The sequence below is a fragment of the Bos taurus genome, chromosome 29, assembly GCF_002263795.3.
Source record: "Bos taurus isolate L1 Dominette 01449 registration number 42190680 breed Hereford chromosome 29, ARS-UCD2.0, whole genome shotgun sequence".
Classification (NCBI taxonomy): Eukaryota; Metazoa; Chordata; class Mammalia; order Artiodactyla; family Bovidae; genus Bos; species Bos taurus.
In genome coordinates this window covers 18923036-19125601 of record NC_037356.1, presented here as the reverse complement: position 1 = coordinate 19125601, position 202566 = coordinate 18923036, and the positions used below count along the sequence as shown (strand labels likewise).

The 202566-nt window shown below is 39.3% G+C and overlaps 1 protein-coding gene across 2 annotated transcripts; it reads right to left on the bottom strand.

The window, feature by feature from the left end:
* Nucleotides 1–31180: 31180 nt before the first annotated feature.
* LOC524642 (glycerophosphodiester phosphodiesterase domain-containing protein 4) lies at nucleotides 31181–159413 on the bottom strand. 2 transcript variants are annotated; one of them, XM_024987578.2, is made up of 17 exons: nucleotides 159252–159413; nucleotides 141906–142105; nucleotides 137983–138086; nucleotides 132155–132248; nucleotides 127773–127832; nucleotides 113893–113991; nucleotides 113728–113821; nucleotides 112819–112896; nucleotides 110393–110538; nucleotides 109706–109788; nucleotides 89622–89778; nucleotides 73452–73673; nucleotides 72278–72432; nucleotides 51879–52026; nucleotides 43276–43358; nucleotides 42432–42484; nucleotides 31181–31609 (listed from the first exon to the last, which is right to left on the bottom strand). In XM_024987578.2, the coding sequence occupies exons 2-17, from the start codon at nucleotides 142089–142091 to the stop codon at nucleotides 31299–31301; spliced, it is 2073 nt and encodes a 690-aa protein (XP_024843346.1). In that variant the 5' UTR covers nucleotides 142092–142105; nucleotides 159252–159413; the 3' UTR covers nucleotides 31181–31298. The 2 variants fall into 2 exon arrangements, with proteins under 2 accessions (XP_024843346.1, XP_059739224.1); XM_059883241.1 differs by lacking the exons at nucleotides 141906–142105; nucleotides 159252–159413 and having other exon boundaries at nucleotides 132155–132234; nucleotides 137983–138056.
* Between the last annotated feature and the right edge of the window lie 43153 nt (nucleotides 159414–202566).

Below are 202566 nucleotides of genomic sequence, written 5' to 3'. Positions count from 1 at the left end.
TCAGTCGTGTCCGACTCTGTGCGACCCCATAGACGGCAGCCCACCAGACTCCCCCATCCCTGGGATTCTCCAGGCAAGAATATTGGAGTGGGTTGCCATTTCCTTCTCTCAGTATGGCTATACTTCAGTATAAAATTAAAAGTTAGAAAAAAAAAAAACCTAAAAAACAAAAAGTCAGCCCTCAGAGTGGGAGAATGTGCTTGCAAATGAAGCTACTGATAAGGAGATTAATCTCCAAAATACACAAACAGCTCATGCAGCTCAAAAATAAAATGTAAAAGAATCAAAAAATGGGAAGAAGACCTACATAGACATTTCTCCAAAGAAGACACAAAGATGGCCAAGAGACACCTGAAAAGGTACTCAACATCACTAATTATTAGATAAATGCAAATCAAAATTACAATGAAGTAATTGTAATTACTTCTCTTGTGGCTCAGCTGGTAAAGAATCTGCCTGCAATGCAAGAGACATGGGTTCAATCCCTGGGTTGGGAAGATCCCCTGGGGAAGGGAAAGGCTGCCCACTCCAGTATTCTGACCTGGAGAATTCCATGGACTGTATAGTTTATGGAGTCACAAAGAGTTGGACACGACTGAGCTACTTTCACTTCACTTCTTCTTCACCACCTCACAGCAGTCAGAATAGCCATCGTCAAAATATCTACAATCAATCAATGCTGGGGAGGGTGTGGAGAAAATGAAACCCTCCCACAATGTGGAAATGTAAATTGGTTTAGCCATTATGCAGAACAGTATAGAGGTTCCTTAAAAAGCTAAAATAGAGCTATCATATGATGCAGCAACACCCTTCCTGGGCACGTATCTGGAAAAAACTGTAATTTGAGAAGAAATATGAACCCCAAAGTTCATTGCAGCAGTATTTACAATAGCCAGGACATTTAAGCAGCCTAAATGTCCGCTGACAAAGGAACTGATAAACAAGATGTGATATATATATATATATATATATATATATATATATACACACACACACACACATATACACACACACAATGTATATGGAATGGACGGAGAAGGCAATGGCACCCCACTCCAGTATTCTTGCCTGGAAAATCCATGGACAGAGGAGCCTGGTAGGCTGAAGTCCATGGAGTCGCAAAGAGTCGGACACGACTGAGCGACTTCACTTTCACTTTTCTCTTTCATGCATTGGAGAAGGAAATGGCAACCCACTCCAGTATTCTTGCCTGGAGAATCCCAGGGATGGCGGAGCCTAGTGGGCTGCCATCTATGGGGTCACACAGAGTTGGACACGACTGAAGTGACTTAGCATTAGCATATGGAATGGAATGGAAACTTTGTTATTTAGTCACTGGGTCATGTCCAACTCTGGTAGCCTTGTGGACTGTAGCTGGCCAGGCTCCTCTGTCCATGAGATTTTGCAAGCAAGAATACTGGAGGGGGCTGCAGTTTCCTTCTCCAGGAGATCTTCCTAACACTGTGATCAAACCCATGTCTCCTGCATCGGCAGGTGTATTCTAATGGAATATTCGCCTTTTAAAAAATAAGGAAAAATTGTAAAATATGTGTAATTCAAGCTACTAGAAATAATAAGGGAAATATTTCAGCATATAGGAAAGTAAGCTATGTGTTTTCAGTGCAAGAAAGTATGAAAAACAGAAATACATTTTGTTAAGGGAAAACAAAGTTATTTTGTCCTAATCTTGGTTATTTCTAAATGGGAGTGAAAATAAAGGATAAGCTAATATGGATACACTGGAGAAGGAAATGGCAGCCCACTCCAGTATTCTTGCCTGGAAAATCCCATAGACAAAGGATCCTGGCAGGCTACAATCCATGGGATCACAAAAGAGTTGGACATGACTTAGCGACTAAACAACAATATGCATACATAAAATTGCAGATAGTTTATGGAAAAGGAACCCTGAGAAAAGAGTTTTGCACGTGGTCAGGAATGGTTAGGATTAGACTGGATTGTAATTAGGTAAATGAATCTAATTAGGGACTTTGATATTAAAAATAAATGTAAGACTGAAGTTTGATGTTCTCTCTGTTAAGAGAATCCAGTTTTCTTGGAATAGTGAGTTGTTTTGGATTACAGACTTTACATTTCTTACCTATTAAGTGATCTGTTGTAACTGTCTCTATTTGCCTTTGAAAGAACACTAGAGTGGGTTGCTGTTTCCTTCTCCATAGTAAAACTTAGGTTAAGTGAATAACTTGTGCTTTACAGTCCCCTTAAAACACTATCTGACCAAGTATTTTGAAACTTTTTTAATATTTCTGACAAAATTCCAAGGATCAAATTCTAACTAAAGTTTTTTTGGATCTTGAGTTAACTTTGGGATGTTTCAGAGGGGCCCTGAAGCATCTCAGTGAGAAATATTAAACTAATTAGAATTACTTTTAAACTACATGAAAAGTATTAGAAAATGAGTGGTGATAAATCTCAAGTTATACTGTATGGGTAACTGTCATTAATATAAATGTCCTAGAAATCATATGAAATTTCTACAAATTGGCTATGTCCTAGTATAATAATACCAGTCATAATTCTAGCTACTATCATCACACATTGTATGTCACCTTGGTAATCATGTTTCTTTGTCAGTTGCATTGTGGTCAGATATTTAATCAAGACTTTTAAGTTTTATTTGTCATTCAAAGAGATTTATTGTTTCACTCTGATGCTTTTTGCAAAAGGGGCTTCATTAATTTAAAAAAAAAAGATTCATAGAAAGGAATTTTGACAAGTACAGGTTTCTGAAAACATTCAGATCAGACTACTCAACTGAGTAAGAAATTACAGAACTCTAATGGAAACACTGATGGAACCCTGATGGTTTCTTCAAACTGTTAACAAAATATTAAGATCAAGGATTACTATGTAGGACAGATGAATATAAATAGGATGATTATAACTGATGAATATAATTATGTTTTATAGTTTTTATCTGAAATATTACTGACTTTTAATCTGTGATTTCCAGATATGGGGAAAGCTTTCCTCTTAAGCTAATTATGACATATAGTAACCTGGTAGGTTATATCTTTGTAAATAAAATTGAAACATTTATCTCTTTATCCAAGCCCTTCACAATTGGAAACTCAGTATTTTTACTTTCATGGAAATATAGCTACTTGCATGAGTTTACTAAGAATTTGTTCTCCTTATAACAGAATACAGTAATGATTGCTATATTACCATGTCTTTAAGTGGAATGTCCTATTTGGAAAATACATAAGATCAAATATGACCTGACAGTATCAAAGAACTAAAGTGGACTTTATGGAACCATAAAGTCCCTTGAAAAAAACAATTGTGGTTCAGTAACAAAATCTTATGGGTAAACCTCCTGGCTACAGTACAATCAAGCCAAAAATCAATCAGAAAATAACTAGAAAAACTCACATTTGAGAATGAAACACTGTATTCATTAAAAAAAAAAAGAGTCAAAGGAAAATAATTACAATTAAATGAGAAAAAAATTTTAATTGGTTGATGTTGAAATTGCAATATGAATTGTAATACAGATATTGCAAATATTGGTCAAGGAAAGACATTGTGAACAAAAGTTATGTGACTGGAAGGAAGGTATACTGCTTGAATACTGAATAAAAGAAAGCATTCTAACCAGAATCATTACCATAATCATATCCCACATATCTACCAATTCTTTACCTTTGCATTTACCAGCCAAGGTGGCCAAATTCACATGAAAATTTAGTAATATTTAGAGAAAGACTAATAAACATGGTTTCTCTTATAGGATTACTTGGAATTACTTACATATTTGATTCTCTGGTTTCCAAACCCATACATCCAAAACTCTACTACAATCTCAATCTAGTTTCTCACAGGCATCTCAAAAGTACATGTATCCAAAACCAAAGTCAAACCCTTGACTTTCCCTCCAAAAACCTATTTCTCTTGAGGTCAGTTCTATTAGTAAAGGGTACCACTGTTCACCCAGTCATCTGAGGCAAAATCCAGGGTGCGGCCGTCAGGACTGAGAAGGTAAAACAAGAGCTACCCAAGAGACATGAAAAACTAAAAACTGGACAAAATGCATGCAACAACTCGAAAAGGCAGCCATGAGCAATGACCCTTGAGAAGAGAAACAAGAGTACCATTCACACCTGCAGGACTTCCTGATAAGCTGAGCTGCTGGGCCTGCACAGGGACTGCAGGGCTTGGTGACCCCCCACCCTAACCCCACCCCACCTGCCCAGCATGGGGGCTGTGGGCCGGCTTAGGTGCACAGGTGCCCTCCGTTCTCAGAGTCCTTCCTTGAGTAGGGAAGGATGATTCACCAGAGGTAGTGAGCTGACAGGATACGGTGCCCCAGGTTTGCCTGTCAACTTGAGAGTATTAATAATGTAGCTTCCTCCTTCTGGAAATGCTTAAAGGGTAAGCAAGGAGCTGTACGTACTGTGATTTCACAATCCCTTAACCTAAATCGGGAATTCAGGCTAGAAAAGGCCAACGTCTCTCAAGATGGCGGCCAGGCAGCAGGAAGCGCCCATGGCTGCAGGTGTGGGTGTGTATGGCCAGGGGCGTGGCCTCAGGTTGTCCAGTCAGACACTAAGGCTAATGCCCAACCTTTGTTCAGAGCAGCACACTTTAAATGTCTTCTAAGGTATAGCCGGTTTGTTTTGTCTCGCTCTTTCTAAAAATAACTTACACATAAACTTAGTTCTTGTCCATCATTTAGTTCAGCCAGTACCCCAGTTTTGTCATTAATTCCTTTTTTTTTTTTTTTTGCTGTTTTTTTCTTTTTCTCTTCACTAATCTGCTTCAAAAATGAACTGTTTTACCTTTTTTGTTTGATCTCTGATTCTTCCAGGCATTTCTCTAGCTCTGACTTCATTTCTGACCCCTAGACTCATATTCAGCTGCTTACTGGTCATCTTCATCTGAATGTCCTGCTGTAGACACCTCAGATTCAGTAAACCCTAACCTAAATGATCTTTCCCTTCGAATACACTCTGTCACCTCTGCCTCCAAATCGCTAAATGACAAGATTTGAAACCAATACCTCATTTGTAATTCTTCCCTTTTTCCTTTCCAACCCCACTCCCATGGATACTTACTAAATTCTGATTATTATTCTTCCTTCTTATTTCCCCTAGTCACTTGAATTCAGTGCCCACTAGGTCCATAATCATCACCCTGGTACCAACTACTTAGTAGTTCTATGGTAAGTGTTAAGGTAAGAATCTAACTACTTCCAGTTTATCTTTCCCAAAATTTACCTATCAAGAGTTGGCTAGTGATATTTTTAAAAACACAGGCCTCACCATGGTTAAAATTCATTCCTAAGGTTAAAGTTTTAGCTCCTTAAAGTGGATCCTGCCTTCCTTTCCAGCTTCATCTTCCTGCTACTCTCTTTCATCCCCCCTCAGCAAAAGTGGGGAAAACTCCCACAAAAGCAAACCCCTATACTGCTCCCCTAGATCATTATATATCTTTCATCATGTTGTCCCTACTGCCAGGTTGACCCACTTACCCCACCCAGCTTTCACCTGTTAACATCTCTTGTTGGTGTAAGACTTAGTTCAGGAAGCTGATCATCTTTGATCATCACCTCAGAACCATACTCAGTTAAATACTTCTTGTACTCCTCCTCTTGTCCTATATGTACCTTGAAATCATTCTATCTAGTGAGATTAGGTAGCAATCAAGGGATTAAGAAATATTTTGTGATATGAAGATTTTCTAAAACTTTATTCTGACTCCTTCTTTAGACACTTTTTTCTCTTCTCTGAAATGACACACGTTCTAGAGATTGGACCCATGATAAGGCCTGATCCTATCATTTCTGATTTTAAAGCAGAAGCAAGACAAAATTAAAGCATGCAAAGCAGAATATAAAAAGGGTATCAAAGAGTTTATCAAATAAGTCTAAGTATCACATTTTTATTTCAAAGAACGTTAAGTACTTAATCTCTGTATATGGCTTCAAACCTGACTGCAAAAAATAGTTAAAGAAGTTGACTCAAAGACATGATGTAGCATAAGAGACCACAGTTCCCACTGATATCTGGAAAATATTTTTTCCCAGCTCTATTGTCCTAATAGAACTGACACAGTTTTCACACGTTATTCATCTAATTAAGTGGTTATTTTGTAATGAATACTGTTCAAAGTCTAATGGGACATAAATGATCTTAGACAAAAAGTATGATGAACTCATATAAGACTGTACTGGAAAAACTGAGTTATTTTTTTAAAGACACTTTCAAACCTGCAAACAAAGAACGTCAGTCATTTTTTTCAAAACTCCACTCTCCTATAGAGTAGGAGCTCTTAGTCAAATAGCTTCCAAAAGGGGCAAACCGACCTAAAATAAAGTTTTTTTCTAGTGATCACTGTTACACTATCATCTAGGGAGAAATTCTACTGGAAACAACGTAAGAGAGTTTGCAGTTTGCTATAGTCCATAAGATTTGTTTCATATACTTTGCAAACATATGTATACACACACAAAACAGTCATTTGCTATTTAAACATCTAGGCTGGCGCACTGTCATTTGGGCCTTTTGTACAGAAAAATATCAGAAGCTAGCAATATTTTAAAAAACACCCAAATTCCTAAATTGCCCTGCAGTGTACAGTCTAGTCAATAGCAATCCCCAACTTTATTTGTAGCTTTCTAATTATTGTAAGAGCATTCTGTTGATTACTGCTTGGACTGAAGGATGAAAGTGTTGTCACTCAGTCATGTCTGACTCTTTGTGACCCCATGGACTGTAGCCTGTCATGCTCCTCTGTCTGTGGAATTTCCCAGGCAAGAATACTGGAGTGGGTAGCCAATCCCTACTCTAGGGTATCTTCCTGAAGATCTGAAGGATGAGTCAGGAGTTGTTTTAAGTACCAGTTACCTAAATCTGCAAAAAAATAAAATTGACACACAAAAAAGGATAAACTCAAGACCTATTGATACATGTCCTTATCAGCTGAGTGCCAGCCTTTGATTTCTCTATCTTGACATCATGCTGGGGCTTGATGCCAGACTCTAGTCAATTGCACAGCAGTGTATCAAGCCCAAAGTCTGGACATTATCCTTGTTAAATACATATGGTATTCCTACTTTAGCAACTGTCCTTTTTATTAAAAGTAATGAATCTCCTCATGAAAGCTCATTGAAATTAATATTTTTGCTCTTGCTGCTGCTGTTGCTGCTGCTAAGTTGCTTCAGTCGTGTCCGACTCTGTGTGACCCCATAGACGGCAGCCCACCAGGCTCCCCCGGCCCTGGGATTCTCCAGGCAAGAATACTGGAGTGGGTTGCCATTTCTTTCTCCAATGCATGAAAGTGAAAAGTGAAAGTGAAGTCGCTCAGTCGTGTACGACTCTTAGTGACCCCATGGACTGCAGCCTATCAGGCTCCTCCGTCCATGGGATTTTCCAGGCAAGAGTACTGGAGTGGGGTGCCATTGCCTTCTCCCTTTTTGCTCTTAATGCACTCATAATGAAGAAATACTGAACAGCAAGTTTGAAAGAGCAACTAAATGGTACTATTAGGATTGAAATCCTTAATAATTTGCCAAGAAAAAAAAGAGAATCCCATGCTTTTGAACAGATTCAGGTTGTTATCAGTGTTCATTGGCCTTTGATTCTATGGAATAGAAACCAGTTATTGGCTAAGATGCTTAAATATAACTAGTTATTGATTCTTCTACAAAACTTCCACAGTAGCGCATGTAAAAGTTTTTGTGGCATACAAGTCTGACAAATCAGGTAATTTCAAGCATTATAAAGTGAAAGTTAACACTCTCAGTAGTTTCCAACTCTTTGCAACCCCATGGACTGTAGCCCACCAGGTTCCTCTGTCCATGGAATTCTCCAGGCAAGAATACTGGAGTGAGTAGCCAATCCCATCTCCAGAGGATTTTCCTGACCCAGGGATCAAACCCAGGTCTCCTGCACTGCAGGCAGATTCTTTACTATCTGAACATTATAAAACAGGACTGCATTTATGTGTTAAATACCTTGCACATATCATTTACTTCCCCACAGTCTTAGCATTAGATATCACCATTGTACTCATTTCACAGATCTAGAAATTGATACTCAAAGGTTAAGTAGCTGCTCCATAATCACATATACATCTGACTCATAAATTATTCTGGTCTATTTGATGCAACATGTTTTTCCCTAGACCTGGGTCCTTCAGTTAAGTAGCTATGAGACACCTGTGGCTAATTAAGATTTAATTAATAAAAAGTAAATAAAAATGAAAGTCATTTTCTGAGCTACTAACCACATTTCAAGTGCTTAACAGCCATGTATGGCTAGTAGCTACTGTACTGGACAAAGAAGGTAGAGAAGGTTAGTCCTGTAAGTTTACTGGACAGTGCTGGTCTAGAATCACAGGTAATTGGAATGCCCTCCCTCTTTGCTGATAATGAGAATTATATGAAGTACCTTGTTACTTTGACTTCATGGAAGTTCAATTTCAAAATTTAAGCTCAACTATAGCAAAACATCTATTTCTGCTTTATTGACTATGCCAAAGCCTTTGACTGTGTGCATCACAATAAACTGTGGAAAATTCTGAAAGAGATAGGAATACCAGACCACCTGACCTGCTTCTTGAGAAACCTGTATGCAGGTCAGGAAGCAACAGTTCGAACTGGACATGGAACAACAGACTGGTTCCAAATAGGAAAAGGAGTACATCAAGGCTGTATATTGTCACCCTGCCTATTTAACTTATATGCAGAGTACATCATGAGAAACGCTGGGCTGGAAGAAGCACAAGCTAGAATCAAGATTGCCAGGAGAAAAATCAATAACCTCAAATATGCAGATGACACCACCCTTATGGCAGAAAGTGAAGAGGAACTAAAAAGCCTCTTGAAGAAAGTGAAAGTGGAGAGTGAAAAGGTTGGCTTAAAGCTCAACATTCAGAAAACGAAGATCATGACATCTGGTCCCATCACTTCATGGGAAATAGATGGGGAAACAGTGGAAACAGTGTCAGACTTTGTTTTTTGGGCTCCAAAATCACTGCAGATGGCAATTGCAGCCATGAAATTAAAAGACGCTTACTCCTTGGAAGGAAAGTTATGACCAACCTAGATAGCATATTGAAAAGCAGAGACATTACTTTGCCAACAAAGGTCCTTCTAGTCAAGCTATGGTTTTTCCAGTGGTCATGTATGGATGTGAGAGTTGGACTGTGAAGAAAGCTGAGTGCCGAAGAATTGATGCTTTTGAACTGTGGTGTTGGAGAAGACTCTTGAGAGTCCCTTGGACTGCAAGGAGATCCAACCAGTCCATCTTAAAGGAGATCAGTCCTGGGTGTTCATTGGAAGGACTGATGCTGAAGCTGAAACTCCAATACTTTGGCTACCTCATGTGAAGAGTTGACTCATTGGAAAAGACTCTGATGCTGAGAGGGATTGGGGGCAGGAGGAGAAGGGGACGACAGAGGATGAGATGGCTGGATGGCATTACCGACTCGATGGACGTGAGTTTGAGTGAACTTCGGGAGTTGGTGATGGACAGGGAGGCCTGGCGTGCTGCGATTCATGGGGTCGCAAGAGTCGGACATGACTGAGCGACTGACCTGAACTGAACTGAACTGATAGTAGTACTGACTTCCAAAGTTTAAGCTCAAGTATAACAATATTTTAGCCCCCATGAAAAACATATCTGCATCATCATTTCCTTGAGCCTAATTTTCTGTGTTTATTAATTACTACTTCATTGAAAAAGTTCTTGTTGTAGGTGTTCTTAAGTCATTTGCAGCAAAGGTCAGGAAATAAATATAAATAAAAATCAGGACACCTCATCTGGTTTTGCATGACCTCCCTGGTATAAGGTGCAGAATAGTCAACTATATGCTATCTACAAGAAACTCACTTCAAAAATAACAATACGATCAGGATAAAAGTAAGTGGATGGAAAGGTTATATCATGTAAACATAAATCAAAGGAATGCAGAAGAGGCTACATTCATACCAGATAGATTATATTTCAGAGAAAAGATAATTACTAGAAACACATAAGGACATTATATAATGATAAAGGGCTGATCCACAAAGAAGACATAGCTATTCTAAGTTTGTGTGCAGCAGACAACAGAATTGCAAAATATGTGAATGAAAATCTGATAGAACTGAAAGGTAAAATACATGGATCTGCAATAGTTTAAGTTTTCAATATTAAACTCCGAAAAGTTAATAGGACAGTTAGACTGAAAATCAGCAAATATATACAGGAATTCAACAACAGCATCAACAAATAGGATTTAATTGATATTTATAGAACATTCCATCCAACAGCATCAGTATCTACATTCATTTCAAATTCTTATGGAACATACACCAATATGACCATAGTGGTCTTAAAACAAACCTTGACAATTTAAAAGGAGTTAAATCATACACAGTGTGTTCTATGATACACTGGAATCAAACTGGTAATCATAGCAGAGCGATAACATGAATTTCTGCAAATATTCGGAAACTAAACCACACACTTTGAAATAATCTATGGGTAAAAAAGCAAGTCTCAAGGTAAATTATAAATATATGTTGAACTCAATGAACGTGAAAATACAACACACAATTTGTGGGTCATACCTAAGGCTGTGATGAAAGAATTCTAACAAAAAATATTCAATGGATAGCAAAATAAATAAAATTAAGAAAAAATTTGAAAACTCACTTCACAAAAGAGTAAAATCACAATAAAATACTACAGTACACACACCAGATTGGTTATGATGAAATGGTCTGAGACTATCAAACGTTAGCAAGGAACTGAGCAATGAGAGCAACGCTGAGCAAAAGATATGAACTCCCAGATTGGTGGCTGATAAAACTGGCACAACTTCTTTGGAAAACTCTTAGGAAATATCTCAAAAAGTTGAAGATATATATGCTCTACTATCTAATAAATCCACACCTAGAATATCTCCTAGGTAAACGTGCTTATGGGCACTAAATATACAACACTGCTCATAGCAGCATTGCTTGTCATAGCCCCAAAGAGAAGAAAAAAAAATCCAAATGCTCATTGATAAGAATTAATAAATAATGTCAGCACATTCAGGCAACTGAATAACATGGAGCAAACAAAACCAGATGGCCAAACAGTACATATACCAGGCCTTTATCATAGGATTTATTGGAGGAAACCAATAGCAGGTTTGGAAGTCTGCTGCTGCTTATTCCATTTGTACTCAACACACAGGAATGAGAAGGCCCCTTGGTCTTGCATATATACGACTGTGTAGTGTCGTCTAATCCCCTCCCATCCCCCTTCATTGCCAATGAGGGAGGTTGTTGCTTCACAAAGGAAGAGGTTGGAAAAGCATAGAATGGTAAGCCTCCTAAGAGTTGTGATCCAATAGCTGCATGACATGACAGAACTGTGGCTTCTAGTCTCTTCCACCGTTTCATCATATATCAGTTAGGAGTTAGGCTCTCATCAGATTAACCATTTACCACCACACAGTCAAAGTGAGGAAATCCTTGGGTCAGTGTCAAGCCTGCCTGCTGGTGGGCCAAACCATGATCTAACATTCCTTCTATCTTAGCAAGATAAGAAATCCAATTGTAACAAACTATAGAAATGACCCCTGAAAGTATTAATTCTAAAAAAAAAAAAAAGAAAAGAAAAGAAAGAAATCCAATTGTACCTGTCCTTTTAGTAAGATAATGGAGGATCTCCTGTGCCTTTATTGTTTATTTTTAATTGTTTTTCCCCTCATAAACCAACACTAAAAGTCACAAGTCCTTTATCAATCTTGATCTCTTGATCTAAAAGGCAAAACCACATAGCATTATAGGAGATATCCACTCCCTTAGCCCTCCTACAATTAGCTCCTCACCTGGAGGTGGGGATGGAGAGTGTGATGGTTAACTCTATGAGTCAACTTGACTGGGCCATGGGAAGCCCAGTATCTGGTTAAACATTATTTCTGTGTGGATCTGAGAGGGTGTTCCTAGAAGAGATTATCATTTGAATTGGTGGACTGGATAAAGCTGATGGCCCTCCTTGGTGGGGTAGGCATCATCCAATTAATTGAGGGCCCAAGAAGAACAAAAAAGTAGAGGAAGATTGCTCGCTGCTTGACTATTCACCTGGGACATGTATCTTCTCCTGGCCTCAGTGCTCTTGGTTCTTAGGCATCAGACTTTGACTAGAATCTACACTACTGGTCTTTGGCTGTCTAGCCTTCAAACTACACCACTGGCTTTATGGGTCTCCAACTTGCAAATGCAGATCATGGGACTTCTCAGCCTTCGTAACTGCCTAGTCAATATCTTATAATACACAAACATTTGGGACCCATTTCGCTTAATCAATTAATATTTAAAATAAAAGTGAAAAGAAGAATGAATACATGTTGAAGCACATAGTGATAAAAGGACATCTTATCTGCAACTTAATTTCAAATGATTCTGGAAGAAGAAATATCTATGTCATAATATATTTTTTCTTAGGTTTTCTTAAGTTTGAAACTATTTCAAAATTTAAAATTGGCATTCCCACCAACAGTGTAAGAGGGAAAAGAAAGGAAACAGAAAAGGAAAGGAAGAAAGAAAGGCATACTCCAATTAGAGTATACTCCTTTTATTGAAGGAAATTAAACTTGTCCTTCAGAGGCAATGGTACCTCAGAGTATGACAGGATAGCCAATGGGGCTGACATGACAAGCCACAATGCTGGCCAGGGGTCCTACCATAATGGGAGGACCAAAACCACAGAGACAGCAGGACAGAGCTAACATTCAGTGCAAACATTTCTATTTGTAGAGAGCTTTGCCAAGCATTGTAAAAACAAGGTCCCCTCACAACTGGCAGACTACCATCTGGGGCCAACAAACCCATCCAAAACTAATATATAGTCAGATTTGGAGATCCTTCTCTTTAAGGATTGAAGGCCATCACAGGATCTTAATTTTTAGCTCCTTATCCAAGATGGAAAAAAGAGGCCAGCTTCTTGATGAACAGCCTTTCTCTAAAAGCAGTTACATTTTTTACCCTGACTTCTCACACTGCTCTCACCCAGCATGTGCCTACGTACTTTGCAATGCTCTACACAGGAAAAGATGTGAGTGGAACCCTAGGGAATTTAGGGAGTCAAAAGCTGCTACGTAGATAAAACTATTTCATGCAAAATAGGATGGAAAACAGAATTGAGTCAAGAGCCTCCAAAACAGTTGCTAGCTGCACACACAAAGTAAAATATGGCAGTCCTCTCTCCCATATCAGGACCAGCCAAAATAATGGTCCAGAAGTTGGCCATTTAACATCCTCGGCAGGCTGCAAAACCCCATGGCATTCTTCAAGATATTTCAGGTTGTTAGATGCAAGCTATTACATTTAGAATGGATGGTATGTCCAGAGATAAACTCACTCACCTATGGTCAACTAAGGTATGACAAAGGAGGTAAGAATATGCAATGAAGAAAAGACAAGACTCTTCAATAAGTGGTGCTGGGAAAACTGGACAGTAACAAGTAAAAGAGGGGCTTCTCCAATGGCTCACTGGGGAAAGAAACTGCCTGTAATGCTGGAGACACAGGAGACATGGGTTCGATCTCTGGGTCAGGAAGATCCCCTGAAGGAGGAAGTGGCAACCCACTCCAGTATTCTTGCCTGGGAAATCCCAAGGACAGAGGAGCCTGGCAGACTACAGTCCAAAAGGTCACAAAGAGTCAGACGTGGCTGAGCACACATACACGCACATGTAAAAGAATGAAATTACAAACTCTCTAATACTATACACATAAATAAACTCAAAATAGATTAAAGATATGAATATAACTCCAGACATCATAAACCATTAAAGGAAAACACAGGTAGAACATGCTTTGACATATATAATAGCAAGATATTTTTTGACTCACCTCCTAGAGTTATGGACATAAAAAATATATATGTATAGGACCTAACTAAACACATTTGCACAGCAAAGGAAACCATAAACAAGATGAAAAGATAACCTTCAGAATGGGTGAAAATAATTCCAAACAAAGCAACTGAAAACAATGATTAATGTCCAAAACACAAAAATAACTCATTCAGCTCAATATCAAGAAAAGAAACAACCCAATAAAAAAAAATGGGTGGAAGAACTAACTAGACACTTTCCCAAAGAAGACATACATGTGGCCACCAAAGACATGAAAAGATGTTCACACCACTAATTATTAGAGAAATGTAATCAAAACTACAATAAGGTATTGCCTCACACCAGTCAGAATGGCCATCATGAAAAAATCTACAAACAATAAATGCTGGAGAGGGTGTGAAGAAAAGGGAACTCCCACTACAGGGCACAAAGCCCTAGAAAACCATCATTCAAAAGATGCATGCCCCAAAATTCATAGTAGCACTATTCTAAATATTCTAAATAGAGCTGCTTCAAGGACATGGAAGCCACCTGATTGTCCATCAACAGAGGGATGGATATAAAAAGTGTGGTAAATATACATACAATGCAATATTATTCATCCATAAAAAGTAACGAACCTGGGTCACTTGTAGAGAGATGGATGGACCTAGAGAGTGACATACAGAATGAAGTCAGAAAGAGAAAAACAAATATTGTATTTTAATGCATATACGTGGAATCTAAAAAATTATAAACCTATTTGCAAAGCAGAAATAGGCACAGACGTAAAGAACAAATATATATATACCATGGGAAAAGGGAGGTGGGAGAAATTAGGGGATTGGGATTGACACATATACACTATTGATATTATATATATAATAGATAACTAATAAGAACATAATACAAATGGTAACTTAAATCCACAAATACAATCAAAGAGCAGAAGAAATGGTAAATTGGAAAATTAATGTGAAAGATTCTATAAATACATTTTTTCCTTCTATTATTTTATTTAAAAGACAGAAGATTGTATAAAATAATCATTGTAACACTTTACTGTTGGGCTTATAACATATATAAATGTGTGTGTGTCTGTGTGGAATTCAGTTTGTGTTGGTCAGAAGAAGAGTATGATAAATTAAAATGTATATTTCAATCCTGAGTGCCACCACTAAGAAATATGTTTTTTTAAAAAGAGTAGAAATAGTGAAATAAAAGTATTTATTTAACAAAAGAAGACACTGAAGGACAAACAGGAAAATTCAAGATCCATATAGAATACAAACAGCAAATGGCAAATGTAAATCCAAATATATCCATAATTACACACTATAAAATCAAAGTCATGAGTATGTTGAAAACAAAACAATGGAAAAGATATACTATGCAAACAAGAACCATAAGAAAGTTGAAGTAGCTATCAGTTCAGTTCAGTTCATTTGTTCAGTCATGTCCCACTCTTTGCGACTCCATGGACTGCAGCACGCCAAGCTCCCCTGTCCATCACCAACTCCTGGAGCTTGCTCAAACTCATGTCCACTGAGTCAGTGATGCCATCCAACCATTTCATCTTCTGTCGTCACCTTCTCCTTCTGCCTTTCATCTTTCCCAGCATGAGGGTCTTTTCCAATGAGTCAGTTCTTTACATCAAGTGGCCAAAGTATTGGAGCTTCAGCTTCAGCCTCACTCTTTCCAATGAATATCCAGGACTGATTTCCTATAGGATTGACTGGTTTGATCTCCTTGAAGTCCAAGGGACTCTCTAGAGTCTTCTCCAACACCACAGTTCCAAAGCATCAATTCTTCGGCACTCAGCCTTCTTTATGGTCCAACAAGAATCGAATGGTATAATTTTATAAACAAAAATTTAAAAACCTGTTAGAAATTAAATGTTAGAAAAGAAATAAAAAATTTGACAGATTGAAAGATGAATTTGAGGGAATCTCCCATAAATCAAAACAAAATGAAGACAAGGATAATATCATATGTGAAACGAATCGCCAGTCCAGGTTCGATGCATGATACAGGATGCTCGGGGCTGGTGTACTGGGATGACCCAGAGGGATGGTATGGGGAGGGAGGTGGCAGCGGGGACCAGGATGGGGAACACGTATACACCCGTGGTGGATTCATGTTGATGTATGGCAAAACCAATACAATAAAAAAAAGAAAAGAAAATATATGAATGAATGATATATATGAAAAATAGAGAATCAGAACAGAAAGCTCATAATCTGAATAAAAAGAATTCCTGAAAGAAAAAAAAAAAAGAAAACAGAGGGGAAGAACTCATCAACAAAACAACTCAAACTAATTTTCTAAAGCAGAAGGTAGACTTTCCGGGTCGAAAGGGTCCACAAAGCTCCTCACAAAATAAAGAGGTGAATATAAGGAAGCAGTAATAAAATTTGAACGTGATGGTAAAAAAAATGCCACAAGCTTCTCAACTTAAGAAGAAAATAAAGAAGCAGGAATAAAATGGTTTTGGACATCAATAGCCAGTGCGGAAATGTAAATGACAAAAGTACAATGTTTTCCAAATTCCAATGGAAAATTTTCAACCTGATTAGAATTCCATACTGTCAAGTATAAATCAAATCTGAGAGTAAAAGAGAAATACTCCATTTTGAGACCTCAAAGATACTAAATATTTACTGTCCATTTACTTTCCATTTACTTTCCCAAACCTACTGTAATATAGGCTCCACCAACTGCAAAAGCAAACTAAAACTGAGGAAGGCACTGCACAGAAACTCCAACTCCAAAATTCAAAAATACACCAAGTCAATACTGCAGGGAGATCCCAGAATGACAGTTGTTAGTTACAAGGATTTTAGTCCTGTTTGATTTTAATCTAATAGTTGAGAAAAATATAAGTTTTAAAGTAAATGTTCATAATCACCAACCCTGGAGGTTATTATTATTACCATTTGGTGTTTAGCCTTTCCAAGATCACCTATGGGTGATAAAACCAGAACTTTACATATGCAAAACTGTCTTTATATTGACATCAAGCTTGAAGGCTAGTTTGATCTTGCCAATTGTGATCACACTGATGAACCTAGAGGGTATTATGCCACGTGAAATAAGTCAGAGAGAAAGGCAAATGCCATATGATTTCACTTATACATGGAATCTAAAAATCAAAATAATCATACATAACAATACAGAAGAAACAGATTCACAGATACAGTGAACATTTGGTTGCCTGAGGTGAGGCATGTAGGAGGATGAATAAAATGTGTGAAGGCAATTAACAAGTATAAACTTCCAGTTATAAAATAAGTAAGTCACAAGGACATAACGTACAGCACAGGGAATACAGTCAACATGGTAACAACTTTTATGGTAACATGGTAGCTTGAATGATCACAGTGATCATTTTGTAACACATAAAAATACTGAATTACTATGTTGTACTTCCAAAACTAATATCATATTCTAAGTCAATTACACTTCAGTGAAAACAAGAAAAAATTATCTTGTGTAAGCTTGGAATCAAAATTCTGTTAGCTCATGTGAATTGCAAAATGGAGACTGCCCCTCCTGTTTTGAATAAAGAATTTAAAATAATTTATCCATGAAGATGACCCATGACTCATTCCTGTTTATCTCTCAGCCAGTATTTTCTAGAGCCTGTCTGATTTTACTAGGATTTTCCCTTTTTATACACATTAAGCTATGGTTTCTTCTGCTCCAATCAATCTGATTTTATCTGCTTTCTCTCTTCCATGAATTTCTGGCAATGGCCCATTTATATCCTGTTTTTATGCTGGTGCATTATTTTGAATTGATTTTTATGTATCTTTTCTGAAGTTAAGAGGAGAAGGCAATGGCATCTGAAGTTAACCAATTTAGCACAGCAAGAGAGATAGGCTAATTTTATTTATTTATTTTTAACTGGGCTGGGTCTTTGTTGCTGCATAGGCTTTTCTTTAGTCACAGCAAGCAGGGGCTGCTCTCTAGTTGCAGTGCAGAGGTTCTCACTGCAATAGCTTCTCTTGTTGCAGAGCATGGGCTCTAAGGCATGTGAACTTCAGTAGCTTGGGATCTCAGTAACTGTAACTCTCAGGCCCAAGAGCAAGGCTCAATAGTTTGGGTGCACAGGCTTTGTTGATCACAGGCATGTGGAATCTTCCTGGACCAGGACTGAACCCATGTCTCCTGCATTGGTGAGTGGATTCTTTACACTGAGCCAACAGGGAAGCCCTCAAATTTATTCAGATATTGTAGTTTACACTAAATGCACATCCAACTACATCAATATCTGATCTAAAATACTTCCATAGCTTCAGCACAAAGTCCAAGCTCTCTGGCCTAACATGATATATCTTTAAGTTGGCTTTTGTTCATGTCACCTCACACAAAAACTATTGCCCTTTCCTCTGGCTAGGATCATTAGCAGTGCTTATCTGACATTATAAATTCTTATTTATATTTCTGAATCCTCACTAAATTGTGAGATCAAGAGCAAAGACCTTACTAGTCCTTGAGTCTTTGGTACCAAAAGAGCCTATTACATAGAAAGTGTTCATTTTATAAATGAGAATTCAGGCACTAAAATGCTAGAATTTGAGGGCCAGATCTCAGATCAGTGAGCCACAAATAAAACGATTCTGGAGCTTGAAGGAAACTTGAAGATCATCTTTGTTAAATGAACCCATAGTTAAGGTGCCAACAGCTCCGGGCGAACCTCATTGTACTACCAGACAGAGTAAATTACTCCATAAAATATGACCCCCACTGTATACTAATTACACATCTCTTGCAGCCCTCAACCTCTATTCTGTTGTTAATTTTTTAAGGACAAAGATAGAGCATATTCAACTTTGTATCATCAATACCTCAGCAAAAGAAGGTGCTACAAAAACATGTGTGCTATGAGTAAATAAATAAAAGCTCAGGAGAACTGAATTTTGTGTTGGTCTCTACTACTGACTCATCCAGGGTACAGAGTCTTTTAATCTCTCTGATTCATTGTTTCTTGTGTCATGGAGATAACAATCCCATCCACTTATTTTACAAAACAAGTCAAATGATCCATGTGAAACTAGTATGAAAACAATGCCAGGCTACTACAATACAAACCACATCCCCTACGTAACACTAACAAGCAGATAAAGAGGACTGAGTCACAGGGACATGTTCTGAACTGGGGCAGAAATAATCTTGACAGCCTGGTGGTTTTAATTGTAGATTCTAAACCAATACAGGTTTTTACCAAGCAGGTGTTATCCTCTCTGCCATATGGCATGCACCCCAGGGCTCCTCTTTGCCTCTAAGGAACAACAGACCAAAGGCTTTACTGCAGTCTCCTTTATAAGACCTCTCCAACATCTTCTTTCTCAGTTCCCTGCCACAGTGAAAAAAAAAATCCAGGACAGGGACTCAGAATATCCTAGTTCTAATCTGGTTGTACCACCAATAGCAATTATGAGCCTTCAGGAAAAGTCTGTTTTCTCACCTGCAAAGTGGGGAGGATAATATTTTCTTCACAAGGTAATTGTGTTATATATGCTAACATATATAAATTTATTAACACAGTGCCTGGCACATATTAGCTATTCAATAAATAACAGCTATTACTCCTTCTATGAAAGCATAAAAACATTTGAGCCACAAAGCATGGCTCAGCTTCATTCAGGCCTCTTCTTCAATAATTTACAGTTCAACAACTGGGAGAAATTCCCAAAGACCTTAACATTTGCAAATTCATCCTCGTCTTTTAATTACATCCCTTCCGTTTGATGAAAGAGTGAATAAGGGGAAAGCAATCAATATTGAGAATCACATACCTACTGCCATTAACCCTTCTTGATTTCAGCTTTATCTTTTATAAAATGAAGATAATAAACTGCTTCATAAAACACCTGTGAATATTAAAATAGATACTGAATAAGAAAGGAGCTTGTGTGCCACAAGGTGTCGGATATGTGAAAATTTGTTTTATAATTGATAAGGGTACAAATGACTCAGAGCAAACCAATCCCCACTGCTGGAAGCATGGTTCAAAGTATTTGGGGTGTTTATTTAGCATTGTGTTAGAATGTATGACTCCCCCATTTAAAATGTTTCAATAGCGTCTCATTATGGTTGCTGCTGCTGCTGCTGCTAAGTCGCTTCAGTCGTGTCCGACTCTGTGCAACCCCATCAATAGCAGCCCACCAGGCCCCACCGTCCCTGGGATTCTCCAGGCAAGAATACTGGAGTGGGTTGCCATTTCCTTCTCCAGTGCATGAAAGTGAAAAGTGAAAATGAAGTCGCTCAGTCGTGTCCAAGCCTCAGCGACCCCATGGACTGCAGCCTTCCAGGCTCCTCCGTCAATGGGATTTTCCAGGCAAGAGTACTGGAGTGGGGTGCCATTGCCTTCTCCACAGCCATCTACAAATGCAACCCAGCTAAATAGGCTTAAATATTTACCTTCCTAGGCTCAATCTGCTCAGAGAAGGCAATGGCACCCTCCTCCAGTACTCTTGCCTGGAAAATCTCATGAACGGAGGAGCCTGGTAGGCTGCAGTCCATGGGGTCGCAAAGAGTCAGACACGACTGAACGACTTCACTTTCACTTTTCACTTTCATGCACTGGAGAAGGAAATGGCAACCCACTCCAGTGTTCTTGCCTGGAGAATCCCAGGGATGGCGGAGCCTGGTGGGCTGCCATCTATGGAGTCGCACAGAGTCGGACACGACTGAAGCGACTTAGCAGCAGCAGCAGGCTCAGCCTGATGATCTTTCTTCCTAGATGGGGACCTACAGAGCCAAGATTTTAAAAATCTGTAGGAATCTTCCATTTCCTCCAGCCAGGGTTCCTCCTCCTTTAATCTCCTAGGGAGGAGGTAGAGAACAGGGCCATGTGGTCTAAATAAACTTACAGAGATCTCCCTACATATCACCTGGCAGTACTGGTTTCAGAGGGTAACTGCAAATCTACCATTTATGGTAGCCAGGCATGCGCTAAGAATTCTTTTTGCATTATTTCACCAAATACTCATGAAATGCTACAAAACAGATATTAATAATCCCCATCTTATAGGTAAGGAAACATAGCTACTTCTTTTTAATAATTTACTTGGGTTTGACCCTTCCTGACAAGTATAACCTACCTCCGGCCTGAGGAGCTGCAGTGTTGGGAACATCCATTTCCCACTAGGAACTCTGGTCTGAAGAGCCCGGTGCGGGGCCTGTACAGGTACCCTGTCAAGTATCAAACTTGACATCTAGGCAAACCAGAAACACTTGAAGGCCATAATATCCCAGAGTCAAGACCAGATTATCCGTTCTTTAAGATAAGTAAGTGAGGAAAGGTGAGGAGTCCTGAGTCTCTGGTCCTTCCCATTACCGCTCTCCCAGGAAAACCAGTTTCTTCTTGTAGGAAAAGTAATTCTCCATGCTATCACAATCATGGCACAAAGTTCTGGGCTCCATGACAAGACAGACATTTTCCCACCTAGAAATACCCAGGATCATACACCAGCAAGGCTCAGCATTAAAGAATGGAAGCCCCAAATTCACCTCTGAAAGAATTCACTGAGCGGTGCCTGGGCTGGGCTCAGACAGGGCTGAACACCAGGCTTGTCTGGGCCTCTCCTTAGAGTTCATATTAAAAGTATAGGCTGCAGCCCAATAGGTAAAATAAGGCCCCCAAATTCACACTTAAGGCCCCAGTACCCAGAAGAACTGGGCTGCAATTTATATGACCTATTTATTCTGTAGCACTTGTTCTATTGTCTTTCCAGGTTGACGAGTCTGAGCCTTACTACCAGACTGAATAGTCCCAGGGCCAAAGAAAGTGTCAGTATGTTACCAGCAAAGCCCATTCACAACTCCCAGGAAATAAACATAGTCTCTGGTAATAAAGTCTTACCCTTATTTCTTCTTTGTGTTGATTAGTCTAGCTTCACTTGCTCTCAGGGTACCTGTACTGGGGGCCCTGCACTGGGCTCTTCAGACCAGAGTTCATAGTGCGAAATGGATGCTCCCAACACTGTAGCTCCGCAGGCCGGGGGTAGAAGTTCAGGCAGACACCGTATTCAAGACACCGGCCGCGGGCCGTTTGCAGAAGGGCTGCGCCAGGCTCTCGAGCCTGAGCAGCGCTGTGTGTGCTGAGTAGTTCTCTGTGCTCCGCCTGGGAAAACTCTTCCCCTCCCCCCGCAGAGGAGACCACTAGCAGCCCCGGCCACAGCCTTTCAAGGAGAATTGGGGCTCTAGCGCACAGGCTCACACCCCTCTGTTCTTTTTCAAAGGATAAAACTTTCCTTGGCTTCAAAACCAAACCAAACTAAGTCTCGTTCTGTTGGCTCACTGTGCTGGAGGCCCCTTGTTAGGACCTAACTCGAAAGGGTCAGTAACAAATAAACCCCATAGCACTTTATAATAGATGTACATTTCATAATAATTACAATAATCACTTTCATGTGTATCCTGCCCTAGTGTTGGCAAAGCACTCTCACGTGAGTTAGTTCATTAGTGCCTCAAAACGCCTGGGTGACATCACAGCAGTGATGGTGGTGCCCATTTGACAGAAGAAAGGGTCCCAAGAAGTTAAGTAGCCTGCCCAAGGTTACAGAGCAAGAGAGCAGGAGATCTGGGGCCAGGATTGAGGTCTTCAGTCTCCCAGCCCCAAGGCCTTTGTATTCTGTCGCCCTGCCTCCTCTGGACAGCGGCCACCCATGACGGTGTTCTCTCACCTCTCTCCCAATGCAGTCCCCACGTTATTAATGATTTCACCTTCTAGAGAGTGATCAAATTTATCCACTTTTCTCCATCGCCACTGCCACCACCCTATTTTACACATTGTTCTCTGTGGCCAGAATCATTTTAACAGGAACTTGTCACCTGCATTTTCATCCCTTCCAACAGTGGCCAGAGTGATCTGTAGCCTTGCTTTTTAGGCCAGCATCAGCATCACTTGAGAGACTGCTGCAAATGTGGAATCCCAAGCTCCACCCTAGACCTACTGCATATGAATCTGAATTTTAATTAGATCCCAAGTGATCCACATAACTTTAACATGTGCATGTAAAATCTGAGGATCAAGAGAATGTGTAGAGAAACCAGAGATAAAGAGAAAATATTTGCTGACCATTATGCCTCAGTATCCATGAGTTCCTCACTGGTGGACTCAACCAACTGCAGTTCAAAAATATTTCCCCAAAATTCCAGAAAGTTCCAAATACCAAAACTTGAGTTTGCAACATGGGAAACTATTTACATAGCATTTACAATATAGTTATGACTATTAATATAGTATTTACATTGCATTAGCCATTATATGATAAGTAATCAAATGATAAGTAATCTAGAGATGATATGGGAGGATGTGTACAGGTATATGCAAACACTGTACCCTTTTATATAAGAAACTTCAATGCCCATGGATTTTGGTACCTGCAGGGGTCCTGGAAACAATCCCCCACGGATACTGAGGGAAGACTGTATCTGAGAAAAAACTATTATCCAAAATGCACAAAGAACTATTAAAGCTCAGAAAAAAGAAAACAAACAACCTGGTTAATAAAATGAGAAAAGACCTGAACAGACACCCTAACTAAAAGATACACAATTGGAAAAGATGCTCAACATCATATGTCATCAAAGAATTGCAAATTATAACAGGAGTGAAACATCACTTCACTTATTAGAACAGTCAACATCCAAAACTGACGACACCAAATGCTGACAAGGATGGAGCAACAAGATCTTTCATTCATTGATGATGGGAATGCAAAATTATAGTCCCTTTGGAAGACAGATTGCAAGTTTCTTACCAAATTAAACATTTTTACAATACAATACTGCAATCGTGCTCCTTAGTATTTACCCAAATGAGCTGAAAATATGTTCACAAAAAATTGAACACAGATAATATAGCAGTCTTATTCACAACTACCAATACTTGAAATCAACCAAGATGTCCTTCAGTAGATGAATGAATAAACTCGGGTACATCTGGGAAATGAAATATTACTCAGCACTAAAAAGAAAGGAGCTATCGAACTATTAAAAAAATGAGAAAACTACATATTATTAGATGAAAGAAACCAATTTGAAAAATCTACGTACTATGATTTCAACTATGTGACATTCTGCAAAAGCCAAAACTATGGAGACAGCATAAAGATCAGTGGGTTTCATGGGTTGGGGGGAAGGAAGGATGAATTAGTATAGAACAGAGAAAGTTTAGGGCAGTGAAAACTATTCTGTATGATACTATAATGCTGGATACTTGTCAATGTATATATGTCCAAACCCACAGAATGTACGACATCAAGTGTTAACCCTAATGTAAAATATGGACCTAAACTCAATATGATGTGTTAATGTACGCCCATAAATTATAACTAACATACCATCAAATACAGGATGTTGGTTGTAGGGAAGGTTGTGCATATGTGGGGGTGGGAGGTTTATAGAAAATCTGTGTACTTTCCACTTAATTTAACTGTGAACCTAAAACTACTCTAAAAAATAAAGTCTATTTATTTTTTTTGTTTGTTTGTTTTTTAATTTTATTTTTTAAACTTTACATAATTGTATTAGTTTTGCCAAATATCAAAATGAAAAATAAATAAATTGGGGAAGTCTGCTCTGCTCTGCTCATATCGCTTTCTTTATCTCCCATAGCTTATGCTACACTCAATATACTGAACCAGTGATAAATCACCAAACATAATGAATGGGCTCTTTCACACCTCTTCACTTTGTCTCAAGTTGTTCCCTCTGCCTGTGAATCCTGCCTTTCCCTTTCCCTTTCCTTCCCACATCACAGCACAAATCCTTTTATTTGTCTTTGTCAGGTCTCAGCTTAAAAGTCCTCCATCTGTGAAGTTGTTCCTAATCTCTAGTTTGGGCAGTTTTGCACTCTCTCCTCTGTTCCCACAGCATTATTCTAGAAATTGTCTATTTTAGGGCTTTATCTTCCCAGTATATATATATATATATATATATATATATATATATATATATATATATAGTATATTTTTGTGTTCTTGTTTTAAATTATTATAGTTGCTTTACAATGTTCTGCTAGTGTCTGTTGTAAAGTGAATCAGCTACACGAATACATATATCCCCTCCTTTTTGTTTTGTTTTTAAATATTTCACTGCATCACATCTTTTAGTTGTGGCATGTGGCTGCACTGGATCTTTTAGTCCTGGCACGTGAAATCCTTAGCTGCGGCATATCAACCCTCACTTGCAACATTTGATATCTAGCTCCCAGACCCCCGTCATTGGGAGCACAGAGTCCTAGCCACTGGACCACAAGGGAAGTCCCTATCCCCTCTTTTTTGAATTTCCTTCCCGGTTATGTCACCACATTTTCACATGTATGGATGTGAGAGTTGGACTATAAAGAAAGCTGAGCACCGAAGCCTTGATGCTTTTGAACTGTGTGTGGTGTTAGAGAAGACTCTTGAGAGCCCCTTGAACTGCAAGGAGATCCAACCAGTCCATCCTAAAGGAGATCAATCCTGAATGTTCATTGGAAGGACTGATGCTGAAGCTGAAACTACACTACTCTTTAATGGGTATTCTTTTCAATACTTTGTCCAGTTTTTTGTTGTTCTTTAATTTGAAACATATTCCTAAACTTTGTGTCTGTGAAATTAGGTGAAATAGTTACCTATCCAAGTCTTGAAGACATGTCCTTGTGTCGGAGTGTCCCATGTAGTCTGTGTGTACCCAGTAGCGTCAGTGGAAGAGCTGGATCTGAAGTAAGCATGGGCTGTGTCTTCCCCCGGGTATGCTTGGCAGCAACCACCTTGGTTGGAGATAGGGCTGGAGCTGGAGGGGCTAGATCCAGAGCCAGCTGCAACCTTGGCCTGCTCGTATGATGAGTGACCATCATCACCCTATCAGGCATGGCTACAACTGGAGCCCTGAGGGAGCCTGGTTTCTCCAGAGATTGCAGAGGTCCAGGCATTGGTCTGGTACATGTTCGGGGCCTGGGACTGCACTACTGTGCTAGTTGCACTCACCATTTGCCTGGTGTACAACTTGCTTGGTTAGAAGTTGGTTAGAAGTTGATTCAGGGCCAGAGGAGTTGGCTAGCTGAGCTGGTCCTGGCCCCTTCCAGTATACACAGAGATGCTTGCTCAGTTATGATGGCCTCCACCCTGGAGCTAGCCACGCTCATTTCTGAGAGTGTGGGCAGGGATGCATGAGGTAATAATGGCTGTTTCTGCCCTGATCAGAGGCAGGACAGGGTCCATCTGTGCCCTCTAAACGTGTATTGTTCCACTGGCAGTGACAGCCTCCAACTTAATGTGGAGCAAGAGAGCCAGAAGCAGGAGCCTGGTGCAAGCTGGGGTGAGCTCTGGAGCAGTCCTATCAAGCCAACCGGAGTCCCAGAGGTTCCATCCACTGGCACCATGCTATAATCAGGAGTAAGCAAGACTGTGCATGCAGTCTTCAAGAGCAGAGTCTCAGTTTGTTATAACCCTGTGTAAGACCCACTGCTTTTCAAAACAGCTAAGGAGACTCAGCATCTCTGTCTGAGCCCAGGGCTGAGGTGCCTATTTCATGGCTTGACCCCCTTGTTCCCCAGGGAGGACCCCTGAGCCTATGCTATTGCACTCCTCTTCTGTGTCTCCTGCTAAAGGGGTGGTTCTTGACCTGGTCACTTCTCATTCATTCCTGATTGTATCTTTCTTTATAGACTTAGCTGTAGAACAAGTGTTTGGCTTGTCCTCCGGTGAACTTGGAGAGAATTGCTGCTCCATACATATTTGTAACTTTGTTTTCATGAGCATTCTCCCACTCTGACATCTTAATCTCCTCTACCCTGAGATCCTCTTAATTGTCATTAACAAGTGTATCAATTCATCAATCCCAGAATCAAGGTGAGCAGTGACAGGGAAGAGAAAGTGGAGTGGAATTCTCTGTCTGTATTTCTAACAAAGGACCTCAGACTCAAATCCTGAAAGACCTTGCAGGCACAATCATCCTCACATCACCCACCCTCCTGGCCACACATCTAGAGAGGCTGTCCATATTTGCTTTGTCTTATTCCTTGCCTCTCATCTCTCCATCCAAACCACTCTCTGAGTTACTAACAAAGCCCTTGCTACTAAATCAAATTAACTCTTTAGTTCTTGGTCTTTCAGCATCATCAGACACTACCATCCACTTCCTCCTTCCAGATCGCTCACTGCCAACACTGGTCAGGGTAGCAGGCTGTGCTGGGGTAACAGATGCTCATATGTGAGAGCCTGAGCAATTCCTACAAAGGGGGCTAGGAGGCAGGGTCCTACCATTGACACAGGAGGGCACAACTGGGGCTGTTGGTGAAGGAAAAATGACTACCATCTTCCCCTTGGCTACATGGGCCAACCTTCCTGGCCACTGAGGTCAACAGCAGAGACATTAGCAATGAGGTCTCCTGAACTGAGCTCAACTGGTACAGCCTTTACGATCACTCCTGGAGATAGGCATCCAGAATTTGAGGGACCCACAAACTAGCACCTTAAAGTGGGGTCATGATAACTTAGAACCCTAGATGTCTGGACGGATGAATCCATACCTTCAGCCGTCTGGCTGGGGAGGCTGAGGCCAGGGGGTGGGGGGCAGGATTTGTCTTTGTCCAGGCTTCTGTCCACTGCAGTTTCCTGGGAGTTGTCTGTGTTCTGGGTCTGAGTGGACGGCCGTGTCCCTCTCAGTGCTCTGTTTATCTTCTTGCTGTTGTTTTCAGGGCTACAAGATGGATGACCTCCCAACTCCCTATAATAGCCAGATGCTCACAGCCATGAGCAAACAGTGGGGCCCCAGGAGTGGTGAGGGAACAGTGGGCAGATGGCTCTGGCCCCATGCCTGCTCTCTAGGCAGCAGCTGGCTCAGGACCATCAGCAAGGAACACTTTAACTACCCAGGCAGGGAGGCTGGGCTGGCTGGCCACCATGACAGTATCACTGTGGCCTCTGATCCTTCTTCCAGTGAGGTGGCCTTGCCAGGAGGCAGAATTCCCTCCATTCACCCTGAAGCACCTGGTTGGTTCTACTCCTGGCTTGCTGTGACCTCACCACTGTAAGAGCCTGTGCTCCTCGGATGTCATTTGTAACTTAGTCTAGTCCTACCATGTGACCTTCTTTCACTTTGTGTACACAGCCTGGAAATGTAACCAAGAGGACAACCTAGTTCTCCATGCTGGGAACACTCAAACCAAGATTATCTTGAAACCTAAGGGACTGGCTTAATTGACCAAAGTCCTGGAGCCTCGGCTAGGGTAGGGAGACAGACTGCTTTTATATATTACAGTGTGAGTGATGACCCCTGTTCAGATCTCCCCTGATGACCTCAGGCATATACTATGTGCTTTATCTTCTGGCCCCAGGTCTCTTTTGAGGGGGAAGGGAGAGGGAGCAGTGTGTGGCCCCAGGACAAGGCCCTCTGGGGGAGTGGCTCGTATAACTCTATCCATGGTCTGTGGATACAGGATCAAGCTTGTCTGGGATTTGAGACAGGGGTGCCTAAGCCCACAGTGTGCTTGTTTCAAGGACAAAGGTGCTTAAAGGGATGGGTTGGGACCAGGGCAGGATGGGCAGGGCAATGCTGGATATCAGCCTGGGAGGTGGAGACCTACGTATGTGTGGCTGGAGATCCAGAGGGGGAACCAGCTTCTGTGCCTTATCTGTAGGGCCAGTAGATCCAGAATGGCCCTTACATCCTGCCAGAAATGTCTCCTTGGTCAATCAAAAAGCCACCAAGAACCCCAGGAACCAGGCTGCCTTGGATTAAATCCTTATGTCCAGTGGGTGCCTATAAAATATTACTTTGTGACCAGGATCGAACAAGCAAATTTCAAAGATCCCCAAACTACTGCACAATTGCACTCATCTCACACGCTAGTAAAGTGATGCTCAAAATTCTCCAAGCCAGGCTTCAGCAATATGTGAACCATGAATTTCCAGATGTTCAAGCTGGTTTTAGAAAAGGCAGAGGAACCAGAGATCAAATTGCCAACATCTGCTGGATCATGGAAAAAGCAAGAGAGTTCCAGAAAAACATCTATTTCTGCTTTACTGACTATGCCAAAGCCTTTGACTGTGTGGATCACAATAAACTGTGGAAAATTCTGAAAGAGATGGGAATACCAGACCACCTGACCTGCCGCTTGAGAAACTTGTATGCAGGTCAGGAAGCAACAGTTAGAACTGGACATGGAACAACAGACTGGTTCCAAATAGGAAAAGGAGTGCGTAAAGGCTGTATATTGTCACCCTGCCTATTTAACTTCTATGCAGAGTACATCATGAGAAATGCTGGGCTGGAAGAAGCACAAGCTGGAATCAAGATTGCCAGGATATGAGGATATCAATAACCTCAGATACGCAGATGACACTACCTTTATGGCAAAAAGTGAAGAAGAACTAAAGAGCCTCTTGATGAAAGTGAAAGAGGAGAGTGAAAAAGTTGGCTTAAAGCTCAACATTCAGAAAACTAAGATCATGGCATCCAGTCCCATCACTTCATGGGAAATAGATGGGGAAACAGTGGAACAGTGGCTGACTTTTTCTCGGCTCCAAAAATCACTGCAGATGGTGATTGCAGCCATGAAAGTAAAAGACACATGCTCCTTGGAAGGAAAGTTATGACCAACTTAGACAGCATATTAAAAAGCAGAGGCATTACTGTGTCAACAAAGGCCCGTTTAGTCAGGGCTATGGTTTTTCCAGTGGTCATGTATGGGTGTGAGAGTTGGACTATAAAGAAAGTTGAGCACTTAAGAACTGATGCTTTTGAACTGTGGTATTGGAGAACACTCTTGACAGTCCCTTGGACTGCAAGGAGATCCAACCAGTCCATCCTAAAGGAGATCAGTTTATCCTAAACGGGATAGGTCCCAGGTGTTCATTGGAAGGACTGATGTTGAAGCTGTAACTCCAATACTTTGGCCACTTGATGGAAAGAGCTGACTCACTGGAAAAGACCCTGATGCTGGGAAATATTGAGGGCAGGAGGAAAAGGGGACGACAGAGGATGAGATGGTTGGATGGCATCACAGACTCAATGGACATGGGTTTGGGTGGACTCCAGGAGTTGGTGATGGACAGGGAGGCCTGGCGTGCTGCGGTTCATGGGGTCACAAAGAGTCGGACACGACTGAGCGACTGAACTGGAGAAGGAAATGGCAACCCACTCCAGTACTCTTGCCTAGAACATTGCATGGATGGAGAGTCTGGTAAGCTACAGTCCATGGGATTGCAAAGAGTCACACATGACTGAGCAACTTCAGTTCTGGGCAGTTCTGGGGTGGGGTCTTCAGACAGGGAAGGTGTGATATGGGGGTGGGGCATCCCTCTGGGCTTTGGCTAGGCTGAGTGCCTGGAGAGATGACAGGGGAGAATCCTCTTGCCTCTGGCATGTTAGGGATCTGTCCTCAAGGCCCCTGATACTTCAGCACAGCCAGCCTAGCTTACTTGTCCTCAAATGCACAAGCATCTGGGGTCACCTGCATGTAGGTGACAAACCACTCCACAGAGAGTGCTATTCCTGGTCTCCAGATGCCTGTGTGGGAGGGGGAGGGGTTGATGCTGAAATAAAGTCCTCAAACCACACAGCGCTGCTTTCTGGGATGACAATGCGGCCATCTGAGGCAGCCCTGCCCCACCAATGTTTATAGGACTCCACAGTCAGCCCAGGGAAGGTGCTGTGGTGTCTGCCCCTGCCCATCAGCATATACATGGGAACATGAGCCCTGGACAAGGAGGGTGAGTAGGTGGTCACACAATAGAACACAACTTCCTGCTTCTAACGCAGGGTTCTCAGCTCGAGTCAAAAGTCAGCTTCAAGGTCAAAAGCCACTGGGTGGGCATGGGATTATGCCCACCACCCCACTGGAGAATCAGCCAGCGACAAGCTATGCGGAAGCACCCCATGCACACTGTACGACTAGATGTGTGAGTGGGGTGAGATCTTTGCCCCCGCTCATGCCCATGCCACCTCTCCTTCTCTGACTCTGGACGGCATCACTCTGGCATTCCTCCCTTGACTTTGTCAGCCTGAGTGACCACAAAAGGTCCCAAAGATTGTATCAATTACCTTCTTAGTTCCTCAGAGGCTGCCTTTATTTATAGGCTGATGTTCACCACAGCTACTCCTTTAGCTGTGGGAATATCATGAAGGGTTATGATGAGACAGATTATCTGACACCCAGAGAACAACCAACTCCAACTCTAGGACCACACTCTTTCCCCTCTGCTCATCCCCTGGAGAGGAAAGGCAAGACCAGAGTGGTTTTCCTGAGAGCCTCCCTGGCTCTTCCGCACCCCTTTCCTATCTCTCTACCATCAGGTCACCCTGGGCACAGAGAGGGAGAAAAAGGAGAGGAGGCAAGGTGTGGCTAATTATTCTTTGAAGACAGCCCCAAAAGGGGAGAAAGACATGCTGGGTGTGATGGAAACCATCATAAAAGAGACTTATTGGAGGGAGTCAATGCTGGGGGGGCTTTTCAGGTTACGTTTCAGGAGGAGGCTTCTCCACAGAGGGAACCGTTGGTTCATTTGCCTCCAAGGTAGGCAATACAGTTTGGAGGGTGGCCTCTCTGTTGGCTTCCGAAGTGGGTGCTTGAATGGGTTCAAAGGCTGGCTCAGTGGGCACTGGTTGTCCAATGTCATCTGTGGGATGCACAGTTGATATAGTGGTTTCATTGACAATCTCTGGTACAACAGCTTTAGAACTTGGAGGTTCCCTTTCCCTCTCTGGAAAAGGTGCAGGGATACCCATAATTTCTACTACTTCATTTTGGAGGCTTGCACTTGAAGCTTCTGTGGGATAGAAAAGAAAACAACATAGATTCCTCCAAAGTCGATTCTCCAATCTTTGCTAGTAATGTGGTAAAATCCTAGTCATCTTTAAAATGTCAGCTCCTCACTCACCATTTTAGAATCTTGCCCCTTAGTTTTCTCCCTACCCAGCCTTTGGGCAGACTTCACTACATCTGTACAACAAGGTGCTGAAGTTTAAGAGTCTATTGGGTGAGGTTCTAACTCAACACAGGAGCACTCAGAAGAAGGGTGAAATCAACATTTGTTTAAGGTTCATGTATTTCCCAACCACTGACTCCGAAGCAGTGTAAACAAAAAACTGAATGCTGCTGCTGCTGCTAAGTCACTTCAGTCATGTTCGACTCTGTGCGACCCCATAGACGGCAGCCCACCAGGCTCCCCCATCCTTGGGATTCTCCAGGCAAGAGCACTGGAGTGGGTTGCCATTTCTTTCTCCAATGCATGAAAGTGAAAAGTGAAAGTGAAGTCGCTCTGTCGTGCCCGACTCTTAGCGACCCCATGGACTGCAGCCTACCAGGCTCCTCCGTCCATGGGATTTTCCAGGCAAGAGTACTGGAGTGGGGTGCCATTGCCATCCTCTATTAGAATGGGAGCTTTTTACGAATAGAAACTTTGCCTTGCTTGCCACCCCATGTATAGTGCTCAGGAGTGTCTATCACACAGTAATTGCTCAGAAAATAGTTTCAGGTTTTTTTCTAACAGAATGATAGAAAAAATAGATGATGGAGACTTTTTCTCATAATGCAGCTAGGAAATGGACTCTCATCAAAGACAAATTAAAAACTGGATCATATATAAAATGAAAATATCTTAAAATTATCTAAGAATTTACAATATAAGGAGGAACTGTGGACACGAAGTCTAGAAGACAGTGAGAATCCAAAGAAGAGAATCCAGTTATTTTTCCCCTGTGTGTAATTTCACTCTTGAAAAAACAGTTGCACACATGAGCTTAATTTTAGCTTCACAGGCTGAAGGGACTTTTAATGCACCTGAATTGAATTTGTACTTCAATTCCATGACATCTAATATCTATGATATTAGGTTTTCATATTCATGAATGTGTTATGTTGCTCCATTTATCTGGGTCTTCTTTTTCTCACTAGACTTTTGTAGTTTTCAGTGACCAATCATCTTATCTTCTTTTCAAGGGCTTACAATATTTTCCTAAAATTCCTGTTTTTGCTTTTATACTGTTGTAGATGATGCTATTTCAATTTTTAAAGTAGTCACTGATGACATATCAACATACAGTTGATTTTTCTATATTGACCTTGTATCAACATTTAAAAAACTAATGGCATCTGGTCCCATCACTTCAAGGCAAACATGTGGGGAAAAAGTGGATACAGTGACAGATTTTATTTTCTTGGGCTCAAAAATCACTGTGGACAGTGACTGCAGCCATGAAATTAAAAGATGCTTGCTACCTTGGGAAAAAACTTAGACAGCATATTAAAAAGCAGGACATCACTTTGTCGACAAAGATCCAAAAAAAAAAAAAAAAGCTTGGTTTTTCCAGTAGTCATGTATGGATATGAGAGTGGGACCATAAAGAAGCTGAGTGCCAAAGATCTGATGCTTTCAAGTTGTGGTGCTGGAGAAGGTTCTATAGAGAGTCCTTTGGGCAGCAAGATCAAACCAAATTCAATCCTGATGAAAATTAATTCTGAATATTCATGGTTTTTCCAGTAGTCATATATGGATGTGAGAGTTGGACTGTAAAGAAAGCTGAGTGCTGAAGAATTGATGCTTTTGAACTGTGATACTGGAGAAGACTACTGAGAGTCCCTTGGATTGCAAGGACATCAAACTAGTCAATACTAAAAGAAATCAGTCCTGAATACTCATTGGAAGGACTGATGGTGAAGCTGAAGCTCCAATTCTTTGGCTACTTGATGCAAAGAACTGACTCATTGGAAAAGATCCTGATGCTGGGAAAGACTCAAAGCAGGAGGAGAAGGTGATGACAGAGGATGAGATGGTTAGATGGCATCACTGACTCGATGGACATGAGTTTGAACAAGTTCCAGGAGTTGGTGATGGACAGGGAGGCCTGGCGTGCTGCAGTCTATGGGGTTGCAAAGAGTCAGATATGACTGAGTGACTGAACTGAACTGAACTGAACTGAACTGATTTATTGGAAGGACTGATGCTGAAGCTGAAGCTCCAAAATTGTGGCTACCTGATGTGAAGAGCCAACATATTGGAAAAGACCCTGATGCTGGGAAAGACTGAGGGCAAGAGGAAAAGGGGATGAAAGAGGATGAGATGGCTGAATGGCATCACTGACTCAGTGGACATGAGTTTGAGCAAACTTTGGGAGATAGTGAAGGACAGGGAAGCCTGGCATGCTGCAATCCACGGGGTTGCAAAGAGTCAGACATGACTTAGAGCCTGAACAACAACATTCCTGAGCTATTGCTTAAGTCACCAGTTGTAGTAGGTTTGTCATTTAATTCCTTCTAATTTTTTACTGTATATAATCATGTCTGCAAATTAGGAGTTTTATTTCTTCATTTATGCCTGATATTTTATGCCTGATATAAATATATATATTTATATATATATATATATATATTTAGTATATAATTTATATATACTAAATTGGCTATCTTACTAAATGGACGTGAGTTTGAGCAAGCTCCAGGAGTTGGTGATGGACAGGGAAGCCTGGCGTGCTGCAGTCAATGGGGTCACAAATAGTCAGACACGACTGAGTGACTGAACTAATTGAAACTAGCTAGGATCTTCAGTACAATGCCAAGTAAAAGCAGTGAGAGCAGACAGCCTCGCCTTCTTACTGATCTTATATAGAAAATCCTGTTTCACCATTAACAATCATACTGGCTGAGGTTTTAAGTATCTTTCATCAGATTGAGGAAGTTTCATTCGATAACTAGGCTACTTAGATCTTGATCATAAATAGATGTGGATTTTTGTCATATATACTTTATTTCTAGTCTATTTTGATTAGATGATAGATTGATTAACCTGCAAATTATATATCCAACTTGTACCACTGCAATAAATCTCACTTGCTCCAGATGTTTTATCCTTTTTTTATACTGATGGATTCAATCTGCTAATATATTGTTTTATGGCTAAGCTGGTGAATGATATTGATCTATACATTTAGATGTTGCACTGTCTTTGTCAGATATTTTTTATATGAGATTATTTCTGACCATAAAAAGTCAGCTAAGAAATGCACTTGTTTTTTTTAGTGAGTTGGTATAAAATTGGTATTATTTCTTAAATATTCACTTAACCAGTTAAGCTTATCAGGCCTGGACCTTCCTTTGTTGTGAGGCTTTTGATACATGGATTTGATTCTGAAAGATTCTGATAGGTTATAAAATTTCTATTTCTTTTTCAGTTCTGGAAAATTAAATCATTTGAAGGAATTTGTTTACCTCATTTAAATTTAATGGCTTAAAAATGTTCCATGATTTTCCTTTTTATGTGTAGGATCTGGAGAGATAATCTCTCATTAATCATTCACTATACTGGCAATCAGTCTGTCTCTTCCTCTTTCCCCTTACTAAGCGTTTATCAATTTTATTAATCTTTTCTAAGAACTAACTTTTCACTTTTTGAATATTCTCCATAGTTTGTATCATTTCTGTTTTACTGTTTCTGCTATCTTTACCATTTCATTTCTTTTACTTGGTGAAAATAACTCCATTTTCTAGATTGCTACAGTAGACTCTTAATCACTATTAAGCCAGGCTTCCTTCTAAAAGTTACTAATTTCCCTCTAAGTTATGGCTTAAGTTGTACCACACAAGTTTTGCTTTTGTATATGCATTACACTTTAAAATAGCTTCCAATTTCCCTTGTGATTAATCTCTTGATCAATGAAAAGTTTAAAATACATCAATTTCCTCTACTATCTTTATTATACATAAACATATTCCAGTGATATTTTTACTTTTGTATGCTTCCAACTTAAAGAACTCCCTTATAATTTCTTGTAGAACTGGTCTAGTAGTGATAAACTCTTCTAGCTTTTGTTTATTTGGGAAACTTTTGATATCTCCTTCAATTCTGAATGGTAACCTTGCTGGGTAGAGAGTTCTTGTTTGGAAGTTTTTTCTTTCAACACTTTTAATATATCACACCTTTCCTATCTGGCTTGTAAAATTTCTGCTAAAAAATCTGATGACCTTATGCTGTTTCCCTTGATTATAAGTTGGTTTTTGTGTTCTCCTTTTAGGATTCTCTCTTTCTCCTTAAATTTACAATTTTAACTTTAATGTGTCTTGGTATGTGTCTTTTTGAGATCATCTTATTTGGAACTCTGTGGCTTTCTAGATCTAGATGTCTTTTTCCTTCCCCACATTAGGGATGTTTTCAGCCACTGTTTCTTCAGTTAATTTTGGGGGCATTTTCTCTTTCTCTTTTCCTTCTGAAAGCACTATAATGTGAATGTTATTACACTGGATGCTGCCCCAACAGTCCCATAATGCATCTTTCCTTTTCAAAGTTCTTTTTTCATTTTGCTGCTCTGTCTGGGTGAGTTCCATTGTTTTGTCTTCCAGCTCACTGATTCGTTCTACTACCTCATCTGTTCTGCTGCTGAGCCCTTCTAATGTATTTTTTGATTCAGTTATTACTTCTGTTTGGTACTTTCTTGTATTTTATGTTGAAGTTTGCACTATGTCCATCAATTTTTCTCCAAAGTTCAATAAGCATATGTTTATGACCATTATTTTTAACTCTATCAGGTAGATTGCTCATCTCTGTTTCATTTAGTTGTTTTTCTGGGGCTTTGTCTTGTTCTTTCGATTGGAACATATTCCTTTGTCTCATTTTACTTAATTCAGTATGTTTGCATCTGTGTGTTGGGCAAATCAGCTCTATCTTCCAGATCTGCTTTATGGCTTGCCATATGGTCTATTTTGCAACTACACCATTTACATTTCAAAATATTGTACATTCTGCAGTTGTTGAATATAATATTTTCTGTCAACTAGGTCAGGTTAGCTGGAAGTGTTCAGACTTCTATATCCTTTCTGATTTTACTTTTTGATGAATTTAGTTGTTCTTTCAGGTACTAAGAGAGGAATGTCAAAATCTTTAACTATGATTTTTCTATTTCTTTCTATTTTTGTTTAATGTGTTTTGAAGCTCTGTTACTAACTATATAATTATAGGGCCTTCTTGATACACTGACCTTTTCTTTCTTAAGAAATCTTCATTTCAAGTAAGGCTCCATGTTTTAAAGTTTATCTTTCAGATATTATTTTCATGCTTGCTGTTTGTATGGCATATTATTTTCCATCCTATCTTTTTTCATTTTTCTCCCTTCTGATTTTAATTTTCTGTCCTTTCACTATTAATCTGTGTTTTTATATTTGAAGCATTTCTTTTATGAATTGCATATGGTTGGGTCTTGCTTAATTCTATCCAATATTAAAATCTCCACTACTACTTTGAGTATTTGGTACACTTATGTTAACTGAACTTAATAAAATGGTTGAATTTATGACTACCATATTTCAATTTGTTTTCTATTTATTTTGTGTATTATTTTTTCCCTTTGTTCTCTTTCTCCTGAATCCATCTGCTACAAGAGATATTCTTATACTGGGTGTAAAGAAGATGCTATGATGTGAGAAAGCCTTATGACTAAGACCTGAATGGAATATCTAGATCTCAGAGAAAAGCTCATTCAAGAGTGATTAAGAAAACACGACTGACTTCAGTTCTTGCAACTGTAAGGAACTAAATTCTACCAACAATCAATGAGCTTGGAAGAGGACTCTTAAGTCTCAGATGAGACTGCAGCCCAAGCCAAGATCTTCATGAAAGCCTGGTGAGATATGCAGTAGACCTAGAAAACCCATGCCAGGACCCCTGGCCCACAACCTGGGAAATGATAAATTTGTGTTGCTTTACACTGATAGATTTATGGTAATTTGTTACCCAGTGATCAAAAACAACCCAAACTTTGATAGAATATACCCAAGATGAAGCATAGAAATTAATAGGCTAAAAATAAAAATAAACAGTCTTGATAACTTATGAGATAATATGACACCATCTAATATCTATGTAATTGGAAAAAGAAGGTAATAGCAGAAAGATATCTGAAAAATACAGGCTGAAAATGTATACTCTTACTGATCTAAGAAGTTCAGCAAACCCTAAGCAGGTAGACACACTAATATACACTGAGGTAAATCATAATCAAATTACTGAAAAAAGTAATGAAAGAAAGAGCCTTAATATACAATGGATTAAAGACAATCTCTTTAACAAGTGGTGCTCGGAAAAATGGTCAACCACTTGTAAAAGAATGAAACTAGAACGCTTTCTAACACCATACACAAAAATAAACTCAAAATGGATTAAAGATCTAAACGTAAGACCAGAAACTATAAAACTTCTAGAGGAGAACATAGGCAAAACACTCTCCGACATATATCACAGCAGGATCCTCTATGACCCACCTCCCAGAATATTGGAAATAAAAGCAAAAATAAACAAATGGGACCTAATTAACCTTAAAAGCTTCTGCACATCAAAGGAAACTATCAGCAAGGTGAAAAGACAGCCTTCAGAATGGGAGAAAATCATAGCAAATGAAGCAACTGACAAACAACTAATATCAAAAATATATAAGCAACTCCTATAGCTCAATTCCAGAAAAATAAATGACCCAATCAAAAAATGGGCCAAAGAACTAAATAGACATTTCTCCAAAGAAGACATACAGATGGCGAACAAACACATGAAAAGATGCTCAACATCACTCATTATCAGAGAAATGCAAATCAAAACCACTATGAGGTACCATTTCACTCCAGTCAGAATGGCTGCAATCCAAAAGTCTACAAGCAATAAATGCTGGAGAGGGTGTGGAGAAAAGGGAACCCTCTTACACTGTTGGTGGGAATGCAAACTCGTACAGCCACTATGGAGAACAGTGTGGAGATTCCTTAAAAAACTGGAAGTAGAACTGCCTTATGATCCAGCAATCCCACTGCTGGGCATACACACTGAGGAAACCAGAAGGGAAAGAGACACATGTACCCTAATGTTCATCGCAGTACTGTTTATAATAGCCAGGACATGGAAGCAACCTAGATGTCCATCAGCAGATGAATGGATAAGAGAGCGGTGGTACATATACACAATGGAGTATTACTCAGCCACTAAAAAGAATACATTTGAATCAGTTCTAATGAGGTGGATGAAACTGGAGCCTATTATACAGAGTGAAGTAAGCCAGAAGGAAAAACACCAATACAGTATACTAACACATATATATGGAATTTAGAAAGATGGTAACAATAACCCTGTGTATGAGACAGCAAAAGAGACACTGATGTATAGAACAGTCTTATGGACTCTGTGGGAGAGGGAGAGGGTGGGATGATTTGGGAGAATGGCATTGAAACATGTAAAATATCATGTATGAAACGAGATGCCAGTCCAGGTTCGATGCACGATACTCGATGCTTGGGGCTAGTGCACTGGGACGACCCAGAGGGATGGTATGGGGAGGGAGGAGGGAGGGGGGTTCAGGATGGGGAACACATGTATACCTGTGGCGGATTCATTTCAATGTTTGGCAAAACCAATACAATATTGTAAAGTTTTAAAATAAAATAAAATTTTAAAAAAATAAAATAAAATTAGCACATTAAAAAAAAAGAAAGAAACAGCCTTAAAAAGGACATATTACAAGCAAAGGAACAATGATTAAAATAAAGGAAGATTTCTTTTTTGGATGACTTTTCATAAGAAACTGTATGAGACAAGATAAAATATTATAAGTAGAGGAACAATGATTAAAACAATGGAAGATTTCTTTTTTGAACGAGTTTTTGTAAGAAACTATATGAGACAAAAGATAAAGGATCAACTTCTGTGAAGGGCTGAAAAATATATCCTAAAGATGTGTGTGTTTGTGTGTGTGTGTGTATACTAAAGGTAGCAGCAGCAGGTGCAGCAGTACATGTCTATCTAAAGGTAGTCATGGTGCAAGATGTGACACTAGGCCTTAGTATGCAAGGCCTAGTCTTCTCGCCCTGCATGGCTCCAGGCTGTCTTTGGAAGAACTGATGCTAAAGCTGAAACTTCAATACATTGGCCACCTGATGTGAAGAACTGACTCATTGGAAAAGACCTTGATGCTGGGAAAGATTGAAGGCCGGAGGAGAAGGGGATGACAGAGGATGAGATGGTTGGATGGCATCACCGACTCAATGGACCTGAGTTTGAGCAAGCTTTGGGAGTTGGTGATGGACAGGGAAGCCTGGTGTGCTTCAGTCCATGGGGTCACAAAGTGTCGGACACAACTGAGTAATTGACCTGAACTGATAGCTCTAGGTTGTGGTTTTGGCTTCTTTCCAGTCATCCTTGTTCATTCCCTAATACTAAACTTCATCCCTTGCCTTCTAGTTGTCTCTTTTAGGTACTCAAATGGTCTTTCTATATATTTATTTAGATCAGGCAAAACTGGTTTCTGTAAATAAGCAACTAAAAATTAAAAACATGAAAGATTCTTAGTTTATTATCTACTCACCTTATTTTCTTATTCTCATTTAAATATGGTGGGAAGTTGTTGTCAAGTTAATTTATTTTCTAAGGCATGATACCCACCTTTCTTCATTCAAATTTAAATGGTTCTTTGAACTTTCCTTCAGAACTTCTATCCCATCCATGCTTTCCACACCAATTCCATATTCTCTTTATTTCTTGATTAGATTACTATTATGGGCTGAATTGTGTACCACACAAACTCATATGTTGAAGCCCTAACCACAGAACTTCAATATAGGACTAATTTAGGAGATAAAGCCTTTACAGGCATGATTAAGATGGGGCCATTATGGTGAGTCCTGATCCAGTCTGATCAGAGAGAAAACTTGGAGACACAGAGGACATTGGGGGTTTGTGTGTGCACAGAGGAAGGGCTGTGTGATGACACAGCAACAAAGAGTCTACCAGCAAGTCAATTAGAGAGGCCTCAGAAGAAACCAAACCTGCTGACACATTGATCCTGCACCTCCAGCCTCCAGAAATGTGAGAAAAATCAACTTCTGTTGCTTAAGCCACCCAGTCTATGGTATTTTGTTTTGGAAGCCCTACTTTACTGATATAACTTCTGAATATCATAAGGCAGCTGGAACACAGCCTTCAGTCTCCTTAACAGCCTGCAGAGTGACCTTCTTAAAATTCATAAAACTCAGAGTCACTGGAAATTACTCTATATCTTAATAAATTTGGGTGACTTGATTTAAACCTTCAGCTTTACTATACAAAATATCATTACTCTTCAAATTTCTTAATTTTTTTATAGTCCTGATGCTGGGAAAGATTGAGGGCAGGAGAAGAAGGGGACTACAGAGGATGAGATGGCTGGATGGCATCACCGACTAGATGGACATGAGTTTGGGTGGACTCCGGGAGTTGGTGATGGACAGGGAGGCCTGGCGTGCTGCGGTTCACGGGGTCACAAAGAGTCGGACAGGACTGAGCGACTGAACTGAACTGTGGATACATTCCTGAAAGTCTAAGTTATGTATGTGTTGAAGACTGATAGCTGATACAAAGTATCTCATCATCTTCACAACTGTTCACAAGAAATTAATCAATCATTTTTGATTGTATCAACTTTACTTAAAGACTCCAAGAGCAATGGGAGGAAACTGCATCATGTACTGCACAGTCTTCTGCCTCCTCACTGGTTTTCCCTTTAACATTGCACTGGCTTCCCAAGCCAGTAACTCACTGTGTGATTATCCCCACAACCTCCTGAATGATAAACTAGCTTCCCTTCCCTTACTGGACCTATCCCACTTACTCAGTCCTGAGTTATTCTGCTGATTAATAAGTTATTTTGCTATTCTATCCCTTTACACAAGTGACTAAGCATACTGCTCCCTTGTCTGAAACTCACTTGCCATTTCCTGATGTTTATATGCAGAGTCTAGACTAGTCCCGGAGAAGGCAATGGCACCCCACTCCAGTACTCTTGCCTGGAAAATCCCAGGGATGGGGGAGCCTGGTAGGCTGCAGTCCATGGGGTCGCTAAGAGTTGGACATGACTGAGCGACTTCACTTTCACTTTTCACTTTGATGCATTGGAGGAGGAAATGGCAACCCACTTCAATGTTCTTGCCTGGAGAATCCCAGGGACGGGGGAGTCTGGTGGGCTGCCGTCTCTGGGGTCGCACAGAGTCGGACACGACTGAAGCGACTTAGCAGCAGCAGCAGCAGACTCCAGTCCAGCATTCCAGGATCTTGGCAATTTTCTCCTTCCACCTTCCAACATACATCACAACTGAAGCCACATAAAGCACATTCAGCCCTGAGGAGCATGTCAGCTTCTCTGTCCTGGAACTAGACGGCTGAACCAAAGATGTTAACTGCTGCTATACCTTTTCCTGCTTCCTCACTGCTCTCTGGACCAGAGCCTCTGTTCTAGAGACACCCTCCATATATAAAGCTTTCAGGTACTTCAGTCTCACACTGCCTGGCACAAAGTCAGTATTCTATAACTGTGTGATGAATGAATATATGACAAAGCAAGCAAATATACGACCATGTTCAAAATCTTCCAAGGAGTCTCATTGCTTAGAGGATAAAGTCCACAATGTATTGTGATGTCGAGGGCCTCACAGAGTCTGTGCACAGCCTGTTTTTTGCCCAGTTTCTCAGTGGTTCCCACCCTGTAACTTTAGACTCCTTCAATTCTTGTCAGAAATATTAAGGGCAAGCCCTGCCTCATGGAGGCAATGGGGAGGAATGAAGAGATTAGAGGGGGCTAGGCCTCTGACTTTACCTGTGTAACTGGTGATACCCTGGCGAATTTTTTCACTCTGGCTCTCTCTCCACCTAGAAGGAAACAGAGTGTCCATGAGCCTCGCAGACCTCTTCCAAAGCAACAGTAACACAGGTAGTGGCCAGAAAGGAACATTACCAGTCAAATGGTACCTTGGGCAGAGGGTATGAAGTTTCCTCTTTTAAAGGATAACTCAGATGAGGAAACAATGGGCATGATGAGATCTAAAGACCACGCTTTCTTCTAGCTAAAATTCTTCGACCAGATGTTCCCTCTCCCATCCTGAACCTTACGATCTTGATGCATTTTTCCCTTCAAGAATTCTCAAATGTCATTTGATTGGGCAGACAAAAAAGACTATGGTCTGGAAAGGGGCAATGATTTTCCCAGGGTCACCCAGCAACCACAGAAAAAGCCAGGGCTAAAACCCTGGCTTCCTGGAGTGTGAGCTTGCTCTTTACACAGCACCCTGCTTTGTCCCATTCTGTGGAAGGTGGGACACTTCTTCTGAACAACCTTCAACTCTTGTCCTCTTCCAACTGATCCACAAGGGATATATAGTCAAAAAAAAAAAAAAAAAAGCTTTGATTAAGCTTTAGTGAAAGTCCTTATCCTTAGAATATGGTCTCACATTGAGGAGGTAGAAGGGGTGTGTGGAGCTGCAGGCAGTATGAGAAGAAACAGGAGGTTTGGAAGATAAAACCTTTAAAACCCTGTCTCCCTGAGGATTTGTCACATGGGATTATGGGAAGAGTGTAACTTTTTTCATAAATTTCACAAGGTACAAAACCATTTATGTCTTATTTTGGGAAAAAATTATACAAAATTACAAATGTATACTTACCAATGAAAACGAAATATGGAAACAATGAAAACTGCAGAAAGAATATCCATGAAAATCCACAAGAACAGGTAGAAATTTGGTGTCTGCAAAACAGAAAACAGTTTTAGGCATTTGCAGTTGGAGAACATTGTAGATCATGTGGATCAAGTCCCTTGTTTGAGCAGGAATGGAGAGGGGGCAGAGCAGGGAGAGGAACCTTGATTGCCGAGATTGAAGTCAAACACAGAGAATACCTGCTGCTAACCTAACATGTAATCCCCGCTTTACATGTGTCGAGGGCTCTACAAGGGCTAAAACACTTCACACACCTCATTTCCCTGGACCCTCAACAGAGGTCTGAGGGAGTCGCAGAGATGTCACAGAGCAAGTCTTCTCTGGACCCAGGACTACAGCCCAAGTTCCTTGGCTTCCAGTGCTCTATGTGTTCACGGCACAGCTTCCCAAACCTGGCCGTGCATCCAAATCTACCTGAGCTGCAGCCTTTCGTAAGACAGCTTCCTGGGCCTCATTAGCGACTCAGGAATCAGAATTTCTGCATCTTTAACAAGCTCCCAGAAACAAGCTACCAGTATGTGAACCAGCATTTAGGAATCATTCTTCTAAATCATGCTTCAAATAAAAATGTTGAAATTATCATTCTTAACTAGCATGCCCACTTCTCTAGGCTTCTTGCCTACATCACCCATTTCACAGCTCCATTATCTAGGTTCTACTGAATAAATTTTTTAATTCCCTGGCTTGATCCTTCCTTTCTACCTTCATTTTTCCACCTCCAATACTACTTGATGGTACTAGGTCTGGCATTTTTATCTTTCTTATGTCAATTCCATCCTAATTCAAGGTCTTTGCTTGGTCTGATTAATAATGGTACAAGAACAACAACAATAATACGAATGATCAAGTTAATGATGAGAACAACAATTAATATTAATGAGCATTTACAGGAGCTAAGGTAGTATTCTATGCATGTGAGGTATATTTTCACAGCTAATTCTCACAACAGATCTACTAGGCAGGCATAATAAAATCTCTTAACCAACTTCTACTAAGCCAAGGCTCCTAACCCCCAGTAGGCAACTGACTGACTGAGGCCTTGGCCTGCTGCATGCTGCCCACCAGATCAGCTGTACAGTCACTAAGAATCAGTTGTTCTTACAATCCATATGACTTAGAACACCTGTACTTGTTATAAATGTACAGTGTAATTATTGTTGTTGTTTTAGTTGCTACGTCATGTCTGATTCTTTTGTAACCCCATGTAGTACAGCCCTCCAGGCTCCTCCATCCTTGGGATTTCCCAGGAAACAATACTGGAGTTGCCTTTTCCAGTACTGGAACTGGAGTTGCCATTTCCTTTTCCAGGAAATCTTCCCAATCCAGGGATTCAACTTGTGTCTTCTGCATTGGCAGGCAGATTCTTTACCACTGAACCACCTGGGAAGGAGTTTAATTAATGTTATATGAAATCTGTATGATCAGAGTTTAAAAAGTACAACATTTTCCAAAAAATAAAAAAGTCAATGCTTTGAAAAACTCGATGATGACAGAAGAGGTTTTTAAAAAATAAACTGCAACTGAGGGGTGCAAGGATTATAAAAATCTGAAGATTCCTCATTCTCCAAATGAACTGAAGTTCTTGTACATCAAGGAAACTAAACTTAGAAGTCACAGCTGGTGCACTGGGAAGCACATACAAGTGACAAAATACAAAATTCAGTCAGCTGAATGCTCTCAAAAGAAAGATTTTGAGGCTATGTCAAAAGGTGAATGATCTAGTTTCATTTCTTTTTAACATGATGGTGTCCAGTTTTCCAACCCTCATTTATTGAAGAAATTGTCTTTTCTCCATTGTATAGTCTTACCTCTTTTGTCATCAATTAATTGGCCACAGGTGCATGGATTTATTTCTGGGCTTTATATCCTGTCCCATTTATCTATAATTCTATCCTTGTGCCACTACCATACTGTTTTGATGACTGTAGCTTTTTATTATAGGCCAAAGTCAGGGATCCTGATCCTTCCAGCTCCATTTTTCTTTCTCAATATTGCTTGGCTATTCAAGACACTTTTTGTATCCATAAAAATTTTAAGATTTTCTGTTCTAGTTCTGTGAAAAATGTCATTGATAATTTGATAGGGATTGCACTCAATCTGTAGATTGCCTTAGGTAGTATAGCTGTTCCAGCGATATCGATTCTTTCAATCCATGAACATGGCATATCTTTCTAACCATTTGTGTCTTCAATTTTGTAACCTGAAACTTTACCAGATTCATTGATTAGCTCTAGTGGTTTTCTGGAAGCATCTTTAGGATTTTCTATGTATATATCATGTCATTCACAAACAATGACAGTTTAGGTTCTTCAAGTCTGGATTCCCTTTATTTCTTTTTCTTCTCTGATTGCCACAGGTAGGACTTCCAAAAACTATGCTGAATAAAAGTGATGAGAATGGACATCCTTGTCTTGTTCCTAACCTTAAAGGAAATGTTTTCAGTTTCTCACTGTTGATTTATGATGTTATTTGTAGGTTTGTCAAATATTGCCCTTATTTTGTTGAAGTATGTTCTCTCTATGCCCATTTTCTGGAAAGTTTTTATCATAAATAGGTGCTGAATTTGGTCCAAAGTTTTTCTGTATCTATTGAGATTATCATATGGTTTTTATTTTTCAATTTGTTGATGTGGTATATTACCCTGATTGATTTGTAGGTATTGATAAATTCCTACATCCCTGGGATAAATCCCACTGGATAATGGTGTATGATCCTTTTAATGTGTTGTTGGATTCAGTTTGGTAGTATTATGTTGAGGACTTTTGTGTCTATGTTCATCAGTGATACTGGCCTGTAATTTTCTTCTTTTGTGGTATCTTTGGTTTTAGTATGAGGGTGATGGTGGCCTCATAGAATGAGTTAGGGAGTTTTCGTTCTTTTGCCAATTTTTTTTGGAATAGTTTCAGAACATGTGGTAAATCTTCTCTAAATTCTTAGTAGAATTCGCCTGTTAGGAGCATTTAATCACAGTTTCAGTTTCAGTGCTTGTGATTGGTTCAATTCAGTTCAGTCGCTCAGTCATGTCCGACTCTTTGCGACCCCATGAATTGCAGTATGCCAGGCCTCCCTGTCCATCACCAACTCCCGGAGTTCACCCAAACTCATGTCCATGGAGTCGGTGATGCTATCCACCATCTCATCCTCTGTTGGCCCCTTCTCCTCCTGCCCCCAATCCCTCCCAGCATCAGAGTCTTTTCTAATGAGTCAATTCTTCACATGAGGTGGCCAAAGTATTGGAGTTTCAGCTTTAGTATCATTCCTTCCAAAGAACACCCAGGACTGATCTCCTTCAGAATGGACTGGCTGGATCTCCTTGCAGTCCAAGGGACTCTCAAGAGTCTTCTACAACACCACAGTTCAAAAGCATCAATTCTTCAGCATTCAGCCTTCTTCACAGTCCAACTCTCACATCCATACATGACCACAGGAAAAACCATAGCTTGACTAGACGGACCTTTGTTGACAAAGTAATGTCTCTGCTTTTGAATATGCTATCTAGGTTGGTCATAACTTTCCTTCCAAGGAGTAAGTATCTTTTAACTTCATGGCTGCAGTCACCATCTGCAGTGATTTTGGAGCCCCCAAAAATAAAGTCTGACACCATTTCCACTATTTCCCCATCTATTTCCCATGAAGTGATGGGACCGGACGCCATGATCTTCATTTTCTCAACGTTGAGCTTTAAGCCAACTTTTTCACTCTCCTCTTTCACGTTCATCAAGAGGCTTTTTAGTTCCTCTTCACTTTCTGCCATTAGTATGGTGTCATCTGCATATCTGAGGTTATTGATATTTCTCCCGGCAATCTTGATTCCAGCTTGTGCTTCATACAACCTAGCATTTCTCATGATGTACTCTTCATATAAGTTAAATAAGCAGGGTGACAATATACAGCCTTTACGCACTCCTTTTCCTATTTGGAATCAGTCTGTTGTTCCATGTCCAGTTATAACTGTTGCTTCCTGATCTGCATATAGGTTTCTCAAGAGGCAGGGCAGGTGGTCTGGTATTCCCATCTCTTTCAGAATTTTCCACAGTTTTTTGTGATGCACACAGTCAAAGGCTTTGGCATAGTCAATAAAGCAGAAACAGATGTTTTTCTGGAACTCTCTTCCTTTTTCCATGATCCAGCAGATGCTGGCAATTTGATCTCTGGTTCATCTGCCTTTTCTAAATCCAGCTTGAACATCTGGAAGTTCATGGTTCATGTATTACTGAAGTCTGGCTTGGAGAATTTTGAGCATTACTTTAGAGTGTGAGATGAGTGCAATTGTGCAGTAGTTTAACCATTCTTTGGCATTGCCTTTCTTTGTGATTGGTATGTTCATATTTTCTACTTCTTCTGGTTCAGTCTTGAGAGATCATACCTTGCTAAGAATCTGTCCATTTCTTTCAGGTTGTCCAATTTATTGGCATGCAGTTGCCTGTGTTAGTCTCTTATGATCCTTTGTATTTCTTTGGTGTTAGTTGTAACTTCTACGTTTTCATTTCTAATTTTATTGATTGTGCCCCCTCCCCTTTTGCTTGATGAATCTGGGTAAAGGTTTACCAATTTTTATCTTTTAAAAAGAAAAACAGCTTGTATTTTTCATTGATTTCTCCTATCATTTTCTTCATCTCTTTATCATTTATTTCTGCTCTGATCTTATGATTTGTTTCCTTCAGCTAACTCCAGGTTTTCTTTGTTCCTCTTTCTCTACTTGCTTTAGATGTAATGTTAATTTATTTGTCAGTTTTCTTGTTTCCTGAGGTAAGTTTGTATTCCTATGAACTTGCCTCTTAGAACTGCTTTTGCTATGTCACATAGGTTTTGGATCATTGCATTTTCATTTTCATTTGTCTCTAGGTATCTTTTTATTTCTTTCCCTTCTTCAGTGATCTATTGGTTGTTTAGTAACATATTGTTTAGCCTCCACGTGTTTTTGGTTTTTTACATTTTTTCCCCTTGTAGTTGATTTCTAGTATCATAGTATTGTGATCAGAAAAGATAGTTGATATAACTTCAATATTCTTAAATTTACCAAGACTCACTTTGTGGCCCAGCATACGGTCAATCCTGGAGAATGTTCCCTGTGCACTTAAGGACAATGTGCAATGTGTTACAGTGGGATGGAATGCTCTATAAATATTAGTTAATATCTGGTCTAATGTGTAATTTAAGGCTTGTGTTTCCTTATCAATTTTTCTGTCTGGAAGATCAGCCCACTGGTGTCAGTGAAATATTAAAGTCCCCCCCCACTATTATTGTGTTCCTGTCAATTTCTCACTTTATGATTGTTATCATTTGCCCTATGTATTAAGGTGCTTATATTTGGGTGCATATATATTTAAAATTGTTATACCTTCTTCTTGGATTGTTCTTTGAATGTTATGTAGTGTCATTCTTTGTGCCTTATAACAGTCTCTATTTTATAAAGTCTATTGTGTCTGATATGAGTGTTGCTACTCCAATTTTCTTTTGAGTTCCATTTACATGGAATATCTTTTTCATCCCTTCACTTTCAGTTTATATATATCCCTGGGTCTGAAGTGGGTTTCATATAAACATCATACATATGGGTCTTATTTTAGTATCCATTCAGCCAGTGTGTGTCTTTTGATAGGAGTATTTAATCCATTTACATTTAAGGTGATTATGGATATGTATTTTCCTATTACAATTTTCTTAATCGTTTTGGGTTTGTTTTTACAGGTCTTTTTACTTCTTTCTTTCTCCTGTGATTTAATGACTAACTTTAGTATTGTGTTTGGATTCTTTTTCTCTTTTGTGTGTGTGTATGTACTGTAGATTTTTGGCTTGTGGTAACCATGGGGTTTTGACATAGCAGTCTATATATAAATAAGATTGTTTTAAGGTCTTTTAATTTCACACGCATTTCCAATATCCTCCATTTGTGCTTTCCACACAATTGATGGTTTTTATGTCCTATTTTGGTGCACAGATGATTTCCTATCTTTACTGTATGTTTGGCTTTACCAGTGAGTCTCTCCACTTGTAATTTCTTCTGTCTCTATTTTTGCTTTTTCATTTCTGCTTAGAGAAGTTCCTTTAGTACTTGTTGCAATGCTGGTCTGCTGGTGCTGAATTCTCTTAGCTTTTGCTTTTCTATAAAGCTTTTTCCTCCAATGAATCTGGATGAGAGTCCTACAGGGTAGAGTGTTGTATGCTTTCCTCTAAGAGTTTTAAAGTATCTGGTCTTACATCTTTAATCCATTCTGAGTTTGTTTTTGTGGTAGATTGTTTATAAAAATGGCCACATTATTTGATTCAAATGCAGGCCTATATGAAACATGACTGCACTGTCACTTTCCATTAAGAGGTAAAGTCTGTTTTTCCCCCTGACCCACCTTGGATCTGAACTTAACCATGTGATTTTCTTTGGCCAATGGTACATTTACAAACATCACACTGGGACATCCTTAAGAAAGCATGTGCACTGGTGCTTGACCTCTCTTGCTGCTGGAAATCCAGTGCCAGCAGGTGAACATGCACAAGCTGGCCTCCTTGAGGATGAGTGACCAAATGAAGAAACCATGGTCATCCCAGGTAAGAACCTAGACATGTAGATGAGGCCATCCTAGAACACCTAGTCCAGTCAAGCTGTCTCCGGCTGGAGAAACAACTCAGCCATCATATGGAATGTGACAGACAAATATTTGTTAATTTTAAGCCACTAAATATTAGGTATGCTTTTTAAACATAATAAAATGGTAATAGACTATATATAACTTATTTCATGATGTCCTGTTCTAACTTTTTCAACAAACAGACCATTAAGCAGACCCATGTGTGTTGGATAAAACTGCTTCTATTGTACTAGTTTTATCTTCAATTTACAAATAAACAATCTGAGGCCCAGCACGTTAGATAACATTTCCAAGAGTTAACACAATAAGTGGTAGAGCCGAGATCTGAATCTGCGTATTCTGCCCCAGAGTATGGGCTGCTTAGGAAAGCTTTTGGGGTGCTGGTCCCACATCCTTGACCAAAGTTACCTTCAGTCCTTTAAACGTCCTTCTTTCAGAAAGAAGTTATTTACTTACATCCTTTTACACTCTTTGATTTTGAAACACATGTATTTATTATAAATTTAAATATTATCAATCCAAGTATTGAAGTAAAAAGTTTTATTTAATATATCTGAAGGGGACAATTTTGAGCCATTACTGATTCAGGGGATAGGATTATGAAGGGTGCACTGCTTTCTAATTTACATTTTTGTAATAACTGAATTTTATATAATGAACAAGTTTACACTGCAGTTTTAAAAATCAAAAACATTAGAAAAGTATACAGTACCTACAAGAAGAGGGATAATATGCGGAAAGACAAGTGAAGAGGCTTCACTTGTGCAAAGGACCTGCCATCCTAGGTTTCCTTGAGGATCATCTGTAGAAACCTCCCCAAGCTGCCAATAAAGAAGGGGCAGGCAATTTTACACTGCCACCAGGGGGCCTCAATGAAATACCAGCCCTACAAGACTGCCCTTTGCCCTAACTACCTTGCACCTGCTCCTGACCCTGAACAAGTCAGAAAAATAAGGGGGCCAGTAAGGCAGGAAGTATGGAGAAGGCAACCAAAAATATTCAGTCTTCTCATTTAGGTTTCTCTACCTAAAGCTTTAATTTTCAAGGCAGTTTAGAGTTTGAGTTATTATTCTGAACTACACATTTTGATCCTGAATTGAGGCTTTTTGGTGACTAAACAGTTGAAAGATTATCTAAGAATGACTAGAAAAACTATGGGATCTGAGAGAAATCTCATTCAGGGTAAGGAAAAGCCTAGCTCATAGAGCAGTTTAAAAAGTCAGAAAAGAGAAATTAAACTGTTTTCGGTTGTTGCCTATTGTGTCTGATGCAGTCATCCTATTTACACACTGATAAGAAAAATGGGCTCTGTAGCAGTATTGGTTAGCTGAGGTTAGCAGTAATTGGTTAGCTGAGGTTCCCTTCATAGATAATAAGTGATGGGATTCAGCTAGAAGTGTAACTCAGGTGTTTGGGTCCCCATATGCCTCTGATCATAAGCAGAAGCAGGACAGAAGGGGAAATCAAGCTAGGTGATGGACACTCACACTTCTCAAAAGCATTTTGGTCAGGACCCAGAGTTCTCACTTTGGAATTCAAGTACACTTGAATTCCCACACCTCAGGCCACTGTCACTGTTGCTCTGCCTGCAGGTGGGGATGCAGTATCAACACACTGGAGTCAGACATTGTGAATCCTGCATCACGTGAAGCTTCAAACTTCAGATTCCCATGCATTACTCCTAGTGGCTAGCTCAGAGGGTTGAATTACAGAATCCAAGAAAGGCACATTGTGGGGATTCAATAAACAGCCAATTATTTATACCAACAGTAATTTCTCCCTGAGAATAACAGAAGGATCTGGGTGAGAGAAGGAACAATGCCTTATCTCCAATGTCACATATTGTTTCTGCTCTTAAGTAGCTGCCCTGGGGACTGCACAGTGGGCAATGTAGGGGTAAGGTGGGGGAGAGAGACTCCTATTGTATCAATCTAGGAAGAATAATCTGAACAACCAGCTCACCATGAAGTAGTAAGGGTGATTCATCTCATTCAGGACTTCAATGTTGTCTGTGGTCACGGAGTGAATACTGTGGCACCAGACCAATGAGAACAGCCAAGGTTCATTGACGATGTATAAGTTGATGCTGATGTTAGCTGCTTTATATTCTCTGGGAAGAAAAGGAACCCATGGGAGATTTAGATTTAGTCTTATTTTTATCATCTAAAAGGTAAACAGCCACAATATTTGTGAAAGACTGCAGCTTAAATCACCAGAATTAGTTGGGCATGGGACAACTTATGACATGACACGTAGAATGAGCTCATGTTACAGTGAGACACAGAACTGCATTTAATACCTTTCCTCCTCAATCAACGGTAGTATGCATGTCCTAAGGGGAAAAGAAAGAAAGGAAGAAAAGAGGAAGGAAGGAAGGAAGTGGGCTATAGAGTGAAGAAAAGATGGAGGAAAAAATGGGAGGAAGGAAAACCCTACTAGAATTAGCCAATTTCCATGGTATAAATATTCCTATGTATGAGTGCATGCTAAGTCACTTCAGTTGTGTCTGACTCTTTGCGACCCTACGGACTGGAGCCCACCAGGCTCCTCTGTCCATGGGATTCTCCAGGCAAGAATAATGAAGTTTCCATGCCCTCCTCCAAGAGATCTTCCCAACCCAGGGATTGAACCCGCGCCTCTTACGTCTCCTGCACTGGTAGGCTGGATTTTTACCACTAGTACCAGCTGGGAAGCCTTAGCCCAATTTCAACCACCACTGTTAAAACAGGTTTGCAAACCTCTTTGGCTCCAGTGAGCTGGGATGAGTGAGCTCCACATACTACTGTGAAGCAAATATATTTACTTCCTTCAGAGAATCTACCACTCTCTACTCTACCTGCTTTCCTATCAGTCTTCTTTACTTGACTCTAAGCATATTAAAGCAGAGATTCTGTCTTATTCATTTCCATATATTCAGTACCTGCTTCATAAATAGTTAACTGAATGAATAAATAAATGAATACCTATCTGGTAAATACTTACATTTCAATTTTTTTATTTAAATTTATTTATTTTAATTAGAGGCTAATTACTTTACAATATTGTATTGGTTTTGCCATACATCAACATGAATCCACCATGGGTGTACACATGTTCCCAATCCTGAACCCCCCTCCCACCTCCCTCCCCATACCATCCCTCTGGGAATTTTTTAAAGAATTTTCAAAAGCACTGAGAGAAATGGAACCCAAATTTCCCTGTGCACTAAATGTCAGATATGCACACAGTATCTATAGATATGGAAAGAAAATAAGTAGAAGACCATCTAGTAATTCTAATTAAGTTGTCATCTTCAGAGAAAACTTCTCACAAAATATACCATATAAATCCCTTCAAAACTTTTTGTTTTAACCCTGAGATGGCACAGTATATTGGAAACAGCTCTGTAGAAGCCTGGTGTGAGTGCAGTTTTGTCATATACTAGCTTGGCAGGTTCTTAGGCTCAGTGTATAAATTGTAAGATAAAAAATCATACTACTACATTTGCAGGAGTGCTTGCAATTAGTTACCTAGTATGTTAGAATTATCTCTAAGACAATTCTACAGATCACCTAAAAGATTTTTTAATAGAAATAAGGAAATAGTAATAAAAACCCACTTTTCAAAACTTTTTGAAACCAATACAAAAAACCATTCCATTTCTATATAGAAATTGAAACAATACAATAAACAATTACTCCAAAGAAAAGTAAATACTTAGGTACTAACTTAGCAAAACCTGTAAGCCATAAACTACAAAGAACTGATGAAAATCATCAAAGATGATTTAAAAAGTGAAGAGACATATGTGTTTATAAATCAGAAGACTCAACATTGTAAAGATGTCAATTCTCACAGTGATCTGCAAGCTTAATGCAATTCCTATGAAAATACCAGAAAGGATTTTTGGACAATTAGCCCAGCTGATTCTGAAATGCATATAGTAAGGCACAGCCCAAAAGTAACTAAAATGATACTAAAAAAGAATAAAGTGAGAAAGAATCACTCTACCCAATATTAAGTAATCAAAATACTGTGGCCTTAGAAAAGAAATAGAGATTAATGGAACATAATTTAAAATCACAAAGAGTTGGACACAACTGAGCAACTGAACAACAATTTAAAAGTCATAAACAGACCCACACAAACATGTCAAAATGATCATTGTTAAAGGTGCAAAATTAAATCAATGAAATAAAAGGTTTTTTTTTCAACAAATGGTACTAGAGCAATTGTATAGGCAAAGGCAAAACAAACAAACAAACAAAAAACTTTGACCCACACCACATAATTCATATAAAAATTGACTAAAGATGGATCACAGAGTTAAGTACACAATGTAAAACCATAAAACTTTTGGGAAAAAAAAAACAGAAATCTTTGAGATCTAAGAGTTAGACAAAGAGCTCTTAGACTTGACATTAAAAGCATGACTCAAACCATCCATAAAAGAGAAAATTGAAAAGGTAAGCCTAATCAAAATGTTAAAACTTTTGCTTTGTGGAAGACTGTTAAGGAGATGGTACACTCCTGAAACAGATTGGGACAAAATATTTGCAAACCAAATATCCAACAAAGAACTATACTCACACAAAGACCTCTCAAAATTTAACAATAAAAAATCAAGCAGTTCAGTTAAAAATGGTATGATAAGACATTTCTCTGAAGAGGATAGACCATGGCAACTTAGCACATGAGAAGATGTTCAATATCATTACTCACCAGGGAATGAAAATTAAAACCACAATGAGATACCACTACACACATAACAGAATGACTACATTTAAAAATAAATCACAATGCCCTAAACTAGCAAGGATGGAGAACCTCTGGATCATCATACATTGCTGGTGGGAACATAAAATGGTATAGGCCCTCTGAACATGTTTGGCAGTTTCTCATAAACTATATAAAACTTATAAAGTTCCTTATAAAACTTGTCAAACTATCATACCCAAGGAATTGCATTCTTGGGCATTTATCCCACAGAGGTAACAACTTATATTCACAGCAGGCAATTCTGGGAAGATGGCAGAAAAAGAAACACCAGGAACTTGCCCCCATCTAAACAATAATTGCACTGGCAAAATCTACCAAATGTAACTGGTTTGGCTCTATGGAGTTTATTGAAGTCTTGCAACTTCCAGGGAAGTTTTATAAGTTATGGTTAACTTTGGTCAATTTCAGTAATTAGCACAGTCTCAATTATCCACTCTGCATTCTCAGCCCTATCACAGGCAGCTGTGCCCATGTTCCTGGAGCAGCCTGCACACAGCTTACGGAAGCCAAGATGGGCCAAAAGGTAACTATCTTCCAATTATTGGAGATCTGTGCTCTGATGAAACATTTCAATCTAGGTGTATCTAGGGTACTCTAAGATGAACTCAAAGAGATCTGCCCTATGGCATATTATAATCAAACTTTCAAAAGCCAAAGGCAAAGAAAAGACTCTTGAAATCACCTTGTTACATACAAGGATCCTCAATAACATCCTGAGCAGATTTCTCATCAGAAATTTTGGAAGACAGAAGGTAGTGGATCCACATAGTCTAAGTGTTAAAAGAAAAACCTGTCAACCAAGATGCTTATATCCAGCAAAGCCTGTCTTTTAAAAATAAGGAGTGTTATAGGAAAAAACAAATCTGACTCCATATTAGATCTGTTTATTCTAATATGCAAGTTAAATTGCATGCTCTATTGCTCTGGTGACAAGGTAAGAATGTTGCCTATGACCTGATATATATATAGCACAGTTCATTTTCAAGGCTATGACTTATTCAAGTGTAACACTTTTCCATTTACATGGAGATTGTGGAACACAGAATAGCACTTATCTTGTTGGAGGTCTTCAGGAACATTGTGATGTGACCTACATGGACAGGTGCAACAACAAAGGATACCAAGAAGTTCCAACAACCAACCACATCTTCTCTCCTTTTAGAACATAAAAAGACCAAATTCTAACTTGGATAAGATGGTGCTTTGGGATGCTCATTCACCATATTCTCAGTCTGCTGGCTTTCCAAATAAAATTGCTACTCCTTGACCCAGCAACTATCATGTAGCAAGCAGTATGAGCTTGGATTTAGGTAACAAATTTTGGTGAATTTATAGAGGGTCCCTGCTGCTCATGGCCAGCTATCCCCAACTTAGAAATTATTGGATAAGGCCCTAGCAATTGGTGGGACCACATATGATGAAGATCTTCCTATAAAATTCCCCCAAAGTGGCCCCAGCTATCACAGCACTTGGCAGTTGGAATAAGCACTTGGTATCTGGAAGTCAACACGTAAGTCATTGCTGTGTATAAACCAAAAACTTTATTCCTCTCTGTTTGGGGCTTTTCTTCTCAGGAATAAGTCCATTTTTTAAATTTGAGTAGGGTACCCTGTTGGAGAGAGGAAACAGTTGCTGATTTTTATCCAATTTTTGAACTGGTTTATCTGTTTCTTTGAATGAAAGCATCTATATGTGCCATTTGTTTGTTTGTCTTATATTTCTGTCTTTAAAACCACTATTGCTAAAGAAAGTCCTCTGGGGAGTGGTCTGATTACAGCTACAAACCCATGACTAAGAAAAAAAGAATATTCTATTGTAACAATGTGTGCTCACAGTACCTGTCTGGAACTCCAATGGGATTTATCTGGTTATCTTGAGACCCTGTGTACCACGTACTGCCACATTTGCTTGTTAATTGCATCATCTGTGGTCTCCTGTGTCATTGAAATCAAAGTCATTCAGTTTTATCCAACTCTTTGCAACACCATGAACTGTAGCCCACCACGCTCCTGTGTCCATGGAATTCTCCAGGCAAGAATGCTGGAGTGGGTTGCCTTTCACTTCTCCAGCCTGTGTCACTGGTATATGTAAAACCCCAGGACTAAACTTAAGGGTTTATTTAGAATTCTCTGTTTGTCTTTGAGTTTTTGTTTCACTTTGTTTTGGAACCATTTCTTCACTTACAGTCAAATCAGTCTGTGATATTTAAAACTTTTACTGATGTCAAATGGAAGAAAGGAACACACACACACACACACACACACACACAAATTGTCTGTTTGTGTCTGAGAGTGGGACATTCCCATGGAGAAGAGAAAATTCCCACTTTGTTCTTAAAACTGAAAGTCTCAGCCCAGAATTCAGCTGATAGGTTTATGCCAAAGCAAAATGGTTAAAAGAAGATCAATTGCTATTTTTTATTTTATAGTAAAACACTCAAAAAGACTATACAACTCTGCAATTAGAGCTATTCTCTAAAGACTATGGAGAAGAATGATGAAATGCCCTATGTGCAAATATTTGTGCTATTACATCAGGGAAAATTAAAGAAGAAAGGGAACTAGAGTGAGGATATGTTGTTTAAAACCTTCACCGCTGCCTGAGCCACCTGTGCCAGCCACTCTGGCTGCTATGTGAATATATCTGTCTTATTATTTCATTACTTTCCTATACAACCAGAGCCAGTTCCCAACGCTGGGCAGGAAATGTTCGAATTGGCTCCCACATCTTATAGGGATCAATTAGAAAATCCTGTATTAGGTCCCGGAGCACAGAGACCTAGTCTGGTATTACCATCTTAGACCTGTTAGGACAGCAAGTTTGGACCAGGAGCCACTCCCTGCTCAAGCCAATTTCCCCTTTGCATTATCCTGTGAGGGCCTAAATGCAAACAGCCAGCAGGCTGGTTTTAATAAATTATTTTTAATTCAGTAAAAAACAAACAAAGACTCCTTTGAATTTTTTCAATGAATTTATCAAGCCCACGGCAGGTCCTGGGGTCTCTAAAAGTGCTAGAAATGTAAAATATGAGAAAACTGCAGACATGAGATGATGCATTTGGAATGAACCCTTCTCAGTTGGTAGATGCTGCTTTTAAAGTATTCAACAACAGGAAACAATAACAGAAATAAGAAGATGCAAACAGAATGCCACTTTTCTGGCAGCAGCATTTGATTCCCAGAAGACAAGTAACCTGAATAGAGGTAAGCCACCACTGAGGGAAGAACAATACACTTACTGTAAGGAGGAAGGACAGTGCAAAAAATGATTGCCCTGGGCTAAAGCGCTAAAAACAAAACAAAGAAATATAAGAACCTTTCATGTGGCAGATTCATTTTGATATTTGGCAAAACTAATACAATTTTGTAAAGTTTAAAAATAAAAAAAATAATAAAATAAAAAAACAAAACAACAAAAAAAAAGAACCTTTCATGTGGCAGAAAGAGATGATGATGAATGAAGAGGCTCAGATTCTCTCTTGGACTTGAGGCACCCAATTACAATTTCCCCACAGGAGCCCAAGGTAAAACCGACAGTGGGGAATGATCTGATTGACTTTCTGATGGACAAGGGTGCAACATACTTTATGGTAAACACCAGGGTGGCACAGAAAGCATCTCGATCCATCTCAGTCACAAAAGTCTCTAAAAAAGTACAAAATCATTCCTTCTTTACAAACTCCAGAATGCCAACTAAGGGACCTCATCCTGAAACACAGCTTCTTATATATGTCAGAGTAACCAATCCTTTTGAGTTGAGATTTCCTTTGTATATGAAATGCTCAAATAACTTTTTTGCCAGAACAGCTTGAGGTCAGAATCCTACCAGAACATGCTTTAAGATTATAGATGGCATTCATGAAATGCCCCCTCCAAAAAAGAGACAGAGCTCTTTACCCCACCCACAAGGAAATCATGATCTGAACTGCATGGACACCTGAAAGAACAGAGGATTCATACACCAAGAAGTTTGCACCAACCAACCACAACCCCTCCACTTGTAGTGTAAATGAAGTCTAATTTCTAAGTTGGTGAGATGTTTCTGTGAGATACTAGACATCTTCTCAGTCTGCCAGTTTTCTGAACAAAGTTATTAATACTTGCCCCAACAAACCATCTCAATTTACTGGCTTGTTGTGGACCGAGAAGTATGAGCTTGGACTCAGTAAGAGGTGGAAATTTAGACATTCCCAAATGAAAGCTGAGGGAATTCATGGCCACTAGACTGACCCTGTAAGAAAAATTCAAGGGATTCTGCCAAGGTAAAATAAAGTCATTAGATAGTAAATCAATGCTGTATGGTAACATAAGGATTTCAGTAAAAGTAAATACATGGGCAAACTTAAAATCTAGCATTACTGTAAAAATGGCCTGTAAATATGACTTAAATATGTCTTTATTTTTCACATAATTTAAGACTGAAACACTTAAAGGGAAAAAAACAATCATTAGTCTAAAAGCTAGTGTTTTTGTAACTCTGGTTATCACTCCATATGTTGTTTTCAATATCATTTGAGAAACTACTACATTTAGAAGTATTATTATTTATATTTAGGGGCACACAATGAAAAAAGATGAAGTTTTCTGACATCAACAAGCAAAATGGGTAGGACTGGACCTGTGAAGGAGAAGAGCTATTGCATATCATTGAATTTTAGATGGTATAAATTCAATCACAGTATCATAATGTTACATAGTAACTGCAATTCCCATGGAAAACATAGGAAGATTAGGTATGGAAATTGCCAACATCTGCTGGATAATGGAAAAAGCAAGAGAGTTCCAAAAAAACATCTATTTCTGCTTTATTGACTATGCCAAAGCCTTTGACTATGTGGATCACAATAAACTGTGGAAAATTCTGAAAGAGATGGGAATACCAGACCACCTGACCTGCCTCTGAGAAATCTGTATACAGGTCAGGAAGCAACAGTTAGAACTGGACATGGAACAACAGACTGGCTCCAAATAGGAAAAGGAGTACGTCAAGGCTGTATATTGTCACCCTGCTTATTTAACTTATATAAAGAGTACATCATGAGAAACGCTGGACTGGAAGAAACACAAGCTGGAATCAAGATTGCCTGGAGAAATATCAATAACCTCAGATATGCAGATGACACCACCCTTATGGCAGAAAGTGAAGAGGAACTAAAGAGCCTCTTGATGAAAGTGAAAGAGGAGAGTGAAAAAGTTGGCTTAAAGCTCAACATTCAGAAAACAAAGATCATGGCATCTGGTCCCATCACTTCATGGGAAATAGATGGGAAAACAGTGGAAACAGTGTCAGACTTTATTTTTGGGGGGCTCCAAAATGACTGCAGATGGTGACTGCAGCCATGAAATTAAAAGACGCTTACTCCTTGGAAGGAAAGTTATGACCAACCTAGACAGCATATTCAAAAGCAGAGACATTACTTTGCCAACAAAGGTCTGTCTAGTCAAGGCTATGGTTTTTCCTGTGGTCATGTATGGATGTGACAGTTGGATTGTAAAGAAGGCTGAGCGCCGAAGAATTGATGCTTTGGAACTGTGGTGTTGGAAAAGACTCTGGACAGTCCCTTGGACTGCAAGGAGATCCAGCCAGTCCATTCTGAAGGAGATCAGCCCTGGGATTTCTTTGGAAGGAATGATGCTAAAGCTGAAGCTCCAGTACTTTGGCCACCTTATGCGAAGAGTTGACTCACTGGAAAAGACTCTGATTCTGGGAGGGATTGGGGACAGGAGGAGAAGGGGACGACAGAGGATGAGATGGCTGGATGGCATCACCGACTCAATGGACATGAGTTTGAGTGAACTCCGGGAGTTGGTGATGGACAGGGAGGCCTGGCATGTTGCGATTCATGGGGTCGCAAAGAGTCGGACATGACTGAGCGACTGAACTGAACTGAACTGAATATATAAAAAAAGACTGAGGGCTTTCCTGGTGGCTCAGAGGGTAAAGCGTCTGCCTGCAATGCTGGAGACCCAGGTTTGATCCCTGAGTCAGGAAGATCCCCTGGGGAAGAAAATGGAAACTCACTCCAGTACTCTTGCCTGGAAAATCCCATACCAGGAGGAACCTGGTAGTCTACAGTCCATGGAGTTGCAAAGAGTCAGACATGACTGAGCAACTTCATTTTCTTATATAAAAAATGAAATGAGAAAAGGATTTAAATATTTCACTACAAAAATAACTAAACACAAAAGAAAACAGTGAGGCAGGAAATAGGGGGTAAAAGATTATAAAGTATATAAAAATAACAAACAGATGACAGAAAGAAAATAAATATTTACAGACATGACAGAAGTAACATGACAACAGCCCCTCTTATCAGTAATTACTTTAAATGGAAATGGATTAAACTCTCCAATCAAACAGAGATTGGCAGAATGCATAAAACCACATTTCATGGTGTTTACAAGAGATTCAATTTTAGATCTGCTGTACAACAAAGTGAATCAACTACTGGCATACATATATTTCCTCTCTCTTAGACCTTCCTCTTACCCCACACACCCACCCATCTAGGTCATCACTGAGCATACACATGAGCTCCCTGTTCTATGCAGCAGGTTCCCACTACCTATTTTTTCCATGGTAGTATATATATATATATATGTCAATCCTAACCTTCCAGTTCATCCCACCCTCGCATTCCCATCTTTTCCCCCGCTTAGTGTCCACATGTCTGTTTTCTATGTCTGCATCTCTATTCCTGCCTTGTAAATAGGTTCATCTCTGCCTTTTTTCTGGATTCCATATATATGCATTGATATGTGATATTTGTTTTTCTCTTTCTGACTTATTTCACTCTGTATGACAGACTCTAGGACCATCCACATATCTACAAACAACCCAATTTTGTACCTTTTTATGGCTGAGTAATGTTACATTGTACAGATTTACCATTTTTTCTTTTTTTGTATTTTTTGAACATTAATAAAAGTTTCAATACAGCAAGAAAACATAATAATTATAAACATTTATGTACATAATACAGACAAGCAAAATTTATAAAGCAAACACTGACAGAATTGAAACTGTATTATAATAGTTGGAGATTTTAATACCCCACTCTTATTAACAGACAGAACAACCAGACAGAATATAAATAGGGAAACAGAGGACTCAATCAATACAAGAAACTAACTGTACCTAACAGACATATGCAAAATGCTCCGCCCAACAATAGGATGCACAAACTTCTCAAGTACACATGGGACATTTTCAGGACAGACCAGATATTTGGCCACAAAATCTCAATAGGCTTTAAAAGATAGGTAACAGGACAAAGTTAGAAGTCAATAACAAAACAAAAATGAAAATTTACATATTTGTGGAACTTAATACACTTTCAAGCAACCAGTGGATCAAAAAAGTAATCACTAGGCAAACTATAAAATATTTGGATATGTGATTAAAATAAAAACAAAATCCTTGGGATGTAGCAAAAGTAGTGCATGGGGGGAAATGTATATCTAAATGTGAACATTTAAAAAAAAAAAGAAAGATCTCAAATCAACAACCTAACTTTAAAACTTAAGAAAATGGAAAAAGCAAAAGGAATAAAATAATAAAGATCAAAACAGAAATAAACAAAATGAAGAACAGAAAATCAACAGAGAAAAATCAGTGAAACCCAAGGTAATTCTCTGAATATATCAACAAAACTGATAAGCTTTTAACATGATATACAAACATGAAAAAGAGAAAAGACTCAAATTACTGAAGTCAGAAATTAAAGTGGGAAAATTACCACCAATTTAACAGAAATATGAGGGTTATAAGACAGTACTATAAGGAATCATATCCCAACAAACTAGATAAACTCAATGAAATGGACAAATTCCTAGAAACATAAAACCTACCAAGACTGAATCAGAAAAGAAATCAGTAAAGAATAAGAAAACGCAAATAGACCTACAATGGGTAAGAAATTGAATCATTAACCAAAACTCTCCAAACAAAGAAAATTCCTGAACCCAATAACTACACTGGTGAATTTCATCAAACATTCCAAGAATAACAAATACCAAACCATTAGGATGGCTACATCAAAAAAACAGAAATTAATAAGGATGTGTTAACATGGAAAACTTGGAACATTTGTGTCTTGTTTTTATAGCCACTGTGGAAAACAGTATGGTGTTTACTCAAAAAATTAAAAAAATAATGCATACAATCCAGCAATTCTACCTTCTGGTAAATACCTGAAAGAATTGAAAGCAGGGTCTTGAAGGGCTATTCATATACCCATGTCCAAGCTGCGTCATTCACAAGAGCTAAGATGTTCAAGCAACCCAAATGTCCATCAGCTAATGAATGGATGAGAAAACTGTGGTACATACATATAATAGACTATTCAGTTCAGTTCAGTTCAGTCGCTCAGTCATGTCCGACTCTTTGCGACCCCATGAATCGCAGCACGCCAGGCCTCCCTGTCCATCACCAACTCCCGGAGTTCACTCAGACTCACGTCCATCGAGTCAGAGATGCCATCCAGCCATCTCATCCTCTGTTGTCCCCTTCTCCTCCTGCCCCGAATCCCTCCCAGCATCAGAGTCTTTTCCAATGAGTCAACTCTTCGCATGAGGTGGCCAAAGTACTGGAGTTTCAGCTTTAGCATCATTCCCTCCAAAGAAATCCCAGGGCTGATCTCCTTCAGAATGGACTGGTTGGATCTCCTTGCAGTCTAAGGGACTCTCAACAGTCTTCTCCAATACCACAGTTCAAAAGCATCAATTCTTCGGCGCTCAGCCTTCTTCACAGTCCAACTGTCACATCCATACATGACCACAGGAAAAACCATAGCCTTGACTAGACAGACCTTTGTTGGCAAAGTAATGTCTCTGCTTTTGAATATGCTATCTAGGTTGGTCATAACTTTTCTTCCAAGGAGTAAGCATCTTTTAATTTCATGGCTGCAGTCACCATCTGCAGTGATTTTGGAGCCCAAAAAAATAAAGTCTGATACTGTTTCCACTGTTTCCCCATAATAGACTATTATTCAGCCTTAAAAAGGAATGAAATTCTGTAATGAATGAATTCAACATGGATGAACCTTGAGAACTTCATCCTAAGTGAAATAAGTTAGTCTTAGATAAATGTGTGATTCCACTTACATGAATCAAAATCACAAACAGAAACACTGATGAGGGATTGATGAAAGTTCATTGTTTAATGAGAATTTGAGTTTACAAGATGAAAAGTGTTAGGTAGGTAGATGGTGGTGATTGTTGTATAACACAGTGAATGTACATTAAAACCACAGCATTTTATATTAAAAATCATTGCAAAAGTAAGTTTTGTATGTATTTTAACACAATGAAGACACTTTTTAAAGAATGGGGAATCTGAGTGAGTTATAGACTCTTAGTTAAAAAAATCATGTTCTTGTGAAAACCTATACTCAAATGTTCATAACCTTTATCTATAATAAATAGAAACAATCAGGTATCTTTCAGTTGATGAATAATTATAGAAATAGTACATTCATACAATGGAACACTATCCATCAATGAAACTGAAAAAACTGTAGATGCATGCAACAATCTGGATGAATGTCAAAGGGAATTATACTGAGTGGAAAAAAGGCCAATCACAACAGGCTGCATACTGTGTGATTCTTCTATATAACTTTCTTAAAATGACAGGATTATAGAAGTGCAGAAGAGATTAGTCATTGAGAGACGTTAGGATTTGAGGTGAGTAGATGCAGATGGAAGGAAGGGGAGTGTGGTTATCAAAGGGCAACAAAAGTAGTAATACTTCTGGTGATTCCAGTTGAGGTTCGATGTATGAGACAGAGTGCTCAGGGCTGGTGCACTGGGATGACCCTGAGGGACGGGATGGGGAAGGAGGTGGGAGAGGGGTTCAGGATGGGGAACACATGTTCACCCGTGGCTGATTCATGTCAAGGTATGGCAAAAACCACTACAATATTGTAAAGTAATTAGCCTCCAATTAAAATAAATAAAACACATACACACATTTGTAAAAAAAAAAAAGAAAAACTGGAGCTGGAAATTAAGAGCTTTGAATCCAAGGCTAAGGAGATTGAACTCTTTCCTATAGGCATCGGGGGAATCCTCAGGGTGTTTGAGTGAAACACAGACATTTACATGTTTAGAAGCAACTTCCTGTAGCACTGTGGCTAATAAGGAGGCCAGGCTAGTGGTATCTTAAGAATCTTTCTTCACCTCTCCAAAATACTAGAAATGATCATTCATGGGGTATGTTTACTGAGCTTATGCAAAACTGAAGGTATTCCTAGCAACTTTTCCCTACCTTACCTCCACATCTTTAAAATTCAGTAAGTCAGTATTATCTTAGGTCTTGAGATGTTAATGACTTTGAATAATTGTCAACAGTTGCAATTATAATGACTGATACTTTATCATTTCTCATAATGAGCAATGCTAATTAAATTGATTGTGCTAGGGAAAAAGTAATACTTCTGATGATTAAACCAGTCTATCTTGGTTATGCTGTTAAGATCAGCAAACATATATATGATAAAACTGCACTGAACTATATATACAAAACACACATAAAATGAATGTAAGTAAAACCTGGAAAATTTGAGTAAGATTGGTGGGTTTTATCAATATCAATAGCTTGGTTTCGATATCATACCATTACAAGTTTTACCAATGGAGTAACACATCATCACATCATCATTTTGTATTATTTCCTACATGTTAACATGCAATCAAGGAGATCCAACCAGTCCATTCTGAAGGAGATCAGCCCTGGGGTTTCTTTGGAAGGAATGATGCTAAAGCTGAAACTCCAGTACTTTGGCCACCTCATGTGAAGAGTTGACTCATTGGAAAAGACTCTGATGCTGGGCGGGATTGAGGGCAGGAGAAGAAGGGGACAACAGAGGATGAGATGGCTGGATGGCATCACTGACTCGATGGACGAGAGTCCAGCGACTGAACTGAACATGCAATCATTTCAAAATAAAAAGTTTAAAAAACACTATAGACTATTTTTTTAAATACAATACAAATGTACTCTGGGTTTGGTTTTTCTAGCAGTCACGTATGGATGTGAAAGTTGGACCATACAGAAGGCTAGAGCACCAAAGAATTGACACTTTCGAACTGGTAGTGTTGGAGAAGACTCTTGAGGGTCCCTTGGACTGCAAGGAGATCAAACCAGTCAGTCTTAAAGGAAATCAACCCTGAATATTCATTGTAAGGATTGATGCTGAAGCTGTTACTCCAGCGCTTTGGCCACCTGATATGAAGAGCTGATTCATTATAAAAGACCCTGATGCTGGGAAAGACTGAAGGCAGGAGGAGACGGGAACAACAGAGGACAAGATGGTTGGATGGCATCACCAACTCAATGAACATGAGTTTGAGCAAGCACCAAGAAATGGCGAAGGACAGGGAAGCCTGGCATGTTGCAGTCCATGGAGTCAAAAAGAGTTGGACGTGACTGCGTGACTAAACAATAACAACTCTGGGTTTTATATCAAAAGTATTATAACCAGAAGAGCACAAAGGGCAGAAGGTAGTAAATAGAACTGTGTTGTCCTAAGGCTTTAATAAAAGATGCTTGCTCCTTGGAAGGAAAGTTATGACCAACCTAGATAGCATATTCAAAAGCAGAGACATTACTTTGCCAACAAAGGTCTGTTTAGTCAAGGCTATGGTTTTTCCTGTGGTCGTGTATGGATGTGAGAGTTGGACTATGAAGAAGGCTGAGCACCGAAGAATTGATGCTTTTGAACTGTGGTGTTGGAAAAGACTCTGGACAGTCCCTTGGACTGCAAGGAGATCCAACCAGTCCATCCTAAAGGAGATCAGCCCTGGGATTTCTTTGGAAGGAAAGATGCTAAAGCTGAAACTCCAGTACTTTGGCCACCTCATGCGAAGAGTTGACTCACTAAAAAAGACTCTGATGCTGGGAGGGATTGGGGGCAGGAGTAGAAGGGGACGACAGAGGATGAGATGGCTGGATGGCATCACTGACTCGATGGACGTCAGTCTCAGTGAACTCCGGGAGTTGGTGATGGACAGGGAGGCCTGGCGTGCTGCGATTCATGGGGTCGCAAAGAGTCGGACACGACTGAGCGACTGATCTGATCTGATCTGATTTTATATTATAGAATAATATTAATTTAAAGTAGATTATAATGATAATTATAATCCCTAGAGCAACCACTAAAAAATAATTCAAAAATGTAAAAGCCTATAGCAGAGACAGAAAAGAACACTAAAGAATTAGAAATTAACTAAAAAATTAAAACATAGGAAAGAACAACCAACTCACCAAGAATAGAGAGGATATATAGGAAAAAATGGTCCTAATTATAATATAAACCCAAGTATGCCAGGTAAACTAAATATTAATGGACCAAAGATTCTCATTAAAAAATAGACATTATCCTCATAAATATAAAAGCAAGAACCAATATTCTGTTTATAAAAGATGCACTTTAAACATAAATATGCAAAGCAGTTGAAAGACAAAGGACAAAAAAAACAACACACAAACACTAACTCTAAGAAAATGTAGCAATATTAATAAAAGCAATATTTAGACAAGAATTATAACCAGAGACCATGGATATTTCATAATGAAAGGGTGAATTCACCAAGAAGATCTAATAATTCTACATTTAAATGTATTTTTTAAATGTTTAAAATATAAGAAGCCAACAACCACTATAATAACCATAACAATAAACAGAGCTAAAGTGAGAAATAACACAAATCAGCAACCAGAGTGAGAGATATCAATACCCCTCTCTCCATAATTGACAGACAAGGCATTTGGAGCCCTTAATTCTCTGGTGAGGCAGACTGCTCACAGAAGTAAGAAGGCAGGTGACAATGGTCTAATCTTGTCGATATGATAGCTACTTCTTTTCTAAATAGAATAATATTTACTGTGAGAGAGGCCTTATGCATAGAATATTTTTTAAAAAGGATTTCCTAGTTGAATGTTTATTATATATTTTGTAAGTAATTATAGAATGTGGATTTATGAGGCATGGTTCCCTGGAGAAGGTCACATAAACTACATATCTCTTTGGGAATATTAAATGCAGATGTTCTGTAATGCAAATGCTTCCCTATAAGTGAAACAGCTCTGCAAAAACTCACTTGGAGCTCTTATCTATTACTGTAGGCCATAGAGTATGAATCCAATAAAGGAAAAAGCCTGCAAAGCTGAAATCAATGACTGACCTTTCCTTGCTTTCTCTAAACCTCTTGATTATTGCACCTTTGAAATTAATAATAAAGCTTCATAGTAGGTAAGTTCTATGCTGTGTGGGAGTTTGATCTGCAACAAACAAAGCATTAGAAAAAGAAGGGGAAAATACAGTATAAAATGTTTAAAAAGACTGTCAACCGAATTAAACTGACCAATATTTACAGAATACCACACCCAAGAAATGAACAGAGCTCATCATTTTTAGGTGGACATGGGAAATTCATCAAGACAAATGATTTAGTATGCAAGGAGACCAGTTAAAGTATTGAAGTCATAGAGACTTGTTCTTTGGTCACAATGAATTTGGAGAAGGAAATGGCAACCCACTCCAGTATTCCTGCCTGGAAAATCCCATGGACAGAGGAGCCTGGCGGGCTACAGTCCATGGGTCACAAAGAGTCAGACATGACTGCATGACTAACACACACATACACACACACACACACACACAATGAATTTAAGTCAAAAGCAAATAACACTAAGGATAGATGCATTAATACATTTCTAAAAGGCCAGCAATTCATTTCTAAGTAATCTATGAGTCAAGTGGGAAATAAAACACTTTTTAAATATTTTAAATTGGATGTTGTGGAATGTAAGTAATGCTTGTACGGTAATTTATAGCTTTAAACGTTTATTCTAGAAGAGAAAATTTAGAATCAAACGCCTAATTTTCTACCTAAAGAAACTAATACAAGAAGAGCAAAGTAAACCTAAAGGAAATATAAAAAAAGAAAATAAAGATAACAGCAGTCAATGAAATAGGAAAGAAAATTTGCAACAGAATATAGCTAATGAAGCTAAAATTTGGTTTCTTCAAATGGTTAGTACAATTCATAAACCTCTAGCAAGACTGACCAAAAATGGGAAAATAAAAATGTCTAATACTAAAATGTACTGGACCTACAGGTGACAGCTGAACAACATTCTGAATGTACTAAATTCTACTGAATTGTTACTTTAAATTGGTTAATTTTATGGGAATTTCATCTCAACAAATTAGTTTTCAAAATTAAAAATGTTAAAAACATTTAAAATTCCCACATCAGAAATAAGTCAGAGGACATCTTTGTAGGCATATAGTTTTGGTTAAAACAATGTATTTAAAGCATTCTCAGTCAAAATGGCAAGGTCACAATGTCTTGCACTAGTGGTCTGATCAAAATGAACACAGAGACTGCACTGGAAATGTGATTGGAATAAATATTCTGATTTAAACAGTATATGACTAACAAGGTACAACTGCTGAATTTCTTAAAATTCAGTTTCTTGAGGAGAAGTGCTCGGAACAGTCTGGTTCATGAATAATCATGATCCACCCTGTAGTATGCTGCTGCTGCTAAGTCGCTTCAGTCATGTCCGACTCTGTGCGACCCCATAGAGGGCAGCCCACCAGGCTTCCCCGTCCCTGGGATTCTCCTGGCAAGAATACTGGAGTGGGTTGCCATTTCCTTCTCCAATGCATGAAAGTGAAAAGTGAAAGTGAAGTCGCTCAGTCGTGTCCGACTCCTAGCGACCCCATGGACTGCAGCCTACCAGGCTCCTCTGTCCATGGATTTTCCAGGCAAGAGTACTGGAGTGGGGTGCCATTGCCTTCTCCAACCCTGTAGTATAGTTATATTTAAAAAACCCTTATACTCCTCTACTAGAATATAAGGGTTTCCTTACAAAAAGAATCATATCTTGCTTGTGTTGACTTTTCACTAAAACTAGTTAACTGGTCTATATACATATTACTATTTGGGAAATATCTGCTGAGCTAAATTGCTTTTCTTTTTTGATGTTCAAAAACAAGATTCATTATAGACAATTTTTCAAAACAAGTAACTTCCAAAGAGTCATATTAAACCATGTAAAGTTTAGATAGTGAAATAAGTCACTGAGTCATCAGAAATAGCACTATTCAGTTTCAGTATTTCTACTGCTTATGGGTGCTGACTTCAAGTACCTAGCCTTGAGGTTGGCAAGCTTGCCCTACAGCAGCAACAAACAAGTCACAGGTCTCAAAATCTTTCAATAGTGAGATACAGGTTAGTTTAAATAAGATATGGCTTTTATTTTCAATCTAAGTGTGTTCTCAAATTGGACTAATACTCTATCATTTTGCTGGCTATGCAAGAAGTCACATATAGAAACTTGAGTTTTTTGATGCCATTTTTGTGATATGTCTTTGTGCTGAGGGTACACCATTTCTGACTGCCCGACTGGCATGCCACATGGACAGCTCCTGCTTACCAGTTCCTAAGAGTGAAGATATGCCTGAGTGTTGGGACAGCATTTGCATCTCCTTAAATAATCACAAAATCCTGGGCTGAAGTTGAACATGCACCTGGACACATTCATCTAGCCTATGGTTCTCAATGGGAGCAATAATCATTTTCTCAGATGACATGTGGAAATATCTAGGGCATTTGAGATTGTCACAATGATGCAGTAACATCACTGGATGCTAAATATCCTACAATGTGGAGGAAGAGTCCTGAGCAACACAGAACTGAACACTCTCCAAAGTTAGTAGTGTTTCCTATTGGTCCAACCCACCTTCAACCACAACTAAACAAAAAGAGAAACTTCTCCAAGGACACGCTGCTTCTCAGAACCATTCACAGGAATGAACTAATTAGTCAAGACAGGAATAAGGGGTGAGATCCTTCAGAGAGAAACTCTAGAAAATACCCTGTTTGATTATAAAATTTTTGTTATGGGGATAACACTTTGCAGAAACTTGTCTAAGTCATAAGTGTGGTCATCACTTGTCTGATGGGTAGGCCAGGATTTGAAAACGAGTCTGTGGTCTACCAACCATTTGACACATAATAAAAGCTCAATAAATGGAAGCTATTATAATTAATTTCAACTACTAGTAATCTAAATAATAATTATGAGAAAAAATTTAACTAGAAACATTTCCTATATGAAAATAAGTAAAAGGAGACAGAAATACATATACATATATAATTTTCTAATGTTGAAAAAAAAAATGACATATTTTTTATCAATTCCCCTATGGTCAAAGAGCTAGGAAAAGTAACACAAGTGCATCTAGCAGCCAAGTTCATGGCTTCAAATACAAAAAGGCACCTATGGGAACTCCTACTAACCCCAAGAGATTTTGGATATACATCTATAACCACAGCATTGGTGATATCTACATCTCTTAACTGATGCCTATGTACACATACATCTGTATCTCCAAGGAAGCTGTGTCTTGGAAGCATTTAGAATTATCTGAAAAATTATTTTAAAATCTAATAGAAAGGGTATAGGGATTAACATGAGCAGTGACTAATAACAGTTGAGTTTGAAAAAGTTACCATTTCATTCCCAGGTGCTTTTAATTCAGAAAATCTGTCCCTAATTATATATTTATAAATATGGTATATAAATGATTTTACTTTATTTTCGTACTAGGATGTTTTAAGTTGTTTTTTCCCTTTTATTTATTTTTTTAAATTTATTTATTTTAATTGGAGGCTAATTACTTTACAATATTGTAACGGTTTTTGCCATACATTGAGATGAATCCACCAAGGGTGAACATGCCTTCCTTATTCTGAACCCCACCCACCTCCCTCCCCATCCCATCCCTCAGGGTCATCCCAGTGCACCAGCCCTGTCTCATGCATCGAACCTGGACTGGCAATCTATTTCACATATGATAATATACATGTTTCAATGCTATTCTCTCAAATCATCCCACCCTTGCCTTCTCCCACAGAGTCCAAAAGTCTGTTCTTTACATCGTGTCTCTCTTGCTGTCTCACATATAGGGTCATCATTACCATCTTTCTAATTACATATGTAGGTGTTAATATACTGTATTGGTGTTTTTCTTTCTGACTTACTTCACTCTGTATAATAGGCTCTGGTCTCATCCACCTCATTAGAACTGATTCAAATGCACTTTTTAATAGTTGAGTGATATTCCATTGTGTATATGTACCACAGCTTTCTTATCCATTCATCTGCAAATTTTATGTTTTTTGAAATAATGATTTAATTATGCCCTGGGTTATTCCTATAAGAGATCTAGATATCTGCATCACAAAGCCATTTATAAGGTACTGTAATCTATCTAGTAATGGCAGAGGAAATCATCAATTTTTTGAGCTCTGACTTTCATTGATAACATTATACAAAAAGAAAAAGAGCAACAATGATAAGAGATTGGAGCACAAGGATAAGGGGCTGAAGATTGTCCCAGGAAGAGAGCCTATCATTGATAAATGTTTGTTGGCAGAGGATGGGAGGGGCAGGAGGAGGAAAATAGGGGATTCCAAACAGATAACCACACACAGATACCCTGAGGAGGAACCTAAGTACCTTGGCTGGGATGCAGATTTTGTGCAAGTAAGGCAATACATGCAAAAAAAGGTATGATCAGTTACCTCAATCCATTGTAGTACAACCTCTTATAGTCAACATTTATTCTAGTGATATTTTCATCCGCAAGTTCCTGAAGGGTATAAAATGTGCCCACATGCTGAAAACCAGGAGCTTTGCTCTTGATATACCTTCTCTCAGAACCTGGTAACCAAGCAATCTATAAGGAGAAATAGGATGTCTTTCAGTGGATAAACAGCAGTCTAGACACAAATAGTCCCAGGTAGAATGGGAGGAGACCCATTCCAGCATGGGTACATTTTACAGGGAGCAGAGAGATTCCAGCCTTTGGTCAAAGAGTCAACCTGACTTAATATTGTCTAATGAACTTTTTTACAATTTACTTTAAATTGGAAGATAATTGCTTTAGATTGTTGTGTTGGTTTCTGCCATACAACATTTAATGAACTCCTATAATGAGGCTTTCACCAAGGATGTTCTGGAGCTGAGTTTTCCCAGTTAACATCATGGGACCAAGGGTCCACGGTGATATCATACTAGCCAAAGTGGATGAGGAGCTGGTAGGTGTGGATGAAAAGTCAGACTTATAAACATCTCCTCTGGCTGATGATGCTAAAAATCATCTTTGAGCGGAGTCATATCCTGCTAACAGAGGATGCTATTATGACTCATCTGTAGAAATAGTTCTGTTTGCAAAGATACATACTTGTTTCACTCATAGCATTGTTCCATATTTTGAAATTTTAAGACATTTGGAATGATCAGCTGCCAAAATGCAGCAGTTCTGAGAAACATGATGAACAAATCTCTGCTCAAATAAGAACCAAATGTCCTTTCTATATTACTAATGAAAACCAAATCCTCAAAGCCTTAGTTAGTATTCCATGCCCAGGCCCTTTCTAATTGATGTATGTTGGTGATGGTGAAGGTCACATTGTGTAGTAATCATACACTTTCCCTTTTAACATACTGGTGACATTTCATTTGGTTTGGAACAGTAAACAGCCTCAATGTTTTCCCCAATGATGTAAATTTAACTGGGTCATTCTTAGATTGCCACATGTAGTTGTATAAGCAACCAACTCCCATTTCTATAGACAGCAGAATTATTTAAGGATCCCAGGAAAGATCTACAAGGTAGGCCAGGTTCAAATGCTATGCTCTTGAGACAAGCAATCCACCTCCCAAACTCTATCATAAATACTGAGATATACATACCAGATGTTGCTCAATCTTAGAGTCAAGGATCACTCTTACTACAAGGTGGATATACGATAATCTGGAAGGATGTCTTGAAGGAGGAGCATTAAGATCAAATATCACCAATTTTTTTTCCTTCTGTGCAATTGCCAATAAATCAGTTAGTTTAGCAATCCTCTGATTTCTTGCTCTTTCCTTATCATCCTCTGATAAGGGTTTCATACGAAAAAATGGTTTGACCTAAAAATAAGTATATCAGAGAAAACATTGGCTCCTATCAAAAGCATTTTCCAATTCTCCTGCATTTAGCCCCACACCCAGCCCTACCTCCATGTTGATCCATTACCATTCAACCCACCAGGACTTCTGAAATACTGGTCCTGAGATAATAGTTGCCAAGAAGATAAATTAAATGTAATTTCCATTGGAAGTAATGGTATTTGCAATGATTTATTCCATACCATAGAACCTGTTGTATTTGCACTAAAGGTTCTTCCTATTCTTTTCTAGAGCTCCCTTTTCAAACTTTTTTAAAACTCAAGGTAATACAATTCATTTTTAGTTTCAATGGTCTCCCACATTCTCTCTCACTGTTCTAGTTATGGGCAATGAAAAAAAAAAAAAGAAATACACTTTAGCTTCAGACTGAATTGGATTCACACCCACCTCTATCATACATCTGCCTCCCTTGCCACATTCACCTGTTACAAACCTGTCCTCTACTTGCACAGCTTAGTTCAAATGCTACCTCCTCATGAAGACATCTTGAAATATTTCTGAACTAAAGAGACTTTGATGGCATTAAACTCCAATGACTAATTTTATGCCTCTTTAATTCTGTTCTCTATACTTACTTCTTTGCGTATGTCTTAAACCAAATTCAAATCTTGGCTTCATATGCTTCTTGCTTTCTAACCTTGGTAAAACCATTTATATTCTCAAAGTCTTTATTGTTCAAACTATAAAATGGGAAAGGGGAGGAATAATCTATGTATTTCTTATGATTATTTTGATGATTAAATATAGTAAAATATTTTCTGGGTCTAGGAGAATGTCTGGTACACAGAATACTGTACAATTCACAACAGTCCCCTCACTTTTCTACTTCTACTCAGTGTAACTTTCTCACAGCAGGAACTGTCAGCTTTTTTAAGACACAGCATTTTATCTTACACCTCAGTCCATATGTGTGTGTATATATATATATATATATATATATATATATAGTCTATATTAAACTTAGTAGATGGCTACTTTTACCATTATTTGCCAATTTTAGATCACTTGTTGGTAAAGTTGGTGATAGATGGCTATTTTTCAGAAGGAAGCATTAGCTACCTCACATTTTCTCAAGACTAAAGTATTCTTCCTTTGTCTCAACACAACTTAATCTTCATTCTTATTCTGCTGCTGCTGCTGCTAAGTTGCTTCAGTCATGTCTGACTCTGTGCGACCCCATAGATGGCAGCCCACCAGGCTCCCCCGTCCCTGGGATTCTCCAGGCAAGAACACTGGAGTGGGTTGTCATTTCCTTCTCCAACACATAAAAGTGAAAAGTGAAAGTGAAGTCGCTCAGTCGTGTCCGACTCTAGCGACCCCATGGACTGCAGCCTACCAGGCTCCTCTGTCCATGGGATTTTCTAGGCAAAAGTACTGGAGTGGGGTGCCATTGCCTTCTCCATCATTCTTACTCTACCCTCTGTATTTCTTCTCGTTCCCATAACACCCTAAGAAAGCTGCCCTTTCTCACTTTTTTCTCAAGAAAGAATCATATTTCATAATACCAACAAGGCAGATCATCAGTATTGAATTAAACCATGGTCAATATCTGAGCTGAGTCAATAATTCTTTTCTTAATCCTCATAAATATAGGAATTTGCTTCATAACTCAAGATTTCCTTAGACTCTACCAGTTCTAGACTAAATGATTCACTTAACTGCTAGGCCTTCATGTGGGGAAAACAGTGGAAAAAACTGGACAGGAAAAGTCAAAAACAGATTTAAGTAACTCATTTGTGCTTAATTTCTAAAATGCCCCCAAATGGCAAAGGGAATAGGAAATCCATTATACAAGGATATTCATGAAGCCTTTCCCTTAAGGACAACTTGAACAAAAAAAAAAATTTAAATAGCAAAAACTATCAAGATTAACAGGAGGGTTTAAAACTAGATTCCAGTAGTTTAAAGTAGTAATATGGGTAATCTAATAGCTTAGGTAAATCAGGCCTCACCTTAAAATACTCAGAAAAATACACTGGAATGGGACAAAGCCAATTTAGACTATCTCTAGCCTATGACTGAACATTTTAAAGGCTCTAGTAAGTAACAAGCTAGAAATAAAGACAAATTCTCCACAAAACACCTTGTTTCTGAAGTAAAAAACAGTATTAAATGGTTCTCAGTTCTCTATATCTGTGTGTAGAGAAATTAAAAGTAGAAGGGCTGCTGGATGATCCAACTTATCAATTTGTTAAGGAACAGGACGATTAGAGTTGTGGCCAGTATGGCAGAGTAGAAAAACCCTCCACTCTCCTTCTCCCACGGACACACCAGGACCTCAACCACTGGCAGAACAAGCATCTATGAGATCAACCTAAAGACTTGTGGTGGTACGGTGGATAGAAATCCACCTGCCAATGCAGGAGACATGGGTTCGATCCCTAGTCCAGAGAGCCTCCATATGCCATGGAGCAACTAAGACCGTGTGTCACAGCTACTGGAGCCCACGCTCTAGGGCCCACAAGCCACAGCTAAGGAACCCCTGTGCCACAACTACTGAAGCCTGAGTGCTGCAACTACAGAAGCTTGTGCAGCTAGAGCCTGTGCTCAGCAACAAAGGAAGCCACGACAAGGGGAAGCATGTATATATACCACAATGTAAAGTAGCTCCCACTCACTGCAACTAGAGAAAGCCAGAGCACAACAAGGAGGATCCAGCACAGCCAAAAATAAATACATTAAAAAAAAAAAAAAACTAGCCGAGAACATTTCCACAATTACAGATATAAAAAAGGAATCTAGAGACGTTATACAGTTAAGACCCATATGTCAGGGAGGCAATCCACAAAAGGAAGGATAATCACAACTGCAGAATATTCTCCACAGAATCATGGGGTCTGGGCCCCACATAAGACTTTCCAGTCCAAGGGTCCTCTACTGTCGCTCAACAGAAGAATGGATAAAGATAGGATACATATATACACTGGAATATTACTCGGCTGTAAAAAGGAACAAAATTGGATCATTTGTAGAGATGTGGATGTATCTAGATGGTCACAGAGAGTAAAGTCAGTCAGAAAGAGAAAAACAAATATCATATATGAACATTAGTATATATGTGGAATATAAAAATGGTATAATTATTTTATTTGCAAAACAGAAATAGAGATACAGATACAGAGAACAAATGTTTGAACACCAAGGGGGAAAAGGGGATGTATGGGATGAATTGGAAAGTTGGGATTGACATATACACACTATTGGTACTATGTGTAAAATATATAACTAAGGAGAACCTACTGTATAGCTAAGGGAACCCCATTCAGTGCTCTATGGTGACAAATGGGAAGGAAATCCAAATAAGAGGGAATATATGTATATGTATAGCTGATTAACTTTGCTATACAGTAGAAACAATAGGGTAAAGCAACTATACTCTGATAAAAATTAATTATAAAAACACAAACACATGGAAGCTAAACAATATGCTATTGAACAGTCAATGAGTGATCAACAGGTCAGAAAAACAAAATTTTTAAAGTAGCTGGAGACAAATGGAAACCCCGAGATCCAAAAATCTATTGGATGCAGAAAAGGTAATTCTAAGAGGGATGTCTACAGTGATACAAGTCTACCTCAGGTGAAAAAAGAAAATCTGAAAATATGCACCTAAAGGAAAGTACAAAGTGAAAAAACAAAATCCAGTGTTAGTCAACAAAAGATACAATGAAGATCAAAGCAGAAATATGCAAAATGAAGACTAAAAAAAAAAAAAACAAAACAACTAAAGAATAGATCAATGAGCTAAGAGCTGGTTCTTTGCAAAGATAAACAAAATTCATAAAACTTTAGCCAGAATAATCAAGAAAAGTGATGAAGGGCCCAAATAAATAAAATAAGAAATGAAAGAGGAGCTACAACTGACACCACAGAAATACAAAGGATTGTAAGAAATAACTGCAAATAAACATATGCCAAAAAATGGACAACCTATAAGAAATAGATAAATTCTTAGGAAGGTACAATCTCTCAAGACTGAATATGGAAGAAATAGAAAGCATGAACAAAACAGTTACTAGTAACGAAACTGATAACCTAAAATTCCCAACAACAATACTCCAGCTCCAGCCAGCCAGTTTAACAGGTGGATTATACCTAATTTTTAGACAAAAGTTAACACCTGTCCTTCTCAAGCTATTCTACAGGCTTGAAGTTTCATTTTTATATGGAATCGAAAAACCAAAACATGCAAACATAACAAAATCAAACAGCATCACAGACGTAGAGAATAAACTTGCCAGAGGGAAGGGAGGATGAATAAAATAGGTGAGATTCAAAGGTACAAACTTCCAGTTATAAAATAAAAATAATAAGGAGGTTATAAAGCATAGGGAATATAGTCAATAATATTGTAATAATTTTTATGGTGAGAGGGTAAACAGACTTATTGTGATCATTTTGTAAAGCATAAAAATATCAAATTACTATGTCCTCCATCTGAAGCTAATATAATATTCCAAGTCAACTATACTTCATTTTTTTTTAAAAAGGACAATTATGCAAAATCTTCTCAATGACTCCATTTAGAAGGAAATACTACCACTCAACAGGTAATCCTGAGAAAGTGAAGTGAAGTCACTCAGTTGTGTCCAACTCTTTGCGACCCCATAGACTATAGCCTACCAGGCTCCTCTGTCCATGGGATTTTCCAGGCAATAGTATTGGAGTGGGCTGCCATTTCCTTCTCCAGGGGATATTCCCAACCCAGGGCTCAAATCTGGGTCTCCCGCATTGTAGACAGATGCTTTACAGAGCCATCAGGGAATCCTGAGGAGAACTAGCCAAAAATATAAACAGCAATATCATTTTTTATTGAAACAAGGGCCACTACCTTTACTATTCACCCCACTATGGTAAAAAAATCAGATTGCTTAGTGCTTAAAACCGCTCAAATGGTGGGAATTTTTAACAATATTAAGTCCTTTTCCATGAACCAACCTATAACTTTTACTTTGAGACCACTGTCATAACACCTCTTTGTTCTCTGCAGCCCTTTCCTAAAATTTTTATGCTAGGAATCTTCTTTGCAAAAGAATAGCCAGAATAAAAGCACCACAGAAAAATTAGTATCAGGAGTTACAGAAAATTCTACTGAATATTATTTGGACACTAGTATATTGATTCAAAAAGTAAATAAATGGTCATGGCAGCAGAATTCCTGAGGGGAAAAGAGCAGAAATAATTAGAGTCAAACCTGTAAGAGTTCACATTATCTGTGTTGATAACTTTTGCCTAAAATCTTCCTAGTGATGAATTTAAGGAAGATCTAACCCAACTATAATGCCAGACTTAATACAACAAGGATTAATTATACCTCATATCAGTCCAACCAATATATCTATTTCATTTATTTTTCAAAAAAATTCCCAAACTCAGACAGTTGGAGGATATAAATTTATTCAATTTCTGTGAGCTATTAACCAGTTTTTCCCAAATGTACTCTCTCTGGTTCTATATTTACTTTCTTTGTGTCCTTATCCTAGCTTATGAAGATCATCAACACTGACTGCCCTGATCAGACCAAAATCAACAAAAAAGTTATGTTTCAGGTTTTACTGAAGGGTCATCCTACTGTTTCTTAAGTCTTAAACCAAGATCTTAAGTCTATGCAGTAATCCACAATAAGACTGAATTTATAATTCTATTCACAAATCTTCTAAGGAGAAATTTAGCTCTATAAAACACAAACAGTTCCTTATCAAGGGTTCAGCAAACTTATGTGTCAAGAGACAAGTGTCAAATATTATTTTCCTTTGTGTGAGACACAGCTCTGTCTCAACTACTGAACTATTACAGTGCAGAAACAGCCATAGACAATTCATAAGTGAATAAGCATGGCTGTGTTTCAATAAAAATTTATTTACTGACACTAAAAACTTGAGTTTTATGTGAGCTGTACACATCATGAAACATTATTCTTCTGATTTTTTCCAGTGATTTAAAAATTCAAAGACCATACACAGCCCTCAGGCCATGCAGAACAGACACTGGGCTGAATTTAGACAGTAGGCTGCAGTTTGTCAGCTCCTGATCTAGGCCATGGTATAAGGTTGGGTAAAAACTTAGTAGAAGGCAATGGCACCCCACTCCAGTACTCTTGCCTGGAGAATCCCATAGACTGAGGAGCCTGGTAGGCTGCAGTCCATGGGGTTGCTGAGGGTCAGACACAACTGAGCGACTTCACTTTCACTTTTCACTTTCATGCATTGGAGAAGGAAATGGCAACCCACTCTAGTGTTCTTGCCTGGAGAATCCCAGGGATGGGGGGAGTCTGGTGGGCTGCCGTCTATGGGGTCACACAGAGTCAGACATGACTGAAGTGATTCAGCAGCAGCAGCAGCTTATGGAAAAACCCAAACCAACTTTTGGGCCGATGTTGGCTAAGGAAGAGACATAATGTAATGAGAGATTATTAATCATGAAAAGTTATCAAAAACCAACCAACTAAAGAAAATTAAGATGATTTCTGGGAGCCTCCACCACAGCCTCAGCCACAGGCACTATGGCTTCTGGAGTAACAGTGAATGATGAAGTCACCAAAGTTTTTAATGATGTGAAAGCCTCCCGAAAGTGCACCTTTAAAAAGCAAGATGATTTATGCCAGCTCTAAAGATATCATTAAAAAGAAATTTACATGTATTATTAAACATGAAGTGAAGAAGTTAAGTGAAAGTCGCTCGGTCATGTTTAACTCTTTGTGACCCCATGGACTACACAGTCCATGGGATTCTCCAGGCCAGAATAGTGGAGGGTAGCCTTTCCCTTCTCCAGGGGATCTTCCCAACCCAGGGATCAAACCCAGGTCTCTCACGTTGCAGGCAGATTCTTTACCAGCTGAGCCACAAGGGCAAGTAAATGCACAGTCTTAACCACTGGACTGCCAGAGAAGTCCCAGCAAGATCTTTTCTGATCCACCTCCTAGAATAACGAAAGTAAACACAAAAATAAACAAAAGGGACCTAATTAAACTTAAATGTTTTGCACAGAAAACAAAAGCACAAACAAAATGAAAAGAAAACCCTCTGAAAAAGAAAATATTTACAAATGAAGCAACCAACATGGTATTTATCTCCAAAATATACAAACAGCTCATGCAGTTCCATATCAAAAGAACAAACAACCCAATCAGAAAATGGGTAGCAGATCTAAACAGACACCTCTCCAAAGACATATGGATTGTTGAAAAGCACATGAAAAGATGCTCGACATCACTAATTAATGGAGAAATGCAAACCAAAACTTGAATGAGGTATCACTTCACACTGGTCAGAATGGCCATCATCAAAAAATGCACAAAACAAAAAATGCTGGAGAGCATGTAGAGAAAAGGGCACCCTCCTAGACTGTTGGTGGGAATGTAAACTGGTACAGCCACTATGGACAATGGAATGGAGGTTCCTTAAAAAATGAAAACAGAGCTACCATATGATCCAGCAATCCCACTCCTGGGCATATATATAGGGAAAAATATGGCCTGAAAGGACACACTCACCCCAGTGTTCATTGCAGCTCTGTGTACAATATTCAGCACACAGAAGCAACCTAAATGTCCCCAAACAGGAACGGACAAAGAAGATGTGGTACATATATACAATGGACTCCTACTCAGCTACAAAATAGAACAAAATAATGCCAGGTGCAGCAGCATAGACAGACCCAGAGACTGTCTTACTGGGGGAAGTAAGTCAGACAGAGAAAGATAAATATATGATATTGCTTCACTTCAGTTCAGTTGTCACTCAGTTGTGTCCAACTCTTTGTGACCCCATGAACCACAGCACGCCAGGCCTCCCTGTCCATTACCAACTCCCAGAGTCCACCCAAATCCATGTCCATTGAGTCAATGATGCCATCCAAACATCTCATCCTCTGTCGTCCCCTTCTCCTCCTGCTCTCAATCTTTCTCAGCATCAGGGTCTTTTCAAATGAGACCAGTCTTTGCATCAGGTGGCCAAAGTATTGGAGTTTCAGCTTCAAAATTAGTCCTACCAATAAACACTCAGGACTGATCTCCTTTAGGATGGACTTGTTGGATTTCCTTATATGTGTTAAAAAAAAAAAAAAAAGCCTGAAAATGAATTTATCTACAAAACTGAAGTGGAGTTACATATGTGGAAAATAAACTTATGGTTATGGGCTGGGGTGAATAAATTGGAAGATGGGTTGACACATTTTATTTGCTATTTTACAACTCATTTAATGGCAGAATACATAGTCCTTTCATGTGCATTTATAACAATATAACAGGTCATATTCTGAACCATAAAATAAATGAACTTCAATAAATATGAAAATATACAAAGTATGTAATCAGACCAGAACAGCATTAAACTAGATATCAATAGTGAGATAACTAGAAAATCTGAAAGCATCTGGAAATTTGAAAAGAAATTTTCTAAATAAACCATGGGTCAGGCTTCCCTGGTGGTTCAGCAGTAAAGGATTCACCTGCCAATGCAGGAGATGTAAATTCAATCCCTGGGTTGGGAAGACTCCTGGAGAAGGAAATGGCAATTCACTTCAGTATTCTTGCCTGGGAAATTCCATGGACAGAGGAGCCTGGCAGGCTACTGTCCATGGGTCCCAAAGAGCAGACAGGACTTAGCAACTGAACAATAACAAGAAAGAAAACTTAAGGGAAATTTTAAAATATTTCAAAATAAAAATTAAAATACAACACATCAAAATCCATGATACAGTTAAGGTGGTATTAGAGGTAAATGTGTAGTATTAAATGCTTATAATGGAAAGAAAAAATAACTAAAGTAACCTAAAATTGACCCTTTTGCAAACTACATAAAACATAAAAGCAAACCCAAAGCAAACAAAAGAAAGAAAACAAAAAGTTCTGAGCAGAAATCAACAAAACCTCATACTGTATCTCTAATAAGATCAATACAATCCATAGATCTCTAGGGCAGGGGAGGAGAGACAATTACAAATTATGAAAACCAGGAATGAAAAAATGGAAATATAACCATTGATCCCAAAGTCATTACAAGGATAATAAAAAATCTTATGAATAACTCTATATCCATTCATTCAACCACCTTACTGATATAGAGCCATTATTCAAAATACACAAACTATCAACAAATACTGAAGAATTTCGGATGGCATAGGCTTTCAGTTCTAGAAATTCTATTCAGTTATTTTTATATCTTACATCTCTCTCATTATGTTATTTTTCTTTAAATCCTTGATAGACTTGCTTGGAATAGCTTTTGAAAACTCCCTTTCTCTTAATTCTATCAGCTTTTTTTTTTTTTTTCTGGATCTTTATGTGTAGTTTTTCCCTGGCTTTAAGCCACATTTTCAGCCTTCTTTGTATGCACAGTAATTTTATTACTGGATCTTGTACACTGTAACTGTTACACTGTTAGATGTCTGAGTATTGTTGTCTCTTACAGTTTTTTTTTTTTTTTTTTTTTTGGTGGTGGTGATTTAGTCACTAAGTTGTATCTGACTCTTGGGACCCCATGAACTGTATCCTGCCAGGTTCCTTTGTCCATGGGATTCTCCAGGCAAGAATACTGGAGTGGGTTGGTATTTCCTTCTACTAGGGATCTTCCCAACCCAGAGGTTGAACATGGGTCTCCTGCAGTGCAGGCAGATTCTTTACCAACTGAGCTACAAGGGAAGTGCTTTTTATTTTTCTTTGGCTGGGGGGGTTATATTATGAACAAATCAATTGGACTTTTTTTTAAGTGGGTCTAAAATAGCCTTTAATTTAGAGCTGGTTTAGGCTTGTTATTATGGTGTGACCTTTCTGGGGTTTTTACTGAAGTTCCCATATGTCCAAAAAAGTCTATCTTCTAATATGGCTAGTTAGAACTTGAGTATCTTCCAGACACATGTGAGCTCTTGTTCAGTCACTCAGTCATGTCCAACTCTTTGTCACCCCGTAGACTGAAGCACGCCTGGCTTTATTTTCTTGGGCTTCAAAACCACTGTGGACGGTGACTACAGCCATGAAATTAAAAGATGCTTGCACTCTTTCCATTGTTCCCCCATCTGTTTGCCATGAAGTGATGGAACCAGATACCACCATCTTCGTTTTTTGAATGTTGAGTTTTAAGCCAGCTTTTTCACTTTCCTCTTTCACTTTCATCAAGAGGCTCTTCAGTTCCTCTTCGCTTTCTGTCATAAGGGTGGTATCATCTGCTATCTGAGGTTATTGATACTTCCCCCTGCACCCTTGACTCCAGCTTGTGATTCATCCAGCCCGGCATTTCACATGATTTTGCATGTAAGTTAAATAAGCAAGGTGACAATATACAGCCTTGATGTACTCTCTTCCCAATTTGGAACCAGCCCATTGTTCCATGGCCGGTTCTAACGGTTGCTTTTTGACCTGAATACAGGTTTCTCAGGAGGCAGGTAAAGTGGTCTGATATTCCTATCTCTTTAAGAATTTTCCACAGTCTGTTTTATTTCACACAAAGGCTTTAGCATAGTTAATGAGGCAGAATTAGATGCTTTTCTGGAATTCTCTAGCTTCTTCTATGATCCAATCAATGTTGGCAATGGATGTGAGCTCTTGATGATGTTGTTGTTGTTGTCGTTCAATCGCCTAGTTGTGTCTGATTCTTTGCAACCTCATGGACTGTGGCACATTAGGACTCCCTATCCCTCACTGTCTCCCAGAGTTTGCCCAAGTTCATGTTCATTGCATCGGCGATGCCATCAGCCATCTCGTCCTCTGACGCCCTCTTCTCCTTCTGCCCTCGATCTTTCCCAATATCAGGGACTTTTCCAATGAGTCATCTATTCACATCAGATGACCAATATACTGGAGCTTCAGCTTCAGCATCAGTCATTCCAGTGAATATTCAGGGTAGATCTCCCTTAAGATCGACTGGTTTGATCTCCTTGCTGGAGTCTTCTCCAGCACCATAGTTCAAAGGCATCAATTCTTTGGTGTTCTGCCTTCTTTACAGTCCAGCTCTCAAAACCATATGTTCTTAGAATGGTTCAAATAAAAGCTCCCTATTAGTACTTTGCCCAGCCTTGTAGAACTTCACCCTATTTCTGTGTCTCATAGATAACAACATACTCAAGCCAGTCTCATGCAGATTTCTAGAGGCCTTTCTCTGGAAAGCTTTCTCACTTTTGAACTTCATCCCTCAAAATTCCAGACACTCTGATCTCCCAAAAATCGAATCTCTTTCTCCTCAAATCCACAAGACAGCTATGCTTTGCTTAGCGTCCTCCTGCTGTAAGACCTGGAAAGTATCCAGGCGAAACACGAGGGCAATTATAAGGCTATCCTAGTATTCCCTTCTCTCATGGATCACAGTTCTGCACTGATTGCTGTCCAGTATCTGAGAATGACTATTTAAGCTCTTTGGTTTAGTTTTCTAGTTGTTTAAGGCAAGAGAATACAACCAGCACCTGCAAATAGTCATGGCTAGTAGAAATGTCCATGCTTCATATATAGCTCAATGTTGTGCATTAAGCCCTCAATATGGGAGGAGTTGTTAAAAAGGGAAATTTTAAATTCCTAGTTAATACTGTGCAGGTAAAATGATAATAGAAATACATTTCAGAGATGGATAATTTTTTTAATGTAATAAAGAATGGATTGGAAGTACCAGGAGAACTGTTCAATGCCCATAATATGGTCTCCCTTTTTGGGTGGGTGGGGGTGCTGAGAGGAATGCAGGATCTTAGTTCCTTGACCAGTGACTGAACCTGTGTCCCCAGTATTGGAAGCATGAAGTCTTAACCACTGAACCAAGACATAAGTCACAGCATGTTCTTACACGTAAGGGAAAGAGAAACAGACCAAATCTTTTGAAAACAGTTATGCATTATAGCCTATTAGTAGACTATTGTATTCTCCTTTCTGACACTGCTATTTACTATCATATAATAATCAAATTAATTTTAATTATCATGTGATTTCTGCTTTATCCCCATGTTCATCTGAAGGTTTTTCCTACATGATACAGAACAGAAATAGGAAAAGTTAACCTCAAAATCATGTTTGAGAGGACCCTCTCTTGTCCACTGATATGCAAGGAAGAAACTCGTGGAAACAGCTTTCCTAGTGTAAGCTGACACTGCCATCTCAATTAGACACCAATCCAACTGATCAGTGGACTGAGTCAGAATTTCCAAGACTAAATTTTAGAGAGGAGCAGATAACTCTGCAGAAGTACATTGATAACCCTAGACATAGTAGGACATTACCTACACCAGATTGAACAAACTGATGAGGGCAATCTAATCGTGCATATTCATCTTTTCTTTTTGGAAATTGTTGGTACTTATTTCTTCTTATTTGGCCACATCGTGTGACTTGTGGGATCTTTGTTCCCTGACTAGGGATTGAACCCAGGCCCTCAGCAGTGAAAGTGCTGAGTCCTAACTACCGTACCACCAGGTGGGGATTCCCTGTTAGTACTCTTTTAAACATTCTACTTCCTCATGAGTGTATGAGAAAACCCATTCTCTTTTGCCTTTTCCTATTACACTTGTGCCAAACATTCTTTTATTTAGTAACTTGTTCTCACCACCCCTCTGAATTCAGGTAAAATTTGTTTTTACTGAGCCACTATGTTTCATGGCAATGCAGTCTTTTGCAAAGCTGAAAATATGTACTCCTTTACACTGGGAGTTGGAAATTCCCAGTTGGACACATTGGAAAAATTGATTGTGTCATCAAGGTCATAACTGAAGGATCATATTTGAGAATACATGTCATTCAATCCAAAAGAACAAGCCACCAGTCCCTACTAAGGACACATGCATAATTGGTATTTGGAATCAAAGCCTGCAGCTTTCCTAGGCAAACAGTTTGGTATCCCTTGTTGCACTCTATCCCAGCATTACAGTAGGAAGAAAGATCACTGATTACCAGGAACAGGAGAGAGACATTTGCCCACATTTGTAGGTATATGTGTGAAACCTGATTCAAGTGAACTTCTCAAGTCGTAGTAAAAATAAGAATCTGGAACAGTAGGGACTATTTAAAATGAAATTGTAGATTCCCTATACATGCTCTAGACAGAACCTAATTTATTAAGCTTAATAGTTATTTAACACAATCTAAATCAAGATTTGCTGATTATACAACAATAAACCTTATGTGTATTAACTGATCCTTTAAACTGCACTGGATGCAAGTTAATAAGGTTAAATAACAAAAAATCACAATAAGACCCTCCTCTAAATAATCTACAGAGGTTATTTATGAGCACAAGAGGGAACCTAAATTATTCAAAACTCAGAACAAGCATAAGTTCATCGTTGAATCCTCCAGTATCATTGTAGCACACTGTTTAACAAGCACACCTAAAGATCATCTGACTCTTATGGGAATGTACCTTTCTTTGAATTGCTGTGTCCAATACTTTGGCCACCTGATGCAAAGAACTGACTCACTGGAAAAGACCCTGATGCTGGGAAAGATTGAAGGCAGGAGGAGAAGAGGACGACAGAGGATGAGATGGTTGAATGGCATCACCAACTCAATGGACATGACTCTGAGTAAACTCTGGGAGTTGGTGATGGACAGGCAGGCCTGGCATGCTGCAGTTCATGGGGTTGCGAAGAGTCAGACATGACTGAGCAACTGAACTGAACTGAACTGATGTACAATGTAAAGTTAGATGTTGACTTCTAGAAAACTGATAGAAGAGGACAGGATTTTTGTCTGGTAGAGATGCAAATGAGTTTTCATAGAGAAGACAACTCTAAAATTAAGTTTTATTGTCAGAGTGTATTAACTGAAATAATACACTAGGCTTGTATCCAACTTAGCAATGCAATTCTTAGCATTTCTTTGTTGCACTGAGAATTTTGCATGTTGGTTTCTCGCTTTTCTATTGACTGAGTTTTGTCATCCTGTTTGTTCCCATATTAATGTGCTAAATAAAACTTGTACCTGGTTCATTATCTTTATGCATGAGATAAATTTCTCAAGTAATTCCTCTGTAATCTTGAGATTTATACTTTCACAAAAGGATATGAAAATGTTCCACACAAAGGTTGGTTTTACTAAAAAATAGGAACTCAGCTGAGCTTCCAGGGACATCTTCCAGAACTTCAGTATCTATTTTTATTTCATTATAGATCAGATTAGGTATTTAATTTTCACAAGTAATCTCAAGAATAGTAATTATACTGACAAATAATAATCAACTCACCACTACCATCAATCCATAACTATACCCAACCAAAAAGAGCACCCAGAAAAACCTTCACAAACAAAACCAATTTCTTTACTACGAAAAATTATCCAAACATCCAAATCTTTTAAATCATGTGCCAACACCACTTTGATTTCCTGCCTGCACAACATGGAATCAAAGAAAGATCTACCATGAAACCTAAAATTAAAGCCTCCTAGATAATTAGATTTGAAGTCAAGCTTTCAGATACCTTTCAGTAACCAGAATAATCGAAAAACTAAACACTGTAAACTTGCCATCTAAACAAGCTAAAATAAAACTATTAATCCTATAAAATAAACAAAACTTTATAACAACATATCCAATTTCATCAGTTACAATAAGACTTTCACAAAACATACATTACACATCAGATTAATAATGGCCTTTTCATTTGGAATACATGTTTGTTAAAATATTACCTATGGCAAACTAGTGAAAGTGAAAGTCGCTCAGTCATGTCCGAATCTTTGCGAACCATGGTCTATACAGTCCATGGAATTCTCCAGGGGTAGGCTTTCCCTTCTCCAGGAAATATTCCTAACCCAGGGATTGAACCCAGGTCTCCCACATTGTGGGTGGATTCTTTACCAGCTGAGTTACAAGACAAGAGTTTGCTATATGGCAAACTAAGCCTATATACATTATACATACTAAAGAAGCCTCTTGAGTCTGTATGTTCTATTTATTCATGTATGATGAGATTTATATACAGAGCCTACACACACACAGAAACCTGGAATATCAGATGGATACCACTATTCTACACATGCAAACAGCATTTGTAGGCTATATACTCATATGAGAATAAGTATTCTGAGGTGATACAGTCATTATAAACCAACATTTAGCTGTCCCTTATAGTAATACTTGTTAACAGAATGAATTTGAGGTGGATAATTCTCTCTTTACCTAAGTCTTAACTTGTCACTTTTTTAACATGAAAAAGGATCAAATCAATCTTCAGGATTAACATGTAACATAAATAAAATTCCATTCCACCTAAAACATAAACAAAATTATATGAAGATTTATTTTCCTAATTATACAATTATGTAATAAGAGAGCTATTACCACAGCTGACCCCCAAGTAATGTAGCTCTGTTTTCATAGGTGCTAGCAATATGAATGTCTGCTGTCTGTCCTGCTCAGATATTTGTTGTCAAAATCAAAGACTCAAAATGAGTATATCTGATTGGTAAAACCTAGGTTGCATGGATTCCCTGTAAACATATGATAACCTGGAAAATGTCAGTTGTTTTTTCTTAAACTATCTTGAAAAGACAGGCTTGATTTTTTTACCCACTTTAAAATATTCAGGATAATTCTAAACTGTCTTATTTACACACTGCTATATTCTCCTCATCACGTTTTTCTGATTCTTTTCCCAGTGTATATCCCATCTACTCTGTACCTCTCCTTTTGTCTCTCTCTCCTTGCCTTCACCCTTCCTTTCCTCTTTCTTTCATGAACACACACACACTACATATCTTCTTGCTCCAGTCTACTGTAATATATGAAACAAACCACCATTATTGCCCATGGTTCCCCTCAGCAATAATCTTCTTTCAGATCAAATGATACCTTTGCATGAACTTCTCCAATTCTATCAGGTAGTACCACCTCACAAGGGCATCAAAATTATACTGTACATAGTGTATTTATTTCTAGGACAGTGTGTGACCATGTATAGCAAAGGATTCAGTTTTTTGACCTGGGAAATGCATCTTACCCATGCATCTGAAAACCATTTGCCTGCATTCAGGGTCGTCAGGAAACTCCATCGAAACAAGGAAGGGTGTCTACGGGCAGCATCTGGCAGGACTTCCTTTATATTGGTTGTTCTTCTCAAGTCATAGTCATGCATGAGAAAAGGCACCCCATCAAAACTGTAGGCATGGGGAGAAAAGGAAAATGGGAGAATTGACAGAATACAGTCAACTTGGCAGACAGGGTTCTCAGAAAGCCCATCAAGGTAAGAAGTCTAACTAAGGTTCCTTACTCCCTCCCATATCACAACAAAGGATGAAGTGCCAATAATTTACATGATATCAGTATTTTTCTGCCCTAGGGATCTCTTTGGGGGGTTTGTAAATACCATATTATTTACGGTGAAAGTGTAGCTTCCCTATCCAGGGATTTTTAGAATGAAGAAAAAAGTAATGACCTGACAGTAAGGTGACTAGGATAGTGATGAGTTAAGGCCCTGTGCTCCGTGGGGCCACACGACCAGTTCAGTTCAGTTGCTCAGTCCTGTCCGACTCTAGCAACCCCATGGACTGCAGCATTCCAGGTCTCCCTGTCCATCACAAACTCCTGGAATTAACTCAAACTCATGTCCATCCAGTCGGTGATGCCATCCAACCATCTCATCCTCTGTCGTCCCCTTCTCCTCCCGCCTTCAATCTTTCCCAGCATCGGGGTCTTTTTCAGTGAGTCAGTTCTTCACATCAGGTGACCAAAGTATTAGAGTTTCAGCTTCAGCATCAGTCCTTCCAATGAATATTCAGGACTGATTTTCTTTAGGATGGACTGGTTGGATCTCCTTGCAGTCCAAGGGACTCTAAGAGTCTTCTCCAACACCACAGTTCAAAAGCGTCAATTCTTTGGCACTCAGTTTTCTTTATAGTCCAACTCTCACATCCATAGATGACTAATGGAAAAACCATAGCTTTGACTAGATGGACCTTTGTTGGCAAAATAATATCTCTGCTTTTTAATATGCTCTCTAGGATAGTCATAGCTTTTCTTCCAAGGAGCAAGCATCTTTTAATTTCATGGCTGCAGTCACCATCTCCAGTGATTTTGGAGCCCAAAAAAATAAAGTCTGTCACAGTTTCCATTATTTCCCCATCTATTTTCCATGAAGTGATGGGACCGGATGCTGTGACCCTACTCTTCTGAATGTTGAATTTTTCAGTACTTTCTTTTTTAATATAAATTTATTTATTACAATTGGTAGCTATTACTTTACAATATTATATTGATTTTGCCATACATTGACATGAATTCGCCACAGGTGTACATGTGTTCCCCATCCTGAACATCCCTCCCACTTCCCTCCCCATCCCATCCCTCTGGATCATCCCAGTGCACCAGCCCTGAGTATCCTGTATCATGCATTGAACCTGGACTGGCGATTCGTTTCACATATGATAATACACATGTTTCAATGCCATTCTCCCAAATCATCCCACCCTCACTCTCTCCCATAGAGTCCAAAAGACTGTTCTATACATCTGTGTCTATTTTGCTGTCTCGCATGCAGGGTTATCATTACCATCTTTTTAAATTTTATATATAAGTGTTATTATACTGTATTGGTGTTTTTCTTTCTGGCTTACTTCACTCTGTATAATAGGCTCCAGTTTCATCCTCATTAGAACTGATTCAAAATGTACTCTTTCTGGGAGGAGCTAAGATGGCAGAGGAGTAGGATGGGGAGAACACTTTCTCCCCGACAAATTCATCAAAAGAACATTTAAACGCTGAGTAAATTCCACAAAACAACTTCTGAATGCCGGCAGAGGACATCAGGCACCCAGAAAAGCAACCCAAGTCTTCGAAAGGAGGTAGGAAAAAATATAAAAGACAAAAAAAGAGACAAAAGAGGGAGGGACGGAGTTCCGTCCCAGGAAGGGAGTCTTAAAAAGAGAGAAGTTTCCAAACACCAGGAAACCTTCTCACTGCCGAATCTGTGCCGAGCCTTGGAAGAACAGAGGGCAACCTAACAGGGAGGAAAAATAAATAAACAATTAAAACCTGCAGATTGCGAGCCCTACAGTAACTCCCCCAGTGGAGAAGCAGCGCAGACGCCTGGGCACGCCACTAGCAAGCGGGGGCTGGGCAGGGAGGTGCGGTGTGGGCTGCATCACTTAGAGTAAGGATCTGGCCTGAATACCCCAAGCGCTACCTGAGCGAAATAATTTGGGCTAGCAAACCAGACTGTGGGATATCTACCACACCAAAAGCCAGCCCTAACCTAAGACACCGCCAGGCCTGCGCACGGAACAAAGGACTGAACAGAGATAGCCGGCTGCAGACCATCCCCCTCCAGTGACAGGCAGCCAGAGCCAGAAGCGGGAAATTGCAGCCCCAGAGAGACATTATCCATAAAACTGTAAGCAGGCTTTTTTGCTAACTAAAACTTCTTGAGGGTCTGGACGGTCAACATCAGTCTAAGAAGGTGCGCTGGTTGTACACCTAGATAACCGAGTGGCAGGGAGGCGGTAAGTGGCAGCAATTGTGCTCGCCAAACACCTCATCACCTGAGCTGCTCGGACATAGGAAGGGCACAAAACTCAGGCCCAACCAAGTCTGCGCCTCTGAGGACTACCCGAGTGCCTGAACCTGAGCGGCTTGGACCTGGGAGGTGCAAGCAGCCCAGGGCCGAACACAGATGGTTCCCGGCAGAGCAGCCTAGAGCCTGAGCAGTGTGGGCAGGGAGGCTACATGCACCGTGAACAGGGGCAGACCCAGTGTGGCTGAGGCACTGCGAGCACACGCCAGTGTTATTTGTTTGCAGCGTCCCTCCCTCCCCACAGTGCGACTGAACAAGTGAGCCTAAAGAAAAAAAAAAGTGTCCACCACCATCCCCTTTGTGTCAGGGCGGAAACCAGACACTGAAGAGACAAAAACAGAAGAAGCAATAACAGAGGGAACCGCCTTGGAGGCTACAGGCAATAGATTAAACACTGTGGTTAGTACCAACTATATAGGAAGGGGCCTATAGATCTTGTCGGACCAAAGAACTAGCCAAAAATGAACTGACCCCACAATACTCACAACAAAACCAGAGAAAGTCCTAGATATATTTTTACTATTTTTACAATCATTCTTTTCTTTTTTTTTAATTTTTAAAAAAATTTTAAGTCCTCTATTATTCCTTTAATTTTCACTTTTATAACCTACTATTACTTTGCACACAAAAAAAGGACCCTTATTTTTTTAAAGCAAACCTCATATATATATTTTTTATAACTTTTGTGACCTTGTTTTTTGTTTTGGTTTTGGTTTTTTTTCTTCTTCTTCTTCTTTTCTTTAACATTGTATTTTTGAAATTCCAATCTCTACTCTAGATTTTTAATTTTAGCTTTTCAGTATCTGTTATCAATTTTGTACCTATATATTTTTTTATAATTTTTGTGACTTTTTTTCCCTCTCTTTCTTTCTCTTCTTTTATATAACATTGTATATCTGAAATTCCAAACTCTATTCTAGATTTTTAATTTATGCTTTTTGGTATTTGTTATCAATTTTGTACCTGTATTTTCTTTATAATTTTTGCCACTTTGTTTGTTTTTGTTTGTTTGCTTGTTTTTCTCTCTTTCTTTTCCTTCTTCTTTTCTTTAACATTGTATTTTTGAAATTCCAAACTCTACTCTAGATTTTTAATTTTTGCTTTTTTGTATTTGTTACCAATTTTGTACCTTTAAGAACCCAATCTTCAGTACCCATTTTTCACTAGGGAGCGAGATTACCGGCTTGGCTGCTCTCTCTCCCTTTGGACTCTCCTTTTTCTCCACCGGGTTGCCTGTTTCTCCTCCTTAACCCCTCTCTACTCTACCCAACTCTGTGAATTTCTATGTGTTCCAGACGGTGGAGAACACTTAGGGAACTGATAACTGGCTGGATCTGTCTCCCTCCTTTTCATTTCCCCCTTTTATCCTCCTGGCCACTTCTGTCTCCTTCCTCCTTCTTCTCTTCTCTGTATAACTCCGTGAACATCTCTGAGCGGTCCAGTTATGGAGTGCACATAAGGAAGTGATTACTGGCTAGCCCACTCTCTCCTCTATTGATTCCACCTCATCTCATTTGGGTCACCTCTAACTCCCTACTCCCTCTTCTCTGTCCATGTAATGCTATGAACCTCTCTGGGTGACCCTCATGGTGGAGAAACTTTTCATCTTTAACGTAGATGTTTTATCAATGGTGCTGTATAGAAGGAGAAGTTTTGAAACTACTGTAAAAATAAGACCGATAACTGGAAGCAAGAGGCTTAAGTACAAACCCTGACTCCAGGGAACTCCTGAATTCAGGGATCATAACTGACAGGAGCTCATCAAACGCCTCCATACATACACTGAAACCAAGCACCACACAAGAGGGAAAAAGTTCCAGGGCAAGACATACCAAGCAAATTCTCCAGCAACACAGGAACACAGCCCTGAGCTCAAAGATACAGGCTGCCCAAAGTCACTCCAAAACCATAAACATCTCATGCATCATTACTGGACACTTCATTGCACTCCAGAGAGAAGAAATCCAGCTCCACCCACCAGAACACAAACACAAGCTTCCCTAACCAAGAATCCCTGACAAGCCACCTGTACAAACCCATACACAGTGAGGAAATGCCACAATAAAGAGAACTCCACAAACTGCCAGAATACAGAAAGGACACTCCAAACTCAGCAATTTAAACAAGATGAAGAGACAGAGGAATACCCAGCAGATAAAGGAACAGGATAAATGCCCACAAAACCAAACAAAAGAGGAAGAGATAGGGAATCTACCTGATAAAGAATTCCAAATAATGATAATGAAATTGATCCAAAATCTTGAAATCAAAATGGAATCACAGGTAAATAGCCTGGAGACAAGGATTGAGAAGATGCAAGAAAGGTTTAACAAGGACCTAGAAGAAATAAAAAAGAGTCAATATACAATGAATAATGCAATAAATGAAATCAAAAACACTCTGGAGGCAACAAATAGTACAATAACAGAGGCAGAAGATAGGATTAGTGAATTAGAAGATAGAATTGTAGAAATAAATGAATCATACAGGAAAAAAGAAAAACGAATTAAAAGAAATGAGGACAATCTCAGAGACCTCAAGGACAATATTAAATGCTACAACATTCGAATCATAGGGGTCCCAGAAGAAGAAGACAAAAAGAAAGACCATGAGAAAATACTTGAGGAGATAATAGTTGAAAACTTCCCTAAAATGGGGAAGGAAATAATCACCCAAGTCCAAGAAACCCAGAGAGTCCCAAACAGGATAAACCCAAGGCGAAACACCCCAAGACACATATTAATCAAATTAACAAAGATCAAACACAAAGAACAAATATTAAAAGCAGCAAGGGAAAAACAACAAATAACACACAAGGAAATTCCCATAAGGATAACAGCTGATCTTTCAATAGAAACTCTCCAAGCCAGGAGGGAATGGCAAGACATACTTAAAGTGATGAAAGAAAATAACCTACAGCCCAGATTATTGTACCCAGCAAGGATCTCATTCAAATATGAAGGAGAAATCAAAAGCTTTACAGATAAGCAAAAGCTGAGAGAATTCAGCACCACCAAACCAGCTCTCCAACAAATACTAAAGGATATTCTCTAGATAGGAAACACAAAAAATGGTGCATAAATTCAAACCCCAAACAATAAAGTAAATGGCAATGGGATCATACTTATCAGTAATTACCATAAATGTAAATGGGTTGAATGCCCCAACCAAAAGACAAAGACTGGCTGAATGGATAAAAAACCAAGATGCCTACATATGCTGTCTACAAGAGACCCACCTCAAAACAGGGGACACATACAGACTGAAAGTGAAGGGCTGGAAAAAGATTTTCCATGCAAATAGGGACCAAAAGAAAGCAGGAGTAGCAATACTTATATCAGATAAAATAGACTTTAAAACAAAGGCTGTGAAAAGAGACAAAGAAGGTCACTACATAATGATCAAAGGATCAATCCAAAAAGAAGATATAACAACTATAAATATATATGCACCCAACACGGGAGCACCACAATATGTAAGACAAATGCTAACAAGTATGAAAGGAGAAATTAACAATAACACAATAATAGTGGGAGACTTTAATATCCCACTCACACCTATGGATAGATCAACTAAACAGAAAATTAACAAGGAAACACAAACTTTAAATGATACAATAGACCAGTTAGACCTAATTGATATCTATAGGACATTTCATCCCAAAACAATGAATTTCACCTTTTTCTCAAGTGCACATGGAACCTTCTCCAGGATAGATCACATCCTGGGCCATAAATCTAGCCTTGGTAAGTTCAAAAAGATTGAAATCATTCCAAGCATCTTTTCTGACCACAATGCAGTAAGATTAGATCTCAATTACAGGAGAAAAACTATTAAAAATTCCAACATATGGAGGCTGAACAACACGCTGCTGAATGACCAATAACTTGCAGAAGAAATCAAAAAAGAAATCAAAATTTGCATAGAAACGAATGAAAATGAAAACACAACAAGCCAAAACCTGTTGGACACTGTAAAAGCAGTCCTAAGGGGAAAGTTCATAGCAATACAGGCATATCTCAGGAAACAAGAAAATAGTCAAATAAATAACCTAACTCTACACCTAAAGCAACTAGAAAAGGAAGAAATGAAGAACCCCAGGGTTAGTAGAAGGAAAGAAATCTTAAAAATTAGAGCAGAAATAAATGCAAAAGAAACAAAAGAGACCATCAACCAGCAAAAATCAACAAAGCCAAAAGCTGGTTCTTTGAAAGGATAAATAAAATTGACAAACCATTAGCCAGACTCATCAAGAAACAAAGGGAGAAAAATCAAATCAATAAAATTAGAAATGAAAATGGAGAGATCACAACAGACAACACAGAAATACAAAGGATCATAAGAGACTACTATCAACAATTATATGCCAATAAAATGGACAATGTGGAAGAAATGGACAAATTCTTAGAAAAGTACAACTTTCTAAAACTGGACCAGGAAGAAATAGAAAATCTTAACAGACCCATCACAAGCATGGAAATTGAAACTGTAATCAGAAATCTTCCAGCAAATAAAAGCCAAGGTCCAGACGGCTTCACAGCTGAATTCTACCAAAAATTTAGAGAAGAGCTAACACCTATCCTACTCAAACTCTTCCAGAAAATTGCAGAGGAACGTAAACTTCCAAACTCATTCTATGAGGCCACCATCACCCTAATACCAAAACCTGACAAAGATCCCACAAAAAAAGAAAATACAGGCCGATATCACTGATGAACATAGATGCAAAAATCCTTAACAAAATTCTAGCAATCAGAATCCAACAACACATTAAAAAGATCATACACCATGACCAAGTGGGCTTTATCCCAGGGACGCAAGGATTCTTCAATATCCGCAAATCAATCAATGTAATACACCACATTAACAAATTGAAAAATAAAAACCATATGATTATCTCAATAGATGTAGAGAAAGCCTTTGACAAAATCCAACATCCATTTGTGATAAGAACTCTCCAGAAAGCAGGAATAGAAGGAACATACCTCAACATAATAAAAGCTATATATCACAAACCCTCAATGGTGAAAAATTGAAAGCATTTCCTCTAAAGTCAGGAACAAGACAAGGGTGCCCACTTTCACCATTACTATTCAACATAGTTTTGGAAGTTTTGGCCACAGCAATCAGAGCAGAAAAAGAAATAAAAGGAATCCACATTGGAAAAGAAGAAGTAAAACTCACTGTTTGCAGATGACATGATCCTCTACATAGAAAACCCTAAAGACTCCACCAGAAAATTACTAGAACTAATCAATGATTATAGTAAAGTTGCAGGATATCAATCAACACACAGAAATCCCTTGCATTCTATACACTAATAATGAGAAAACAGAAAGAGAAATTAAGGAAACAATTCCATTCACCATAGCAATGGAAAGAATAAAATACTTAGGAATATATCTACCCAAAGAAACAAAGACCTCTATATAGGCAACTATAAAACACTGGTGAAAGAAATCAAAGAGGACACTAATAGATGGAGAAATATACCATGTTCATGGATTGGAAGAATCAATATAGTGAAAATGAGTATACTACCCAAAGCAATTTATAGATTCAATGCAATCCCTATCAAGCTACCAACGGTATTCTTCACAGAGCTAGAATAAATAATTTCACAATTTGTATGGAAATACAAAAAACCTCGAATAGACAAAGCTATCTTGAGAAAAAAGAATGGAACTGGAGGAATCAACCTACCTGACTTCAGGCTCTACTACAAAGCCACAGTCATCAAGACAGTATGGTACTGGCACAAAGACAGAAATATAGATCAATGGAACAAAATAGAAAGCCCAGGGATAAATCCACACACATATGGCCTTATCTTTGACAAAGGAGGCAAGAATATACAATGGATTAAAGACACTCTCTTGAACAAGTGGTGCTGGGAAAACTAGTCAACCATTTGTAAAAGAATGAAACTAGAACACTTTCTAACACCATACACAAAAATAAACTCAAAATGGATTAAAGATCTAAATGTAAGACCAGAAACTATAAAACTCCTAGAGGAGAACATAGGCAAAACACTCTCCGACATACATCACAGCAGGATCCTCTATGACCCACCTCCAAGAATATTGGAAATAAAAGCAAAAATAAACAAATGGGACCTAATTAAACTTAAAAGCTTCTGGACAACAAAGGAAACTATAAGCAAGGTGAAAAGACAGCCTTCAAAATAGGAGAAAATCATAGCAAATGAAGCAACTGACAAACAACTAATCTCAAAAATATATGAGCAACGCCCACAGCTCAATTCCAGAAAAATAAATGACCCAATCAAAAAATGGGCCAAAGAACTAAATAGACATTTCTCCAAAGAAGACATACAGATGGCGAACAAACAAATGAAAAGATGCTCAATATCACTCATTATCAGAGAAATGCAAATCAAAACCACTATGAGGAACCATTTCACACCAGTCAGAATGGCTGCAATCCAAAAGTCTACAAGCAATAAATGCTGGAGAGGGTGTGGAGAAAAGGGAACCCTCTTACACTGTTGGTGGGAATGCAAACTAGTACAGCCACTATGGAGAACAGTGTGGAGATTCCTTAAAAAACTGGAAATAGAACTGCCTTATGATCCAGCAATCCCACTGCTGGGCATACACACCAAGGAAACCAGAATTGAAAGAGACACGTGTACCCCAATGTTCATCGCAGCACTATTTATAATAGCCAGGACATGGAAGCAACCTAGATGCCCATCAACAGATGAATGGATAAGAAAGCGGTGGTACATATACACAATGGAGTATTACTCAGCCATTAAAAAGAATACATTTGAATCAGTTCTAATGAGGTGGATGAAACTGGAGCCGATTATACAGAGTGAAGTAAGCCAGAAAGAAAAACACCAATACAGTATACTAACACATATATATGGAATTTAAAAAGATGGTAACAAGAACCCTGTGTATGAGACATCAAATGAGACACTGATATCTAGAACAGTCTTTTGGACTCTGTGGGAGAGGGAGAAGGTGGGATGATTTGGGAGAATGGCATTGAAATATGTATAATATCATATATAGAATGAGTCGCCAGTCCAGGTTCGATGCACGATACTGGATGCTTGGGGCTGGTGCACTGGGACGACCCAGAGGGATGGTATGGGGAGGGAGGAGGGAGGAGGGTTCAGGATGGGGAACACATGTAAACCTGTGGCAGATTCATTTCGATATTTGGCAAAACCAATACAATATTGTAAATTTTAAAAATAAAATAAAAATTTAAAAAATAAAAATAAAATAAACACAAATGTACTCTTTTTAATGTCTGAGTAATACTCCATTGTGTATATGTACCACCGCTTTCTTATCCATTTGTCTGCTGATGGACATCTAGGTTGCTTCCATGTCCTGGCTATTATAAACAGTATTGCGATGAACACTGGGGTACACGTGTCTTTTTCAAATCTGCTTTCCTTGGTGTGTATGCCCAGCAGTGGGACTGCTGGGTGGTATGGCAGTTCTATTTCCAGTTTTTTAAGGAATCTCCACACTGTTCTCCATAGTGGCTGTACTAGTTTGCATTTCCTCCAACAGTGTAGGATGGTTCCCTTTTCTCCACACCCTCTCCAGCATTTATTACTTACAGACTTTTGTATCACAGCCATTCTGACTGGCATGAAGTGGTACCTCATTGTGGTTGTGATTTGCATTTCTCTGATAATGAGTGATGTTGAGCATCTTTTCATGTGTTTGTTTGCCATCTGTATGTCTTCTTTGGAGAAATGTCTATTTAGTTCTTTGGCCATTTTTTGACTGGGTCATTTATTTTTCTAAAATTGAGCTGTAGGAGTTGCTTGTATATTTTTGAGATTAGTTGTTTGTCAGTTGCTTCATTTGCTATTATTTTCTCCCATTCTGAAGGCTGTCTTTAAACCTTGCTTAGAGTTTCCTTTGTTGTGCATAAGCTTTTAAGTTTAATTAGGTCTCATTTGGTTTATTTTTGCTTTTATTTCCAATATTCTGGGAGGTGGGTCATAGAGGATCCTGCTGTGATGTGAATTTATTTGTTCTAGCTTTGTGAAAAATACTGTTGGTAGCTTGATAGGGATTGTATTGAATCTATAGATTGCTTTGGGTAGTATACTCATTTTCACTACTTTGATTCTTCTGATCCATGAACATGGTATATTTCTTCATCTATTTGTGTCCTCTTTGACTTCTTTCACCAGTGTTTTACAGTTTTCTATATATAGGTCTTTTGTTTCTTTAGGTAAATATATTCCTAAGTACTTTATTCTTTTCGTTGCAATGGTGAATGGAATTGTTTCCTTAATTTCTCTTTCTGTTTTATCATTGTTAGTGTATAGGAATGCAAGGGGTTTCTGTGTGTTGATTTTATATCCTGCAACTTTACTATAATCATTGATTAGCTCTAGTAATTTTCTGTTGGAGTCTTCAGGGTTTTCTATGTAGAAGATCATGCCATCTGCAAACAGTGAGTGTTTTACTTCTTCTTTTCCAATGTGGGTTCCTTTTATTTCTTTTTCTGCTCTGATTGCTGTGGCCAAAACTTTAAAAACTATGTTCAATAGTAGTGGTGAGAGTGGGCACCCTTGTCTTGTTCCTGACGTTAGGGGAAATGCTTTCAATTTTTCACCATTGAGGATAATGTTTGCTGTGGGTTTGTCATATATAGCTTTTATTATGTTGAGGTATGTTCCTTCTATTCCTGCTTTCTGGAGGGTTTTTATCATAAAAAGATGTTGAATTTTGTCAAATGCTTTCTCTGCATCTATTGAGATAATCATATGGCTTTTATTTTTCAATTTGTTAATGTGGTGTATTACATTGATTGATTTGTGGATATCAAAGAATCCTTGCATCCCTGGGATAAAGCCCACTTAGTCAAGATGTATGATCTTTTTAATGTGTTGTTGGATTCTGATTGCTAGAATTTTGTTATGGATTTTTGCATCTGTGTTCATCAGTGATATTGGCCTCTAGTTTTCTTTTTTTGTGACATCTTTGTCAGGTTTTGGTATTAGGCTGATGGTGGCCTCATAAAATGTGTTTGGAAGTTTACCTTCCTCTGCAATTTTCTGGAAGAGTTTGAGTAGGATAGGTGTTAGCTCTTCTCTAAATTTTTGGTAGAATTCAGCTGTGAAGCTGCTGGGCCTAGGCTTTTGTTTGCTGGAAGATTTCTGATTACAGTTTCAATTTCCGTGCTTGTGATGGGTCTGTTAAGATTGTCTATTTCTTCCTGGTCCAGTTTTGGAAAGTTGTACTTTTCTAAGAATTTGTCCATTTCTTCCACGTTGTCCATTTTATTGGCATATAATTGCTGATAGTAGTCTCTTATGATCCTTTGTATTTCTGTGTTGTCTGTTGTGATCTCTCCATTTTCATTTCTAATTTTATTGATTTGATTTTTCTCCCTTTGTTTCTTGATGAGTCTGGCTAATGGTTTGTTAATTTTATTTATCCTCTCAAAGAACCAGCTTTTGGCTTTGTTGATTTTTGCTATGGTCTCTTTTGTTTCCTTTGCATTTATTTCTGCCCTAATTTTTAAGATTTCTTTCCTCCTACTAACCCTGAGGTACTTCATTTCTTCCTTTTCTAGTTGCTCTAGGTATAGAGTTAGGTTATTTATTTGAACTTTTTCATGTTTCTTGAGATATGCCTGTATTGCTATGAACCTTCCCCTTAGCACTGCTTTTATGGTGTCCCACAGGTTTTGGGTTGTTGTGTTTTCATTTTCATTCGTTTCTGATATCTATAGGACATTTCACCCCAAAACAATAAATTTCACCTTTTTCTCAAGTGCACTCGGAACTTTCTCCAGGATAGATCACATCCTGGGCCATAAATCTAGCTTTGTTAAATTCAAAAAAAATTGAAATCATTCCAAGCAGCTTCTCATATCACAGTGCAGTAAGATTAGATCTCAACTACAGGAGAAAAACTATTAAAAATTCAAACATATGGAGGCTGAACAACACACTGCTGAATAACCAACAAATCACAGAAGAAATCAAAAAAGAAATCAAAATACGAGTGTTGAGTTTAAAGCCAACTTTTTCACTGTCCTCTTTCACTTTCATCAAGAGGCTCTTTAGTTCTTCTTTGCTTTCTGCTATAAGGGTGGTGTCATCTGTGTAGCTGAGGTTATTGTTATCTTTACTGGCAATCTTGATTCCAGTTTGTGCCTCATCCAGCTCAGCATTTTGCATGATGTACTCTGCATATAATTTAAATGAGCGCGGTGAGAATATACAGCCTTGATTTACTCCTTTCCCGATTTGGAACCAGTCTGCTGTTCCATGTCCAGTTCTAACTGCTGCTTCTTTACTTGCATACAGATTTCTCAGGAGGCAGGTAAGGTGGCCTGGTATTCCCATCTCTTTAACAATTTTCCACAGTTTGTTATGATCCACACAGGCAAAGGCTTTGGCATAGTCAATAAAGCAGAAGTAGATGTTTTTCTGGAACTCCCTTGCTTTTTCAATGAACCAACAGATGTTAGCAATTTGATCTCTGGTTCCTCTGACTTTTCTAAATCCAGCTTGTTCATCTGGAAGTTCTCGGTTCAGGTACTGTTGAAGCCTCGCTTGGATAATTTTGAGCATTACTTTGCTAGTGCATGAGATGAGTGCAACTGTGCATTAGTTTGAACATTCTTTGTCATTGCCTTTCTTTGGGATTGTAATGAAAACTGACTCTTACCAGTCATATGGCCACTGCTGAGTTTTCCAAATTGGCTGGCATATTGGGTGCAACACTTTCACAGCATCATCTTTCAGGATTTGAAAGAGCTCAACTGGAATTCCATCACCTCCACTAGCTTTGTTCATAGTGACATTTCCTAAGGCCCACTTGACTTTGCATTCCAGGATGTCTGGCTCTAGGTGAGTGACCATACCATCATGGTTATCTGGGTCATAAAGATGTTTTCTGTATAGTTCTTCTGTGTATTCTTGCCATCTTTTCTTAATATCTTCTGCTTCTGGTAGGTCCATACCATTTCTGTTCTTTATTGTGCCCATCTTTGCATGAAATGTTCCCTTTTTATCTCTAATTTTCCTGAAGAGGTCTCTCGTCTTTCCCATTCTGTTGTTTTCCTCTATTTCTTTGCATTGATCACTAAGGAAGGCTTTCTTATCTTTCCTTGCTATTCTTTGGAACTCTGCATTCAAATGGATATATCTTTCCTTTTCTTCTTTGCCTTTAGCTTCTCTTCTTTTCTCAGCTATTTGTAAGGCTTCCTCAGACAACCATTTTCCCTTCTTCCATTTCTTTTTCTTGGGGATGATCTTGATCAGTCCTTCCTATGCAATGTCACGAACCTCTGTCCATAGTTCTTCAGGCACTCTATCAGATCTAATACCTTGAATCTATTTGTCAATTCCACTGTATAATCATAAGGGATTTGATTTAGGTCATCCCTGAATGGTCTACTGGGTTTCCCTACTTTCTTCAATTTAAGTCTGAATTTCACAATAAAGAGTTCATGATCTGAGCCACAGTCAGCTCCAAGTCTTGTTTTTGCTGACTGTATAGAGCTTCTCCATCTTTGGCTGCAAAGAATATAATCAATCTGACTTCAATATTGACCATCTGGTGATATCCATGTGGGGAGTCGTCTCCTGTGTGTTGGAAGAGGGTGTTTGCTATGACCAGTGCATTCTCTTGGCAAAGCTCTATTAGCCTTTGCCCTGCTTCATTCTGTACCACCTTACCTGCCTGCTGAGAAATCTGTAAGCAGGTCAAGAAGAAAGTTAAAGCCAGACATGGAACAACAAACTGGTTACAAGTTGATGAAGGACTATGTGAAGGCTGTATATTATCACCCTGATTATTTAACTTATATTCAGAGTACATCATGTGAAATGCCAAGCTGGATGAAACACAAGCTGGAATCATGATTGCCAGGAGAAATATCAATAATCTCAGATATGCATATGACAGCACCCTTATGGCAGAAAGCAAAGAACTAAAGAGCCTCTTGATGAAAGTGGAAGAGGAGAGTGAAAAAGTTGGCTTAAAACTCAAAAAACAAAGATCATGGCATCTGGTCCCATCACTCCATGGCAAATAGATGGGGAAACAATGGAAACAGTGAGAGACTTTATTTTCTTGGGCTCAAAATCACTGTGGAATGTGACTGGAGCCAGGAAATTAAAAGCTGTGGAGATTTTCTAAGGAGCTTTTCTTGCTCCTTGGAAGAAAAGCTGTGCCAAACCTAGACAGCATATTAAAGAAGATCTTGGGCTCAAAATCATTGTGGAATGTGACTGAAGCCAGGAAATTAAAAGCTGTGGAGCTTTTCCAAGGAGCTTTACTTGCTCCTTGGAAGAAAAGCTGTGACAAACCTAGACAGCATATTAAAAAGCAGAGACATCACTTTGCTGACAAAGGTCCATCAAAGCTATGGTTTTTCCAGTAGTCATCTATGGATGTGAGAGTTGGACCATAAAGAAAGTTGACCACCAAGGAACCTATGTTTTTGAACTGCGGTGTTATAGAAGACTCTTGAGTCCCTTGGACTGCAAGGAGATCAAACCTGTAAATCCTAAAGGAAGTCAGTCCTGAATATTCATTGGAAGGACTGATGCTGAAGCTGAAACTCCAATACTTTGGTCACCTGATGGGAAGAACTGACTCACTGGGAAAGACCCTGATGCTGAGAAAGACTGAAGGTAGGAGAAGGGGACAACAGAGGATAAGATGGATTTGATGGACATGAATTTGAGCAAGCTCCTGGAGTTGGTGATGGACAGGGAAGCCTGGCGTGCCACAGTCCATGGATTCCAAAGAGTCGGACATGACTGAGTGAATGTAATGAGTTGAAGAGCACTTCAATCTCCTGTTGTTAAAGGGTCAACTGTGTATCTCTGTATAATTTTGTGGTTGCCCCAAAGATTCCAAATACGTCCCATAGATCACATTCTACTAGTCTACCACTTCAAGTATTGTGTAGAGAACTGAATACTTTTTAGGTCCCTTTACCCAACCTCTTCCCATTACAATATACATGTCTTATATATTTCAAAATATATTGAGACCCATACATGAAACAATATTATCACTTTTGTCTTTAACCACTGAACACAAATTTTAAACTCTGGAATAGAAGAATCACCTATTAATATTTATCTTTTTTAAAATACATTTATTATTTTTGGCCGGGCTGGGTCTCAGTTGCTGCACACGGGCTTTCTCTAGTTTCAGGAGTGGGCTTACTTTTCTTTGTGGTGGGCATGCTTCTCATTGTGGCAGATTCTGTTGTTCCAGAGCACAAGCTCTAGGCATGTATAGTTCATTAGTTGTAGCATGTGGACTCAACAGTTCTGGTGCGCAGGCTTAGTTTTCCACAGTTTCTGTGGTCTTCTCAGACCAGGGATCAAACTGTGTCCCCTGCAGCGGCAAGTGGCTCCTTAACCACTAGACCACCAGAGCAGTCCCCACCTATGTATTTTTTACCCTTTCCTTTGCTTTATTTTATTCCTTATGTTCCAAATTGTTTTCCTTACCCTTGTTTTATTGAGCTATAACTGACATATAGCATTGTATTATTTTTAGGTGTACAGCATGATTTGATATATGCATAGGAGTAAATTTTAACATCATTATCTTTTGTCTAAAGAATTTTTCATTTCCATTTGATTCTTCTTTACTTTTCTTTCTCTGCTAACACCTTCTACTTTTTAAATTAACAAGTGTTCATAATTGTTTGCTGGAGACATTTTATGATAGCTGCTTTAAAATTCTTAGGAATAATTCCAACATCTGTTTCTCCTGCTATTGACATCTATTGATTGATTACCTTTCCTCACTGAAGCTGAGTTTTTTCTGGATCCTGGTATGGAAAACTCTGGATTGTATCCTGAGCATTTTGAATATTTGGAGATTTGAAATCTCATTAAAATCTATTTTAACAGAGATTCAAGATGTCTAGGTTCAGAAAACATGTCCTGGACCACATTTGTAAGATACAGTTTTAACGCCAAGTTAGTTTTCAAAGGCTCTGCAGAAGTCAATCTACAACACAGATAGTGTTCCAATCGATTCTCAAGCCTTCTGCTGTGTTGTGTCTGTGTGGTTTCATGCATAGGTTATACAAAGGTCTCCCCAGAATGTTATGAACAGGTTTTTATCCCTTTCTCTAGCATGGCAATTCCTCAGAAAACTAAACATAGATTTACCACGTGATACAGTAATTCCACTTTGGGGCACACACTTAAAAGCACTGAAAACAAGTTCTTGAAAATATACTTGTACTCTAACGTTCATAGCAGCATTTTTCAAAACAGTCAAGAGGCAGAAGCAAGCCAAATGTCTATTAGAGGATAAATGAAGAAGCAAAATGTGATATCTATACATAGTGGGATATCATTCAATCTAAAAAGGGAAGGAAATCCTGTCACATGCCACAACATAGATGAAATCTGAGGACATTATGCTAAATCAAACAAGATAGTCATGAAAAGACAAATACTGTATAATTCCACGTATGGGTGTTATTTAAGTAGTCAGATTCATAGGAGCGAAAAGTAGAATGGTGGTAAGCAGGGGCTGAGGGCAGAAGGAAAGGTGGAATTGTTATTTAACAGGGATCAAGTTTCAGATTTGCAAGATGAACAAGTTCTATAGATTTGTTTCAAAACAATGTGAATATATTTGATACTACTAAATTGTACACTTAAAAGATAGCTATGATAGCAAATTTTGTTATGTGCTTTTTAAGAGAACTTTTAAAAGGAAGGAAATTCTGACATGCTACAATATAGATGAGTCTTGACATGCTTAAGTGAAATGAGCTATACTGACATCATGCTAATGTGAAATGAGCTTAACACAAAATAACAAATACTGCACGATTTCACCGAACAGTCAAACACATAGAGAGAGAAAAAAGAATGATAGTTGCAAAGGCTTGGGTGGAGTTATTATTAACATCTAACAAATAATTTTAGTCTGAGAAGATGAAAAGTGCTAGAGATCTATGTGGTGATGGTTAAAAGAAGGTGGAGGTACTTAATGCCATTAAACTGTACCCTAAAAATGGTTTAAGTGGTAAATTTTATGTTAAGAATATTTTACAATTAAAAAAATCTTTTTTTCTGGAAAACTTTTCTCAGTAATTCTCTGCTCACTCTCTAGCTGAAGAAGAAAGGAAATGGGTACCACCGCTTACATCAGGACAGAAATAGTTACAGGGATCTGCTCATAGTCTCCAGAGCCACAGCCACAAGCTGCGACAGGGTGAGGAGTGGTTTCTGTGTGGTGTTCCCCTGAGTAGGACTGGTATGAGCAAATCATTTATATCATATTGGATGATCCTTCTACCAGTTATTGGGCTAGATATAATAGATTTTTGTGGAGCTTTTTTCTGTCTGCAGCTATAGGTGTTTCCAGGTCAGCTTTCTTCAGAGCTCATGTCAAGATACATGAGGAGAAACAAAAATTAGCAAGTGGAGACTTGCTCCCTATTATGAAGTTCCTTTGGTCTTATGAACCAACCCAGTCCACATTCTATTCTTCACCATTCAGTCTTCTGTTAGTTACTTTGTGGATTTTGTCCAGTATCTAATTTTTTTAAAATTTTTTTGGTAATTAATGGAGAGAATATGGTGGAATACACAGTAGTAGTTGCAATTTGTGCACTCCCCAGAGTCCTATGTCCCACTTTTCAGTAGCCATTTTTACTACTTAGTAATTATAATATGATTTTTCCTGTTCTAGATACTTTTGTGGTATTCATGTCCTGACTAGACTATGGCTGATAAGCAATATTTATTAATGATGAGTATAGACTGTAGCCATCAATGTGGATGGTGGAGATATGTGGATGGTGGTCATGGGAAATGAAGATGTCAACAGAGAAACTGAGCAGCTGGGAAGATCATCTACAATGAAGTTAAAGTCACAGAAGATAAAAGGACAGTGTGCCAGGAGCTCACTGCCTCAGCACCATTACCACATTAAGCCATGACCATGAGGAACTTGCACAATGAAAGGGAAGCTCTGAAAGAGCATTCAGTTTCAATCCTGATTCAAATATTCTGCATGGAATAGTTGTCACCATTGATAAGAACCCTAGTCTGGGGCCAAGAAATCTAGTTCGAATTCTGGCTTTATCATGTACATTCTAGCCTTATGTCCTCAGGATTACATTTATCTTCTTTGAATTCAGGCTCAAACCACAGTTCTTCACTGTGAAATAGGATGTTCATTTCTTTCCTGTTTGCCTCACAGAAGGCTGGGAAGGGAGTAGTACATGCCACATTCTCTAATATAACCAACCGATGGTTCGTCTCTACTTTTGGCTGCCCAAGGACATACATTCTACAGAAAAGCATGGGATTTGTCCTCGTCCCTGCTAGGATCCAAGTCTTCCTTTGTTGTCCCTTGGACATTGCTAGAGCCTACTGCCCAAAGCCATGATGATTCTCCCTCACAGATTCTCAGATAAGTCCTTCTAAACAATAAGCTAATCTGTTCTCTAAAACCTACCATGGCTGTCCAGTACACATTTAGGGATCTCTGTGATCCAGTCTCAGCCAGCCTTACAGCCATACCTTCCCCCTCACATAGGCCCCTCACGTCCCCAAAGTGGACTACTCTTGGCATCCATACAGACCAGCTCACGGATCTACAAACTTGCTATTCCTCCTTTGGATGTCTTTGACTAAGCTGTTGTCTCTGCCCAAAATATTCTCATTCTCCATCTCTGCTTGGGAAAATACTATTTTGCCTTCAAGGCTCAACCCAAACACTGTTCTGAGCACACAGATCATTTTTCACAAAAGAGGTGGCCTCTTCCTCCTCCACTGAGGTTCCATTGCATTTGCCTTACTCTTCTCTGGAAGGCTTCCAGAGACTCCCCTGGTGGCTCAGATGGTAAAAGTGTCTGCTTACAATGAGGGAGACCTGGGTTCAATCCCTGAGTCGGGAAGATACTCTGGAGAAGGAAATGGCAACCCACTCCAGTACTCTTGCCTGGAAAATCCCATGGACAGAGGAGCCTGGTCACAGTCAGACATGACTGAGCGACTTCATTCCCACCCCACCCCACCCCCACCCCCAAGAAGGCACTCACCATAAATGGTCCTATACTGTGTTTATTTGTAAACATGCCATGTCTCCTTCACCAGTTGCAAACAGCTCTTAGGCACGACTCTGTCTCACTCATCTGCCTCTCACTAGCACTCAGAAGAAGGATATAGTAGGAATGCAGGCGATGCCTAGGAAATGTTAGTTAGATTGCTAAGGTAGGGCACAGAGGCAAGCTGCAAGCATGTTTGCAGGGAGGACAAATTTGAGCTATGTGTGGAGACTATATACAGTGTGTGATTTATAAACCTGTGATTGAGAATGTAGAGATGCAGAGACGTGGTTTGTAAAGGAGAAGTGATTCATGTATTGTGTTATGTGCAGATGTGCCAGGAGAATAAGGGAGAAACTCCCAGGGCTTGCCCTCTCTATAGCTTGGGCCAGGCTGGAGTCATCCACTGGTCTTTTCTCCTCCCACTCTGGTCCCTTCTTTCCTACCTTATTTGTACATCACTCTCCAGTCCATGGGCCCCATATTCAACAGCTTTCTCAAAGGACATTATGGTATTCTCAGGCCCCAGCTGTGGAAGAAAAGGACATCAGGCCTTTAATCTCACAGTCTTTTCTGCCGACATCCATTTTAGCATAGGAAAAAGTGAAGTGAAGTGAAGTCGCTCAGTCGTGTCCAACTCTTTGCAATCCCATAGACTGTAGCCTACCAGGCTCCTCTGTCCATGGAATTCTCCGGGCAAGAATACTGGAATGGGTTGCCATTTCCTTCTCCAGGGGATCTTCCTGACCCAGGGATCAAACCCAGTTCTCCTGCATTGCAGGCAGATGCTTTACCATCTGAGCTACCAGGGAAATCCCAAGGAAAGGGGCACAGTAATGAAAGGACTTTAGGAAGCAGAGTTTGGTTTTCTTGGCTCTATGTTCTAAGAACCTGCCTACATTCTCCTCTCCTGAATCTGGTTTGGGAATTCTGCTCATCTGAGACAATGTCACTGGACATAATAAAGAGAAACGGACTGAGAATTAGGAGAATTAAATCCAACCTCTACAATTTATTACTTATCTTGTCATCTCGAGCCAACTTCTTTATTTCTCCAGGGGTTTCTGAGGATCTGATGTGCCTTTGTCTCATCCACACCCATGCATACCCACATCCATCTAGCTCAGACTTACCATGGGTGCACCTCTATGTCCAAAGAAGTTTGGCTTAGGTGCCAATTTCTCCTTCTCCTGAAGGCAGGGAGAGTAAGTCCCAAATGGCACCACATAGAGACATAAAAGGATAAAAAAAAAGGGCACTCCAACAGCCACTTGTAGAGCTGAAAAAGTTGGAATGAAAAAGTGACGAAAAAGAAAAGAGGAATGGAGAACCATCCCAAGCAAATAAGTATCCCCCCAAAATAGTTATAGTAAATAATGAATCCATGGGTTCATTGACTCTGTGAACTCACAGATTTATTATTTCTCTCAGGTCCGCCACATTTCAATTATTTGAAAGCAAAACCCAAATACAAGCATGATTATTAAGTTAAAATTATTGCAAATGCATCTTGGAGTGTGAAGTCAAGTGGGCTTCAGGAAGCATTACTACCAATAAAGCTAATGAAAGTGAAGGAATTCCAGCTGAGCTAATTAAAATACTAAAAGATGATGGTGTTAAAGTGTTGCACTCAATATATCAGCAAATTTAGAAAACCCAGCAATGGCCACAGGACTAGAAAAGGTAAGTGTTCATCCAAATTCCAAAGAAGGATCATGCTAAAGGATGTTCAAACTACTGGATGCTCACTTTCCATGCTAGTAAGGTTATGCTCAAAATCCTTCAAGCAAGGTTTCAGTAGTACTTGAATCAAGAACTTCCAGATGAACAAGCAGGGTTTTGAAAAAGCAGTGGAACCAGAGAACAAATTGCCAACATCCGTTGGATCATAGAGAAACCAAGGGAATTCCAGAAAAACATCCACTGCTGCCTCATTGACTACAAGAAAGTCTTTGACTGTATGGATTGGAACAAACTCTTGAAAATTCTTAAAGAGATAGAAATACCAGACCATCTTACCTATCTCCTAAGAAACCTGTATGCGAGTCAGGAAGCATTAACAGTTAGAACCTTACATTGAACAAGGACTGGTTCCAAATTGGGAAAGGAGTACAACAAAGCTATATACTGTCACCTTGTTTATTTAACTTATATGCAGAGTATATCATGCAAAATGCCAGGCTGGATGAGTTATAAACTGAAATCAAGACTGTTGGGAATAATATTAACAATCTCAAATATTTAGATGATACCACTCTAATAGGAAAAAGTGAAGACAAACTAAACAGCTGCTTGGTGAGGGTGAAAGAGAAGAGTGAAAAAGCTGGCTTAAAACTCAACATTAAAAGAACTAAGATCATGGCATCTGGTCATATCACTTCATGGGGAAAAGTGAAAGTTGTGACAGATTTTCTCTTCTTGGGCTCCAAAATCACTGGGGATGCTGACTGCAACCATGAAATTAAAAGACACTTGCTTCTTGGAAGGAAGGCTATAACAAACCTAGACAGCATATTAAAAAGCAAAGACATTAGTTTGCTGACAAAGGTCCGTATAGTCAAAAATATGGTCTTTCCAATAGTCAAGATGTGAGAATTGGACAATAAAGAAGGCTGAACACTGAAGAATTTGTTTTCGAATTGTGGTGCTGAAGAAGACTCCTGAGAGTACCTTGGACAGTAAGGAGATCAAAACAATCAATACTAAAGGAAATAAACCCTGAATATTGATTGGAAGGACTTATGCTGAAGCTCCAATACTTTGGCCACCTGATGCAAAGAGCTGACTCACTGGAAAAGACCTTGTTAACTGGGAAAGAATGAGAACAGGAGGAGATGGGGGTGACCAAGGATGAGATGGTTGGATGGCATCACCAATTCAATGGACATGAACTTGGGTGAACTCGAGGAGATGGTGATGGACAGGGAAGCCTGGCATGCTACAGTCCATGAGGTCACAAAAAGTTGGACATGACTTAGCAACTGAACAACAACAAAAACTTACAAATACAAATTAACAAGGGAATAAATTGTACAGGAGGCAGGAAGGAGAGGGAATGTTAAGGAGTAGCTTCTCAGAAAGAGGAGGAGTTTGACTGGTTCTGAGAAAGCTCTCAAGCCCTTAAAGATCAGCCTAAAATGCCCAGGTATTGATGGCAGAGAGGAATAGTGGAAGGGATACTAGTTGAAAGAAATCCAAATACAAAGCAGACTTTACTACTTTCTAATTTTGTGACTCAGACTTATTGTTTAACCTCTCTGGGTATTCATTTTCTTCATTATGAAAAATGGAGCTATTCTACTACTAGTATTATCTCATGCAATTGATATGACACTATTGACTCATCATAGACCCTCAATACATAGTTGTATTTCTCTCTCTCCCCCACTCCTCTCTTAAACACACACACACATACACAAACACACAGACTAATCACAATACCTGTTATCACTGGCAATATCTCAACATTTACTATTTTATACCTTTGAGGATCTAACCTATTTGTACATTTTAAAATTACCATCCATGTCACTTTCAAATCTAGCTCTCCAGCTCTAACCTCTCAATTTTGTCAGCATACTACAGCATGTATTTCTTCTTCTTTCATTACTTGTAATCTGGTAACGTCTCATTCTAGCTAAAATTCAGGAAATAAAAAAGAAAAGAGTTCATTATTGTCCCCTTTAAGTTCCTGCCCCCAGAAACATTTCCTAAAATTCACCAGCCACATACACATACACACATACATAATGGCAACACTATCAATCCTGTTTTTCTCTTTCCTGCATCCTTGGACACATCAGGAAGCAAGCACTCCTTGTTTAACCAGTAATAATAAAAAGAGACATAGACAGAAGCAGGTTCTCCTGGTTTCTCAGTAAGGGTGCTGAGAGTTAACTCCATTCTCAAAACAGCTTTATTACAGCTCTGATTCTTATTTGCTTCCATCATATTAGGACAAAGAATGAAGAGGAAAACAGTGGCAGAGGCAGATTTCTGCTTCTGTGGAAGTCCTCAGACATGACAGAGACTCACCATGGACTGCTTTGAAGGACTAAGATGTGTCCAGGGGATATCTGCACCTGGTTCTTGAGTTGAAAATAGTAATATCTGAATACAAACTAAAAGAACTATGACGTGTACCACCACTGGCCAAATAAAAAACACCCTCTACCCTCCCTAAAACTACTCCAATCTATTCCCTCAAAGTTAATGAGAGAAAATACTAATTTTTCTAAAAGGAGAATGTCTCTTTAGAAGATGGACTGCTTAGCCTGGGAAATGCTATGACAGGATGTTATGACAGAACATGTAGGGTTGTGAGTTTGATCACAAGGAGCATGCTTGAGTAACAAGATAAATGAGGTCCAAAAAGATTTGGTGGTGCTTTGCTTGTTCTGCTGAATAAAGTACAGAAGTTAAAGCCAGAGCTGGAAGAATCAAGGAAGGTTCCACCCACAGGACATACCTTCTCCTTCCAAATGGATCAAGTAGAAGGCCACAGGCCACGAAAGCAAAACCATCACAGATATGCTGCTCAGGTGTACGTAAGGAGCTAAGATCTGTGAGGAAATTGAAAAGTCAGTCTGAATGCATCTGGACAGACAGGGCTACAACTAAGCACGGTGCTTACCTGAAGTGACAGCCCAATGGTGAGCCACCTGTCTTTCCAGTAAGTTAATAAAATCCATAACAAAAGTGAGAAAAACGGAATCATTATCAGAACCAGGATCTGGGGAAACAAAAAGAATGTTCTGACTTCCATGCAGTAGGCTTTGATCATAACTGTCCTTGAGAAACATATTTGTTCTCACAGTTTCAGTGACCTTATTCCTCATCTCCTTAATCTAACCACCCCTCAGACCCCCAGTACTACTTGTATTTAATATTATTGCTGCCAAGTCTAAGTTATGTAGCATGGCTGGAAAAAATTATACAGCTATATGGTCTGATGTCTTTACTAATTAATTTTTTCCACCTCAGCTGGGTCTTCAATACTGCTTGGCATATCTCACCAAGTTTCAACAATGGCCATTTTACATATTCAATACCACTTTAAGTGACTCAGTATAATCACAAGTCAACAGTATTTGTAATTGCCTTTTCAACATATGTTTTTCTTTAACAGACTATAAGCTTATGAGGTCAAGGACAATATTTGGGTAAGATCATATTCTCACTGCCTTTAAGAGGCAGTCTTACTGCCTGACATAGTAATCATTCAGCCAATATCTGTTGGACAGGATTTTTTAAATATAAATTTATTTATTTTAATTGGAGGTTAATTACTTTACAATATTGTATTGGTTTTGTCATACATCAACATGAGTCCGCCACAGGTATACATGTGTTCCCCATCCTGAACCCCGCTCCCTCCTCCCTCTCCATCCCATCCCTCTGGGTCATCCCAGTGCACCAGCCCCAAGCATCCAGTATCATGAATCGAACCTGGACTGGCGACTCGTTTCATATATGATATTATACATGTTTCAATGCCATTCTCCCAAATCATCCCACCTCGCCCTCTCCCACAGAGTCCAAAAGACTGTTGAATACATCTGTGTCTCTTTTGCTGTCTCGCATACAGGGGTATTGTTACCATCTTTCTTTTTTTCTTTTTTTTTTTTGATATTTTAAACCAAGTTTAATACTACACTGAATAATCATATGACTTAATATTAAATATTCTGACCTTTAATGCTGTTTCTTACTTTTCTACATGGTGACATTTTTTTAAATTTAAATTTATTTATTTTAATTAGAGGCTAATTACTTTACAATATTGTATTGGTTTTGCCATGCATCAACATGAATCCACCATGGGTGTACACGTGTTCCCAATCCTAAACACCCCCCCTCTTCCCTCCCCGTACACATCCCTCTGGGTAATCCCAGTACACTAGCCCCAAGCTTCCTGTATCCTGCATCGAACCTGGACTGGCGATTCATTTCTTATATGATATTATACATGTTTCAATGCCATTCTCCCAAATCACCCCCTCCTCCCTCTCCCACAGAGTCCAAAAGACTGTTCTATACATCTGTGTCTCTTTTGCTGTCTCGCATACAGGGTTATGGTTACCAACTTTCTAAATTCCATATATAAGCATTAGTATACTGTATTGGTGTTTTTCTTTCTAGCTTACTTCACTCTGTATAATAGGCTCCAGTTTCATCCACCTCATTAGAACTGATTCAAATGTATTCTTTTTAATGTCTGCACAACAAAGGAAACTATAAGCAAGGTGAAAAGACAGCCTTCAGAATAGGAGAAAATCATAGCAAATGAAGCAACTGACAAACAACTAATCTCAAAAATATACAAGCAACTCCTACAGCTCAATTCCAGAAAAATAAACAACCCAATCAAAAAATGGGCCAAAGAACTAAATAGACAGTTCTCCAAAGAAGACATACAGATGACTAACAAACACATGAAGAGATGCTCAACATCACTCATTATCAGAGAAATGCAAATCAAAACCACAATGAGGTACCATTTCACGCCAGTCAGAATGGCTGCAATCCAAAAGTCTATAAGCAATAAATGCTGGAGAGGGTGTGGAGAAAAGGGAACACTCTTACACTGCTGGTGGGAATGTAAACTAGTACAGACACTATGGAGAACAGTGTGGAGATTTCTTAAAATACTGGAAATAGAACTGCCTTAGGAGCTACCCCACGCCCCCACGCGCGAGGCCAGGGAGGGCAGCAGGGAGAAGCAACCACACGCCCGAGGCCAGGGGCATCGGCCGGGAGGACCAACCCCATGTCCAAGGAGCCGTGGCTGCTCCATCGCAGGAGGGCCTAGAGGAGCTATCCCACGTTGAAAGTCAGGAAGGGCGGCAGTGAGGAGATACCCCTCGTCCAAGGCAAGGAGCAGCGGCTGTGCTTTGCTGGAACAGCCGTGAAAAGATACCCCATGGCCCAAGGTAAGAGAAACCCAAGTACGACGGTAGTTGTTGCAAGAGGGCATCAGAGGGCAGACACACTGAAATCATACTCACAGAAAACTAGTCAATCTAATCACACTAGGACCACAGCCTTGTCTAACTCAATGAAACTAAGCCATGCTCATGGGGCAACCCAAGATGGGCGGGTCATGGTGTAGAGATCTGACAGAATGTTGGCCACTGGAGAAGGGAATGGCAAGCCACTTCAGTATTCTTGCCTTGAGAACCCCATGAACAGTATGAAAAGGCAAAATGATACGATACTGAAAGAGGAACTCCCCAGGTCAGTAGGTGCCCAATATGCTACTGGAGAAGAGTGGAAAAATAACTCCAGAAAGAATGAAGGGATGGAGCCAAAGCAAAAACAATACCCAGCTGTGGATGTGACTGGTGATAGAAGCAAGGTCCCACGCTGTAAACAGCAATATTGCATAGGAACCTGGAATGTCAGGTCCATGAATCAAGGCAAATTGGAAGTGGTCAAACAAGAGATGGCAAGACTGAATGTCGACTTTCTAGGAATCGGCGAACTAAAATGGACTGGAATGGGTGAATTTAACTCAGATGACATTATATCTACTACTGCGGGCAGGAATCCCTCAGAAGAAATGGAGTAGCCATCATGGTCAACAAAAGAGTCCGAAATGCAGTACTTAGATGCAATCTCTAAAAACAACACAATGATCTCTGTCCGTTTACAAGGCAAACCATACTGGGGAACAGTAATCCAAGTCTATGCCCTAACAGTAATGCTGAAGAAGCTGAAGTTGAAAAGTTCTATGAAGACCTACAAGACCTTTTAGAACTAATACCCAAAAAAGATGTCCTTTTCATTATAGGGGACTGGAATGCAAAAGTAGGAAGTCAAGAAACACCTGGAGTAACAGGCAAATTTGGCCTTGGAATACGGAATGAAGCAGGGCAAAGACTAATAGAGCTTTGCCAAGAAAATGCACTGGTCATAACAAACACCCTCTTCCAACAACACAAGAGAAGACTCTATACATGGACATCACCAGATGGTCAACATCGAAATCAGATTGATTATATTCTTTGCAGCCAAAGATGGAGAAGCTCTATACAGTCAGCAAAAACAAGACTAGGAGCTGACTGTGGCTCAGATCATGAACACCTTATTGCCAAATTCAGACTTAAAGAAAGTAGGGAAAACCACTAGACTATTCAGGTATGACCTAAATCAAATCCCTTATGATTATACAGTGGAAGTGAGAAATAGATTTAAGGGACTAGATCTGATAGAGTGCCTGAGGAACTATGGGATGAGGTTCGTGACAATGTACAGGAGACAGGGATGAAGACCATCTCTGTGGAAAAGAAATGCAAAAAAGCAAAATGGCTGTCTGAAGAAGCCTTACAAATAGCTGTGAAAAGAAAAGAAGCGAAAAGCAAAGGAGAAAAGGAAAGATATAAGCATCTGAATGCAGAGTTCCAAAGAATAGCAAGAAGAGATAAGAAAGCCTTCTTCAGCGATCAATGCAAAGAAATAGAGGAAAACAACAGAATGGGAAAGACTAGAGATCTCTTCAAGAAAATCAGAGATACCAAGGGAATATTTCATGCAAAGATGGGCTCAATAAAGGACAGAAATGGTATGGAGCTAACAGAAGCAGAAGTTATTAAGAAGAGGTGGCAAGAATACACAGAAGAACTGTACAAAAAAGATCTTCACAACCCAGATAATCACGATGGTGTGATCACGGACTTTAGAGCCAGACATCCTGGAATGTGAAGTCAAGTGGGCCTTAGAAAGCATCACTACGAACAAAGCTAGTGGAGGTGATGGCATTCCAGTTGAGCTCTTTCAAATCCTGAAAGATGATGCTATGAAAGTGTTGCACCCAATATGCCAGCCAATTTGGAACACTCAGCAGTGGCCACAGGACTGGAAAAGGTCAGTTTTCATTCCAGTCCCAAAGAAAGGCAATGCCAAAGAATGCTCAAACTACCACAAAATTGCACTCATCTCACACGCTAGTAAAGTAATGCTCAAAATTCTCCAAGCCAGGCTTCAGCAATACATGAACCGTGAACTTCCAGATGTTCAAGCTGGATTTAGAAAAGGCAGAGGAACCAGAGATCAAATTGCCAACATCCACTGGATCATCGAAAAAGCAAGAGAGTTCCAGAAAAACATCTATTTCTGCTTTATTGACTATGCCAAACCCTTAGACTATGTGGATCACAATAAACTGTGGAAAATTCTGAAAGAGGTGGGAATACCAGGCCACCTGCCCTGTCTCTTGAGAAATTTGTATGCAGGTCAGGAAGCAACAGTTAAAACTGGACATGGAACAACAGACTGGCTCCAAATAGGAAAAGGAGTAAGTCAAGGCTGTATATTGTCACCCTGTTTATTTAACTTATATGCAGAGTACATCATGAGAAACGCTGGACTGGAAGAAACACAAGCTGGAATCAAGATTGCCGGGAGAAATATTAATAACCTCAAATATGCAGATGACACCACCCTTATGGCAGAAAGTGAAGAGGAACTCAAAAGCCTCTTGATGAAGGTGAAAGTGTAGAGTGAAAAAGTTGGCTTAAAGCTCAACATTCAGAAAACGAAGATCATGGCATCTGGTCCCATCACTTCATGGCAGATAGATGGGGAAACAGTGGAAACAGTGTCAGACTTTATTTTTCTGGGCTCCAAAATCACTGCAGATGGTGACTGCAGCCATGAAATTAAAAGACGCTTACTCCTTGGAAGGAAAGTTGACCAACCTAGACAGCATATTCAAAAGCAGAGACATTACTTTGCCAACAAAGGTCCGTCTAGTCAAGGCTATGGTTTTTCCTGTGGTCATGTATGGATGTGAGAGTTGGACTGTGAAGAAAGCTGAGGGCCGAAGATTTGATACTTTTGAACTGTGGTGTTGGAGGAGACTCTTGAGAGTCCCTTGGGCTGCAAGGAGATCCAACCAGTCCATTCTGAAGGAGATCAGCCCTGGGATTTCTTTGGAAGGAATGATGCTAAAGCTGAAACTCCAGTACTTTGGCCACCTCATGCGAAGAGTTGACTCATTGGAAAAGACTCTGATGCTGGGAGGGATTGGGGGCAGGAGGAGAAGGGGATGACAGAGGATGAGATGGCTGGATGGCATCACTGACTCAATGGATGTGAGTCTGGGTGAACTCTGGGAGTTGGTGATGGACAGGGAGGCCTGGCGTGCCGCGATTCATGGGGTTGCAAAGAGTCGGACACGATTAAGTGACTGAACTGAACTGAACTGCTGACCCAGCAATCCCACTGCTGGGCATACACACCGAGGAAACCAGAATTGAAAGAGCCATGTGTACACCAGTGTTCGTCGCAGCACTGTTTATAATATCCAGGACATGGAAGCAACCTAGATGTCCGTCAGCTGATGAATGGATAAGAAAGCTGTGGTATATATACACAATGGAGTATTACTCAGCCATTAAAAAGAATACAGGGACAGATTTTAAAAATTTATTATTCATTTTATATCGAAAGAACACTGAATCCAAGAAGACACAATTTTAACTTGTTCCCCTTCAAATGTAGTTTTCCTACATCTGTGGTGCCCTCTAGAGACTTCTGTACCTATGAAAGCAACTGAATCCATGATCAAACCTCACAAAATAATTCCAGGCCTTGCTGACTTAAATGGTTAATTTTCAAAATTCCAGCTGAGCTATTTCAAATCCTGAAAGATGATGTTGTTAAAGTGCTACACTCAATATGCCAGAAAATTTGGAAAACACAGCAGTGGCACAGGACTGGAAAGTCAGTTTTCATTCCAATCTCAAAAAAGGGCAATGCAAATGAATATTCAAACTACCGCACAACTGCACTTATTTCACATGCTAGCAAGGTAAAGCTCAAATCCTTTTAGCTAGGCTTCAACAGTATGTGACCTGAGAACTTCCAGATGTACAAGCTGGATTTAGAAAAGGCAGAGGAAGCAGAGATCAAATTGCCAACATCTCTTGGATCATAGAAAAAGCAAGGGAATTCCAGAAAAACATCTACACTTGCTTCATTGACTATGCTAAAGCCTTTGACTGTGTGGATTACAACTAACTGTGGAAAATTTTTAAAGAGATGGGAATACCAGACCACCTTACCTGTCTCCTGAGAAACCTGTATGCAGGTCAAGAAGCAGCAGTTAGAACTGGACATGGAACAACAGACTGGTTCCAAACTGGGAAAGGAGTATGTCAACACTGTATATTGTCACCCTGCTTATTTAACTTATGTGCAGAGTACATCATGCAAAATGCCAGGCTTGATGAAGCTCAAGCTGGAGTCAAGGCTGCAGGGAGAAATATCAATAACCTCAGATACACAGATGACACAACTGTAATAGAAGAAAGCCAAGACAAACTATAGAGCCTCTTGAAGAGAGTGAAAGAGGAGATTGAAAAAGTAGGCTTAAAACTCAGCATTCAAAAAACTAACCTTTTGGCATCTGGTCCCATCACTTCATGCCAAATAGACGGGGGGCGGGGGGGGGAAGGAAACAGTGACAGACTTTACTTTCTTGGGCTCTAAAATTACTGTAGATGGTGACTGCAGCCACAAAATTAAAAGACACTTGCTCCTTGGAAGGAAAGCTATGACAAACCTATAAAAAGCATCACTTTGTTGACAAAGGTCTGTCTAGCTAAAGCTATGGTTTTTCCAGTAGTCATATATGGATATGAGAGTTGGACCATAAACGAGGCTGAGGACCAAGTATTAATGCTTTTCAACTGTGGTGCTGGAAAGGACTCCTGAGAGTCCCTTGAACAGCAAGGAAATCAAACCAGTCAATTCTCAAGGAAATCAACCCTGAATATTCTTTGGAAGGACTGATGCCAAAGCTGAAGGTCCGATACTTTGGTCACCTGATACAGAGTCCACTCATTGGAAAATACTCTGATGCTGGGAAAGATTGATGACAGAAGGAGAATTTGGCCACAGAGGATGAGATTGTTGGATGGCATAACTGACTCAATCAAGATGAGTTTGAGCAAACTCTGGGAGATAGTAAAAGACAGGGAAACCTCGTGTGTGGCAGTCCATGGGGTTGCAACTGAACAACAACAAAGAAAGAAATATTTCAATTTTAACCAACTCTTCCTGAAAGTAAGAGGGAATTCTCTCTAACTTGTTTTTTGAAGCTAACAAAAACATTGATACTCAAACTGAACAAGACAATTACAGGGAAAATAACCTATAGTCCAATCTCTTCTATACAAAGACACAAACAGATGTGAAAATCTGAAAAAAAAAAAATTGTTGGCAGACCAAATGCCTCATAACGCAAACATTTAATAGACAAATCAGACTCACATGAGTCTCATGTGATTCTGTGATCTTACTCAACACCAAGTTTTACTATGATTTAAGGCAACTGACAATTATAAGGTACAAATAGTTTCTTTTGGATAAATCTGACTGTCAAAAGCAGCTATGCATGAAAAGGTCTTTCCTTTCCTGTATTAGGATACATGCTCTGGTCTGGGACTTAAAGTATGAGGAGTGTTTTGAGCAAAGTATGAGAAAACATTTTTCTACAGAAGAAGTCTTTTGCATTATGGTTCATTCTTTTCTTGGGCTTCCCTGGTGGCTCAGAGGTTAAAGCATCTGCCTGAAATGTGCATCCTTTTCTTATATATTCCATGAACTATACAACTCCAGCCAGCCATGTCTCTCACCCTATAAATCTATAACTTCCAGGTTTATTTATTATAAGCAACCTAGATATACAGATAGAAGCTGCTAGAAATTTTCATAGATAAGGACTCACCATTATCTTTTGGCTAATTAAAATATTTAGTACATTTATAAGAAGGTTGGGTTATTAGCTATTTAAAAAGTTTTGATTGAGGTCATTTATTGCTCTCTGAGCATGCCTAGGTGGAAGACAATGCACTATACCTGGTGCTCTTTCCATCTAGGTTTGTTCTTTGCACATTGAAACTCCAAGCCCTAAAGAAATTCCCTTGCCAGGGAGATTTGAAAGCCAAGGGTTTAAAGGCCCAACCAAGTTAGTCATCTTCGAAGGGTATTCCAACTCTTCTAATACCCAGCTCCACCACTTCTCATTGGCTATGGATTCATAACTGGAATTAGATCACAGAATACCTTGAGAGATGAAGGCTTCATTAAATATATTGATCAAAAAACCCTGTGTGTGGTAATGAATTCTTGAGGTCCTCACTATACAAGGAGAAAGGAACATAATATTAAATCAGGCTGAATTTGTTGAAAAAGGCTTCCCTTGTGGCTCAGCTGGTAAAGAATCCATCTGCAATGCAGGAGACCTGGGTTCGATCCCTGGGTTGGGAAGATCCCCTGGAGAAGGGAAAGGCTGCCCACTCCAATATCCTGGCCTAGAAAAATCCATGGACTATACATATACAGTCCACAGGGTTGCAAAGAGTCAGACACGACTGAGTGACTTCCACTCACTGTGCAGTAACCAGCAATTCTAAGTTCAATATATAAAGTGTATATATATATATATATATATATATATATATATATATATACACACACACATATAGTTATATATGAGATCAATATATAAGTATCCAGGTATTATTCATCTCTAATTGTTTATTTGAAAACTTCACTCAATAGTAACCCATGCTTAATAAACTGGGATGCCAGCAATTTCTCTGTATTGTATGAAAGAAAGAAAACTTCATGCAGCACAGTGGATGAGAATCTGCCTACCAATGCAGGGGGACATGGGTTCAACCCTTCATCCAGAAAGATTCCACATGCCACAGAGCAACTAACTTCATGTGCCACAACTAATGAGTCAGTGTTCTAGAGCCAGTGAGCCACAACTACTAACCAATGCTCTATAGCCCATAAGCCACAAGTTCAGAGTCCATGTGGTGCAACTACTTAAGCCTATGTGCCTAGAGTCTGTGCTCCACAAAAACAAAAGCCACCCTCAATGAGAAATCTGTGTACAACAACGAAGAGTAGCCCCTGCTTGCCACAACTAGATAAAGCCAGTGTACAGCAAAGAAGACTCAGTGGAGCCAAAAAGAATAAATAAAGAAAATTAAATTTATTTGTCTTTGTGCCAGTACCATACTGTCTTGATGACTGTCGCTTTGTAGTAGAGCCTGAAGTCAGGCAGGTTGATTCCTCCAGTTCCATTCTTCTTTCTCAAGATTGTTTTGGCTATTCGAGGCTTTTTTGTATTTCCATACAAATTGTGAAATTATTTGTTCTAGTTCTCTGGAAAATTCCGTTGGTAGCTTGATAGGGATTGCATTGAATCTATAGATTGCTTTGGGTATTATACTCATTTTCACTATATTGATTCTTCCAGTGCATGAACATGGTATATTTCTCCATCTATTTGTGTCCTCTTTGATTTTTCTCACCAGTGTTCTATAGTTTTCTATATATAGGTCTTTTGTTTCTTTAGGTAGATATATTCCTAAGTATTTTATTATTTTTGTTGCAATGGTGAATGGAATTGTTTCCTTAATTTCTCTTTCTGTTTTCTCATTGTTAGTGTATAGGAATGCAAGGGGTTTCTGTGTGTTAATTTTATATCCTTCAACTTTACTATATTCATTGGTTAGCTCTAGTAATTTTCTGGTGGAGTCTTCAGGGCTTTCTATGTAGAGGATCATGTCATCTGCTAACAGTGAGAGTTTTACTTTTTCTTTTCCAATCTGGATTATTTGTATTTCTTTTTCTGCTCTGATCGCTATGGCCAAAACTTCCAAAACTATGTTCAATAGTAGTGGTGAGAGTGGGCACCCTTGTCTTGTTCCTGACTTTAGGGGAAATGCTTTCAATTTTTCACCATTGAGGATAATGTTTGATGTGGGTTTATCATATATAGCTTTTATTATGTTGAGGTATGTTCCTTCTATTCCTGCTTTCTGGAGGGTTTTTATCATAAATGGATGTTGAATTTTGTCAAAGGCTTTCTCTGCATCTACTGAGATAATCATATGGTAAGATAATCATATGGTTTTTATCTTTCAATTTGTTAATGTGTAAATTTAAAAAAAATTTTTAACATTGTTCCCTTTTAAAAAACAGTATGGAAAAAAAAACAATAATTTATTGACAAAAGGTTATAGTTGTTGATGTTATTCAGTCACTAAGTCATGTCCAAAACTTTGCAACCCCATGGAATGCAGCACACCAGACTTGTCTCTATCCTTCTCTATCTCGAGGAGTTTGTTCAAACTCACGTCCATTGAGTCGGTGATGCCATCCAACCATCTCATCCTCTGCTGCCACCCTCTCTGTCTGCCTTTAATAGTTCCCAGTATAAGGGTCATTTCCAAAGAGTCAGCTCTTCATACCAGGTGGTCAAAATATGGAGCTTCAGGTTAACTATCAGTCCTTCCAAAGAATATTCAGGGTTGATTTCTTGGGATTGACTGGTTTGCTCTCTGTGCTGTCCAAGAGACTCCCAAGAGTCTTCTCCAACACCACAATTCAAAGGCATCGATTCTTCAGAACTCAGCCTTGTTTATGGTCCAACTCTCACATCCATATATGACTACTGGAAAAACCATCAGATCAGATCAGTCACTCAGTCGTGTCCGACTCTTTGCAACCCCATGAATCGCAGCACCCCAGGCCTTCCTGTCCATCACCAACTCCCGGAGTTCACTCAGACTCATGTCCATCGAGTCAGAGATGCCATCCAGCCATCTCATCCTCTGTCGTCCCCTTCTACTCCTGCCCCCAATCCCTCCCAGCATCAGAGTCTTTTCCAATGAGTCAACTCTTCACATGAGGTGGCCAAAGTACTGGAGTTTCAGCTTCAGCATCATTCCCTCCAAAGAAATCCCGGGGCTGATCTCCTTTAGAATAGACTGGTTGGATCTCCTTGCAGTCCAAGGGACTCTCAAGAGTCTTCTCCAACACCACAGTTCAAAAGCATCAATTCTTTCGCGCTCAGCCTTCTTCACAGTGCAACTCTCACATCCATACATGACCACAGGAAAAACCATAGCCTTGACTAGACGGACCTTTGTTGGCAAAGTAATGTCTCTGCTTTTGAATATGCTATCTAGGTTGGTCATAACTTTTCTTCCAAGGAGTAAGCATCTTTTAATTTCATGGCTGCAGTCACCATCTGCAGTGATTTTGGAGCCCAGAAAAATAAAGTCTGACTCTGTTTCCACTGTTTCCCCATCTATTTCCCATGAAGTGATGGGACCGGATGCCATGATCTTTGTTTTCTGAATGTGGAGCTTTAAGCCAACTTTTTCACTCTCCTCTTTCACTTTCATCAAGAGGCTTTTGAGTTCCTCTTCACTTTCTGCAATAAGGGTGGTGTCATCTGCATATCTGAGGTTATTGATATTTCTCCCAGCAATCTTGATTACAGCTTGTGCTTCCTCCAGTCCAGCATTTCTCATGATGTACTCTGCATATAAGTTAAATAAACGGGGTGACAATATACACCTTTTGACGTACTTGACTCACTCCTTTTCCTATTTGGAACCAGTCTGTTGTTCCATAGCTTTGACTACATGGACCTTAGTCAGCAAAGTGATACCTCTGCTTTTTAGCATGCTGTCTAGGTTTGTCATAGCTTTCCTTCCAAGGAGCAAGCGTCTTTTAATTTCATGGCTGCAGTCACCATCCACAGTGATTTTGGAACCCAAGAATATAAAATCTGCCTGTTTCCACTGTTTCCCCATCTATTTGCCATGAAGTGATGGGACCAGAAGCCATGTTCTTCATTTTTTGAATGTTGAGTTTTAAGCCAGGTTTTTCACTCTCTTTCGCCTTCATCAAGAAGCTCTTTAGTTCCTCTTCACTTTTTACCATTGAAGTGATATCATCTGCATATCTGAGTTTGTTGATATTTCTCCCAGCAATCTTGATTTCAGCTTGATTCACCCAGCCCAGCTTTTTGCATTATGTACTTTGCATATAAGTTAAATAAGCAAGGCGACAATATACAGTCTTGATGTACTCCTTTCCCAATTTTGAACCAGTCTGTTGTTCCACTTCCAGTTATAACTGTTGCTTCTTGACCTGCATTCAGGTTTCTCAGGGGTCAGATAAGGTGGTCTAGTATTCCCATATCTTCCACTTCATTGACTATGCCACAGCCTTTGAATGTGTGGATTACAACAAACTGAGAATAATTCTTACAGAGAAAATGTTGTTGGAATGCTATCACCTATGGTCAGCTAACCCACTCCATATTGTGCCCTACAGGCAGTCTCAGAGGACACTGAGAAACACATTGGTGAGGAGAGTGTCAGCATCCTTGAAAAGCACCATAGCGGCCATGCTTTATGCCTGGATAAAGGTGAGAGGTACTGCCACAGAAACTGGCTTCCTGAGTTCAAAGGCAATGATGAGATTCTGCTGTGGCAGAGGCCAAGTAGCAGCGCTCACTGCCAGAGGCAAGGTAAGCATGGTTTCTAGAATAGTAATCAGAATGGTTTAGCCCACAGGGACCCTTTGTAGCGACAAATTGCTCATGGTATCCAAACTCCAAAACCTATGGGAATCTCAGTAACACCTATACGTTTATCCTTCAATTTCCTCTTTCCCTGCATGATCTTATTACTTCAATTTCCATTCTTTCTAACTCTTAAACGTATACTTTCAATTCATACTTCCCTTTTGAGTAAGAGGAAATTTAAGGGGACCACTCAGGGAGTTTGACATGTTTCTGGATTTGAGGAAATACAAGGAAAACCATGCCTGAAAAAGTCTATAAATACCAAGAGGCTGTGCTGGAGATGATCAAGCCCATAGCAAAACAAGACAAGGGAGGCAATGATGGAAAAGAGCTTCATGTCTTCAGATGCTGGGTCAGTAATGTCTGTCTCCTCAGAACAAAAACAGATCCTTTGTACTTTCTTGTGTATTTTTAAAGGGCTCCAAACTCAGGGAGAATAAAAAGGACATCAGCAGAGAAATTTTAGAGGGTACAGGAAGACAGGCATTGAATCCACCAAGAGTTGCAGTCAAGATCTCAGCAGAAGGGTCTCTGAAAACACACATGGAAAAATCCATGCAGTAAAGAGCCAAAAATTGCAATTTCTTGGTCCTAATGGAACCAAACCCTCCCTGTGGGACTGTGTTCTTTACCCTATCTCTCCTTTCACTGAGACTTACTCTGGAAGAAAAGTAAAAGGACAGTCATGTTCTCTTCACCACTGTTGGTTTCCAAGCCTGGGTCATGTGAAATAGAGTAAGGGAAATGTCTCATAAAGTTGGAATTCATTACAATGAACTGAAATATTTAATAATTGAAATGGAATGCCCTTGTAACTATGAAGGACTGGGAAATTAATGGAGCTTGCTTAAGATTTTATGGGGATGGGAATAACAAACACACATAGCAAGTTTAACACAGAGCAGTGAGAAAAAATAAAGTTCATCATGGTCAGTAAGCCAGTTCCACCTGTTAGAAACTGAATCATTTCAGTTGAAATAGTGTGAGCAGATTTCTTTTTTCTAAAGGAGACAAAGAAAGGGAAGCTCTGTATTAAATACTTAGTGCCAAAGAGGCACATTCAGTCCTGGTCTCAGGCCTCCTATTTGAAGATTCAGATGTCCTACCTTATGATACCAGTGCAGGTACAGTCGCTGTTTTTCCCAACACAACAAAAATCCAAGTACCTGAAACAACAATAACAAAAAAAAGAGGAGAATAATTTGAAATGAAATCACCATAGTGGTACCCAAAACACTGTTGTCATCTCAACATTCCTTTCAATCCAGCATTACATTCACTTCTCGCTACACCTGCCCCTTTCAGCATCAAGGGTTTGTTACACTATTCCTCTGCCTAAAAATCTCTCCCTTTCCATGCCACCAACCCTTCAAGCAGTGCTCCATGTGACCTCCTACTTGTAACTTTCACCAGCAACCCAGAGAGAGTTTATCTTCTCTGCAAATTTGTAACAATCACCACACTGATATTCTTCCAGAGTTCCTACCAACTTATTTTCCCTGTGATGGAGCTTATTCCTAGTATTATGCAGAACTAGTAATAAGAGTGAGGGGCCAGCTCTTTGATAGTCTCATTGAATTTCCTTAAATTTTTCTTCCTCTTCTCATCTAATCAAGTTTCTCCTATAAATGTGCCAACAATAAAATAATAATAATACTGAAATGTTAAAAAAAAAAAAAAAAGCTCTTCTTTGAGGAACCAGTGCCACTGTTACAATTGTTAACCACAGTTGTTAACATTGGTATTAGTCAATAAATCTTAATTAGATTCAAATCCAAGTCTATGCAATCATCAAGTCGGTGTGCAGATGGAGACTGAAAACTGGAGTCTTTAGATGCTAAGGATATTAAAGAGAGTTTGAGTGCATAAGACACTCACCTTTTTAAATAATTTTATGGATATGATTTTATTTGTACTTTACCAATGTACAATACAGGCGAGCTGGTTGGTCTATGAAGTATGGTTCTTGCTTCCAGCACAAGAGGTCCTGAGTTTAGGTCCCAGACAAGACCTTGGGCTTCCCTAGTGGCTCAGACAGTAAAGAACCTGCCTGCAATGTGGGAGACCTGGGTTCAATCCCTGGGTTGGGAAGAGGCCCTGGAGGAGGGCGAGGCAATACACTCCAGTATTCTTGCCTGGAGAATCCCAATGGACAGAGGTGCCTGGAGGGCTACAGTCCATGGGGTTGCCAAGAGTTGAACATGACTAAAGAACTAACACTTTCACTTGTAGACCCTATAAAATACCATTTTATTAAATATTATCACTCTCAATTGAAAGAAAAAAAACTGAGAATTAGAAGAGTTATGTGACTTGATTAAGGTTACAAATAACTGAAAGATAAATAGAAACCTGGTCTCCTCTGTTGCTACCACTATATCCAAAAAGAGGTAGGATAGAGTAGAAGCTTGTTAAAATATATAGCTTACTAGACACTGCAATTCCATCTTAGAAGTTACCTATACCATTTTATGTTTATTGTGTATGAGTGAAGTACAGTTTGGTGGACCCAAGCACATCATTCATCATATCTTCCTCATTAAAAAGTTTCTTACTAATCTCTGTCTACATACATTCTCCATACAATGACTTTGAGAATGATTATCCTAACTAGAAATCTAATTAATGCTAAATGTCTTGGCCTATTTTTCAGGCCTTCCAAAATCTTTGAAAATCCTATCGCTTTAGCCATATTCCACATTATTCTTCATTACACCTTATATGTTAACAGTACTGATTCTTCTGGAGAAGGAAATGGCAACCTACTCCAGTATTCTTGCCTGGAGAACCCGATGGACAAAGGAGCCTGGCAGGCTACAGTCCATGGGGTTGCAAGAGTCAAACACAACTTAGCGACTAAATCACCACCATCACTGATTCCTCCATCTTATCTAGTCAAACTGTATGTATGTCTGTCTTCCTGACTTTGTCATGATACCCCCATGTTCTGGAACTTTTTTCCTCCATCCCCATAAACACGTCTAAATCTAACATCCCTTCAAGATCCCCCTCCTGTGCCACCTCTTCCAAGAAGCCTCACCTAATCTTGCTGGCTGGAAGTTAACTTTTCCTTCTCAGTACCCAGGCAGAACTTTATTTAGGACCCTCTAATGACAAAGCCTTTGACTGTATGGATCACAATAAACTGTGGAAAATTCTGAAAGAGATGGGAATACCAGATCACCTGACTTGCCTCTTGAGAAACCTGTATGCAGGTCAGGAAGCAACAGTTAGAACTGGACATGGAACAACAGACTGGTTCCAAATAGGAAAAGGAGTACATCAAGGCTGTATATTGTCATCCTACTTATTTAACTTCTATGCAGAGTACATCATGAGAAACGCTGGGCTGGAAGAAGCACAAGCTGGAATCAAGATTGCCGGGAGAAATATTAATAACCTCAGATATGCAGATGACACCACCCTTATGGCAGAAAGTGAAGAGGAACTCAAAAGCCTCTTGATGAAAGTGAAAGCGGAGAGTGAAAAAGTTGGCTTAAAGCTCAACATTCAGAAAACGAAGATCATGGCATCTGGTCCCATCACTTCATGGCAGATAGATGGGGAAACAGTGGAAAAAGTGTCAGACTTTATTTTTCTGGGCTCCAAAATCACTGCAGGTAGTGATTGCAGCCATGAAATTAAAAGATGCTTACTCCTTGGAAGGAAAGTTATGACTTAGATAGTATATTCAAAAGCGGAGACATTACTTTGCCAACAAAGGTCCATCTAGTCAAGGCTATGGTTTTTCCTGTGGTCATGTATGGATGTGAGAGTTGGACTGTGAAGAAAGCTGAGCGCCAAAGAATTGATGCTTTTGAACTGTGGTGTAGGAGAAGACTCTTGAGAGTCCCTTGGACTGCAAGGAGATCCAACCAGTCCATCTTAAAGATCAGTCCTGGGTGTTCATTGGAAGGACTGATGCTGAAGCTGAAACTCCAATACTTTGGCCACCTCATGCGAAGAGTTGACTCATTGGAAAAGACCCTGATGCTGGGAGGGATTGGGGGCAGGAGGAGAAGGGGACAACAGAGGATGAGATGGCTGGATGGCATCACCGACTCGATGGACATGAGTTTGAGTGAACTCTGGGAGTTGGTGATGGACAGGGAGGCCTGGCGTGCTGCGATTCATGGGGTCACAAAGAGTCAGACACAACTGAGTGACTGGACGGAACTGAACTGAACGACAATTATAATGCTCTTTGTTCCTTACTTTTATCTATGTCCTGCTGCTGCTGTTGCTGCTGCTGCTAAGTCACTTCAGTCATGTCCAACTCTGTGCGACCCCATAGACGGTAGCCCACCAGGCTCCACCATCCCTGGGATTCTCCAGGCAAGAACACTGGAGTGGGTTGCCATTTCCTTCTCCAATGCATGAAAGTGAAAAGTGAAAGTGAAGTCACTTATCATGTCCAACCCTCAGCGACCCCATGGACTGCAGCCTACCAGGCTCCTCTGCCCATGGGATTTTCCAAGCAAGAGTACTGGAGTGATGTCTATGTCCTAGTTCCCTGCTAGATTCTATACTCATTGAATTAAGGACAACTGTAACTTTATTTCTCATACTTTTCTCTGAAGTGCCCTGTATGAAAACAGAAACCAAACGTTTTTGATCTCTGTAACCTAAGTACTTATCACTCATATAATATATTTTGCTGAAAGAAAAATTAATGATCTCTGTAACCTAAGTACTTGTCACTCATATAATATATTTTGCTGAAAGAAAATTAATGCAAATGTCAACTCTTGTGCAGGTTGGGTTCTTTAGTATCAGAAAGGAAATCAGAGGAGACAAGAAATTATGAAACCAGAGAAAGATATACATGTCCTATGTGTAAGTGGGCACTGAAAAACTCTAGTTACCTAAAAGTTAGTCTCCCATAAGCTTTCCAGTTCTGAAGACTCCTCTGCTGCCTGGCCTACATTTCTCACACTACATGACACTACTCTATCACTCTATCACATATCTCACACTACACAACACTACTATGTCAGGAAACAGGCAGGGTCTCTATTACCTAAATACATTTGCTAAAATGTAATTTGCACTAGATTAGGGGATTAGCATTTGAAAAGCAGAACAGGTTTAACTCACTAGATAATTCGTAAGATCCAGAAAGACTGATCCTCAAGAAATGGGCTATGAAATGAGTAGTCCAATGAATAAGTGTATTGCCATGTGAAGATGCAGGTGTCTAAAATGACAACACTGAATGAATCAGAAAATAAGCCATGAAACACAGGAAGAGAAAAAGGATGTTCTGCCGCCCTTTCAAAGGATCAAAATGAAAAGACACACCATCCAACAGCACAACCCTTTTTACCCCTCTATCCCTCCTGCCTAATATTTAAGTGGCTGATGAAAACCCAGACTCTGCGAAGAGTGATCTGAGGGCTCCCAGCACCAACTGGGAACCATACCACAGACAGAGCACCTCATGAGACTACTCAGGAAGGGAATGGGAAAAATGGGAAACATTACTCACCAGTAGCAATGTTGTGTAGGCAGCCAGGATCCCAAGGAAACTCAGCAAGACAATGGACCAAAAGAACCAGACTCCTGTACCTAGGAAAACAACCCTGCAGAAATGTGTTTCAATTTCTAAAATAAAGAAGTTAGTAGTATCTCTGCCAAGGATAGGGGATAAGACTGGACTAGATGAGGCATAAGAAAACAGGGGAATAAGAAGAGGAGCAATTTGGGAATAATTACCCTTTGCAGGTATTTAGTTGAGAAGTTTTAATTTTGCTCTACAATCAAGTACATTAATAGGATTCTGTACAACTTGTATGCTTTTTAAAGTTATTTAGAATAAAGACTCAAAAAATATATACTCTTTAAAAAAAATAAAATGCAGAAATTATGGAATATCAAAAGAGAAAAAGTCATCCATAAGTTCACTGCCTTCATATAGCTAATACATGACAATTTGGCAGATTCCTTGTCCTTATAAATATGTTCTCTTACATAATAGCAAGACACTATATTAACATCTATATCTTGTGTAAGAGATTTGTAGTCCTCCTTATTACTAAAGTAGTTTATAAGTTAAAATTGCTAATAAACTGATTTAAGTTAAACAATGTTATAATTACTCTAAATATTATATGTCATAGAATTTAGATTCTTCATTTCAAGATAACAGAAATTATTTCCTCTCCTTATGAGACCTAGGAAATTATGTTTTAATGATATAAAATATAGATTATTGAACATATTACTACATTAAATATAAGAAAAAAATCTCTTTGGTCAGGGGTGAGAAGACATGCCAAGAGAAAAAGTTAGACAAGCAGTCAACCTAGCAAGGCTGATCCCAGATCAAGACACTGGGAAGAGTATCCTCTAAAACATGATCTCACAGCCAGGAATCAGAAAATGTGTAAGTGATGTTACCAAATTAACCTAATAATGCCAACTAATACAATAACTTGCACAAAAATATAATTAAGATAACAATCAGAAAAGAACAATAAAAAATATATTCAAGATCTTCAGAGAGATAAAGGACTCATATCCATATAACAAGAATAGAATGTTTATATACAAGCAGAGTAATAATCAAAAAATGAAATACAGGGGAAATAAACATGTAGGATAGACATAAAGCACTCTAAAGACAGCCAAAGAATTAATTACATGACTTATCCAGCAGCACTATTGACTTTATATTCCAAATGAGAAAGAAAAGTTTGGTTTTGCCTTCAATGGTACCTCTATCTTTTCTAATAATTTCTCTAGCCACATTATTTTCTCCCCTCATCAACATAATGGCCTTCTTATCTATTTTCATTCACATGTAAATATTTAATATTAGGTCATTTCCAAATTCTCCCACCAAACAGGTGAAGGTCCCATCTGCCCGCTGAGTACTGCTGGCAAAGGAAAATTTGTGGGAGACCTGCAATGTGGGAGACCTGGGTTCGATCCCTGGGTTGAGAAGATCCCCTGGAGGAGGGCATGGCAACCCACTTCAATATTCTTGCCTGGAGGATCCCATGGATAAAGGAGCCTTGCAGGCTAGAGTTCATGGGGTCACAAAGAGTTGGACTGAGTGACAAAGCACAGAGACCTATTAAAAAGAGAACCAATTAAGAATTCTACAAAGGAAAATACAGCAAGAAAAATTAAGAATGCAGTGAACAAATTTAATAGCAGATAAAACACAGCCAAAATAATTTGTTTAGCAAAAAACCAAGTCAGGAGACAAATATCAAGAAGGAAACAGAGACACACAAAAAACATGAAACGTACAGAAGAAAGAATATGACACTTATGGGAAGAAGAGAAAAGGCCTAACACACATGAAACTAATGTTTCAAAAGAAGAAGCAGTCGAAAATGGGATGAAGGCTTTGCTGGTGGCTCAGTGGTAAAGATCCACCTGCCAATGCAGAAGACACGGGTTCAACACTTTATCCGGGAAGATCCCACAGGCGATGGGGCAGCTAAGCCCATAAGCCACACTACTGAGCCCACATGCTGCAACCATTAAAACCCACACATCCTAGAGTCTATGTTCCATAATATGAGAAGCACCAGAATGAGAAGTCTGTGCACTGAAACTACTGTGAGTAGCCCCTGCTCATCACAACTAGAAAAAAAGCCCACATGCAGCAACAAAGACTCAACAAAACCAAAAATAAATAAGCAGATACTTTAAAAATAATTTTAAAAGAAAAATGAAAGATAAAGCCTGCCGCTGCTGCTGCTAAGTGGCCTCAGTTGGGTCCAACTCTGTGCGACCCCATAGACGGCAGCCTACCAGGCTCCCTCGTCCCTGGGCTTCTCCAGGCAAGAACAGTGAAGTAGGTTGCCATTTCTTTCTCCAATGCATGAAAGTGAAAACTGAAAGTGAAGGCGCTCAGTTGTGTCCAACTCTGTGCAACCCCATAGACGGCAGCCCACCAGGCTCCCCTGTCCATGGGATTTTCCAGGCAAGAGTACTGGAGTGGGGTGCCATTTCCTTCTCCAATGCATGAAAGTGAAAACTGAAAGTGAAGGCATTCAGTCGTGTCCAACTCTGTGCAACCCCATAGACGGCAGCCCACCAGGCTCCCCTGTCCATGGGATTTTCCAGACAAGAGTACTGGAGTGGGGTGCCATTTCCTTCTCCAAGATAAAGCCTAAGAATTTTCAAAATGATTAAAAATATTGGATTGTTCTGGGATGATTCAGAGAAGTATTCACTGTTGGGATTAGACCTTATGCTATCACAGAAAATGCTAGATAAGGTTGTTACATATGCTCTGACAGTTGATCACTGGATGACGTTTATGCCTCTAATTTAAGTACTAGTATATAAGATTAACTACTAGTCACACATCTTATTTTCAATGACAGAGAAATGGGATAAGAAAAAATTCATATATATATATATCTCCTTACATATCATATATATTATAAACATACATTTTATTCATATATATCATTTAAATACATATATATGTGTGTATATATACACACATATATCTGTATGTTGTTGTTCAGTCTCTAAGTCATGTCCAGCTCTTGCAACCCCACAGACTGCAACACGCCAGGCCTCTCTATCCTTCACTATCTCCTGGAGTTTGCCTAAGTTCATGTCCATTGAGTTGGTAATGCCATCCAACCACCTCATCCTCTTGTCCCCCTCTTCTTCTGCCTTCAATCTTTCCCTGCATCAGGATCTGGGAAATATATATATATATATAATACATAATACATATCTTTGTCCTCTGGTGTCACTAGTGATGATGTTATGTTAGACTATAAGAAGAACATTTTCAATTAAGGTTACTATTCAGCTGCCTTTAAAGTAGGAAGATTATTCTGGATTATCAGATTGAATCCAGTGTAGTCACATGAGCTCTTAAAATAAGTAAAGAAGGCGGAAAAGGATGTCAGAGACATGAGAAAGGAGAAATCAGAGAAATCTGAAGCATGAGAAGGAGCTAAAACACCACTGTTAGATTTGAAGATAGAGAAGGTCACAAGCTAGAAGCTGAGAACCCCCATCTGACAATCACTAATGAACGAGCACTTCATTTCAACAACCAGAAGAAACTGGATTCTGCCAACAACTTAAATAAACCTGGGAGTGAGTCTCACTCAGAGCCCCAGTTAAAAGCACAGGCCAGCTAAGCACCTTGAGTACTCAGGTCATACCTCACTTCTGACCAACAAAACTGTGAGATAAGAAATGGTATTCTTTGGTGTCACTCAATTTGTGGTAATTTGCCATGGCAGCCATGGAACTACCTATGAAACCTACTGTGGCTTTAGGATCAGGGGGAGCTCACTCTTATATTCACATCTATTTGATGATGGAGCATTGCTGTGGGGATTGTGAATGATTTTGAGTATGTTTATTGGAGTATGCATTGCAGAACTAGAGAAATAACCACAGGGTGGTCTAGGGACCCACTATGCCCAATGAAGATATGGGTCTGAACCAGAATTCTATTGACCACCTAATACTCAAAAGTTCCTACTCTTACTAAGGAATCATAGCAGGATTTTATATCTCCAGTTATACATTTCAGAAAGTTCACAGTCAGTGTCCAGGAATCCCATAAAAGTATTTCTTCTTCCCCAATGACAAGAAATCTGGTAAATTATTAAAAGTTCTTCTAGGAGAAAACTAGGAGTAAGATTGATAGCATACAGTTCTGGCTGCGCAGCAATGTCTTTCATCTTTTGTCAATGCCTTTGCTCCATTCAAGGGCCAATTCACTTGGTAAATAAGTGAAATAAAGAACAGGAAAACAATGACAAAATCAACAAAACTAAAATTTAGTTTTTCAAAAAGATAAGCAAAATGACAAACCTTTAACAAGACTAACCGAAAGAAATGCCAAAAACAACAACAGCAGCAAAAAACAGTCCTAAACAGACCCAAGAATCAAGATTGCTGGGGAAAAATATCAACAACCTCAGATATGCAGATGACATCATTTTAATGGCAAAAAGCGAAGAGGAACTAAAGAGTCTCTTGATGAGGGCAACAGAGGAGAGTGAAAAAGCTGGCTTAAAACTCAACGTTCAAAAAATGAAGATCATGGCATCTGGTCTTATCACTTCTTGGCAAATAGATTAAGAAAATATGGAAATTAATGTCAGATTTCATTTTCTTGGGTTCCAAAATCAATGTGGATAGTGACTACAACCATGAAATTAAAAGATGCTAGCTTCTTGGAAGAATTGTCATGACAAACCTAGACAGTATATTAAAAAGCAGAGACATCACTTTGCCGACAAAGGTCCATATAGTGAAAGCTAGGGTTTTTCCAGCAGTCATGTATGGATATGAGAGTTGGACAATAAATAAGGCTGAGCACCAAAGAATTGATGCTTTTGAACTGTGGTGTTGGAGAAGAATCTTGAGAGTCCCCTGGAAAACAAGGAGTTCAAACCAGATATCCTAAAGGAAATCAACCCTGAATATTCATTGGAAGGATTTATGTTGAAGCTCTAATACTTTGGCAACCTGATGCGAAGAGTCAACTCATTGAAAAAAACTCTGATGCTGGGAAAGGTTGAGGGTAGGAGGAGAAATGGGTGACAGGGGATGAGATGGTTGGATGGTATCACTGACTCAGTGGACATGAGTTTGAGCAAACTCTGAGATATAGTGAGTGAAGGACAGGGAATCCTGGCATGCTGCAGTCCATGGGGTCACAAAGAATCAGACATGACTTAGCAACTGAACAAAAACAATAAATAACATTTTTTAAAAGCCTCATACTTAAACAGACCCCTTTCCCCATCACACACCAAATAATGGGTAAGATATATAACAATCAAGGCTAGAGAAGCTGGAAGAACTGAGAGTTGTCTTGGAGTAAGAGTTTGGCCAGAAGGGTGCTCAGATCACACATCATACCTGTTTTTAGAGTTTCAGGAAGCCCTGTAAGGACAGAGAAAGAGTAAGAGGCTGGAGGTGAGACAGATATCAGGGTTCATGGACAGAGAACATGAAGACCAACTAGTGTAGGCATCAGTAACCCAGATCAAGAAGTTGAGGAACAAGGTATCAGAGGGTCATCTGAATAGGACTGGGGACACTGGAAGCACAGAGAAAGCTTCCCCCTGAGCCAGATTTGGTCTAAGAGTGAGAGTGAGCACAGGTGGAAGGGAAGTAGTATAGTAGCTGAGGGTGCTGAGTATGCTTACGCTTCCCCAGAGTCAGGCCTCCCATCCACGAGATGCAGAAAATCCAACTTTGTCCACCCTCCCTTTTATGTAACCAGATCTTTTCAGACTGAAGTAAGATACATGTTGTAATTATACCAAAGAGCCTTACACAAATGAAAATACAAAAAGTGAAACTCACCAGTCAAAGCCATTGAATTCATTTGAAGTTTCTATCCATGTGAAAAATAAAAGCACAGACAAGCAAAATGACATAATCAGCCATGGGTAAAATAATCGCTCTCTCTGGGAAGAGACAGAAGGAAATCTTATTTAACTCCATTTATTTATGGTACTTCTGCAACATCTGTTTATACTCCTCAAAGGTCTACATAGTTATAGTGTAGCATTACCCTCCCCTGACTGGAGAGACCACTGTATTCTTTTAACCCTATGGAATTTTACAAAATTTTATTTATAACATTATCCTGAACTAAAGTTTTGTATGTATATGTTTATATCTGATGTCACAGTTTCTTCTTTGAGGAAAAGGAAATTTCATTACACTTCTATGTATTCCCAATCATGGTCTCTCAACAATCATCTGTTGATTCATCTACCTCTCCATGTACCAAATGTATGTTCATTCACTGAGTAATTCATTCATTCATTATTCATCAGTTCACTAATGAATAGTCACTTATCTACCCACATTTGGGGGAGAAGAGCATTAGATTAGGGAATAAATCATTTTTTTTCCAGTAGCTATAATGCTAGGGACTTCACAAATTATTTACATTTACTTTAATTCTTATATACGAGTTATACAAGTTAGGTATTGTTGATCTCATTTTGTAGAATAAAGAGTTAAAACTCAGAGAGGTTAGGTTAAATGACTCAAGGTCATACAACCAAGCAGGGAAACAGCCTGGATCTGTGAGCTCAAAACCAAGATGGAAATGATCTTTCTGCAAACATATACAAACTGAACCTTGAAGACAACCCCTGCACTGAAAATTGTATCACAAACTAGCCGAACAATACACTGTCAAACTCTTCCCGGGACTATGACTGTATCAGAAGAATGAGAAATCTTGCCTCATTGGGACACTGCATCCAAACTATTAAAAACGTATAGAATAATCCCTGCCCTGTACAAATTACACAGTTATTATGAGCACTAAGAATAAGGAAACAAAATGGAAAACAGAGTTCTTCAAAATGGTGAGAGATATTATAGGTAACAAGGCACTAAACCACCACTTCTGGAGTAAAAATATGAAGAGAACAGGTTTTGACTCGGAGTATACTCACCCTCTACACAAATCATGAGTGGACTTTTAAAAATATGTATCACATAGTCACTCCCCTACTTACAACCCTCCCAGAGCAGCCCACTATACAAGAATATCATCCCAACTGCCTGCCATGGCCCAAAGGTCTTACATGATTAAGTCTTGCCCATCCCTGACCTCATCCCATTATACATACTAACTCCATTATTGAACTCCAGACATACTGGTCTTCTTTATGTTTCTAGAACATGATCAGATCTGTTCCTTTGTTGTTCAGTTGCTCAATCATGTCCTACTCTTTGTGACTTCTTGGACTTCAGTACACCAGGCTTCCCTGTGCTTCACTATCTCCTGGAGTTTGTGCAAACTCAAGTCCATCAAGTTGATGATGCCATCCAACCATCTCATCCTCTGTTGTTCCCTTCTCCTCCTGCCCTCAATCTTTCCCACCACCAGGGTCTTTTGCATTGACTCGGGTGCATTGACTTTTGCATTGACACTTTGCATCAGGTGACCAAGTATTGGAGCATCAGCATAAGTCCTTCTAATGAATATTCAGGGTTGATTTCCTTTAGGATTGACTGGTTTGATTTCCCTGCTGTCCAAGGGACTCTCAAGAGTCTTCTCCAGTACCACAGTTTAGAAGTATCAATTCTTCAGTGCCCAGCCATCTTTATGGTCCAAATCTCACATCCATACAAGACTACTGGAAAAACAGTTTTGACTATACAGACCTTTGTCGGCAAAGAGATGTCTCCGCTTTTTTAATACACTGTGTAGGTTTGTCATAGCTTTTTTTTCCAAGGAGCAGGTGTTTTTTAATTTCAAAGTTGCAGTCACCATCTGCAGTAATTTTGGAGCACAAGAAAATAAAGTGTGTCACTGTTTCCATTTTTCCCCCATCTATTTGCCATGAAGTGATGGGACCACATGCCATAATCTTCTTTTTTTGAATGTTGAGTTTTAAGCCAGCTTTTTCATTCTCCTCTTTCACCCTCATCAGGAGGCTCCTTAATTCCTAAGAGTTTTGCACTCCCTGGTTCCCCTGCCTGGAATATTTCTGCCCCCACGTGTATACAAGGCTGATTTGATTTTTACATTTAAGAGATTGCTCACATGACATTGCTTCAAAGCAGTCTTCTCAACCATGCTCCCATTTTCCTATGTATTATATTCAAAGCAGTTATCACTATATGAAACCATCTTTCTTCATTACTGTTTATTACCTAACTCATCCCACTACAATACAAGCCACAGGAAGGCCAGAAGCCTTAGTGGTCTTACTCACTGTGGAGCACATTCAATGAACTTGTTCTTGTTGCATAAACAAATTTCCTTATTTTGATTCTCACTGTTGCCACACTTGCTCAAAAATGTTCAAAGGCTCCCCACTGTTTACAGAACAAAGTTCAAACATTTTAACTTGACATAAAGATGCCTCAAAATTTTATTAAAACATTCCTTTCTGACCTGATCACTTACCATTTATCACCTTATCTGCTCATAAATTCAACACTGGAAATTCATGTTTCCCTAAACACCACTATATTTCTCTATCTCTGGACTTCTGACCACCTGAATTCCTCCACCTAGAATCCCCTACACCATCATTCCTATAAGTGGAAGATGACTTCACAAGTCAGTGACTCCAAGAACAGCAAAATGATGGCTAACATTTATTGAATGCTAATTGTGTGCTGAGCCCAGTTTTAAGTTTCCACATAACACTTCTCTCCTCACAACAAACCCAATTGGTGGTTACTGTTGCTACCATCTCTATTATTCAAGTGAGGAACCAATCCCTGGAATGTTAGGCAACTGGCCCAAGGTCCCACAGTAGTTAAGCTCTAGTTTGGAGATAGTCAGTGATGAAGCCATAAATTTAATCCAGGCAGTCTTTCCCTAGAACAAAAGGAATTTTCTCTTTTGCTATATGCTAGACTCCTTCTCCTGAGAAGAAATAGGGCTTTGAGAATTATCTAAGGACTTTGAGAATTATGTAGTTTAATTCCCTATCTGTAGAAGGTCTCAGAGATAGCACAAAACCAGCCCAAGGGCAGAGATGGAACAAGGACTAAAACATTGTCTCAGGCTCTGGTTCAGGGATTTTTTCCATTATACCACTCTTCCTCTTCCAATGGCATCCTTCCCAGGAATCCTCCCTTCTTTCACTCTATGTCCTTCTGTATAGCTCTCTTATCACTTAGTACATCATCCTTAAGTAATAAGTATCTGTTCAATCGATTTGCTCTTCTCCGTTTTTGCCATTACTATGCTAATCCAGGACACCATCAGCTTTTCCTTGAATATTGCTGTTGCTTTCTCTTTGAAGGCAAAAACATCTCCTGCATTACTCTTGTACCTTTTTTTGCATCTTCCATATGAAACCATTCCAAAACACAGCGTGGGCAACATTAGAAGCTTAAAATCTTTAGGGATTCTTTTTTACCCCGATCTTAATTTAGGGACTATTTCCTACATGGCAGACGTCAAATTCTTAAAACCACACAACATCTGTCCCATTCTCTCTTTACATTCACTTCCCGTCACTTCTCCATTCATATCCTCCACTCCACCTAAAATATACTAAGCCCTTTGACTCCTCCAATATCATTTCTTCTGCCATCCTCCATTCTTTCCCTGTCTAATTCTGATCACTTTACACCTTCTAAATAAAGTTATTTTTGACCCATTAAACATGATGCATGACTGTGTATGTAGACATACACACACAGAGACATGCACACTATATAGCACTTCTCTCAAGGAGAGAATACACACTTTCCCATATCTAAGAAACTGTGGTCCGTCTCCCTCCCAACTCATATACCAAAGAGCAGCAGCAGAGTGGACGTTTAGCTTTTTTCTTCTGTTGGGCTTCCCATTTGCAACTGTAGCAGCCATTAAGGAAAGTCATATAGCATTCATAGTTGAAGTAGTACTTAATCCAAGAATTAAAGTTTTTCCATCTTCCTGTCTCTTCATTTCCAGTCTCAGTCCTGTTAATATCATCCATGGTTCACCCTTTTGCTGAAATAGTAAATAAAATAGTCAGACTCCAGTAGCTTCTTCATGTTTCATACCCCCACTATTCTACAGAAAATTCCATCAATAATGGAGAGATCTTTCAAAAGATCATAATCTAGGAAGATGAACTGGATTTGATGTAGAAGAGCAGAGTTTCATCCTATCTTTCCTACTAACTAGGTGAGTGTTTATTGCAGATACTGCACCATTCAAAGTTTAGCTTTTTCACTGTTATAATGGTACCATGTTCTCTACCCTAGCTAACTAATAGATGCTGAAAAAATTCAAACTAGATAATATATATGAATGTGTTATTAAAACAATAGTATGTTCTTGAGGGGAGTACATTAAGGCTGCATATTGTCACCCTGTTTATTTAGTTTATATGCAGAGTACATCATGAGAAATGCCAGGCTGGATGAAATACAAGCTGGAATCAAGATTGCCAGAAGAAATTTCAACAAACTCAGATATGCAGATGTTACCATTCTAATGGCAGAAAGTTAAGAGGAACTAAAGAGCCTCTTGATGAGGGTGAAAGAGGAGAGTGAAAACGCTGGCTTAAAACTCAACAGTCAGAAAATTAAAATCATGGCACCTAGTCCCATCACTTCATGGCAAACAGAAGGGGAAAAAGTGGAAACGGTGACAGATTTTATTTTCCTGGGCTCCAAAATCACCAGGGACAGTGACTGCAGCCAAGAAATTAACACACTTCCACCTTGGAAAGAAAGCTATGGCCAACCTAGACAGTCTATTAAAAAGCAGAGACATCACTTTGCTGACAACGGTCCATACAGTCAAAGCTACGGTTTTTCCAGTAGTCATGTACGGATGTGATAGCTGGACCATAACGAAGGCTGAGCAAGGAAGAATTGATGCTTTCAAACTGTGGTGCTGGAGAAGACTCTTGAGAGTCCCTTGATTGAAAGGAGATCAAACCAGCCAATCCTAAACTATTCACTGGAAGGACTGATCCTGAAGCTGGAGTTCCAATACTTTGGCCACCTGATGTGAAAAGCTGAGTCATTCGAACAGACCCTGATGCTGGGAAAGTTAGAGGGCAGGCGGAGAACTGGGCAACAGAGGACAAGATGGTTGGATGGCATCACCGACTCAAAGGACATGACTTGAGCCAACTCCAGGAGATAGTGAAGGACAGAGAAGCCTGGTGTGCTGCAGTCCATGGGGTCACAAAGAGTCAGACACAACCTAGCAACTGAAAAACAACAACAATGATCTTGATATAACCTGAGATCTTAGAGACATGGTTGAAGTATATGAAAAAATATTACCCTTGACTAATGAGTTCCTCAGACACACAAGTATCTGCCCCTTCTTTTTCCTTCCACATGTGGCTTTTCTAGAGTGAGCTTCAATTAAGAATTATGGAATATTCAGAATAGCAATGGCTGAAATAAGTTTATTTTTGCTTTTGCCAACAAAAAAATTTCAAAGGTTTAAAGAAGAAATTATTTGGTACTTTAGAACCCAGACATCTTTCAGTTTGCTATTCCACTACAACACATGGCTCCTCAGGGTACAAAATGGCTGCTAAAGGTGTGTCTATCATTCCAATCCAACCACCAAGAAGAAAAGAACAAAGAAGGGTGCTTCCCCTTATTTTAATGATGTTTCAAGAAGTTGGAGATGGCATTTCACTAACAAGGGCTTTCTTACCAGCAAAACAACAATAACCAGATATTAAGGACATCTAGACGTTAGTACTGCATTTTCTCATTCTTCTGTGCTCAGATAAGGCTCTCAGACATATGAACTTTCAGAGAATGTATGGATTTGGGGAAAATTTTTAATGAAACGTGGCTTCCCTGGTGGCTCATATGGTAAAGTGTCTGCCTGCAATGTGGGAGATCCAGGTTTGATCCCTGGGTTGGGAAGGCCGCCTGGAGAAGAAAATGGCAGCCCACTTCAATACTCTTGCCTGGATAATTCCATGGACAGAGGAGCCTGGTTAGGCTACAGTCCATGTGGTTGCAAAGAGCTGGACACGACTGAGCAACTTCACTTTCACTTTCTTTTAATGAAACAAAAATAGTCTTAGAGATCTTATCCCAGGCAATTATCTCTGCCCCTGGAATCTTTCTTTGTGCTCCATTTTGTTTTTTCGGAAAGGCACTCCAATGTTGTAGCAAAAAGCAAATAGTCTGAATGTCCACTTCAGGTTAAAATGATATAAGAGGGCCTAGGGTAATACTCTCACATTAAGTGATTTAAAAACTAGGCAAAATATGTAACAAAATGTTTCATATAGTATATAGTAGACAGTGAAGGACAGCAATCCTTGAGAGGGGAAACAGGAAGTACGTGTTTTAATGCTTCATTTACAATCTCTATTGAGCTTCCAGGATGAAGCACAGGGTGTGAGAATATAGTGAAGTCTGGCAATATTCTAGAAATGAGCAGAAAGAAATGGGAATTGGTGGAAATAAGGGTACCTCCTGGGTGTCTCCAGAGTCTCTGGCTGTATACTAATCAATACACACTTGCAAAGAAATTACCTGAGGACAGGGAGAGAACTGCATAAAAGGAGGTGATGAGAAAATCTCCAAAGGGTCACAGTACCAACTCTGAGAAGAGTTGTTATTTCCACCAGAGGAGCAAAACCTTATAATACCTACAGTACCACGTAGCATACTCAGATGGGTATTGCCTGGGTGGTGGGGAAAAAAAATTAAGCCTACATCAAAGGCTGCTATGGTCTAACCAGACAAACTTAAAGGTAAGTTTCAAAATAATGAAAATATTTCCAGGTTACATAAGTTATGGAACAAGATCAAGAATACTTTTTTAATATAAAATGCAGACAACAAAGCAAAATTAACAATGCCTAGCACCCAATGAAAATTATCAGGATTTTTCCTGATAGAGGCCTCCATGCTGGCTCAGTGTAAAGAATCCACCTGCTATTGCAGGTGATATGGGTTTGATCCCTGAACCAGGAAGATCCCACATGCCATCGAGCAACAAAGCCTGTATGCCACAACTATTGAACCAGTGCTCTAGAGTCCAGAAGCCACAGGCAGTGAAGCCCACGCAACCTACAGCCCATTTTTTGCAACAAGAGAGGCCACCTCCCCCCCCCCCAAAAAAAAAAGGAGAGAGAGAGAGTGAGAAACCTGCATACTGCAACCAGAGAGTAGCCCCTGCCTGTCACAACTATAGAAAAGCCCAGGCAACAACAAAGACCCAGTAGAGCCAAAAATAAATAAATAATTAAAAAAATAAAAAAGCAAAAATTCACAATCCATAAATAAGAAAAAATCAATCAACAACAACTCAGAAACGTCTCAAATGACAGATTTAGTAGGCAAGGACATTAAAGTATCATTACAATTGTATCCCATGTTCAAACCAGCAGAAGAAGGTGTATAGTTGAAGGAAATACATAATATTTTTTGGAAATTTCAACAAGTGCTATTTATTTCACTTATATTTATAATACTTATTCTTTGCAAAATAATTCTTTAAAAAGATGTAGACTGAACTTCTAGAAATGAAAGACATAACCTGTGAGATGAAAAATGCACTGCTAAGATTAAAAGGGAACTGTAGAAAAAAGATTAGAAGCTTGAGAATTTGAAAAAAAGAAGAGAAACTGTGACTTGCAGAACAACTTTAAGCATTCTAATATAAACGTGACTGGAGTTGCTGAAAGAGAGGAGGGACAAAGTAAGGGACAAAAAATATTTGAAGAGCAAATTACTATCTTCCAAAATTGAAGAAAATTATAAACCCACAGACCAGGAAGCACCACAAAACCCGTAGAAAAGGTACATACAAAAAATAAAATACATCTGAATCAAGATGCTTAAAAACACTGATAAAAAGAAAATCTCAAAGAATGACTCTTGTACATTCTATCAAGAAAAAAAAAAAAAAAAAGAGTTCTCTTAAAAAAAAAAAAAAATGTGAATCCAGAAAACAGTAGAGTAACATCTTTAAAGAACTGAAGAAATTCTTTTATAAAATGTTTAAACTCTGCAAAAAGAGTTCTAAAAAAGATAGTGAAATAAAGATCTATTCAAAAGTAGAAAGACAGGTAACTTCTATTAAAAGAAATAAGGAATCTCCACAGTGTTCTCCATAGTGGCTGTACTAGTTTGCATTCCCACCAACAGTGTAAGAGGGTTCTCTTTTCTCCACACCCTCTCCAGCATTTATTGCTTGTAGACATTTGGATTGCAGCCATTCTGACTGGCGTGAAATGGTACCTCATAGTGGTTTTGATTTGCATTTCTCTGATAATGAGTGATGTTGAGCATCTTTTCATGTGTTTGTTAGCCATCTGTATGTCTGCCTTATGATCCAGCAATCCCACTGCTGGGCATACACACTGAGGAAACCAGAAGGGAAAGAGACACGTGTACCCTAATGTTCATCGCAGCACTGTTTATAATAGCCAGGACATGGAAGCAACCTAGCTGTCCATCAGCAGATGAATGGATAAGAAAGCTGTGGTACATATACACAATGGAGTATTACTCAGCCATTAAAAAGAATACATTTGAATCAGTTCTAATGAGGTGGATGAAACTGGAGCCTATTATACAGAGTGAAGTAAGCCAGAAGGAAAAACATAAATATAGTATACTAACGCATATACATGGAATTTAGAAAGATGGTAACAATAACCCTGTGTATGAGACAGCAAAAGAGACACTGATGTATAGAACAGTCTTATGGACTCTGTGGGAGAGGAAGAGGGTGGGAAGATTTGGGAGAATGACATTGAAACATGTAAAATATCATGTAAGAAACGAGTTGCCAGTCCAGGTTCGATGCACGATACTGGATGCTTGGGGCTAGTGCACTGGGACGACCCGGAGGGATGTGTGGGGAGGGAGGAGGGAGGAGGGTTCAGGATGGGGAACACATGTATACCTGTGGCGGATTCATTTTGATATTTGGCAAAACTAATACAATTATGTAAAGTTTAAAAATAAAATAAAATTAAAAAAAAAAAGAAACCCCCCCCAAAAAAAAACACACAAAGAACATAATGATGAAAAATGATTTTTAAAAAAATCATTTTTCATATATATGCATCCAATCACCTAGCCTCTAGGGGAAATATACACAAGTTCACAATAATACTGGGAGATTTAGCACACTTCTCTCAATAAAGGATATAATAAGCAAACAAAAATTCTGTAAGAATTCTTAAGATTTAACAACTACTAATAAGCTAGTTTTACCATTTATAAAATACTGTACTCAATATTTGCAGTATGTATATTCTTTTCCAATGAAAATGGAGCATTTATCAACAGCGATCACATATTGAGCCACACAACTGATTGTGTTAAACATCTAAGAATTAAAATTGAAAACATGTCCCATAGGGTTAAAAAAAAAAAAGCCACCCTGAAACTATGCACCATAAGATTACCAGAAACTGGTGAGTAACAGAAATTCTTAAGCTTGTCTTACAGATCAGCAGATAAGGGAACATCTTGTTTTTAAAAACTCTCTGCTTATAGCCTGCCTTCAATGAGCAAGTTTCCTTAATTACTTCTTGCAGAATGGATACTCTTCAAGCTTCACATAGCTTAGGAACTTAAGAGTCAGCTCTTGTCCAATTTGAGCCAGCTTGACTATTTAGGACCACCAACCCTAAAACTGCGCATGTACAAGTGTCCAGTGGGTAACCTTTTGACTTCAAAAGACCACAAAATTAACCATATGATCATGCTAAACTGCCTCCATTTATGAACATGTATCCCATGAAGAAGAATGTAACTCAGATACATCTATACAGAATACCAGTTACCTCACCTTTTCCACACCTCTGATCACCTTTTCCCATGCAAGACCACCCTACTTCTTTATCCCATAAACATCTGAAGCCCCACACTTTCAGGAAGCTGGATTTGAGATTTATTTTCCCAGCTCTGAGATTTAGTCTCTGTTACAAACCTCAGCATCTTAGTGTTTGGTTTCCTATGTATCAGGCAAATAAACCTAATTCTGTAACAAATTTGGTAGTCAGTTAGGAGGTAAGTGCAGATGGACTTTTTGCTCATGGTTTATTAGTGGCTTTCTGGTATTGAGCAAGCAAGCTCAATGAGCCCAACAGCTGGATAAGCCCAAGCAGCTGCCTGGTCCATTGGGTCCAGGGACCACTCCCTGGAATTTCCTGGGCATGGGACCATTGACCTTTGGCACATAATTTTGCTTTGCAATGAAGAAATAGTTTCTGGGTCTGAAAGACACTTTTGGGTGAGTAAGTTCGCTAAAAATTACCAAAGAAGCCCCATTAAAATTTACCTGTGCCTAAATTGTCTACATCATGGGTTAGAGGTCCTGCTGGTGGGAATTTGGCAGAATCACGGGATAGAGGCCCACACTAATAGATACAATACAAAATGTTTTGGGTACTGAGATAATCTAAACCAGGGTTAATATCCTGGGGTTCTGGCTTCTAGTTTTATTTTTGGCCCTATTTGTCTTGTCTATGTCTGATCACCTTATTTGCTAACAATTGGCTATATAGGGGCTAAGAAATTGGAAAGATTTGCATTGTATGCTAAAATAAAGCCAAAATAAAATGGGAAATTTGGTTTCTAAAGCCTATCATCTCTCAGACAGGCAGTGACCTACTGGAATTCCAGTTGATTCATGAACATGGAGCCAATTGGTATGGAGCCAATATTTGCAAGTACTTATTTAACTGAGAACTGAAAGAATCTTACCCTAAAATGGCCAAGATGGGAAGGTATTTTTTGACGTTTAAATATTAGGATTTTTTGCATATGCCATTAAAGAAGCTGCCTTGATAAAATATCTTTTTAAAATTCTGATCCTGAACGAACAAAAACATTCCTAGGAAAAGACTTAAAGTTATCACCCTATCATATTCTTGAAATGCAAACACAGTCCACAAAGCCAGAGATTCAGTTCAGTTCAGTTGCTCAGTCTTGTCTGACTCTTTGCAAAGCCATAGACTGCAGCATGCCAGGCCTCCATGTCCATCACTTCCCAGAGTTTACTCAAATTCATGCCCATTGAGTCAGTGATGCCATCCAAACATCTCATCCTCTGTTTTCCCCTTCTCTGCCTGCCTTCAATCTTTCCCAGAATCAGAGTCTTTTCTAATGAGACAGTTCTTCCCATCAGGTGGCCAAAGCTTCCGCAACAGTCCTTCCAATGAATATTCAGGACTGATTTCCTTTAGGATGGACTGGTTGGATCTCTTTGCTTTCCAAGGGACTCTCAAGAGTCTTCTCCAACACCACAGTTCAAAAGCATCAATTCTTCAGTGCTCAGCTTTGTTTATAGTCCAACTCACATCTGTACATGAACACTGGAAAAACCATAGCCTTAACTAGATGGACCTCTGTTGGCAAAGTAATGTCTCTGCTTTTTAATATGCTATCTAGGTTGGTCATAACTTATCTTTCAAACAGCAAGTGTCTTTTCATTTCAAGGCTGCAGTCACCATCTGCAGTGATTTTGGGGCCCTCCAAAATACACTCTGTTGCTATTTCCACTGTTTCCCCATCTATTCGCTATGAAGTGATGGGACCAGATGCCATGATTTTAGCTTTCTGAATGTTGAGTTTTAAGACAACTTTTTCACTCTCTTCTTTAACTTTCAACAAGAGGCTCTTTAGTTCTTCACTTTCTTCCATTAAGTGTGGTGTCATCTGCATATCTGAAGTTACTGATATTCTTCCCAGTGATCTTGATTCCAGTTGTGCTTCATCCAGTCCAGCATTTCTCATGATGTACTCTGCATACAAGTTAAATAAGCAGAGTGACAACATACAGCCTTGATATACTTCTTTCCTGATATGGAACCAGTCTGTTGTTCCATGTCCAGTTCTAACTGTTGCTTCTTGACCTGCACACAGATCTATCAGGAGGCCGGTCAGGTGGTTTGGTATTTCCATCGCTTGAAGAATTCTCCACAGTTTATTGTGATCCACACAGTCAAAGGCTTTGGTGTAGTCAACAAGGCAGAAATAGATGTTTTTCTGGAACTCTCTTGCTTTTTCCATGATCCAGCAGATGTTGGCAATTTGATCTCTGGTTCCTCTGCCTTTTCTAAATCCAGCTTGAACATCAGGAAGTTCACGGTTCATGTATTGCTGAAGCCTGGCTTGGAGAATTTTGAGCATTACGTTACTAGCATGTGAGATGAGTGCAACTGTGCGGTAGTTTGAACTTTCTTTGGCATTGCCTTTCTTTGAGATTGGAATGAAAACTGACCTTTTCCAGTCCTGTGGCCACTGCTGAGTTTTCCCAATGTGCTGGCATATTGGGTGCAGCACTTTCACAGCATCATCTTTCAAGATTTGAAATAGCTCAACTGGAATTCTATCACCTCCACTAGCTTTGTTCATAGTGATGCTTTCTAAGGCCCACTTGACTTCACATTCCAGGATGTCTGGCTCTAAATGAGTGATCACACCATCGTGATTATCTGGGTCGTGAAGATCTTTTTTGTACAGTTCTTCTGTGTATTCTTGCCACCTCTTCTTAATAACTTCTGTTTCTGTTAGGTCCATACCATTTCTGTCCTTTATTGAGCCCATCTTTGCATGAAATGTTCCCTTGGTATCTCTAATTTTCTTGAAAAGATCTCTAATCTTTCCCATTCTGTTGTTTTTCTATTTCTTTGCATCGATTGCTGAGGAAGGCTTTCTTATTTCTTCTTGCTATTCTTTGGAACTCTGCATTCAGATGCTTATATCTTTCCTTTTCTCCTTTGCTTTTCGCTTCTCTTCTTTTCACAGCTATTTGTAAGGCCTCCTCAGAGAGCCATTTTGCTTTTTTGCATTTCTTTTCCACGGGGATGGTCTTAATCCCTGTCTCCTGTATAATGTCATGAACCTCCGTCCATAGTTTATCAGGCACTCTATCAGATCTAGTCCCTTAAATCTATTTCTCACTTCCACTGTATAATCATAAGGGATTTGATTTAGGTCATACCTGAATGGTCTAGTGGTTTTCCCTACTTTCTTCAATTTAAGTCTGAATTTGGTAATAAGGAGTTCATGATCTGAGCCACAGTCAGCTCCTGGTCTTGTTTTTGCTGACTGTATAGAGCTTCTCCATCTTTGGCTGCAAAGAATATAATCAATCTGATTTCGGTGTTGACCATCTGGTGGTGTCCATGTGTAGAGTCTTCTCTTGTGTTGTTGGAAGATGGTGTTTGCTATGACCAATGCGTTCTCTTGGCAAAACTCTATTAGTCTTTGCCCTGCTTCATTCCATATTCCAAGGCCAAATTTGCCTGTTACTCCAGGTGTTTCTTGACTTTCTACTTTTGCATTCCAGTCCCCTATAATGAAAAAGACATCTTTTTGGGGTGTTAGTTCTAAAAGGTCTTGTAGGTCTTCATAGAACTGTTCAACTTGACCAACCTAGACAGCATATTAAAAAGAAGAAACATTACTTTGTCACCAAAGGTACGTCTAGTCAAGAGTATGATTTTTCCAGTAGTCATGTATGGATGTGAGAGCTGGACTATAAAGAAAGCTGAGTGCTGAAGAATTGATGCTTTTGAACTGTGGTGCTGGAGTAGACTCTTGAGAGAAACCCTTGGACTGCAAGGAGATCCAACCAGTCCATCCTAAAGGAAATCAGTCCTGAATATTCACTGGAAGGACTGATGTTGAAGCTGAAACTCCAATACTTGGGCCACTGATGTTGAAGCTGAAACTCCAATACTTGGGCCACTGATGTTGAAGCTGAAACTCCAATACTTTGGCCACTTTTCATTCATCTGAAAAGACACTTATACTGGAAAAGACTGAAGGCAGGAGGAGAAGGGGACGACAGAGGATGAGATGGTTGGATGGCATCACTGACTCAATGGACATGAGTTTGAGTAAACTCTGGGAGTTGGTGATGGACAGGAAGCCTGGCGTGCTGCAGTCCATGGGGTTGCAAAGAGTCGGACACGACTAAGCAACTGGACTGAACTGAACTGAGATGTTTTTCTGGAACTTTCTTGCTTTTTCGATGATCCAACAGGTGTTAGCAATTTGATCTCTGGTTCCTCTGCCTTTTCTAAATCCAGCTTGAACATCTGCAAGTTTACGGTTCACATACTGTTGAAGCCTGGCTTGAAGAATTTTGAGCATTGCTTTGCTAGTGTGTGAGATGAGTGCAATTGTGCGGTAGTTTGAGCATTCTTTGGCATTGCCTTTCTTTGGGATTGGAATGCAATCTGACCTTTTCCAGTCCTCTGGCCACTGCTGAGTTTTCCAAATTTGCTGACATATGGAGTGCAGCACTTTCATAGCATCATCTTTCAGGATTTGAAAGAGCTCAACTGGAATTCCATCACCTCCCTAGCTTTGTTTGTAGTGATGCTCCCTAAGGCCAACTTGACTTCTCATTCCAGGATGTCTGGCTCTAGATGAGTGATCACATCATCATGCTTATCTGCATTCTGAAGATCTTTTTTGTATTCTTGTCGCCTCTTTTTAACATCTCCTGCTTCTGTTAGGTCCATACCATTTCTCTTTATTGAGCCCATCTTTGCATGAAATGTTCCCTTGGAATCTCTAATTTTCTTGCATTGGAATAGGTGTATTTAACTCAGATGACCATTATATCTGCTACTGTGGACAAGAATCTCTTAGAAGAAATGGAGTAGCCATCATAGTCAACAGAAGAGTCTGAAAAGCAGTACTTGGATGCTTTGGTACTTGGTGGAGGAAATAGGTAAAGGGGAATAAGAGGTCCATTTATAAAGTGTACAAGCCAGGGGGATAAGGAATATGGTCAATAATACTGTAAGAGGAAAGATAGTTACTAGACTTATCATGGTGATAATTTCATAATGTATGAAAATGTCAAATAACTATGCAGCATATCTAAAACTAACTTAATATTCAATGTCAACTGTATTTCAGCTTAAAAAAAAAAAAAAGGAAAGCAGTTTAAACTCATCTATCTTTATCCATCAGAGAGTATAGAGAATGAAAACCACAGTCACAGAAAACTAACCAATCTGATCACATAGACCACAGCCTTGCCTAGCTCAATGAAATTATGAGCCAGGCCTTGTAAGGGCCACCCAAGACAGACGGGTCATGGCAGACAGTTCTGACAAAACGTGGTCCACTGGAGAAAGAATGACAAACCACCTCATTATTCTTGCCTTGAGAACCCCATGAACGGTATGAAAAGGCAAAAAGGTATGACACTGAAAAATGAACTCCCAGGTCAGTAGGGGCCTCATATGCTACTGGAAAAGAGTGGAGAAATAAATCCAGAAAGAATGAAAAGACAGAGCCAAAGCAAAAACAACACCCAGTTGTGGATGTGACGGGTGATGGAAGTAAAGTCTGATGCTGTAAAGAGTAATACTGCATAAGAACCTGGAATGTTAGGTCCATGAATCAAGGCAAATTGGAAGTGGTCAAAAAGGAGATGGCAAGACTGAACATCGACATTTTAGGAATCGGTGAACTAAAATGGACTGGAATGGGTGAATTTAACTCAGATGACCATTATATATACACTGTGGGCAAGAATTCCTTAGAAGAAATGGAGTAGCCATCATAGTCAACAAAAGAGTCCAAAATGCAGTATTTGGATGCAATCCCAAAAATGACAGAATGAGCTCTGTTCATTTCCAAGACAAACCATTCAATATCACAGTAATCCAAGCCTATGCCCTGACCAGTAATGCTGAAGAAGCTGAAGTTGAATGTTTCTACAAATACCCACAAGACCCTCTAGAACTAACACCCAAAAAAGATGTCATTTTCATTATAAGGGACTGGAATGCAAAAGTAAGAAGTAAAGAAATACTGGAGTAACAGATAAATTTGGCCTTGGAGTACAGAATGAAGCAGGGCAAAGGCTAATAAAGTTTTGTCAAGAGAACGCATTGGTCATAGCAAACAACCTCTTCCAACAACACAAAAGATGACTCTCCACATGGACATCACCAGATTGTCAATACCAAAATCATACTGATTATATTCTTTGCATCCAGAGATGCAGAAGCTCTATACATTCAGCAAAAATAAGACTGGGAGCTGACTGTGGCTAGGATAATGAACTCCTTATTGCCAAATTCAGACTTAAATTGCAGAAAGTAGGGAAAACCATTAGACCATTCAGGTATCTGTCAGTTCAGTTCGTGTCCTAAATCAAATCACTTATGATTATACAGTGAAAGTGACAAATAGATTCAAGGGATTAGGCCTGATAAACAGAGTGCCTGAAAAACTATGGACAGAAGTGCATGACATTATATAGGAGGGAGTGATCAAGACCATTCCCAAGAAAAAGAACTGCAAAAAGGCAAAATGGTGGTCTGAGGAGGCCTTAAAAATAGCTGTGAAAAGAACAGAAGTGAAAGGCAAAGGAGAAAAGGAAAGATATACCCATTTCAATGCTGAGTTCCGAAGAATAGCAAGGAGAGATAAGAAAGCCAGAGATTACAACTTTAGATTAATTAGTAGAACCTAAATCTGGACAAAGAAAGAGGAGTGGAGGAATGAAGAGGTCTTTTAAACTCAACGGAGGAAACAGAACTTATTCCAACTTTTTTGTTTCTGTCATTGTTTTACAAACTGCTTTATACTGTAATACTTAATTCATGACTAAGTTTTTAAATGAAGGTGTGAGATCTCTAGGTATGTATGTGTGTACTTTATAAGTGTGACGTATCTTTATCTCTGAATGCTTTTACCAAAATGAATTTATTAAGTGAGCTCTACTTAACTGGCTTAAAGGAAATCAAATTTCCTTTGATTTCCTATATAAATTTTCTTTATATAAGCAAAATAAATTTGCTTATATAAATTCTCAGAAATATGGGGGAAAAAAACTAACCTGAATGAACTTCAGGTTCACAACAGCTGGTAAATATTCAGTATTCAATTCATATCTGTATTAATATTAGTTTAAGATTGATTTAATTAATATAGGCATATCTTTAATGTCATCAATATTAAGTCTAATACTTTTATTGTATCTAACTGAAGGTTAAAGTTAAATTCTTTCTGTTGCAAAATGTTTCTGCAAGAAAAAGTTGATATGATGAAACTTTTAAGAAAATTAAATGTAAATGACTCACAGACCTCAAAATCAAACTGATGGTTACCAAAGGGGAACATGGGGGGCAGTGATAAATTAGGAAATTAGAGTTAACATATACACACTACTGTATATAAAATAGATAACTAATAAGGACCTACTGTATAGCACAAAGAATTCTATTCAATATTCTTCAATAACTTATATGGGAAAAGAATCTGAAAAAGAATGTTATATGTGTGTGTGTATATGTATATGTGTGTGTGTATATATATATGAATGATTGACATTGCTGTACATCTGAAATTAACACATCATAGTAAATCAACTATTCTCTGACAAGTTGTTTTAATTAAATGTAAATGACATAAGAAACTTCTTGGTGAAATCTTTGGGAATAATGACAGTTTGCTGCTCTGCTGCTCAAGTGCTCAGTCATATCTGACTCCTGGTGACCCCATGGACTGTAGCCAGTCAGGTGCCTCTGTCCATGGAATTTTCCAGGCAAGAAAACAGGAGTGGTTGTCCATTTTCCACTTCACGGATCTTTCCAGCCCAAGGATCAAACCTGCATCTCTTATGTCTCCTGCATTGGCAAGATGGTTCTTTACTACTGCACCATTTGGGCAGCCCAATTATATTTTAGGCCTATCTATTTTAAAATACTCTCTCAAGATATTTGGTAATTTGAAAGTTTAGAGTTTTGCAAAATTATGTTCAATATCAGATCAGATCAGATCAGTCGCTCAGTCGTGTCCGACTCTTTGCAACCCCATGAATCAGCACGCCAGGTCTCCCTGTCCATCACCAACTCCCGGGGTTCACTCAGACTCACATCCATCCAGTCAGTGATGCCATCCAGCCATCTCATCTTCTGTCGTCCCCTTCTCCTCTTGCCCCCAATCCCTCCCAGCATCAGAATCTTTTCCAATGAGTCAATTATTCGCATGAGGTGGCCAAAGTACTGGAGTTTCAGCTTTAGCATCATTCCTTCCAAAGAAATCCCAGGGCTGATCTCCTTCAGAATGGACTGGTTGGATCTCCTTGCAGTCCAAGGGACTCTCAAGAGTCTTCTCCAACACCACAGTTCAAAAGCATCAATTCTTTGGCGCTCAGCCTTCTTCACAGTCCAACTCTCACATCCATACATGACCACTAGAAAAACCATAGCCTTGACCAGACGAAACTTTGTTGGCAAAGTAATGTCTCTGCTTTTGAATATGCTATCTAGGTTGGTCATAACTTTTCTTCCAAGGAGTAAGCATCTTTTAATTTCATGGCTGCAGTCACCATCTGCAGTGTTCAATAATAGGAAGCATTAAATATCCAGATCACTCCTAAGTAAGATAAAATACGGCAACTTTAATTGCTAAACAAGTCTAAGTTGCCTACTTTTATCATCTTATGAGAGAAAAATTAAAGATACTTGGGTTCACCGGATGTATGTCTTGTACCACATTGAGGAAAGAAACTATGCTATGAGAAAATATATGTTGCTAGAGGTGTAGAATATGTTCATAAGTTAGCCAATCAGGAAATGCTGCTATGTTCACAACTGCTTGATTCTTCGTTTTCACTAAAGACTAATATTTTTAAGAGATAAAAATTGTAAAATATATTTAATTAAACGTGCATGATAAAAGAGAGAAATGGTAAGGACCTAACAGAAAACAAAGGTATTAGGAAGGGGTGGCAAGAACATAGAACAACTCTACAAAAAAAGAGGTCTTAATGACCTGGATAACCACAATGTTGTGGTCACTCACCTAGAGCCAGACATTCTGGAGTATGAAGGCAAGTGGACTTTAGGAAGCATTACAGGAAAAAAGCTAGTGAAGGTTGATGAAATTCCAGCTGAGCTATTTAAAATCCTAAAATATGATGCTATTAAAGTGCTGAACTCAATATGCCAGCAAATTTGGAAAATTCAGCAGTGGCCACAGAACTGGGAAAGGTCACTTTTCATTCCAATCCCAAAGAAGGGCAGTGCCAAAGAAAGTTCAAACTACCATACAATTGTGGTCATTCCGCATACTAGCAAAGCAATGCTCAAAATCCTTTAAGCTAGGCTTCAGCAGTACGTGAACTAAGAACTTTCAGATGTACAAGCTGGGTTTAGAAAAGGCAGAGAAATCAAACTGCCAACATTTCGATGGAACATAGAGGAAGCAAGAAAATTCCAGAAAAACATCTATTTCTCATTCATTGACTATACTAAAGGCTTTGTGTGGATCACAGCAAACTGTGGAAAATTCTTTTTAAAAAATTGGAATACCGGACCACCTTACCTGTCTCCTGAGAAACCTGTATGCAGGTCAAGAAGCTACAGTTAGAACTAGACATGGAACAACTGATGGGTTCAAAATTGGGAAAGGAATACAACAAGGCTGTATATTGTCACCCTGCTTATTTAAGTTATTTGCAGAGTACATCTTATGCTTTTTCAAAAATGCTTCATCTTCAAGAAGACTCAAAGAAAGGTATAATACAGGTTTTAGATAACTTTCATATCACACCACTGAACAGAAGAAGAAATTTTAAAATTCTAATGGAAACCTTGATGGTTTCATAAAATTGTTAACAAAATATTAAGATCAATGATTAGATATATAGGGTGGAGTAATCTGATGAATATGGTTATAACTTTTACCTGAAATATTACTAGCTTTTAATCTATGTTTTCCAGATGTAGGGGAAGCTTTCCCCTTAAGCTAATTATCAATTGAGGTAATCTGGTAAATTATACCTTTTTAAGTAAAGTTGAAGACTTTCTCTTTTCTATCCTATCCCTCCACAATTGGGAAACTCTTCTACTATTTTTATTTTCATGGAAATACAGTTATTTGAATGAGTTAAATAAGAATTTGTTCTCCTTACAACAGGACACATTTGAAAATATTGCTGATACTACCATGGTTTTGACTGAAACGTCCTATTTGAATAATACATAATCAAATATGATCCAACACCTTTAAGGAACTAAAGTGGACTCTATGGAACCATAAAGCCCCTTGAAAAAACAAACCTAGTTGAGTAACAGAAATTTATCAGTATAGTTTCTGACTGTAGTGCAGTCAAGTTAGAAATCAATCATAATATGAAAATCAGAAAACTCCACATTTCAGGAAAAAAACACTGTATTTATTTTTTAAAATTATGGGTCAAGGGAAAATAAACATAATTAAAATCAGAAAAAAGTTTTAACTGACTGGTGATGAAATTTAGCTAACTGGTGTTGCAAATGTTGGCCTGTCAAAAAAAAAGCGTTGTGAACAAAAGTTTTGTGACTGAGAGGAACGTAAACTGCATGAATACTAAATAAGTCAGCATTTTAACCAGAATCATTACCATAACCATCTCCCAAGTATCTACAGATCCTTTACATTTACTTCGAACAGACAGAGCAGCCAAATTCACATGAAAATTAAGTAGTATTTAGAAAAAGACTAAGACTCTGTTTCCCTGGAGAAGGAAATGGTAACCCAGTCCAGTATTCTTGCCTGGAAAATCCCACAGACAGAAGAGCCTGGCAGGCTACAGTTATGGGGTCGCAAGGAGTCCGACATGACTGACCAACTGAGGACAGGGAAAGGCTAATCAACATGATTTCCCTCCAACAACCTTTCTCTGGTTTCCAAACCCATACAATCAAAACTCTACTGAAATGTCCACCTGGACTTCTTACAGGCATCTCAACCTTATTATGTCCTAAACTGAACTCCTGACCTTTCCCCCAAAATCGACTGCTCTTGTGTTCAGTCCCAACTTAGTACAGGGCACGACTGTTCACAGAGTTGCTTGAGGTAAAATCCAGGGCATGCCGCTCAGGATTGAGAAACGGAAATAATTCCTGCCATAAAAATAAACTAGAAAACAAGACAGAATATATAGAGCACCCTTCACATTTGCAGGGACTTCCAGAGAAGCCGAGGCACGAAACCCGCCCAGGGTCTGTGGGGCTTCGTCGGGCTTCTGGGACCCACTTAGGGGGAAGCCCTCGGTTCTCAAGCGACCTCCCGGCAGCAGGGATGTAACGGCAGCTCCGACTTCACCTGTGGTGAGCTGACAGGATACAGTGCCTCACTCAAGTGTGCCTGCCAATTTAAGAGTGTTAACGTACCTTCCTCCTTCTGGAGATACTTAGGTAAAGCACGGAACTGAACTCAACACTTAACGTGACTTCAAGGTCCCAAACCTAAATCTAGAATTCAGGGTAGAAAAGACCAACGTCTTTCAAGATGGAGGCCAGGCAGAACGAAGCCTAAGGTGCCCGGAGTGGGTGGGCGTGGCCAGGGGCGTGGCCTCAATGCCCAGTTAAGCACTAAGACTGAATCTAAAGTCAACCCCCAACCTTACAGTGCCGGAGAAGGCAATGGCACCCTACTCCAGTACTCTTGCCTGGAAAATCCCATGGACAGAGGAGCCTGGTAGGCTACAGTCCATGGGATCGCAAAGAGTCGGACACGACTGAGCGACTTCACTTTCACTTTTCATTTTCATGCATTGGAGAAGGAAATGGCAACCCACTCCAGTGTTCTTGCCTGGAGAATCCCAGGGACAGGGGAGCCTGGTAGGCTACCTTCTATGGGGTCACACAGAGTCGGACACGACTGAAGTGACTTAGCAGTAGCATAGCGTAACCTTACAGTGCACCACACTTTAATAAATGTCTTTAAAGGTATACCGTGTTTGCTTCTCTTCTTTTAAAAATAAACAATTTTCACCAGTCATTTGGTTCAGGCATTAACTATTTTTATAGCCCAGGTAGTCACTGATTGTCTTTTCTTTTAAAATAATTTTTCTTGCTTTTTTTTTTCTTCTTCACCGCATGCTCTGTCACCTTGGATTTTTTGTGACCTCATGGACTATACCCCGCCAGGCTCCTCTGTGTCCATGGAATTTTCCAGGCAAGAATACTGGAGCAGGTTGCCATTTCCTCCTCCAAGGGATCGTGCTGACTGAGGAACAAACCTGTGTTATTTGCATCTCCTGCACTGGCAGGCGGATTCTTTGCCATTGTGCCACCTGGGAAGCTTTTCTTCACTAACCTGCTTCAAAAATGGACTTGTTTTAGCACTCTTTAATATCTGATTCTTCTGGCTATTTCTCCAGCTCTGACCTCATTTTGAGCTCTAAACTCTTACATCCATCAATCTACTGGTCATCTTTGTCTGAATGTCCTTCGGTAGACACCTCAAACTCAGTAAACCTTAACCTGAATGATCTTTACCTTCAAATCTACTCCATCTTCTGTGCCTCCAAATCTATGAATGACAAGATCTGAAATGAATGGCTCATTCTTAATAGCTTACTTTCCTTTGCAACACCCCTCCCACTTATACCAACCAAATTCTGATTATCATACTTCCTATTCACTTCTATTTATTTCTTCTACTCATTCCCTTGTTAATTTCAATGTCCACTAGGCCCCTAATCAATTCCTTGGTACTGCTTAGTACTACTATGGTAAGTTGTTAAGGTGGTTACTTAGTAGATTCCCAAAGACTCTCACTACTTCCAGTTTACATTCCCAAATTCAAGTAGTGATCTTTTTAAAATGCAAACTTGACTATGTTTACAATTCATTCCAAAAGCTAAAGTTCAAGCTCCTTCAATTAGATCTTTTTTTTTTAAGATTTTATTTTTTAATTTTTATTTATTTTTATTTTATTTTTTAACTTTACAATATTGTATTGGTTTTGCCATATATCAACATGAATCTGCCACAGGTATACACATGTTCCCCATCCTGAACTCTCTCTCCTCCCTCCTCCCTCCTCCCTCCCCATACCATCCCTCTGGGTCGTCCCAGTGCACCAGCCCCAAGCATCCAGTATCCTGCAATTAGATCTTTTCTTTCTCTCCAGCCACATCTTCCCCCAACTCCCTTTCATCCCCATTCATATTGAAACTCTTGCAAAACCAAATCTCCTGTACTACTCTCCTATACCATTCCGTAACTTTCTTCACGTTTTCCCTACTGCAAGGCTGACCCATTTCCCATCTCCAATTTTCACCCAGTTAACACTTCTTGTTGGTGTAAGACTTAGCTCTGGAAGTCTTCACTGATCATCACCTCCTATTCCTCACCAACAGATTCAGCTGAATACTTCCTCCTCTTGTCTTATATGTCCCTTGAAATGGGTGCACCCACTGAGCTTAGGTAGCAATTAAGGGATTAAGAAATCTTTTGATATGATGATTTTCTGAAACTTCATTCTGATTTCTTCTTCAGACATCTTTTCCTCTTCTCTTATCAACAGAAAATGAAACAAACTCTGGAGGTTGGTCCCACATTAGGGCAAATATAGTCCTGAAATTAAAAGATGCTTGCTCTTTGGAAGAAAAGCTATGACAAACCTAGACAGCATATAAAAAGCAGAGACATTACTTTGTCAGCAAAGGTCTGTATAGTCAAAGCTATGCTTTTTCCAGTATGTATGGATGTGAGAGTTAGACCATAAAGAAGGCTAAGCACTGAAGAATTGATGCTTTTCAACTGTGGTGTTGGAGAAGACTCTTGAGAGTCCCCTGGACTGCAAGGAGATCCAGCCAGTCCATCCTAAAGGAAATCAGTCCTGAATGTTCATTGGAAGGACTAATGCTGAAGCTGAAGCTTCAATACTTTGGCCACCTAATGCGAAGAGCCAACTCATTAGAAAAGACGCTGATCCTGGGAAAGATTGAAGGCATGAGGAGAAGGGGATGACAAAGGACGAGATGGTTGGATGGCATCACCAACTCAATGGACATGAGTTTGAGCAAGCTCCAGGAGATAGTGAAGGACAAGGAAGTCTGGTGTGCTGCAGTCCATGGGGGCGCAAACAGTCAGATAAGACTAAGCAACTGAACAACAACAAGGTCTGATCCTTTTGTTAGGGGAAGCACACTGATTGAAACCGCCCACCCTGGCCACGCATCACAGTAACCATTTGCATGAGTTGTTTTATGACAGGAGATCCTGATAAGGAATACGGAACTAATAAGCCACCACCAACCCTAAGAGTTTGGGAAAGGTCGAAAGGAGACACTGCGTGTCCATCCACTTCCCAGAATCCCTCTCGCTAGCATCCATCTTGGCTGAGCAATTGCGTGCGCCACCAGGAAAGACTCTGAATTACAGTGACTGGCCAAAGACCACCCAGAAACTAACCCCATCACCACGAGACTGCCAGCCACACAGCAGAGCAGTTCTCCTGTGTTCTCTTATCCTACTGCTCTCCACCCGGGTGCCCTTTACAACAAAATCTCTTGCTTTGTCAGCAGATGTGTCTCCTCAGACAATTCATTTCCGAGTGTTAGACAAGAGCCCAGTTTCAGGCCCTGGAAGGGGTCCCCCTTCCTGCAACACTATCACTCCTGGTTTTAAAGCAGAAGCAAGACAAAATTAAAGTATGCTAAGCAGAATATAAAAAGGATACGAAAGAGTTTATCAAATAAGTCTAACCATCACATCTTTGTTTCAAAGAACATAAGTACTCAATCTCTGTGGGAGTCTTCAAACTTGACTGACTATTAAAAAGTCAATAAAGAAAGGTGACTTGGTGACATGATGTAACGAAAGAGACCACAGGTTCCCATTGATATCTGGGAAATATTTTCTCCCAGCTTTATTGTCCCAAAAGAACTGAATCAATTTTATAGAATCATTAAATTCACCCAATTAAACTGTTATTTTGTAATGAATATTGTTTAAAGTCTAGTGGACCAGGTACGAGTCTACACAAAATATATGATGAACTAATAAAAGATTATGCTGGAAGAACTCAATTATCTTTTCAAGACACTCTCAAACCTGCAAAGATTGTCAGTCATTCTTTTAAAACTCCACCCTCCTGTAGAATAGGGGCTCTGAGTCAAACAGTTTGCGTAACAAGCAAGCCAACCTGATAAAGTTTTTTCTAGTGATCATTGTCACACTATCTTCTTGGAGGAAATTCTACTAAAAACAACATAAGAGAGTTTCCATTTGCTATTGTCCATAAAGCCTGTTTCATATACTTTAAAAATATACGTACACACACATACACACACACTGTCATGTGCTATCTAGAATAGCACACTGTCACATAGGCCTTTCTGTACAGGAGTGGCTTATCAGAAAAATATAAGAACCTAGTAATATTATGAAAACACAGTCAATTCCTAACTTGCCCTGCAGCCTACAGGCTAGGCAATATCAAGCCCGACCATTTTTTTGTAACTTTCTAATTACTGTAAGAGCAATTATATCATTCACTGCTTGGACTAATAGATGCCTTAAGAGTTGTTTTAAATATCAGTTACTTAGAAAGATGGTAACAATAACCCTGTGTACGAGACAGCAAAAGAAACACTGATGTATAGAACAGTCTTATGGACTCTGTGGGAGAGGGAGAGGGTGGGAAGATTTGGGAGAATGGCATTGAAACATGTATAATATCATGTATGAAACGAGTCGCCAGTCCAGGTTCTATGCACGATAATGGATGCTTGGGGCAATGCACTGGGACGACCCAGAGGGATGGTATGTGGAGGGAGGAGGGAGGAGGGTTCAGGATGGGGAACACATGTACACCTGTGGCAGATTCATTTTGATATATGGCAAAACCAATACAATATTTTAAAGTTAAATAAAATAAAATTTAAAAAATAAATAAATATCAGTTACTTAAATCTGCAAAATAATAAAATTGACACAAAAAAGGGATAAACTTGAGACCTATAGATACCTCACCTCACCAGCTGAATGCCAGCCTCTGATTTCTCTTTCTAGGCAGTATGCTGGGGCTTGATGCCAGACCCTAGTCAACTGTACAGCAACGTATCAAGCCCAAAGTCTGGACATCATCTTCACGAAATACATATGGTATTCATAGTTTAAAAACTATTCATTTTACTAAAAGTAATGAATCTTCTCACATTTCAATAAAAGCTCACTGAAATTAGTACTTTTTGCTTTTAATATACCTACAAGAAGAACTGAACAGCAAGCCTGAAAGAGCTACTGAATGCTAATATTAGGATTTAATCCCTTAACAACTTGACAAGAAAAGCAAGAGAATCCCATGCTTTTGTACAGAGTATCCTCAAGTAGCCTGAAGTGGATATAGGCTGTTAACAATGTTGATTGATCATTGATTCTGTAAACAGAAAACCAGTTATTGGCCAAGATGCTTATGCATAACTGAGACTCCTAGTTGTTATTCCTGTATAAAACCTCCATTTGAGTGCCTGTTAAAATCAAGACATAAAGTCTGACAAACCAGGTAATTCCAAGCATTATAAAATAGGACTATATTTGCTATGTGTTAAGGATTGTGTTGGAGAAGGCAATGGCACCCCCCTCCAGTACTCTTGCCTGGAAAATCCCATGGATGGAGGAGCCTGGTGGGCTGCAGTCCATGGGGTCACTAAGAGTTGGACACGACTGAGCGACTTCACTTTCAGTTTTCACTTTCATGCATTGGAGAAGGAAATGGCAACCCACTCCAGTGTTCTTGCCTGGAGAACCCCAGGGACAAGGGAGCCTAGTGAGCTGCCGTCTATGGGGTCACACAGAGTCGGACACGACTGAAGTGACTTAGCAGTAGCAGCAGGAATTGTGGTAAATGCTTTGCACATCCAGAGTCTTAGATACTATCATTTTTCTCACTTCACAGATCTAGAAACTTAGGCTCAGAAAGGTTAAGTAGCTTCTCCACAGTCACACATACCTCTGACAGAGCCAAAATTAACCCAGCCCATCTGATTCCAATTACACTATGCTACATTGTTTCCTGAAATTAAAAGACGCTTATTCCTTGGAAAGAAAGTTATGTCCAACCTAGATAGTGTATTCAAAAGCAGAGACATTACTTCGCCAACAAAGGTCCATCAAGTCAAGGCTATGGTTTTTCCAGTAGTCATGTATGGATGTGAGAGTTCGACTGTGAGGAAAGCTGAGCGCCAAAGAATTGATGCTTTTGAACTGTGGTGTTGGAGAAGACTCTTGAGAGTCCCTTGGACTGCAAGGAGGTCCAACCAGTCCATCCTAAAGGAGACCAGTCCTGGGTCTTCATTGGAAGGAGTGATGGTAAAGCTGAAACTCCAATACTGTGGCCACCTCATGCAAAGAGTTGACTCATTGGAAAAGACCCTGATTCTGGGAGGGACTGGGGGCAGGAGGAGAAGGGGACGACAGAGGATGAGATGGCTGGATGGCATCACTGACTCGATGGACATGAGTTTGAGTAAACTCCGGGAGTTGGTGATGAACAGGGAGGCCTGGCGTGCTGTGATTCATGGGGTTGCAAAGAGTCAGACATGACTGAGCAACTGAATTAAACTAAACTGAACATTGTTTCCTTAGACCTGGGCTCTCCAGTTAGTGGCTATTTAAGTTTTAATTAATAAAATTAAATAAAATGTAAAAGACAGATCCTCACTCATTAACTACATTTCAAGTATTTAATGTACTGAACAACATAGGTAGGGAATCCATTACTGCAGAAAGTTTATCAGATATGATCTAGAGTCACAAGTAACTGGGATGTGCTTCCTCTTTTCTTATCATGAAGATTACATAGCATACCTTGTTACTTTAACTTCTAGGAAGTTCAATTCTAAAGTTTAAGCTCAGGTATAGCAATATTTTAGCCCTTGTAATCAACCTATCTCTGCTTATCTTTTCCTTATTTCAAAGTTTCCAAAGGAACTTTTTTGTTCCTTTCCAAAAATCCTGGCTGCAGGTTTTCTTAAACCATTTGAGTGAAAAGGGCAGGATATAAATATAAATAAATAAAAATAAGGACATAAATAAATAATAATGATATGAGCTCTACATGACCTTCCTGGTGTAATATGCACAACAGGACTCATGATGAGCCACCTATATGATATCTACAACAAACTCACTTCAAGTGTAACAGTATGAGTTGGATTAAAGTAAATGAATGGAAAAGTTATATCATGGTAACATGAATCAAATTAAAGCAGAAGAGGCTGCATTCATGCCAAATAAATTATATTTCAGAGCAAAGATAATTACTAAAAACACAGAAGGACATTATATAATAATGAAAGGAACAATTCACAAAGCAGACACAGCAATCCTAAATTTGTGTGCAGCAGACAACAGAATTGCAAAGCATATGAATGGAAAACTGATACTGAAATGCAAAATAGACCCACAACAGTTCAAGTCTTCATTATCAAAGTCTCAAAAATGTATAGGACAATTACACTGAAAATCAACAAACACTTAAGAGGAATTCAATAAGAACATCAACCAATAGGATCCAACTGATATTTATAGAATAATCCACCCAACATCATCAGTATGTACATGCATTTCAAGCGCTTATGGAACATACACCAAAACACACCATATTCTAGGCTTTCAAATAGACCCTGTTTTAAAGGAATTTAAATCATACACAATGAGTTCTGTGATACACTGGAATCAAACTAGAAATCATAATAGAAAGATAACATGAAAATCTACAAATATTTGGAAATTTAACCATACACTGTTACATAACCTGTGGGTCAAAGACCAAGTCTCAAGGTAAATTTTAAAGATACACTGAACTGGAAGATTGGTGGAATAGGAGGATGTGGGGGTCATTGCTCCTCACAAGTATATCAAGAATATAAGTATAAATGGAACAATTCTCTCAGAGCACCTACTGAACATTAGTGAGAGACTCTGAACACATAAAAGGACAAAAAAAAAAAAAAAAATCCTCTAGTAACTGGGTAGGGGGGAAAAAAGGAGGAATCAAAAAAGGGACCGGCAACTCTGGCAGGAAGTTGAAGGTGAGGGGAGATTCCTGCACTTAGAAAAATATCACGATGGGAAAATCAGCTGGGATAGAAAGAGAGATCAAAGGTCCTGAGTCAGCCTGAGAAAGACAGGATAAAGTAAAAATTGCTCGCATGGTCTGTGTGGCCATATGAGCTCTGTGCACCCCAACCTGAGTCATGAGGCTCCTGTTATGGAGAGGGGCTGGGTGGTGGAAAGTGGGTTCTGGAGCATGGACCAGGGAGGGAACTGCTGTGAAAAGACAGCCTAAGGAGGGACAGAAGTAAGGAGAAACACAATCAATAAAATTTTCAGAAAAAGTCCAGGATCCCACAGAAGCAAGGATCATTATTGAGTGGTATGCAAGAGGCAGGGCCAGCAGTACAAACCCTTTCCCCACCCACCAGTTTCTTTGGTCCATGTGGGCACAGAGAGGGACTCCCATGACAGCAAGCATGCCCCAGACTATTGCAACTGCCTGTCAGTTCCTAATGGCTGAGGCAATTTGCACACACCCTAATTATGGCTGCTGTACCCCTCCCAGGACTGAAGAAGTAAATGCACCCCAGTGAGGCCTTGCTTTGCTCCCTATTGCCTGTGTAGGGAAAACATGCCTGAGGGTGATCCACATGAAGAGGCAGCAGCCAAAATAAAAGCTGAGCCCCAGGGGCAGTGTCACTAAGGAAGAAAAATGAAAATATTTTGCCCAGCTCCTCAAATCACACATTAAATCCTCACAACAGGCTTGGTAAATCCTACATCTGTGGAATACCTGAATAGACAATGAGTGGTCCCAAAACTGTTATCAGTCTAACCTTAACAACAGTGGACATTGGAGGCAATTACACACAGTACTTGAGCCACATGAGAGTCTGAACTGGCACCACAGTTCCAACAGCAGGTCCAGAGACCTATCTACAGGTATTGGAGTGCCTCCTGTTGGAGGCTGAGATTGTCTGCGGTTCACTGTGGGAGCAATGACACTGACAGAGGAGGTACTAAGGAAATATTCTTCTTATTATTATTCTTTCCTTGTTTATTTTATTCAGTGGAAGGTGTTGTTTATTTTATTTATTTTTAATATACATTTTTATTTTGCTCTTTTTACTTTTCCTGGTTTTCTGGGGTTTTTATCTTGTATTTATGCTTTTTTTTTCTTTCTTTCTTTTTATTATTTCTATGTACTTATTTTGGTTTTTTCCTATATGTGAGCTTTCTGGTTTTTTGTTTTGTTTTGTTTTTCATTTTTTGGTTTTTATTATTTTAGCCTTATTAACTGTTCTCACATTTGAATTCTTTTGTTTGTTCTTTTTCTCTTTTCCTCTTTTCTGTCTGCTTCTTTGTTCCTCTTAGTTTCATTCTTTTTATCCTAATTCTTGGATGTTGTGTGTCTGTTTTCTTAATTCTTTGAGTGCATGTATGTGTATTGTCTCCAGGTTGCTGCTGTGTGTTTGTTTTTGATTTTGCTGTTTTTCTTGGGGTTTCTTTTCTTTTTTTCTGGCCATGGAGCACGGCTTGTGGGCTCTTGGTTCACTGGCCAGGCATCAGGCTTGGGCCTCCAGGGTCAGAATGTGAAGTTCAGGATGCTAGACCACCAAAGAATTCCAGGGCCCAGGTAATATTAAATAGTGCTCTGCCAGAAGTATCAACCTTGACACCAAGACTCAGCTTCACCCAAATGCCTACAGGCTCCAGTGCCAAACACTTCACACCAAACAAACAGCAAGACAGGAACACAGCCTCACCCATTAGTAGACAGGTTGCCTAAAGATGTACTAAGCTCACAGACAGTCCAAAACACACACTTGACACAGGCAGAGGCAAGGAGCAAAATAATTGCTGAGGAGCCAAATTAAAAAAAATGAATGATTCAAATGTATTCTTTTTAATGGCTGAGTAACACTCCATTGTGTATATGTACCACAGCTTTCTTATCCATTCATCTGATGATGGACATCTAGGTTGCTTCCATGTCCTGGCTATTATAAACAGTGCTGCGTTGAACATTGGGGTACACATGTCTCTTTCAATTCTGGTTTCCTCGGTGTGTATGCCCTTAGCCTCTAATTAAAATAAATAAATTTATTTTGCTTGGGGCTAGTGCACTGGGACGACCCAGAGGGATGGTATGGGGAGGGAGGAGGGAGGAGGGTTCAGGATGGGGAACACATGTATACCTGTGGCGGATTCATTTTGATATTTGGCAAAACTAATACAATTATGTAAAGTTTAAAAATAAAATAAAATAAATAAATTTAAATTTTTAAAAAAAGATGATAATTAGCTGTTTAATGTCTTGTGATATTTTCATGACTAATCTAAACATAACTGTTAAGAACAAATGAACTAAACAGATGTAAATAAAAATTTATAAACTTTTCACAAAAAAAGGTAAAAAAAAAAAATGAATGAGAAGAAATGAGGACAGTCTCAGAGACCTCTGGGACAACATTAACCCACCAACATTCAAATTATAGTGATCCCAGAAGAAGAAGAGAAGGAGAAAGAGCCTGGGAAAATATCTGAAGCGATTAAGTCAAAAACTTCCCTAACCTGAGAAAGGAAATAGTGAATCAAAACCAGGAAGCACAGGGTCTCATATAGGAAAAATTCAAGGAAACATATGCTAAGACACATATTAATCAAACTAATAAAAATTAAATACAAAGAACAAATATTAAAAGCAGCAAGGGAAAAGCAACCAATAACACTCAAGGGAATACCCACAAGGTTATCAGCTGATTTTTCAGCAGAAAAACTGCAGGCCAGAAGGGAGTGGCAGGACATATTTAAAGTGATGAAAGGGAAAACCTACAAAAATATTACTCTACCCAGCAGGGACCTTGTTCAGATTCAGTTCAGTTCAGTCCAGTTGCTCAGTCATGTCTAACTCTTTGCAACCCCATGAACTGCAGCATGCCACACCTCCTTGTCCATCACCAACACCTGGAGTTCACTCAAACTCATGTCCATCGAGTCAGTGATGCCATCCAGCCATCTCATCCTCTGTCATCCCCTTCTCCTCCTGCCCCCAATCCCTCCCAGCATCAGAGTCTTTTCCAATGAGTCAACTCTTTGCATGAGGTGGCCAAAGTACTGGCTAAAGCTTCAGCTTTAGCATCATTCCTTCCAAAGGACACCCAGGACTGATCTCCTTTAGAACAGACTAGTTGGATCTCCTTGCAGCCCAAGGGGCTCTCAAGAGTCTTCTCTAACACCACAGTTCAAAAGCATCAATTCTTTGGCTCTCAGCCTTCTTCACAGTCCAACTCTCACATCCATACATGACCACTGGAAAAACCATAGCCTTGACTAGATGGACCTTTGTTGACAAAGGAATGTCTCTGGCTTTTAAATATACTGTCTAGGTTGGACATAACTTTCCTTCCAAGGAGTAAGCGTCTTTTAATTTCATGGCTGCAATCACCATCTGCAGTGATTTTGGAGCCCCCCCCCAAAAAAAGTCTGACACTGTTTCCACTGTTTCCCCATCTATTTCCCATGAAGTGATGGGACCAGAAGCCATGTTCTTAGTTTTCTGAATGTGGAGCTTTAAGCCAACTTTTTCACTCTCCTCTTTCACTTTCATCAAGAGGCTTTTTAGTTCCTCTTCACTTTCTGCCATAAGGGTGGTGTCGTCTGCATATCTGAGGTTATTGATATTTCTCCTGGCAATCTAGATTCCCGCTTGTGCCTCTTCTAGCTCAGTGTTTCTCATGATTTACTCTGCATATAAGTTAAATAAGCAGGGTGACAATATACAGCCTTGATGTACTCCTTTTCCTATTTGGAACTAGTCTGTTGCTCCATGTCCAGCTCTAACTGTTGCTTCCTGACCTGCATATAGGTTTCTCAAGAGGCAGATAAGCAAATCTAACACAATTCAGCAATACCAAACTAGCTTTACAACAAATGCTAAAGGAGTATCTCTAGGTGGGAAATACAAGAGAAGGAAAAGACCTACAAAAACAACCCAAAACAATTAAGAAAATGATAATAGAAATATACATATCAATAATCACCTTAAATGTAAGTGAATTAAGTGCTCCAAGCAAAAAGACACAGACTAGCTGAATAAATACAAAAATAAGACCCATATATACAGTATCTACAGGAGGCCCTCCTCAGAACTAGGAACACTTACAGATTGAAAATGAGGGGATGAAAATATATTCCAATATTCAATGTAAATGAAAATCAGAAGAAAACTGGAGTAGCAATACTTACATCAAATAAAATAGACTTTAAAACAAAACCTATCATAAGAGACACGAAAGCACACTACATAATGATCAAAGGGTCAATCCAAGAAGGAGATAAAACAATTGCAAATATTTATGCACTCAACATAGGATTACCTCAATAGATAAGAAGGCAAAAGCTAATAGCTATAAAAGAGGAAGTCAACAGTAACACAGTAATAGTAGGGGACTTTTAATACTCCACTTATACCAATGGAAAGAACCTCCAGAGAGAAAAATTAATAAGGAAACAAAAGCCTTATATGACACATTAGACCCAGAGACTTAAGTGTCATTTATAGGACATTTCCTCTGAAAGCAGAAGAATACACTTTCTTTTCAAATGCACCCAGAATATTCTCCAAGACAGATCACACCTTAGGTCACAAATGCAGCCTCAGTAAATTTATGAAAATTGAAATCACATCAATCATCTTTTCTGACCACAACACTGTGAAATTAGAAACCAACAACAGGAAAAAAAAAAAAAAAACCTTTAAAAAACACAAATACATGGAAGATAAACAACATGCTATTAAATAACCAACAGATCACTGAAGAGATCAAAATGGAAATCAAAAAATACCCAGAAACAAATGACAACAAAAGCACAAGGACCCAAAACCTATGGGGTGCAACAAAAGAAGTTCTAAGAGGGAAGTTTTCAGCAATACAAGTCAACCTCAAGAAATAAGAAAAACACCGAATAAAGAACCTAACCTCACACCTAAACCAAGTAGAGAAAGAATTAAAAAAAAAAAAAAAAACACCAACATTAGTAGAAATAAAGAAATCATATAGATCAGGGCAGAAAAAAGTAAAACAGAAACAAAGAAAGCAATAGCAAAGACAAAGGAAACTAAAAGCTGGTTCTTTGAAAAGATAAACAAAATAAATAAACCTTTAGCCAGACTCATCAACAAAAACAGGGAGAGGACTCAAACCAATAAAATTAGAAATGAAAAAGCAGAACTTAAACAATAGACACCATAGAAATAAAAAGGACTGTAAGAGACCACTACAAGCAACTATATGGCAATAAAATGGATAACCTGGAAGAAATGGACAAATTCTTAGAAAAGTTCGGCATTCTAAGACTGAACCAGGAAGAAAAAGACAATATGAACTGACAAGTAATTAAATTAAAACTGTGATTAAAAATCTTCCAACAAACAAAAGTCCAGGACCATATGACTTCACAGGTGAATTCTGTCAAACATTTAGAGAAGAGATAACACCTATCCTTCTCAAACTCTTCCAAAAATTTGCAGAGAGGAGAACACTCACAAACTCATACTACAAGGTCACCATCATCCTGACACAAAAACCAAAGATAGCACAAAACAAGAAAATTATAGGCCAATATCACTGATAAACATAGAAGCAAAAATCCTCACAAAATACTGGAAAATCAATCCAACAATACTATGATCACATACCACGATCCAGAGGAATTTACCCTGAGGATGCAAGGATTTTTCAATATATGCATATAAATCAATGTGATACACCACATTAAGAACTTAAAGAATAAAAACTGTATGATCATCTCAGTAGAGACAGAAGAGATTTTGACAAAATTCAACACCCGTTTATGATTAACAACTAACCAGAAAGTTCACACAGAGGGATTCTACTTCAACACAATCAAGACTACATATGACAAATCCACAGCAAACATCGATTTCAATGGTGAAAAACTGAAAGCACGTCTTCTGACATCAGGAACAAGACAAGGATATCCAATCTAACCACTTGTATTCAATATAATTTTAGAAATCCTAGCCATGGCAATCAGAGAAGAAAAGAAATAAAAGGAATCTAAATTGGAAAAGAAGTAAAATGGTCAATGTTTGCAGATGACATGATACTACACATAAAAAATCTTAAAGATGCTACCAGAAACTACTAGAGTTAAGCAATGAATTTGTTAAAGTTGGTACGAAATAAATGCACAGAAATCTCTTGCATTTCTATACCTTAACAATTAAAAATCCGAAAGAGAAGTTAAGGAAACAATCCCATTTACCAACACAACAAAAGAATAAAATACCTAGGAATAAATGTATCTTAGGAGGCAAAAAGACCTGTACTCAAAAAACTATAAAACACTGCTAAAAGAAATAAAAGATGACACAGAAAGCTGGAGAGGTATATTCTTGGATTGGAAAAATTAATAATGTGAAAATGATTATACTACCAAAGGAATCTACACATTCAATGCAATCTCTATTAAACTACTAATGGTGCTTTTCACAGAATTAGAAAAAAAAGGTTTTAGCATTTGTATGGAAACACAAAGGACCATGAATAGCCAAAGCAATCCTGGGAAGGAAAAACAGAATTGGAGGAAACAGGCTCTCTGACTTCAGAATATACTACAAAGCTACAATAATCAAAACATTATGGTAGTGGCACAAAAACAGAAATGTAGATCAATAAAACAGGACAAGATCAATGGAGAAGAGAGTCTCTTCAAAAAGTGATACAGGGAAAACCTAAACATACACATGTAAAAGAATGAAATTAGAATGCTACCTAACATCATACACAAAAACAGGCTCAAAATGGAATAAATACCTAACTGTAAGACTGGATATTACACAACTCTTAGAAGAAAACATAGGAAAAAAACAATCTTTGACATAAACCGCAGCAAGGTCTTTTTTGATGCACTCCCTACAGTAATGAAAATTAAAACAAAAACAAACAAATGAGACTTAATTAAGCTTAAAGCTTCTGCACAGCAAAGAAAACCATAAACAAGATGAAAAGACAATCCTTAGAATGGCAGAAAATATTTGCAAAGTAATGCACAAAGGATTAATCTCTAAAATATAAAAACAGCTCATGTAGGTCTATATTAAAAAAAAAAAAAACTCAATCAAAAAATGATGGTCAACAAACACTGGAAGAGATGCTCAAAGATTACTCATTATTAGAGAAACACAAATCAAAACTGCAGTGAGGGATCACTCCACACCAGTCAGCATGGCCATCATAAAAACATCTACAAACAATAAATGCTGGAGAGAATGTAGAGGAAAGGGAACTCTCTTGCGCTGTTGGTGGGAATGTAAATTGATACAGCCCATCATACAAAATGCCAGGCTGGATGAATCACTTGCTGGAACCAACACTGCTAGGAGAAATATCAACAACCTTGGGTATCCAGATAATACCATTCTAATGGAAGAAAGTAAAGAGGAACTAAAGAGCCTCTTGATGAAGGTGAAAGAGGAGAATGAAAAAGCTGGCTTAAAACTCAACATTCAGAAAACTAAGATCATTGCATCTGGTCCCTTCACTTCATGGCAAATAGACGGGGAAACAATGGAAACAGTGACAGATTTTCTTTTCTTGGGCTCCAAAATCACTGTGTATGGTGACTGCAGCCATGAAACTAAGACACTGAAAGCTACGACAAATCTGGACAGCATATCATAAAACAGAAACATCATTTTCCAACCAAAGTCTGTCTAGTCAAAACTATGGTTTTTCCAGTTGTCATGCATGGATGTGAGAGTCAGACCATAAAGAAGGCTGAGCACTGAAGAACTGATGCCATTAAATTGTGGTGCTGGAGAAGACTCTTGAGAGTCCCTTGGACAGCAAGGAGATCAAACAAGTCAATCCTAAAGGAAATCAGCCCTGAATATTCATTGAAAGAACTGATGCTGAAGCTCCAGGTGGCTTTGGCCAACTGATGTGAAGAAATGACTCACTGGAAAAGACCCTGATGGTGGGAAAGATTGAAGGCAAAAGGAAAAGGGGATGCCAGATAATGAGATGGTTAGATAGCATCACTGGCTCAATGGACATGAATCTAAGCAAACTCTGGGAGATAGTGAAGGACAGAGGAAGCTGGCATACTACACAGTCCATGGGGTTGCAAAGACTATTGTTATCCAACAATAACAATGGATTCCTTAAAAAATCAAAAACAAAACTACCATATGACTCTGCAATCCCACTACTGGGCATATATGCCAAGAAAACCATAATTCAAAAAAACACATGTACCCCAGTGTTCACTGCAGCACTTTTACAATAGCCAGGACATGGAAACAACCTAAGTGTCCATAGACAGATGAATGGATAAAGAAGATAATGGAATATTACTCATTCATAAAAAGAAATAAAACTGGGTGACTTGTAGAGATGTGGACAGAACCACAGTCTGTCATATTGAGTGAATTAAGACAAAACAAGCAAAACAAATATCATATATTAATGAATGTATATAGAATCTAGAGAAATAGTACAGATGAACCTAGTCCCAGGGCAGGAATAGAGATGCAGATTTAGAGAATGGATGTGTGGACATGGGGGAAGGGAATTGAGAAGGTGGGATGAATTGGGAGATTAAATTTGACATAAATACAATACCATGCATAGAACAGATAGCTAGTGGGAACCTGAGGAAGCTCAGCTTGGTGCTCTGTGATGACATAGATGTGTGTGTACAGTGGGGGTGAGTGAGGAAATATATGTATACATATAGCTGATTCACTAGGTTGTACAACAGAAACTAACACAACATTGTAAAGAAATTATACTACATTTGTTTTTAAAAAGCTAGTTGGAAAACAAGATCCAATAAAACTACTCCATTCTCTAAAATAAATGGATACTTCTGATGCTAAAACCCACTTTGCCAGGGTTGATGAGTGAGAATATAGTGAACCCAGTGAGAGAAAAGGAACAGCTGTCCTCACCTGGTAGGAGCTACAGGTTCCAAATTTAGTGACAATTCTAAGGTGCCAATCTCCTCTGCAACCATGATGTCTGAAGACTTTGGGCAGGCAATTTAGGCCATAAGACTTACTCGAGGTCAGGTTTGAACTGCTGGGATGACATGGCTATGAAAGTGTCCAGGTCAGGCACACAAGAAGCAAAGCACCCAGCAGTCTGCCGTATATACTAACCATTTTGTTGTTCAGTCGCTCAGGCGTGTCCGACTCTTTGCAACTCCATGAAGTGCAGCACACCAGGCTTCCCTGTCCTTGGCCTCTCTCAGAGCTTGCGTAAACTCATGTCCATTGAATGGGTGATACCAGCCAATCATCTTGTCCTCTGTTGTTCCCTTCTTCTGCCTTTAATCTTCCCCAGCATCAAGGTCTTTTCTAATGAGTTGGCTCTTCACACCAGTTGGCCAAAGTATTGGAGCTTCAGCATCAGTCCTTCCAATGAATATTCAGGACTGATTTCCTTGAGGACTGACTGGTTTGATCTCCTTGAAGTCCAAGGGACTCTCAAGAATCTTCTCCAAAACCACAGTTCAAAAGTATTAGTTCTTCAGTGCTTAGCCTTCTTTATTATTTATTATTTTTTTTTTTACTTTACAATTTTGTATTGGTTTTGCCATACAATGACTTGAATCTGCCATGAGTGTACATGTGTTGCCCATCCTGAACTCCCCTCCCAACCTCCCTCCCCATCCCATCCCTCTGGGTCATCCCAGTGCACCAGCCTTAAGCACCCTGTATCATGCATCAAACCTGGACTGGCGATTTGTTTCACATATAATATTTTACATGTTTCAATGCCATTCTCCCATATCATCCTGCCTTGCCCTCTCCCACAGAGTCCAAAAGACTGTTCTATATATCTGTGTCTCTTTTGCTGTCTCGCATACAGGGTTATCATTACCTTCTTTCTAAATTCTATATATATGCATTAATATACTGTATTGGTATTTTTCTTTCTGGCTTACTTCACTCTGTATAATAGGCTCCAGTTTCATCCACCTCATTAGAACTGATTCAAATGTATTCTTTTTAATGGCTGAGTAATATTCCATTGTGTATATGTACCACAGCTTTCTTACCCATTCGTCTGCTGATGGACATCTAGGTGGCTTCCATGTCCTGGCTATTATAAACAGTGCTGCGATGAACAATGGGGTACACGTGATCTTTGAATTCTGGTTTCCTCGGTGTGTATGCCCAGCAGTGGGATTGCTGGGTGCTAAGGCAGTTCTATTTCCAGTTTTTTAAGGATCTCCACACTGTTCTCCATAGTGGCTGTACTAGTTTGCATTCCCACCAACAGTGTAAGACGGTTCCCTTTTCTCCACACCCTCTCCAGCATTATATTGCTTGTAGACTTTTGGATAGCAGCCATTCTGACTGGCATGAAATGGTAACCTCACTGTGGGTTTGATTTGCATTTCTCTGATAATGAGTGGTGTTGAGCATCTTTTCATGTGTTTGTTAGCCATCTGTGTCTTCTTTGGAGAAATGTCTGTTTAGCTCTTTGGCCCATTTTTTGATTGGGTCGTTTATTTTTCTGGAATTGAGCTGCAGGAGTTGCTTGTATATTTTTGAGATTAGTTATTTGTCAGTTGCTTCATTTGCTATGATTTTCTCCCATTCTGAAGGCTGTCTTTTCACCTTGCTTTTAGTTTCCTTTGTTGTGCAGAAGCTTTTAAGTTTAATTAGTTCCCATTTGTTTATTTTTGCTTTTATTTCTAATATTCTGGGAGGTGGGTCATAGAGGATCCTGCTGTGATGTTATGTCGGAGAGTGTTTTGCCTATGTTTTCCTCTAGGAGTTTAATAGTTTCTGTTCTTATGTTTAGATCTTTACTCCATTTTGAGTTTATTTTTGTGTATGGTGTTAGAAAGCATTCTAGTTTCATTCTTTTACAAGTGGTTGACCAGTTTTCCCAGTACCACTTGTTAAAGAGATTGTCTTTTCTCCATTGTATACTCTTGCCTCCTTTGTCAAATAAGGTGTTCATAGGTGCGTGGATTTATCTCTGGGCTTGCTATTTTGTTCCATTGATCTGTATTTCTGTCTTCTTGCCAGTACCATACTGTCTTGATGACTGTGGCTTTGTAGTAGAGCCTGGAGTCATACAGGTTGATTCCTCTGGTTCCATTTTTCTTTCTCAAGATTGCTTTGGCTATTCAAGGTTTTTTGTATTCCCATGCAAATTGTGAAATTATTTGTTCTAGTTCTCTGAAAAATACCGTTGGTAGCTTGATAGGGATTGCACTGAATCTATAGATTGCTTTGGGTAGTATACTCATTTTCACTATATTGAGCCTTTCGATCCATGAACACAGTATATTTCTCCATCTGTTTGTGTACTCTCTGATTTCTTTCACCAGTGTTTTATAGTTTTCTATATATGGATCTTTTTTTTTCTTTAGGTAGATATATTCATAAGTATTTTATTCTTTTCATTGCAATGGTGAATGGAATTGTTTTCTTAATTTCTGCTTTCTCATTGTTAGTGTATAGGAATGCAAGGGATTTCTCCGTGTTAATTTTATATCCTGAAACTTTACTATATTCATTGATTAGCTCTAGTAATTTTCTGGTGGAGTCTTCAGGGTTTTCTATGTAGAGGATCATGTCATCTGCAAAAAGTGAGAGTTTTAGTTCTTCTTTTCCTATCTGGATTCCTTTTATTTAATTTTCTGGTCTGATTGCCATGGCCAAAACTTCAAAAACTATATTGAATAGTAGTTGTGAGAATGGGCACCCTTGTCCTGTTCCTGACCTTAGGGGAAATGCTTTCTATTTTTCACCATTGAGGATAATGTTTGCATATATAGCTTTTATTATGTTGAGGTATGTTCTGTCTATTCCTGCTTTCTGGAAGGGTTTTTATCATAAATAGATGTTGGATTTTGTCAAAGGCTTTCTCTGCATCTATTGAGATAATCATATGGTTTTTATTTTTCAATTTGTTAATGTGGTGTATTATATTGATTGATTTGTGGATATTGAAGAATCCTTGCATCCCTGGGATAAAGCTCACTTGGTCATGATGTATGATCTTTTTAATGTGTTGCTGTATTCTGATTGCTTGAATTTTGTTAAGGATTTTTGCATCTATGTTCATCAGTGATATTGGCCTCTTTTCTTTTTTTGTGGCATCTTTGTCAGGTTTTGGTATTAGGGTGATGGTGCCCTCATAGAATGAGTTTGGAAGTTTACCTTCCTCTGCAATTTTCTGGAAGAGTTTGAGTAGGATAGGTGTTAGCTCTTCTCTAAATTTTTGGTAGAATTCACCTGTGAAGCCATCTGGTCCTGGGCTTTGGTTGTTGGAAGATTTCTGATTATAGTTTCAATTTCCATGCTTGTGATGAGTCTGTTAAGATTTTCTATTTCTTCCTGGTTCAGTTTTGGAAAGTTGTACTTTTCTAAGAATTTGTCCATTTCTTCCACATTGTCCATTTTATTGGCATATAATTGTTGATAGTAGTCTCTTATGATCCTTTGTATTTCTGTGTTGTCTGTTGTGATCTCTCCATTTTCATTTCTAATTTTGTTGATCTGATTTTTCTCCTTTTGTTTCTTGATAAGTCTGGCTAATGGTTTGTTAATTTTATTTATCTTCTCAAAGAACCAGCTTTTGGTTTTGTTGATTTTTGCTATGGTCTCTTTTGTTTCTTTTGCATTTATTTCTGCCCTAATTTTAAGATTTCTTTCCTTCTACTAACCCTGGTGTTCTTCATTTCTTCCTTTTCTAGTTGCTTTAGGTGTAGAGTTAGGTTATTTGACTTTTTTTCTTGTTTCTTGAGGTATGCCTGTATTGCTATGAATCTTCCCCTTAGTACTGCTTTTACAGTGTCCCATAGGTTTTGGGTTGTTGTGTTGTCATTTTCATTCCTCTCTATGCATATTTTTATTTCTTTTTTGATTTCTTCTGTGATTTGTTGGTTATTCATCAGCGTGTTGTTCAGCCTCCATATGTTGGAATTTTTAATAGTTTTTCTCCTGTAATTGAGATCTAATCTTACTGCATGTGGTCAGAAAAGATGCTTGGAAAGATTTCATTTTTTTTTTTTAATTTACCAATGCTATATTTATGGCCCAGGATGTGATCTATCCTGGAGAAGGTGCGCTTGAGAAAAAGGTGAAATTCATTGTTTTGGGGTGAAATGTCCTATAGATATCAATTAGGTCTAACTGGTCTATTGTATCATTTAAAGTTTGTGTTTCCTTGTTAATTTTCTGTTTAGTCGATCTATCCATAGGTGTGAGTGGGGTATTAAAGTCTCTCACTATTATTGTGTTATTGTTAGTTTCCCCTTTCATACTTGTTAGCATTTGTCTTACATATTGTGGTGCTCCTATGTTGGGTGCATATGTATTTATGATTGTTATATCTTCTTCTTGGATTGATCCTTTGATCATTATGTAGTGTCCATCTTTGTCTCTTTTCACAGCCTTTGTTTTAAAGTCTATTTTATTTGATATGAGTATTGGTACTCCTGCTTTCTTTTGGTCTCTATTTGCATGTAATATCTTTTCAGCCCTTCACTTTCAGTGTGTATGTGTCCCTTGTTTTGAGGTGGGTCCCTTGTAGACAACATATATAGGGGTCTTGTTTTTGTATCCATTCAGCCAGTCTTTGTCTTTTATTTGGGGCATTCAACCCATTTACATTTAAGGTAATTATTGATAAGTATGATCCCGTTGCCATTTACTTTATTGTTGTTGGGTTCGAGTTTATACACTGTTTTTGTGTTTCCTGTCTAGAGAAGATCCTTTAGTATTTGTTGGAGAGCTGGTTTGGTGGTGCTGAATTCTCTCAGCTTTTGCTTGTCTGTAAAGCTTTTGATTTCTCCTTCTTATTTGAATGGGGTCCTTGCTGGGTACAGTAATCTGGGCTGTAGGTTATTTTCTTTCATCACTTTAAGTATGTCCTGCCATTCCCTTCTGGCCTGAAGAGTTTCTATTGAAAGATCAGCTGTTATCCTTATGGGAATCCCCTTGTATGTTATTTGTTGTTTTCCTTTGCTGCTTTTAATATTTGTTCTTTGTGTTTTATGTGTCTTGGGGTGTTTCGCCTTGGGTTTATCCTGTTTGGGACTGAGTTTCTTGAACTTGGGTGATTATTTCCTTCCCCATTTTAGAGAAGTTTTCAACTATTATCTCCTCAAGTATTTTCTCGTGGTCTTTCTTTTTGTCTTCTTCTTCTGGGACTTCTATGATTCGAATGTTGGGGCGTTTAACATTGTCCCAGAGGTCTCTGAGATTGTTCTCATTTCTTTTAATTCTTTTTTTCTTTTTTCCTCTGTTTCATTTATTTCTACCATTCTATCTTCTACCTCACTCATCCTATCTTCTGCCTCCGTTATTCTCCTGTTGGTTCCCTCCAGAGTGTTTTTGATCTCATCTCACTTATTGCATTATTCATTATATATTAACTTTTCTATTTCTTCTAGGTCTCTGTTAAACCTTTCTTGCATCTTCTCGATCCTTGTCTCCAGGCTATTTATCTGTAACTCCAATTTATTTTCAAGATTTTGGATCGTTTTCACTATCATTATTTGGAATTCTTTATCAGGTAGGTTCCCTATCTCTTTCTCTTTTGTTTGGTTTGGTGAGCATTTATCCTGCTCCTTTACCTGCTGGGTATTTCTCTGCCTTTTCATCTTGTTTATATTGCTGTGTTTGGGGTGGCCTTTCTGTATTCTGGCAGTTGGTGGTTCCTCTTTATTGTGGAGGTTCCTTCCTGTGGGTGGGATTGGAAGGGTGGCTTGTCAAGGTTTTCTGACTAGGGAAGCTTGTGTCAGTGTTCTGGTGGGTGGAGCTGGATTTCTTCTTTCTGGAGTGCAATGAAGTGTCCAGTAATAAGTTTTGAGATGTCAGTGGGTTTGGTGTGACTTTGGTCAGCCTGTATATTGAGGCTCAGGGTTATGTTCCTGTGTTGCTGGAGATTTGCATGGTATGTCTTGCTCTGGAACTTGTTGGCCCTTGGGTGTGCTTGGTTTCATTGTAGGTATGGAGGCGTTTGATGAGCTCCTATCGATTAATGTCCTTGGAGTCAGGATTTCTCTGGTGTTCTCAGGATTTGGATTTAAGCCTCCTGCCTCTGGTTTTCAGTCTTATTCTTACAGTAGCCTCAAGACTTCTCCATATATACAGCACCAATGATAAAAGTCTAGGTTAATGATGAAAAGTTTCTCCACAGTGAGGGACACCCGGAGAGGTACACAGAGTTACATGGAAAAGAGAAGAGGGAGGAGGAAGATAGAAGTGACCAGGAGAAGAGGGGGAATCAAAAGGGGCGAGAGCAAGCTAGCCAGTAATCACTTCCCTATGTGCTCTCCACAGTCTGTATCCCTGAGATGTTCACGGAGTTACACAGAGAAGAGAAGAGGGAGGAAGGAGAAAAAGGTGGTCAGGAGGATAAAAGGGAGAATCAAAAGGAGAGAGACATATCCAGCCAGTAATCAGTTCCCTAAGTGTTCTCCACAGCCTGGAACACACAAAGAGATTCACCGAGTTGGGTAGAAAAGAAAAGGGGATGCTTGGGGCTGGTGCACTGGGACGACCCAGGGGGATGGTATGGGGAGGGAGGAGGGAGGAGGGTTTAGGATGGGGAACACATGTTTTAAAATTATTAAATTTAAGAATAAAAAAAAAAAGAAAAAAAAATAAAAGAAAGGGGGGAGGGGGGGAGATAGAGGCGACCTGGTGGAGAAAAAAGAGAGTCAAAAGGGGGAGAGAGCATTCAGGCCAGTAATCTCGCTCCCAAGTAAAAATGGGTACTGAAGATTGGGTTCTTAAAGGTACAAAGTTGATAACAAATACCAAAAAGCAAAGATTAAAAATCTTGAGTAGAGGTTAGATTCTCAAAAATACAATATTAAAAACAAACAAACAAAAAACACAAAGTCACAGAAATCATAAAATACATATATATGAAGTTTGCTTTAAAAATAGGGTCTTTTTTTTTTGCAAGGTAATAGTAGGTTATAAAAATGAAAATTAAAGGAGTTAACGGGGACTTAAAAATAACAAAATAATTTTTTTAATTAAAAAAATGATAATAGTTAAAAATATGTCTAAGACTTTCTCTGGAGCTGTTGCACACAGTGTGGGCTCAGTTCATTTTCAGAGAGTTCCTTGGTCTGGCTTGTACTTCTCATGGTCCATAAGCCCCTTCCTATGTAGTCGGTGCTAACTACAGGGTTTTAATCTATTGTACCTGTCACTTCCAAAGTGGTTCCCTCTGTTTATTTTAGCTTATTCTGTTTGCTGGTCTCTTCAGTGTCTAATTTATGCCCTGACACAAGGGGGGCAGTGGTAGTCACTTTTTTTTAGGCTCGCTTGTTCAGTCGTGCTTTGGGGAGGGAGGGACACCACAAACAAACATCACTGGTGTGTGTTCACAGTGATTCAGCCACACTGGGTTTGCCCCACTCACGGTGTGTGTGCTTTCCAAGTCTACACTGCTCAGACTCTAGGTTGCTCTGCTGGGAACTGTCTGATGTGGGCCCTGGTTTGCATGCACTTCCCAGGTCGAAGCCGCTCAGGTTCAGGTTCTCAGATACTCCACAAAGGCGCAGACTTGTTTGGGCCTGCGTTTTGCGTCCGTCCCAGGTCCGAGCAGCTCAGATGACCAGTTCCTTGGCGGGGGTAGTCGCCCCCAGTTGAAGGCTGTGACTTATCCCCACCCCCATCCCAGCCGCTCAGTTTTCTATTGTACAATGGGCGCACCTTCTCGGGTGTGTCTTTTCTGGGAAGCTGGTCTCTGGCTGTGACCCTCCAGCAGATGTCAACTGTCCAGAATCCCAAGAAGTCTTGGTTAGCAATGAAGTCTGCTTGCAGTTTGGTATAGGATGCCCCTCTGGAGCTGCGATTGCCCCCTTCCGGCTCTGGCTGCCCTCACCTTGCCTGTCTCCGGCGGGGGATAGGCTGCCCACAGCCGGCTAGCTCTGCTCAGTCCTTTGTTCTGTGAGCGGGCCTGATGGTGTCTTAGGTTAGGGCTTTTCATGGGATCGTGGGATAGCTATCCCACAGTCTGGGTTGCTATCTCAAGCTAGTACCCTCAGATTGCCCTCAGGCCTGGTCCTTATCCTAATGCCGCCCGGCTCCTCCCTGTCCCTCCCCCACTTGCTAGTAGGAGATGAAAGCATCTGGGCTGTTGCACTGCTGGGAGTAGCTGTTAGGCAAGTAATCTGAGGGGTTTAATTATTTATTTACTTTTCCTCCCAGTTATTTTGCCCTCTGAGATTCCAAGGCTCACCACAGACCCGCTGGAGAGAGTGTTTCCTGGTGTTTAGAAACCTCTCTTTTTTAAGACTCCCTTCCCGGGACAGATCTCCATCCTTACCTCTTTTGCCTCTCTTTTTATCTTTTATATTTTGTCCTACCTCCTTTTGAAGACAATGGGCTGCTTTTCTGGGTGCCTGATGTCCTCTGCCAGCATTCAGAAGTTGTTCTGTGGAATTTGCTCGGCGCACAAATGTTCTTTCGATGAATTTGTTGGGGAGAAAGTGGTCTCCCCATCCTATTCCTCCGCCATCTTAGGAATGCCTCTTGTGCTTAGCCTTCTTTATGGCCCACCTCTCACATCCATACATGATTACTGGAGAAACCATAGCTTTGACTATACAGACATTTGTCAGCAAAGTGATGTCTCTGCTTTTTAATACGCTGCCTAGGTTTGTCACAGCTTTTTTCTAAGGAGAAAGCATCTTTTAATTTCATGGCTGCAGTGATTTTGGAGCCCAAGAAAAGAAAGTCTGTCGCTGTTTCCATTGTTTCCCCATCTATTTACCATGAAGTGATGGAACCGGATGCCAGGATCTTAGTTTTTTGAATGTTGAGTTTTAAGCCAGCTTTTCAATCTTCTCTTCCACCTTTATCAAGAGGCTCTTTAGTTCCTCTTCACTTCTTAGGTGTTCTCTTAGCTTCATGGGCTGTGTAGTTGTTTCCTTAGGATTGGAATCAGCTATTATTTCTTTCAGTAATCTCTCTGGTCCCTTCTCTCTCTCTTCTGCTGTTGTTATTAGCCTAATGCTGCCCTTCCTAGAAGAGTGAGATAGATTTAGTGGAAGTTCTTCACTCTTACAAATATTTCTCTTTCCTTTTCTAGCTGTATCATTTTAAAATTTCTATCTTTGAGCTCACTAATTCTTCCATATGTTCTGCTCTTGTTCCAATGTGTTCTAATGTATTCTTCATCTTATTTACTGAATCTTCAGCTCTAGATTTTGTTTTGTTCTTTTCAGATATTCAATCTCTTTGGTAAATTATTCCTCTGTTCATTAATTTTATTCCTGAGCTCATTAAAATGCCTTTCTGAGTTTTCTTATAGCCTGTTGAGTTTCTTCATGACAGCTGTTTTGAATTCTCCACCAGTTAGGCTAGCAATACTTTATGACTTTTAGGTTTGGTTTCTGAAGAATTGCCATTTTTCTGTTTGGTACAGCATTACTGTGGTTCTTATGGTGATTGATGAGTTGTTTCTCTGCTAATGCATTTGAAGTACTGAATGCCTTTTGGCTTGGTTCTAACAGTTCAACAGATTAGAAATGACAGGTCTTTCATTTTCCAGCAGGTGGCACTATAGCACATCTGATTTCACTTAGCCAATCCACCTCTGATTATATTTGAAAGTGTACACTTTAAATCCCCCACTTAATGTCTGTCAGAAGCTTTGCCCCCTACCATTACTATCACTTTTTGTGCTTCCATGGTCACTGTTGCCTTTCTGCCACCAGTGTCACTGGTGACGCTTCCTGGGGCACCAGGATGATAGACTTTTCTGTTGTTTCTGGGCTCCTGAAGGCTTCACTCCTGCGCCTGGGGATGGGGGTGGGCAGGGAGCTGGGTCAGGCAGACACCTCTGCCACGTTCGTGCTATCAGGTTGCCAGGCCCCTATCCACTACTGTGGGTAGGGGTAGGGGAAGAATTGTTGGTACCTCTTTGGCCGGAGGGGTAGTGTTCACTGCTTCCCAGTTACCTTGGCCATGAGAGTCGCTGTAGCTGGGAATCCAAAGTCATGTGTGCCACCTCTGCTGCTGCTCCTGGATTCTCGGGAACTGTGGACTAAACTGTTGAGACCAAGGGCCTGGGACTCTGCACTGCCTCTCCTGGTCCCTTGGTTCCGCCCCCTCTATCTATCTTCAGATGAGAATTCTCTAGCATCGTGATGTGTTGGGCATAGGCACCTTTGTTGAGTTGAGTGGATATTTTATGGTTATAGATTGAGGAAGAGAGTTACCTCAACACAAGAAGACCTTCTCCAAGACACATTACACAAAAACTATCAAGAACCAATGACAACTATACTACCCAAGTCAATCTACTGACTCAGTGCAATTCCTATCAAATTACCAATGGCATTTTTCATAGAACTAGAACAAAAAACTTTTTTAAAATTTGCATGGAACCACAACATACCACAAATAGTGAAAACAACCTTGAGGGAAAAAACCCACTAGGTCCTTTTGTCTCCTAAAACTCTACCGAGAAGGGGATTTCACCACTTCCTTCATCAACATATTCTGTTTCCCACAGGTGATGGCTTTGAGTGGTAATATCAACAACTACCAGAATCAAGAGATATTGGTTTTTGTGTCAGACTTCTATTTCTTATCCTTTTGTTCCTAGGCAAAGTGTATCACTCTAAGCCAGAGTTCTCGTCTATAACACACAGTAATGACAGTATATCTCTGCCTACCTCACAGGGCCACCTTGAGGAAGAAATGAAATGATATGAGTATAAAAACACCTTGTAATTGGTTAGGAGCTAGAAAGATGTAAAGAATCAATTAAAGGATCATTATATCTAATAACCACAAACCTCTTTTTTAAAAAGCCAATGACTTTAATTAACTCATTCATTCATTGTGTATCAGGCTCTGTTTGAAGCTCTGGGGTTATTTTAAAGAACAGAACAGATAAAGCTCCTGGTCCTATGGCTTCCATTTTAGAAGATGATATAGTCAAAATTAATCAGCAAAATGTCAGGTAGTAATAAGATAAAGATAAACATAGGAGAGTAGAGATTGGTTCAAAGTGGGGAACTACTACTCTAGACAGAGTAGTCTTGGAAAGGTCTCTTCAATGACAAGTTACATAATCACTGGCCTGAATGAAATGAAAGAAGAAGCCATTCGACCCTCTGAGAGAAGACTGTTCTTTGCAGATGGAAGAAGTGCAATGGCTCTAAGGTGGAAACATGTATAAGAACTGCATTTGATTTAAAATGGTTTAAGTTTGGGTAATACAGTAGGAATCTCTGATGTCCTACCCCAGGGTAGCTCCCATTCATCCCACCCAGAAGCTCGACCAGAAAGGAGCTTCTTCCAGGGAAGGTATGCTGTAACTACTTGATCCAAGAGGGCTCACTTTCATCTGGAGAAGTGGGCAATGCCCAGGCCCAGCAGTGCCACCATTGGAGGTGATCTCTTACAGGTGGCAGCAGGAGAGGGTCAACTGCTACTAGCCTAAGATTGCAATAGTGGATAGGGCAAACAATTCCTGCCTGATGTTGCTCACAGACATAGCAGACTTTAGAGAGAGGCCTCAAATTCTTCATATATACCTGACAGTGTGAACATACATAAACTTCCCAAATTACATAAAAATATTAATCTAGATATCCAAGAATCTCAATAAACATCAAGTAGTAAAATATACAGAGGTAAAACATAGACACATCATAGACAGATGTTGAAAGTCAAAGCCAAAGTAAAAATACTAAAAAGCATTAAGAGAAAAATGGCACATAATGTAAAAGAATTAAAGTTAAAACCTAAGTTAAACTCAAGTTTTAATATAAGTTAAAACCTAACTCCCAATCTGAAACAATGAAGGTGAGAGAGCAATGAGATAACATATTCAAAGGGTTGAAATTGTTTAAAAATCCCAATCAAGAAATCTATATCCAGTAAAACAATCTTTAAAAAATGAAGGTGAAATAAAGACATTCCAATATAAACAAAGACTAGGAAAATTTGCTTACCACAAGACCTATTTACATATAATACTGAAATAAATGTCAGGCTGAAAAAAAAAACAAATGGTAATTCAAGTCCACAAGTACAAATGAAGAGCAGAAGAAATGGTAAATATGTAAATTAACATGAAAGATTTCACAAATAAACTTTTAAAATAAATTTTATTAACATTTAAAAACAAAAAAAAACTGTATAAAACAATAATTATAACACTTTATTGCTGGGTTTATACATAGATGTATCTGTTTGTATGTGTGTGCATGTGCATATGTACATGTGAATATATGGTAATAATATCACAAAGCAGAGAACAGGGAATGAAGCTATACTGGAACCAAATTTATCTATTTTATTGGAAAGCACTTTGTGTTGATCTGAAATAGAGTATAATAATATATTATGCTGAAATAGAGTATAATACATTAAAATGTATATTTTAATCCTGAAGGCAACCACTAAGAAATAGTTTTTATAAAAGAAGAAAAAGAATAAATTAATTTATTCAACAAAAGAAAGAAGAACAGAAAAAGCTAGGATCCATGTAGAAAACAAAGAGAAAATGTCAAATGTAAAGCTGCTAAGTCGCTTCAGTCGTGTCCGACTCTGTGTGACCCCATAGACGGCAGCCCAACAGGCTCCCGCGCTCCCTGGGATTCTCCAGGCAAGAACACTGGAGTGGGTTGCCATTTCCTTCTCCAATGCAGGAAAGTGAAAAGGGAAAGTGAAGTCGTTCAGTCGTGTCCGACTCTTCGCGACCCCATGGACTGTAGCCTACCAGGCTCCTCCATCCATGGGATTTTCCAGGCAAGAGTACTGGAGTGGGGTGCCATTGCCTTCTCCCAAATGTAAAGCTAAACATATAAATAATGACACATTATAGATTCAAAGACATGAGTAAGTTGAAAGCAAAATAATGGAAAAGATGTATCATGGAAAAAATGATCACAAGAGACTGGAAGTATCCACATTCATATCAATTAAAATAAACTTTAAGAAATATTACCAGAGATAAAAAATGTTTCATAATTATAAAAGAGTCAATATATCAAGATTTAACAATTATGAATGTATATACATAATGCTCAAAATTCTCCAAGCCAGGCTTCAGCAATACGTGAACCGTGAATTTCCAGATGTTCAAGCTGGTTTTAGAAAAGGCAGAGGAACCAGAGATCAATTGCCAACATCCACTGGATCATGGAAAAAACAAGAGAGTTCCAGAAAAACATCGATTTCTGCTTTATTGACTATGGCAAAGCCTTTGACTGTGTGGATCACAATAAACTGTGGAAAATTCTGTAAGAGATGGGAATACCAGACCACCTGACCTGCCTCCTGAGAAATGTGTATGCAGGTCAGGAAGCAACGGTTAGAACTGGACATAGAAAAACAGACTGGTTCCAAATAGGAAAAGGAGTACGTCAAGGCTGTATACTGTCATCCTGCTTATTTAACTTCCATGCAGAGTACATCATGAGAAACGCTGGGCTGGAGGAAGCGCAAGCTGGAATCCAGATTGCCGGGAGAAATATCAATAACCTCAGATATGCAGACGACACCACTCTTATGGCAGAAAGTGAAAAGGAACTAAAAAGCCTCTTGATGAAATTGAAAGTGGAGAGTGAAAAAGTTGGCTTAAAGCTCAACATTCAGAAAACCAAGATCATGGCATCTGGTCCCATCACTTCATGGAAAATAGATGGGGAAACAGTGGAAACAGTGTCAGACTTGATTTTGGGGGGGCTCTAAAATCACTGCAGATGGTGATTGCAGCCATGAAATTAAAAGACGTTTACTCCTTGGAAGGAAAGTTATGATCAACCTAGACAGCATATTCAAAAGCAGAGACATTACTTTGCCAACAAAGGTCCGTCTAGTCAAGGCTATGGTTTTTCCTGTGGTCATGTATGGATGTGAGAGTTGGACTGTGAAGAAAGCTGAGTGCCAAAGAATTGGCGCTTTTGAACTGTGGTGTTGGAGAAGACTCTTGAGAGTTGCTTGGACTGCAAGGAGATCCAACCAGTCCATCCTAAAGGAAATCAGTCCTGGGTGTTCACTGGAAAGACTGATGCTAAAACTGAAACTCCAATACTTTGGCCACCTCATGAGAAGAGTTGACTCATTGGAAAAGACCCTGATGCTGGGAGGGACTGGGGACAGGAGAAGAAGGGGACGAAAGAGGATGAGATGGCTGGATGGCTTCACCGACTCAATGGACCTGAGTTTGAGTGAACTCCGGGAGTTGGTGATGGACAGGGAGGCCTGGCGTGCTGTGATTCATGGGGTCACAAAGAGTCGGACACAACTGAGCAACTGAACTGAACTGATTCACCTAACAAGAAAGTGGTTTTGCATAAAGCAAAAGATGACATAATTAAAGGAAAAAAGGAAAATTCTACAGCTGAAGAGCTCACTACTCTATCTCAATAATGAACAAAACCAGAATGAATATTGGCAGTGATATTCAAGATGCAAACAACTGTATTAATCAACTCATCATTCCACCCAAGATCTGCAGAATACAATTCTTTTTAACCAGATATGGATCATTCTTTAGCACAAACTATATGATAGGTCATATCTAAAACACATCTCGATAAGCTTAAAAGGATTTAAAATAAAATGTATTCTTTGACCTCACTGTAATTAAATTAAACAATAAGAAAGACATTTCTACAAAGTGATAAATGACCAATAAACACATGAATAGATGCTTAACATCATTATCCATTAGGAAATGCAAATCAAAACTACAGTGAGATACCACTTCATAACCACTATGATGGATATAAAGAAAAGACATACAATAAAAAATGTGGGGGAAGATATGAAGAAATTAGAACTCTCATAATTGCTAGTGGGAGTGTACAATAGTACAGCCATTTTGGAAGGCAGTTCCTCAAAAGGTTTATTATAACAGTCACCATATAATCCAACAATTCTATTTTTAGGTATACACCCAACAGAAATGAAAACATATATCTACACAAAAGCATGGCTGTTCATATGAGCATTATACATAATAGCCAAAAAAGTGGAAACAACCCAAATGCCCATCAACTGATAAATGGGTTTTCAAAATATTGTATACCAATACAATAGAATATTATTAAGACACAAAAGGGAATGAAATACTGATACATGATATAACAGGAATGAATCTCACGAACTTTACGCTAAGTAAAAGAAAGCTAGACACAAAAGATTACCTGTTGTATGAATCCATTTACTTAAGATTGTTTAGAAAAAGTAAATTTGTATGCATAGAAATAAAGTCAGTAGTCTCCCACAAAAGAGCCTGAATAGCCAAAGCAATCCTGAGAAAGAAGGGAGCTGGAGGAATCAACCTTCCTGATTTCAGACTGTACTGCAAAGCTACAGTCATCAAGACAGTATGGTATTGGCACAAAAACAGAAATATAGACCTATGGAACCTGATAGAAAGCCCAGAGATAAATCCATGTACCTGTGGACAACCTATCTTTGACAAAGGAGGCAAAATTATACAACAGAGAAAAACAGTCTCTTCAATAAGTGGTGCTGGGAAAATTGAGCAGCTACATGTAAAAGAATGAAATTAGAACACTTTCTAACACCACACACAAAAAAGGACACCAAATGGATTAAGGAACTAAATGTAAGACCAGAAACTATAAAGCTCTTGAAGGAAAACATAAACACAACACTGACATAAATCACAACAAGATCCTCTATGACCCACCTCCAAGAACAATGGAAATAAAAACAAAAATAAATAAATGGGACTTAATTAAACTTGAAAGCATTTGCACAGTGAAGGAAACTATAGGCAAGGCAAAAAAAACCTTATGTGCACCAGGATCCAGAAGAAAGAAGCAATGATCCCACAAGAGACTGAGACAGACCTATCTGTGAGTGTTTGGGAGTCTCTGGAGGAGGCATGGGTCAACAGTGGCCTGCCTCGGGGTCAGATACACTGACTGCAGCAGTCTGGGATGCACGGCATGCTGGCGTAAGTCCTGTTGGAGGAGGTTGCCATTACCCCAACCATAGTTTGGCCTCAGGCCAAACTACAGGGAGGGAACACAGTCCCATCCATCAGTATAAAATTGGATTAAAGATTTACCAACTGCGACACACCCCTCAGAAGCATGGCCGAGAGGAGCTACCCCTCGCCCAAGGTCAGGGGCGGTGGCCGGGAGGAGCTATCCCATGTCCAAGGAGGGATGGCTGCGCAGGCACAGGAGGGCCGAGAGAAGCTACTCCACATTTAAGATCAAGAGGGTCGGCAGTGAGGAGATACCCTTCGTCCAAGGTAAGGAGCAGCGGCTGTGCTTTGCTGGAGCAGCCATGAAGAGATACCCCACGTCCAAGGAAAGAGAAGCCCAAGTAAGACGGTAGGTGCTGCAAGAGGGCATCAGAGGGCAGACACACTGAAGCCATAATCACAGGAAACTAGTCAATCTAATCACATGGACCACAGCCTTATCTAACTCAATGAAACTAAGCCATGCTGTGTGGGGCCACCCAAGACGGGCAGGTCATGGTGGAGAGGGCTGACAGAATGTGGTCCACTGGAGAAGGGAATGGCAAACTACGTCAGTATTCTTGCCTTGAGAACCCCATGAACAGTATGGAAAAGCAAAATTATAGGATAATGAAACAGGAACTCCCCAGGTCAGTAGGTGCCCAGTATGCTACTGGAGATCAGTGGAGAAATAACTCCAGAAAGAATGAAGGGATGGAGCCAAAGCAAAAACAATACCCAGTTGTGGATGTGACTGGTGATAGAAGCAAGGTCTGATGCTATAAAGAGCAATACTGCATAGGAACCTGGAATGTCAGGTCCATGAATCAAGGCAAATTGGAAGCAGTCAAACAGGAGATGACAAGAGAGAACATCGACATTCTAGAAATCAGCGAACTAAAATGGACTGGAATGGGTGAATTCAACTCAGATGACCATTCTATCAACTACTGTGGGCAGGAATCCCTTAGAAGAAATGGAGTAGCCATTATGGTCAACAAAAGAGTCTGAACTGCAGTACTTAGATGCAATCTCAAAAATGACAGAATGATCTCTGTTCATTTCCAAGGCAAATCATTCAATATCACAGTAATCCAAGTCTATGCCCCAACCAGTTATGGTGAAAAGCTGAAGTTTAATGGTTCTATGAAGACCTACAAGACCTTTTAGAACTAACACCCCCAAAAGATGTCCTTTTCATTATAGGGGACTGGAATGAAAAAGAAGGAAGTCAAGAAACACCAGGAGTAACAGGCAAATTTGGCCTTGGAATATGGAATGAAGCAGGGCAAAGGCTAACAGAGTTGTGCCAAGAGAACGCTCTGGTCATAGCAAACACCTTCTTCCAACAACACAACAGAACACTCTACACATGGACATTACCAGATGGTCAACACCAAAATCAGATTGATTATGTTCTTTGTGGCCAAAGATGGAGAAGCTCTATACAGTCAACAAAAACAAGACTGGGAGTTGACTGTGGCTCAGATCACGAACTCCTTATTGCAAATTCAGAATTAAATTGAAGAAAGTGGGGAAAACCACTAGACTATTCAGGTATGACCTAAATCAAATCCCTTATGAATATACAGTGGAAGTGAGAAATAGATCTAAGGGACTAGATCTAATAGACAGAATGCCTGATGAACTATGGATGGAGGTTCGTAACATTGTACAGGAGACAGGGATCAAGACTATCCCCATGGAAAAGAAATGCAAAAAAGCAAAATGGCTGTCTGGGGAGGACTTATACATAGCTGTGATAAGAAGAGAAGTGAAAAGCAAAGGAGAAAAGGAAAAATATTCCCATCTGAATGCAGACTTCCAAAGAATAGCAAGGAGAGATAAGAGAGCCTCCCTCAGGGATCAGTGCAAAGAAATAGAGGACAACAGAATGGGAAAGACTAGAGATCTCTTCAAGAAAATTAGAGATACAAAGGGAATATTTCATGCAAAGATGGGCTCAATAAAGGACAGAAATGGTATGGACCTAACAGAAGCAGAGGACATTAAGAAGAGGTGGCAAGAATACACAGGAGAACTGTACAAAAAAGATTTTCACAACCAAGATAATCACGATGGTGTGATCACCCACCTAGAGCCAGATATCCTGGAATGTGAAGTCAAGTGGGCCTTAGAAAGCATCACTATGAACAAAGCTAGTGAAGGTGATGGAATTCCAGTTGAGCTCTTTCAAATCCTGAAAGATGATGCTGTGGAAGTGCTGCACTCAATATGCCAGCAAATTGGGAAAACTCAGCAGTGGCCATAGGACTGGAAAAGGTCAATTTTCATTCCAATCCCAAAGAAAGGCAATGCCAAAGAATGCTCAAACTACTGCACAATTGCACTCATCTCACACACTAGTAAAATAATGCTCAAAATTTTCCAAGCCAGGCTTCAGCAATACGTGAACCGTGAATTTCCAGATGTTCAACCTGGTTTTAGAAAAGGCAGAGAAACCAGAGTTCAAATTGCCAACATCCATTGGATCATCAAAAAGGCAAGAGAGTTCCAGAAAAACATCTATTTCTGCTTTATTGACTATGCCAAAGCTTTAGACTATGTGGATCACAATAAACTGTGGAAAATTCTGTAAGAGATGGGAATACCAGACCACTCGACCTGCCTCTTGAGAAACCTGTATGCAGGTCAGGAAGCAACAGTTGTAACTGGACATGGAACAACAGACTGGTTACAAATAGGAAAAGGAATATGTCAAGGCTGTATACTGTCACCCTGCCTATATTAACTTATATGCAGGGTGCATCATGAGAAACTCTGGGCTGGAAGAAGCACAAGCTGCAATCAAGATTGCCGGGAGAAATATCAATAACCTCAGATATGCAGATGACACCACCCTTATGGCAGAAAGTGAAGAGGAACTAAAAAGCCTCTAGATGAAAGTGAAAGAGGAGAGTGAAAAAGTTGGCTTAAAGCTCAACATTCAGAAAACTAAGATCATGGCATCTGGTCCCATCACTTCATGGGAAATAGATGGGGAAATAGTGGAAACAGTGTCAGACTTTATTTTGGGGGGCTCCAAAATCACTGCAGATGGTGACTGCAGCCATGAAATTAAAAGACACTTACTCCTTGGAAGGAAAGTTATGACCAACTTAGATAGCATATTCAAAAGCAGAGACACTACTTTGCCAACAAAGGTCCATCTAGTCAAGGCTATGGTTTTTCCTGTCATCATGTATGGATGTGAGAGTTGGACTGTGAAGAAAGCTGAGTGCCAAAGAATTGGTGCTTTTGAACTGTGGTGTAGGAGAAGACTCTTGAGAGTCCCTTGGACTGCAAGGAGATCCAACCAGTCCATTCTAAAGGAGATCAGTCCTGGGTGTTCTTTGGAAGGAATGATGCTAAATCTGAAACTCCAGTACTTTGGCCACCTCATGCGAAGAGTTGACTCACTGGAAAAGACTCTGATGCTGGGAGGGATTGGGGGCAGGAGGAGAAGAGGACGACAGAGGATGAGACGGCTGGATATCATCACTGACTGGATGGATGTGAGTTTGAGTGAACTCTGGGAGTTGATGATGGACAGGGAGGCCTGGCGTGCTACAATTCATGGTGTTGCAAAGAGTCGGACACGACTGAGTGACTGAACTGAACTGAAGCATGGCCCAGGAGAGCAAGACCCAGTTTTCCCCACAGCCAGTCCCTCCCATCAGGAAGGTTCCACAAGCTTCTTATTCCCATCCACCAGAGGGCAGACAGAATGAAAACCACAATCACAGAAAACTAAGCAAACCGATCACATGGATCAAAATGTCTACAGACAATAAATGCTGGAGAGGGCATGGATAAAAGGGAATTTTCTTGCACTGTTGGTTCAGTTCAGTTCAGTTTAGTCCCTCAGTCGTGTCTGACTCTTTGTGACCCCATGGACTGCAGCATGCCAGGCTTCCCTGTCCATCACCAACCTCCGGAGCTTACTCAAACTCATGCCCATTGAGTTGGTGATGCCATTCAACCATGTCATCCTCTGTTGTCCCCTTCTCCTGCCTTCAAACTTCCCCAGCATCAGGGTCTATTCCAATGAGTCAGTTCTTCACATTAGGTGGCCAAAGTATTGCAGTTTCAGTTTCAGCACCAGTCCTTCCAATGAATATGCAGGACTGATTTCCTTTAGCATTGACTGATTGGATCTCCTTGCAGTACAGTCAATCCAAGGAACTCTCAGGAGTCTAACACCACAGTTCAAAAACATCAATTCTTTGGTGCTCAGCTTTCTTTATAGTCCAACTCTCACATCCACACATGACCACTGGAAAAACCATAGCCTTGACTAGATGGACCTTTGTTGGCAAAGTAATGTCTCTGATTTTTAATATGCTGTCTAGGTTGGTCATAACTTTTCTTCCAAGGAGTATGCGTCTTTTAATTTCATGGCTGCAGTCACCACCTGCAGTGATTTTGGAGCCCCCCAAAATAAAGTCTCTCACTGTTTCCACTGTTTCCCCATCTATTTGCCATGAAGTGATGGGAGCAGATGCCATGACCTTAGCTTTCTGAATGTTGAGTTTTAAGCCAACTTTTTCACACTCTTCTTTCACTTTCAACAAGAGGTTCTTTAGTTCTTCTTCACTTTCTGCCATAGCCAACTTTTTCACACTCCTCTTTCACTTTCAACAAGAAGTTCTTTAGTTCTTCTTCACTTTCTGCCGTTAGGGTGGTGTCATCTGCATATCTGAGGTTACTGATATTTCTCCTGGCAATCTTGATTCCAGCTTGTGCTTCAGTCCAGCGTTTCTCATGAGGTACTCTGCATATAAGTTAAATAAGCAGGGTGACAGTATACAGCCTTGATGAACTCCTTTCCTTATTTGGAACCAGTCTGTTGTTCCATGTCTAGTTCTAACTGTTGCTTCTTGACCTGCATACAGATTTCTCAGGAGGCAGGTCAGGTGGTCTGGTATTCCCATCTCTGGGAAGAATTTTCCAGTTTGTTGTGATCCACACAGTCAAAGGCTTTGGCATAGTCAATAAAGTAGAAGTGGACGTTTTTTTTTGGAACTCTCTTGCTTTTTCTATGATGCAACGGATGTTGGCAATTTTATCTCTGGTTCCTCTGCCTTTTCTAAATCCAGCTTCACCAGCTGGAAGTTCATGGTTCACGTACTGTTAAAGCCTGGATTGGAGAATTTTCTGTATTATTTTGCTAGCATGTGAGACATGGAATAATGGACTTGTTCAAAATTGAGTATAGAGAATGATAAGGCTGTATATTGTCATCCTGCTTATTTAACTTAATATGCATAGTACATCATGTGAAATGTGGGGCTGTATCAATCACACTCTGGAATCAATATTGCCGGGAGAAACAATAATCCCAGATATGCAGATGATACCACTCAAACGGCAGAAAGCAAAGACAAACTAAAGAGCCTCTTGATGAAGATGGAAGAGGAGAGTGAAAAATTTGCCTTGAAACTCAACATTAAAAATCTAAGATCATGGCATCTGGTCCAACCCTTCCTGGCAAACAGAAGGGGAAAAGTGGAAACAGTGACAGATCTTTTTTCTTGGGCTTCAAAATCACTGCAGATGGTAACAGTAGCCATAAAATTCAAAGACACTTACTTCTTGGAAGGAAAGCTATGACAAACCTAGAGAGCATATTTAAAAACAGAGCTATCACTTTGCTGACAAAGGTCTGTAGGGTCAAAGCCATGGTTTTTTCAGTAGTCGTAGGATGTGAGAACTGAAGCATAAAGGTTGAGTGTGGAAGAACTGATGTTTTCAAATTATGGTGCTGGAGAAGAATCTTGAGAGTCCACCATTTTTGCCTTCAATCAGGGCTCAGAGTCAGAGCCCAAAGAGCCCCAAGGCAGGAAGAACCTTCGGATGGAGACCAGCTAAGCTCCGGGGGGCAAGGCCAGCAATAAAAACTGTCTTTCTCCTCTGTTATCTTACCCTCCTTTCAGTTTATCTTTAGAACTCTCAGAACCATTTAAGAGACACTTTTTGTTCTTTCTTCTTTTTTTTTTAATAGACGTCCTTAGACAATAGCTCTCATCCTCCTTCCTCATTTCTTTTTATTTTTTTATTTTTTTAATGTTTTCCTTCAGAGATTCCCTGTCCACACCAGGAATTTTTAAATCAAACACCCAAACTTGGCAGCTTTTTTTGTGGAGTACAGACAGCTGACCAGACCTCTGAGCACATGGTGTCCTGGTCACCCACCAGCTGTTCTAGCCCTGCCCAGCACATGCCGGGTGGGCTCCTGCCCCTCCCAGGCCTCTCCTCCCAAGCCACCCTCACCTCTGTTTGATAGACTTTGAGAATCTGAGGACTGCCCTACTTTCAGAAGATGACCAGTCTAGAATAATCAGAGTAATTCCTCCTTTGTTTAAGGATTTTTCCCCCCTATAGGGCTATTTATTGCTCCTACTGAAAGATCAGATTCCTTGAAAAAGTTTGTGATATAAAAGGAAGTGGGGACAGATTTGCAGTGCAGAGTCTTGGCTTGTTCACGCCTGCTTGTTTCAGCCAGCCTTAGGGAGGCGGTATGACAATTGTGTAGTGTGCGGGCAGCAGTGGAGTGGCAGCCTCCAGGGTAGTGGGTGGGCCAAGGAGGGAGGACAGGGTAAGGTAGAGGTTTTGTACTGAGGGCCAGTGATGATGGTTTGATTTCCTGCTACTGAAATTTGAAACTGAGTGAATCATTCCTATTTCTGACAATGTCGGTATTGCAAAGTGACAGATTCATAAAATAATGATCAAATCTTCCTTTCTTTCCTTGAGTATTTCTAAGAAATAGAGCCAACTGATTTTGTAAATATTAAGAGTGGTTCACCTCATACTAAACCCACACCTCACTGTGGACCCCTCCCCACTTTTGCCCCACTCCCGTTCAGACTGTCCTGGAATCTGTCCCCATTATGTGATCCAGTCCTGGTTCTGGCGGTGGTCAGCAGATCCCAATGAAGGTTTTGTTTAGGCCTCATTTGTCTTTTTCCTACTCTGCTCCAGCATTTGCTGATTTCTAGTGTATACGCTGTAGCTTCAGTCCACATTTGATTCCATTTCATGGAAATAAAAAGTATGTTGTACATACTGCTGAAGAATCATCTTGTAAGTTAAGGCTTCCCCCTTTACTGTAAGACTATAAATAAAAACTTATCCTTAAAAAAACAGCAGTATTCTCTCAGATATATCACAGCTTACTATTCATAAGATACTTTCAAATATATCTACATCTCATCTTATCTGCTCTGGAAAACAGAATTCATAAGCTGAGAAAGACAGAGGGGTCTTTGAGGTCATTTAATTTTACTTTCCACCCAATTCATCACTGATTTTTGTAATATCCCTTCAACTGCCAGGGCATTCACTGCAACTTCAGAGGACAGAATGAATGACTTTAAAATCATTAGAACCTGCTCCCTTCAACAATTAAGTCTTAATCCTGGTTTTGTAGACCCAACCAATTCAAAAGAAAAAAATTATCTTCCAAATTCAGCTATTTGAAGACAGGTCCAGGAAAATCAAAGTGTATTATTCTCACTTTATTGATGAAACAACTGAAGCTCAGAAAGGCAAATTAGTTTTTGTAAGGTTCAAACCTACGAATGAAACACTGAGTCTAGCAGCCAGTTCTTCTGGTTCTAAAGTTAGAATTTCTAGAACATTAATAAGCTAAAACTGGAGGGATGCTTCAGATCAGATCAGATCAGTCGCTCAGTCATGTCCGACTCTTTGCGACCCCATGAATCACAGCACGCCAGGCCTCCCTGTCCATCACCAACTCCCGGAGTTCACTGAGACCCACGTCCATTGAGTCAGTGATGCCATCCAGCCATCTCGTCCTCTGTCGTCCCCTTCTCCTCCTGCCCCCAATCCCTCCCAGCATCAGAGTCTTTTCCAGTGAGTCAACTCTTCCCATGAGGTGCCCAAAGTACTGGAGTTTAAGCTTTAGAATCATTCTTTCCAAAGAAATCCCAGGGCTGATCTCCTTCAGAATGGACTGGTTGGATCTCCTTGCAGTCCAAGGGACTCTCAAGAGTCTTCTCCAACACCACAGTTCAAAAGCATCAATTCTTCGGCGCTCAGCCTTCTTCACAGTCCAACTCTCACATCCATACATGACCACAGGAAAAACCATAGCCTTGACTAGACGGACCTTTGTTGGCAAAGTAATGTCTCTGCTTTTGAATATGCTATCTGGGCTGGTCATAACTTTCCTTCCAAGGAGTAAGTGTCTTTTAATTTCACGGCTGCAGTCACCATCTGCAGTGACTTTGGAGCCCAGAAAAATCAAGTCTGACACTGTTTCCACTGTTTCCCCATCTATTTCCCATGAAGTGATGGGACCAGATGCCATGATCTTAGTTTTCTGAATGTTGAGCTTTAAGCCAGCTTTTTCACTCTCCACTTTCACTTTCATCAAGAGGCTTTTTAGTTCCTCTTCACTTTCTGCCATAAGGGTGGTGTCATCTGCATATCTGAGGTTATTGATATTTCTTCTGGCAATCTGGATTCCAGCTTGTGCTTCCTCCAGCCCAGCGTTTCTCATGATGTACTCTGCATATAAGTTAAATAAGCAGGGTGACAATATACAGCCTTGACGTACTCTTTTTCCTATTTGGAACCAGTCTGTTGTTCCATGTCCAGTTCTAACTCTTGCTTCCTGACCTGCATACAAATTTCTCAAGAGGCAGGGCAGGTGGTCTGGTATTCCCATCTTTTTCAGAATTTTCCAGTTTATTGTGATCCACACAGTCAAAGGCTTTGGCATAGTCAATAAAGCAGAAATAGATGTTTTTCTGGAACTCTCTTGCTTTTTCCATGATCCAGCAGATGTTGCCAATTTGGTCTCTGGTTCCTCTACCTTTTCTAAAACGAGCTTGAACATCTGGAAGTTCACGGTTCATGTATTGCTGAAGCCTGGCTTGGAGAATTTTGAGCATTATTTTACTAGTGTGTGAGATGAGTGCAATTCTGCGGTAGTTTGAGCATTCTTTGGCATTGCCTTTCTTTGGGACTGGAATGAAAACTGACCTTTTCCAGTCCTGTGGCCACTGCTGAGTTTTCCAAATTGGCTGGCATATTGAAGTGCAGAACTTTCACAGCATCATCTTTCAGGATTTGAAGAGCTCAACTGGAATTCTATCACCTCCACTAGCTTTGTTTGTAGTGATGCTTTCTAAGGCCCACTTGACTTCACATTCCAGGATGTCTGGCTCTAGGTCAGTGATCACACCATCGTGATTATCTTGGTCGTGAAGACCTTTTTTGTACAGTTCTTCTGTGTATTCTTGCCATCTCTTCTTAGTATCTTCTGCTTCTGTTAGGTCCATACCATTTCTGTCCTTTATCGAGCCCACCTTTGCATGAAATGTTTCTTTGGTATCTCTGATTTTCTTAAAGCGATCTCTAGTCTTTCCCATTCTGTTGTTTTCCTCTATTTCTTTGCATTGATCGCTGAAGAAGGCTTTCTTATCTCTTCTTGCTATTCTTTGGAACTCTGCATTCAGATGTTTATATCTTTCCTTTTCTCCTTTGCTTTTCACTTCTCTTCTTTTCACAGCTATTTATAAGGCCTCCCCAGACAGCCATTTTGCTTTTTTGCATTTCTTTTCCATGGGGATGGTCTTGATCCCTGTCTCCTATATAATGTCATGAACCTCATTCCATAGTTCATCAGGCACTCTATCTATCAGATCTAGGCCCTTAAATCTATTTCTCACTTCCACTGTATAATCATAAGGGATTTGATTAGGTCATACCTGAATGGTCTAGTTGTTTTCCCTACTTTCTTCAATTTAAGTCTGAATTTGGCAATAAGGAGTTCATGGTCTGAGCCACAGTCAGCTCCTGGTCTTGTTTTTGCTGACTGTATAGCGCTTCTCCATCTTTGGCTGCAAAGAATATAATCGATCTGATTTCGCTGTTGACCATCTGGTGATGTCCATGTATAGAGTCTTCCCTTGTGTTGTTGGAAGAGGGTGTTTGTTATGACCAGTGCATTTTCTTGGAAAACTCTATTAGTCTTTGCCCTGCTTCATTCCATATTCCAAGGCCAAATTTGCCTGTTACTCCAGGTGTTTCTTGACTTCCTACTTTTGCATCCCAGTCCCCTATAATGAAAAGGACATCTTTTTTGGGTGTTAGGTCTAAAAGGTCTAGAAGGGATGCTTACTGTTTATTAAATCCAAGTCCTTTACTCTGAGGCCCAGGGTAGATGAGTGACCAAGGTGAGTGCCCTTCAGCCCAGACTCTGCATCTGCCACACTGACCTGATCCCTAAAAATCATACCTGCCCATATCAGAATAGAGGAAATAAAGGCTTACCAAAATGTTAGGATTATAATCTTCAGCTAATTTACCTCCAAAGGGAAAAAGACGAGGGATTTAGTCAATAAACAGTTAGAGTTAATCCTTTCTTAAGAGCTAAGGAAACCTATTCAGTAAAGCAGTTTCCAAGCTCAGAGTATAATAATCATAGTGTTATTGGTACTACAGGCCCAACACCATGCTAAGTACATTATAAACATTACCTCCTTTAATCTTCACTACAGCTCTCAGTACTATCATCATGTCTATTTTTATAGATTTGGAAACTGAAGTTAAGGAAAGTTAAGTAATTTACCCAGTAATTACTTAACATATATATTGGTAGGAGTCAAGAGTTGAACCTTTGTGCACTTCTAAACACTATGCTAGAATTGTATTCATATCATCAACTA

Excerpts from the sequence above, each read along its gene's own strand:
- LOC524642 (XM_024987578.2), bottom strand. The coding sequence starts at position 142,091 with ATGGATGATATTAACAGGACTGAGACTGGAAATGAAGAGACAGGAAGA. Across the intron at positions 113,822-113,892 it reads CCATTGGGCTGTCACTTCAG|ATCTTAGCTCCTTACGTACA; the intron begins GTAAGCACCGTG and ends ATTTCCTCACAG. Across the intron at positions 73,674-89,621 it reads AATGGTTTTCAGATGCATGG|GTCAAACCATTTTTTCGTAT; the intron begins GTAAGATGCATT and ends ACTTATTTTTAG.